At 46.4% G+C, this 288,358-nt stretch overlaps 1 protein-coding gene across 3 annotated transcripts; it reads left to right on the top strand.

Annotated features, from left to right (window-relative positions):
* The first annotated feature begins 124,740 nt into the window (after positions 1–124,740).
* Positions 124,741–270,889, top strand: cltcl1 (clathrin, heavy chain-like 1). 3 transcript variants are annotated; one of them, XR_012099692.1, is made up of 33 exons: positions 124,741–124,885; positions 149,939–150,146; positions 157,832–158,100; positions 161,202–161,363; positions 165,785–165,898; positions 168,788–168,961; positions 170,497–170,694; positions 172,828–173,028; positions 174,080–174,232; positions 174,934–175,056; positions 178,805–178,942; positions 188,926–189,090; positions 191,759–191,939; positions 195,195–195,358; positions 202,273–202,398; positions 203,721–203,863; positions 217,355–217,589; positions 220,932–221,054; positions 224,586–224,731; positions 228,234–228,417; positions 228,630–228,822; positions 237,729–237,886; positions 239,194–239,358; positions 239,517–239,624; positions 243,779–243,946; positions 252,695–252,844; positions 254,438–254,569; positions 255,109–255,219; positions 260,533–260,703; positions 260,782–261,003; positions 263,745–263,797; positions 267,222–267,297; positions 269,765–269,824. XR_012099692.1 is itself a non-coding variant. In XM_073051871.1 (33 exons), the coding sequence occupies exons 1-33, from the start codon at positions 124,844–124,846 to the stop codon at positions 269,872–269,874; spliced, it is 5,034 nt and encodes a 1,677-aa protein (XP_072907972.1). In that variant the 5' UTR covers positions 124,741–124,843; the 3' UTR covers positions 269,875–270,889. The 3 variants fall into 3 exon arrangements, 2 of the variants coding, with proteins under 2 accessions (XP_072907972.1, XP_072907973.1); XM_073051871.1 differs by having other exon boundaries at positions 263,777–263,797; positions 269,765–270,889; XM_073051872.1 differs by lacking the exon at positions 263,745–263,797 and having other exon boundaries at positions 269,765–270,889.
* Positions 270,890–288,358: the final 17,469 nt, after the last annotated feature.

Genomic DNA, 288,358 nt, shown 5'->3' with positions numbered 1-288,358 from the left:
AAACAGTAAGCACTTCAAGCTGATGCACTTCACCAGGACTGGACAGGAAGGGGGAAGCAGAGAGAATGAGAAGGTGGGGGGAAGAAATGGAGAACAAGCTAGAAGGTGAAAGGTGAAACCAGGTGGATGAGGGAAGGAGGAAGGTGAATGAAGAACCAGGGAGGTGACAGGTGGAAAAGGTAAAGGGCTGGAGAAGAAGGAATCTGATGAGAGAGAATAGCAGACTATGACAGAAAGGGAAGGAGGAGGGAATCCAGAGATAAATGAGGGGGATAGAAGAGATAAGCGAGGGGGGGCAGAGTGGGGAACTGAAGAGGGAAATGGGGAGGGGAACTGATGTTCATGCCGTTAGGATAGAGGCTAATCAGGTGGAATATGACATGTCACACCACCGACTGAGATTGTAATATTAGGTGTTGCTGCAACTGGGGGAGCAATACAAGGTGGCACTCCAAGTGAGCATGTAATATGAGGTGTCACTCCAAGTGAGAGTGTAATATGAGGTGTCACTCCAAGTGAGCATGTAATATGAGGTGGCACTCCAAGTGAGAGTGTAATATGAGGTGTCACTCCAAGTGAGAGTGTAATATGAGGTGGCACTCCAAGTGAGAGTGTAATATGAGGTGGCACTCCAAGTGAGAGTGTAAAACAAGGTGGCACTCCAAGTGAGAGTGTAATATGAGGTGTCACACCAAGTGAGAGGGTAATATGAGGTGTCACTCCAAGTGAGCATGTAATATGAGGTGGCACTCCAAGTGAGAGTGTAATATGAGGTGTCACACCAAGTGAGAGTGTAATATGAGGTGGCACACCAAGTGAGAGTGTAATATGAGGTGGCACTCCAAGTGAGAGTGCAATGTGTGGTGTCACTACTCTAACAGAGAGTCCATTATGAGGTGTCACTCCAAACTCAGAGTGCAATATGAGGTGTCATGCATCCAACTGAGAATTCAATTTGAGGTGTCTTTCCAACTGAGGGCGCAATATGAGGTGAGAAATCAACTGAGATTGCCATATGAGGGGTCTCTCCAAATGAGGGTGCAATATGTTTGACTGCAACAGAGAGTGCAATATGAGGTGTCACTCCTCCAACAGAGATGTCAATATGTGGTGTCACTCTTCCTGAGAGTGCAATATGAGGTGTCACTCCTCCAACTGAGAGTGCAATATGAGGTGTCACTCCTCCAACTGGGAGTGCAATATGATGTCACTCTGCGTGAGACTGCAAACTGATGTGTCACTCCTCCAACTGAGATTGAAGTACGAGATGTCGCTAGTCCAACTGAGAGTGCAATATGAGGTGTCTGTCCTCCAATTGGGATTGTAACATGAGGTGTCACTCGTCCTAAAAGTGCAATATGATGTGTCACTCCAACCGAGAGTGCATTATGAGGTCACAAATCAACTGAGTTTGCCATATGAGAAATCTCTCCAAATGAGGGTGCAAAATGAGGTTTCACTGCAACAGAGTGCAATATAAGGTGTCACTCAACTGAGAGTGCAATATGAAGATTCACTCCAGCTGAGAGTGCAATTTGAGTTGTCACTCCAACTGAGTGTGCAATATGACATTTCATTGCAACTGAGAATGCACAATGCGGAGTAAATACTCCAACTGAGAGTGCAAAATGTGTTGTCACTCCAACTTAGAGTACATTATGAGGTGTCGCTCCAACCGAGAGTGCAATATGAGGTGTCACTCGAGGTGTCTGTCCTCCAAATGGGATTGTAACGTGAGGTGTCACCCCTCCGACTGAGAGGACAATATGAGATGTAACTCCAACTCAGAGTGCATTATGAAGTTTAACTCCGAGAGTGCAATACGATGTGTCACTCCAACTGAGAGTGCAATACGATGTGTCACTCCAACTGAGAGAGTAACATGAGGTGTCACTCCAAATGAGAGTGCACAATGAGGAGTAAATACTCCAACTGAGAGTGAATATGAGGTTTCACTGCAACTGGAGAAGGAAGTTGGAGGATCAGAATGGGAGTGCAGCAGGAGCCATTTTGATTTTTTTCTTATTCTCATCGGAGTTAAGAGAGGTGGGTCTGCGCAGGTGTGTGACACAGCCTTATACAGCGGGCAGTGTTGTTTGCAGGCAGTGGAGTGAGCCGGGAGCAGAGTGTAGTCTTAAGGGCTTTGGCTCAACGGGATTAGGCGGAAGGTAGGTTTAGGTTTCAGTTTTTCCTGTTATTTGAGGAAAGGGGGAAGTATGAGTGTGAGGGCAGTTTGTTGTTCTCGGTGTCAGATGTGGGAGGTACTGGAGTCTCCTAGCCTCCCGGACGTCTACATCTGCACCAGGTGCGCCGAGCTGCAGCTCCTAAGGGACTGTGTTAGGGAACTGGAGCTGCAGCTCGATGACCTTCGTCTGGTCAGGGAGAGTGAGGACTTGATAGAGAGGAGTTACAGGCAGGTGGTCACTCCGGGGCCACGGGAGGCAGGTAGGTGTGTCACGGTTAGGAGAGGGAAGGGGAAGAGTCAAATACTAGAGAGTACCCTCGTGGCTGTACCTCTTGACAATAAGTACTCCTGTTTGAGTACTGTTGGTGGGGGGGGGAACAGCCTACCTGGGGGAAGCAACAGTGGCCATGCCTCTGGCACAGAGTCTGGCCCTGTAGCTCAGAAGGGTAGGGAAAGGAAGAGGAAGGCAGTAGTGATAGGGGACTCGATAGTTAGGGGGTCAGATAGGCAATTCTGTGGACGCAATCAGGAGACCCAGATGGTAGTTTGCCTCCCTGGTGCCAGGGATGTGTTTCTGATCACATCCAAGATATCCTGATATGGGAGGGTGAGGAGCCAGAGGTCGTGGTACATATAGGTACCTATGACATAGGTAGGAAAAGGGAAGAGGTCCTCAAAGGAGAATATAGGGAGTTAGGAAGGCAGTTGAGAAGAAGGACCGCAAAGGTAGTAATCTTGGGATTACTGCCTGTGTCACGCGACAGTGAGAGTAGAAATGGAATGAGGTGGAGGATAAATGCGTGGCTGAGGGATTGGAGCAGGGGTCAGGGATTCAAGTTTCTGGATCATTGGGACCTCTTTTGGGGCAGGTCTGACCTGTACAAAAAGGATGGATTACACTTGAATCCTAGGGGGACCAATATCCTGGCGGGAAGGTTTAATAGAGCTGTTAGGGAGGGTTTAAACTAATTTGGCAGAGGGATGGGAACTGGAATGATGGAGCGGAGGAGAAGGAAAACAGAAATAGATCTAAGGTAGTGAGCAGTAAGGATGTCAGGAAGGACAGGCAGGTGATGAAGCAAATTTGCAGCCATTGGGATGAGTTGCAGTGCAATCAATGCAAAAAGTTCCAAATACTGGACTTAAAGTGTTATACTTAAATGCACGCAGCATAAGGAATAAGGTGGATGATCTTGTTGTACAGTTACAGATTGGCAGGTATGATATTGTGGCCATCACTGAGACGTAGCTGAAGGATGCATGTCTCTGGGAGCTGAACGTCCAAGGATACACGGTGTATCGGAAGGATAGGCAGGTAGGTAGAGGAGGTGGCGTGGCTTTAATGGTAAGAAATGATATTAAATCATTAGAAAGAGCTGACATAGGATCAGAAGGTACAGAATCTTTATGGGTTGAGCTAAGAAATCACAGGGGTAAAAGGACCCTGATGGCAGTTATCTACAGGCCTCCAAACAGTTGCAGTGATGTGGACTACAAATTACAACAGGAAATAGAAAAGGCTTGCCAAAAGGGCAGAGTTATGATAATTGTGGGGGATTTTAACATGTGAGTGGATTGGGAAAATCAGGTTGGCACTGGATCTCAAGAGAGAGAATTTGTAGAATGTATACGAGATGGCTTTTTAGAATAGCTTGTTGTTGAGCCCACTAGGGGATCGGCTGTACTGGATTGGGTTTTGTGTAATGAACCAGAGGTAATTAGAGAGATGGAAGTGAAGGAACCCTTAGGAGGCAGTGATCACAACACGATTGAGTTCACTGTGAAATTTGAGAAAGAGAAGCCGAAATCCGGTGTCAGTATTTCAGTGGAGTAAAGGAAATTCCAGTGGCATGAGAAAGGAACTGGCCAAGGTTGACTGGAAAGGGACACTAGCGGGAAGGACAGCAGAGCAGCAGTGGCTAGAGTTTATGCGAGAAGTGAGGAATGTGCAAGACAGATATATTCCAAAGAAGAAGAAATTTTCGAATGGAAAAAGGATGCAACCATGGCTGACAAGAGAAGTCAAAGCCAAAGTAAAAGCAAAGCAGAGGGTATACAAGGAAGCAAAAATTAGTGGGAAGACAGAGGATTGGGAAGTTTTTAAAAGCTTACAAAAGGAAACTAAGAAGGTCATTAAGAGGGAAAAGATGAACTATGAAAGGAAGCTAGCAAGTAATATCAAAGAGGATACTAAAAGCTTTTTCAAGTATATAAAGAGTAAAAGACAGGTAAGAGTAGATATAGGACCAATAGAAAATGATGCTGGAGAAATTGTAATCAGAGATAAGGAGATGGCAGAGGACCTGAACGAGTATTTTGCATCAGTCTTCACTGAGGAAGACATCAGCAGTATACCAGACATTCAAGGGTGTCAGGGAAGAGAAATATGCGCAGTCACAATTATGACAGAGCAAGTACTCAGGAAGCTGAATAGTCTAGGGGTAGATAAATCTCCTGAAACAGATGGGATGCACCCTCGTGTTCTGAAGGAAGGAGATTGCGGAGGCATTAGCAATGATCTTTCAAAAGTCGATAGATTCTGGCCTGGTTCCAGAGGACTGGAAGATTGCAAATGTCACTCCGCTACTTAAGATAGGGGGCAAGGAAGCAAAAAGGAAATTATAGACCTGTTAGCTTGACATCGGTGGTTGGGAAGTTGTTGGAGTCGATCGTCAAGGATGAGGTTACGGAGTACCTGGAGGCATATGACAAGATAGGCAGAACTCAACATGGTTTCCTTAAAGGACAATCCTGCCTGACAAACCTAGTGCAATTTTTTGAGGAAATTACAAGTAGGCTAGACAAAGGAGATGCAGTGGATGTTGTGTATTTGGATTTTCAGAAGGCCTTTGACAAGGTGCCGCACATGAGGCTGCTAAACAAAATAAGAGTCCATGGAATTACGGGAAAGTTACATATGTGGATAGAGCATTGGCTGATTGGCAGGAAACAGAGAGTGGGAATAAAGGGATCCCATTCTGGTTGGCTGCCGGTTACCAGTGGTGTTCCACAGGGGTCCGTATTGGGGCCGCTTCTTTTTACTTTGTATATCAACGATTTGGATTATGGAATAGATGGCTTTGTGGCTAAGTTTGCTGATGATACAAAGATAGGTGGAGGGGCCAGTAGTGCTGAGGAAACAGAGACTCTGCAGAGAGACTTGGATCGATTGGGGGAATGGGCAAAGAAGTGGCAAATGAATTACAATGTTGGAAAGTGTATGGTCATGCACTTTGGTAGAAGAAATATTTAAATGGAGAGAGAATTCAAAGTTCTGAGATGCAACGGGACTTGGGAGTCCTTGTGCAGGATACCCTTAAGGTTAACCTCCATGTTGAGTCAGTGGTGAAGAAGGCAAATGAAATGTTGGCATTCATTTCTAGAGGAATAGGAACAGGGATGTGATGTTGAGGCTCTATAAGGCACTGGTAAGACCTCACTTGGAATACTGTGTGCAGTTTTGGGCTCCTTATTTAAGAAAGGATGTGCTGACATTGGAGAGGGTTCAGAGAAGATTCACTAGAATGATTCCAGGAATGAGAGGGTTAACATATGAGAAATGTTTGACCACTCTTGGACTGTGCTCCTTGGAGTTTAGAAGAATGAGAGGGGACCTCATAGAAACATTTCGAATGTTGAAAGGCATGGACAGAGTGGATATGGCAAAGTTGCTTCCCATGGTGGGGGAGTCTAGTACGAGAGGACATGACTTGAGGATTGCAGGGCGCCCATTCAGAACAGAGATGTGGAAAAAAAATTTTAGCCAGAGGGTGGTGAATCTATGGAATTTGTTGCCACGGGCGGCAGTGGAGGCCAAGTCATTGGGTGTATTTAAGGCAGAGATTGATAGGTATCTGAGTAGTCAGGGCATCAAAGGTTATGGTGAGAAGGCGAACGAATGGGACTAAAGGGGAGATTGGATCAGCTCATGATAAAATGGCGGAGCAGACTCAATATGAGGTCTCACAACAACTGATAGTGGAGTAAAAGAGCGACTGAGAGTGCAGTACGAGGTGACAAATTAACTGAGATTGCCATATGAGGTGTCTCTCCAAATGAGGGTGCAATATGAGTTTTCACTCCAATAAGAGGGCAGTCTGAGGTGTCACTGAATGGAGAGTGCAATATGAGGTGTCACTCCTGAAATGAAAGTGCAATATCAGATGTTGCTCCTCCAAATGGGAGAGCAATATGAGGTGTCACTCCTCCAACTGAGAGTGTAAAATGAGGTGTCACTCCAACTGAGAGGGCAATATGAGGATTCACTCCAACTGATGGTTCAATATGAGTTGTCACTCCTCCAACTGAGAATTCAACATTTGGTTACGTTCCAATTGAGACTGAAATATATGGTTTCATTCCTCCAACTCTGAATGCATTATGAGGTGTCACTCCAAACTGAGAGTGCAAAATGAGGTCCCCCTCCAACTGGAAATGCAATAAGAGGTATCACTCCACCTGCAAGTGTATAATGAGGTTTCAAACCAACTGAGTTGTCACTCCAACTCAGGGTGCAATAAGAGTTTTCACTCCAATTAGGGGGTGGTATGAGGAGTCACTCCAACTGAGAGTGTAATATTTGGTATCACTCCTACTCAGCGTGCAATATGAGTTTTCACTCCAATGAGAGGGCAGTATGAGATGTCACTGCAACCAAGAGTGCAATGTTTGGTATCACTCCAACTGAGGTTACAATCTGAGGTGTCACTCCAACTGAGAGGGAAAAATGAGGTGTAACTCCAATTGAGAGTTCAATATGAGTTGTCAATCCAACAGAGAGTGCAGTATGATGTGTCACTGTAACTGAGAGGGCAATATGATGTGTCACTCCTGCAACTGAGAGTGCAATATCAGTTTTCACACCAACTGAAAGGGCAGTATGAGGTATTGCTCCAACTGAGAGTGCAAGATAAGGTGTCAAACCGACTGTGAGTGCAATATGAGATGTTGCTTCTCCAACTGAGAGTCCAATATGATGTGTCAGTCCAACTCAGAGTGCCATATGCAGCGTGACACCAACTTAGAGGGGAATATAAGGTGTCACTCCAACTGAGGGTGAAAGATGAGTTTTCACTCCAATGAGAGGGTAGTATAAGGACTCATTCCAACTAAGGGTGCAATATGAGGTGTCTCTCCAACTGAGAGAGCAATATGAGTTCTCACTCCAACTGAGAGTGCAGCATGACGTGTCATAGAAACATAGAAAACCTACAGCCCAATACAGGCCCTTCGGCCCACAAAGCTGTGCTGAACATGTCCCTACCTTAAAACTACCTAGGCTTTACCCATAGCCTTCTATTTTTCTAAGCTCCATGTATCCATCCAGGAGTCTCTTAAAAGACCCTATCGCTTCCACCTCCACCACCGCTGCCAGCAGCCCATTCCACACACTCACCACTCTCTGCGTAAAAAATGTACCCCTGACATCTCCTCTGTACCTTCTTCCAAGCACCTTAAAGTTATGCCCTCTCCTGCTGGCCATTTCAGCCCTGGGAAAAAGCCTCTGACTATACACACAATCAATGCCTCTCATCATCTTTTACACCTCTGTCAGGTCACCCCTCATCCTCCGTCGTTCCAAGGAGAAAAGCCCGAGTTCACTCAACCTGTTCTCATAAGACATGCTCCCCAATCCAGGCAACATCCTTGTAAATCTCCTCTGCACCCTTTCTATGGTTTCCACATCCTTCCTATAGTGAGGCAGCCAGAACTGAGCACAGTACTCCAAGTGGGGTCTGACCAGGGTCCTATATAGCTGCAACATTACCTCTCGGCTCTTAAACTCAATCCCAAAGAAGGGCAATGCATCGTATGCATTCTTAACCACAGAATCAACCTACGTATCAGCTTTGAGTGTCCTCTGGACTCGGACCCCAAGATCCCTCTGATCCTCCACACTCCATTCTACCATCATATTTGACCTACCAAGATGAACCACCTCACACTTATCTGGGTTGAACTCCATCTGCCACTTCTCAGCCCAGTTTTGCATCCTATCAATGTCCCACTGTAACCTCTGACAGCCCTCCACACTATCCACAACATCTCCAACCTTTGTGTCATCAGCAAACTTACTAACCCATCCCTCCACTTCCTCACCCAGGTCATTTATAAAAATCACAAAGAGTAAGGGTCCCAGAACAGATCCCTGAGGCATGAGGTGTTACTCCAACTGAGAGTACAAGATGAGTTTTCACTCCAATGAGAGGGCAGTATGAGGGCTCACTCCAACTGAGAGTGCAATATGAGGTGTCACTCCAACTGAGAGTACAAGATGAGTTTTCACTCCAATGAGAGGGCAATATGAGGTGTCACTCCAACTGAGAGTGCAATATGAGGTGTCACTCTGAGAGTGCAATATGAGGTGTCACTCTAACTGAGAGTGCAATATGAGGTGTCACTCCAACTGAGAGGGCAATATGAGGTGTCACTCCAATGAGAGTGCAATATGAGGGCTCACTCCAATGAGAGTGCAATATGAGGTGTCACTCCAATGAGAGTGCAATATGAGGTGTCACTCCAACTGAGAGTGCAATATGAGGTGTCACTCCAATGAGAGGGCAATATGAGGTGTCACTCTAACTGAGAGTGCAATATGAGGTGTCACTCCAATGAGAGTGCAATATGAGGTGTCACTCCAACTGAGAGTGCAATATGAGGTGTCACTCTAACTGAGAGTGCAATATGAGGTGTCACTCCAACTGAGAGTGCAATATGAGGTGTCACTCCAATGAGAGGGCAATATGAGGCGTCACTCTAACTGAGAGTGCAATATGAGGTGTCACTCCAATGAGAGTGCAATATGAGGTGTCACTCCAACTGAGAGTGCAATATGAGGTGTCACTCTAACTGAGAGTGCAATATGAGGTGTCACTCCAATGAGAGGGCAATATGAGGTGTCACTCTAACTGAGAGTGCAATATGAGGTGTCACTCCAATGAGAGTGCAATATGAGGGCTCACTCCAAATGAGAGTGCAATATGAGGTGTTGCTCCTCACGTGCAGTACATGACAAATATATTTGATATTTGACCCCTTATGAAAGGTGGGACGTTGTTTTGTAGCTTTAGACCAGACTTGGAATACCTTACTCTGTTTAGCTCTATAGGAAGGATGTGGTTTCAATGGAGAGAGTTCTGAGGAGACTCAGCATGACATGGCCTTCAATGGAAGACTTTTGCTGCAGGGAGAGGTGCTGGTCCACTGCCAAACAGGATGAAGTATCTCAATTTGAAATGTCGACTGTCAATTTTCCTGATCAGCTGAGTTCCTCCAGCACCTCATTCATTGCTCTGAGTCTTAGATAGACTGAATGGCCTCATGAATTTCCATGTGGTGCCCCCACCCCCAACCGTGAGGTGATTGACATTTTAGTGAGCCCTTGTTCAGGTGGAACAGAATTACGCCTCTATCGAGGGAGGTGTGAAGCACTCCTTCCCTCCACTAGCCTGCAGGTCACCTTTGGGCAAGCTGTAGTTCCTGATTAGCCACACCACCCCCCCCCCATCCAATCAGGGTCACGTGAAGCCACGGGAGCAGGAAGTGGATGGTCATATGAGCAGCCGGTGCAGATCACAAGTCCTGGTCATGTGAGCACTGGCGCCAAGCAGACAGTCTCTGAAGAGTATTGATAATGGCTGGGGTCACCCATCTTGTAAAGACACTGCCCAGTAGACGGCAATGGCAAACCACTTCTGTAGAAAAAAATTACCAAGAACAATCATGGTCATGATCGCCCAAGTCATACGACACGGCACATAATGATAATAATGATGTTCAGTTGTAGAGATGGGGGTGGATGGTGTGAAGTCAGAGAGGGGGGATGGGGGGATCGAACCTTACCACCTCATAAGTGAAAGGAGGGAGGTAAGAGACTGGACCTCAGCATGTGACAGGGTGGGGGAGGGAGAAAGTCTCACCATATTTAAAAGAACGAACCAAGGGGGTTGCTTGAAGAGCTGTTACTTGTGGAGCGAGCTGGGAAGTGGGATTAACCTGGAGTTCCTTTGAGGACTCGATGGTCTCAATGAGCCGAAGGTGGATTTCCATCAGCCGGCGTCTCCAGAGCAGTGAAAAGCAGCTGAGCTTTACGCCAGAGAGCTTTTCATTTTCAACACTGCCAAGCTTGTATAGAATTACTCTTCGTGTTTGTTAATTTAGCTGCAGCAAAGTTAATATAGTCTGCAGAAAAAAAAGAAGTTAAAACAATTGCTTAACTACTATTCTCTGAGCCTAAATCTGGAGTTTAACAACATTTTTTTTAAAAAATGATCCCTTCGTTCCTAACCAATCCATCAACAGTGACATTGGTGGGTGTTAGCAGACATCAGTGTTGAAAGATACCTCGGCTTAAAGTCATTCTCCCAAGTAATGGTGATCCGGTAACCACGGCAACCTATCAAGTGACTAGGCCAATGCTCAAAGACTGTGGCCACTACTTCTCTGGGACTGAGGTGATGCCAATCATCTGAAGGGTTTAATGTTTCTCTGGCGAGCTGCAGGCTGCAATTACTGCCGAAATTGTTGTTAGCTATAATCATTTGCTGTGTTTTAACTTGAAATTTGTACAGACAGGGGCCTGACCAGAAATACAGAGCCGTTCATCATAATTAATCCCAACTCTGAGAGCTGTAAATGGTGCAGAGGCAGCGTATAAATCATTCCCTCTATCCCGAGGGCAGTAAACTTTACCCCAATCCATTTCTCAACGTAGCTACAATCTGGACTTCTTTACACTGACTGAGGAATAAAACCAGGCATGAAGAATTTAGGTTTCAAGAAGCCGTCTGTTCCCAGGTGATCTGAGAGGCAATGTGCTGAAGTCTGATGGGCCTTTAATCCGGGGTGATTACCTTGGGAAAAGTTTATAATATCCGATGGCCGTGTGTCCAGAGTTGTCCAATCTTGTGACTGGCTTAAAACTGGAGTTGTTACAAGGATCTCCCCTTCGTAATAATCATCAGAGAGACTCTGGAGTTACCCACAAGTACCTTTTTAACTGAGAAACGGCGTGGAATAGGCCCTCTGGCCCTTCAGACCTCCCATACAGCCCAGCCTAATCATGGGACAATTCACAATGACCAATTAGCCTCCTGACCGGTTCATCTTCAAACTGTTGGTGGAAACCGGAGCACCCGGAGGAAACCCACACGTTCACAAGGGAGAACACACAAGCTCCTTACAGACTGCTCTGGAATTGAACACCAATCTCCGGCGGTCCAATCTGCACTAGCGTCACACCAATCGCTATGCTACCGTTACTGTCTCAACAGAACAGCGCATGGAGAGTTGTTGTTGTTCTGCATTTGGACCCTCGGCTTTATATTCATTCCTTAACAGTTCAAATGTCAAATTCCAATCCCATTGGCTGTGGGCCATCTCATCGACCTGTCCAGCTTCTTATTGTCTCTGGTCCAAGCCCGCATCCATTTGTTGCCCTCTTCTGCAAGTAACAACTGGTAACTTATGCCTCTTTGTTCTAAATCAGTTACCGAGAACTTGAATCACTCAGGGCAGACACAGACCCCACCATTCAGAAACCTGTATGTTATATTTAAAGAATACCTCACAAATAACTTCTTATTTGGAAATGATCTCTAGTCCAGCAGGTCCAGCATTGTGTCTATTTTAAAACACTGATCCAGCAGAGCAAAACCAGTTCACAAACTGGAGGACACAGAGCAGCTTCACAAAGTGGTAGCCTCCATTCCTTTGACTTGATGGCAAGAACAAGGACAATTGGTTTGTTTACTTCCACTGTCCCTGACCCAGTCGAATTCACAATGATTCGTAGACTGTAGTTCTTTCTAGCCAACAGAGTTAAATTAATTCTCTAGCCTATCGTCCATCAAAACTCATCTTTTTTCTTTCTTTTGCAAAATGTGTGCATCTCTGGCAAGGACGGCATTTATTAGCTAACTTTGATTCCCCTGATTACTCTGCAGAGACTTGTGGACACAGCCAGCACATCACAGGAACCAGCCTCCCCTCCATGAACCCTATCTACACTTCTCACTGTCTCAGTAAAGCAGGCAGCACAATCAAAGACCCCACTCACCCTGGACATTCTCTCTTCTCCCCTCTCCCATCAGGCAGAACATACACAAAATCTGAAAGCACTACCAGCAGGCTCAAGGATACCCCATCCGACTGTTACCGGACTCTACAACAATGAGATGGACTCTCGGCCTCACAATCTACCTCGTTAAACATTTCAATGTTTACTGCACTTTCTCTGTAGCTGTCACACGTTATTCTGCATTGTTATTGTTTTTTATCTTATGTTACCTCAATGCAGGGTGGACTCATGTCTGTGCTAAAGGAGGTGTGAGGTGCTCCTTCCCTCCACTAGCCTGCAGGTCACCCTTGGGCAAGCCACTCTTTCACAACCCAAGGTGCCCCAAAGCTCCCATAACTAATGAGAGACACCTTTGCACGTGAGTGCAATGACGAAGAAAGCACAGCAGTGCCTCAGGAGTTAGCAAAGATTTGGCATGACGTCTAAAGCTTTGACAAACATCTCCAGGTGTAGAGCAGAGAGTATACTGCATCACAGCTTACCATCTGCGTCAATGAGTGGAGCTTGTCACTAAGATTACCTATTCAAACACAAAGGAGACTTCAGGGCAGTCTCATTGTTTGAGTAAAGATGACTTGTCACATAGAAACATAGAAAATAGGTGCATGAGTAGGCCATTTGGCCCTTCAAGCCTGCACCGCCATTCAGTATGATCATGGCTGATCATCCAACTCAGAACCCTGTACCTGCTTTCTCTCCATACCCCCTGATCCCTTTAGCCACAAGGGCCATATCTAACTTCCTCTTAAATATAGCCAATGAACCGGCCTCAACTGTTTCCTGTGGCAGAGAATTCTACAGATTCACCACTCTCAGTGTGAAGAAGTTTTTCCTCATCTCGGTCCTAAAAGGCTGCTCATTTATCCTTAAACTGTGACCCCCTCGTTCTGGACTTCCCCAACATCGGAAACAATCTTCCTGCATCTAGCCTGTCCAATCCCTTTAGAATTTTATATGTTTCAATAAGATCCCCCATCAATCTTCTAGATTCCAGTGAGTATAAGCCTAGTCGAGCCAGTCTTTCTTCATATGAAAGTCCTGCCATCCCAGGAATCAATCTGGTGAATCTATGTAATCTGTGAATCACCTGTGCCCCTTCCTGCTCTGGTACTATTTCTCTGCCACCTGACCCATACCCTCCCCTGTGGCGCTCCACTCTTGCCATTCCAAACATCCTTTGCTCCCACCAGATTTACAAACTTGATCTGCACTCCACGGTGACAAATACAGTACTGTGCAAAAGTCTTAGGCACCCTCCTAAGACTTTTCCATGGGTGGGAGGAAGGGAGAGAGGGAGAGAGGGGGAGAGAGTGAGAAGGAAGGAGAGAGAGAGTGAGGAGGAGAGAGGGAGAGAGGGAGAGAGAGGGAGGGACAGAGGAAGAGAGATAAGGGAGAGGGATGGAGAGAGAGAGAGAGGAGGGAGGGACAGAGAAAGAGAGGGAGGGAGAGGGAGAGAGAAAGAGAGAGGGAGGGACAGAGAAAGAGAGAGGGAGGGCAAGAAAGAGAAGGGGAGGGAGAGGGAGAGGAAGGGAGAGAGAGGGAGAGAGAGATGGAGGGAGTGAGAGGGAGGGAAAGGGAGGGAGACAGAGAGGAAGGGAGAGAAAGGAAGATGAAGGGAGAGGGAGGGAGAGAGGGGGAAGGAGGGAGAGAGAGATAGGGAGGGAGAGGGAGAGAGAGAGAGAGATGGGGAGGGAGAAGGTGAGAGAGAGAGAAAGAGAGAGAGACTTTGTGATGCTTGTTCGTACTACTGGACTTAAAACTCCAAGATCGAGAGAGTGGAACTGCTCCAGTGGAACAGCTTTTCCACTTTAAAGAATCTCACACATAGAATTCTTGTCAGAACCAACAACCACTACCTGAATGTAGTTCAGAACCACTACCAGTACCAAACTCCGTACGGTCAGCATCAGAGGTCAGAATCCTCGGCCATAGTGCCTTGAGGCAGAGGTGCCTCCTCCCCACCGCCACCCCAACCTCATCTGACATCGCAGAATGCTTCACGAGATTGTGCTGGACCAGGGCAACACACTAAATTTTCTCCAAATCACTCCAATTTTAATCCTTGTGCCAAGGCAAACACAAAATTGTTATCAATGATCTGGATGATAATGTGGTTAAAATCTACGGATAACACCAGGGTTGGGAGGTGTGGTGACAGCAAGGAAGGTTATCATGGTTTGCAGTGGGATCTGGACTGGCTGGAACGTGGGCTGGAAAGTAGCAGGTGGAATTTAATGCAGACAAGTGTAAGGTGTCTTATAGACCAAGCAGGGTAGGTCTCACACAGTGAACTGAGTGTGTGGTGAACAGAGGGATCTGGGAACACAGGTCCATCATTCATTGAAAATGGTGTCACTGGAAGATGGGGTGGTTGAAAAGAAAGGTTTTGGCACATTGGCCTTCATGAATCAAACTACTACTGAATACAGGAGATGAGATGTTATGTTGAAGTTGTATGAGACGTTGGTGAGGCCTAATTTGGAGTATTGTGTGCAGTTTTGGCCACCTACCCACAGGAAAGATGTAAACCAGGTTGAGAGAGTACAGGATGTTGCCGGGTCTGGAGGACCTGAGTTATAAGGAAAGATTGAATAGTTCAGACTTTATTCATTAGAACATAGAAGGTTGAGCGGAGATTTGATAGAGATATACAACATTATGAGGGGTATAGATAAGGTTAATGCAAGCAGGCTTTTTCCACTGAGGTTGGGTGAGACTACGACTAGAGGTCATAGGTTAAGGGCGAAAGGTGAAAAGTTTAAGGGGAACATGAGGGAATATTCCTTTACTAAAAGGATCGTGAAAGTGTAGAATGAGCTGTCAACAGAAGTGGTGCATGCAATCTCGATTTCAGTGTTTAAAGAGAAGTGTGGATAGGTACATGGATGGTAGGGGTATGGTGGGCTGTGGTCCTAGTGCAGGTCGATGGGAGCAGGCAGTTTAAATGGTTCAGCATGGACTAGACTTGATGGGCCAAAAGGCCTGTTCCTGTGCTATGCTTTTCTATGACTCTATCACTTTCTAATACTTTCTTGCAGCAGCTTTGACATTCCCTTCCAAACTATGGGGAAACCCCTGTTCCAAGCATTATTTATTTTTCATACTGTCTAGTTTAAATCATGTTTCTGGATTGGTTTCCAGTTTCCACTGCGAGGCCTTCTTCTCTCCAGCTTGCTGCTTGTTTTTCGGATACAGAATGCTGAGGGTCTGTAGAGCCAGCCATATTAATCAAAGCCATAAGCTTCCCTGCCTCTGTGTGGGAGTTTTATTTAGAAAGGGCTCCTGCTGTTCTGGGGAAACACCGTTGCTTATTTCTGCTACTTTAATTGAAGGATCATTTGTCCTGGTGACAGGCCTCCTGTTTTTATTACGTTCAAACTGTGCACTGAAGTGCCAGAGCAGTGGGCGACTTCAAGCAACAGTCACAGCTCTTTCGTGTTCCAAGCCAGTCGTGTGGCTGGCTCCTCTCGTTCCTCCGGGCCCCAAGTTCATTCCCAGAGCCTGCAGTTTCTCACTTTATTTAAAGATTAGGGAAGATTAGCTCTGTTTGTCACACGCACATTGTCAACAGTGAAACGTGCTGTTTGCGTTGAGTATGTGCTGGGGGCAGCCCTCAAGTGTGGCCATGCTTCTGGTGCCAAACCGAGCATGCCCACAATTTATAAACCCTAACTGGGATGTCATTAAACTGTGTGAGGAAAGCAGAACACCCGGGAGAAACCCAGGCGGTGTTGGAGAGAACGTACAAACTCCTTACAGACAGTGGTGGGAACTGAACGTGGTACTGCAAGGAGATGTGATAACCACCCTGCTGCCCACCTGCATAGAAGGTGCAGGATTAACCATTTTAAAGATTAGCTTTACTTGTCACACATACAGTGAGATGTATCATGGTTAATATAGTGACCCGGGTTCAATTCCCATCGCACGGTAGTGTAGTGGTTAGCACAACACTTTACAGTACCAGTGACCCGGGTTCAATTCCCATCACACGGTAGTGTAGTGGTTAGCACAACGTTTTACAGTACCAGTGACCCGGGTTCAATTCCCATCACACGGTAGTGTAGTGGTTAGCACAACACTTTACAGTACCAGTGACCCGGGTTCAATTCCCATCACACGGTAGTGTAGTGGTTAGCACAACACTTTACAGTACCAGTGACCCGGGTTCAATTCCCATCACACGGTAGTGTAGTGGTTAGCACAACACTTTACAGTACCAGTGACCCGGGTTCAATTCCCATCACACGGTAGTGTAGTGGTTAACACAACGCTTTACAGTATCAGTGACCTGGGTTCAATTCCCATCGCACGGTAGTGTAGTGGTTAGCACAACGCTTTACAGTACCAGTGACCCGGGTTCAATTCCCATCACACGGTAGTGTAGTGGTCAGCACAACGCTTTACAGTACCAGTGACCCGGGTTCAATTCCCATCGCACGGTAGTGTAGTGGTCAGCACAACGCTTTACAGTACCAGTGACCCGGGTTCAATTCCCATCGCACGGTAGTGTAGTGGTCAGCACAACGCTTTACAGTGCCAGTGACCCGGGTTCAATTCCCATCACACGTTAGTGTAGTGGTTAGCACAACACTTTACAGTACCAGTGACCCAGGTTCGATTCCCATCGCACGGTAGTGTAGTGGTCAGCACAAGGCTTTACAGTACCAGTGACCCGGGTTCGATTCCCATCGCACGGTAGTGTAGTGGTCAGCACAAGGCTTTACAGTACCAGTGACCCGGGTTCGATTCCCATCGCACGGTAGTGTAGTGGTCAGCACAAGGCTTTACAGTACCAGTGACCCGGGTTCGATTCCCATCGCACGGTAGTGTAGTGGTCAGCACAAGGCTTTACAGTACCAGTGACCCGGGTTCGATTCCCATCGCACGGTAGTGTAGTGGTCAGCACAAGGCTTTACAGTACCAGTGACCCGGGTTCGATTCCCATCGCACGGTAGTGTAGTGGTCAGCACAACGCTTTACAGTACCAGTGACCCGGGTTCAATTCCCATCACACGGTAGTGTAGTGGTTAGCACAACACTTTACAGTACCAGTGACCCGGGTTCAATTCCCATCACACGGTAGTGTAGTGGTCAGCACAACGCTTTACAGTACCAGTGACCCGGGTTCAATTCCCATCACACGGTAGTGTGAACATTATGTTGAACATAGTGTGAACTCATGTTCATTCCTGTCATTGCCTGTAAGGGGTTTGTGTGTTCTCCTAGTGACCGCAAGGATTTTCTCCAGCGAGCCTGGTTTCCTCCCACAGGCCAAAGATGTAACGGCTGTAAGTTGCCCTTTGATTAGACTCGGATTAAATCGGGGGTTGCTGGGTGATGCAGCTTGAAAGGCCGAGAAGGCCTGTTCCACACTGTCTCTCAATCATCTCAGAGGATCTACCTGAGGCCCAGCACTTTGCTGCAATCACAAAGAAGCTGATCTACTTCATTGGGAGTTTGAGGGGATTTGGTACGTTACTAAGGACTTGAGCAAATTTCTGCAGATGTCTGACCGGTTGCATTACCGCTTGATGTGGAGGCTCCAAAGTACAAGATTGCAAGAGGCTGCAAAAGGTTGTGAATCCAGTCAGTCCATCACGGACACAACCCTCCCCATCATCAAGGACATCTGCAAAAGGCCATGACTCAGGGAAAGTGGCTGCCATCACTAGGACCCTCTTCTCATCACTACCATCATGAAGGAGGTGTAGGAGCTTGAAGACTCAAAGCTTCCTCCCCACCACCATCAGAATTCTGAATGGTCTGTGATTATTAACTATTTCCCTTATGCACTCACTGTCTATCTCTCTATCTGTCTCTCTATCTATCTATCTATCTATATATTTCTATCTGTCTGTTTATCTATCTATTTGTCTGTCTATATATCTGTCTGTCAATCTACCTGTTTATCTTATTTAATGTAACATAATAATTTTATGTATTGCACTGTACTGCTGCCACAAAAAATCACAAATTTCATGACATATGTGAGTGATGATAAACCTGATTCTGATATGGGTCTCTATTGTGGACTGAGAGTGGGAAGGGGCAGGAAGAGGGGAATCATGGTTGGGAAAAGGGGAAGGGAGAGGTGAGGGAGCAGGAAGCACCAGAGAGACATTCTGTAATGATCAATAAACCATTTGTTTGGAATGAAATGACCTTGCCTGGTGTCTCAGAGCTGGGTGCGTCTGCACCCACCCATGCACACCCCCCCCCCCCCCGCCTCTGCTTCTGACACTCCTTCTCTGCCACCTGTCCCACCCCCCTCCCATGGCGCTCCACCCTCGCCATCCCCAACATCCTTTGCTCCGGCCAGATTTACAAACTCGATCTCCGCTCCACATTGACAAATACAGTACGGTGTGAAAGTATATATGAGCCCAAGACTTTTGCACAGTACGGTATTTCAGTGATTAGAAACCTGATCCTGATTCTGGACACTGAGTTCCAGCAGCTGGCGCTGTTGCCTCTCGATTCCAGTGACCCGGATTCGATCCGGACCCCCAGCACCATCTGTGCGGAGTTTGCACGTTCCACCCCTCCCCCCGCACCCCGCCACCCCAACAGCATCATCCCACATTAAAGTTGTGCCGATAAATTGCCCCCAGTGCATATTTAACGGCAAAAATAGATCGGGGTGGGGGTTGATAGATTTCATTAGTTTTTGTCACATGTACATCAAAACTTACAGCAAAATACGTTGTTCATATCAAATCAAATCAGCAAGGATTATGCTCAGGGCAGCCTGCAAGTGTCACCACACTTCCAGCGCAAACATAACAGAACCACAACTCACTGACCATAACCTGCATGTCTTCAGAATGTGGGAGGTGTTGTGACTGTGATCAAGGTCACCAGAGAAACAGATATAGAAGTCTTTATTCATCAAAAACAAACAACAGACATCATATTGAGACACAGCTGTAAAAAGAGGCCTACCTGACCCAATGTTACCTAACAGCAGGACAACTCTATAGGTACAAAGTATCTGCAATGCTTCCTTTGAATTGCATACAGGTTTTGAACATCGCCTTCTTCACACCCACACTCCAGACACCCAAAATGAATATTAATCCCCACTACTTTCAAGTATATGCAGACATCTCAGATAAAATGGAGTTTTCTTTGTCTACAATCTAGCTCCAGTCTGCAGCATCAGGAAGTCCAATTTTCCCCAGCTGCATTTTAAATTCAGTCTACAATCCATGTTGCAGGCCTGAAGATGGTTTGCTGTTGAAATTAATATTTGCCGTATACCCTAGCTCCAGAATACACCTGATTAGAGCAGCTGGGGGCAACCTGCACAGTTCTGGATGAATGTACAATGTCCTTCAGTGGGAATTGAACCTTATCCTTGGACACTGTAAAGCAATCGTGCCACTTGTGAGAGACTGAATGTTGCGGGGGTGGGGGCAAAGTAAGGATGGAGGGAATGGGAGCTGGCATGGATTCATTTGACCAACTGCCCCCCCCCCCCCACCCGTGGACATAAGACCTCAAAGTGCTTTCTGATTTTAATCACAGCTGCTTCCAGCTCCTGGACCCAGTTTAGTGTGGGACTTCCTGCAGCTGCCTGGCTGTATCACATCTAAACCTTGACTGTAAAATCTAAACAAAGGAATGCACAAAGTGCCCGTTTTCATAAACGATTTATTCTAAAAGCTGTAATTAAACCTCCCTTCGGAGTACCAAATGGGAGCAGCCTTGGGCCGGGGACCCGAACTCTCTCCCACATCCAACCTCCCTCAACATGGCTACACATCACCACCTGCTGGATTACAGTAAAACTTATAATTGGAGTTCAAAGTTCAAAGTAAATTTATTATCAAAGTTCATATATGTCACCATATACAATCCTGAGATTTATTTTCTTATGGGTACTCAATAAATCTATAGAATAGTATCCATAATGGAATTAATGAAAGACCACACCAGCTTGGGCATTAAACCAGCGTGCAGAAGACAACAAACTGTAAATACATAAAGAAATAAATAATAAATAATAAATAGATAAATAGATCGATAGACAGACAGACAGATAGATATTGAAACCATGAGATGAAGAGTCCTTGAAAGTGAGTCTACAGGTTGTGGGAACATTTCACTGACGGGGCAAGTGAAGTTGAGTGCCTCCAGCTCTCTGTCACCTGAGGGCAAAATAACCGGGGCATCCACTCTTCCAGAAGGTGAAGACTCAGCCCCCATTAAGATTTTATTTTAACTGTTGTACTTTGTTTTCACTGAGAAGCCCAAACTCGGATAAACATTGAATCAATGAAAGGCCACACCAAGCAGAGTGCAAAAGACGACAAACTGTGTAAATACAAAAAGAAATAAATAATAATAATTAATAAATAAGCAATAAATATCGAGAACATGAGATAAAGAGTCCTTGAAAGTGAGTCTGTAGGTTGTGGGAACAGTTCAGAGATGGGGTGAGTGAAGTTGACTGAAGTTATCTCCTTTGGTTCAAGAGCCTAATGGTTGAGAGGTAGTAGCTGTTCCTGAATCTGGTGGTGTGAGTCCTGAGGCTCCTGTACCTCCTCCCTGGTGGCAGCAGTGAGAAGAGAGCATGTCCTGTGTGGTGGGGGTTCCTGATGATGGATACTGCTTTCCCGTGACAACGCTCCGTGTAGAGGTGCTCAATGGTGAGGAGGATTTTACCCGTGATAGACTGGGCCACATCCAAAAACCATCAATGAATGTCAGATGATTGGATTCAGGTTTATTATTACTGGAATTTGGCAGCAACATGATGCAAGACATTAAGATTACTATAAATGAATAGTGCTAAAGAAAAATAGTAAGGTGGTGTTCAATGGTTCACGGACCATCCAAAAATCCGACGGAGGAGGGGAAGAATCACTGAGTGTGTGTCTTCAGGCAGAAGCCTGTACCTCTTCCCTGATGGTAGCAATGAGAACACAGGTGATGGGGTCATTAATGATGAGAACTTGCCTTCTTGAGGCACCAGCTCTTGAAGATGTTCTCAGTGGTGGGGAGGGTTGTGCCTGAGTCTACAGCCTTCTGCAGCCTATTGCAATCCTGTGCATTGGAGCCTCCAAACCAGATGGTAATGCAACCAGTCTGAATGCTGTACATCTGTAGAAATTTGCTAAAGTCTTTAGTGACATAACACACCTCCTCAAACTTGCAATGAAATAAGACCATAATAGGAGCAGAATTGCCCCATCGAGTCTGCTCCACCATTTCATCATGGCTGGTCTATTCAGCCCCAATCTTCTGTCTTTTCCCCGTAATCCTTCATGCCCTGACTAAACAAGGATCTATCAGTCTCAAAGCAGTATGGCCAAAGGATCTTGGAAGGTAATGAGTGGTCAAATATTTTATCAAATGTGGGTAGACATACTAGAGAAGTGAGAGGGAAGTTTATTCAGTATAAGAAAGTACACAGATATCATTGGACACCACAAAATGGGGATTGTTGATAATCATTTATGCTGGCAATGTAAAAATGAGGTGGGCACATATTTTCACATGATTTGGGTGTGTTCTACGGTTCGTCCATTTTGGTGTAAAGTTCTTGATTTGTTGGGGAATTGGTTGGGTGCCACACTGCCCTTGTGCCCATGACTTTGTCTCCTGGGTGATGGGACAATGATACCTAATGTAAACAATGGCAAATTTACTATTTTAAAGGTGGGTCTCATCACAGCTGCAAGAATTATATTGCAAAACTGGAAAAAACCCAGATGTCCCGCTGTGAAGGAATGGACCGAGGAAATGATTAAGATTTCATCATATGAACACATGTTGGAAAGAATTAACAGTGAGGGAAAAGTGCAAGACGTGTGGGATCAATTTTGGTTGTATGTTAATTTAAACTTAAATTAGAACTTTTTTCTGTTTCTAAGTCTTATTTGTTTTCCTGTCGAGGGACGGCTGTGTAAATGTGCTGTACTGTATCTGCTCTGTGATATGCTGTGCTGCTTTGTAAAATAAGAATAAATAATAAAAATTTGAATAATAAAAAAAAGAATCTATCACCCTCTGCCTTAAATATACCCAATGACTTGGCCTCCACAGCCACCTGTGGCAATGAATTCCACACTTGTTGGCTAAGAATTTATAGCCAGTGATGTGCCCTCTTCATAATTACTTCAAAGTGTTGGGTCCAGGATCGATCCTTGGAACCTGAAGCTGCTCACCCTTTCTACTACTGGCTCCTCAGTGAGGACTGAGCTCCCCTCCCTCAAGTCCACCATCAATTTCTTGGATTTACTGATCAGTGCATCTTGTGAAGTGTGTCCAGAAAGGTGTAGTACCTCTGGGCTTGTTGTGCGCATTCTGGGGCAGCTCACTCACCTTTGTCACCAAGTAGCTGTTTGCATGCTCGGTACACTGCTTCGACAGGCGGGCTGAATCAGGGGAGGGTAGTCGCCAGGACTCAGACCCCAGTGAGATAGGGATATGTCAGCTCCAATGGACTGGACGGATGAGATCAACGGCCAAGAAGGAGTTCTGCAACACTCCACAGTGAGCAAAGGCACAGAAATCATGATCATCCACTGTAACCGAGGAAGACCCCAGTTTGTGACTCTTGTTCGTACACTGGACCGGACTTCCAACACTGACAGAGTGGAACTGTCCCAGTGCAATGGCTTTTCCACTGAATCCCCTCCGGCACAGGTTTCTGCCATCACTGGGCACAGCAGAGTGAATGAAGAGAATCAGAATCAGGTTTAATTTCTCCAGCATTCATTGTGATGCGACAGTAGTACAATGTCATTCATAATAATAACAACTGCATTACAGTAACTATATATTTTTCTCACCCCTTATGGGTGATGTGAATGTGTATTTTTCCCTCAATCTCGGGTCCTCTACCAGAGTCCTGGCAGTCTGAGGGTTCAGCCAGTATCCTTGGTGCTCCTCGTAGTGCGCTCTTCTGGTCCGAGATCTCAGGTGTTGTTCCCGGGATTTGTTGGAGCCTCTCTCCCAGTCCAGGTGTCACAGCTCCAAGTGCTCCCATCACCACTGGGATTACTCTGACTTTAACCTCCCACATCCTTTCTATCTGCTCTTTCAAGCCCCGCTATTTCTCCAGCTTCCCATATTCTTTCTTCCTGATGTTACTGTCATTCGGGATTGCCACATCTATTACTATTGCTTTCTTCTGTTTCCTGTCCAGTATTACCATGTCTGGTTGGCTGGCCAGTACCTGCTTATCAGTCTGTATTTGGAAGTGCCACAGGATCTGAGCTCTGTCGTTCTCCATACCTTCTCGGGGGTTTCTTGTCTGGATTCCAGTCCCATTTGGACTTGGGAATGTCCAATCCATACTCAGCACAGATGTTCCTGTACGTAATTCCTGCAACTTGATTGCGCCGTTCAGTGTGTGCTGTGCTGGTGTAGAAGTGAGGCAGTGTTCATGGTTTCAATGTCCAATCAGAAATTGAATGGCAGAGGGGAAGAAGCTGTTCCTGAATCATTGAGTAATAGGTGTTAAACTTTGTGACTTCAAAACAGTAAATTAATTCAAAGGAGGACAGGGAAATCCAAAAATGTGAGTGTAACTTTGTGTTAGCGTTTAAGAAAGGTGCACACACATCACACAATAGTGTGATGATGTATGTAATTCCATATTTATACAAATAACCCGTAATCAACTATGTAAATGAACAAGAATGCTTTATCAAACTATATATCTAAGATTACAGATATTATTGAAATATTAAATATACAACAATATATAATTCGTCAAAACTGGGAGTGAAGAAATTGATTTAGAAGGTTTGCTATTGATTACTTTATTACTTTTATTGTCACCAAATAATTGATACTAGAGCGTACAATCATCACAGTGATATTTGATTCTGCGCTTCGCACTCCCTGGAATACAAATCGATTGTAAATATAATAAAAATTTAAATTATAAATCATAATTAGAAAATAGAAAAGGGAAAGTAAGGTAGTGCAAGTCAGGTCCGGATATTTGGAAGGTACGGCCCAGATCCAGGTCAGGATCCGTTTTGCAGTCTTATCACAGTTGGAAAGAAGCTGTTCCCAAATCTGGCCGTACGAATCTTCAAGCTCCTGAACCTTCTCCCGGAGGGAAGAGGGACAAAAAGTGTGTTGGCTGGGTGGGTCGTGTCCTTGATTATTCTGGCAGCACTGCTCCGACAGTGTGTGGTGTAAAGTGAGTCCAAGGACAGAAGATTGGTTTGTGTGATGGGCTGGGCTATATTCTCGATCTTCTGCAGCTTCTTCCGGTCTTGGACTTGACAACTTCCATACCAGGTTGTGATGCACCCTAGAAGAATGCTTTCTACGGTGCATCTATAAAAATTAGTGAGCGTTTTAGGTGACAGGCCAAACTTCTTCAGCTTTCTCAGGAAGTAAAGGCGCCGGTGGGCCATCTTGGCAGTGGACTCTGCTTGGTTAGACCAAGTCAGGTCATTTGTGATACTCACCCCGAGGAACTTAAAGCTTTTGACATGTTCCACCTGCGCACCACTGATGTAGATGGGGTAGTGTGGTCCGCTAATCCTTCTGAAGTTAACAACCAATTCCTTCGTCTTGCTGACGTTGAGGGATAGGTTATTGTCTTCGCACCATGCCACCAGGTTCTTAATTTCCTCTCTGTACTCAGACTCATCATTACCCAAAATACGGCCTACAATTGTGGTGTCATCAGCAAACTTTGTGTAGCCAAGTTTCCATCAAACTCAATATATAAGTTTGCTGATGACACCATCATGGGTGTACAGTAAGTACGGCAGGGGGCTGAGTACACAGCCTTGTGGGGCACCAGTGCTCAGAGTGATTGTAGAGGAGAGCTTGTCCCCTATTGTTACAGCCTGGGTCCTGTCTGTCAGGAAGTTGAAGATCCAGCTGCAGATCTGAGTGCTAAGACCCAGGGTCCGGAGCTTAGGAATCAGTTTATTTGGAATGATGGCATTAAAGGCAGAGCTGTAGTCGATGAAAAGGAGTCTTACATATGTGTCTTTGTTCTCCAGGAGTTTTAAGGAGGAATGTAGTGCCAGAGAGATGGCATCTGCCATTGACCTGTTGCTCCGGTAGGCGAATTGCAAAGCGTCGAGGTTGACCGGTAGGTTATGGTTGATGAGTGCCATAACCAATCGCTGGAAGCACTTCATAGCAATTGATGTTAGAGCCACAGGTCAGTAGTCATTCAGGCATGCCACCTTATTCTTCTTCGGCACCGGGATTATCGTTGCCTTCTTAAAACACGAGGGGATCTTAGACTGAAGCAGGGAGCAGTTGAAGATGTCAGCAAACACTCCAGCTAGCTCGCTAGCACAGGCCTGGAGAACCCGTCCCGGGATGCCATCTGGGCCCGTCGCCTTCCTTGGATTTATCTTCAGGAAGGCTCTTCTAATGTCCTTCTTGGTGATTATCTAACTTGAATTGCTCTTATAGCTGTGTTCAAACATTCATAACTTGACAACGTGGACACTGTCCACAATATGCATTCGAGATCTACATTCAGACACTTCTGAACCTTTCCAGTCCGTCACTCAATTCAGCCTCCCCTCCACCGCACTGCCTGAGGAAAACCCCTCCCACCCAGGCATCCTCTCTTCTTTCTCCCCCGCCCCCCACCATTGGGCAGATTACAAAGAGCACGACAGGACTTACCGCCGAGCTCAAGGACAGTTTCGAACCCACAGCTGTCAGACACTTGACTGCGCCTTGTGTACGCTATAAAGTGAAACCTTGATGTGCCACATTTCCCTCCAGTGTGGTGAGTGACAGCTGAATGAGCCAATGGTGATGAGTTGCCATACAGGAGCTAGACAGATCAGCTGGATGAGTGCTTTCACAACAACAATCATGCACTCGCGTTAGTAAGACCAAGGAATTGATTGCGGACTTCAAGAAAGGGAAAAGCACGCACCAGTCCTTATTGAGCGGTCAGCAGAGGAAAGGGTGAACAGTTTCAAGTTGCTAGGTGTCATCACCTCAGAAGATATTGTATATCTTGGGCCCAATAAAAAAATGCTTTGAAAGTTTTATTGCTAGAGTCACCTCAGCAAGGTCCTGGACCCACAGCAAATTGCCTATCACCACAATAGGTCTACAGTTTTTCTTGCTTTTCCGATCTTACTGGCTTTTCAAGGAGATGGTGGTGGACTTTAGGAGATCTAGGCCTCATATGGAGCCAGTGATCATTAATGGAGAATGTGTGGAACAGGTTAAGACCTACAAGTATCTGGGAGTACAGTTAGACGAGAAGCTAGACTGGACTGCCAACACAGATGCCTTGTGCAGGAAGGCACAGAGTCGAATGTACTTCCTAAGAAGGTTGGCGTCATTCAATGTCAGTAGTGAGATGCTGAAGATGTTCTATAGGTCAGTTGTGGAGAGCGCCCTCTTCTTTGTGGTGGCGTGTTGGGGAGGAAGCATTAAGAAGAGGGACGCCTCATGTCTTAATAAGCTGGTAAGGAAGGCGGGCTCTGTCTTGGGCAAAGTACTGGAGAGTTTAACATCGGTAGCTGAGCGAAGGGCGCTGAGTAGGCTATGGTCAATTATGGATAACTCTGAACATCCTCTACATAGCACCATCCAGAGACAGAGAAGCAGTTTCAGCGACAGGTTACTATCGATGCAATGCTCCTCAGACAGGATGAAGAGGTCAATACTCCCCAATGCCATTAGGCTTTACAATTCTACCGCCAGGACTTAAGAACTTTTTAAAGCTATTATTAATGCTTTTTGAGATGGTGATTTAGATGCATATCATATTTTTTTACTGAGTTAAGTATTGTATGTAATTAGTTTTGCTACAACAAGTGAATGGGACATTGGAAAAAAGTTGAATTTCCCCATGGGGATGAATAAAGTATCTATCTATCTATCTATCATCTTTTCCTGCAGCCTTGAATCACCTGGACAACACTAATACCTATGTCAGGCTGCCATTTATCGACTACAGCTCAGCGTTTAATACAATAATTCTTACAGGTCTGATCAAAAAATTCCAAAGCTTGGGCCTTCGTATCTCCCTCTGCAACTGGATCCTCAAATTCCTCACCGGAAGACCACAGTCTGTGCAGATTGAAAATAACACCTCCAATTCACTGAAAATCAACACTAGCCCTCAAGGATGTCTGCTTGGCCCACTGCTCCACTCTCTCTACACCCATGATTATACTAGGCACAGCCCAAATGCCATCTATAAATCTCCTGGTGACACAACTACTGTTGGCAGAATTTCAGATGGTGATGAGGGGACGCAAGATACATCAGCTAGTGGAGTGGTCTCGCAGCAACATCAGTAAGACCAAAGAGTTGATTGTGGAGTTCAGAAAGCGGGAGCACTCACCAGTCCTCACAGAGGGATCAGAAGTGAAGAGAGTGAGCAGTTTCAAGTTCCTGGGTGTCAACACCTATCCTGGGCAAAACATATTAATGCGCTTGTGAAGAAGGAAAGACAACAGCTATGTTTCATTAGAAGTTTGAGATTTGGATTGTCACTGAAAACATTGGAAAATGTCACAGATGTACTGTGGAGAACATTCTGACAGGCTGCATCACTGTCTGGTATGGGGGGAGTGGGGCTACTACACAGGATCAAAATAAGTTACAGAGAGTTGTTAACTCAGTCAACTTCATCATGGGTACTAGTCTCCATAGTATCCAGAACACTACTGCAATACTTTTTACACTACTTATTTATTTTGACTGTGTGTGTGTGTGTGTGTGAATAGTTTCTGTTATTATGTATTGCAATGTACTGCTGCCTCAAAGACAACAAATTTCACGCATATGCCGGTGATATTGAACTCGATTCTGATTCTGAAGAAGGCGAGACAGTGGTTATATTTCATTAGGACTTTGAGGAAATTGGTTGATCAGACAGGGGATGGGTAATTAGTTGTGAATGTGTTGACAAGCAGAGGTAGGGTGATGTGTGTTGTGGAGCTGCACGGCTCACCGCTGCCACCTGCTGGACAATCTGAAAGTGGCAGCTGGTCACAGAAAGGATTAAAATCAGGTCTGTTATGACTGACAGAGGTCAATTTGGTTTTTGTTTTGCAGCAGCAGTATGGTGCAAGACATAAAAATCACTAAATAAATAACTAGTGCTATAAAAGTAATGAGGTAGCATTATCAAGGATATCTTCAAAAGGTGGGGCCTCAGGATGGCACAGGAGCGCAGGGTTAGCACAACGCTTTACAGTACCAGTGACCCGGGTTCAATTCCCATCACACGGTAGTGTAGTGGTTAGCACAACGCTTTACAGTACCAGTGACCCGGGTTCAATTCCCATCACAGGGTAGTGTAGTGGTTAGCACAACGCTTTACAGTACCAGTGACCCGGGTTCAATTCCTGCCACTGCCTGTGAGGAGTTTGTATGTTCCCCCGTGTCCGTGTGGGTTTCCTCCCACAGTCCATTTGGTTGGTTAGTTGGTCACTGTAAATTGTCCTGTGATTAGGAATTTGTGGGCAGTGTGGCTGGAAGGACTGATAGGACCTGGTCCATGCTCATTCTCAATAAATAAATAAGGCAGGGTCCATCATTAAGGACTCATCACCCAGGACATGCCCTCTTCTCATTGCTAACATCAGTGAGGAGGTACAGGAGCCTGAAGACACACACTCAATGATTCAGGAACAGCTCCGTCCTCTCTGCTGTCCGATTTCTGAATAGACATTGAAACCATGAACACTGCCTCTTTGTGCATTATATAACCATATAACAATTTCAGCACGGAAACAGGCCATCTCGGCCCTTCTAGTCCGTGCCGAACGCTTACTCTCACCCAGTCCCACTGACCCGCACTCAGCCCATAACCATCCATTCCTTTCCTGTCCATTTACCTATCCAATTTTACTTTAAATGACAATACCGAACCAGCCTCTACAACTTCTACTGGAAGCTCGTTCCACACAGCTATCACTCTCTGAGTAAAGAAGTTCCCCCTCGTGTTACCCCTAAACTTTTGCCCCCTAACTCTCAACTCATGTCCTCTTGTTTGAATCTCCCCTACTCTCAGTGGAAAAAGCCTATCCACGTCAACTCTATCTATCCCCCTCATAATTTTAAATACCTCTATCAAATCCCCCCTCAACCTTCTACGCTCCAAAGAATAAAGACCTAACTTGTTCAACCTTTCTCTGTAGCTTAGGTGCTGAAACCCAGGTAACATTCTAGTAAATCTCCTCTGTACTCTCTTGATACCATTACTTATGTAATATACAGTAACTAATTAATATGTCTATACTTACTCACTGTAATTCAGACTTGGAATACGGTACACCGTTTACCTCTTTGGGAAGGATGTGGTTTCAATGGAGAGAGTTCTGAGGAGATTCACCAGGACGTGGCCTTGAATGGAGGACTTTATTTACAGGGAGAGGTGCTGGTCCACTGCCAAACAGGATGAAGTGTCTCAACTTGAAATGTCGATTGTCAACTTTCCTGATCAGCTGAGTTCCTCCATGCATTGTGCTGGGTCTTAGATAGACTGAATGGCCTCATGAATTTCCATAGAAACACAAAAAACCTACAGCACAATACAGGTCCTTCAGCCCACACTGCTGTGGGATCCCCCACCCTGAGGTGATTGACATTTTAGTGAGCCCGTATTCAGGTGGAACAAAATTACGCCTCTAACGAGGGAGGTGTGAAGCTCTCCTTCCCTCCACTAGCCTGCAGGTCACCTTTGGGCAAGCTGTAGTTCCTGATTAGCCACACCACCCCCCCATCCAATCAGGGTCACGGGAGCAGGAGGCGGATGGTTGTATGAGCAGCTGGTACATATCACAAGTCCTGGTTATGTGACCACTGATGTCAGGCGGACAATCTCTGAAGAGTATTGATAATGGCTGGGGTTGCCCGTCTTGTAAAGACACCGCCCAGAAGAAGGCAATGGCAAACCACTTCTGTAGAAAAATTTGCCAAGAACAATCATGGTCACAGAAAGGCCCTAATCGGCCATGTCATACGACATGCCACATAATGAATGAATAAAATGTCACTGATAGAGTCATAGAAAAGCACAGCACAGAAACAGGCCCTTCGGCCTATCTAGTCCATGTTGAACCATAGCCCTCCCATCCATGTACCTATCTGAGCTTCACTTAAACGTTGAAATCGAGCTCTCATCCACCACTTGCATTGGCAGCTCGTTCCACTCCCTCACCACCCTCTGAGCGAAGATGTCTCGCCTCACATTCCCCTTAAACTTCTCACCTTTCACCCTTAACCCATGACCTCTAGTTGTAGTCCCACCCAACCTCGGTGGGATTGAGGAAGTGATATTAAGTCAGATTCTGATTTAATTCAGATCTGTAGCTCAGTCACGGAAGCTCCTGCTGCCTCACTAAAGAGCCAGCATCATCGAAGAGAAGGTACAAAAACCAGAGAGCCCGTGCCAGCAGGCTGAAGGACAGCTCCTACCCCACTCTTACCAGAGTCTTGTCCGATAAGATGTACTTTTGGCCTCCCTCACAATCTACCTCGTCATGATCTTGCACTTTATTGTTTACCTGCACTGCACTTTTGCGATAGCTTTTATATTTTATTCTGCATTGTTACTGTTTTGCCTTGTTCCACCTCAATGCACTGTGTAATGATTTGATCTGTATGAACAGTGTGCAAGACAAAACTTACACTGACAGGTGACTTACAGGTGACAACAGTCATCCAAAAGTTCCAGATTCAAAGCAAGTTTACCATCGAAGTACATGGACTGTACACCACCACCCGGAGGTGACCGATGCTGCACTGGAGGCACTGTCTGACATGGAAGAGTTCCATGCGTTGCCATTGATGGAGGAGCTCAGCAAAGCCATCAACTGTCTCTGCCCCAGGGAAAGATGGAATTCCCTCTGAAGTCTTGAAGAGCGGGAAGCCTGCCTTGCTGCATGATCTGTGTCTTTGCTGGGAGACAGGCCACATTCCCCAAGACATGCAAGATGCCAACATTGTCACACTGCACAAAATCAAGGGTGATGATAACAACTACCATGTCATCTCTCTTCTTAGTATCGTGGGGAAAGTGCTCACCTGCGTCATCTTCACACGACCAAAGTCTTCCATCCAAGGTCCACCCAGAATCCCAGTGCAACCCGCGCAGAGCGGGCAGGTCTACAGTAGACATGATCTTCTCACTGGGCCAGCTGTAGGAGAAGCGTAGAGAACAGCAGAGGTCACTGTACAGCTTCACTGATCTGACCGAGGTGTTCAAGCTCGTCAGCAGAAGCAGACTCTTCAAACTACTGCTAAAAATTGGCTGTTCCCCCACCCCCCCCCCCCCACAAGACTGCACAGCATCACATCATCCTTCCACAAGGACATACACAGCACTGTCTGCCGGAATGGAGCAGCTTCTGCTGCCTTTCCAGTGAGCAGCGGAGTGGAACAAGGTTGTGTCCAGACACCGACCCTCTTCGGAACCCTCACTCTGCTTCCACAGACTGCACCGAACCTTCGCACGAGAGCTACTCAACATCACTCACTTGTGCTCCAGCCCTCCTCTGCAAGATGCTGTTTGCAGATGATGGGGGTGTGACATCACGCACTGAAGGGGTCTCCAACAACTGAGCGACTGCTCGCTCATGCCTGCACGGAGTTTGGGTTAACCATCAGCCTGAAGAAGACAAGCGTCATGGCTCAGGGTGAAGAATCTCCCCCAAACATCACCATTGATGGTTGCTGTCCTGGTGTAGTTGATTCCTTTGCCTATCTTGGGTCAACGATCGCCAGCTCCCTGTCCCTTGACGAAGAGGTGAACAGAAGGATTGCCAAAGGTGCAGCTGCCTTGGCCAGACTGAACAAGAGAGTGTGGAACAACAGACGGCCGACAAAGACCAAGCTGCAGGTAGACCTGTCCTTGGTGCCTGGCACACACCTCTACACCAGCGAGGCTTGGACACCATGCATCAGCCAAACTCGTTCTACCTACGCTGTCCCTGGTGCATCTTGCACACATCCCGGCAGGACAGAGGTTGTGCAGTGGGCAGATGGTTAGGCCGTGTCAAACGGATGGATCAGGGACGCATGCTGCATGGCGAGCTGAGTGAGGGTTATCGCCCACGAGGAAGACTATGCCTCCGCTACAGAGACGTGAAGCTGGCAGGCATTGACCTCAACACACAGGAGAAAACAGCTGAAGACCGGACAGCGTGGAGGGCCGCAGCCAAAAGCCAAGTACAACACGCTGAGATAGCAAGCACCAACAAGAGAGCCGGAAGAAAAGGCAGAGCTGTGTCACCCAGAGCACCTTCTCCCTCACCATGAGAGAGACTGTCACTCCAGAGTGGGCTTGTACAGCCACTCTAGAGGGTGCAAATAGCCCCATCTACAACCCCAAGAACCATCAGAAAAAGTGTCACACCATCGACTCTTGCAACATATGGACGCCGACGACAGAAGTCACCATGTACAATCCTGAGATATATTTTCCTGCGGACATGCTCAATAAATCCATAATGGAATAATAACCATAATAGAGTCAATGAAAGACTGCACCAACTTAGGCGTTCAACCAGCCTGCAGAAGACAACAAACTGTGCAAAAACAAAAAAAAAGAAATAATAATAATAAATAAATAAACAATAATGTTGAGAACATGAGATGAAAGTGAGCCCATAGGCTGTGAGAATATTTCATTGATGGGGCAAGTGAGTTGAGTGCTTTGGTTCAGGAGCCTGATGGTTGAGGGGTATTAACTGTTCCTGACCCTGGTGGCGTGAGTCCTGAGGCTCCTGTACCTTCTTCCTGATGACAGCAGTGAGAAGAGAGCATGTCCTGTGTGGTGGGGGTCCCTGATGATGGATCCTCTTTTCCTGCAACAGCAGTTCACGTAGATGTGCTCAGTGGAGAGGAGGGCTTCACCCGTGATGGACTGTGCCGCATCCACTACATTTTGTAGAATTTTCCGTTCAAAGGCATTGGTGTTTCCATATCAGGCTGAAAAGCTTTAGAAGTCATGCTGAATCTCCACAAACTCCTAAGGAAGTAGAGGTGCTGTCATGCTTCTTTGAAATTACGCTTATGTTCTAGGCTCAGGACAAGTCCTCTTGGTGTTCACCTGACCGAGAGTCTCACCTGGTCCCTCAACACCAGCTCCATAGCAAAGAAAGCCCAGCAGTGTCTCTACTTTCTGCGAAAGCTGAGCAAAGTCCATTTCCCACCCCCCATCCTCATCACATTCTACAGGGGTTGTATTGAGAGCATCCTGAGCAGCTGCATCATTGCCTGGTTCTGAAATTGCACCATCTCGGATCTCAAGACCCTGCAGCAGATAGTGAGGTCAGCTGAGAAGATCATCGGGGTCTCTCTTCCTGCCATTATGGACATTTACACTACACACTGCATCCGCAAAGGAAACAGCATTATGAAGGACCCCATGCATCCCTCATACAAACTCTTCTCCCTCCTGCCATCTGGGAAAAGGCTCCAAAGCATTCGGGCTCTCACGACCAGACTATGTAACAGTTTCTTCCCCCAAGCTATCAGACTCCTCAATACCCGAAGCCTGGACTGACACCTTGCCCTACTGTCCTGTTTATTATTTATTGTAATGTCTGCATTGGTTTTGTGCACTTTATGCAGTCCAGTGTAGGTCTGTAGTTTAGTGTAGCTTTCTCTGTGTTTTTTTTATTACATAGTTCAGTCTAGTTTTTGTACTGTGTCATGTAAACCATGCTCCTGAAAAACGTTGTCTCATTTTTACTATGCGCTGTACCAGCGGTTATGGTGGAAATGACAATAAAAGTGACTTGACTTGACTTGACTTGACTTGAGATGATAGCACTGAGGAATTTAAACCAATACCAATCCCAATACTATGGAATAACTTTGTAGGCTGAGTCCAATTTCCTGTGACCTGGGGTTAAGACTGTTTCTGTAGACTCACACAGCAAACTCAGAGAGGCTCATTTCAAATTCTGGAGCATTGTCCTTGTTTGGAGACTGACTGCAGCACCCTATGCTGCCTGCGGATGGCGGTATTGCATCTTCTTTCATACAAGGAAGCCTGCAGATGCCAGAACGGCAGAGTAACACACACAAAATGCCGGAGGAACTCAGCAGGTCAGGCAGCATCTATGGAAATAAATAAACAGTCGACATTTCGGGCTGAGACCCTTTTTCAAGGCTGAGAAGGAAGGGGACATTTTTGGTGTTCTCCCCCCTTCCTTTCCAGTCCTGAAGCACACACGAATTCAGGATCAGCTTCTTGCCTTTTGCCATCAAACTTCTGAATGGACATTGAACTCCTGAACACTACCTCACTACTTCTATTTTTTATTATTTTTGTACTACTTATTTAACTACTTTATGTGTCCTGTCATTTACAGCTTCTAGCATTATGTATTGTACTGTACTGCTGCAGCAAAGACAAATTTCACAACATATGCTGGTGATAACAAACCTAATTCTGATTCTGATTACAGATTAGCTTTATTTGTCAGACGTGCTTTGAAAATCAAAATGTACCGTGAAATATGCAGTTTGTGTTATTGTCTGCGATGTGCTGCCAGTGCCAACATAGCATGCCCACAACTCCGTAAAGCTAATCTTCCAGTATCGCTACGCTGCCAGTGTGCCAACATAGCATGCCCACAACTCCGTAAAGCTAATCTTCCAGTATCGCTACGCTGCCAGTGTGCCAACATAGCATGCCCACAACTCCGTAAAGCTAATCTTCCAGTATCGCCACACTGCCAGTGCCAACATAGCATGCCCACAACTCCGTAAAGCTAATCTTCCAGTATCGCCACGCTGCCAGTGCCAACATAGCATGCCCACAACTCACTAACCTAAACCTGTACAAGTTTGGACTGTGGGAGGAAACCAGAGCACCCAGAGGAAACTCATGTGGTTGTGGGGAGAACGTGGGAACTCCTTACAGACAGCAGTGGGAACTGAACCCAGCCCTACAGTCACTGTTGCTGTGAAGTGTTTCACTATTACTTCACCAGAGATCGTACAGATGTGCAGCTCGGGCGGCCGATGGTTGGGCTAAGTTGTTCTCCCATCTTGGCAATTTACTTGCAAACGTTTTGTCGCCCAAGTGAGGAGACATTGTCAGTAAGCTATTAGTCATGGTGTGTCCTCCGAATGCTTGGCCTTTATCAATCAGATAGTGAGCATCATTAAGGAAACTCAATTGTGAAGTTGAGAGGAAATCTCATTGCCACATCATCCCATCAGCAACGAGATTTCCTCCCCACATCAGAATCGAGTTTCCGTGATGACATCCAACCAGCTGATTGATAAAGGCCAAGCATTAAGAGCACACACCACGACTAACAGAGCACTGACGATGTCTCCTCACACATGGACAAAATGTTTACAAGTAATTTGCCAAGATCAGAGAACAACTCAACCCAACTACTATTCTACTTTGCAGCCCAAGGATAGGAGGCCATTCTGCCTACTCAACAGATACTGGCCTTCAATTAGGTCAAAAGTAGATTTGAGCCATAACTTCATTTCTCCACCTTGCTTCCATAATCCCTTAAAAAACAATCTCGTGGGATCTCTTCTGGAAATTTCAATTGACACTTACTATCTGTATTCTCTTTTATAAACTGTTTTTTATTGTTATTATAAACAAGAGAAAATCTGCAGATGCTGGAAATCTGAGCAACACACACAAAATGCTGGAGGAACTCAGCAGGCCAGGCAGCATCTATGGAAAATAGTATAGTCAACATTTCGGCCTTCAGTAGGACTGGAGGAAAAGAGCTGAGGAGTAGATTTAAAAGGTGGGGGAGCGGAGAGAGAAACATGAGGGGGAGGAATGAAGTAAAGAGCTGGGAAGTTGATTGGTGAAAGAGATACAGGGCTGGAGAAGGGGGAGTTCGATAGGAGAGGACAGAAGGCCTTGGAAGAAGGGAAAAGGGAGAGGAGCACCAGAGGGAGGTGATGGCAGGCAAGGAGATAAGGTGAGAGAGGGAAAAGGGGATGGGGAATGGTGAAGGGGAGATGAGGGGCATTACTGGAAGTTAGAGAAATCGTTGTTCATGCCAACAGGTTGGAGGCAATCCAGACGGAATATAAGGTGTTTTTCCTCCAACCTGAGTGTGGCCTCATCGCGATAGTAGAGGAGGCAATGGATTGACATGTCGGAATGGGAAATGGGAAGTGGAAGTAAAACAGACGGCCACTGGGAGACCCCACCTAAACACTCTTTCAATCTATGTCAGGACTCACCGACATACAGGAGGCCACACGGGGAGCACTGAACACAGTATACGACCCAAACAGACTCACAGGTGAAGTGTCGCCTCAGCTGGAAGCACTGTTTCGGGCCCTGAATGGTAGTGAGGGAGGAGATGTAGGGGCAGGTGTAGCATTTGTTCCACTTGTGACAGGAGGGAGATCAGTGGGGAGGGACAAATGGTCAAGGGAGTGAAGGGAGCGATCCCTGCGGAAAGCAGAAAGTGGGGGGCAGGAGAGGGTAAGATTTGCTTGGTGATGGGACCCCCGTTGGAGATGGTGGAAGTTTTGGAGAATTATGTGCTGCACATGGAGGCTGGTGAGGTTGTAGGTGAGGACAAGAGGAACTTTATCCCTGGTAGGGTCTTGGGCGGATGGGTTAAGAGCAGACGTGCATGAAATGGAAGAGATGTGGTTGAGGGTGGCATTGATGGTGGAGGAAGAGAAAAAGGAGGACATCTCATTCGTTCTAGAATGAAAAGGCTCATCCTGAGAGTAGATGCAGTGGAGACAGAAGAATTGAGAGAAGGGGATGGTTTTTTTTACAAGTAGCAGAGTGGAATGAGGTATAGTCCAGGTAGTTGTGAGAGTCCGTGGGTTTGTAATAGACATCGGTGGATAAGCTGTCTCCGGAGGTAGGGACAGTGAGATCGAGAGAGAGAAGGGAGGTGTCGGAAGTGGACCAGGTGAATTTGAGGGCAGGGTGGAAGTTGGAGGGTCTACCTGGACTAGCAGGTTTGTAGATCTTTGGTGGGAGACAGGAACTGCTAGCCTGCAGGTCACCCTTGGGCAAGGAGTAGCACCTGCTTTGCCTCCCCCACCAAATCCCCGATCAGGTTCACCTGAAGCCTCGGGAGCAGGAGGTGGATGGTCGTATGAGCAGCCAGTGTGTATCACAAATCCTGGTTGTGTGACCACTGATGCCAAACAATCTCTGAAGAGTATTGATAATGGCTGGGTTCACCCGTCTTTAAAGACACTGCCCAGAAGAAGGCAATGGCAAACCACTTCTGTAGAAAAATTGTCAAGAACAATCATGGTCATAGAAAGACCATAATTGCCCACATTATACGACATGACACATAATGATGATGTCATACGACACAGCACATAATGATGATGACGGCAGGTCAGGTGGCCTGTGTAGAAATCTCATAAATGGTTTTAACTCCTACTTGTGAGTCATTTCAATTGTTGAAAATATCCGGACCGGTTGCCTCACGGTGATTCGAATGCGTAAGAACCTGCAGAGATTCTGCAGATGCTGGAAATCCAGAGCAATGCAACACAAAAAGCTGGAGGAAGTCAGCAGGTTGGGCAGCATTCATGGAGAGGAATCAGCTATCGACGTTTCGGGCTGAGACCCTTCGTCAGGGCTGGAAAGGGAGGGGAGAAGCCAGGAAAAGGAGGCAGGGGCGGGGGCGGGGGAGAGGAGAATCATCTTGTGTGATCTGCTCAAGGTTTTCAGCATCTGCAGAATCTCATGTGTTTATGAAGCCTGTGTACCCCTTACAGTGATTGTACGTACTGCCTACAGTGTGGTCCAGTGTGTTTACCGATCACAGTGTATTGATTACTTGCTACAGTGTTGTACACCGTAACTATATGTTCTGGTTACAGTGATCTACACTATTAATGTGTATACTGTTGACTGTTTTCTATACAATTAGTGTACGTACAAGGCTACCGTACTCTATGCAGGATGAGTGTCTGTGCCATTGGTTATGGTGTTCAATGTAATAACCACATATCTTCCCTAGTGGCGGTCCATCGTGTCTGACGACAGCAAACCTGTGCCGGAGAGTTTTTAAAGAGGAAAAGCCATTGCACTGGGTCAGTTCCACTCTCTCGACCTCAGCAGTCTGGGTCCAGTGGTACGAACAAGCATCACAAACTGGGGTCTTCCCTGTTTGCAGTGGGTAACCATGATGTCTTCTGTGCCTCGTCCTGCCCTTCGCTCTCCACAAAGCGTCGCGGTACTCCCTTCCTGGCCGTGGATCTCATCCGCCCAGTCCATTTCGAGCTGGCTTTGCATGCTGGGACAGGCATGTCCAACCTCACTGGAGTGTGAGGCCACCGGCTCCCTGGAATGGTGTAGACCTCCTGTCGAAATGGTGTTCTGGGGTGTGGCCACTGTCACAGGCAAACAGCTACTTGGAGCCACTGGTGAGAGCTGAGTGTCCGGTGGGGACCAAAGGTGAGTGAGTTGTCCCGGAATGGACACGACGAGCCCTTCATCACAGGTGCTAACCCTCCCTGAGTAAATGTACCAACAGACAATTCTACACAGTTGCAGTGGATGGTCAAAATCTCCTTCCAAAGTTAATAATTGCAACAACAAGTGACTCTGCAGATGCTGCAAATCCAGTGCAGCACATGCAAAACACTGAATCTGTGAGCTTTCTTCACCTACGCAGTGCAGGCATCATCGATGATTAACTGAAATGTGACACCGCACATCGCCCATTGTCACAGACCCACGACCCAGGCCGTGCTCTCTGACAATGTACGTCGCCCATCGTCACAGACCCACCACCCAGGCCGTGCTCTCTGACAATGTACGTCACCCATCGTCACAGACCCACAACCCAGGCCGTGCTCTCTGACAATGTACGTCGCCCATCATCACAGACCCACCACCCAGGCCTCTGACAATGTACGTCACCCATCGTCACAGACCCAACACCCAGGCCGTGCTCTCTGACAATGTACGTCACCCATCGTCACAGACCCACCACCCGGGCCGTGCTCTCTGACAATGTACGTCACCCATCGTCACAGATCCACCACCCAGGCCTCTGACAATGTACGTCACCCATCGTCACAGACCCAACACCCAGACCGTGCTCTCTGACAATGTACGTCACCCATCGTCACAGACCCACGACCCAGACCTCTGACAATGTACGTAACCCATCGTCACAGACCCACCACCCAGACCGTGCTCTCTGACAATGTACGTCGCCCATCATCACAGACCCACCACCCAGGCCTCTGACAATGTACGTCACCCATCGTCACAGACCCAACACCCAGGCCATGCTCTCTGACAATGTACGTCACCCATCGTCACAGGCCCACCACCCAGACCGTGCTCTCTGACAATGTACGTCACCCATCATCACAGACCCACCACCCAGGCCTCTGACAATGTACGTCACCCATCGTCACAGACCCAACACCCAGGCCGTGCTCTCTGACAATGTACGTCACCCATCGTCACAGGCCCACCACTCAGACCGTGCTCTCTGACAATGTACGTCACCCATCGTCACAGACCCACCACCCAGGCCGTGCTCACTGACAATGTACGTCGCCCATCATCACAGACCCACCACCCAGGCCGTGCTCTCTGACAATGTACCTCTCCCATCGTCACAGACCCAACACCCAGACCTCTGACAATGTACGTCACCCATCATCACAGACCCACCACCCAGGTCTCTGACAATGTACGTCACCCATCCTCACAGACCCACCACCCAGGTCTCTGACAATGTACGTCACCCATCCTCACAGACACACCACCCAGACCGTGCTCTCTGACAATGTACGTCACCCATCGTCACAGACCCACCACCCAGGCCGTGCTCTCTGACAATGTACGTCACCCATCGTCACAGACCCACAACCCAGGCCTCTGACAATGTACGTCACCCATCGTCACAGACCCAACACCCAGGCCGTGCTCTCTGACAATGTACGTCACCCATCGTCACAGACCCACCACCCAGACCGTGCTCTCTGACATTGTACGTCACCCATCGTCACAGACCCACCACCCGGGCCGTGCTCTCTGACAATGTACGTCACCCATTGTCACAGACCCACCACCCAGACCTTGCTCTCTGACAATGTACGTCACCCATCGTCACAGACCCACCACCCAGGCCTCTGACAATGTACGTCACCCATCGTCACAGACCCAACACCCAGGCCTCTGACAATGTACGTCACCCATCGTCACAGACCCACCACCCAGGCCGTGCTCTCTGACAATATACGTCACCCATCGTCACAGACCCAACACACAGGCCGTGCTCTCTGACAATGTACGTCGCCCATCGTCACAGACCCAACACCCAGACCGTGCTCTCTGACAATGTACGTCACCCATCGTCACAGACCCACCACCCAGGCCTCTGACAATGTACGTCACCCATCATCACAGACCCAACACCCAGGCCTCAGACAATGTACGTCACCCATCGCCACAGACCCAACACCCAGGCCTCTGACAATCTACGTCGCCCATCGTCACAGACCCACCACCCAGGCCGTGCTCTCTGACAATGTACGTCGCCCATCGTCACAGACCCACCACCCAGGCCGTGCTCTCTGACAATGTACGTCACCCATCGTCACAGACCCAACACCCAGGCCTCTGACAATGTACGTCAACCATCGTCACAGACCCACCACCCAGGCCTCTGCCAATGTACATCACTCATCGTCACAGACCCAACACCCAGGCGTCTGACAATGTACCTCACCCATCGTCACAGACCCAACACCCAGGTCTCTGACAATGTACGTCACCCATCGTCACAGACCCACCACCCAGGCCTCTGACAATGTACGTCACCCATCGTCTCAGACCCACCACCCAGGCCGTGCTCTCTGACAATGTACGTCGCCCATCGTCACAGACCCACCACCCAGGCCATGCTCTCTGACAATGTACGTCGCCCATCGTCACAGACCCACCACCCAGGCCGTGCTCTCTGACAATGTACGTCGCCCATCGTCACAGACCCACCACCCAGGCCGTGCTCTCTGACAATGTACGTCACCCATCGTCACAGAGCCAACACCCAGGCCTCTGACAATGTACGTCACCCATCGTCACAGACCCACCACCCAGGCCTCTGACAATGTACATCACTCATCGTCACAGACCCAACACCCAGGCCTCTGACAATGTACGTCACCCATCGTCACAGACCCACCACCCAGGCCGTGCTCTCTGACAATGTACGTCACCCATCGTCACAGACCCAACACACAGGCCGTGCTCTCTGACAATGTACGTCGCCCATCGTCACAGACCCAACACCCAGACCGTGCTCTCTGACAATGTACGTCACCCATCGTCACAGACCCACCACCCAGGCCTCTGACAATGTACGTCACCCATCATCACAGACCCAACACCCAGGCCTCAGACAATGTACGTCACCGATCGCCACAGACCCAACACCCAGGCCTCTGACAATGTACGTCGCCCATCGTCACAGACCCACCACCCAGGCCGTGCTCTCTGACAATGTACGTCGCCCATCGTCACAGACCCACCACCCAGGCCGTGCTCTCTGACAATGTACGTCACCCATCGTCACAGACCCAACACCCAGGCCTCTGACAATGTACATCACTCATCGTCACAGACCCAACACCCAGGCCTCTGACAATGTACCTCACCCATCGTCACAGACCCAACACCCAGGTCTCTGACAATGTACGTCACCCATCGTCACAGACCCACCACCCAGGCCTCTGACAATGTACGTCACCCATCATCACAGACCCAACACCCAGGCCTCTGACAATGTACGTCACCCATCGTCTCAGACCCACCACCCAGGCCGTGCTCTCTGACAATGTACGTCGCCCATCGTCACAGACCCAACACCCAGGTCTCTGACAATGTACGTCACCCATCGTCACAGACCCACCACCCAGGCCTCTGACAATGTACGTCACCCATCGTCACAGACCCACCACCCAGACCGTGCTCTCTGACAATGTACATCACCCATCGTCACAGACCCACGACCCAGACATCTGACAATGTACGTAACCCATCGTCACAGACCCACCACCCAGACCGTGCTCTCTGACAATGTACGTCGCCCATCATCACAGACCCACCACCCAGGCCTCTGACAATGTACGTCACCCATCGTCACAGACCCAACACCCAGGCCGTGCTCTCTGACAATGTACGTCACCCATCGTCACAGACCCAACACCCAGGCCTCTGACAATGTACGTCACCCATCATCACAGACCCACCACCCAGGCCTCTGACAATGTACGTCACCCATCGTCACAGACCCAACACCCAGGCCGTGCTCTCTGACAATGTACGTCACCCATCGTCACAGGCCCACCACTCAGACCGTGCTCTCTGACAATGTACGTCACCCATCGTCACAGACCCACCACCCAGGCCGTGCTCACTGACAATGTACGTCGCCCATCGTCACAGACCCACCACCCAGGCCGTGCTCTCTGACAATGTACCTCTCCCATCGTCACAGACCCAACACCCAGACCTCTGACAATGTACGTCACCCATCATCACAGACCCACCACCCAGGTCTCTGACAATGTACGTCACCCATCCTCACAGACCCACCACCCAGGTCTCTGACAATGTACGTCACCCATCCTCACAGACCCACCACCCAGACCGTGCTCTCTGACAATGTACGTCACCCATCGTCACAGACCCACCACCCAGGCCGTGCTCTCTGACAATGTACGTCACCCATCGTCACAGACCCACCACCCAGGCCTCTGACAATGTACGTCACCCATCGTCACAGACCCAACACACAGGCCGTGCTCTCTGACAATGTACGTCACCCATCGTCACAGACCCACCACCCAGACCGTGCTCTCTGACAATGTACGTCACCCATCGTCACAGACCCACCACCCGGGCCGTGCTCTCTGACAATGTACGTCACCCATCGTCACAAACCCAACACCCAGGCCGTGCTCTCTGACAATGTACGTCACCCATTGTCACAGACCCACCACCCAGACCTTGCTCTCTGACAATGTACGTCACCCATCGTCACAGACCCACCACCCAGGCCTCTGACAATGTACGTCACCCATCGTCACAGACCCAACACCCAGGCCTCTGACAATGTACGTCACCCATCGTCACAGACCCACCACCCAGGCCGTGCTCTCTGACAATGTACGTCACCCATCGTCACAGACCCAACACCCAGGCCGTGCTCTCTGACAATGTACGTCACCCATCGTCACAGGCCCACCACCCAGACCGTGCTCTCTGACAATGTACGTCACCCATCATCACAGACCCACCACCCAGGCCTCTGACAATGTACGTCACCCATCGTCACAGACCCAACACCCAGGCCGTGCTCTCTGACAATGTACGTCACCCATCGTCACAGGCCCACCACTCAGACCGTGCTCTCTGACAATGTACGTCACCCATCGTCACAGACCCACCACCCAGGCCGTGCTCACTGACAATGTACGTCGCCCATCGTCACAGACCCACCACCCAGGCCGTGCTCTCTGACAATGTACCTCTCGCATCGTCACAGACCCAACACCCAGACCTCTGACAATGTACGTCACCCATCCTCACAGACCCACCACCCAGGTCTCAGACAATGTACGTCACCCATCCTCACAGACCCACCACCCAGACCGTGCTCTCTGACAATGTACGTCACCCATCGTCACAGACCCAACACCCAGGCCGTGCTCTCTGACAATGTACGTCACCCATCGTCACAGACCCACCACCCAGGCCTCTGACAATGTACATCACCCATCGTCACAGACCCAACACCCAGGCCTCTGACAATGTACGTCACCCATCGTCACAGACCCACCACCCAGGCCGTGCTCTCTGACAATGTACGTCACCCATCGTCACAGACCCAACACCCAGGCCGTGCTCTCTGACAATGTACGTCGCCCATCGTCACAGACCCAACACCCAGGCCGTGCTCTCTGACAATGTACGTCGCCCATCGTCACAGACCCAACACCCAGACCGTGCTCTCTGACAATGTACGTCACCCATCGTCACAGACCCACCACCCAGGCCTCTGACAATGTACGTCACCCATCATCACAGACCCAACACCCAGGCCTCAGACAATGTACGTCACCCATCGTCACAGACCCAACACCCAGGCCTCTGACAATGTACGTCGCCCATCGTCACAGACCCACCACCCAGGCCGTGCTCTCTGACAATGTACGTCGCCCATCGTCACAGACCCACCACCCTGGCCGTGCTCTCTGACAATGTACGTCACCCATCGTCACAGACCCAACACCCAGGCCTCTGACAATGTACGTCACCCATCGTCACAGACCCACCACCCAGGCCTCTGACAATGTACATCACTCATCGTCACAGACCCAACACCCAGGCCTCTGACAATGTACCTCACCCATCGTCACAGACCCAACACCCAGGTCTCTGACAATGTACGTCACCCATCGTCACAGACCCACTACCCAGGCCTCTGACAATGTACGTCACCCATCATCACAGACCCAACACCCAGGCCTCTGACAATGTATGTCACCCATCGTCTCAGACCCACCACCCAGGCCGTGCTCTCTGACAATGTACGTTGCCCATCGTCACAGACCCACCACCCAGGCCATGCTCTCTGACAATGTATGTCGCCCATCGTCACAGACCCACCACCCAGGCCGTGCTCTCTGACAATGTACGTCGCCCATAGTCACAGACCCACCACCCAGGCCGTGCTCTCTGACAATGTACGTCACCCATCGTCACAGAGCCAACACCCAGGCCTCTGACAATGTACGTCACCCATCGTCACAGACCCACCACCCAGGCCTCTGACAATGTACATCACTCATCGTCACAGACCCAACACCCAGGCCTCTGACAATGTACCTCACCCATCGTCACAGACCCAACACCCAGGTCTCTGACAATGTACGTCACCCATCGTCACAGACCCACCACCCAGGCCTCTGACAATGTACGTCACCCATCGTCACAGACCCACCACCCAGACCGTGCTCTCTGACAATGTACGTCACCCATCGTCACAGACCCACGACCCAGACCTCTGACAATGTACGTAACCCATCGTCACAGACCCACCACCCAGACGGTGCTCTCTGACAATGTACGTCGCCCATCATCACAGACCCACCACCCAGGCCTCTGACAATGTACGTCACCCATCGTCACAGACCCAACACCCAGGCCGTGCTCTCTGACAATGTACGTCACCCATCGTCACAGGCCCACCACCCAGACCGTGCTCTCTGACAATGTACGTCACCCATCATCACAGACCCACCACCCAGGCCTCTGACAATGTATGTCACCCATCGTCACAGACCCAACACCCAGGCCGTGCTCTCTGACAATGTACGTCACCCATCGTCACAGGCCCACCACTCAGACCGTGCTCTCTGACAATGTACGTCACCCATCGTCACAGACCCACCACCCAGGCCGTGCTCACTGACAATGTACGTCGCCCATCGTCACAGACCCACCACCCAGGCCGTGCTCTCTGACAATGTACCTCTCCCATCGTCACAGACCCACCACCCAGACCTCTGACAATGTACGTCACCCATCATCACAGACCCACCACCCACGTCTCTGACAATGTACGTCACCCATCCTCACAGACACACCACCCAGACCGTGCTCTCTGACAATGTACGTCACCCATCGTCACAGACCCACAACCCAGGCCTCTGACAATGTACGTCACCCATCGTCACAGACCCAACACACAGGCCGTGCTCTCTGACAATGTACGTCACCCATCGTCACAGACCCACCACCCAGACCGTGCTCTCTGACATTGTACGTCACCCATCGTCACAGACCCAGCACCCGGGCCGTGCTCTCTGACAATGTACGTCACCCATCGTCACAGACCCAACACCCAGGCCGTGCTCTCTGACAATGTACGTCACCCATTGTCACAGACCCACCACCCAGACCTTGCTCTCTGACAATGTACGTCACCCATCGTCACAGACCCACCACCCAGGCCTCTGACAATGTACGTCACCCATCGTCACAGACCCACCACCCAGGCCGTGCTCTCTGACAATGTACGTCACCCATCGTCACAGACCCAACACACAGGCCGTGCTCTCTGACAATGTACGTCGCCCATCGTCACAGACCCAACACCCAGACCGTGCTCTCTGACAATGTACGTCACCCATCGTCACAGACCCACCACCCAGGCCTCTGACAATGCACGTCACCCATCATCACAGACCCAACACCCAGGCCTCAGACAATGTACGTCACCCATCACCACAGACCCAACACCCAGGCCTCTGACAATGTACGTCGCCCATCGTCACAGACCCACCACCCAGGCCGCGCTCTCTGACAATGTACGTCGCCCATCGTCACAGACCCACCACCCAGGCCGTGCTCTCTGACAATGTACGTCACCCATCGTCACAGACCCAACACCCAGGCCTCTGACAATGTACGTCAACCATCGTCACAGACCCACCACCCAGGCCTCTGACAATGTACATCACTCATCGTCACAGACCCAACACCCAGGCCTCTGACAATGTACCTCACCCATCGTCACAGACCCAACACCCAGGTCTCTGACAATGTACGTCACCCATCGTTTCAGACCCACCACCCAGGCCTCTGACAATGTACGTCACCCATCATCACAGACCCAACACCCAGGCCTCTGACAATGTACGTCACCCATCGTCTCAGACCCACCACCCAGGCCGTGCTCTCTGACAATGTACGTCGCCCATCGTCACAGACCCACCACCCAGGCCGTGCTCTCTGACAATGTACGTCGCCCATCGTCACAGACCCACCACCCAGGCCGTGCTCTCTGACAATGTACGTCACCCATCGTCACAGAGCCAACACCCAGGCCTCTGACAATGTACGTCACCCATCGTCACAGACCCACCACCCAGGCCTCTGACAATGTACATCACTCATCGTCACAGACCCAACACCCAGGCCTCTGACAATGTACCTCACCCATCGTCACAGACCCAACACCCAGGTCTCTGACAATGTACGTCACCCATCGTCACAGACCCACCACCCAGGCCTCTGACAATGTACGTCACCCATCGTCACAGACCCACCACCCAGACCGTGCTCTCTGACAATGTACGTCACCCATCGTCACAGACCCACGACCCAGACCTCTGACAATGTACGTAACCCATCGTCACAGACCCACCACCCAGACCGTGCTCTCTGACAATGTACGTCGCCCATCATCACAGACCCACCACCCAGGCCTCTGACAATGTACGTCACCCATCGTCACAGACCCAACAACCAGGCCGTGCTCTCTGACAATGTACGTCACCCATCGTCACAGGCCCACCACCCAGACCGTGCTCTCTGACAATGTACGTCACCCATCATCACAGACCCACCACCCAGGCCTCTGACAATGTACGTCACCCATCGTCACAGACCCAACACCCAGGCCGTGCTCTCTGACAATGTACGTCACCCATCGTCACAGACCCACCACTCAGACCGTGCTCTCTGACAATGTACGTCACCCATCGTCACAGACCCACCACCCAGGCCGTGCTCACTGACAATGTACGTCGCCCATCGTCACAGACCCACCACCCAGGCCGTGCTCTCTGACAATGTACCTCTCCCATCGTCACAGACCCAACACCCAGACCTCTGACAATGTACGTCACCCATCATCACAGACCCACCACCCAGGTCTCTGACAATGTACGTCACCCATCCTCACAGACCCACCACCCAGGTCTCTGACAATGTACGTCACCCATCCTCACAGACCCACCACCCAGACCGTGCTCTCTGACAATGTACGTCACCCATCGTCACAGACCCACCACCCAGGCCGTGCTCTCTGACAATGTACGTCACCCATCGTCACAGACCCACCACCCAGGCCTCTGACAATGTACGTCACCCATCGTCACAGACCCAACACCCAGGCCGTGCTCTCTGACAATGTACGTCACCCATCGTCACAGACCCACCACCCAGACCGTGCTCTCTGACAATGTACGTCACCCATCGTCACAGACCCACCACCCGGGCCGTGCTCTCTGACAATGTACGTCACCCATCGTCACAGACCCAACACCCAGGCCGTGCTCTCTGACAATGTACGTCACCCATTGTCACAGACCCACCACCCAGACCTTGCTCTCTGACAATGTACGTCACCCATCGTCACAGACCCACCACCCAGGCCTCTGACAATGTACGTCACCCATCGTCACAGACCCAACACCCAGGCCTCTGACAATGTACGTCACCCATCGTCACAGACCCACCACCCAGGCCGTGCTCTCTGACAATGTACGTCACCCATCGTCACAGACCCAACACCCAGGCCGTGCTCTCTGACAATGTACGTCGCCCATCGTCACAGACCCAACACCCAGACCATGCTCTCTGACAATGTACGTCACCCATCGTCACAGACCCACCACCCAGGCCGTACTCACTGACAATGTACGTCGCCCATCGTCACAGACCCACCACCCAGGCCGTGCTCTCTGACAATGTACCTCTCGCATCGTCACAGACCCAACACCCAGACCTCTGACAATGTACGTCACCCATCATCACAGACCCACCACCCAGGTCTCTGACAATGTACGTCACCCATCCTCACAGACCCACCACCCAGGCCGTGCTCTCTGACAATGTACGTCACCCATCCTCACAGACCCACCACCCAGACCGTGCTCTCTGACAATGTATGTCACCCATCGTCACAGACCCACCACCCAGGCCGTGCTCTCTGACAATGTACGTCACCCATCGTCACAGACCCACCACCCAGGCCTCTGACAATGTACGTCACCTATCGTCACAGACCCAACACCCAGGCCGTGCTCTCTGACAATGTACGTCACCCATCGTCACAGACCCACCACCCAGACCGTGCTCTCTGACAATGTACGTCACCCATCGTCACAGACCCACCACCCGGGCCGTGCTCTCTGACAATGTACGTCACCCATCGTCACAGACCCAACACCCAGGCCGTGCTCTCTGACAATGTACGTCACCCATTGTCACAGACCCACCACCCAGACCTTGCTCTCTGACAATGTACGTCACCCATCGTCACAGACCCACCACCCAGGCCTCTGACAATGTACGTCACCCATCGTCACAGACCCACCACCCAGGCCTCTGACAATGTACGTCACCCATCGTCACAGACCCAACACCCAGGCCGTGCTCTCTGACAATGTACGTCGCCCATCGTCACAGACCCAACACCCAGACCGTGCTCTCTGACAATGTACGTCACCCATCGTCACAGACCCACCACCCAGGCCTCTGACAATGTACGTCACCCATCATCACAGACCCAACACCCAGGCCTCAGACAATGTACGTCACCCATCGTCACAGACCCAACACCCAGGCCTCTGACAATGTACGTCGCCCATCGTCACAGACCCACCACCCAGGCCGTGCTCTCTGACAATGTACGTCGACCATCGTCACAGACCCACCACCCTGGCCGTGCTCTCTGACAATGTACGTCACCCATCGTCACAGACCCAACACCCAGGCCTCTGACAATGTACGTCACCCATCGTCACAGACCCACCACCCAGGCCTCTGACAATGTACATCACTCATCATCACAGACCCAACACCCAGGCCTCTGACAATGTACCTCACCCATCGTCACAGACCCAACACCCAGGTCTCTGACAATGTACGTCACCCATCGTCACAGACCCACTACCCAGGCCTTTGACAATGTACGTCACCCATCATCACAGACCCAACACCCAGGCCTCTGACAATGTATGTCACCCATCGTCTCAGACCCACCACCCAGGCCGTGCTCTCTGACAATGTACGTTGCCCATCGTCACAGACCCACCACCCAGGCCATGCTCTCTGACAATGTACGTCGCCCATCGTCACAGACCCACCACCCAGGCCGTGCTCTCTGACAATGTACGTCGCCCATAGTCACAGACCCACCACCCAGGCCGTGCTCTCTGACAATGTACGTCACCCATCGTCACAGAGCCAACACCCAGGCCTCTGACAATGTACGTCACCCATCGTCACAGACCCACCACCCAGGCCTCTGACAATGTACATCACTCATCGTCACAGACCCACCACCCAGGCCTCTGACAATGTACGTCACCCATCGTCACAGACCCACCACCCAGGCCTCTGACAATGTACGTCACCCATCGTCACAGACCCACCACCCAGACCGTGCTCTCTGACAATGTACGTCACCCATCGTCACAGACCCACGACCCAGACCTCTGACAATGTACGTAACCGATCGTCACAGACCCACCACCCAGACCGTGCTCTCTGACAATGTACGTCGCCCATCATCACAGACCCACCACCCAGGCCTCTGACAATGTACGTCACCCATCGTCACAGACCCAACACCCAGGCCGTGCTCTCTGACAATGTACGTCACCCATCGTCACAGGCCCACCACCCAGACCGTGCTCTCTGACAATGTACGTCACCCATCATCACAGACCCACCACCCAGGCCTCTGACAATGTACGTCACCCATCGTCACAGACCCAACACCCAGGCCGTGCTCTCTGACAATGTACGTCGCCCATAGTCACAGACCCACCACCCAGGCCGTGCTCTCTGACAATGTACGTCACCCATCGTCACAGAGCCAACACCCAGGCCTCTGACAATGTACGTCACCCATCGTCACAGACCCAACACCCAGGCCGTGCACTCTGACAATGTACGTCACCCATCGTCACAGGCCCACCACCCAGGCCGTGCTCACTGACAATGTACGTCGCCCATCGTCACAGACCCACCACCCAGGCCGTGCTCTCTGACAATGTACCTCCCATCGTCACAGACCCAACACCCAGACCTCTGACAATGTACGTCACCCATCATCACAGACCCACCACCCAGGTCTCTGACAATGTACGTCACCCATCCTCACAGACGCACCACCCAGGTCTCTGACAATGTACGTCACACATCCTCACAGACCCACCACCCAGACCGTGCTCTCTGACAATGTACGTCACCCATCGTCACAGACCCACCACCCAGGCCGTGCTCTCTGACAATGTACGTCACCCATCGTCACAGACCCACCACCCAGGCCTCTGACAATGTACGTCACCCATCGTCACAGACTCAACACCCAGGCCGTGCACTCTGACAATGTACGTCACCCATCGTCACAGACCCACCAGCCAGACCGTGCTCTCTGACAATGTACGTCAACCATCGTCACAGACCCACCACCCGGGCCGTGCTCTCTGACAATGTACGTCACCCATCGTCACAGACCCAACACCCAGGCCGTGCTCTCTGACAATGTACGTCACCCATTGTCACAGACCCACCACCCAGACCTTGCTCTCTGACAATGTACGTCACCCATCGTCACAGACCCACCACCCAGGCCTCTGACAATATACGTCACCCATCGTCACAGACCCAACACCCAGGCCTCTGACAATGTACGTCACCCATCGTCACAGACCCACCACCCAGGCCGTGCTCTCTGACAATGTACGTCACCCATCGTCACAGACCCAACACCCAGGCCGTGCTCTCTGACAATGTACGTCGCCCATCGTCACAGACCCAACACCCAGACCGTGCTCTCTGACAATGTACGTCACCCATCGTCACAGACCCACCACCCAGGCCGTGCTCACTGACAATGTACGTCGCCCATCGTCACAGACCCACCACCCAGGCCGTGCTCTCTGACAATGTACCTCTCGCATCGTCACAGACCCAACACCCAGACCTCTGACAATGTACGTCACCCATCATCACAGACCCACCACCCAGGTCTCTGACAATGTACGTCACCCATCCTCACAGACCCACCACCCAGGCCGTGCTCTCTGACAATGTACGTCACCCATCCTCACAGACCCACCACCCAGACCGTGCTCTCTGACAATGTACGTCACCCATCGTCACAGACCCACCACCCAGGCCGTGCTCTCTGACAATGTACGTCACCCATCGTCACAGACCCACCACCCAGGCCTCTGACAATGTACGTCACCCATCGTCACAGACCCAACACCCAGGCCGTGCTCTCTGACAATGTACGTCCCCCATCGTCACAGACCCACCACCCAGACCGTGCTCTCTGACAATGTACGTCACCCATCGTCACAGACCCACCACCCGGGCCGTGCTCTCTGACAATGTACGTCACCCATCGTCACAGACCCAACACCCAGGCCGTGCTCTCTGACAATGTACGTCACCCATTGTCACAGACCCACCACCCAGACCTTGCTCTCTGACAATGTACGTCACCCATCGTCACAGACCCACCACCCAGGCCTCTGACACTGTACGTCACCCATCATCACAGACCCACCACCCAGGTCTCTGACAATGTACGTCACCCATCCTCACAGACCCACCACCCAGGTCTCTGACAATGTACGTCACCCATCCTCACAGACCCACCACCCAGACCGTGCTCTCTGACAATGTACGTCACCCATCGTCACAGACCCACCACCCAGGCCGTGCTCTCTGACAATGTACGTCACCCATCGTCACAGACCCACCACCCAGTCCTCTGACAATGTACGTCACCCATCGTCACAGACACAACACCCAGGCCGTGCTCTCTGACAATGTACGTCACCCATCGTCACAGACCCACCACCCAGACCGTGCTCTCTGACAATGTACGTCACCCATCGTCACAGACCCACCACCCGGGCCGTGCTCTCTGACAATGTACGTCACCCATCGTCACAGACCCAACACCCAGGCCGTGCTCTCTGACAATGTACGTCACCCATCGTCACAGACCCACCACCCAGGCCTCTGACAATGTACGTCACCCATCGTCACAGACTCAACACCCAGGCCGTGCTCTCTGACAATGTACGTCACCCATCGTCACAGACCCCCCACCCAGACCGTGCTCTCTGACAATGTACGTCACCCATCGTCACAGACCCACCACCCAGGCCTCTGACAATGTATGTCACCCATCGTCACAGACTCAACACCCAGGCCGTGCTCTCTGACAATGTACGTCACCCATCGTCACAGACCCACCACCCAGACCGTGCTCTCTGACAATGTACGTCACCCATCGTCACAGACCCACCACCCGGGCCGTGCTCTCTGACAATGTACGTCACCCATCGTCACAGACCCAACACCCAGGCCGTGCTCTCTGACAATGTACGTCACCCATTGTCACAGACCCACCACCCAGACCTTGCTCTCTGACAATGTACGTCACCCATCGTCACAGACCCACCACCCAGGCCTCTGAAAATGTACGTCACCCATCGTCACAGACCCAACACCCAGGCCTCTGACAATGTACGTCACCCATCGTCACAGACCCACCACCCAGGCCGTGCTCTCTGACAATGTACGTCACCCATCGTCACAGACCCAACACCCAGGCCGTGCTCTCTGACAATGTACGTCGCCCATCGTCACAGACCCAACACCCAGACCGTGCTCTCTGACAATGTACGTCACCCATCGTCACAGACCCACCACCCAGGCCGTGCTCACTGACAATGTACGTCGCCCATCGTCACAGACCCACCACCCAGACCGTGCTCTCTGACAATGTACGTCACCCATCGTCACAGACCCACCACCCAGGCCGTGCTCTCTGACAATGTACGTCACCCATCGTCACAGACCCACCACCCAGGCCTCTGACAATGTACGTCACCCATCGTCACAGACCCAACACCCGGGCCGTGCTCTCTGACAATGTACGTCACCCATCGTCACAGACCCACCACCCAGACCGTGCTCTCTGACAATGTTCGTCACCCATCGTCACAGACCCACCACCCGGGCCGTGCTCTCTGACAATGTACGTCACCCATCGTCACAGACCCAACACCCAGGCCGTGCTCTCTGACAATGTACGTCACCCATTGTCACAGACCCACCACCCAGACCTTGCTCTCTGACAATGTACGTCACCCATCGTCACAGACCCACCACCCAGGCCTCTGACAATGTACGTCACCCATCATCACAGACCCACCACCCAGGTCTCTGACAATGTACGTCACCCATCCTCACAGACCCACCACCCAGGTCTCTGACAATGTACGTCACCCATCCTCACAGACCCACCACCCAGACCGTGCTCTCTGACAATGTACGTCACCCATCGTAACAGACCCACCACCCAGGCCGTGCTCTCTGACAATGTACGTCACCCATCGTCACAGACCCACCACCCAGTCCTCTGACAATGTACGTCACCCATCGTCACAGACCCAACACCCAGGCCGTGCTCTCTGACAATGTACGTCACCCATCGTCACAGACCCACCACCCAGACCGTGCTCTCTGACAATGTACGTCACCCATCGTCACAGACCCACCACCCGGGCCGTGCTCTCTGACAATGTACGTCACCCATCGTCACAGACCCAACACCCAGGCCGTGCTCTCTGACAATGTACGTCACCCATTGTCACAGACCCACCACCCAGACCTTGCTCTCTGACAATGTACGTCACCCATCGTCACAGACCCACCACCCAGGCCTCTGACAATGTACGTCACCCATCGTCACAGACCCAACACCCAGGCCTCTGACAATGTACGTCACCCATCGTCACAGACCCACCACCCAGGCCGTGCTCTCTGACAATGTACGTCACCCATCGTCACAGACCCAACACCCAGGCCGTGCTCTCTGACAATGAACGTCGCCCATCGTCACAGACCCAACACCCAGACCGTGCTCTCTGACAATGTACGTCACCCATCGTCACAGACCCACCACCCAGGCCTCTGACAATGTACGTCGCCCATCGTCACAGACCCACCACCCAGTCCGTGCTCTCTGACAATGTACGTCACCCATCGTCACAGACCCAACACCCAGGCCTCTGACAGTGTACGTCACCCATCGTCACATACCCACCACCCAGGCCTCTGACAATGTACGTCACCCATCATCACAGACCCAACACCCAGGCCTCTGACAATGTACGTCACCCATCGTCTCAGAACCACCACCCAGGCCGTGCTCTCTGACAATGTACGTCGCCCATCGTCACAGACCCACCACCCAGGCCATGCTCTCTGACAATGTACGTCGCCCATCGTCACAGACCCACCACCCAGGCCGTGCTCTCTGACAATGTACGTCGCCCATCGTCACAGACCCACCACCCAGGCCGTGCTCTCTGACAATGTACGTCACCCATCGTCACAGAGCCAACACCCAGGCCTCTGACAATGTATGTCACCCATCGTCACAGACCCACCACCCAGGCCTCTGACAATGTACATCACTCATCGTCACAGACCCAACACCCAGGCCTCTGACAATGTACCTCACCCATCGTCACAGACCCAACACCCAGGTCCCTGACAATGTACGTCACCCATCGTCACAGACCCACCACCCAGGCCTCTGACAATGTACGTCACCCATCGTCACAGACCCACCACCCAGACCGTGCTCTCTGACAATGTACGTCGCCCATCATCACAGACCCAACACCCAGGCCTCTGACAATGTACGTCACCCATCATCACAGACCCAACACCCAGGCCGTGCTCTCTGACAATGTACGTCGCCCATAGTCACAGACCCACCACCCAGGCCGTGCTCTCTGACAATGTACGTCACCCATCGTCACAGAGCCAACACCCAGGCCTCTGACAATGTACGTCACCCATCGTCGCAGACCCAACACCCAGGCCGTGCACTCTGACAATGTACGTCACCCATCGTCACAGGCCCACCACTCAGACCGTGCTCTCTGACAATGTACGTCACCCATCGTCACAGACCCACCACCCAGGCCGTGCTCACTGACAATGTACGTCACCCATCGTCACAGACCCACCACCCAGGCCGTGCTCTCTGACAATGTACCTCCCATCGTCACAGACCCAACACCCAGACCTCTGACAATGTACGTCACCCATCATCACAGACCCACCACCCAGGTCTCTGACAATGTACGTCACCCATCCTCACAGACCCACCACCCAGGTCTCTGACAATGTACGTCACCCATCCTCACAGACCCACCACCCAGACCGTGCTCTCTGACAATGTACGTCACCCATCGTCACAGACCCACCACCCAGGCCGTGCTCTCTGACAATGTACGTCACCCATCGTCACAGACCCACCACCCAGGCCTCTGACAATGTACGTCACCCATCGTCACAGACTCAACACCCAGGCCGTGCTCTCTGACAATGTACGTCACCCATCGTCACAGACCCACCACCCAGGCCTCTGACAATGTACGTCACCCATCGTCACAGACCCAACACCCAGGCCTCTGACAATGTACGTCACCCATCGTCAAAGACCCACCACCCAGGCCGTGCTCTCTGACAATGTACGTCACCCATCGTCACAGACCCAACACCCAGGCCGTGCTCTCTGACAATGTACGTCGCCCATCGTCACAGACCCAACACCCAGACCGTGCTCTCTGACAATGTACGTCACCCATCGTCACAGACCCACCACCCAGGCCGTGCTCACTGACAATGTACGTCGCCCATCGTCACAGACCCACCACCCAGGCCGTGCTCTCTGACAATGTACCTCTCGCATCGTCACAGACCCAACACCCAGACCTCTGACAATGTACGTCACCCATCATCACAGACCCACCACCCAGGTCTCTGACAATGTACGTCACCCATCCTCACAGACCCACCACCCAGGCCGTGCTCTCTGACAATGTACGTCACCCATCCTCACAGACCCACCACCCAGACCGTGCTCTCTGACAATGTACGTCACCCATCGTCACAGACCCAACACCCAGGCCGTGCTCTCTGACAATGAACGTCGCCCATCGTCACAGACCCAACACCCAGAACGTGCTCTCTGACAATGTACGTCACCCATCGTCACAGACCCACCACCCAGGCCTCTGACAATGTACGTCGCCCATCGTCACAGACCCACCACCCAGGCCGTGCTCTCTGACAATGTACGTCACCCATCGTCACAGACCCAACACCCAGGCCTCTGACAGTGTACGTCACCCATCGTCACATACCCACCACCCAGGCCTCTGACAATGTACGTCACCCATCATCACAGACCCAACACCCAGGCCTCTGACAATGTACGTCACCCATCGTCTCAGAACCACCACCCAGGCCGTGCTCTCTGACAATGTACGTCGCCCATCGTCACAGACCCACCACCCAGGCCATGCTCTCTGACAATGTACGTCGCCCATCGTCACAGACCCACCACCCAGGCCGTGCTCTCTGACAATGTACGTCGCCCATCGTCACAGACCCACCACCCAGGCCGTGCTCTCTGACAATGTACGTCACCCATCGTCACAGAGCCAACACCCAGGCCTCTGACAATGTATGTCACCCATCGTCACAGACCCACCACCCAGGCCTCTGACAATGTACATCACTCATCGTCACAGACCCAACACCCAGGCCTCTGACAATGTACCTCACCCATCGTCACAGACCCAACACCCAGGTCCCTGACAATGTACGTCACCCATCGTCACAGACCCACCACCCAGGCCTCTGACAATGTACGTCACCCATCGTCACAGACCCACCACCCAGACCGTGCTCTCTGACAATGTACGTCGCCCATCATCACAGACCCACCACCCAGGCCTCTGACAATGTACGTCACCCATCATCACAGACCCAACACCCAGGCCGTGCTCTCTGACAATGTACGTCGCCCATAGTCACAGACCCACCACCCAGGCCGTGCTCTCTGACAATGTACGTCACCCATCGTCACAGAGCCAACACCCAGGCCTCTGACAATGTACGTCACCCATCGTCACAGACCCAACACCCAGGCCGTGCACTCTGACAATGTACGTCACCCATCGTCACAGGCCCACCACTCAGACCGTGCTCTCTGACAATGTACGTCACCCATCGTCACAGACCCACCACCCAGGCCGTGCTCACTGACAATGTACGTCACCCATCGTCACAGACCCACCACCCAGGCCGTGCTCTCTGACAATGTACCTCCCATCGTCACAGACCCAACACCCAGACCTCTGACAATGTACGTCACCCATCATCACAGACCCACCACCCAGGTCTCTGACAATGTACGTCACCCATCCTCACAGACCCACCACCCAGGTCTCTGACAATGTACGTCACCCATCCTCACAGACCCACCACCCAGACCGTGCTCTCTGACAATGTACGTCACCCATCGTCACAGACCCACCACCCAGGCCGTGCTCTCTGACAATGTACGTCACCCATCGTCACAGACCCACCACCCAGGCCTCTGACAATGTACGTCACCCATCGTCACAGACTCAACACCCAGGCCGTGCTCTCTGACAATGTACGTCACCCATCGTCACAGACCCACCACCCAGACCGTGCTCTCTGACAATGTACGTCACCCATCGTCACAGACCCACCACCCGGGCCGTGCTCTCTGACAATGTACGTCACCCATCGTCACAGACCCAACACCCAGGCCGTGCTCTCTGACAATGTACGTCACCCATTGTCACAGACCCACCACCCAGACCTTGCTCTCTGACAATGTACGTCACCCATCGTCACAGACCCACCACCCAGGCCTCTGACAATGTACGTCACCCATCGTCACAGACCCAACACCCAGGCCTCTGACAATGTACGTCACCCATCGTCACAGACCCACCACCCAGGCCGTGCTCTCTGCCAATGTACGTCACCCATCGTCACAGACCCAACACCCAGGCCGTGCTCTCTGACAATGTACGTCGCCCATCGTCACAGACCCAACACCCAGACCGTGCTCTCTGACAATGTACGTCACCCATCGTCACAGACCCACCACCCAGGCCGTGCTCACTGACAATGTACGTCGCCCATCGTCACAGACCCACCACCCAGGCCGTGCTCTCTGACAATGTACCTCTCGCATCGTCACAGACCCAACACCCAGACCTCTGACAATGTACGTCACCCATCATCACAGACCCACCACCCAGGTCTCTGACAATGTACGTCACCCATCCTCACAGACCCACCACCCAGGCCGTGCTCTCTGACAATGTACGTCACCCATCCTCACAGACCCACCACCCAGACCGTGCTCTCTGACAATGTACGTCACCCATCGTCACAGACCCACCACCCAGGCCGTGCTCTCTGACAATGTACGTCACCCATCGTCACAGACCCACCACCCAGGCCTCTGACAATGTACGTCACCCATCGTCACAGACCCAACACCCAGGCCGTGCTCTCTGACAATGTACGTCACCCATCGTCACAGACCCACCACCCAGACCGTGCTCTCTGACAATGTACGTCACCCATCGTCACAGACCCACCACCCGGGCCGTGCTCTCTGACAATGTACGTCACCCATCGTCACAGACCCAACACCCAGGCCGTGCTCTCTGACAATGTACGTCACCCATTGTCACAGACCCACCACCCAGACCTTGCTCTCTGACAATGTACGTCACCCATCGTCACAGACCCACCACCCAGGCCTCTGACAATGTACGTCACCCATCGTCACAGACCCACCACCCAGGCCGTGCTCTCTGACAATGTACGTCACCCATCGTCACAGACCCACCACCCAGGCCTCTGACAATGTACGTCACCCATCGTCACAGACCCACCACCCAGGCCGTGCTCTCTGACAATGTACGTCACCCATCGTCACAGACCCAACACCCAGGCCGTGCTCTCTGACAATGTACGTCGCCCATCGTCACAGACCCAACACCCAGACCGTGCTCTCTGACAATGTACGTCACCCATCGTCACAGACCCACCACCCAGGCCTCTGACAATGTACGTCACCCATCATCACAGACCCAACACGCAGGCCTCAGACAATGTACGTCACCCATCGTCACAGACCCAACACCCAGGCCTCTGACAATGTACGTCGCCCATCGTCACAGACCCACCACCCAGGCCGTGCTCTCTGACAATGTACGTCACCCATCGTCACAGACCCACCACCCAGGCCGTGCTCTCTGACAATGTACGTCACCCATCGTCACAGACCCAACACCCAGGCCTCTGACAATGTACGTCACCCATCGTCACAGACCCACCACCCAGGCCTCTGACAATGTACATCACTCATCGTCACAGACCCAACACCCAGGCCTCTGACAATGTACATCACTCATCGTCACAGACCCAACACCCAGACCGTGCTCTCTGACAATGTACGTCACCCATCGTCACAGACCCACCACCCAGGCCTCTGACAATGTACGTCGCCCATCGTCACAGACCCACCACCCAGGCCGTGCTCTCTGACAATGTACGTCACCCATCGTCACAGACCCAACACCCAGGCCTCTGACAGTGTACGTCACCCATCGTCACAGACCCACCACCCAGGCCTCTGACAATGTACATCACTCATCGTCGCAGACCCAACACCCAGGCCTCTGACAATGTACCTCACCCATCGTCACAGACCCAACACCCAGGTCTCTGACAATGTACGTCACCCATCGTCACATACCCACCACCCAGGCCTCTGAAAATGTATGTCACCCATCATCACAGACCCAACACCCAGGCCTCTGACAATGTACGTCACCCATCGTCTCAGACCCACCACCCAGGCCGTGCTCTCTGACAATGTACGTCGCCCATCGTCACAGACCCACCACCCAGGCCATGCTCTCTGACAATGTACGTCGCCCATCGTCACAGACCCACCACCCAGGCCGTGCTCTCTGACAATGTACGTCGCCCATCGTCACAGACCCACCACCCAGGCCGTGCTCTCTGACAATGTACGTCACCCATCGTCACAGAGCCAACACCCAGGCCTCTGACAATGTATGTCACCCATCGTCACAGACCCACCACCCAGGCCTCTGACAATGTACATCACTCATCGTCACAGACCCAACACCCAGGCCTCTGACAATGTACCTCACCCATCGTCACAGACCCAACACCCAGGTCCCTGACAATGTACGTCACCCATCGTCACAGACCCACCACCCAGGCCTCTGACAATGTACGTCACCCATCGTCACAGACCCACCACCCAGACCGTGCTCTCTGACAATGTACGTCGCCCATCATCACAGACCCACCACCCAGGCCTCTGACAATGTACGTCACCCATCATCACAGACCCAACACCCAGGCCGTGCTCTCTGACAATGTACGTCGCCCACAGTCACAGACCCACCACCCAGGCCGTGCTCTCTGACAATGTACGTCACCCATCGTCACAGAGCCAACACCCAGGCCTCTGACAATGTACGTCACCCATCGTCACAGACCCAACACCCAGGCCGTGCACTCTGACAATGTACGTCACCCATCGTCACAGGCCCACCACTCAGACCGTGCTCTCTGACAATGTACGTCACCCATCGTCACAGACCCACCACCCAGGCCGTGCTCACTGACAATGTACGTCGCCCATCGTCACAGACCCACCACCCAGGCCGTGCTCTCTGACAATGTACCTCCCATCGTCACAGACCCAACACCCAGACCTCTGACAATGTACGTCACCCATCATCACAGACCCACCACCCAGGTCTCTGACAATGTACGTCACCCATCCTCACAGACCCACCACCCAGGTCTCTGACAATGTACGTCACCCATCCTCACAGACCCACCACCCAGACCGTGCTCTCTGACAATGTACGTCACCCATCGTCACAGACCCACCACCCAGGCCGTGCTCTCTGACAATGTACGTCACCCATCGTCACAGACCCACCACCCAGGCCTCTGACAATGTACGTCACCCATCGTCACAGACTCAACACCCAGGCCGTGCTCTCTGACAATGTACGTCACCCATCGTCACAGACCCACCACCCAGACCGTGCTCTCTGACAATGTACGTCACCCATCGTCACAGACCCACCACCCAGGCCGTGCTCTCTGACAATGTACGTCACCCATCGTCACAGACCCAACACCCAGGCCGTGCTCTCTGACAATGTACGTCACCCATTGTCACAGACCCACCACCCAGACCTTGCTCTCTGACAATGTACGTCACCCATCGTCACAGACCCACCACACAGGCCTCTGACAATGTACGTCACCCATCGTCACAGACCCAACACCCAGGCCTCTGACAATGTACGTCACCCATCGTCACAGACCCACCACCCAGGCCGTGCTCTCTGACAATGTACGTCACCCATCGTCACAGACCCAACACCCAGGCCGTGCTCTCTGACAATGTACGTCGCCCATCGTCACAGACCCAACACCCAGACCGTGCTCTCTGACAATGTACGTCACCCATCGTCACAGACCCACCACCCAGGCCGTGCTCACTGACAATGTACGTCGCCCATCGTCACAGACCCACCACCCAGGCCGTGCTCTCTGACAATGTACGTCACCCATCGTCACAGACCCAACACCCAGGCCTCTGACAATGTACGTCACCCATCGTCACAGACCCACCACCCAGGCCTCTGACAATGTACATCACTCATCGTCACAGACCCAACACCCAGGCCTCTGACAATGTACATCACTCATCGTCACAGACCCAACACCCAGACCGTGCTCTCTGACAATGTACGTCACCCATCGTCACAGACCCACCACCCAGGCCTCTGACAATGTACGTCGCCCATCGTCACAGACCCACCACCCAGGCCGTGCTCTCTGACAATGTACGTCACCCATCGTCACAGACCCAACACCCAGGCCTCTGACAGTGTACGTCACCCATCGTCACAGACCCACCACCCAGGCCTCTGACAATGTACAACACTCATCGTCGCAGACCCAACACCCAGGCCTCTGACAATGTACCTCACCCATCGTCACAGACCCAACACCCAGGTCTCTGACAATGTACGTCACCCATCGTCACATACCCACCACCCAGGCCTCTGAAAATGTATGTCACCCATCATCACAGACCCAACACCCAGGCCTCTGACAATGTACGTCACCCATCGTCTCAGACCCACCACCCAGGCCGTGCTCTCTGACAATGTACGTCGCCCATCGTCACAGACCCACCACCCAGGCCATGCTCTCTGACAATGTACGTCGCCCATCGTCACAGACCCACCACCCAGGCCGTGCTCTCTGACAATGTACGTCGCCCATCGTCACAGACCCACCACCCAGGCCGTGCTCTCTGACAATGTACGTCACCCATCGTCACAGAGCCAACACCCAGGCCTCTGACAATGTATGTCACCCATCGTCACAGACCCACCACCCAGGCCTCTGACAATGTACATCACTCATCGTCACAGACCCAACACCCAGGCCTCTGACAATGTACCTCACCCATCGTCACAGACCCAACACCCAGGTCCCTGACAATGTACGTCACCCATCGTCACAGACCCACCACCCAGGCCTCTGACAATGTACGTCACCCATCGTCACAGACCCACCACCCAGACCTTGCTCTCTGACAATGTACGTCACCCATCGTCACAGACCCACCACCCAGGCCTCTGACAATGTACGTCACCCATCATCACAGACCCAACACCCAGGCCGTGCTCTCTGACAATGTACGTCGCCCATAGTCACAGACCCACCACCCAGGCCGTGCTCTCTGACAATGTACGTCACCCATCGTCACAGAGCCAACACCCAGGCCTCTGACAATGTACGTCACCCATCGTCACAGACCCAACACCCAGGCCGTGCACTCTGACAATGTACGTCACCCATCGTCACAGGCCCACCACTCAGACCGTGCTCTCTGACAATGTACGTCACCCATCGTCACAGACCCACCACCCAGGCCGTGCTCACTGACAATGTACGTCGCCCATCGTCACAGACCCACCACCCAGGCCGTGCTCTCTGACAATGTACCTCCCATCGTCACAGACCCAACACCCAGACCTCTGACAATGTACGTCACCCATCATCACAGACCCACCACCCAGGTCTCTGACAATGTACGTCACCCATCCTCACAGACCCACCACCCAGGTCTCTGACAATGTACGTCACCCATCCTCACAGACCCACCACCCAGACCGTGCTCTCTGACAATGTACGTCACCCATCGTCACAGACCCACCACCCAGGCCGTGCTCTCTGACAATGTACGTCACCCATCGTCACAGACCCACCACCCAGGCCTCTGACAATGTACGTCACCCATCGTCACAGACTCAACACCCAGGCCGTGCTCTCTGACAATGTACGTCACCCATCGTCACAGACCCACCACCCAGACCGTGCTCTCTGACAATGTACGTCACCCATCGTCACAGACCCACCACCCGGGCCGTGCTCTCTGACAATGTACGTCACCCATCGTCACAGACCCAACACCCAGGCCGTGCTCTCTGACAATGTACGTCACCCATTGTCACAGACCCACCACCCAGACCTTGCTCTCTGACAATGTACGTCACCCATCGTCACAGACCCACCACACAGGCCTCTGACAATGTACGTCACCCATCGTCACAGACCCAACACCCAGGCCTCTGACAATGTACGTCACCCATCGTCACAGACCCACCACCCAGGCCGTGCTCTCTGACAATGTACGTCACCCATCGTCACAGACCCAACACCCAGGCCGTGCTCTCTGACAATGTACGTCGCCCATCGTCACAGACCCAACACCCAGACCGTGCTCTCTGACAATGTACGTCACCCATCGTCACAGACCCACCACCCAGGCCGTGCTCACTGACAATGTACGTCGCCCATCGTCACAGACCCACCACCCAGGCCGTGCTCTCTGACAATGTACGTCACCCATCGTCACAGACCCAACACCCAGGCCTCTGACAATGTACGTCACCCATCGTCACAGACCCACCACCCAGGCCTCTGACAATGTACATCACTCATCGTCACAGACCCAACACCCAGGCCTCTGACAATGTACATCACTCATCGTCACAGACCCAACACCCAGACCGTGCTCTCTGACAATGTACGTCACCCATCGTCACAGACCCACCACCCAGTCCTCTGACAATGTACGTCGCCCATCGTCACAGACCCACCACCCAGGCCGTGCTCTCTGACAATGTACGTCACCCATCGTCACAGACCCAACACCCAGGCCTCTGACAGTGTACGTCACCCATCGTCACAGACCCACCACCCAGGCCTCTGACAATGTACATCACTCATCGTCGCAGACCCAACACCCAGGCCTCTGACAATGTACCTCACCCATCGTCACAGACCCAAAACCCAGGTCTCTGACAATGTACGTCACCCATCGTCACATACCCACCACCCAGGCCTCTGAAAATGTATGTCACCCATCATCACAGACCCAACACCCAGGCCTCTGACAATGTACGTCACCCATCGTCTCAGACCCACCACCCAGGCCGTGCTCTCTGACAATGTACGTCGCCCATCGTCACAGACCCACCACCCAGGCCATGCTCTCTGACAATGTACGTCGCCCATCGTCACAGACCCACCACCCAGGCCGTGCTCTCTGACAATGTACGTCGCCCATCGTCACAGACCCACCACCCAGGCCGTGCTCTCTGACAATGTACGTCACCCATCATCACAGAGCCAACACCCAGGCCTCTGACAATGTATGTCACCCATCGTCACAGACCCACCACCCAGGCCTCTGACAATGTACATCACTCATCGTCACAGACCCAACACCCAGGCCTCTGACAATGTACCTCACCCATCGTCACAGACCCAACACCCAGGTCCCTGACAATGTACGTCACCCATCGTCACAGACCCACCACCCAGGCCTCTGACAATGTACGTCACCCATCGTCACAGACCCACCACCCAGACCTTGCTCTCTGACAATGTACGTCACCCATCGTCACAGACCCACCACCCAGGCCTCTGACAATGTACGTCACCCATCATCACAGACCCAACACCCAGGCCGTGCTCTCTGACAATGTACGTCGCCCATAGTCACAGACCCACCACCCAGGCCGTGCTCTCTGACAATGTACGTCACCCATCGTCACAGAGCCAACACCCAGGCCTCTGACAATGTACGTCACCCATCGTCACAGACCCAACACCCAGGCCGTGCACTCTGACAATGTACGTCACCCATCGTCACAGGCCCACCACTCAGACCGTGCTCTCTGACAATGTACGTCACCCATCGTCACAGACCCACCACCCAGGCCGTGCTCACTGACAATGTACGTCGCCCATCGTCACAGACCCACCACCCAGGCCGTGCTCTCTGACAATGTACCTCCCATCGTCACAGACCCAACACCCAGACCTCTGACAATGTACGTCACCCATCATCACAGACCCACCACCCAGGTCTCTGACAATGTACGTCACCCATCCTCACAGACCCACCACCCAGGTCTCTGACAATGTACGTCACCCATCCTCACAGACCCACCACCCAGACCGTGCTCTCTGACAATGTACGTCACCCATCGTCACAGACCCACCACCCAGGCCGTGCTCTCTGACAATGTACGTCACCCATCGTCACAGACCCACCACCCAGGCCTCTGACAATGTACGTCACCCATCGTCACAGACTCAACACCCAGGCCGTGCTCTCTGACAATGTACGTCACCCATCGTCACAGACCCACCACCCAGACCGTGCTCTCTGACAATGTACGTCACCCATCGTCACAGACCCACCACCCGGGCCGTGCTCTCTGACAATGTACGTCACCCATCGTCACAGACCCAACACCCAGGCCGTGCTCTCTGACAATGTACGTCACCCATTGTCACAGACCCACCACCCAGACCTTGCTCTCTGACAATGTACGTCACCCATCGTCACAGACCCACCACACAGGCCTCTGACAATGTACGTCACCCATCGTCACAGACCCAACACCCAGGCCTCTGACAATGTACGTCACCCATCGTCACAGACCCACCACCCAGGCCGTGCTCTCTGACAATGTACGTCACCCATCGTCACAGACCCAACACCCAGGCCGTGCTCTCTGACAATGTACGTCGCCCATCGTCACAGACCCAACACCCAGACCGTGCTCTCTGACAATGTACGTCACCCATCGTCACAGACCCACCACCCAGGCCGTGCTCACTGACAATGTACGTCGCCCATCGTCACAGACCCACCACCCAGGCCGTGCTCTCTGACAATGTACCTCTCGCATCGTCACAGACCCAACACCCAGACCTCTGACAATGTACGTCACCCATCATCACAGACCCACCACCCAGGTCTCTGACAATGTACGTCACCCATCCTCACAGACCCACCACCCAGGCCGTGCTCTCTGACAATGTACGTCACCCATCCTCACAGACCCACCACCCAGACCGTGCTCTCTGACAATGTACGTCACCCATCGTCACAGACCCACCACCCAGGCCGTGCTCTCTGACAATGTACGTCACCCATGGTCACAGACCCACCACCCAGGCCTCTGACAATGTACGTCACCCATCGTCACAGACCCAACACCCAGGCCGTGCTCTCTGACAATGTACGTCACCCATCGTCACAGACCCACCACCCAGACCGTGCTCTCTGACAATGTACGTCACCCATCGTCACAGACCCACCACCCGGGCCGTGCTCTCTGACAATGTACGTCACCCATCGTCACAGACCCAACACCCAGGCCGTGCTCTCTGACAATGTACGTCACCCATTGTCACAGACCCACCACCCAGACCTTGCTCTCTGACAATGTACGTCACCCATCGTCACAGACCCACCACCCAGGCCTCTGACAATGTACGTCACCCATCGTCACAGACCCACCACCCAGGCCGTGCTCTCTGACAATGTACGTCACCCATCGTCACAGACCCACCACCCAGGCCTCTGACAATGTACGTCACCCATCGTCACAGACCCACCACCCAGGCCGTGCTCTCTGACAATGTACGTCACCCATCGTCACAGACCCACCACCCAGGCCGTGCTCTCTGACAATGTACGTCGCCCATCGTCACAGAGCCAACACCCAGGCCTCTGACAATGTACGTCACCCATCGTCACAGACCCACCACCCAGGCCTCTGACAATGTACATCACTCATCGTCACAGACCCAACACTCAGGCCTCTGACAATGTACCTCACCCATCGTCACAGACCCAACACCCAGGTCTCTGACAATGTACGTCACCCATCGTCACAGACCCACCATCCAGGCCTCTGACAATGTACGTCACCCATCGTCACAGACCCACCACCCAGACCGTGCTCTCTGACAATGTATGTCACCCATCGTCACAGACCCACGACCCAGACCTCTGACAATGTACGTAACCCATCGTCACAGACCCACCACCCAGACCGTGCTCTCTGACAATGTACGTCGCCCATCATCACAGACCCACCACCCAGGCCTCTGACAATGTACGTCACCCATCGTCACAGACCCAACACCCAGGCCGTGCTCTCTGACAATGTACGTCACCCATCGTCACAGGCCCCCCACCCAGACCGTGCTCTCTGACAATGTACGTCACCCATCATCACAGACCCACCACTCAGGCCTCTGACAATGTACGTCACCCATCGTCACAGACCCAACACCCAGGCCGTGCTCTCTGACAATGTACGTCACCCATCGTCACAGGCCCACCACTCAGACCGTGCTCTCTGACAATGTACATCTCCCATCGTCACAGACCCACCACCCAGGCCGTGCTCACTGACAATGTACGTCGCCCATCGTCACAGACCCACCACCCAGGCCGTGCTCTCTGACAATGTACCTCTCCTATCGTCACAGACCCAACACCCAGACCTCTGACAATGTACGTCACCCATCATCACAGACCCACCACCCAGGTCTCTGACAATGTACGTCACCCATCCTCACAGACCCACCACCCAGGTCTCTGACAATGTACGTCACCCATCCTCACAGACCCACCACCCAGACCGTGCTCTCTGACAATGTACGTCACCCATCGTCACAGACCCACCACCCAGGCCGTGCTCTCTGACAATGTACGTCACCGATCGTCACAGACCCACCACCCAGTCCTCTGACAATGTACGTCACCCATCGTCACAGACCCAACACCCAGGCCGTGCTCTCTGACAATGTACGTCACCCATCGTCACAGACCCACCACCCAGACCGTGCTCTCTGACAATGTACGTCACCCATCGTCACAGACCCACCACCCGGGCCGTGCTCTCTGACAATGTACGTCACCCATCGTCACAGACCCAACACCCAGGCCGTGCTCTCTGACAATGTACGTCACCCATTGTCACAGACCCACCACCCAGACCTTGCTCTCTGACAATGTACGTCACCCATCGTCACAGACCCACCACCCAGGCCTCTGACAATGTACGTCACCCATCATCACAGACCCAACACCCAGGCCGTGCTCTCTGACAATGTACGTCGCCCATAGTCACAGACCCACCACCCAGGCCGTGCTCTCTGACAATGTACGTCACCCATCGTCACAGAGCCAACACCCAGGCCTCTGACAATGTACGTCACCCATCGTCACAGACCCAACACCCAGGCCGTGCACTCTGACAATGTACGTCACCCATCGTCACAGGCCCACCACTCAGACCGTGCTCTCTGACAATGTACGTCACCCATCGTCACAGACCCACCACCCAGGCCGTGCTCACTGACAATGTACGTCGCCCATCGTCACAGACCCACCACCCAGGCCGTGCTCTCTGACAATGTACCTCCCATCGTCACAGACCCAACACCCAGACCTCTGACAATGTACGTCACCCATCATCACAGACCCACCACCCAGGTCTCTGACAATGTACGTCACCCATCCTCACAGACCCACCACCCAGGTCTCTGACAATGTACGTCACCCATCCTCACAGACCCACCACCCAGACCGTGCTCTCTGACAATGTACGTCACCCATCGTCACAGACCCACCACCCAGGCCGTGCTCTCTGACAATGTACGTCACCCATCGTCACAGACCCACCACCCAGGCCTCTGACAATGTACGTCACCCATCGTCACAGACTCAACACCCAGGCCGTGCTCTCTGACAATGTACGTCACCCATCGTCACAGACCCACCACCCAGACCGTGCTCTCTGACAATGTACGTCACCCATCGTCACAGACCCACCACCCGGGCCGTGCTCTCTGACAATGTACGTCACCCATCGTCACAGACCCAACACCCAGGCCGTGCTCTCTGACAATGTACGTCACCCATTGTCACAGACCCACCACCCAGACCTTGCTCTCTGACAATGTACGTCACCCATCGTCACAGACCCACCACACAGGCCTCTGACAATGTACGTCACCCATCGTCACAGACCCAACACCCAGGCCTCTGACAATGTACGTCACCCATCGTCACAGACCCACCACCCAGGCCGTGCTCTCTGACAATGTACGTCACCCATCGTCACAGACCCAACACCCAGGCCGTGCTCTCTGACAATGTACGTCGCCCATCGTCACAGACCCAACACCCAGACCGTGCTCTCTGACAATGTACGTCACCCATCGTCACAGACCCACCACCCAGGCCGTGCTCACTGACAATGTACGTCGCCCATCGTCACAGACCCACCACCCAGGCCGTGCTCTCTGACAATGTACCTCTCGCATCGTCACAGACCCAACACCCAGACCTCTGACAATGTACGTCACCCATCATCACAGACCCACCACCCAGGTCTCTGACAATGTACGTCACCCATCCTCACAGACCCACCACCCAGGCCGTGCTCTCTGACAATGTACGTCACCCATCCTCACAGACCCACCACCCAGACCGTGCTCTCTGACAATGTACGTCACCCATCGTCACAGACCCACCACCCAGGCCGTGCTCTCTGACAATGTACGTCACCCATGGTCACAGACCCACCACCCAGGCCTCTGACAATGTACGTCACCCATCGTCACAGACCCAACACCCAGGCCGTGCTCTCTGACAATGTACGTCACCCATCGTCACAGACCCACCACCCAGACCGTGCTCTCTGACAATGTACGTCACCCATCGTCACAGACCCACCACCCGGGCCGTGCTCTCTGACAATGTACGTCACCCATCGTCACAGACCCAACACCCAGGCCGTGCTCTCTGACAATGTACGTCACCCATTGTCACAGACCCACCACCCAGACCTTGCTCTCTGACAATGTACGTCACCCATCGTCACAGACCCACCACCCAGGCCTCTGACAATGTACGTCACCCATCGTCACAGACCCACCACCCAGGCCGTGCTCTCTGACAATGTACGTCACCCATCGTCACAGACCCACCACCCAGGCCTCTGACAATGTACGTCACCCATCGTCACAGACCCACCACCCAGGCCGTGCTCTCTGACAATGTACGTCACCCATCGTCACAGACCCAACACCCAGGCCGTGCTCTCTGACAATCTACGTCGCCCATCGTCACAGACCCAACACCCAGACCGTTCTCTCTGACAATGTACGTCACCCATCGTCACAGACCCACCACCCAGGCCTCTGACAATGTACGTCACCCATCATCACAGACCCAACACGCAGGCCTCAGACAATGTACGTCACCCATCGTCACAGACCCAACACCCAGGCCTCTGACAATGTACGTCGCCCATCGTCACAGACCCACCACCCAGGCCGTGCTCTCTGACAATGTACGTCACCCATCGTCACAGACCCACCACCCAGGCCGTGCTCTCTGACAATGTACGTCACCCATCGTCACAGACCCAACACCCAGGCCTCTGACAATGTACATCACCCATCGTCACAGACCCACCACCCAGGCCTCTGACAATGTACATCACTCATCGTCACAGACCCAACACCCAGGCCTCTGACAATGTACCTCACCCATCGTCACAGACCCACCACCCAGGCCTCTGACAATGTACGTCACCCATCATCACAGACCCAACACCCAGGCCTCTGACAATGTACGTCACCCATCGTCTCAGACCCACCACCCAGGCCGTGCTCTCTGACAATGTACGTCGCCCATCGTCACAGACCCACCACCCAGGCCGTGCTCTCTGACAATGTACGTCGCCCATCGTCACAGAGCCAACACCCAGGCCTCTGACAATGTACGTCACCCATCGTCACAGACCCACCACCCAGGCCTCTGACAATGTACATCACTCATCGTCACAGACCCAACACCCAGGCCTCTGACAATGTACCTCACCCATCGTCACAGACCCAACACCCAGGTCTCTGACAATGTACGTCACCCATCGTCACAGACCCACCATCCAGGCCTCTGACAATGTACGTCACCCATCGTCACAGACCCACCACCCAGACCGTGCTCTCTGACAATGTATGTCACCCATCGTCACAGACCCACGACCCAGACCTCTGACAATGTACGTAACCCATCGTCACAGACCCACCACCCAGACCGTGCTCTCTGACAATGTACGTCGCCCATCATCACAGACCCACCACCCAGGCCTCTGACAATGTACGTCACCCATCGTCACAGACCCAACACCCAGGCCGTGCTCTCTGACAATGTACGTCACCCATCGTCACAGGCCCCCCACCCAGACCGTGCTCTCTGACAATGTACGTCACCCATCATCACAGACCCACCACTCAGGCCTCTGACAATGTACGTCACCCATCGTCACAGACCCAACACCCAGGCCGTGCTCTCTGACAATGTACGTCACCCATCGTCACAGGCCCACCACTCAGACCGTGCTCTCTGACAATGTACATCTCCCATCGTCACAGACCCACCACCCAGGCCGTGCTCACTGACAATGTACGTCGCCCATCGTCACAGACCCACCACCCAGGCCGTGCTCTCTGACAATGTACCTCTCCTATCGTCACAGACCCAACACCCAGACCTCTGACAATGTACGTCACCCATCATCACAGACCCACCACCCAGGTCTCTGACAATGTACGTCACCCATCCTCACAGACCCACCACCCAGGTCTCTGACAATGTACGTCACCCATCCTCACAGACCCACCACCCAGACCGTGCTCTCTGACAATGTACGTCACCCATCGTCACAGACCCACCACCCAGGCCGTGCTCTCTGACAATGTACGTCACCGATCGTCACAGACCCACCACCCAGTCCTCTGACAATGTACGTCACCCATCGTCACAGACCCAACACCCAGGCCGTGCTCTCTGACAATGTACGTCACCCATCGTCACAGACCCACCACCCAGACCGTGCTCTCTGACAATGTACGTCACCCATCGTCACAGACCCACCACCCGGGCCGTGCTCTCTGACAATGTACGTCACCCATCGTCACAGACCCAACACCCAGGCCGTGCTCTCTGACAATGTACGTCACCCATTGTCACAGACCCACCACCCAGACCTTGCTCTCTGACAATGTACGTCACCCATCGTCACAGACCCACCACCCAGGCCTCTGACAATGTACGTCACCCATCGTCACAGACCCAACACCCAGGCCTCTGACAATGTACGTCACCCATCGTCACAGACCCACCACCCAGGCCGTGCTCTCTGACAATGTACGTCACCCATCGTCACAGACCCAACACCCAGGCCGTGCTCTCTGACAATGTACGTCGCCCATCGTCACAGACCCAACACCCAGACCGTGCTCTCTGACAATGTACGTCACCCATCGTCACAGACCCACCACCCAGGCCGTGCTCACTGACAATGTACGTCGCCCATCGTCACAGACCCACCACCCAGGCCGTGCTCTCTGACAATGTACCTCTCGCATCGTCACAGACCCAACACCCAGACCTCTGACAATGTACGTCACCCATCATCACAGACCCACCACCCAGGCCGTGCTCACTGACAATGTACGTCACCCATCATCACAGACCCACCACCCAGGCCGTGCTCACTGACAATGTACGTCACCCATCGTCACAGACCCACCACCCAGGCCTCTGACAATGTACGTCACCCATCGTCACAGACCCAACGCCCTGGCCGTGCTCTATGACAATGTACGTCACCCATCGTCACAGACCCACCACCCAGACCGTGCTCTCTGACAATGTACGTCACCCATCGTCACAGACCCACCACCCGGGCCGTGCTCTCTGACAATGTACGTCACCCATCGTCACAGACCCAACACCCAGGCCGTGCTGTCTGACAATGTACGTCACCCATTGTCACAGACCCACCACCCAGACCTTGCTCTCTGACAATGTACGTCACCCATCGTCACAGACCCACCACCCAGGCCTCTGACAATGTACGTCACCCATCGTCACAGACCCACCACCCAGGCCGTGCTCTCTGACAATGTACGTCACCCATCGTCACAGACCCACCACACAGGCCTCTGACAATGTACGTCACCCATCATCACAGACCCAACACCCAGGCCTCTGACAATGTACGTCACCCATCGTCTCAGACCCACCACCCAGGCCGTGCTCTCTGACAATGTACGTCGCCCATCGTCACAGACCCACCACCCAGGCCATGCTCTCTGGCAATGTACTTCGCCCATCGTCACAGACCCACCACCCAGGCCGTGCTCTCTGACAATGTACGTCGCCCATCGTCACAGACCCACCACCCAGGCCGTGCTCTCTGACAATGTACGTCACCCATCGTCACAGAGCCAACACCCAGGCCTCTGACAATGTACGTCACCCATCGTCACAGACCCACCACCCAGGCCTCTGACAATGTACATCACTCATCGTCACAGACCCAACACCCAGGCCTCTGACAATGTACCTCACCCATCGTCACAGACCCAACACCCAGGTCTCTGACAATGTACGTCACCCATCGTCACAGACCCACCACCCAGGCCTCTGACAATGTACGTCACCCATCGTCACAGACCCACCACCCAGACCGTGCTCTCTGACAATGTACGTCACCCATCGTCACAGACCCACGACCCAGACCTCTGACAATGTACGTAACCCATCGTCACAGACCCACCACCCAGACCGTGCTCTCTGACAATGTACGTCGCCCATCATCACAGACCCACCACCCAGGCCTCTGACAATGTACGTCACCCATCGTCACAGACCCAACACCCAGGCCGTGCTCTCTGACAATGTACGTCGCCCATCGTCACAGGCCCACCACCCAGACCGTGCTCTCTGACAATGTACGTCACCCATCATCACAGACCCACCACCCAGGCCTCTGACAATGTACGTCACCCATCGTCACAGACCCAACACCCAGGTCTCTGACAATGTACGTCACCCATCGTCACAGACCCACCACCCAGGCCTCTGACAATGTACGTCACCCATCATCACAGACCCAACACCCAGGCCTCTGACAATGTACGTCACCCATCGTCTCAGACCCACCACACAGGCCGTGCTCTCTGACAATGTACGTCGCCCATCGTCACAGACCCACCACCCAGGCCGTGCTCTCTGACAATGTACGTCGCCCATCGTCACAGAGCCAACACCCAGGCCTCTGACAATGTACGTCACCCATCGTCACAGACCCACCACCCAGGCCTCTGACAATGTACATCACTCATCGTCACAGACCCAACACCCAGGCCTCTGACAATGTACCTCACCCATCGTCACAGACCCAACACCCAGGTCTCTGACAATGTACGTCACCCATCGTCACAGACCCACCATCCAGGCCTCTGACAATGTACGTCACCCATCGTCACAGACCCACCACCCAGACCGTGCTCTCTGACAATGTATGTCACCCATCGTCACAGACCCACGACCCAGACCTCTGACAATGTACGTAACCCATCGTCACAGACCCACCACCCAGACCGTGCTCTCTGACAATGTACGTCGCCCATCATCACAGACCCACCACCCAGGCCTCTGACAATGTACGTCACCCATCGTCACAGACCCAACACCCAGGCCGTGCTCTCTGACAATGTACGTCACCCATCGTCACAGGCCCACCACCCAGACCGTGCTCTCTGACAATGTACGTCACCCATCATCACAGACCCACCACTCAGGCCTCTGACAATGTACGTCACCCATCGTCACAGACCCAACACCCAGGCCGTGCTCACTGACAATGTACGTCGCCCATCGTCACAGACCCACCACCCAGGCCGTGCTCTCTGACAATGTACCTCTCCTATCGTCACAGACCCAACACCCAGACCTCTGACAATGTACGTCACCCATCATCACAGACCCACCACCCAGGTCTCTGACAATGTACGTCACCCATCCTCACAGACCCACCACCCAGGTCTCTGACAATGTACGTCACCCATCCTCACAGACCCACCACCCAGACCGTGCTCTCTGACAATGTACGTCACCCATCGTCACAGACCCACCACCCAGGCCGTGCTCTCTGACAATGTACGTCACCCATCGTCACAGACCCACCACCCAGTCCTCTGACAATGTACGTCACCCATCGTCACAGACCCAACACCCAGGCCGTGCTCTCTGACAATGTACGTCACCCATCGTCACAGACCCACCACCCAGACCGTGCTCTCTGACAATGTACGTCACCCATCGTCACAGACCCACCACCCGGGCCGTGCTCTCTGACAATGTACGTCACCCATCGTCACAGACCCAACACCCAGGCCGTGCTCTCTGACAATGTACGTCACCCATTGTCACAGACCCACCACCCAGACCTTGCTCTCTGACAATGTACGTCACCCATCGTCACAGACCCACCACCCAGGCCTCTGACAATGTACGTCACCCATCGTCACAGACCCAACACCCAGGCCTCTGACAATGTACGTCACCCATCGTCACAGACCCACCACCCAGGCCGTGCTCTCTGACAATGTACGTCACCCATCGTCACAGACCCAACACCCAGGCCGTGCTCTCTGACAATGTACGTCGCCCATCGTCACAGACCCACCACCCAGGCCGTGCTCTCTGACAATGTACGTCGCCCATCGTCACAGAGCCAACACCCAGGCCTCTGACAATGTACGTCACCCATCGTCACAGACCCACCACCCAGGCCTCTGACAATGTACATCACTCATCGTCACAGACCCAACACCCAGGCCTCTGACAATGTACCTCACCCATCGTCACAGACCCAACACCCAGGTCTCTGACAATGTACGTCACCCATCGTCACAGACCCACCATCCAGGCCTCTGACAATGTACGTCACCCATCGTCACAGACCCACCACCCAGACCGTGCTCTCTGACAATGTATGTCACCCATCGTCACAGACCCACGACCCAGACCTCTGACAATGTACGTAACCCATCGTCACAGACCCACCACCCAGACCGTGCTCTCTGACAATGTACGTCGCCCATCATCACAGACCCACCACCCAGGCCTCTGACAATGTACGTCACCCATCGTCACAGACCCAACACCCAGGCCGTGCTCTCTGACAATGTACGTCACCCATCGTCACAGGCCCACCACCCAGACCGTGCTCTCTGACAATGTACGTCACCCATCATCACAGACCCACCACTCAGGCCTCTGACAATGTACGTCACCCATCGTCACAGACCCAACACCCAGGCCGTGCTCACTGACAATGTACGTCGCCCATCGTCACAGACCCACCACCCAGGCCGTGCTCTCTGACAATGTACCTCTCCTATCGTCACAGACCCAACACCCAGACCTCTGACAATGTACGTCACCCATCATCACAGACCCACCACCCAGGTCTCTGACAATGTACGTCACCCATCCTCACAGACCCACCACCCAGGTCTCTGACAATGTACGTCACCCATCCTCACAGACCCACCACCCAGACCGTGCTCTCTGACAATGTACGTCACCCATCGTCACAGACCCACCACCCAGGCCGTGCTCTCTGACAATGTACGTCACCCATCGTCACAGACCCACCACCCAGTCCTCTGACAATGTACGTCACCCATCGTCACAGACCCAACACCCAGGCCGTGCTCTCTGACAATGTACGTCACCCATCGTCACAGACCCACCACCCAGACCGTGCTCTCTGACAATGTACGTCACCCATCGTCACAGACCCACCACCCGGGCCGTGCTCTCTGACAATGTACGTCACCCATCGTCACAGACCCAACACCCAGGCCGTGCTCTCTGACAATGTACGTCACCCATTGTCACAGACCCACCACCCAGACCTTGCTCTCTGACAATGTACGTCACCCATCGTCACAGACCCACCACCCAGGCCTCTGACAATGTACGTCACCCATCGTCACAGACCCAACACCCAGGCCTCTGACAATGTACGTCACCCATCGTCACAGACCCACCACCCAGGCCGTGCTCTCTGACAATGTACGTCACCCATCGTCACAGACCCAACACCCAGGCCGTGCTCTCTGACAATGTACGTCGCCCATCGTCACAGACCCAACACCCAGACCGTGCTCTCTGACAATGTACGTCACCCATCGTCACAGACCCACCACCCAGGCCGTGCTCACTGACAATGTACGTCGCCCATCGTCACAGACCCACCACCCAGGCCGTGCTCTCTGACAATGTACCTCTCGCATCGTCACAGACCCAACACCCAGACCTCTGACAATGTACGTCACCCATCATCACAGACCCACCACCCAGGCCGTGCTCACTGACAATGTACGTCACCCATCATCACAGACCCACCACCCAGGCCGTGCTCACTGACAATGTACGTCACCCATCGTCACAGACCCACCACCCAGGCCTCTGACAATGTACGTCACCCATCGTCACAGACCCAACACCCTGGCCGTGCTCTCTGACAATGTACGTCACCCATCGTCACAGACCCACCACCCAGACTGTGCTCTCTGACAATGTACGTCACCCATCGTCACAGACCCACCACCCGGGCCGTGCTCTCTGACAATGTACGTCACCCATCGTCACAGACCCAACACCCAGGCCGTGCTCTCTGACAATGTACGTCACCCATTGTCACAGACCCACCACCCAGACCTTGCTCTCTGACAATGTACGTCACCCATCGTCACAGACCCACCACCCAGGCCTCTGACAATGTACGTCACCCATCGTCACAGACCCACCACCCAGGCCGTGCTCTCTGACAATGTACGTCACCCATCGTCACAGACCCACCACCCAGGCCTCTGACAATGTACGTCACCCATCATCACAGACCCAACACCCAGGCCTCTGACAATGTACGTCACCCATCGTCTCAGACCCACCACCCAGGCCGTGCTCTCTGACAATGTACGTCGCCCATCGTCACAGACCCACCACCCAGGCCATGCTCTCTGGCAATGTACTTCGCCCATCGTCACAGACCCACCACCCAGGCCGTGCTCTCTGACAATGTACGTCGCCCATCGTCACAGACCCACCACCCAGGCCGTGCTCCCTGACAATGTACGTCACCCATCGTCACAGAGCCAACACCCAGGCCTCTGACAATGTACGTCACCCATCGTCACAGACCCACCACCCAGGCCTCTGACAATGTACATCACTCATCGTCACAGACCCAACACCCAGGCCTCTGACAATGTACCTCACCCATCGTCACAGACCCAACACCCAGGTCTCTGACAATGTACGTCACCCATCGTCACAGACCCACCACCCAGGCCTCTGACAATGTACGTCACCCATCGTCACAGACCCACCACCCAGACCGTGCTCTCTGACAATGTACGTCACCCATCGTCACAGACCCACGACCCAGACCTCTGACAATGTACGTAACCCATCGTCACAGACCCACCACCCAGACCGTGCTCTCTGACAATGTACGTCGCCCATCATCACAGACCCACCACCCAGGCCTCTGACAATGTACGTCACCCATCGTCACAGACCCAACACCCAGGCCCTGCTCTCTGACAATGTACGTCACCCATCGTCACAGGCCCACCACCCAGACCGTGCTCTCTGACAATGTACGTCACCCATCATCACAGACCCACCACCCAGGCCTCTGACAATGTACGTCACCCATCGTCACAGACCCAACACCCAGGCCGTGCTCTCTGACAATGTACGTCACCCATCGTCACAGGCCCACCACTCAGACCGTGCTCTCTGACAATGTACGTCACCCATCGTCACAGACCCACCACCCAGGCCGTGCTCACTGACAATGTACGTCGCCCATCGTCACAGACCCACCACCCAGGCCGTGCTCTCTGACAATGTACCTCTCCCATCGTCACAGACCCAACACCCAGACCTCTGACAATGTACGTCACCCATCATCACAGACCCACCACCCAGGTCTCTGACAATGTACGTCACCCATCCTCACAGACCCACCACCCAGGTCTCTGACAATGTACGTCACCCATCCTCACAGACCCACCACCCAGACCGTGCTCTCTGACAATGTACGTCACCCATCGTCACAGACCCACCACCCAGGCCGTGCTGTCTGACAATGTACGTCACCCATCGTCACAGACCCACCACCCAGTCCTCTGACAATGTTGGTCACCCATCGTCACAGACCCAACACCCAGGCCGTGCTCTCTGACAATGTACGTCACCCATCGTCACAGACCCACCACCCAGACCGTGCTCTCTGACAATGTACGTCACCCATCGTCACAGACCCACCACCCGGGCCGTGCTCTCTGACAATGTACGTCACCCATCGTCACAGACCCAACACCCAGGCCGTGCTCACTGACAATGTACGTCACCCATCGTCACAGACCCACCACCCAGGCCTCTGACAATGTACGTCACCCATCGTCACAGACCCAACACCCTGGCCGTGCTCTCTGACAATGTACGTCACCCATCGTCACAGACCCACCACCCAGACCGTGCTCTCTGACAATGTACGTCACCCATCGTCACAGACCCACCACCCGGGCCGTGCTCTCTGACAATGTACGTCACCCATCGTCACAGACCCAACACCCAGGCCGTGCTCTCTGACAATGTACGTCACCCATTGTCACAGACCCACCACCCAGACCTTGCTCTCTGACAATGTACGTCACCCATCGTCACAGACCCACCACCCAGGCCTCTGACAATGTACGTCACCCATCGTCACAGACCCACCACCCAGGCCGTGCTCTCTGACAATGTACGTCACCCATCGTCACAGACCCACCACCCAGGCCTCTGACAATGTACGTCACCCATCATCACAGACCCAACACCCAGGCCTCTGACAATGTACGTCACCCATCGTCTCAGACCCACCACCCAGGCCGTGCTCTCTGACAATGTACGTCGCCCATCGTCACAGACCCACCACCCAGGCCATGCTCTCTGGCAATGTACTTCGCCCATCGTCACAGACCCACCACCCAGGCCGTGCTCTCTGACAATGTACGTCGCCCATCGTCACAGACCCACCACCCAGGCCGTGCTCTCTGACAATGTACGTCACCCATCGTCACAGAGCCAACACCCAGGCCTCTGACAATGTACGTCACCCATCGTCACAGACCCACCACCCAGGCCTCTGACAATGTACATCACTCATCGTCACAGACCCAACACCCAGGCCTCTGACAATGTACCTCACCCATCGTCACAGACCCAACACCCAGGTCTCTGACAATGTACGTCACCCATCGTCACAGACCCACCACCCAGGCCTCTGACAATGTACGTCACCCATCGTCACAGACCCACCACCCAGACCGTGCTCTCTGACAATGTACGTCACCCATCGTCACAGACCCACGACCCAGACCTCTGACAATGTACGTAACCCATCGTCACAGACCCACCACCCAGACCGTGCTCTCTGACAATGTACGTCGCCCATCATCACAGACCCACCACCCAGGCCTCTGACAATGTACGTCACCCATCGTCACAGACCCAACACCCAGGCCGTGCTCTCTGACAATGTACGTCACCCATCGTCACAGGCCCACCACCCAGACCGTGCTCTCTGACAATGTATGTCTCCCATCATCACAGACCCACCACCCAGGCCTCTGACAATGTACGTCACCCATCGTCACAGACCCAACACCCAGGCCGTGCTCTCTGACAATGTACGTCACCCATCGTCACAGGCCCACCACTCAGACCGTGCTCTCTGACAATGTACGTCACCCATCGTCACAGACCCACCACCCAGGCCGTGCTCACTGACAATGTACGTCGCCCATCGTCACAGACCCACCACCCAGGCCGTGCTCTCTGACAATGTACCTCTCCCATCGTCACAGACCCAACACCCAGACCTCTGACAATGTACGTCACCCATCATCACAGACCCACCACCCAGGTCTCTGACAATGTACGTCACCCATCCTCACAGACCCACCACCCAGGTCTCTGACAATGTACGTCACCCATCCTCACAGACCCACCACCCAGACCGTGCTCTCTGACAATGTACGTCACCCATCGTCACAGACCCACCACCCAATCCTCTGACAATGTTCGTCACCCATCGTCACAGACCCAACACCCAGACCGTGCTCTCTGACAATGTACGTCACCCATCGTCACAGACCCACCACCCGGGCCGTGCTCTCTGACAATGTACGTCACCCATCGTCACAGACCCAACACCCAGGCCGTGCTCTCTGACAATGTACGTCACCCATTGTCACAGACCCACCACCCAGACCTTGCTCTCTGACAATGTACGTCACCCATCGTCACAGACCCACCACCCAGGCCTCTGACAATGTACGTCACCCATCGTCACAGACCCAACACCCAGGCCTCTGACAATGTACGTCACCCATCGTCACAGACCCACCACCCAGGCCGTGCTCTCTGACAATGTACGTCACCCATCGTCACAGACCCAACACCCAGGCCGTGCTCTCTGACAATGTACGTCGCCCATCGTCACAGACCCAACACCCAGACCGTGCTCTCTGACAATGTACGTCACCCATCGTCACAGACCCACCACCCGGGCCGTGCTCTCTGACAATGTACGTCACCCATCGTCACAGACCCAACACCCAGGCCGTGCTCTCTGACAATGTACGTCACCCATTGTCACAGACCCACCACCCAGACCTTGCTCTCTGACAATGTACGTCACCCATCGTCACAGACCCACCACCCAGGCCTCTGACAATGTACGTCACCCATCGTCACAGACCCAACACCCAGGCCTCTGACAATGTACGTCACCCATCGTCACAGACCCACCACCCAGGCCGTGCTCTCTGACAATGTACGTCACCCATCGTCACAGACCCAACACCCAGGCCGTGCTCTCTGACAATGTACGTCGCCCATCGTCACAGACCCAACACCCAGACCGTGCTCTCTGACAATGTACGTCACCCATCGTCACAGACCCACCACCCAGGCCTCTGACAATGTACGTCACCCATCATCACAGACCCAACACCCAGGCCTCAGACAATGTACGTCACCCATCGTCACAGACCCAACACCCAGGCCTCTGACAATGTACGTCGCCCATCGTCACAGACCCACCACCCAGGCCGTGCTCTCTGACAATGTACGTCGCCCATCGTCACAGACCCACCACCCAGGCCGTGCTCTCTGACAATGTACGTCACCCATCGTCACAGACCCAACACCCAGGCCTCTGACAATGTACGTCACCCATCGTCACAGACCCACCACCCAGGCCTCTGACAATGTACATCACTCATCGTCACAGACCCAACACCCAGGCCTCTGACAATGTACCTCACCCATCGTCACAGACCCAACACCCAGGTCTCTGACAATGTACGTCACCCATCATCACAGACCCACCACACAGGCCTCTGACAATGTACGTCACCCATCATCACAGACCCAACACCCAGGCCTCTGACAATGTACGTCACCCATCATCACAGACCCACCACCCAGGCCGTGCTCTCTGACAATGTACGTCACCCATCGTCACAGACCCCCCACCCAGGCCATGCTCTCTGACAATGTACGTCGCCCATCGTCACAGACCCACCACCCAGGCCGTGCTCTCTGACAATGTACCTTGCCCATCGTCACAGACCCAACACCCAGGCCGTGCTCTCTGACAATGTACGTCGCCCATCGTCACAGACCCACCACCCAGGCCTTGCTCTCTGACAATGTACGTCGCCCATCGTCACAGACCCACCACCCAGGTCTCTGACAATGTACGTCACCCATCCTCACAGACCCACCACCCAGACCGTGCTCTCTGACAATGTACGTCACCCATCGTCACAGACCCACCACCCAGGCCTCTGACAATGTACGTCACCCATCGTCACAGACCCACCACCCAGGCCGTGCTCTCTGACAATGTACGTCACCCATCGTCACAGACCCACCACCCAGGACATGCTCTCTGACAATGTACGTCGCCCATCGTCACAGACCCACCACCCAGACCTTGCTCTCTGACAATGTACGTCGCCCATCATCAAAGACCCAACACCCAGGCCTCTGACAATGTACGTCGCCCATCGTCACAGACCCACCACCCAGACCGTGCTCTCTGACAATGTACTTCGCCCATCGTCACAGACCCACCACCCAGGTCTCTGACAATGTACGTCACCCATCGTCACAGACCCACCACCCAGGCCGTGCTCTCTGACAATGTACATCACCCATCGTCACAGACCCAACACCCAGACCGTGTTCTCTGACAATGTACGTCACCCATCGTCACAGACCCACCACCCAGACCGTGCTCTCTGACAATGTACGTCACCCATCGTCACAGACCCACCACCCAGACCGTGCTCTCTGACAATGTACTTCGCCCATCGTCACAGACCCACCACCCAGACCGTGCTCTCTGACAATGTACTTCGCCCATCATCACAGACCCAACACCCAGGCCTCTGACAATGTACGTCACCCATCGTCACAGACCCACCACCCAGGCCTCTTTCTTTTCAAATCTTTTTATTAATTTTTTAAAAAAACAGAAGAAAAATATTATTACAAGACATTTGAGAGTACATAATAGATTAATTGACATTCAAATATATATTGATCAATACATAGAATCTCTCAAACTCATATTATAATATAAATGATTTAAGAGAAAAAAAAACAAAAAAAAAACCCCCCAAAAAAAACAACAACTAAATAAAAAAAAACTAACCAACATGGGCAATCGCATAATGTTATATACATACAGTAGTGCCTATGACTCCCAACCTCCTTCCACACAATTCAGGATAGTGACAATAAGGTTCAGGATCAGACCGTTTAATTCATATGAAAATGCTGAATAAATCGTCTCCAAGTTTCCTCAAATTTAACTGAAGAATCAAAAACCACACTTCTAATTTTTTCTAAACTTAAACAGGAAATAGTTTGGGAAAACCACTGAAATACAGTTGGAGGGTTAGTTTCTTTCCAATTCAATAAAATGGATCTTCTAGCCATTAGTGTAACAAATGCAATCATTCGTTGGGATGAAGCGGATAAACACTTATTATCTATCATTGGTAGACCAAAAATTGCAGTAAAAGGATGTGGTTGGAGATTAATATTTAAAACTCTTGAAATAATATTAAAAATATCTTTCCAATAGTTTTGTAAACAAGGACAAGACCAAAACATATGAGTCAACGAAGCTATATCAGAATGACATCTATCACAGGTTGAATTAACATAAGAATAAAATCGAGCAAGTTTATCTTTAGACATGTGAGCTCTATGTACAACCTTAAATTGTATTAGAGCATGTTTAGCACAGATAGAGGATGAGTTTACCAATAATAAAATTTTTTCCCATTGCTCAGTAGATATAGGGCAATGCAATTCTTCCTGCCATTCCTTCTTAATTTTTTCTGATATATCTGGTTGTAGATTCATAATCATATTATAAATAATAGCAACTAAACCCTTTTGACAAGGATTAAGAGCTAAAATTCTTTCTGTAATGTCCAATGGACATTCTTTCGAAAAAGACTTTAGTTCATTATATAAAAAATTTCTAACTTGTAGATATCTAAAAAAATGGGTTTTAGATAAATTATATTTATTAGATAACTGTTCGAAGGACATAATGTTATTATCCAAAAACAGATCACGAAAACATGTTATACCTTTTGTTTTCCATTAAAAAAAGGCTTGATCAATGGAAGATGGTCGAAAAAAATAATTAGATGTTATAGGACTTGACAGTATAAACTTATTCAAACCAAAAAATTTACGAAATTGAAACCAGATTCGTAATGTATACTTGACTATAGGATTAGTTATCTGTTTATTCATTTTAAATAACGAAAAGGGAAGTGAAGATCCTAAGATTGAAATCAATGAGAAATCTTGAACAGATTTACATTCCAAATTTACCCATTGTGGGCCAGCAATTGTAGTCAATTCTTGTATCCAAAATATCAAATACCGTATATTAACTGCCCAATAGTAAAATCTTAAATTTGGTAGAGCCAAACTGCCCTCCTTCTTAGGCTTCTGTAAATATTTTTTAGCTAACCTAGGATTTTTGTTCTGCCACAAATACGAAGATATTTTAGAATCAACTATATCAAAGAAAGATTTAGGAATAAAAATTGGTAATGCTTGAAATAGATATAGAAATTTAGGTAGTATCATCATCTTAATGGCATTAATTCTACCTACCAAAGACAAAGATAGTGGGGACCACCTATTAGCAAGTTGCTTAATTTGATCTATTAAAGGCAAAAAATTAGTTTTAAATAAATCTTTATGTTTTTTAGTAATTTTAATACCTAAATAAGTAAAATAGTCTGTGACAATTCTATATGGTACCCGATTATAAATTGAAGTGTGCATATTTAATGGAAAAAGTTCACTCTTATTAAAATTCAATTTATATCCAGAAAAGTTACTAAATTGAGCAAGCAAAGAAGAAATAGCAGGAATAGATCTTTCAGGATCAGATATATATAATAACAAATCATCCGCATATAATGATACCTTATACATCGTCTCCCCACGGGTAATACCTAAAATATTGGGTGATTCACGAATAGCTATAGCCAAGGGTTCCAAAGCAATGTCAAATAATAAAGGGCTTAAAGGACAACCTTGCCTTGTACCCCGAAATAACTGAAAAAAAGGGGATCTTTGATTATTAGTGAAGACCGAAGCTAAAGGTTTCTGATATATTAATTTAATCCATGATATGAATTTTGAACTAAAGTTAAAATGTTGCAAAGTATTAAATAAATATGACCATTCGACTCTATCAAATGCTTTTTCGGCATCTAAGGAAATGACACATTCTGGGATTTTAGATGAAGAAGTATAAGCAATATTAATTAATTTTCTAATATTAAAAGATGAATAACGATTTTTAATAAATCCAGTCTGATCCTCAGAAATAATCCGAGGCAATATATTTTCTAATCTAATAGCCAAAATTTTACTAAAAATCTTAAAATCCATATTCAGCAAAGATATAGGCCGATAAGATGCACATTCAGTGGGGTCTTTATCTTTTTTAAGAATTAAGGAAATAGAAGCTTCATAAAAAGATTGTGGTAGTTTACCTATACTTAATGCATCTTTAAAAATTTTACAAAGCCAAGGAGAAAGTATAGAAGAAAAGGATTTAAAAAATTCTGCAGAAAGACCATCTGGGCCCGAAGCTTTACCCGAGTTCATTAAGAAAATAGCCTTTTCTATTTCAGACTCCGTAATAGGTGTGTCCAAAAATACACTATCCTCAACAGTTACTTTTGGAATATTCAATTTCCTTAAAAATTCACTCATTATAGAAGAGTCTTTAGTACATTCTGATTGATATAAAGAATTATAAAAATCTTGAAAGGCTTTATTTATCTCTTTATGATCAATCGTCAGAGTACCATCTTGTTTACGAATCTTAGTGATTTGTCGCTTATCCGAAACAATTTTCAATTGGTTAGCTAGTAATTTACCAGACTTATCTCCATATGTATAAAATTGAGCTTTCGATTTAATTAACTGACTTTCAATCGAAGTGGTTAATAATAAACTATGCTCCATTTGAAGTTCCACCCTTTCTTTATAAAGTTCTTTACTAGGGGTCAATGCGTAAATCTTATCAATTGCCTTAATTTTATCAACTAATGTTGATATTTTAGAATTAGTTCGTTTCCTAACTCCGGCAGAATATGAAATAATCTGTCCACGAATATATGCCTTAAAAGTATCCCACAGAATTCCACTAGAGATGTCTGTTGTAGAATTTATTGAGAAAAACAAATCAATTTGCTGTTTAATAAAGTTAACAAATTCAGAGTCCTGCAGTAAAACAGGATTAAACCTCCAACTTTTAGTACTAATATATGAATCCGTCACCTTAATAGATAACTTCAAAGGTGCATGATCAGATATAGCAATAGAGTCATATTTGCAATCCATAACATCTGTAAGTAAATGCTGATCAATAAAAAAGTAATCAATCCTTGAGTAATTATGATGCACATGGGAAAAGTATGAGAACTCTTTATCATTAGGGTGTAGAAAACGCCAAATTTCACAGATAGCTGAATCAATCATAAAAGAATTAATAAGAGAAGCCGATTTATTCAGAAAAGTTTGAATGGGCTTGGATCTATCCATCAAAGGGTTTAAACAACAATTAAAATCCCCGCCCATTATCAATCTGTATTGATTCAGATTAGGAAAGGATGTAAATAAGCATTTAAAAAATTCAGGACAGTCAATATTTGGAGCATAAACATTAACTAAAACAACTTTTTGATTAAAAAGTAAACCAGTAATAAGCAAAAATCTACCTTGCGGGTCTGAAATTGTTTCATGATGTATAAAAGCAGTTGATGAGTCTATAAAAATAGAAACACCTCTCACTTTGGCTTGCGAATTTGAGTGATACTGTTGGCCCTTCCAAAACCTAAACAACCTCTGACTATCCACCTTCCTTACATGAGTCTCTTGTACAAAAATAACATTCGCATTCATTCTATGGAATACTTTGAATACTTTTTTCCGTTTGATCGGATGATTTAAACCATTAGTATTCCAAGAAACAAAGTTAATAGTCTTATCCATATTGACAATACATATTACAGTTAACATATAGGTTTGAAAGAAAAGTGAACTCATGAACCCGGAAGGGGGAAGTAAGTTCAAAGGGAAGCCGGAAGCCACAGCACCGCAGCCATTTTTGTAGTTTCATATAAGCCCATGAAATAAAACTAAGCAAAAAGCAAGCAGAAAAGAGAAAAAAAAGAAAAATCTCCCTCCCACCACCCTCAAGACCCCAGGAAAAAAGCCAAACAGAGGCAAGCGAGCGATCTAATACTAAAATTACCCCCTTGCCTCAAGACGGCAACTCAAACGTAACAAAGTTAAAAAAAATACAAACAACCCACATTATAAAAAAAGGGTTGATATAGCAAAAATTAAAATATAAAATTAGTGTTATAAATGTATATAAAACAAAAGGGTTAAAAAAAATTAAAACAATAAATGAAAGTTTAACACTTTCAAACAGATCAAAACAGTTATGACGCTACAAACACTGGAGTCTGTCGGGAAGAAGAAACGCCATTTTATTTTTTCCAAATCTTAATATTCAAATGCTAAAAATGTAAAAGAAAGAGCGTATATCGATTAAAAAAAGAAAAAAAAATAACCCTAATAGGTCATTTTCAACACTAATCGATTAATAATATATAAAAATATAAAATCAGAATAAGCCCGGTAGAAAAAAGAGAGCTTTAACCGTATATAAGAAATACATGTGAACCGTATCAAAAAAAACCCAAACGTCAATCTATAACAGATCCAAATCTATAGGCTAAATTACATTGATCAGCCCGATCAAATGTCATTGTTCCAGGAAACCTTGAGCATCCGCTGGCGATTTAAACAGCCGAAAAGATCCATCTTGAAGGGTGACTCTCAGATGTGCTGGAAACAGCAACGCTTGCTTGTAGCCTTTCTGGTGAAAATTCGACATAACCGATCTGAAAGCCATCCTAGCCCATAGTACTTCGGGGCTATAGTCCTCCAGAATGCGAAAATTAAAATTTTGATAGGTTATCATACCTTTTTTACGAGCCGCACGAATCAGCCGTTCCTTGATATGAGGATAATGGATCCTGAGAATTATGTGCCGTGGTTTCAGACTTGAATCTGCCCGATATCTAGAGACTCTGTGAGCCCGATCGATTATCGGGGGGTTATCCAGGACTTCTTCGCCCAGGACATCCACTAGAAATTTGGAGAAGAAAACGGTCAGATCACCGCTTTCAAATTTTTCCGGGATCCCAATTAACCGAAGATTTTGTCTTCGAGAACGATTTTCCAAATCAGTAATTTTAACTTTATAACGATCCATCTGTTGGATCGTCGAAGTTTGCTCTTCTTGCATTTTTTCGATTATACGATCCCTCTTACGAGCAGCTTCTTCAAGAACCAAAATGCTTGCTTGTTGTTCTTTTGATTCCCGTGAAAGGGTCAGGAACTTTTCTTCGAGTGATCTCAAACGATCGTCATACTGTGAAAATCTTCCAAGTAATTTTTTCTCCAGCTCATCAAATTTAGCTTCTATAAACTTCACAACAACTTCTAAAGTTAACGGTTCTCTCGTCTGTTTCGGTTCTTTTGCTTTAGACATTTCAGCAAGTTGAGAATAATTCAAATAGTTTAAAAAAAAATTCTATATGTTTAGACCCCTTTAAAATAAGTTTAAGGGGTGTTTGTAGGTTAAAAAAAACGTAAAAGGTTTGGAGCAAAGCCTAGATGCGGTTTACTCCATGAGCGCCATCTTGAGACTCCCCCAGGCCTCTGACAATGTACGTCACCCATCGTCACAGACCCACCACCCGGGCCGTGCTCTCTGACAATGTACGTCACCCATCGTCACAGACCCAACACCCAGGCCGTGCTCTCTGACAATGTACATCACCCATCGTCACAGACCCAACACTCAGACCGTGCTCTCTGACAATGTACGTCACCCATCGTCACAGACCCACCACCCAGACCTTGCTCTCTGACAATGTACGTCACCCATCGTCAAAGACCCACCACCCAGGCCTCTGACAATATACGTCACCCATCGTCACAGACCCAACACCCAGGCCTCTGACAATGTACGTCACCCATCGTTACAGACCCACCACCCAGGCCGTGCTCTCTGACAATGTACATCGCCCATCGTCACAGACCCAACACCCAGACCGTGCTCTCTGACAATGTACGTCGCCCATCGTCACAGACCCACCACCCAGGCCTCTGACAATGTACGTCACCCATCATCACAGACCCAACACCCAGGCCTCTGACAATGTACGTCACCCATCGTCACAGACCCAACACCCAGGCCTCTGACAATGTACATCACTCATCGTCACAGACCCAACACCCAGGCCTCTGACAATGTACCTCACCCATCGTCACAGACCCAACACCCAGGTCTCTGACAATGTATGTCACCCATCGTCACAGACCCGCCACCCAGGCCTCTGACAATGTACGTCACCCATCATCACAGACCCAACACCCTGACCTCTGACAATGTACATCACCCATCGTCACAGACCCAACACCCAGGCCGTGCTCTCTGACAATGTACGTCACCCATCGTCACAGACCCACCACCCAGACCTTGCTCTCTGACAATGTACGTCACCCATCGTCACAGACCCACCACCCAGGCCTCTGACAATGTACGTCACCCATCGTCACAGACCCAACACCCAGGCCTCTGACAATGTACGTCACCCATCGTTACAGACCCACCACCCAGGCCGTGCTCTCTGACAATGTACATCGCCCATCGTCACAGACCCAACACCCAGACCGTGCTCTCTGACAATGTACGTCGCCCATCGTCACAGACCCACCACCCAGGCCTCTGACAATGTACGTCACCCATCATCACAGACCCAACACCCAGGCCTCTGACAATGTACGTCACCCATCGTCACAGACCCAACACCCAGGCCTCTGACAATGTACATCACTCATCGTCACAGACCCAACACCCAGGCCTCTGACAATGTACCTCACCCATCGCCACAGACCCAACACCCAGGTCTCTGACAATGTACGTCACCCATCGTCACAGACCCGCCACCCAGGCCTCTGACAATGTACGTCACCCATCATCACAGACCCAACACCCTGACCTCTGACAATGTACATCACCCATCGTCACAGACCCAACACCCAGGCCGTGCTCTCTGACAATGTACGTCACCCATCGTCACAGACCCAACACCCAGGCCTCTGACAATGTACGTCACCCATCGTCACAGACCCACCACCCAGGCCTCTGACAATGTACATCACTCATCGTCACAGACCCAACACCCAGGCCTCTGACAATGTACCTCACGCATCGTCACAGACCCAACACCCAGGTCTCTGACAATTACGTCACCCATCGTCACAGACCCACCACCCAGGCCTCTGACAATGTACGTCACCCATCATCACAGACCCAACACCCTGACCTCTGACAATGTACATCACCCATCGTCACAGACCCAACACCCAGGCCGTGCTCTCTGACAATGTACGTCACCCATCATCACAGACCCACCACCCAGGCCTCTGACAATGTACGTCACCCATCGTCACAGACCCACCACCCAGGCCTCTGACAATGTACGTCACCCATCATCACAGACCCACCACCCAGGCCTCTGACAATGTACGTCACCCATCATCACAGACCCAACACCCTGACCTCTGACAAAGTACGTCACCCATCGTCACAGACCCACCACCCAGGCCGTGCTCTCTGACAATGTACGTCGCCCATCGTCACAGACCCACCACCCAGGCCGTGCTCTCTGACAATGTACGTCGCCCATCGTCACAGACCCACCACCCAGGCCGTGCTCTCTGACAATGTACCTTGCCCATCGTCACAGACCCAACACCCAGGCTGTGCTCTCTGACAATGTACGTCGCCCATCGTCACAGACCCACCACCCAGGCCGTGCTCTCTGACAATGTACGTCACCCATCGTCACAGACCCACCACCCAGGCCTCTGACAATGTACGTCACCCATCGTCACAGACCCACCACCCAGGCCGTGCTCTCTGACAATGTACGTCACCCATCGTCACAGACCCAACACCCAGACCGTGCTCTCTGACAATGTACGTCACCCATCGTCACAGACCCACCACCCAGGCCGTGCTCTCTGACAATGTACGTCGCCCATCGTCACAGACCCACCACCCAGGCCATGCTCTCTGACAATGTACGTCACCCAACATCACAGACCCACGACCCAGACCTCTGACAATGTACGTCACCCATCGTCACAGACCCAACACCCAGGTCTCTGACAATGTACGTCACCCATCGTCACAGACCCACCACCCAGGCCTCTGACAATGTACGTCACCCATAATCACAGACCCAACACCCTGACCTCTGACAATGTACGTCACCCATCGTCACAGACCCACCACCCAGGCCTCTGACAATGTACGTCACCCATCGTCACAGACCCACCACCCAGGCCGTGCTCTCTGACAATGTACGTCGCCCATCGTCACAGACCCACCACCCAGACCGTGCTCTCTGACAATGTACGTCACCCAACATCACAGACCCACCACCCAGGCCTCTGACAATGTACGTCACCCATCGTCACAGACCCACCACCCAGGCCGTGCTCTCTGACAATGTACGTCGCCCATCGTCACAGACCCACCACCCAGGCCATGCTCTCTGACAATGTACGTCACCCATCGTCACAGACCCACCACCCAGGCCGTGCTCTCTGACAATGTACGTCGCCCATCGTCACAGACCCACCACCCAGGCCATGCTCTCTGACAATGTACGTCACCCAACATCACAGACCCACGACCCAGACCTCTGACAATGTACGTCACCCATCGTCACAGACCCAACACCAAGGTCTCTGACAATGTACGTCACCCATCGTCACAGACCCACCACCCAGGCCTCTGACAATGTACGTCACCCATAATCACAGACCCAACACCCTGACCTCTGACAATGTACGTCACCCATCGTCACAGACCCACCACCCAGGCCTCTGACAATGTACGTCACCCATCGTCACAGACCCACCACCCAGGCCGTGCTCTCTGACAATGTACGTCGCCCATCGTCACAGACCCACCACCCAGACCGTGCTCTCTGACAATGTACGTCACCCAACATCACAGACGCACGACCCAGACCTCTGACAATGTACGTCACCCATCGTCACAGACCCACCACCCAGGCCGTGCTCTCTGACAATGTACGTCGCCCATCGTCACAGACCCACCACCCAGGCCATGCTCTCTGACAATGTACCTCACCCATCGTCACAGACCCAACACCCAGGCCGTGCTCTCTGACAATGTACGTCGCCCATCGTCACAGACCCACTACCCAGGCCGTGCTCTCTGACAATGTACATCACCCATCATCACAGACCCACCAGCCAGGCCGTGCTCTCTGACAATGTACATCGCCCATCGTCACAGACCCAACACCCAGGTCTCTGACAATGTACGTCACCCATCGTCACAGACCCACCACCCAGGCCTCTGACAATGTACGTCACCCATCATCACAGACCCAACACCCTGACCTCTGACAATGTACGTCACCCGTCGTCACAGACCCACCACCCAGGCCTCTGACAATGTACGTCACCCATCGTCACAGACCCAACACCCAGTCCTCTGACAATGTACGTCACCCATCGTCACAGACCCACCACCCAGGCCGTGCTCTCTGACAATGTACGTCACCCATCGTCACAGACCCAACACCCAGGCCGTGCTCTCTGACAATGTACGTCGCCCATCGTCACAGACCCAACACCCAGACCGTGCTCTCTGACAATGTACGTCACCCATCGTCACAGACCCACCACCCAGGCTTCTGACAATGTACGTCACCCATCGTCACAGACCCAACACCCAGGCCTCTGACAATGTACGTCGCCCATCGTCACAGACCCACCACCCAGGCCGTGCTCTCTGACAATGTATGTCGCCCATCGTCACAGACCCACCACCCAGGCCGTGCTCTCTGACAATGTACGTCACCCATCGTCACAGACCCTACACCCAGGCCTCCGACAATGTACGTCACCCATCGTCACAGACCCACCACCCAGTCCTCTGACAATGTACGTCACCCATCGTCACAGACCCACCACCCAGGCCTCCGACAATGTACGTCACCCATCATCACAGACCCACCACCCAGGCCTCTGACAATGTACGTCACCCATCGTCACAGACCCACCACCCAGGCCTCTGACAATGTACGTCACCCATCATCACAGACCCACCACCCAGGCCTCTGACAATGTACGTCACCCATCATCACAGACCCAACACCCTGACCTCTGACAAAGTACGTCACCCATCGTCACAGACCCACCACCCAGGCCGTGCTCTCTGACAATGTACGTCGCCCATCGTCACAGACCCACCACCCAGGCCGTGCTCTCTGACAATGTACGTCGCCCATCGTCACAGACCCACCACCCAGGCCGTGCTCTCTGACAATGTACCTTGCCCATCGTCACAGACCCAACACCCAGGCTGTGCTCTCTGACAATGTACGTCGCCCATCGTCACAGACCCACCACCCAGGCCGTGCTCTCTGACAATGTACGTCACCCATCGTCACAGACCCACCACCCAGGCCTCTGACAATGTACGTCACCCATCGTCACAGACCCACCACCCAGGCCGTGCTCTCTGACAATGTACGTCACCCATCGTCACAGACCCAACACCCAGACCGTGCTCTCTGACAATGTACGTCACCCATCGTCACAGACCCACCACCCAGGCCGTGCTCTCTGACAATGTACGTCGCCCATCGTCACAGACCCACCACCCAGGCCATGCTCTCTGACAATGTACGTCACCCAACATCACAGACCCACGACCCAGACCTCTGACAATGTACCTCACCCATCGTCACAGACCCAACACCCAGGTCTCTGACAATGTACGTCACCCATCGTCACAGACCCACCACCCAGGCCTCTGACAATGTACGTCACCCATAATCACAGACCCAACACCCTGACCTCTGACAATGTACGTCACCCATCGTCACAGACCCACCACCCAGGCCTCTGACAATGTACGTCACCCATCGTCACAGACCCACCACCCAGGCCGTGCTCTCTGACAATGTACGTCGCCCATCGTCACAGACCCACCACCCAGACCGTGCTCTCTGACAATGTACGTCACCCAACATCACAGACCCACCACCCAGGCCTCTGACAATGTACGTCACCCATCGTCACAGACCCACCACCCAGGCCGTGCTCTCTGACAATGTACGTCGCCCATCGTCACAGACCCACCACCCAGGCCATGCTCTCTGACAATGTACGTCACCCATCGTCACAGACCCACCACCCAGGCCGTGCTCTCTGACAATGTACGTCGCCCATCGTCACAGACCCACCACCCAGGCCATGCTCTCTGACAATGTACGTCACCCAACATCACAGACCCACCACCCAGGCCTCTGACAATGTACGTCACCCATCGTCACAGACCCACCACCCAGGCCGTGCTCTCTGACAATGTACGTCACCCATCGTCACAGACCCACCACCCAGGACATGCTCTCTGACAATGTACGTCGCCCATCGTCACAGACCCACCACCCAGACCTTGCTCTCTGACAATGTACGTCGCCCATCATCAAAGACCCAACACCCAGGCCTCTGACAATGTACGTCGCCCATCGTCACAGACCCACCACCCAGACCGTGCTCTCTGACAATGTACTTCGCCCATCGTCACAGACCCACCACCCAGGTCTCTGACAATGTACGTCACCCATCGTCACAGACCCACCACCCAGGCCGTGCTCTCTGACAATGTACATCACCCATCGTCACAGACCCAACACCCAGACCGTGCTCTCTGACAATGTACGTCACCCATCGTCACAGACCCACCACCCAGACCGTGCTCTCTGACAATGTACGTCACCCATCGTCACAGACCCACCACCCAGACCGTGCTCTCTGACAATGTACTTCGCCCATCGTCACAGACCCACCACCCAGACCGTGCTCTCTGACAATGTACTTCGCCCATCATCACAGACCCAACACCCAGGCCTCTGACAATGTACGTCACCCATCGTCACAGACCCACCACCCAGGCCTCTTTCTTTTCAAATCTTTTTATTAATTTTTTAAAAAAACAGAAGAAAAATATTATTACAAGACATTTGAGAGTACATAATAGATTAATTGACATTCAAATATATATTGATCAATACATAGAATCTCTCAAACTCATATTATAATATAAATGATTTAAGAGAAAAAAAAACAAAAAAAAAACCCCCCAAAAAAAACAACAACTAAATAAAAAAAAACTAACCAACATGGGCAATCGCATAATGTTATATACATACAGTAGTGCCTATGACTCCCAACCTCCTTCCACACAATTCAGGATAGTGACAATAAGGTTCAGGATCAGACCGTTTAATTCATATGAAAATGCTGAATAAATCGTCTCCAAGTTTCCTCAAATTTAACTGAAGAATCAAAAACCACACTTCTAATTTTTTCTAAACTTAAACAGGAAATAGTTTGGGAAAACCACTGAAATACAGTTGGAGGGTTAGTTTCTTTCCAATTCAATAAAATGGATCTTCTAGCCATTAGTGTAACAAATGCAATCATTCGTTGGGATGAAGCGGATAAACACTTATTATCTATCATTGGTAGACCAAAAATTGCAGTAAAAGGATGTGGTTGGAGATTAATATTTAAAACTCTTGAAATAATATTAAAAATATCTTTCCAATAGTTTTGTAAACAAGGACAAGACCAAAACATATGAGTCAACGAAGCTATATCAGAATGACATCTATCACAGGTTGAATTAACATAAGAATAAAATCGAGCAAGTTTATCTTTAGACATGTGAGCTCTATGTACAACCTTAAATTGTATTAGAGCATGTTTAGCACAGATAGAGGATGAGTTTACCAATAATAAAATTTTTTCCCATTGCTCAGTAGATATAGGGCAATGCAATTCTTCCTGCCATTCCTTCTTAATTTTTTCTGATATATCTGGTTGTAGATTCATAATCATATTATAAATAATAGCAACTAAACCCTTTTGACAAGGATTAAGAGCTAAAATTCTTTCTGTAATGTCCAATGGACATTCTTTCGAAAAAGACTTTAGTTCATTATATAAAAAATTTCTAACTTGTAGATATCTAAAAAAATGGGTTTTAGATAAATTATATTTATTAGATAACTGTTCGAAGGACATAATGTTATTATCCAAAAACAGATCACGAAAACATGTTATACCTTTTGTTTTCCATTAAAAAAAGGCTTGATCAATGGAAGATGGTCGAAAAAAATAATTAGATGTTATAGGACTTGACAGTATAAACTTATTCAAACCAAAAAATTTACGAAATTGAAACCAGATTCGTAATGTATACTTGACTATAGGATTAGTTATCTGTTTATTCATTTTAAATAACGAAAAGGGAAGTGAAGATCCTAAGATTGAAATCAATGAGAAATCTTGAACAGATTTACATTCCAAATTTACCCATTGTGGGCCAGCAATTGTAGTCAATTCTTGTATCCAAAATATCAAATACCGTATATTAACTGCCCAATAGTAAAATCTTAAATTTGGTAGAGCCAAACTGCCCTCCTTCTTAGGCTTCTGTAAATATTTTTTAGCTAACCTAGGATTTTTGTTCTGCCACAAATACGAAGATATTTTAGAATCAACTATATCAAAGAAAGATTTAGGAATAAAAATTGGTAATGCTTGAAATAGATATAGAAATTTAGGTAGTATCATCATCTTAATGGCATTAATTCTACCTACCAAAGACAAAGATAGTGGGGACCACCTATTAGCAAGTTGCTTAATTTGATCTATTAAAGGCAAAAAATTAGTTTTAAATAAATCTTTATGTTTTTTAGTAATTTTAATACCTAAATAAGTAAAATAGTCTGTGACAATTCTATATGGTACCCGATTATAAATTGAAGTGTGCATATTTAATGGAAAAAGTTCACTCTTATTAAAATTCAATTTATATCCAGAAAAGTTACTAAATTGAGCAAGCAAAGAAGAAATAGCAGGAATAGATCTTTCAGGATCAGATATATATAATAACAAATCATCCGCATATAATGATACCTTATACATCGTCTCCCCACGGGTAATACCTAAAATATTGGGTGATTCACGAATAGCTATAGCCAAGGGTTCCAAAGCAATGTCAAATAATAAAGGGCTTAAAGGACAACCTTGCCTTGTACCCCGAAATAACTGAAAAAAAGGGGATCTTTGATTATTAGTGAAGACCGAAGCTAAAGGTTTCTGATATATTAATTTAATCCATGATATGAATTTTGAACTAAAGTTAAAATGTTGCAAAGTATTAAATAAATATGACCATTCGACTCTATCAAATGCTTTTTCGGCATCTAAGGAAATGACACATTCTGGGATTTTAGATGAAGAAGTATAAGCAATATTAATTAATTTTCTAATATTAAAAGATGAATAACGATTTTTAATAAATCCAGTCTGATCCTCAGAAATAATCCGAGGCAATATATTTTCTAATCTAATAGCCAAAATTTTACTAAAAATCTTAAAATCCATATTCAGCAAAGATATAGGCCGATAAGATGCACATTCAGTGGGGTCTTTATCTTTTTTAAGAATTAAGGAAATAGAAGCTTCATAAAAAGATTGTGGTAGTTTACCTATACTTAATGCATCTTTAAAAATTTTACAAAGCCAAGGAGAAAGTATAGAAGAAAAGGATTTAAAAAATTCTGCAGAAAGACCATCTGGGCCCGAAGCTTTACCCGAGTTCATTAAGAAAATAGCCTTTTCTATTTCAGACTCCGTAATAGGTGTGTCCAAAAATACACTATCCTCAACAGTTACTTTTGGAATATTCAATTTCCTTAAAAATTCACTCATTATAGAAGAGTCTTTAGTACATTCTGATTGATATAAAGAATTATAAAAATCTTGAAAGGCTTTATTTATCTCTTTATGATCAATCGTCAGAGTACCATCTTGTTTACGAATCTTAGTGATTTGTCGCTTATCCGAAACAATTTTCAATTGGTTAGCTAGTAATTTACCAGACTTATCTCCATATGTATAAAATTGAGCTTTCGATTTAATTAACTGACTTTCAATCGAAGTGGTTAATAATAAACTATGCTCCATTTGAAGTTCCACCCTTTCTTTATAAAGTTCTTTACTAGGGGTCAATGCGTAAATCTTATCAATTGCCTTAATTTTATCAACTAATGTTGATATTTTAGAATTAGTTCGTTTCCTAACTCCGGCAGAATATGAAATAATCTGTCCACGAATATATGCCTTAAAAGTATCCCACAGAATTCCACTAGAGATGTCTGTTGTAGAATTTATTGAGAAAAACAAATCAATTTGCTGTTTAATAAAGTTAACAAATTCAGAGTCCTGCAGTAAAACAGGATTAAACCTCCAACTTTTAGTACTAATATATGAATCCGTCACCTTAATAGATAACTTCAAAGGTGCATGATCAGATATAGCAATAGAGTCATATTTGCAATCCATAACATCTGTAAGTAAATGCTGATCAATAAAAAAGTAATCAATCCTTGAGTAATTATGATGCACATGGGAAAAGTATGAGAACTCTTTATCATTAGGGTGTAGAAAACGCCAAATTTCACAGATAGCTGAATCAATCATAAAAGAATTAATAAGAGAAGCCGATTTATTCAGAAAAGTTTGAATGGGCTTGGATCTATCCATCAAAGGGTTTAAACAACAATTAAAATCCCCGCCCATTATCAATCTGTATTGATTCAGATTAGGAAAGGATGTAAATAAGCATTTAAAAAATTCAGGACAGTCAATATTTGGAGCATAAACATTAACTAAAACAACTTTTTGATTAAAAAGTAAACCAGTAATAAGCAAAAATCTACCTTGCGGGTCTGAAATTGTTTCATGATGTATAAAAGCAGTTGATGAGTCTATAAAAATAGAAACACCTCTCACTTTGGCTTGCGAATTTGAGTGATACTGTTGGCCCTTCCAAAACCTAAACAACCTCTGACTATCCACCTTCCTTACATGAGTCTCTTGTACAAAAATAACATTCGCATTCATTCTATGGAATACTTTGAATACTTTTTTCCGTTTGATCGGATGATTTAAACCATTAGTATTCCAAGAAACAAAGTTAATAGTCTTATCCATATTGACAATACATATTACAGTTAACATATAGGTTTGAAAGAAAAGTGAACTCATGAACCCGGAAGGGGGAAGTAAGTTCAAAGGGAAGCCGGAAGCCACAGCACCGCAGCCATTTTTGTAGTTTCATATAAGCCCATGAAATAAAACTAAGCAAAAAGCAAGCAGAAAAGAGAAAAAAAAGAAAAATCTCCCTCCCACCACCCTCAAGACCCCAGGAAAAAAGCCAAACAGAGGCAAGCGAGCGATCTAATACTAAAATTACCCCCTTGCCTCAAGACGGCAACTCAAACGTAACAAAGTTAAAAAAAATACAAACAACCCACATTATAAAAAAAGGGTTGATATAGCAAAAATTAAAATATAAAATTAGTGTTATAAATGTATATAAAACAAAAGGGTTAAAAAAAATTAAAACAATAAATGAAAGTTTAACACTTTCAAACAGATCAAAACAGTTATGACGCTACAAACACTGGAGTCTGTCGGGAAGAAGAAACGCCATTTTATTTTTTCCAAATCTTAATATTCAAATGCTAAAAATGTAAAAGAAAGAGCGTATATCGATTAAAAAAAGAAAAAAAAATAACCCTAATAGGTCATTTTCAACACTAATCGATTAATAATATATAAAAATATAAAATCAGAATAAGCCCGGTAGAAAAAAGAGAGCTTTAACCGTATATAAGAAATACATGTGAACCGTATCAAAAAAAACCCAAACGTCAATCTATAACAGATCCAAATCTATAGGCTAAATTACATTGATCAGCCCGATCAAATGTCATTGTTCCAGGAAACCTTGAGCATCCGCTGGCGATTTAAACAGCCGAAAAGATCCATCTTGAAGGGTGACTCTCAGATGTGCTGGAAACAGCAACGCTTGCTTGTAGCCTTTCTGGTGAAAATTCGACATAACCGATCTGAAAGCCATCCTAGCCCATAGTACTTCGGGGCTATAGTCCTCCAGAATGCGAAAATTAAAATTTTGATAGGTTATCATACCTTTTTTACGAGCCGCACGAATCAGCCGTTCCTTGATATGAGGATAATGGATCCTGAGAATTATGTGCCGTGGTTTCAGACTTGAATCTGCCCGATATCTAGAGACTCTGTGAGCCCGATCGATTATCGGGGGGTTATCCAGGACTTCTTCGCCCAGGACATCCACTAGAAATTTGGAGAAGAAAACGGTCAGATCACCGCTTTCAAATTTTTCCGGGATCCCAATTAACCGAAGATTTTGTCTTCGAGAACGATTTTCCAAATCAGTAATTTTAACTTTATAACGATCCATCTGTTGGATCGTCGAAGTTTGCTCTTCTTGCATTTTTTCGATTATACGATCCTTCTTACGAGCAGCTTCTTCAAGAACCAAAATGCTTGCTTGTTGTTCTTTTGATTCCCGTGAAAGGGTCAGGAACTTTTCTTCGAGTGATCTCAAACGATCGTCATACTGTGAAAATCTTCCAAGTAATTTTTTCTCCAGCTCATCAAATTTAGCTTCTATAAACTTCACAACAACTTCTAAAGTTAACGGTTCTCTCGTCTGTTTCGGTTCTTTTGCTTTAGACATTTCAGCAAGTTGAGAATAATTCAAATAGTTTAAAAAAAAATTCTATATGTTTAGACCCCTTTAAAATAAGTTTAAGGGGTGTTTGTAGGTTAAAAAAAACGTAAAAGGTTTGGAGCAAAGCCTAGATGCGGTTTACTCCATGAGCGCCATCTTGAGACTCCCCCAGGCCTCTGACAATGTACGTCACCCATCGTCACAGACCCACCACCCGGGCCGTGCTCTCTGACAATGTACGTCACCCATCGTCACAGACCCAACACCCAGGCCGTGCTCTCTGACAATGTACATCACCCATCGTCACAGACCCAACACTCAGACCGTGCTCTCTGACAATGTACGTCACCCATCGTCACAGACCCACCACCCAGACCTTGCTCTCTGACAATGTACGTCACCCATCGTCAAAGACCCACCACCCAGGCCTCTGACAATATACGTCACCCATCGTCACAGACCCAACACCCAGGCCTCTGACAATGTACGTCACCCATCGTTACAGACCCACCACCCAGGCCGTGCTCTCTGACAATGTACATCGCCCATCGTCACAGACCCAACACCCAGACCGTGCTCTCTGACAATGTACGTCGCCCATCGTCACAGACCCACCACCCAGGCCTCTGACAATGTACGTCACCCATCATCACAGACCCAACACCCAGGCCTCTGACAATGTACGTCACCCATCGTCACAGACCCAACACCCAGGCCTCTGACAATGTACATCACTCATCGTCACAGACCCAACACCCAGGCCTCTGACAATGTACCTCACCCATCGTCACAGACCCAACACCCAGGTCTCTGACAATGTATGTCACCCATCGTCACAGACCCGCCACCCAGGCCTCTGACAATGTACGTCACCCATCATCACAGACCCAACACCCTGACCTCTGACAATGTACATCACCCATCGTCACAGACCCAACACCCAGGCCGTGCTCTCTGACAATGTACGTCACCCATCGTCACAGACCCACCACCCAGACCTTGCTCTCTGACAATGTACGTCACCCATCGTCACAGACCCACCACCCAGGCCTCTGACAATGTACGTCACCCATCGTCACAGACCCAACACCCAGGCCTCTGACAATGTACGTCACCCATCGTTACAGACCCACCACCCAGGCCGTGCTCTCTGACAATGTACATCGCCCATCGTCACAGACCCAACACCCAGACCGTGCTCTCTGACAATGTACGTCGCCCATCGTCACAGACCCACCACCCAGGCCTCTGACAATGTACGTCACCCATCATCACAGACCCAACACCCAGGCCTCTGACAATGTACGTCACCCATCGTCACAGACCCAACACCCAGGCCTCTGACAATGTACATCACTCATCGTCACAGACCCAACACCCAGGCCTCTGACAATGTACCTCACCCATCGTCACAGACCCAACACCCAGGTCTCTGACAATGTACGTCACCCATCGTCACAGACCCGCCACCCAGGCCTCTGACAATGTACGTCACCCATCATCACAGACCCAACACCCTGACCTCTGACAATGTACATCACCCATCGTCACAGACCCAACACCCAGGCCGTGCTCTCTGACAATGTACGTCACCCATCGTCACAGACCCAACACCCAGGCCTCTGACAATGTACGTCACCCATCGTCACAGACCCACCACCCAGGCCTCTGACAATGTACATCACTCATCGTCACAGACCCAACACCCAGGCCTCTGACAATGTACCTCACGCATCGTCACAGACCCAACACCCAGGTCTCTGACAATTACGTCACCCATCGTCACAGACCCACCACCCAGGCCTCTGACAATGTACGTCACCCATCATCACAGACCCAACACCCTGACCTCTGACAATGTACATCACCCATCGTCACAGACCCAACACCCAGGCCGTGCTCTCTGACAATGTACGTCACCCATCATCACAGACCCACCACCCAGGCCTCTGACAATGTACGTCACCCATCGTCACAGACCCACCACCCAGGCCTCTGACAATGTACGTCACCCATCATCACAGACCCACCACCCAGGCCTCTGACAATGTACGTCACCCATCATCACAGACCCAACACCCTGACCTCTGACAAAGTACGTCACCCATCGTCACAGACCCACCACCCAGGCCGTGCTCTCTGACAATGTACGTCGCCCATCGTCACAGACCCACCACCCAGGCCGTGCTCTCTGACAATGTACGTCGCCCATCGTCACAGACCCACCAACAAGGCCGTGCTCTCTGACAATGTACCTTGCCCATCGTCACAGACCCAACACCCAGGCTGTGCTCTCTGACAATGTACGTCGCCCATCGTCACAGACCCACCACCCAGGCCGTGCTCTCTGACAATGTACGTCACCCATCGTCACAGACCCACCACCCAGGCCTCTGACAATGTACGTCACCCATCGTCACAGACCCACCACCCAGGCCGTGCTCTCTGACAATGTACGTCACCCATCGTCACAGACCCAACACCCAGACCGTGCTCTCTGACAATGTACGTCACCCATCGTCACAGACCCACCACCCAGGCCGTGCTCTCTGACAATGTACGTCGCCCATCGTCACAGACCCACCACCCAGGCCATGCTCTCTGACAATGTACGTCACCCAACATCACAGACCCACGACCCAGACCTCTGACAATGTACGTCACCCATCGTCACAGACCCAACACCCAGGTCTCTGACAATGTACGTCACCCATCGTCACAGACCCACCACCCAGGCCTCTGACAATGTACGTCACCCATAATCACAGACCCAACACCCTGACCTCTGACAATGTACGTCACCCATCGTCACAGACCCACCACCCAGGCCTCTGACAATGTACGTCACCCATCGTCACAGACCCACCACCCAGGCCGTGCTCTCTGACAATGTACGTCGCCCATCGTCACAGACCCACCACCCAGACCGTGCTCTCTGACAATGTACGTCACCCAACATCACAGACCCACCACCCAGGCCTCTGACAATGTACGTCACCCATCGTCACAGACCCACCACCCAGGCCGTGCTCTCTGACAATGTACGTCGCCCATCGTCACAGACCCACCACCCAGGCCATGCTCTCTGACAATGTACGTCACCCATCGTCACAGACCCACCACCCAGGCCGTGCTCTCTGACAATGTACGTCGCCCATCGTCACAGACCCACCACCCAGGCCATGCTCTCTGACAATGTACGTCACCCAACATCACAGACCCACGACCCAGACCTCTGACAATGTACGTCACCCATCGTCACAGACCCAACACCAAGGTCTCTGACAATGTACGTCACCCATCGTCACAGACCCACCACCCAGGCCTCTGACAATGTACGTCACCCATAATCACAGACCCAACACCCTGACCTCTGACAATGTACGTCACCCATCGTCACAGACCCACCACCCAGGCCTCTGACAATGTACGTCACCCATCGTCACAGACCCACCACCCAGGCCGTGCTCTCTGACAATGTACGTCGCCCATCGTCACAGACCCACCACCCAGACCGTGCTCTCTGACAATGTACGTCACCCAACATCACAGACGCACGACCCAGACCTCTGACAATGTACGTCACCCATCGTCACAGACCCACCACCCAGGCCGTGCTCTCTGACAATGTACGTCGCCCATCGTCACAGACCCACCACCCAGGCCATGCTCTCTGACAATGTACCTCACCCATCGTCACAGACCCAACACCCAGGCCGTGCTCTCTGACAATGTACGTCGCCCATCGTCACAGACCCACTACCCAGGCCTTGCTCTCTGACAATGTACAACACCCATCATCACAGACCCACCAGCCAGGCCGTGCTCTCTGACAATGTACATCGCCCATCGTCACAGACCCAACACCCAGGTCTCTGACAATGTACGTCACCCATCGTCACAGACCCACCACCCAGGCCTCTGACAATGTACGTCACCCATCATCACAGACCCAACACCCTGACCTCTGACAATGTACGTCACCCGTCGTCACAGACCCACCACCCAGGCCTCTGACAATGTACGTCACCCATCGTCACAGACCCAACACCCAGTCCTCTGACAATGTACGTCACCCATCGTCACAGACCCACCACCCAGGCCGTGCTCTCTGACAATGTACGTCACCCATCGTCACAGACCCAACACCCAGGCCGTGCTCTCTGACAATGTACGTCGCCCATCGTCACAGACCCAACACCCAGACCGTGCTCTCTGACAATGTACGTCACCCATCGTCACAGACCCACCACCCAGGCTTCTGACAATGTACGTCACCCATCGTCACAGACCCAACACCCAGGCCTCTGACAATGTACGTCGCCCATCGTCACAGACCCACCACCCAGGCCGTGCTCTCTGACAATGTATGTCGCCCATCGTCACAGACCCACCACCCAGGCCGTGCTCTCTGACAATGTACGTCACCCATCGTCACAGACCCTACACCCAGGCCTCCGACAATGTACGTCACCCATCGTCACAGACCCACCACCCAGTCCTCTGACAATGTACGTCACCCATCGTCACAGACCCACCACCCAGGCCTCCGACAATGTACGTCACCCATCATCACAGACCCACCACCCAGGCCTCTGACAATGTACGTCACCCATCGTCACAGACCCACCACCCAGGCCTCTGACAATGTACGTCACCCATCATCACAGACCCACCACCCAGGCCTCTGACAATGTACGTCACCCATCATCACAGACCCAACACCCTGACCTCTGACAAAGTACGTCACCCATCGTCACAGACCCACCACCCAGGCCGTGCTCTCTGACAATGTACGTCGCCCATCGTCACAGACCCACCACCCAGGCCGTGCTCTCTGACAATGTACGTCGCCCATCGTCACAGACCCACCACCCAGGCCGTGCTCTCTGACAATGTACCTTGCCCATCGTCACAGACCCAACACCCAGGCTGTGCTCTCTGACAATGTACGTCGCCCATCGTCACAGACCCACCACCCAGGCCGTGCTCTCTGACAATGTACGTCACCCATCGTCACAGACCCACCACCCAGGCCTCTGACAATGTACGTCACCCATCGTCACAGACCCACCACCCAGGCCGTGCTCTCTGACAATGTACGTCACCCATCGTCACAGACCCAACACCCAGACCGTGCTCTCTGACAATGTACGTCACCCATCGTCACAGACCCACCACCCAGGCCGTGCTCTCTGACAATGTACGTCGCCCATCGTCACAGACCCACCACCCAGGCCATGCTCTCTGACAATGTACGTCACCCAACATCACAGACCCACGACCCAGACCTCTGACAATGTACGTCACCCATCGTCACAGACCCAACACCCAGGTCTCTGACAATGTACGTCACCCATCGTCACAGACCCACCACCCAGGCCTCTGACAATGTACGTCACCCATAATCACAGACCCAACACCCTGACCTCTGACAATGTACGTCACCCATCGTCACAGACCCACCACCCAGGCCTCTGACAATGTACGTCACCCATCGTCACAGACCCACCACCCAGGCCGTGCTCTCTGACAATGTACGTCGCCCATCGTCACAGACCCACCACCCAGACCGTGCTCTCTGACAATGTACGTCACCCAACATCACAGACCCACCACCCAGGCCTCTGACAATGTACGTCACCCATCGTCACAGACCCACCACCCAGGCCGTGCTCTCTGACAATGTACGTCGCCCATCGTCACAGACCCACCACCCAGGCCATGCTCTCTGACAATGTACGTCACCCATCGTCACAGACCCACCACCCAGGCCGTGCTCTCTGACAATGTACGTCGCCCATCGTCACAGACCCACCACCCAGGCCATGCTCTCTGACAATGTACGTCACCCAACATCACAGACCCACGACCCAGACCTCTGACAATGTACGTCACCCATCGTCACAGACCCAACACCCAGGTCTCTGACAATGTACGTCACCCATCGTCACAGACCCACCACCCAGGCCTCTGACAATGTACGTCACCCATAATCACAGACCCAACACCCTGACCTCTGACAATGTACGTCACCCATCGTCACAGACCCACCACCCAGGCCTCTGACAATGTACGTCACCCATCGTCACAGACCCACCACCCAGGCCGTGCTCTCTGACAATGTACGTCGCCCATCGTCACAGACCCACCACCCAGACCGTGCTCTCTGACAATGTACGTCACCCAACATCACAGACGCACGACCCAGACCTCTGACAATGTACGTCACCCATCGTCACAGACCCACCACCCAGGCCGTGCTCTCTGACAATGTACGTCGCCCATCGTCACAGACCCACCACCCAGGCCATGCTCTCTGACAATGTACCTCACCCATCGTCACAGACCCAACACCCAGGCCGTGCTCTCTGACAATGTACGTCGCCCATCGTCACAGACCCACTACCCAGGCCGTGCTCTCTGACAATGTACATCACCCATCATCACAGACCCACCAGCCAGGCCGTGCTCTCTGACAATGTACATCGCCCATCGTCACAGACCCAACACCCAGGTCTCTGACAATGTACGTCACCCATCGTCACAGACCCACCACCCAGGCCTCTGACAATGTACGTCACCCATCATCACAGACCCAACACCCTGACCTCTGACAATGTACGTCACCCGTCGTCACAGACCCACCACCCAGGCCTCTGACAATGTACGTCACCCATCGTCACAGACCCAACACCCAGGCCTCTGACAATGTACGTCACCCATCGTCACAGACCCACCACCCAGGCCGTGCTCTCTGACAATGTACGTCACCCATCGTCACAGACCCAACACCCAGGCCGTGCTCTCTGACAATGTACGTCGCCCATCGTCACAGACCCAACACCCAGACCGTGCTCTCTGACAATGTACGTCACCCATCGTCACAGACCCACCACCCAGGCTTCTGACAATGTACGTCACCCATCGTCACAGACCCAACACCCAGGCCTCTGACAATGTACGTCGCCCATCGTCACAGACCCACCACCCACGCCGTGCTCTCTGACAATGTATGTCGCCCATCGTCACAGACCCACCACCCAGGCCGTGCTCTCTGACAGTGTACGTCACCCATCGTCACAGACCCTACACCCAGGCCTCCGACAATGTACGTCACCCATCGTCACAGACCCACCACCCAGTACTCTGACAATGTACATCACTCATCGTCACAGACCCAACACCCAGGCCTCTGACAATGTACCTCACCCATCGTCACAGACCCAACACCCAGGTCTCTGACAATGTACGTCACCCATCGTCACAGACCCAACACCCAGGCCTCTGACTATGTACGTCACCCATCGTCACAGACTCACCACCCAGGCCGTGCTCTCTGACAATGTACGTCACCCATCATCACAGACCCACCACCCAGGCCTCTGACAATGTACGTCACCCATCGTCACAGACCCAACACCCAGGCCGTGCTCTCTGACAATGTACGTCACCCATCGTCACAGACCCACCACCCAGACCATGCTTTCTGACAATGTACGTCACCCATCGTCACAGACCCACCACCCAGGCCGTGCTCTCTGACAATGTACCTCACCCATCGTCACAGACCCAACACCCAGGCCGTGCTCTCTGACAATGTACGTCGCCCATCGTCACAGACCCACTACCCAGGCCGTGTTCTCTGACAATGTACATCACCCATCATCACAGACCCACCAGCCAGGCCGTGCTCTCTGACAATGTACATCGCCCATCGTCACAGACCCACCACCCAGACCTCTGACAATGTACGTCACCCATCGTCACAGGCCCACCAGCCAGGCCGTGCTCTCTGACAATGTACATCACTCATCGTCACAGACCCACCAGCCAGGCTTCTGACAATGTACATCACCCATCATCACAGACCCAACACCCTGACCTCTGACAATGTACGTCACCCATCGTCACAGACCCACCACCCAGGCCGTGCTCTCTGACAATGTACATCACCCATCGTCACAGACCCAACACCCAGGTCGTGCTCTCTGACAATGTACATCGCCCTTCGTCACAGACCCACCACCCAGGCCTCTGACAATGTACGTCACCCATCGTCACAGACCCACCACCCAGGTCTCTGACAATGTACGTCACCCATCGTCACAGACCCACCACCCAGGCCTCTGACAATGTACATCACCCATCGTCACAGACCCACCAGCCAGGCCGTGCTCTCTGACAATGTACATCGCCCATCGTCACAGACCCACCAGCCAGGCCGTGCTCTCTGACAATGTACGTCACCCATCGTCACAGACCCACCAGCCAGGCCGTGCTCTCTCCTCACTGCTGCCAACAGGTAGAAGGTACAGGAACCTCAGGACTTGCACCATCAGGTTGAGGAACAGTTATTACCCCTCAACCATCAGGCTCTTGAACCTGAGGGGATAACCTCATTCAACTTGCCTTTCCCCATCACTGATATATTCCCACAACCGATGGACTCACTTTCAAGGACTCTTCATCTCATGTTCTTGACATTTATTGTTTATTTATTTATTATTATTATTTATTATTATTATTTCTTTATTTTTGTGTTTGCACAGTTTGCTGTCCTCAGTACACTGTTTGAACACCCAAGTTGGGGCGGTCTTTCATTGATTCTATTATGGAGTTATTGAGTATGCCCACAAGAAAATGAGTTTCATGTACTTTGACAATAAATCTCCTTAGAAGTATGGAACTTTGAACTTTATCCCTCAATCACCCTTTTGTTACGTGCAGGAGAACAGCGTGACCCCTGTCACCACACCGAACAAATACCATTTTTATACAGGACCAACCAGCAGTTACGGATGTTGACCAATTGGTAACCTTCTGAATGTTAAATTCAGGATCAATCACCATTCACAATACAGATGTTAAAAGTCAATTGAAGGTACAAACTGACAGCCGATGATACTTTGAGGTTCAAAGATTCAAAGCATATTTATTATCAAAGTACGTATAGTACACAACCCTGAGATTCGCCCTCCCACAGACAGCCACGAAACAGAGAAATACCAGGGAACCCATTCAAAGAGAACATCAGACACCCAACGCGCAAACAGCGAAAAGCGAGTGAGTAACACACGGAATATTAAACATCAAACAGCAGAGCCCGCGAAACAGTCTCGAAATGTTCCGCTCACTTCAGTGTCATTCATTAACTGTGGGCTGCAGAGCCAGACTGCGACAAAGCACTCCGATCAGAAAGAAGAGTAACCAGGATCCAGAAACACACACGTTCCAGGAACTGCAGAGTGCTCCAAAAACAAGCCACAGCCACGAGTCACCACCATCAAAGTTCAAAGTACATTTGAAGTACCATGAGATTCATCTCCTTCCAGGCAGCTAGAAAACAAAGAAACCCAAAAGAACCCATTTAAATGTCCAATGCACAGAGATAGCATTCAGAAGTTTTATGAAAGGAACAAAGCCAGATGTCCCCACAGCTGCCTCCCATCATCGCAAAGCTGAGTAAAAGTTGAAGACCTCAGGAGCAGTATTAAGCCATTTGGCCCATCGAGTCTGTTCCACCATTTCATCGTGGCTGATCCATTTCCCCCGTAGCCCCAATCTCCTGCTTTCTCCCCATGTCCCTTCATGCCCTGACTAATCAAGATTCTATCAACCTCCACTTTAAATATACTTAGACTCAACATCCACAGACGTCTGCGGCAATGAATTTCACAGATTCACCACTTTCTGGCTAAAGAAGTTCCCCACATCTCCATTCTAGATGAACATCCCACTATTCTGAGGCCATGTCCTCTGGTCTTCAACTCCCCCACCACAGGAAACATCCTGTCTGCATCCACTTTATTGAGGCCTTTCAACATTTAATAAGTTTGAATGAGATCACCCCTCATTCTTCAAGACTCCAGCGAATACAGGCCCAGAGCAATCGAACGCTCCTCATATGATAAGCCTTTCAATCCCAGAATCGTTTCCGTGAACCTCTTTTGAACTGTCTTCAATGTCAACAAGTCCTTTCTTAGATAGGGGCCTAAAACTGCCCACAAAACTCCAAGTGAAGCCTCGTCTGTGTCTTATAAAGCTTCAACATTACATCCTTGCTGGTGTGCATTCCTCAAGTCCCTCAGTTATATTCTTATCTTGTCTTGATAAGACAAACGACTCCATTTTCCTGCTGTGGAAAGGGCAGCTGTGTTTCTTAAAGACCTCGCTTGCTCTCTACCCTTGCCTGGACATCATGTTAAATCTTGCACAGAGAATCAGCAGATACTGGAATTCCAGCACAAAATGCTGGAGGATCTCTGCAGGTCAGGCAGCATCTACACAGCCAGCATTCCTTCTTTAGGAATGTTAACCCTTGCCTTACCACCTCTCCCACAGAGACACCACTGAGCATCGTACCAGGCAGTGAGTGCTCTTCTTCCAACAGCGTAGACAGGTGGAGGCTGTAACAAAAGCCCAGGTCATATAATGACAGAGGCCCTGCAGCTAGCTTTAGTTAGTTCAATCAATAATGAAAATTTATTTATTTATTGAGAATAAGCCCTTCAATTACTAAGAACAACACTGGACAACATATTTTTCCGAAAGTGTTGCTTCCACAGAATATATTTTTTGTTTCTGATCGACTGCTTGAAGCCGAACTCAAATATAATTTCAGACCACATGTATCACAGTAATTTGGAAAATCAAGAAACTAACTTTTATTGAATATCATGCATTTAACTGTATAACAGTGCTGATGCTTCTCAATAGTTCAACTGAGCTAAAAACGTTTCATTGACGATCTTCATTTGTACTCGGTATCCAAGGCTTCTCGCTTTAAGTCTTCAAGAATAATCAGCCAGAATTGATGGATTCCAGTTGCCCTGATACCGTTTCTCCATGACCACAATGTCCTGGTGAAACCTTTCACCGTGCTCGTCACTGACAGCACCAAGATTTGCGGGGGAGAAGTCTAAATGGGAATACAAAAGATGAATCTTTAGTGACATGTTGCACTTCATGGTTTTGTATGTTTGAACCATGTTGTCAACCAGCTGCACGTAGTTTGGTGCTCTGTAGTTGCCAAGAAAATTTTCAACAACATTCTTGAATGCCTTCCATGTGATTTTCTCCGGGCGCATTAGAAAGTCTTCAAATTGCCTGTCACTGATGACCTGTTTGATTTGTGGACCAACAAAAATGCCTGCCTTAATCTTGCCATCAGTTATTCTGAATTGAATTATGAATTGAAATAATAAATATAGGTGATTTTTAAAAAATGGTGCGTGATAGGCAAATTTCATGGTGATTTTCACGATCAGCAGCCTCAAAATCCATAAGATGCACACTAAAGTATTCAGGAAGCAAAATCTTTGTTGTGCAGTGTTAATTATGTGTGGGGGTTTATTGAAGGACTGCTGAGGACATGATAGTGCAAAGACTCATCAGCTTCAACCTCAGTTCCAACCTCTGGCGTGATCTGTCTGCAGTTTGCATGTTCACTCTGCGACTACAACATAATAATCCCGAGATCAAGGACACCCCAGATTTTGTTCTAGATCCCACTCTCCACAAGAAAAGAATTCTTCCTGAACCTAGAGATGTAGAAGAGACTGGCAAAGCTGGAAATGTGGAAGAATGTACAAGGATGCTAGAGGAACTCAGTGGGCACCCGACAGCACCTGTGGAGGGAAATAGGTCAGCATTTCGGGTTAAGACCCTTCATCTGCACTGATGAAGAGAAGGGAGAGTTAGCCAGCATGAAAAGGTAGTCAGAAGGGGCTAAAGTTTGCACATCACTGCAGAGAGTTGCGGACACAGCTCAGCAATCATAGAAACGATCCTCCCTCCATGGACACAGTCTGTGCTTCTCATTGCCTCAGTAAAGCAGCCAGCATAATCAAAAACCCTACACACCCGTACACTCCCTCTTCCATCGGGCAGAAGATACAAATGCCTGAAAACCAAGAAGAGTACCTATCTGCAAGGAGCTCTGTGAGGGAGGGCAGAGAGCACTGGGCGCTGAGGTTTTTGGAGCAACTGAATTGGTCATTTACTGTTTAACGTGTGTTGCTAATCATTTAGAGAGCCTTTTGTTGTTTTCCTCTAGTGACTCGTTCTCATAACGTGATCTCCCAGCGCTTTCTGTTTAAACGTTGTTTATTTTGATGGGCTCTGGGATTCCGTCTTATGTGTATTATTTGAGCAGACACTCAATTCACAGTTCTGAGAAGGTTACATCTCATGGTGTCGCTGATGTTCCGATGGATAATCTCTGGTTGCCATCTCTACATGAGACTCTGTCTTTCCTCCTGATGCACCATCAATAACTCTCTGAGACGTGAGGCGAGATATAGCCTTTTATTGACTGGAAGAAAGAACAAGCAGCAATTGACCACCATGCTACATCCTGGAGACTGAGGGCCGGGCTCAGGCCCCAATCGCCTTTATACCGGGGTCTGTGGGAGGAGCCACAGGAGCAGTCATCAGGGGGCGTGTCCAGACAGGTATATGTAGTTCACCACATTCACCCCCCCTTTGTTTTAAAAGAGAGTCCCCATGGGGTGAAGTTTCTTACAAGTATATTTACAGGTTGTCTATCAGGTGGTCGAATCTGTCGCTGCGATCTACGTAGCACTGGCTGTGATTGCACAGGTGCCGGTGGTGATTGCACCAGAGACGGTGGTTGTACTGGTTCTGGCCTAACTGGAGGTGTCAGCCCACTAGGCGTCAGTGATCCCTCACACGTGTGCGAGGCGCCTGGTATATGCGTGTGCGAGACGCCCAGTATAGGAGTGTCGTGAGGAGTCTGTGTAGGGCTCGGTGTGCGCGGTGTCACCTCGGGTACAGGGTTCATAGTTACTGTGGAGTGTTCGGGGTAGTGATCTGCTGCTCCTGCGGGCGCCAGGTCACGGACGGAGACCGTGTCCTCCCGTCCATCAGGTAAGACCACGTAGGCATACTGGGGGTTCGCATGTAGAAGGTGAACCCTCTCGACCAGCGGGGAGTATTTATTGCTCCTCACATGTTTCCGGAGCAGCACTGGCCCTGGGGACGTCAGCCAAGCCGGTAGGGTGGTCCCAGTGGCAGACTTCCTGGGAAAAGAGAATAGGCGTTCGCGAGGGGTGGCATTGGTGGACGTACATAACAGGGAGCGGATGGAGTGGAGTGCCTCGGGGAGGACCTCCTGCCATCGAGAGACCGGCAACCCTTTCGACTTAAGGGCTAAAAGTGTTGCCTTCCACACTGTGGCATTCTCCCTCTCCACCTGTCCATTTCCCCGGGGATTATAACTCGTGGTCCGACTAGTAGCAATGCCCCTAGCCAGCAGGTACCGGCGCAGCTCGTCACTCATAAAGGAGGACCCTCTATCACTGTGGATATAGCTGGGATATCCGAACAGAGTGAAGAGCTGGTGCAGGGCTTTTATGACGGACGTGGCAGTGGTGTCGGGGCAGGGGATGGCAAAGGGGAACCGTGAGTACTCGTCGATAATGTTGAGAAAGTAGACATTGCAGTCGGTGGAGGGAAGGGGGCCCTTTAAGTCAACACTCAGTCGCTCAAAGGGGCAGGTGGCCTTGATAAGTTGCGCCTTTTCAGGACGGTAGAAGTGCGGTTTGCACTCAGCGCAGACTTGGCAGTCCCTGGTCATCGTCCTGATGTCCTCAAGGGAGTACGGCAGGTTCTGGGCTTTCACGAAATGGTAAAATCAGGTGACCCCCCGGGTGGCAAAGATGTGCATGGAGGGCATATAGCTGGTCGAGCTGCGCGCTGGCACACGCTCCCCGGGATAGGGCATCAGGGGGCTCATTGAGCCTTCCAGGCCGGTACAGGATATCATAGTTGTAGGTGGAGAGTTCTATTCTCCACCGCAAAATTTTATCATTTTTGATTTTGCCCCGCTGTTGGTTGCTGAACATGAACGCAACTGAGCGCTGGTCAGTCAACAAGGTGAACCTTTTGCCGGCGAGATAGTGCCTCCAGTGCCTAATAGCTTCCACTATGGCCTGGGCTTCTTTCTCCACCGCGGAGTGCTGAATTTCAGGGCCTTGAAGGGTACGAGAAAAGAATGCTACCGGCCTGCCTGCCTGATTGAGGGTAGCGGCAAGCGCGAAATCGGAGGCGTCACTCTCTACTTGGAAGGGAATGGTCTCATCCACCGCATGCATCATTGCTTTGGCAATGTCCCCTTTAATGCAGCTGAAGACCGCGCAGGCCTCGGCAGAGAGGGGAAAAGTGGTAGACTTGACCAGGGGACGGGCCTTGTCTGCGTAATGGGGGACCCATTGGGCGTAATAGGAAAAGAAGCCCAGGCACCGTCTGAGGGCTTTGAGGGTGGTGGGAAGAGGGAGTTCTAACAGGGGGCGCATACGATCGGGATCAGGGCCAATGACCCCGTTCTCCACGACATACCCAAGGATAGCGAGTCGGGTGGTTCCAAACACACACTTGTCCCTGTTATAAGTAAGGTTCAGGGCTTTGGCCACTTGGAAAAATCATTGGAGGTTGGCGTTGTGATCCGGCCAGTCGTGACCACAGATGGTGATGTTATCCAGATAGGGAAATGTGGCCTTCAGTTGGCACTGGTCCACCATCTGGTCCATTTCCCTCTGGAAGACCGAGACACCATTTGTGACACCGAAGGGGACGCGCAGGAGGTGATAGAGCCTGCCGCCCGCCTCGAAGGCAGTGTAGGGGCGGTCCTCTGGGCGGATGGGGAGCTGGTGATAAGCGGATTTCAGATCTATTGTCGAGTACTCCTTGTACTGAGCTATCTGGTTGACCATATCCACGATGCGGGGTACGGGGTACGCGTCAAGCTGCGTGAACCTATTGATGGTTTGACTATAGTCCACGACCATCCTATTTTTCTGCCTGGTCTGAACAACGACCACCTGGGCCCTCCAAGGACTTGTGCTAGGCTCAATGATCCCCTCCCTGAGCAGCCGCTGCACCTCCGACTGAATGAAGGCCCTGTCCCCCGCGCTGTACCTCCTGCTTTTAGTTGCCACAGGTTTACAGTCGGGGGTCAGGTTGGCGAACAGCGGTGGGGGAGGGATCTTGAGGGTGGAGAGGCTGCAAGTGGTGTCAGTAGCGCAGCTGTCGGCATGGTGTTGGGCGGGACGTGTGGTTCGGTGTGTATGTGCGTGTGGTAACGGGGTATATGGCGAAGTCCCACAAAACTGAAGATTCCTGACAGTGAGTGGTGGGAGGGGCCCGTCATATGCCATAGTCACACTTTCGAGGTGGCTCTGGAAGTCCAGCCCCAATAGCACAGGTGCGCACAGTTGAGGCATGACCAGTAGCGCAAAGTTCCAATATTCTGTGCCCTGCACCACCAGTGTCACTACACAACCCACCCGGATGTCTGTGGAATGTGACCCAGAAGCCAAGGTGACCCTCTGGCTTACCGGCCGTGTTACGAGTCCGTAGCATCGCACTGTGTCCGGGTCAACAAAACTCTCAGTGCTGCCCGTGTCAAACAGGCAGCTAGTCCTGTGCCCCTCCACCAGGATGTCCATCATTGACCTTGCAAGCTGCTGTGGGGCGCTTTGGTCGAGGGTTACGGAGGCCAGAGTTGAACTGCCGTCTTGGTGTCTGGTAAGCACCGGTGGGTCGGGGGCGAGGTGAGGTGGCGCCGACAAAGATGAGCGCCCCCATGCCTCGCACGAGGCGGGTAGGCAAGATGGTGGCCCCCATGCCTCACACGCAGCGCTGCCCTACCCCGCTCGTGGTTCAGACTTACAGACCTTGGCGAAATGGCCCTTCTTCCCGCAGCTGGAGCAGGTCGCTTCTCGGGCCGGGCAGCGTTTTCAGGGGTGCTTTTCAAGTCCGCAGAAGTAACACTGTGTGGACTTGCGACTGGCAGCAGCTGTGGTCGGGTTCGGGGAGTTCGTGGAATCGCGACTGGCAGCGGCGTTGGCGAATTCGCTCGCGGGATCCGGCGGCGGTGGGGTCTGAGGTGTCCATGGAACCGGCGGGGGATCGCGCAGCTGGACAGCGTCAGCGTTGTGCAGAGCAGCCTCCAGCGTGTTGGCCGTCTCGATCGCCGAGCATAAGGTAAGATCGGCATTTTCCAGCAGCCGCTGGTGCACGTACACTGACCTGATCCCCGTAACGAAGGCGTCTCGTACTAGCAGCTCCGCATGCTGTTCCGCCATGAGAGTTTTGCAGTCGCAAGTTCGCACGAGTGTCTGTAGGGCTCGGAGAAACTCGGCGCTTGACTCGTCGGGTCGCTGTCGCCGCGTCGCTAAGCGATGTCTTGCATAGACGGTGTTCACCGGCCGCAGGTACTGTCTTTTGAGGGTATCCAGTGCCCCTTGGTAGGTTGGCAGGTCCCTGATAAGTGAGTAAACTTTCGGGGTGACCCTCAAAAGGAGAATTCTGTGCATAATAGCGGGCTCAGTTGCACGAACCTCCTCCAAGTATGATTGAAAGCATGCAAGCCAGAGTTCAAAGGCAAGAGCTGCTTCTGGAGCTTGGGGGTCCAAATCCAATCTTTCCGGACATAAAATGCTTTCCATGTTTTAAAACTTCCAGTCAATAAAATTGATGCACCATCAATAACTCTCCGAGACGTGAGACGAGATATCGGCTATTATTGACTGGAAGAAAGAACAAGCAGCAATTGACCACCATGCTACATCCTGGAGACTGAGGGCCGGGCTCAGGCCTCAATCGCCTTTATACCGGGGTCTGTGGGAGGAGCCACAGGAGCAGTCAGCAGGGGGCATGTCCAGACAGGTATATGTCGTTCACCACACCTCCACACCTGGGTTCTGACTGCCAGTGCACATTGTGACAGTTGTACAATAAGTTGGGTTCTTGACCTCATTATGATCTTGCATTTTATTGTTTACCCACACTGCACTTTCTCTGTAGCTGTTACACTTTATCTGCATTGTTGTGTTACCTGTTCTACTCGATGATCTGACCTGTACTGTTGAAAGGAGGATATCTGAGACTCCAAAGTGCTGGTTTGAGGGCTGTAGGTTTGATGGGCTCGGGATCAAGTGATTTTTGGGAGCTTCTGCTGTTGGTTGCAAGGTGGAGGGGCGGGTGGGAGAGAGGCCAGTGGAGGGGGAACTTGGGGCTTCGGCATATCCATCTTCCTATGGGATTTCTTTGTTTTGTGGATCTCTGTGATGAGGATAAATTTCAGGCTGTATACTCTCACATTTAATATATTGAGAGTGTGCTTCCTGGTTGTATCACGGTCTGGTACAGCATTCCAATCCACTGGAATATAAGAAGCTGCAGAGAGTAGTCTACTCTGTCGCTGGCCCACCCCTCCCCACCACCGGTCCTATCTACAGGAGGTGCTGTCTCAAGAAGTCAGAATCCACCATCAAAGGTCCCCCGCCATCTCCTCGCAGCTGCCTTCAGGCAGGAGGTACAGAAGCCTGAAGTCCCACACCACCAGGTTTAGGAACAGTTATTGCCCCTCAACCTTCAGGCAGGAGGTACAGAAGCCTGAAGTCCCACACCACCAGGTTTAGGAACAGTTATTGCCCCTCAACCTTCAGGCAGGAGGTACAGAAGCCTGAAGTCCCACACCACCAGGTTTAGGAACAGTTATTGCCCCTCAACCATCAGGCAGGAGGTACAGAAGCCTGAAGTCCCACACCACCAGGTTTAGGAACAGTTATTGCCCCTCAACCATCAGGCAGGAGGTACAGAAGCCTGAAGTCCCACACCACCAGGTTTAGGAACAGTTATTGCCCCTCAACCTTCAGGCAGGAGGTACAGAAGCCTGAAGTCCCACACCACCAGGTTTAGGAACAGTTATTGCCCCTCAACCATCAGGCAGGAGGTACAGAAGCCTGAAGTCCCACACCACCAGGTTCAGGAACAGTTATTGCCCCTCAACCATCAGGCAGGAGGTACAGAAGCCTGAAGTCCCACACCACCAGGTTCAGGAACAGTTATTGCCCCTCAACCATCAGGAAGGAGGTACAGAAGCCTGAAGTCCCACACCACCAGGTTCAGGAACAGGACTTCCCTTCAACCATTCAGTTCCTGGCAGCAGTACATGAAATTACTACAGTACTGTGCAAAAGCCTTAGGCACTCTAACTATATGTATATGCCTAGGACATTTGCATAGTACTGTACGTACAGAGCAAATATATAAATCTGTCTTTCCATATATATTTTTTCTCGCTCCCCATGCCTGCCTCCATCTCTCATTCACCTGACACTGTCTCCTAACTCCGACACCTCTCCCCTCCCCTACCTGGAACAATTTGCCCGTCATCTTACACCCCTCCTCAGTCCACCTTTCAACTCGGTACCGAATGTCAGTCAGAAGTACAGAAGTTGAAACACAATGGTGGGAAGCTGGGTTCTGGAGGCTCATAGGCGTCAACTGGGTTTGGAGGGCTGTGGGAAGGAGGGAGGAATGCTGTTATTGTTGTCATCGCTTGCTACATTCTGTGTTGTTCTGCCGAGAATGATGGGCATGCTATGTTGGTGCTGGGATGCATGGTGATGCTTGAGGGCCGCCCCAGCACATCCTTGGTTGTGTTGGTTGTGGATGCATTACACCGTATGTTTCCACGATCAATAAACGGAAGTCTGAGCTGGACTCCTGCCTCACCGCTCCCCTTCTTCCCTTTGTACTGGCCAGCTTCCCTCTCCACTCGCAGTCCTGATGAAGGGGTTTGACCTGAATTTCCTTTACCTGCAGTTGCTGCTCAACCCATTGAGATGATCTATTAGATTATTTCTTACCCGAGATTTATGTTGACATTTGGAACATAAAACAATTTAACCATAAGACCATAAGACGATTTGAGCACAAGACCATTTGTCCATAAGTCAATAAGACATAAAACAAAGGGTCTTAAGACCATTTGACCACAAGATAATTCAGAAGACCGTAAGACACAGGAGCAGAATTATAGCTTCACGTGGTTCCATTGACCATAAAACATAGAATCAAAAGACCATTTGATATAAGACATAGGTGCAGAATTATAGCTTCATGAGGAGCCATTTATTTCCATGCTGAAATTTTAATAATTGTTTATCAGAATCAGAATCTGAATCCAAAGCTGAATTAGAATCAGTTTTAGGATTAATACTACCAGTATATGTTGTGAAATTCCATGTTTTGTAGCAACAATACATAATAATAAAAACTATAAATTACGATAAGGAATATATATACAATTCCAGAGATGATGGAGTTAATTTATGATGAAAGCCTGAGCCGCCTGGGACTGTACTCTCTGAAATTCAGAAGAATGAGAGGGGATCTTATAGAAACATACAAAATTTTGAAAGGGATAGATAGGATAGAAGTAGGAAAGTTGTTTCCATTGGTAGGTGAGACTAGAACTAGGGGACATTGCCTCAAGATTCAGGGGAGAAGATTTAGGATAGAGATGAGGAGAAACTGTTTTTCCCAGAGAGTGGTGAATCTGTGGAATTCTCTGCCCAGGGAAGCAGCTGAGGCTTCTTCACTAAATATATTTAAGAAACAGTTAGGTAGGTTTTTACATAGTAGGGGAATTGAGGGTTACGGGGAAAAGGCAGGTAGATGGAGCTGAGTTTACGGACAGATCAGCTGTGATCTTATTGAATGGTGGGGCAGTCTCGATGGGCCGGATGGCCTACTCATGCTCCTATTTCTTATGTAATACTGTACAAAATCAGTCATACATATATATAAATAGGGAGCCTTAGACTTTTGCTCAGTACTGTAATAATTTTATGTATTGCACTGTACTGCTGCCACAAACAAATTGTGACATATCTGAGTGATGACAAACCTGATTAGATCCCCAGGGTCCTCTTCTCCTTCCCTTTCCATCCTCTCCAACCCTTGCTATTTCCCACCCTCCTGGCTTCAGCTATCACCCTCCAGCCAGCCTCTTTCTCCCTCCCCTCATCCTTTTATTCTGGCATCTTTTCCTTTTCTTTCCAATCCTGCAGAAGGGCCTTGGCCCGAAATGTTGACTCTTTATTTATTTCCATAGATGCTGCTATTCCTTGGCGATTCAAGTGCCTGACCTGCAGAGTTCCTCCAGCATTTTGTGTGTTCCCCTGGATCTGCAGAATCTCCAACAGAAGAAAATCTGCAAATCCAAACAACACACACAAAATGCTGGAGAATCTCAACAGGCCAGGTAGCATCTATGGAAAAAAGTACAGTCAACGTTTTGGACCGAAACCCTTCGGCAGGACTGGAGAAAAAGAAGCTGAAGAGTAAATTTGAAAGGTGGGGGGGAGGGGAGAGAGAAACGCCAGGCGATAGGTGAAACTAGGAGGGGGAGGGAAGAAGTAAAGAGACAGAAGGCCAGAGAAGAAAGAAAAAAGTGCAAGGAGATAAGGTGAGAGAGGGAAAGGTGGATGGGAAAGGGTGTGAAGGGGGAGTTGTGGGAGGCATTCCCTAAAGTTTGAGAAATCGGTTTTTATTCCATCAGGTTGAAGGCTACCCAAGCGGAATATAAGGTGTTGTTCCTCCAACCTGAATGTGGCCTCATCATGACAGTGGAGGAGGCAATGCATGGACATATCGGAATGGGAATGGGAAATTGAACTAAAATCAGTGGCCACTGTTTCCGCGGAGCGGATGGAGTGTAGGTGCTCAGCAAAGCGGTTTCACAATCTACATCAGGTCTCACACTGGGATCACCAGACACAGTATATGACCCCAACAGACTCAGGGGTGAAGTGTCACCTCACCTGGAAGGACTGTTTGGGGCCCTGAGGGAGGAGGTGTAGGGGCAGGTGTGGCACTTGTTCCGCTCTAGAATCCCTCATATTTCTGATAACAGCAGTCACTTGCCTCATCATTGAAATGCTACGTCAGGCAATGATCTCACTCTTCATCTTGTCATTTCATGGTCTCGTTGTTTATTGCCAATTATTTGCAATGCGCTGTGAGGTTTCACTGCTAATGTAATAGTTTCTCTGTAGCAGCAATGTTTGGGTTATGACGAGAGATAACGAGGGTTTGGAATGTGCCCCATCCAATGAGAGGCATGTTGTTCGTTCTTGAGGGTCTGTGAGTAGGGATTTCACCATCTTTTGCCGGGTAGAGATGAGGAGAGAAGACGTGAATGGAGAGAGTTGGTAGACCGCTGGAAGGAGTGGACTTGGAGCGAGGGTCGGCTACGCTCGGAGGTTGACGGGAAACCAGTGGACTGAACCGTGAGCTCCAACATTGTGCATTACTGTTTCACCAGAATGGGCCCTTTGTTTTCTTTCTTTACTAACCAGATAGCCAAATTAAGAATTATAAAGCTCAATCGTTTAATCGCATATTGTGTACTGTTTGTTATTTTGTGGTACTGATTTGTAACAAGGGAACACATCATGCAGCATCCCCCCAAACAAGATTTTTTAAGTTTGGCCGGGCGGGGGTGTCTCTCCCTAGATTAAGCCGCTAGCTGAACGGAGAGTTACATATTGATATTTGCATTTGCAGTTTGTTGAGTTCAGCACTCTAGTTGATGTTTCATTGATCCTGTTCTATAGACTTGCTGAGTCTGCCCGCAGGAAAATGAAGCTCAGGGTTGTGTATGTGATAGGCATGTCAAAGTCAGCGGGAGAAATTCCTGCTGCATCACGCTCTCCCCGGGACACGAGGGGGTTCCAGAAATGCAACATGGTCACGTGTCGTGACGAGGCAGTCTGCAGCAGGCGTACGGATACAGCCCCAATACAAAACATCCAACACTAAACAAAAGAGCTAAAGCAACAACTTGATGGGGAAAACAGGCCCTTATTATCTGACATAACCTCAAAGTAGGATATAGCGGTTCATGTGACTAAAATATCCACTTCCCAACGGATAAACAGATGTATTTCTTGGGAACTACTGGATGCTAGCGGATGAAGATATCCCGGCAGGTTGTAGCACCAGAGCCGGTCTGTATCATGTGATCATAAATGCCTTCACGGCGGTACCGCCTTCTTTGGGCGCGGATTGGTTTGTTTCTGGCGGAGTGGTTGGGAGCCAATTCCACTACCCGGTGCAACGATTGGGTGTACGGCGGCGTCAGTCTGTGTGAGTGACGTGAGCGGCCGGTGCCTCCGGCGCCTGCGCTGTTGGAGCCGGCTGGAGAGGTCTGGCGCTTGCGCAGTGGGGGTCTACAGCTGGACCGTGGAGGGGCGAGCTTACCGGTGGTTTGGAGCCCCGCGGGCACTCCGGCGACCAACATGGCACAGATTCTGCCCATCCGCTTCCAGGAGCACCTGCAGGTGGGCGGCTAGTGTCACGACACATATGCTGCGCCTTGGGGTGGGAAGGGGCGGTGGATGAGTGAGTGGGTGGGGGGCGCAGGGGCTGGTTGTTAAGCAACCGCGGCCTAGCTGGGGCTGCAGCCCGACTCTGGGGTACGGGATGGTGGGAGAGAAGAAGGACGGGGAGTGAGTGGGTAGGTGGGCATGAAAAAGGATTCATGGAATGGGAGCTATTGGGTCGGGGGGAAGGGAAGAGGGCCGGTAGGGGTAAGGGGAGTATAGGGAGCGTATCAGAATGGGAGAGAGTCAGGTGAAGGGGAACGGGAGTTATTGGCTCAGTGGAGGAACAAGGGGGCCGGTTGGGGATAGAGGCAGTGGAGGGGAACAGGAGAACGGGAGTTATTGGGTCGGTGTGGGCACTTGGGGGAAGGGGAGAGTATAGGGAGGGTATCAGAATGGGAGACTTGGGGAGTTGGGAGTGTAGGGAGGGTATCAGAGCGGGGAAGACTCAGGAGGGGTAGACGGGGATGGGAGTTATTGCGTTTTGGGAGATGGTGAGTTAAAGGAAGAAGGCTGGGCGGTAAGGGGGTAGTGTATGGAGGGTATCAGGATGGGAGAGGGTCAGGGTGGAGGGGTACTGGGGCATAGGAGTTATTGTGTCAGGAGGGACGCGAAGGAGTAAAGGGGGTCTGGGGATTGAGGGAATGGTACTGTAAATTTATTCCCACCTGCACTTCCCATCTTCAAGCCTTGGGTTAATCACTGATGACCCCCACACCCAATTTTCTTGGTTGCTAATCTGTTTTAGGGGCAAAATGAGGGCTAATTGTCCTCTTTGTATCGCAATAGACTGGTGTATTGTGCTGATGGGAGTCTTGCGCCCCCCCCCCCCCCCCCATCTGCCTGCCCAGCCAGGGTCAGTAGTTGCAGCAGTTGATTTACTCCCTGCAGATGTTTCATCTCTTGGGGATAATCTGAATGGTGAAGGGTTACGGGGATAGCTGTTTGGTGTTACCCTTCTGCACAGAGCCACTGGCATGCTGTTTGCTTCTGCAAATGCACTTTAATTGGATGAATTTCTAACTTACCCGTCTCACCTTCCAAGCCATTGAATTAAACGATAAGGAAATACACGACAGATACAATACTGTGCAAAAGTTTTAGGCATTTATATGTACAGTATAATGTTAGAGGAACTCAGCAGGTCTGGCAGCATTTATGGAAAAGAGTAAACAGTCAATGTTTTGGGCCAAGACCCTTCTTCAAAACTGAGAGGGAAGGGGAAGTTTCCAGAATAAACTAGTGGGGGGGTGGGGGGTGGAGGAAAAAGGACAGCTCGAAGGTGATAGGTGAAGCCAGGCAGGTGGGAAGGGTCAGTGGCTGGAATCTGATAGGATAGGAGAAAGGGAAGGAGGAGTGGACTTGGGCAAGTGATAGGCAGATAAGAGGTCAGAGTGGGGAATAGAGATAGGTGGTGGGAAATTTTGTTCACCATTTTGTGCCATCAGGTTGGCGGGTAACCAGACAGAATAAAAGGTGTAGGGAGGGTATCAGAACGGGAGACTTGGGGAGAGGGGAGTGTAGGGAGGGTATCAGAACGGGAGACTTGGGGAGAGGGGAGTGTAGGGAGGGTATCAGAACGGGGAAGAATCAGGAGGGGTAGACGGGGATGGGAGTTATTGGGTTTGGGGAGAAGGAGAGTTAAAGGAAGAAGGCTGGGCGGTAAGGGTACTCTCCACCCTGAGAGTGGCATCATCTTGGCACAAAAGGAGGCCATCGATTGACGTAATGGAACGGGAATGGGAATCCTTTTTTTTTCTGTTTCCCAGCCACCCTATTTTAACCAATATACAGTACTAAGCAAAATTCTTATACACCCTAACTATATATATGTGCCTAAGACTTTTGCACAGTACGGTACATTTGAAGTAGTTATTAAACTTGCTTAAAGTTTCTTTGATCCCTGCTTAAAAACAATTATTTCTAATGATTGTGGTGCTAATGATTGTTTTGTTCCAGTCTGGGGTATGCTGTTTGTACTGTGCAAACATTATGAGAGATGTACCTTCAGTGATGAGCGTCTCTTGTCCTCTGTGACAGCCCTGCAAACTGGCAAAGCCAGATTTACTTATGGTAATGGTGCCAAGACTTCCAAGACCCACTGTGGAAAAGCAGTTACAGTCTATTTTTCCATACTTAGCAGCCACAAGCAGACATCCTCGTTTATTCTGGCATCTCTTTTCTCAGTAAGGGTATCAGCCCAAAATGTCGTCTGACTATTCATTTCCATAGATGCTGCCTGACCTGCTGAGTTCCTCCTGCGTTTTGTGTGTGTTATCTTGGTTTTAGATCTCAAAAAGTTCAAAGTAAATTTATTGTTAAAGACAAACTGTGCAAATAGGGAGGGGGGAAAAAACATTAAATATCGAGAACAGGAGATGTGAAGAATTCCTAAAAGTGAGTCCATAGTTGGAGCAGTTCAGTGATGGGACGAGTGAAATTTTTTCCTCTGGTTCAAGAGCCTGAAGGTTGAGGGGTCCTGCAGTCCTCGGAAGAGAGCATGGCCTAGTTGTTGATACTGCGTCCCTGCCATAGCATTTCATGTAGCTGTGCTCAGTGGTGTCTTGTCAGCCTTTATAGTCTTTATGATGAATCCTAGAGTTTCATAATTCTCACTGGTTATATTGTAGCTAAATTTGCACTTTCCAGTACAGGATTTGAATTGTGCAAAAATTGTGTCCACACCACTGAACCATCACTGGAGTTTGTCTGTCCTTAAATCTTCCCTCTGTCACTTGTCACAACTCCCTGTGTATTTGTTGCAGTGTTTATTGATTGGGTTATAAGATGTCACAAACATTTAAATGATCAGCATCTGTGAATATATGAATTGAATTTTAATTGCACAGTTACAAGGCGGTGTCTTAAACAAAAATGATCATTGTAATTTCAAATCTTTGTGTTTGAATTTTGGTCCTCGCGTTCAAACAAATATTCATTATCAGAAACTTAAATTCAATGGTTCATCCTTAACATGTCTTTACTAGGTTGTCATGTAACATTAAACTTTGACCTTTAACTGAGTAGTCATCCTATTGCAACACCATAGACAGGCACGTCTAGTTGATAACTGGGGCAATAGTGGAAAGGTTCACTATATCAACAACCTGGTAACTTTGGACATGCTAGATTGCAAAACCAGTGGTCGTCGTGATCTCTGGGTCAAAGGTCCTGTTTCTTTGGTGTCTTCTGCTAGTCACAATCTCCATACAGTCCTGCCCTTAAATTGGATGAGTGTAGTTGTGTTGAATATTAACACTCTTTTGTAAATAATTCTATGACTGTGTAGAAATGATGAGCAACAAATTCTGAGAAAGGGTGATCTAATCAGGGCAATGGTTCATTCCATTTATTTGTGATAAAGTGTGAAACAAGCCCTTCGAGCTGTGATGCCCAGCAGCCCGATTAGACTAATTAATTAGATTAATCCCTAGACTAATCACGGGACAATTTGCAATGAACAATTAACCTGCCTACTGGTATGTCTGTGAACCGTGGGAGGAAACCCACATATTTCACGGAGAGGACTCACTGACTTCTTACAGATGACAAACATGATAAAGTCTGCAGGTGCTAGAAATCCAAAGCATCACACACACAACGCTGGAGGAACTCAGCAGGTCAGACAGCATCAATGGAGAGGAACAGAGTTGGCATTTCGGACTGAGACCCTTCATCTTGCATTTGAAATTAGAATGGAGTTCTGAACTCCACTCTGAGCTGTAATAGCATTATGCCAACTGCTGTGTGGTCAAGGTGTGGCCTATAGCACTTTGCCAGCTAGGTTAAGCTTGAACCCAGACAGGCAGTCAGGTGACAGCATCTGTGAAAAGTGTACAGAATAGAGGGGTAGTGATAGGAGAGAATCAAGGAGACTTTGCCCGTAGTAGAGATGTCTAAATTACAGTTCAAGGTAAATGTTATTATCACAGTACTTGTGTTTCACCATATACAACTCTGTGACTTTTCTTGTGGGCAAACGCAATAAATCTGTAGAATGATAAACGTAACAGAATCAATGAAAGACCGCAGCTCGGGCTTTCAAACAGAATGCAGAAGACGACAAACCGCTAATACAAAAAGGAAAAACAATAAATAAGCAACAAAGAAAACCAAGGGAGCATGTCTGAATGATTGGTGTCCTGTCACACTCACCTCAGTCATAAGCAAATATGATTGAGGCTGGTCGAGGTCTACATCTGCAGCATGGACCCATGGACCCCCTACAATTCACCTACCGACACATCTGATTAACAGACGATGCAATACCCACAGCACTACACGCCATCCTCACTCACCTGTAGAAGAGGGATGCTTATGATTGAATGCTGCTCTTGGACTACAGTTCAGCAGTCAACGCCATAATCCTCCGCCTCCCCCAGGCTCGACAAGAAGCTCAGAGACCTCTGCCTGCACCCTGCCTTGTGCAGCTGGATCCTCGACTTCCTGTCAGATTGTCGGCAGGTGGTAAGGATGGGCTCCCTCACCTCTGACCCCCAACACAGGAGCCTCCCAGAGCTGTGTCCTGAGCCCCCTCCACTACTTGCTATACACAACGGTGATTAAATTTGTAGATTACATGATACTATATCCAACAATGATAAGACAGCTTGCAGAGGAGAAGTCAACTCCCTGACACAGTGGTGCCAAGAAAACAATTTCTACAAGGACTTCCTACAGGGGCACCATGGAGAGCATCCTGACTGGCTGTGTCACTACCTGGTATGGGAACCGTACTGCCCTCAATCGCAGGGCACTGCAGAGAGTGGTGCAGGCGGTGGATGTGAACTTTCCTCTGTTCTGGACATTTACAGCAGCAGGTGCATAAAAAGCCTGGAGGTTTATCAGGGACTCCAGCCACCCCAACCACAAACTGTTTCAGCTGCTTCTGTCTGGTAAACGGTACCGCAGCATTAATAACAAGACAACTTCTTTCACCAGGCCAGCAAATTTATTAATACATATTAATCTGATTACATATCTGACTGTATATTTATCTGATTGTGTGTCTGCCTGTACATGTATACAAAACAATTACATATACAATTTTAATGTTTGGGCAACTCCTCCCACATTTCCCTTCCTATTGCTTGTACTTTGCAACAGAGACGCACCATAAAGGTTTTTCCTCGCTCATGTTGTGAGATGGATGTAAGAAATAAAATAAATCTTAGATCTAAATATCAAGAATATGAGAAGTTTTTAAAAGTGAGTCCATAGATTGTGGGAACATTTCAAAAATGAGGCGTGAAATTGAGTGAAGTTATTCCCTTGGTTTATGGTTATAGGTGGGTGAAGGGTGTTCCCAATTTCATGACCATATAAGGTGGCACAGTAGCTTAGTGGTGAGCACAACACTTTATAGTACAGGCAACCAGGGTTCAATACCAGCTGCTGCCTGTAAAGAATTTACAAATTCTCCATGTGATTGTGTAGGTTTCCTCTAGGTGCTCCAGTTTCCTCCCACAGTCCAAAGACATGAGGTCCAACCAGTAGATTAATTGGTCACTGCAGATTGTCCCACGATGAGGCAAGAGTTAAATGCGGATTGCTGGGCAGTTTGGCTCAGAGGGTCAGACGGGCCTATTTTGTGTTGTATCTCAATAAATAATAAACCTAATCCTTCTGTGCCTGTTTGAAGTAGCCCATCATTTTCTGGGATTGAGACTTGACAGCCTCTAATAACGTGACTGCTTCTGGATTCTCCCACTATTTTCATAGATTAGCTTTAATTTTCACTTGTACATAGAAACATACAGCACAATGCATTGTTTGCTTCAAATCTAATCAGCGAGGATTGTACTTGGGTCAACCCGCAATAGTGGCCGTGCTTCTGGCCTGCCGACAACTTACTAACAGAGAAATGGCAGATGGAGTTTAACTCAGATAAATGTAGAACAAATACAAGGAGACAGTACATTATTAAGGGCAAGACCCTTAACAGTTTTGCTGAGCAGAGTGATCCTGGGATCCAAGTTCATAGCTCCATGAAAGTGACTACACAGGTCGATAGGGTGGCTTGTGGAATGTTTTTATTAGTCAAGGCATTGAGTTCAAAAGTCAAGATGTTGTGTTGCAACTTTATAGAAGTCTGTTAGGCCATGTCTGGAGTATTGCATACATTTCTGGTCACCCCACTATAGGAAGTATGTTGAGGCTTTGGAGAGGGAGCAGAAGAGGTCTACCAGGATCCTGCTAGGTTTAGAGGACATGTTCTATCGTGAGAGGCTGGATAAACTTGGATTGTTTTCTTTGGAGCAGCATGGTCACAGGGAGACAGTACAAATTCCTTGCAGCAGTGACAATCGAACCACCTTTTTACATCTGGTGCTGTTAAGGGTTGCTAACCACTACACTACTATGCTGCTCAGTTGAAAAGATGTTGGAATCATCTCAACATTCACCCTGTCATGCCCGCTTGGAATTTTCGAAGTTTCAGTAGAATTCCCCTTCATTCTGTGTGAAGCAACATTGGCCAATTCATATTGTTCCAGATCTGCTACTTGTCCAGATGTTGAATTTTTTCCAATGTAATCTCTATGGGTCAAACTGGTCAATAAACAGTGAATTGTAAATTTACTGGACAATGGCTGCAAACGTACATCTGGTTGGTTTATTTGTTGATGTATGGTATAAAGTCTTGAGAAATGAAAGAATACAATTTACATGATACTGAATTTCTTATTGTGAGTGCATTTGTAATAGTCATAGAAAAGCACAGAAACAGACCCTTGGGCCCATCCGGTCTGCGCCAAACCATTTAATCTGCTACTCCCATCGACCTGCACTGGGACCATAGCCCTCCATACCCCTGCCATCCATGTACTTATCCAAACTTTTCTTAAATGTTGAAATCGAGCTTGCTTCACTCACCACCCTCTGAGTGAAGAAGTTGATCTTCAAATTCCCCTTAAACTTTTCACCTCTCATGCTTGGCCCATGACTTCTCGTTGTAGCCCACCCAACTGCAGTTAAACTGCATCTGGTGCTTTCGGTATTGGGAGACTGTTTCATCAAGCACCTTCACAGTATCCACCTCAAAAAGTGGGATCTCCCAGTGGCTACCCATTTCAATTCTACTTCCCATTGTGACATGTCAGCCTCTTCTACTGCAATGATGAGATCACACTTGGGTTAGAGGAGCAACGCATTGTATTCCATCTGGGTAGCCTCCAACTTGATAGCATGAACATTGATTTCTCAAGCTTCTGGTAATTTTACCCTCCTCTCCTTCACCATTCCACATTCTTGTTTCCCTCACACACCTCCTTATCTGCGCATTGCCTCTCTGGTGGTCTTCCAGTTGCCTTTCTTACATGGTCTTCTGTCCTCTCCTATCAGATTCCTGCTTCTCCAACCCTTTGTCTCTTTCAATCAACTTTCCAGCTTTTTACTTCACCCCTCCCCCTCTCCTGCTTTCACTTATCAGCAGGCACTCCTTCCTCCCCTGCCCCCACCTCCTTATTCTGACCTCTCTCTTCTCAGTTCTGATGAAGGGTCTCAACCCAAAATGTAAACTGTTTACTTTTTTCCCCCACAGGTACTGCCTGACCTGAATTTTGCCAGCACATTGTGTGTATTGCTCGGTGGAAAAAGCCTGCTTGCTTTTACCCTATCTATACCTCCAATAATTTTGAACACCTCTATCAAATCTCCTTTCAGAAATACTCTTAACCTATTCAATCTTTCATTATAACTCAGGTCCTCAAGTCCTGGCAACATCTTTCTAAATTTTCTCTACTCTTTCAATCCTATTTACATCCTTCCTGTTGATAGGTAAATTACTGTTATTTGCTGCATCTTTCAACAACGCCTACAAGCACTCAGTGAAAATGCTGAGGATACATGTCTGCTTTGATAGATTGGAGACAAGCTATTTATTAATCCTGTCTCCAGCATTTTAGTAGGTACCTTCAGTGAAAAGCTGTGACGAGAATACAAAACTAGTGCCGCTGAAGAAAATGCAGCAAGGTTTCAGGGGGCAACGGACAGGTTGAATGCTACAGATGGGATATAAAGCAGAAAAATGTGAGGTCATCTTTACTCTAAACGCTATAGTGAGAATGAAAAAATGTTCCTGCTTAAAGATTTCCGGATGTCCTTGTGGGCAAAGCGGCGGTAGTGTGCAGTTGCAGCCACCGATTAAGGTGGCAGCAGGCAGTATGTGATCGTTAACACACGAGTCTCTGGAATCTTGAGCAAGTTTCTGAGTGTCTGTAGCATTTTGAGTAGGGGTCTTGTAGTCATTAGCACAACCCTTTACAGTATCAGCGACTTGGGTTCAGTTTCCTCCACTGCCTGTAAAGACTTTGTATGTTATCTGCGTGGATTTCCTCTGGGTGCTCCAGTTTCCTCCCACTGTCCAAAGACGTAACAGTTGGTAGTTAATTGGTCATTGTAAATTGTCCTGTGATTAGGCTAGGGTTGAATTGGGATTGTTAGGCAGTGAGGCTGGAAGGGCCAGAATGGTCTATTCTGTGCTGTATCTCAATAAAACAAATAATTAAGATTGCATGCAATGTGCAACACCGGCAAATAGTAAACAGCTCGCTGTCCTAATGACAAGACCTCGGTGGTGGCAGGGTATTCATTAGTCTCACGGCCTGGGAGAAGAAGCTGTTACCTACTCTGGCAGTCCTAGCCCTGATACTTCTGTATCTCCTCCTCGTTGAAATTGGGTCAAGGAGATTGTGGGAGTGGATGGTAGGGATCCTCAACTATACTTTGGGCCTTTTGTCTGCAACCCTCCCGGTAAATGTCACAAAATAGGGAGGAGGAAGACCGCAGTGATCCTCTCAGCAATTTTTCCCATCTTCAGTAGGGTCTCGCAGTTTCCATAGCATGCAATGATGCAGCCATGCAGGATGGTCTTGATGCTGCTGTAGAAAGTTGTTAGAATGGGGGTAGGAGTCTTGTACTCTTCAGGAGTAAAGGTGTCCTGGTGACATTATATAGGGCATGGGTGCGACTGTACCTGGAAAGTTGTGTGCGGGGTATGCTTGCATTAGAGCAAGTGCAGCAACCGTCACCAGATTGATTTCCAGTATGAAAATCAATCTGATGCTCCTGATGCAGCCTCTACTACATTGATAGAACCTGTCGTAAATTAGGGGACCGCCTTGTCAAGCACTTCCTCACCATTTGCTACAAGTGGAACTTCCCGGTGGTCAAACATTTTCATTCTGGTTCCCATTCCTGTTCCGATATGTTGGCCCATAGCTGTCTCTTGTGCCACCCTCAGGGTGGAGGAGCAACATCTTGTATTATGTTTTGTAGCCTCCAGCTTGATAGCATGAATATCTATTTCTTCAAAACAAATTCCACCCCCTCTTTTTTTTCCTCCTTTGTGACCTTTTACCGCTTCTTCCCTGCATATTACTTCCCCCTCTAGGAATGAAATGGCCTCATTGAAACATGCAGAATTCCTGCTGGGTAGATGCAAGGTTGACGTTTCACCTGTCTGTGGAGTCTGAAGCTAAAACTACAACGTTAAAGCATTGGCTCTTTGTGACAGGTGAATGATGCTTAAATGAGAGGGTAATGAATCTATTATACTCAGGTTTGAGTACTTCTGAGAAGGACTGCATATTAAGGCAACTGAGGTTAGCTCACGAAGCCAGTGCTGAGGTTAAAAATAATAATACTGAATGATAGAACTGGTATGAGAGGATGAATGGCTTGTTTGCCATACATTGTGTTGCTGCTTGTGCTGAATTTTACGATACTAACTGTTAACTTGGAAAGCTGTTCAATTACTGGCTCTTTTAAGCACAAGTTAAAGATTGAAAATGAAGAGTAAGAATTTCAGTTTGTATGTGGTATGCATACTCTGATATTAAATCTACCTTTGACATAGTGAGGGTGTTCTTGATGTCTCATTGGTTCCATTTCATCTGTTTAACCATTCTGATTTGGGAAGGTCAAAAAATCCTTCCAAGAAGCTATCTTCTCTACAAGTGACACACAAAATGCTGGAGAAACTCAGCAGGTCAGCCATCATTATCTTCAAGTGTCTACTTTTTTAGATATCATTTACAAATGAATTGGGAGCAGGAGTAGGCAACGTGGCCCATCTTGTCAGTCAATCATATAATAGGGTCCAGGTTGATTTGATTGTACACACAGAAAATGCTGGAGGAACTCGGCAGGTCAGGCAGCATCAATGGTGTGGAATGAAGAGTCGACATTTCAAACCGAGACTCTTCATCGTGAATCTTGTGCTTAGGATCTGGTGGTACTGTCATTTTCACAACATATACCCATGGTGGCATTTTACCCTGTGTATCTATCTACTTCTCCAGTTAAAGATAATTAAAGGGTCTGCTTCCACCACCCTTTCAGCAGGGAGTAGAAGGGGATTAGTCTTGCATCTTTGCCCAAACTGGCAAGGTTGCTAGGGATGGTATATAAGCAATATCTGGGCCCATTCATCCAAGGTTAGTTAACCAAAAAGTGTTCTTGCAGAATCGTGTTTCCAGGACAACTTCAATGCACCATCAGTCTACAGACCATGACATTCAGGACCTGGACCATGTTATTACATCATACATTTCTTTATAGCTGTATGCTTTTCTGCTAACATAATTATGTGCTGCGTTGGTTCTGTGTTTCACAAAGGAATGGCGTTTCATTTGGCTATATTCATGTTTATGGTTGAATGACAATTAAACGTATATTTGAACTTTGTGGAATACTTTTTCCATGCCCCCTTCCCCTTCATTCATCATGGGAACTAGCCTCCATAGTATCCAGATATCCTCAAGGAGCAAGGCCTCAGTAAGGTGCTGTCCATCATTAAGGACACCACCACCCTGGACAATCCCTCTTCTCATTATTAATGTCAGGAAGGAGGTACAGAAGCCCGAAGGTGCACACTCAACAATCCAGGGACAGCTTCTTATCCCCTCTGTCATCCGATTTCTGAATGGATATTCAACCCATGAATGTTTAAAAAAAAATTATTTTGCACTAATTTAATTTAGGTATTTAATATATATTTACTGTAATTTATGTTTTTTTCCTTATGTATTGCAACAAATTTCACAACATATTGTGGATCCAGAATTGGCTTGCTCACAGAAGGCAAAGAGTGGTTGTAGTCAGGTCATATTCTGCATGGAGGTTGGTGGCCAGTGGTGTGCCTCAGGGATCTGTTCTGGGGCCCCTTCTCTTTGAGATTTTTGTAAATGATCTGGATGAGGAAGTAGAGGGATGTGTTAGTAAATTTGCTGATGACACAAAGGTTGGAGGTGTCATGGATAGTGTGGAGGGCTGTCAGAGGTTACAGTGGGACATTGATAGGGTGCAAAACTGGGCTGAGAAGTGGCAGATGGAGTTTAACCCAGATAAATGTGAAGTGGTTCATTTTGGTAGGTCAAATATGATGGCAGAATATAGTATTAATGGTAAGACTCTTGGCAGTGTGTAGGATCAGAGGGATGTTGGGATCTGAGTTCATAGGACACTCTAAGCTGCAGCGCAGGTTGACTCTGTGGTTAAGAAGGCCTTCATCAACTGTGGGATTGAATTTAGGAGCCGAGAGTTGATGTTGCAGCTATATAGGACCCTGGTCAGACCCCACTGGGAGTACTGTGCTTAGTTCTGGTCGTCTCACTACAGGAAGAATGTGGAAACTATAGAAAGGGTGCAGATGAAATTTACAAGGATGTTGCCTGGATTGAGAAGCATGCCTTATGAGAATAAGTTGAGTGAACTCTGCCTTCTTTGATTGACAGAGGATGAGAGGTGACCTGATAGAGGTGTGTAAGATGATGAGAGGCATTGCACGTGTGGATAGTGAAGAGGCTTTTTCCCAGGGCTGAAATGGCTAATACGAGAGGGCACAGTTTTAAAGTGCTTGGAAGTAGGTAGAGAGGAGATGTCAGGGGTAAGTTTTCTATGCAGAGAGTGGTAAGTATATGGAATGGGCTACGGGAACAGTGGGTCTTTTAAGAGACACCTGAATAGGTACATGGAGCTTAGAAAAATAGAAGACTATGGGTAACCCGAGGTAATTTCTAAAGTAAGTACATTTTCAGCACAGCATTGTGGGCCGAAGGGCCTGTATTGTGCTGTAGGTTTTCTGTGTTTCTATATGCTGGTGATATTAAACCTGATTCTGATTTCAGCCTTGCTGTATTTTGGATTAGCCCAGCGTGAGTATGTTTTTGTTTTAAAGTTGGAAATGGTATTTCTCAGCCTGGTTGACTAAGGTTCAAATCCGAGGCATATTGTGGTGGTGACATTTCTAAGTGATAGTTGATATGAAAGTAGTAGGCACTTGTAACCTGGTTAGGATTAGAAGTGACTTGCAACCACTTGGCAGGGAAGTTCCCAAATTCGTGGCAAAGGAAGGTAATTGTGGTATACACTGAGCATTTTTCTGCTCTATGCTTATGGTTTGAGGTTTGGCGAAGTTGGTTAGCAAACTACTTTAGGCTGATTTAGAATTCCACATTCTACATCAGAAATGTGACTTAAATTTGTAAATAGCAGATTTTAATTGGTAACCTAGTCTAATTTTTCTGGTTCGTGTTACAGACTGGTTGTTCTGTACTTGGAATAAATTTGTGTTTTTTCTGGAATGTAACAAAGATCCCTTCACTTTATTTTGCCTTATCTGATGGCAAACTGAGAGGCCAATAGAATAATTTTGCACTCGTCTTGCTTTAGCCAGAAATAAGCAGTAAAGCCAAGTAAGTAACACACACAAAATGCTGGTGGAACACAGTCGGGTCTCACCAATATATAAAAGGCCACACCGGGAGCACCGGATGCAATATAGTCGGCTGGTGTGGTATACTGTGTCCGGTGCTCCCGGTGTGGCCTTTTATATATTGGTGAGACCCGACGCAGACTGGGAGACTATTTCGCTGAACAGCTACGCTCGGTCCGCCAGAGAAAGCAGGATCTCCCAGTGGCCACACATTTTAATTCCACGTCCCATTCCCATTCTGATATGTCTATACATGGCCTCCTCTACTATCAAGATGAAGCCACACTCAGGTTGGAGGAACAATAACTTGTTTACCGGCTGGGTAGCCTCCAACCTGATGGCATGAACATTGACTTCTCTAACTTCCGTTAATGTCCCTCCTCCCCTTCTTACCCTATCCCTGACATATTTAGCTGTTTGTTTTTTTTCTCTCTCTCTGCCTGTTCTCCATCTCCCTCTGGTGCTCCCCCTCCCCCTTTCTTTCTCCGGAGGCCTCCCGTCCCATGATCCTTTCCCTTCTCCAGCTCTGTATCACTTTCGCCAATCACCTTTCCAACTCTTCCCACCCCATCCCACCCCCTCCGGTCTTCTATCATTTCACATTTTCCCCTCCCCCCACTACTTTCAAATCTCTTAGTATCTTTCCCTTCAGTTAGTCCTGACGAAGGGTCTCGGCCCGAAACGTCGACAGTGCTTCTCCTTATAGATGCTGCCTGATCTGCTGTGTTCCACCAGCATTTTGTGTGTGTTGTTTGAATTTCCAGCATCTGCAGATTTCCTCGTGTTTGCTCTTTAAAGCTAAGTAAGTAATTGGCTTGTTTTAGCAATGAAATCAGAATCAGGTTTAATATCACCAGCATATGTCATGGAATTTGTTGTCTTTGCGGCAAAGCAACGCAATCCATCATGCAGAAAAACATGAATTAAAGTAAATATATATAAATTGAATAATTAATTAAGTAGTGCAAAAATAGAAACAAAAAAATAGTGAGGTAGTGTTCACAAGTTCAATGTCCATTTAGAAATCCAATGGTGGAGGGGAAGAAGCTGTTCCTGAATCACTGAGTGTGTGCCTTCAGGCTTCTGTACCTCCTTCCTGATGATAACAATGAGAAGAGAGCATGTCCTGGGTGGTGGGAATCCTTAATGATGGACACCACCATTTTTGAGGCATTGCTCCTTTTAGACGTCCTGCTTACTACAGAGACTAATGCCCATGTTTGAGCTGACAAAGTTTACAATTCTCTGCAGTAGTCCCCTGTCCTGGTAACCAGACAGTGATGCTGCCAGTTAGAATGCTCTCTAGAAATTTGCAAGTGTCTGGTGACATACCACATCATGTCAAACTCCTAACGAAATATAGCCACCTTTGTAACTGCATCGATATGTTGGGTCCAGGATAGATCCTCATAGATATTGACATCCAGGAACTTGAAACTGCTCACTCTCTCCACTTCTGATCCCTCTATGAGGACTGGTGTGTGCTCCCTCATCTAACCCTTTCTGAACTCCACAATCAGTTCTTTGGTCTTACTGCATTGAGGGCAAGTATGTTACTGCAACACCACTCAGCTAGCTGGTATATCTCACTCCTGTAAGCCCTTTTGTCACCTTTGAAATTCTACCAACGATAGCTGTTGTCAGCAAATTTATAGATGGCATTTGACCTGTGCCTAGACACAGTCATGGGTGTAGTGGGTGAGTCACACATCCTTGAGATGTGTCGGTGTTGATTGTCAGTGAGGAGATACAGTGAAAATACAATGTGCACAGACTTCTGTTTAGGAAGTTGGAGTTCCAGTTGCAGAGGGAGGTACAGAGGCTCAGGTTCTGGAACTTTTCATTCAGGAGGAAAATGGTTCTATATATCAGTTCTTGCTGCTTGATGTTTTCTGGCCTGGTTGTGTAAAGGCTTCAGGGAGTTCTGTTGTCAGAATTGTTGAGAAAAGTGCTTCACAAGGTGAAATGGTCAAACAGATGAGATGTACCAGTGGAGACATGTCAGCTGGTTACATTTGGAGCTTTATTGCTATTCCTCCATTTTAAAATAAGAGTTTATAATCTACATTTATAATCTGTGCAAAACCTGATTTAAATTATTTTTAGCGATGGTTGTTGTTTGAACATAAATTTGAGCAAGAAGGCTGCGAGGGATTAGCTGATTTTTTTGGAGTGAAGGGTGTTTTTACCTCTCGCACGGAAGGTTTAAAAGGAAGACCGCCGTATCCAGCGGGCAGTAGAGTGATGGGGCTTTGGCTCAACGGGCTTAGCCGGTAACAGGACGAGGCGAGGTAGGTTTAACTGTGTTGATTGCGGAAAGGAGGTAGTATGTGTGTGAGGCCAGCTTTCTGTGCTCGGTGTCAGATGTTGGGTGTCCTGGAGTCTCCCACCCTCCCGGACAGCCATATCTGCACCAGGTGTGTTGAGCTGCAGCTCCTGAGGGACCGAGTTAGGGAACTGGAGCTGCAGCTCGATGACCTTTGCTTGGTCAGGGAGAGCAAGGAAGTGATAGAGAGGAGTTATATGCAGGTGGTCACACCTGGGCCACGGGAGACAGACAGGTGGGTCACAGAAGGGGAAGAGTCAGGTACTAGAGAGTACCTAGTGGCTGTCCCCTTGAACAATAAGTACTCTTGTTTGAGTACTGTTTGGGGGGTGGGGGGGGGGAGACGGCCTACCTTGGAGAAGTGGCAGTGGCCGTGCCTCTGGCACAGAGTCTGGCCCTGTGGCTCTGAAGGGTAGGGAAGGGAAGAGGAAGGCAGTAGTGATAGGGAACTCTATAGTTAGGGGGTCAGACAGCTGATTCAGTGCACGCAGGAAAGAAATTCGGATGGTAGTTTGCTTCCTAGGTACCAGGGTCCGGGATGTTTCGGATCGCGTCCAAGATATCCTGTGGTGGGAGGGAGAACAGCCAGAGGTCGTGGTACATATTGGTACCAATGACATAGGTAAGAAAAGGGAAGAGGTCCTGAAAACAGACTACAGGGAGTTAGGATGGAAGTTGAGAAGCAAGATCGCAAAGTTAGTAATTTTGGGATTACTGCCTGTGTCATGCGACAGTTAGAATAGGAATAGAATGAAGTGGAGGATAAATGCGTGGATGAGGGATTGGAGCAGGGGGCAGGGATTCAGATTGCTGGATCATTGGGATCTCTTTTGGGGCAGGTGTGACCTTACAAAAAGGATGGGTTGCACTTGAATCCTGGGGGACCAATGTCCTGGTGGGAAAGTTTGCTAAGACTACTGGGGAGAGTTTAAACTAGAATTGTTAGGGGATGGGAACTGAACTGAAGAGACTGGGGAAGAGGAGGTTGGTTCACAAACAGAGAAAGCTTGTAGACAGTGCGGGAGGGTGGGATAGGCAGGTGATAGAGAAGGGACGTGCTGAGACCGAAGGTTTGAAATGTGTATTTTAACGCAAGGAGTGTTGTGAACAAAGTGGATGAGCTTGGAGTGTGGATCAGCACTTGGAGATATGATATGGTGGTCATTACAGAGACTTGGATGGCTCAGGGACACAAATGGTTACTTCAAGTGCAGGGTTTTAGATGTTTCAGAAAAGACAGGGAGAGAGGCAAAAGAGGTGGGGGTGTGGCACTGTTGATCAGAGATAGTGTCACGGCTACAGAAAAGGTGGACGCCATGGAGGGATTGTCTATAGAGTCTCTGGGTGGAGGTGAGGAACAGGAAAGGGTCAATAACTTTACTGGGTGTTTTTTATAGGCTGCCCAATACCAACAGGGATATCGAGGAGCAAATAGGGAAAGAGATCCTGGAAAGGTGTAATATAATAACAGAGTTGTCATCGTGAGGAGAGATTTTAATTTCCCAAATATTGATTGGCATCTCCCTAGAGTGAGAGGTTTAGATGGGGTGGAGTTTGTTAGGTGTGTTCAGGAAGGTTTCTTGACACATTATGTAGATTAGCCTACAAGAGGAGAGGCTGTACTTGATTTGGTATTGGGAAATGAACCTGGTCAGGTGTCAGATCTCTCAGTGGGAGAGCATTTTGGAGATAGTGATCATAATTCTATCTCCTTTACAAAAGCATTGGAGAGAGATAGGAACAGACAAGTTAGAAAAGCATTTAATCGGAGTAAGGGAAATTATGAAGCTATCAGGCAGGAAATTGGAGGCTTAAATTGGAAGTAGATGTTCTCAGGGAAAGGTACGGAAGAAATGTGGCAAATATTCGGGGATATTTGTGTGGAGTTCTGCATACAAATATGAGACAGGAAAGTTATGGCAGGGTACAGGAACCGTGGTGTACAAAGGCTGTAATAAATCTAGTCAAGAAGGAAAGAAAAGCTTACAAAAGGTTCAGAGAGCTAGGTAATGTTAGAGATCTAGAAGATTATAAGGCTAACAGGAAGGAGCTTAAGAAGGAAATTAGGAGAGCCAGAAGGGGCCATGTGAAGGCCTTGGCGGGCAGGATTAAGGAACACCCCAAGGCATTGTACAAGTATGTGAAGAGCAAGAGGATAAGACTTCAGAGAATTGTACCTATCCAGTGTGATGGGGAAAGTGTGTATGGAACCTGAGGAAAGAGTAGAGGTACTTAATGAATACTTTACTTCAGTATTCACTATGGAAAAGTATCTTGGTGATTGTAGTGATGACGTGCAGCAGACTGAAAAGCTTGAGCATGTAGATATTAAGAAAGAGGATGTGCTGGAGCTTTTGGAAAGTATCGTAGGATAAGTCACCGGGACCGGATGAGATGCACCCCAGGATATAGTGGGAGGCAAAGGAGGAGGTTATGGATGTTGTTCCTTTATTCAAGAGAGAGAGAAGAGATAGCCCAGGGAATTATAGACTAGTGAGTCTTACCTCAGTGGTTGGTAAGTTGATGGAGAAGATCCTGAGAAGCAGGATTTATAAACATTTGGAGAGGTATAATATGATTAGGAATAGTCAGCATGGCTTTGTCAAAGGCAGGTCGTGCCTTACGAGCCTGATTGAATTTTTTGAGAATGTGACTAAACACATTGATGAAGGAAGAGTAGTAGATATAGTGTATATGGATTTCGGCAAGGCATTTGATAAGGTACCCCATGCAAGGCTTATTGAGAAAGTAAGGAGGCATGGCATCCAAGGGGGCATTGCTTTGTGGATCCAGAACTGGCTTGCCCACAGAAGGCAAAGAGTGGTTGTAGACGGGTCATATTCTGCATGGAGGTCAGTCACCAGTGTGGTGCCTCAGGGATCTGTTCTGGGACCCTTACTCCGTGATTTTTATAAATGACCTGGATGAGGAAGTGGAGGGATGGATTAGTAAGTTTGCTGATGACACAAAGGTTGGAGGTCTTGTGGATAGTGTGGAGGGTACAGTGGAACATTGATAGGATGCAAAACTGGGCTGAGAAGTGGCAGATGGAGTTCAACCCAGATAAGTGTGAAGTGGTTCATTTTGGTAGGTCAAATATGATGGCAGAATATAGTATTAATGGTAAGACTCTTGGCAGTATTGAGGATCAGAGGGATCTTAGGATCCGAGTCCATAGGACGCTCAAAGCAGCTGCGCAGGTTGACTCTGTGGTTAAGAAGGCATACAGTGTATTGGCCTTCATCGATCATGGAATTGAATTTAGGAGCTGAGAGGTAATGTTGCAGCTATATAGGACCCTGGTCAGACCCAACTTGGAGTACTATGCTCAGTTCTGGTCGCCTCACTATAAGAAGGATGCGGAAGACATAGAAAGGGTGCAGAGGAGATTTACAAGGATGTTGCCTGGATTGGGGAGCATGCCTTATGAGAATAAGTTGAGTGAACTCGGCCTTTTCTCCTTGAAGCGACAGGATGAGAGGTGACCTGATAGAGGTGTACAAGATGATGAGAGGCATTGATCGTGTGGAGAGCCAGAGGCTTTTTCCCAGGGCTGAAATGCTTGCCACAAGAGGACACAGTTTTAAGGTGCTGGGGAGTAGGTACAGAGGAGATGTCAAGGGTAAGTTTTTTACTCTTAGAGAGTGGGGAGTGCATAGAATGGGCTGCCGGCAACGGTGGTGGAGGCGGATACAATAGGGTCTTTTAAGAGACTTTTGGATTAGGTACATGGAGCTTAGTAAAATAGAGGGCTCTCGGTAAGCCTAGTAATTTCAAAGGTAGGGACATGTTCGGAACAACTTTGTGGGTCGAAGAGCCTGTATTGTGCTGTAGGTTTTCTATGTTTCTCTAAATCAAAATCGACTTTCTTGTGCTAAAAAAAATAACTTTCCTGCAGTTCACAATACCTTGTAATGGGGGTTGGGGTGAGAGGTTTAAGATGCTTAGAAGTTGAGAGCATCTATCATTTTTCCATCTATCATTTCAGAAGGAAACTTGATGAGAAATTTTGAATTGCACGAAAGGAATATTTATGGGATTCAAAGGGATTTTATGGGATTCTGAGTTATTGAAGCAGAGTGTAATAGCTGAGCTATGATGCATGTAATATTACCACTACTTTGACCTCGGTTGTCTCCAATCAGGATATAAGAAGGGCAAATTTTTGAGGGAGGAACTGAGATTTTACGAAACGGTGTATGGATGAAGAATTTCAATTGGATATACTGGAAAGCTGAGGTTGTTACAGCAGTGAAAGCCATAATACAGTGAATTCTGATTAATTGGGACACATTGGGACCTGTACGTCTTGGCCCAGTTAAGTGGCTGCCCCAATTGGCCAAAGATGATGGAATTAGTTAAAGAGCAGATTATTATTAAAATGGTAAAAAAATTGCAGCATGCTTCTGTGTAGAAGGACTTGAGAGTGCTTGTGCATGAATCACAAAAGGTTGATTTGCAAGTGCAGCAGGCTATCAAGACGGCAAATGGAATGTTGGCTTTCATTGCTAGAGGGATTGAATTTAAGAACAGGGAGTTTATGCTGCAACTGCACAGGATATTGGTGATGCCGCACCTGGAGTACTGTGTGCAGTTCTGGTCTCCTTATTTGAAGGATATATTAACTTTGGAGGCAGTGCTGAGAAGGTTCACCAGATTGATTCCAGAGATGACTGGGTTAGACTATGAGGAGAGATTGAGTCACCTGGGACTGTACTCACTGGAATTCAGAAGAATGAGTGGAGATCTTATAGAAACATATAAAATTATGAAAGGGATAGATAAGATAGAGGCAGGATAGTTGTTTCCACTGATAGGTGTGATTAGAACTAGGGGACATAGCCTCAAGATTTGGGGGATGAAGAGGAACTACTTTTCCCAGAGCGTGGTGAATCTGTGGAATTCTCTGCCCAATGAAGCAGTAGTGCCTACCTCAGTAAATATATTTAAGATGATTGGATAGATTTTTGCCTAATAGGGGAATTAAGGGCAATGGGGAAAAGGCAGGAAAGTGGAGATGAGTCCTTGGCCAGATCAACCATGATCTTATTGAATAGTGGAGCAGGCTCGATGGGCCATATGACCTACTCCTGCTCCTATTTCTTATGAGTTTGTACGTTCTCCCAGTGACCATGTGGGTTTCCTCCCAGTCCAAAGACCAGTTGGTAGGTTAATTGGTCATTGTAAAGTCTCCTGTGATTAGGCTAGGATTGAAACCAGGGATTGCTGGGCAGTGCGGCTGGAAGGGCCTACTTCTGTGCTTCGTCATGCCCTTCCTTCTAAATTGTTGAACTGACTTCCTGGCTGTTGAATCTCACTGTATGTCTCAGCTGCTCAGTCAACCAGAGCTGACTTTGCCTGCTTGGACAGGCATATACTTATCTTACTCTACAGTGTGGCTATTGTCACATGCCAACAGCTACTTGGAGCCAGAGCTGAGAAGTGAATGTCTGGTGGAGACCAGAAAATAACATTCAAGATGATTGTTGATGCCTTAATTCTTAACAGTTCCTAACTTGTGGAAATATTGAAATTGTTTCAATTTCAATCCCAGCTGTTTCTGGCATCTCCAAGCCTGAATGCCTGAAACTGCAGTGAGCAAAACAATTCTGAATTATCTTGCTGTTTATTTCTCACCCACTATTAGTGAGAAAAATCACTGGTTTTTGAACACAAACACTCACAACTGATGCTATTTAAAACTATTTGCTCGAAACATGTGCAGTGCTAACAGCCATGCGGTTGACTCCAGTTAGAAAATGTTCGGCAACTGTCTCCTGTCCCAATTAAGAGACATGGTGTCACAAATAAATGAAAGGAGTCTCAGGTACCTTATTGGTTGAATTTTGTTTCCCAAATAAGTGGCTGCCCCAATTAACTGGAATCTACTGCATTTGAGTTTAAAAATCAGTTTTGTGATTACTGGAGGACATGGGCTCTTTACAGGTTTCCCATTCAGAGTTGAAATTTGTTGCAAAAGTAATATGTAAATGCCTCAGGCTAAGAATTTGAAGCTGCTAGCGAACTCAGTGTGGTATTAAGTATTTCCCCATCTGCAAAACAATCTGTTGAGACTGAATGTAGTTCATACTATTGAAATAGCACGGTCTATAATTTAAACTTAACTATTTTGCACTTGTTCCTGAAGAGAATGGTACCCTACCGCTTGCAATTTCTAGTATTTAGTAGCATTCAGATTGTGCTCTGTTCCTTAGTTTTGTGAAATACAAGAACTTTTTTGAAAGAAATTAAAATTCCTTGAAGTTTTCAGTTGAGCTCCTTGGCTCGCCCCGATCCAACTACCGAAAAACTGACTTTGAACCTAAACTTTTTTTTTGTTGTGCATTGGGGGTGAAGGGTAAATTTGCACTGTAATGCTATATCATTGGTCAACCTGTGAGGCTGAACTGTGACTGTCCATAATGTCTTCATGAGCTATAGCTGTTAGTTACTGCCTGTTACGCCACTGACATTTAAAGCAGCAATGAAGGTACTATAGTTGTGGGGCAGTGACAATTCTGCAGTTTTTATCAATGGTGAGGAAGGCAAATGTAATGCTAGCATTCATTTTAAGTGGACTGGAATATAAAAGTATGGATGTAATGTTGAGTTTTTATAAGGCACTTGGAGTATTGTGAGCAATTTTGGGCCCCTTAAGAAAGGATGTGCTGACATTGGAGAAGGTTCGAAGGAAGTTTATGGGAATGAAAGGCTTGTTGTATGAGTAGCTATTGAAAGTTCTGTGCTTATACTGCTGGAATGTAGAAGAATTAGACAGGATTTCATTGAAACCTAACAAATGTTGAAAGGCCGCAATAGAGTGGATGTGAAGACGATGTTTCCTATAGTGGGGAGTCTAGAACCAGAGGGCACAGCCTCAAAACTAAGGGATAGCCATTCAGAGCAGAGATGAGGAATTTCTTTGGGTAAAGAGTGATGAATCTGTAGAATATATTGCCACAGGCAGCTATGGAAGCCAGGTCACTGAGTATATTTAAGGTGGTAGTTGATTGGTTCTTGATTAGTCAGGGCATGAAAGGTTACAGGGAGAAGGCAGGTGAAGGGGTTGAGAGGGATTATGAAATGGTGGAGTAGACTCGATTGGCCAAATGGGCTAATTCTGCTCATGTCTTAATGGTAATTTCTACTGGCTGTCACTAGGTTTCAACAGTGATTCTTGATCCTTCAGTCTGCGTGGGATTCTAATCTAGTAATCTGTGCACATAACTGTACAAATGAGACTTTCCAATGTAATGTGGCAGTGTCATCAAAATGTACATTGTGTTAGTGCCAGGAGTGACCAATTGATTATTTTTACTTGTTGGTTCATTCCAGCTAAGCATTTCTGTGTAAAAGAACAACAAAGCAATAGGCTATTTTTTTTCCCTCCAAGTCTGTTTTCATCTTTTTGTGAGACCAGGTCTTGATTCTGTTTGTAAATGTGCCAAACCTCTACTGTCCTTGTACAGTTTCCTATCTCTATGCTCAAGGCTGGCTCTAATTTTTAAACTGCACAGTAGTTCTACAGCTCATGACCAGGAATATTTATTCAGAATTGTGAACATTTCATGGAATTTTGCAGTATCATCTCCCTGGTAATATGCAGCCCATGAAGTTCCAATAATGCTTTTGGGTTCGCCAATAAAGTGATGAATATGGACTCTATCAATCATTGTGTTCACTGTCATGTCATGTGCAATCATGGTCTTTCCAGGACCACGGTTGTCATTAAGGGCCCCCATTACCCAGGACATGCCCTAATCTCATTGCTACCATCAAGGAAGAGGCACAGGAGCCTGAATACCCACACTCAACAATTTAGGAACAGCTTTTTCCCTGGGTATGTGGGAGTTGCTGTTAAGGTCTGCCTTTATGATCCAATCTTTGTGCTCTTGAGCTTGGATTAGACCATAAGATATATGAGCAGAATTAGGCCATTCTCCCTATCGAATCTGGTCATTATTGCTGATCCATTTCCCTCCTGGGCCCAATTTCCTGCCTTCTCCCTAAGTCCCTTAGTGCCCTGACTAATCAAGAATCTATCAGCCTTTTCCTTAAATATATCCAATGACTTGACCTCCACCACCGCCTGTGGCTACGGATTCCACCAATTCACCACTCAGGCTAAAGAAGTTCCTCCTCATCACTGTTTTAAAAGATGTCTTTGTATTCAGAGACTGTCCTCTGGTATTACACCACCAGCACAGGAAACATCCTCTCTTTCGAGGATGATCTACCTTATTCTCCTACAGTTGTTCTGGTGAACTTACTTCCAAAAAGCTTTTGGGTAAGGAGGTATGCCCTGAAAGCAATTCAAATTTAAATACTTTCATACTGAGTTTAAATTTCACATTTACCTTGGGAAATGTGGTAGTTCAAGCTTGCTTCTTGCAAAATGCAAATCTTTGGGAAGAGACCTGTAAGTAACAAGTAACAATCAATCACGCGCCAAATGTTCCAAGCAATGGCGCTTTGAGTTTCTGCATGACTCGCAACAAAAGGACATCCAATTTCCAATGGAAGTTGGAATTTTTTTTTGCTAAGGGTAGAGATTACTGACTGGAAAAATTGTACAGACTTGGAAATCATCCAGAAAATTGACTCAGAAGGAAGTGTAAAACCTGCATAAAGCATTGCAAAACTTAACAATTTGGATTTTTTGGAATCAGTGAAGTTCTGAAAGGTATGCTGTAGCAAAAAGCATATCAGTAGTTTAGTAGTTTGTTTTAACACTTTTGCACAGTACTGTATTTGTCAACGTGGAGCAGAAAGCAAGTTTGTAAATCTGGCAGGAGCAAAGGATGTTTGGAATGGTGATGGTGGAGCGCTGCCGAAGTTGTGTGGGACAGGTGGCAGAGAAGGAGTGACGTGAGTTGGGTGGGGGTGTGGGCTGGGTGCAAACATACCCAGCTCTGGGACACCAGGCAAGGTCATTTGATTCCAAACAATCATTTTATTGATCATTACAGCAGTCTCTCTGATGGTACCCATTCCCTCCCCTCTCCCTTCCCCTTTTCCCAATCATGATTCCCCTCTTGCTGCCCCCTTTCCACTCTCAGTCCACAATAGAGACCCATATCAGAATCAGGTTTATCATCACTCGTGTTTGTCATAAAATTTGTTTTGTGTGGCAGCAGTACCGCGCAATATATAGCATTACTGCAGTACTGTGCAAAAGTCTTCTGCACCCTAGCTATATACATGTGCTAAGACTTTTGCTCAGTATGTAGATGTGAGGTTTCAGTCCAATTGTTAGCTTAAATTGATAGCAAACTAGCTACATTTGCAGCAGCACACTAAATACTGGAGGAACTCAGCAGGTCAGGCAGCATCTATGGAAAAGAGTAAATGGTTGACATTTTGACACAACCCTTTAGTACTGAGAAGGAAGGGAGAAGATGCCAGAATGAAAAGATAGGGGGATAGAAAGAAGATATTTTATAGTAATTAAGTCTTTGATTTCAGTGCTTTAATTTTTGGAAGGGGGGAAACTACAGCACAGGATCGAAGTAAGCTGCAGAGAGTTGTAAAATTAGTCAGCTCCATCATGGGCACTAACCTCTGTGGTATCCAAGACATCCAAGGAACAGAGCCTCAAAAAAAAATTGGTGTCCCACATTAAGGACCCCATCACCCAGGTTATGCCTTGTTCTCATTGCTACCATCAGAGAGGAGGTACAGGAGCCTGAAGGTGCAAACTCGATGATTCAGAAATATGTATATATTTTCAGTTTTTTTCTGTTATGTAATGTATTGTACTGCTGTCTCAAAGTTAACAAATTTCCCAACATACGCTGATGATATTAAACCTTATTCTGATAATTCAAGTGTATTTGTGATCAGAACACTTCAGATTGCATTATGTACCTTTTGCTACAAGCTAATTTAAAAAACAAAAATTGGGCATGTAAGATTAGCAGTTTCCCTTTCATTATCTGGGATCAAAAACTTTGTTTTCTTTCCCCTCCAGCTCCAGAACCAAGGAGTGAATCCTGCTAACATTGGGTTCAGCACCCTGACCATGGAATCAGACAAGTTCATCTGCATCAGGGAGAAGGTGGGAGACCAGGCACAAGTAGTTGTCATTGATCTGAATGACCCAACGAATCCAATCCGGCGTCCCATATCTGCAGACAGTGTCATCATGAATCCAGCCAGCAAAGTGATTGCTCTGAAAGGTACTCATCTTACTCGAATAGCGAGACTGTCCTACCAGATTACATTAGGTGCTGTTTGCATCGATATTTGGTAATGATCATATACTTTCCTTCCTGCCTTCTTGTCTCAATTTAAGATGGTGAGTTCTTTGTTATGTGGCTGTAAAATCTCCGGTGGGTCTTTTCATTGTAAGCAAACCTCATCAACTTAACGTAGACATTTTCTCACTGGTGTATTGCCCAAATCCCCAAACTCCTTCCAAATGTACAGGTGAATCTCAAACTCAACCTGCTGAAGTCCTAGTTATGCCAGTTTTAGAAAGCAAGTAGCCCTAAATTTTCAAGCTTACTGACCATCACTCTGACAGCATGTTGGCAGGTCAGTGGGACCTATTGTTTCCAACAATGTGGTAGTTAACTACAACAGGAGTTCCCACACAAGCGTCCACTACAATAGCATAGTAGTTAGCACAATACTATACAGTGCCAGCAATCCAGGTTTGATTTTCGCCGCTGCCTGTAAGGAGTTTGTACATTCTCCCTGTTATCACGTGGATTTCCTCTGGGTGCTCTGGTTTCCTCCCACAGTCCAAAGGTGCACCGGTTGATAGGTTAATTGATCATTGTAGATTGTCCCATGATTAGGCTAGGATTGAATAGGTGATTTGCTGAGCAGCGTGGCGAAGGACCTATTCCGCGCTGTTTTGCGATAAATAAGTACATATCTTCAGACATTGTGTGTTCATTGGCAGATTTAATTTGCGGAACCATTTCTAGCGACAGGAAAAAGGGCAAAGGCGCCTCAAAGCCAGTTGCTTCAGGCAGTTGGAGCTTGCCAGCCATGATTGACAGCACTTCTAGAAGGAAAACTCTGATTTCAAACCTGCACTGCCTTGCGGCTATATAATAAGCTTTGGAAGTAAACCCCCAAGGGGAAAAATCCGGAGCTGGAGTCCCTAAGGCAGTCCTACATTGAGTTCAACACTGACAGGCAACTCCTGGCACCAGTGGTGCCAAACTGTATCAGTCTCTGCCATTCATTTGGATTAATCAGCTGCATGGAGAGGGAAAGTGTGCTACATGGGCTTGTTCTCCATATCCTACTGACTGGTTTGCATATCATGTAGACAGCTGACACACAACATCCGTGGTTGACCTCTGACCAGTGGAGGACTTCAAGCACATTTCTGTGCATCTAGTGAAGGGAAGAAGATCCAATTTTTCCTGGTAACCCAACTCTGCATTTAGGGTGTAGCTAAAAACATGAACTGCTCCTACCTTTGGGGAAGTTCCTCAGGATCAAGAATAACCTGTATCTGAACCACTTCAGGTACCTATATGTGAACTCCTGGGGAGTTCTGTAATTGAAATTTACATGTTGAAGCTGGTGCTGTACCAATTATTTAATTGGCATTTAATGAGAGGGAGGGGGAACAGCACGGTAGCATAGTGGTTAGCACAACACTTTACAGTACTGGTGACCTGGGTTCAATTCCCTCCACTGCCTGTAAGGAGTTTGTACGCTCTTGTGACTGCGTGGGTTTTCTCCGAGTGCTCAGGTTTCCTCCCGTGGTCCAAAGACTTACTGATTGGTGAGTTAGTTGGTTATTGTAACTTGTCCTGTGATTAGGCTGGGGTTAAATCAGGGTTTGCTGGGTGGTGTGGCTGGAAGGACTGGAAGAGCCTATTTCACGCTGGATCTTAATTAATTAATAGATAGATAGAGATTTTAAAGTATAAAAAACTTTGGAACTTCTGTTTTGCTTTGGCTCAGAAACTAAACATTAAGAGATTAGCTTTAATTTTCGCATTTACAGTCAAGTGTTAAAATGCGTGCGTTGCTTTGTGTCATGTGAAATCAGCAAAGATTATGCTGAGTAGCCTGCAAGTGTCGCCATGTTTCTTGTGCCGACATAGCGTCCCCACAACTCACTGACGATCATTTTAATATGGGGGGATACTGGAACACCCAGAGGAAACCCAGGCATTCTCAGGGAGACTGTACAGGCAGTGGTGGGAATTGAACCCCAACTGGTAAAGCAATCGCAAACTGCTGCACTGCCATGCAGACCTCTTTGGACACCAGGCTCAATGTATAGGACTACATGTGACCGGACGCTCTTGCTGTATGTCCTATCATGTAAATAGCCAGACATTTTCATGCTCAAACTGCTTGACCCAGGTCAGCACATTAAAATCAAGTCACTTCAGATCAGTTGAAAATAATGACTTAGACAACCAAATGGCCTGAGTGTTTGGGCCATCATGGTGGGTGATCCAAGTTTATTGAAATGTGTTTGTAAGTTGCTGATACTGGTTTGCCATCTGAGAATGACCCTTAAGTTCATGCATGCTGTGTCTTTTGTATGCTTTGCATTGTTGTATTGTAAAAGTGGTTTCCTGCCGAAAGCTTGCATTTCTCTTCTGGAGTGCCTTACTTTGGTTAGTATCCAGAAGCGGATTTACCTCAGCAAGATTTAGTGTATTTTTGCACTCTGCTATTATAAATGTATGTGTGTGTTGGTCAATTATTCTGATTTTGCTGTTTTGTGCATCCCAATGTGTGAGCTGTTTGAAATTTCAGCCAGCACACAGAATTTCAGTACGATTTCTCCCATTAGTCCACACACCAAAAGAGGTTCCTGACTTTCAAAGGAGATGTGAAGGGCAAGTTTCTTTGTAGAGTGCTGGGTGCCTAGGATGTTCTGCCTGGGGTGGTGGTAGAGGCAAAAACATTACACTTTTCAGAGACATTTAGATAGGCACATAAATGGAAGGATATGGGAATTGAGTAGGCAGAAGCGATTAGTTAGTCATTTGATTTACTAATTTAATTGGTTTAGCACAACACTGTGGCCTCTATGAACCCAGGTGACTTGTTATCCCAAGAGTGCTTTTGCATAGAAGTTTGATAGTTGGGTGGCAGGGTGGACATAAAACTCTACCAAAGGCACTGCTTCCCTCCGCTAGCCTGCAGGTCACCCTTGGGCAAGGTGTAGCACCTGCTTAGCTCCAGCCCCCGATCAGGGTCACGTGAAGCCGTGGGAGCAGGTGGTGGATGGTCGTATGAGTAGCTGGTCCATATCACAAATCCTGGTTATGTGACCATTGATGCCAGGCAGACAATCTCTGTAGAGTATTGATAATGGCTGGGTTCACCTGTCTTGAAAAGATACTGCCCAGAAGAAGGCAATGGCAAACCACTTCTGTAGAAAAATTTGTCAAAAATAATCATCGTCACAGAAAGACTGATTGCTCAGGTTATATGACAAGGTACATGATGATGAGTTGGATATTTAGTAGAAAGCAGAGCCTCTTCTATAACTAGCTACCAACTAAACCCATTTATTCCTTGACCACTGAAATGAAGTTAACATCAGGTGCCCTCGGTAAGCTCCACAAGAGCTTAGTTGAGAGAGGTAACTGCACCGTTATAGCTTGATTCTAAATCTACCTTGCCATTTTAGCAGATGTTTAGTCTGATACCCAAGTATCTCAACAATTACCAGGCACGTGTCATTTGCCATAGATGGCTGTGGAGACCAAGGCACATCGAGGCTGGTAGGTTCTTGATTAATAAGGATGTCAAAGGTTATGGGGAAAATGTAGGAGAATGGGGTTGAGTGGAATAATAAATCAGTCATAATGGAATTGTAGAGTAGACTTGATGGGCCGACTGGCTTAGTTCTGCACCTGTGTCTTGGTTCTAATGAGCAAACATTCCTAGTGGAGTATGGGTGTCCGTGCAGAAATAGCATGGTTACACTTCTGTGTGTCTTCCTGGGTGGTGATTATTGTCTGGGATCCTTGGGCAAATAATGGGCTGTGCAAAGACATCAGATCAAAGACCGTCCCTCAAGTGGTGTATGGCTTATCACGTCATGTTTTTTGGATTGATTGTTGCACCTGAGATTGCAACAAGCCCTTAATAAGTATTTGAGTATATCTATTGAGGGTTGAAAATGCCTGGATAATTTGAAGTACCAGCCTCCTCACAAAATTTGTGCTGAAGAAGCAGCAAGTATTTTGCTCTGCAGACTTGGAAAAATAATGGATGGGAAAGCTCCAGTCTCTACATGGTGAAAGTAATTACATTTTGTAATGCTTGAGATAGCACTTCAAAGCTGTAGGCACCAGTAATAAACAAGATTTGTAGCTCTGTAGTGTCAACCATACGCAAATCTTGCAGCTTGAAGCTGAAGTAATTCAACCTTTAATAGTTTTGAGATGAACAAACTGGATATCCATACCTACGGAATGTATTGCATTTGACTTTTCAAGCACCTTATCACTACATCAAGAAGTTTTCCAAGTGCTTGTGTCTGTCTCTGGAGGTAACTATGTCATGTTTCATTGCAGATTAGCTTCTAAACTTGGAGCTGCTTTGCTGTTGGAGTAAACAAGAATGAATTTGTAGCATGGTCACCAATTCCAATAGCAACGTAAAGATTTGATTGCAAGTCAGTTGAGGGTTTTTCAGAGTCACAGTCGCAAGAAAAAGTTTGTGAAACCTTTGCATTTTCCTGGTTTTCTGTATTAATTACTCATAAAATGTGGCCTGATCTTCATCTAAGTCAGAATAATAGACAGACAAAATCTGCCTAAATTAATAATTCAAGCAATCGAACTTCTCATCAATACTGAGTACACCATTTAAGCAGTCACAATGTAGATTCAAAAAAAAAATTATGTGAACTTTGGGGTAATGTCTTCTGCAAAAGCTATTTGGTGTCAGGTGTTCGAGTCAATGAGATGAAATTGGAGGCTGGGTTGTAGAGGTACTCTATCCGATTTTAGAAATAGGACACACAGGTTACTGACGCACCTGCTCTTGAGAAAGATCTGTTTATGTGCACCATGCCTTGAACAAAATGACTTTTAGAGGAGCTTTGAAGAATTGTAGAGATGCATGAAGCTGGAAAAGCTACAAAAACATTTCTTAAAAACCTGGGTGTTCATCAGTCCACAGGAAGGGAAATTGTCTACAAATGAAGGAAATTCAGTACTGTTGCTACTCTCCCTAAGGAGTGGGTGTCCTGCAAATATCACACCAACAGCACAAATCTCTAGAACTTGCCAAAGTCTGTGTTCATGGAAGGACACCATTTAGGAAACCGCTGCTCTCCAAATAAAAAAACCTCATTGCATGTTTCAAGTTTGCAAAAGACCACTTAGATTTTCCACAACTTTTCTGGGACAATATTTTGTGGACAGATGAGCCAAAAATTGAACTTTTTGAAAGAAATGCACACTGTTTAGGGGGGGGGGGGTAGGCATGGGAGGACACTGCACACCAACACCTCATCCCAACTGTGAAGCATGGTGGAAGGAGCATCATGGTTTGGGACTGCTTTGCTGCCTCAGGGCATGGACGGCTTGCAATTGTTGAGGAAACAATGAATTCAAAATTGTATCAAGGCCTTTTACAGGAGAATGTCAGGGTAGTGGTCCATCACCTGATGCTTAATAGAAGTTGGATGATGCAACAAGACAGTGTTTCAAAGCACAGGAATAAGTCAGCAACAGAATGGTTTAAAAAGAAGAAAATTCGTGTTTTGGAATGGCCAAGCCAGAGTCCAAATCTTAACGCAATTGAGATGCTGAGACATGACCTGAAGAGGGCTGTTCATGCAAGATATTCCAGAAATATTGATGAACTGGAACAGGTTTTATGGAGGAATGGTCTAAAATTCCTCCTGGCTGTTAAGCAAGTCTGAACAACAGCTATAGGAAACTTTTGGTGAATGTTATGGCTGCTAGAGGAGGTTCTACCAGTTATTAAATACGAGGGTTCACATACCGTAGATTCCGGACTACAGAGCGCACCTGATTAAAAGCCGCTGGCTCTAATTTTAGAAAGAAAATCAATTTTTTACTTGTACAGGCCGCACCGGATTTTCGGCCGCAGGTGTCCCACGTTGTAATATGAGATATTTACACAGAAAGATATTACACGTGAGGATTTTTAAACTTTTAATTAAATCCATATGGTAACATAAACAAATACATATTGCAAATGCTTTTTTTCGAACCGTGCCTGTAACGCGGCTACTTTTAAATATACGTTGCGTATACTTTTTTACTGAACAACATTCCAATATCTCCTAACGACTGGTAAAAAATATATATACTGCAGCCTACCAGGAAAAGTTATTGATCGCCTTTAACTTAAAAGCAGCGTTCGCTCAGATCCAATGCCGCTCGCCCCCCGCCATCCCGTTTATCGCAAACGGCATTTTTCCCACAAGACGCGGCGAAACCGGGTGTGACATCATAGCATCCCGCGATGTAGTACAGAAAACAAATATAGTTAAAACACTTCTAACTTTAACTAGAAAATGAATTACTAAGCGAAAATATTATAAACTAAATAACTGCCATAAAGGCAGCACAATGCTTTTCTTCGAGTGTTTTCCATGTTGATGAGGGTGAGTACAAATGACTGATTTACAATAATTTAATTGTGAAAGTGCGCTTGATTTATCGTACAATTTCATTGGACCTCTGTGAACTACTCATCAATTTTATTGGTCTACTGTTACGAGGCAAAATGTTTTTGGCGGCATGAAAAAAATCATGTATTAGCCGCTCCGTATTAAAGGCCACAGTGTTCAAAGCTGTTCAAAATGTGGGAATAAAGTAGCGGCTTATAATCCGACATCTACGGTACTTTTTCCAGCATGGTCTGTGAACGAAGAAACAATGTGTTCAAAAAAAGACATGAAAAGTACAAGTTTGTGCGTTATTCATTTGTTCAGATTGGGTTTGCTTTTATTGTGACTTAGATGAAGATCAGAGCAGACTTTGAGTAATTAATGCAGGAAACCAGGTAATTTCATAGGGTTTGCAACTGTAATTCAAAAGGTAATTGAAGAATGACTAGGAAATGACAAAACAGAAAACAGAGGGGAACACTCAATTTTATAATGCTACCATTTCAGAGAGGAATTTTATATTTGAGTTCTCTTGAATTCAAATTGTTCGCAGCGTTTTTGGTTGAGAATTTAAACCAGCCTAATTGGGTACCATGGTAGCATAGTGGTTAGCGCGATGCTATTACAACTTGGGCCATCAGAACTCGGTGTTCAGTTCCATTGTCCTCTGTAAGGAGTTTGTACATCCTCTCTGTGGCATGTGTGGGTTTTCTCCAGGTGTTCAGGTTTCCAAAGACATACTGGCTAGTAGGTTAAATGGGAATTGTGAATTGTCCTGTGATTTGGTTAAATCAGTGGTTGCTGGGTAATGCAGCTTGAACGGCCAGAGGATCATATTTTATACTGAATCTCTAAGTTCTTGAACCAGAAGTTATTACTGGTTCACCACTCTTTCAAGACAGCTTTCAAGCTAACTTTTATTAATCCTAGAGTCAAACCCAGATATTGGTCACTCATCTTATTGTGCAGCAGCACTTTGCACTGGGCCCGAAACATCAACTGTTTATTCATGACCATAGGTACTGCCTGACCTAAATTCCTCCAGCATTTTGTGTGTGGTACTTTGCAATCAGCTACTAGTCAGTGTTGGACATGAGACATGGAAAGCAGTGAGGTTGGAGAGATAAGACTGGTTATTGGCTTGTTCTGAAATTATATCTTTCTCTCCCTGCCAACAGCTATTGTACTACGTAAATCATTTGAATCGCTGTGCAGTGAGATGAAAATCTGGTCCGGATGGTGTATTAACTTTTATTTGTTTATGAATAATAGCTGGGAAAACGCTTCAGATATTTAACATAGAAATGAAGAGCAAAGTGAAAGCCCACACCATGGTTGAAGAAGTAACCTTCTGGAAGTGGGTCTCTTTGAACACTGTTGCCCTGGTAACTGAGACTGCTGTGTTCCATTGGAGCATGGAAGGTGACTCCCACCCACAGAAAATGTTTGACAGACACGCGAGCTTGGCAGGTTGTCAAATTATTAACTACCGGACAGACCTTCAACAGAAGTGGCTGCTTCTAATCGGAATCTCGGCACAGGTAGGTTCTTAAAACTATCTTTCTTGTTTTATTCCTGCCACTACTTGTAAGGTGTTTCTACATTTTCACTGTGACCACGTGGTTTTCCTTCGCGTGCTCTGGTTTCCTCCCACAGTCCAAGACGTGCCAGTTGGTAGGTCATTGTAAATTGTCCCATGATTAGGCTGGGGTTAAATCGGGGTAGGGGGGTTGCTGGACAGCATAGGTTGAAGGGCCTAGTCTGTACTGTATCTGAATACAAAAATTATAAAGGCTTGCATCCATTGAATCACTGTGGGTTTGATCTATTGTTAGATCAAGCTATTAGTGGTCTTTGAATTGTTATGGGCTGAAACCTCAAACGTTCCTTTGTGGTTTTGAATGTTAAACTGTTAGAAGTGTCATTTTCTGGATATTAAAGTCATAGTTATAGAGCATTACAACACAGAAATGGACTCTTTGGCCCTTCCAGTCCATGCCCAGCTACTCTACCTCATCCCCATAGCCCTCCATAACCCTCCCATGTACTTATCCAAACTTCTCTTAAATGTTGAAATCAAACCTGCATTCACCACCTTTGCTGGCAGCTGATTCCACATGCCCAGCACTCTCTGAAGAAACTCCTCCCTCAGGTGCTCCTTAAGTATTTCACCTTTCAACCTCAAACCAAAAAATGAATCAAAAACACCCAAGCACTAATCCATTCTACCTACACAATGTCCACATCCCTCCATCTTCCTTACATCCATGTGCCTATCTAAATCACTTAAAAGCCTCTAATGTGTTTTACTCTCCCACCATACCAGACAGGGCATTCTAGGCATCCACCACTCTGAATAAAAAAAACTTGCCTCTCACATCCCCTTTGAACCTACCACCTCTCACCTTCAATGTATGCCCTCTAGTATTAAACATTTCAATCCTGGGAAACATATTCTACCTACTCAACCTATGCCTCTCATAATGTTAAAAACCTTTATCAGATATCCCCTCTGCCACTCCAGAGAAAACAACTCAAGTTTGTCCAGCCTCTCATGATAGCAAATGCTCTCTATGCCAGACAGCATCCTGGTAAACCTCTTCTGCACCTTCTCCAAAGCCTCAACATGCTTCCTACAGCAACCTTGCTGTATCCAAATTGGTATTGTTTAAATGCTGAGATAGCTGAGGTATGATTTGTAATGCAATTAAGTATTTGAGCTACTTAAGTGCCTTGGGGTGGCTGAGGCAATGTGTCGATATTAATGCAAGTGTTTTGGTGACTGGCTTTTCCCTATCAGTTGTAATGTCAAGATTCCTGATGTCCTTCATTATGGTTTGTACAGTTTCACTCACTTGCCTTTCGATAGTACTCAAGTACTGAGGTACATATTGGAAGTAGCAGTTTCTGATGGAAAACAAATTGCAATATTAGTACACCTGCCACAGGTGAGGCTGATTAGCAAACAAACACCTCTAAGTGTTTTATTGTCTAAGTTTGTACACTTTAAGCAATGCACACAAAATGCTGGAGAAACTCAGTAGGCCAGACAGCATCTATGGAAAAGTGTAAGCAGTCAACGTTTTGGACTAAGGCCCTTTATCAGGACTGGAAAGAAAGAGGAGAAGGTGGGGGGAGGGTAGGAAGTCCATGGTCGTAGGTGATAGGTGAAGCCAGGGGAGGGGTGAAATAAAGAGCTGGGAAATTGGTGAAATAAAGGGCTAGAAGAGGGAATCTGATAGGAGAGGATAGAAGAGCATGGAAGAAACCTTTGTCTCTTCACCAATCTTCCTATCACATTCCTCCCTGTCCTGCCCTTTATCACTTTCACCAACTTCCCAGCTCTTTACTTCAGCCCCCCCCTCCCAATTTCACCTATCAGCTGCCTCCTTGTGCTTCTTCTTCCCCTTCCTCCATCTTACTGTGACTTCTTTCTTTCCAGTCCTGATGGAAGGGTCTCGGCCCAACATGTTGACTGTTTATTTGTTTCTATAGATGCTGCTTGATTTTTATAGATTTTCTTGTGTTGGTACACCTTAATGTTCTTGCCAGCCTGGCGATGTTCTGAACTGCAGTGTCCTTGCTGGCTCGCTGCCATGAGCTCTGGGGGTATTCGCCCTGCTGCTGAAGAGCAATGCATCATCGCATTAATGCTCATGCCTTAATGTAAAGTCCATTTCTGTGCCAAGACCATCTTCCAGAGCTGAGCTCTGCTATCTCCAACTACCACCTAAGTTAATGAGCTGCTGGCATCCTTGGCCACACTCCTGCAGAAAGTTTCTCTTTGTCGATACTTAAATTACTAAAATGTCCTGTAACACAGCAGGAGGGGGATAGGTTGTGTATGCTGGAACCTATCCAGCCAGCCCTGAATCATTCAATTGGAATTGTGATCTACATTGAAATGTCATTAAAATATTTTCCCCTCTCCCTCCCTTCTTCTCTTCCCCACTTTAGCCTCTTCTCACCTGCCTATCACCTCTCCCGGGTCCTTTTCTCCTATGATCCACTCTCCTCTCCTATCAGATTCCTATCTCTCCAACTCTTCACCTTTCCCATCCACCTGGCTTCACCTGTCACCTAGCTATCCTCCTTCCCTCCCGTCTTTTTATTCTGGGATCTTCCTCCTCCACACCTTCCTTTCCCGCCCCGATGAAGGGTCTCAGCCAGAAATGTTCCTCCAGTATTTTGTGTGTGTTGCATTGAAACCTCTACCTGCCCAAGCTGAAAAATGGTGTAAAATAGTCAGCTTATTTTCTGAAGTAGTGGATGGGCTGAGAAACATATATTTGTACTAACTGCATAACTTGGCAACAGTATTTATACCAGTTTAAGTACTTTAGGAGTGAACACTGTCCATTTTCTTGTCCCCTTGATAGGTAGTGCTCATACAGTGCTTCAGTTATTTTCTCCATTTGCAGCTGATGTAACAGTAAAGTTTCTTTAAATGTAGCGCACACACAATACTGGAGGAACTCAGCAGGTCAGGCTGCATCTATGGCAAGGAATAAAGAGTTGACATTTTGGGCTGGGACCCCTCTTCAAGATTTTCAACAGCTGAGTTCCTCCAGCATTTTGTGTGTATTTCCATCTGCAGAATCTCGTGTTTATTCCTTTCAAACTTTTTATTTTGTTCATTTAGCAAAACCGAGTAGTAGGTGCGATGCAGTTGTACTCTGTGGATCGAAAGGTATCGCAGCCAATTGAGGGCCATGCTGCAGCTTTTGCTGACTTAAAACTGGAGGAGAATCGTACACCGTCCACGCTCTTCTGCTTTGCAGTTCGCAGTCAGGCTGGAGGGAAGGTATGCTTTGTCAGCATTTTCATCTTCTAAATTGCTGACTTGTATCATGTGTTAAACCTAATCAATCTCCATGTGAGTAAGTCGAAGATTTAGCTGGATTATATGAGCTTGGGCTTTTCACTTTGGAGTGAAGGAGGATGAGAGATGACTTGATAGAAGTGTACAAGATAAGAGGCATAGGTATAGAGGATAGCCAGGGCTTTTTCCCAGGGTGGAAATGACTAATATGAAGGACAGTTTTATGGTGATTGGAGGAAAGTAGAGGGAGGGGGTATGAACAGGCCCAGGGTGGTAAACTAGCTAAAAATGTAAATCAAAAAAACCCCAAGAACTAACAGTCAAGTCAAGTCAATTTTTATTGTCATTTCAACCATAACTGCTGGTACGGTACACAGTAAAAATGAGACAATGTTTTTTCAGGACCATGGTGTTACATGACACAGTACAAAAACTACACTGAACTATGTTAAACAACACAGAAAAAAACTACACTAGACTACAGACCTACCCAGGACTGCACAAAGTGCACAAAACAGTGCAGGTATTACAATAAATAATAAGCTAATAGGGCAGTAAGGTGTCAGTCCAGGCTTCGGGTATTGAGGAGTCTGATAGCTTGGGGGAAGAAACTGTTACATAGTCTGGTCGTGAGAGCCCAAATGCTTTGGTGCCTTTTCCCAGACGGCAGGAGGGAGAAGAGTTTGTATGAGGGTTGTGTGGAATCCTTCATAATGCTGTTTGCTTTGCGGATGCAGTGTGTAGTGTAAAATGTCCATGATGGCGGGAAGAGAGACTCCGATGATCTTCTCAGCTGACCGCACTATCCGCTGCAGGGTCTTGCGATCCGAGATGGTGCAATTTCCGAACCAGGCAGTAATGCAGCTGCTCAGGATGCTCTCAATACAACCCCTGTAGAATGTGATGAGGATGGGGGGTGGGAGATGGACTTTCCTCAGCCTTTGCAGTAGAGACGCTGCTGGGCTTTCTTTGCTATGGAGCTGGTGTTGAGGTACAGGTGAGGTTCCCCGCCAGGTGAACACCAAGAAATATGGTGCTCTTTACGATCTCTACCAAGGAGCCGTCGATGTTCAGCGGGGAGTGGTTGCTCCGTGCCCTCCTGAAGTCCACAACCATCTCTTTTGTTTTGTTTACATTAAGAGACAGGTTGTTGGCTCTGCACCAGTCTATTAGCCGCTGCACCTCCTCACTGTAAGCTGACTCGTCATTCTTGCTGATGAGACCCACCACGGTCGTGTCATCGGCGAACTTGATGATGTGGTTCGAGCTGTGTGTTGCAGCACAGTCGTGGGTCAACAGAGTGAACAGCAGTGGACTGAGCACACAGCACTGGGGGGCCCCCGTGCTCAGTGTGATGGTGTTGGAGATGCTGCTCCTGATCCGGACTGACTGAGGTCTCCCAGTCAGGAAGTCTAGGATCCAGTTACAGAGGGAGGTGTTCAGGCCCAGTAGGCTCAGCTTTCCAATCAGTTTCTGAGGGATGATTGTGTTGAATGCTGAACTGAAGTCTATGAACAGCATCCGAACGAATGTGTCTTTTTTGTCCAGGTGGGTTAGGGCCAGGTGGAGGGTAATGGCAATGGCGTCATCTGTTGAGCGGTTGGGACGGTATGCAAACTGCAGGGGGTCCAGTGAGGGGGGCAGCAGGGTCTTGATATGCCTCATGATGAGCCTCTTGAAGCACTTCATGATGATGGATGTGAGTTCAACGGGACGATAGTCATTTAGGCAGGACACTGAAGACTTCTTTGGCACGGAGTCGATGGTGGCGGCCTTGAAGCATGTTGGAATGGTGGCGTTGCTCAGGGAGATGTTGAAGATGTCAGTGAGAACATCTGCTAGCTGGTCTGCACATCCTCTGAGCACTCTACCAGGGATGTTGTCTGGTCCAGCAGCCTTCCGTGAGTTGACCCTGCACAGGGTTCTTCTCACATTGGCCACGGTGAGACACAGCACCTGGTCATTTGTAGGAGGGGTGGACTTACACGCCGCCACATCATTTTCCACCTCAAAATGAGCGTAAAAGTTATTCAGTGCATTTGGGAGGGAGGCATCACCTGCACAGTCAGGTGATGTTGTCCTGTAATTGGTGATGTCTTGGATGCCCTTCCACATGGGCTATGTGTCGCCGCTGTCCTGGAAGTGGCTGTGGATTCGCTGGGCGTGTGCACGCTTTGCCCCTCTGATGGCCCGGGACAGTTTGGCCCTTGCTGTTGTTAGGGCTGCCTTGTTGCCTGCTTTGAAGGCGGAGTCTCGGGTCCTCAGCAGTGCATGCACCTCTGCGGTCATCCATGGCTTCTGGTTAGCGCATATCGTGGTGGTCTTGGACAGAGTAACATCATCAATGCACTTGCTGATGTAGCTGGTCACTGATGCTGTGTACTCCTCTAAGATGGTAGAGTTGCCATTGGTTGCAGCCTCCCTGAACATGTGCCAGTCAGTGTGGTCAAAGCAGTCTTGAAGAGCAGAGATGGCTCCTGCTGGCCAGGTTTTCACCTGCTTCTGAACTGGTCTGGAGTGCCTGATGAGCAGTCTGTATGCTGGGATTAGCATAACAGAGATGTGGTCTGAGTATCCGAGGTGGGGGCGGGGCTCTGCCCGGTACGCGTCAGAAATGTTTGTGTAAACCAGGTCCAGTGCATTCTCCCCCCTCGTTGCAAAGTCCACATACTGAAGGAATTTGGGGAGCACTGACTTAAGGTTTGCGTGGTTAAAATCACTGGCGACAATAAACAATCCATCAGGGTGTGCATTCTGCAGTTCACTAGTACAGCCTCCTTAGCATTAGCGCTGGGGGGAATGTAGACACCGAATATAAGGGCAGAGGTGAATTCCCGTGGCAAATAAAATGGTCTGCATCTAACAGCCGCAAAATCCACTAGCGATGAGCAGTATCTGGAAACCAGCACGGAGTTCTTATACTATTCTGTGTTGATGTAAACACACAAGCCACCACCGTGAGTCTTACCGGAGGGAGCTGCATCCCTGTCCACTCAAAACAAGGCGAGCCTGTCCAGCTGAACAGCGGCATCCAAAATTCCATCAGTGAGCCATGTTTCTATAAAAACATAAGCACAACAGACTCTGTACTCCCGCCGAGTATTTCGTTGGAGTCGGATATAGTCCAATTTATTGTTCAGGGAGCGGACATTGGAGAGCAGAATGGACGGGAGAGCCGGCCGGCTAGGGTTTGCTTTTAGCCTGGCACGGACCCCTGCCCGCTTGCCTCGCTTCCGCTTCCTCGCACATCTCTTACAGCGTATCCATCTCCAGCCACCAGCTGCAGGCGACTCCGAGGATTGTAGGCCCATTCCCCTCAGCAAGCCAAAGTTACGTAATTTGACCAGCAGATCTTCATGAAGGTTTGTTTTTGGGCAATCTCTGTACTGTTATCCATGTGCCCTAATCGAAAATTGTGTATCAAACTTAAATTAGAAAATTAAAGTAACACCAGGTCTGAAAGGCTGCTGCTGCCATGCCGCCTCATGGTATCCTGTAGTACTAACACCTTTCTTTACAATGTCCTTATTCCACCATCTTCCTTACTTTCATGTGCCTATCTAAACGTCTCTCAAAAGCCTCTTTATAATTCTCATGTGCTATGTTTAATCCTAACTTCTGAAACTTTACATACATTTCCTTTTTTTTCGTGACTAAGTTCTTCGCCTGCCTGGACATCTAAGGTTCTCTTATCTTTCCATCCCTGTTCAACCTTCTAATGGGAATGTACCTGAGAGTGTGTTTCCTATGGTTTGGGAGTCTAGGACCAGAGGGACAGAATAGAGGGACATCCTTTTGGAGCAGAGATGAGGAACAACTTTAGCTAGAGAGTGGTGAATCTGTGGAATTTGTTGCCACAGGCAGCTGTGGAGGCCAAGTCATTGGGTATATTTAGGGTCGAGGTTGATAGATTCTTGATTTGTCAGGATATAAAGGGATATGGGGAGAAGGCAGGAGATGGGGGCTGAGAAGGAAAATGGATCAGCCATGATGAAATGGTGGAGCAGACTCAATGGGCCAAATGACCTAATTCTGCTCTTGTATGTTATGATCTTTAAACACCCTCTACATCTCTGATGTAGGCTTGTAAGTTTATTTTAAGCCCTGAGTGTGGTAAGTGCATGGAACACTCTGCTAGGGACAGTGGTAGAGGCAGTTACATTAAGGATGTTTAAGAGATGTTTGATCAGCACATGAATGATTTTTTTTTAAAAAGGGAGGGGCAGTGTGGGAGGGAAATGTTAGATTGAATTTGGAGAAGGTTAAAAGGTTTACTCATTGAGGGCCGAAGAGCCCTGTTCTGTGAATCAATTCCTCAAACCTTGAGCTTGCTTTGTACCTATACTCAGTAGTTAAAATGAATATCCTGGCTTCTTCAAACCAACTTGTGAAATCTCTTGCAGTTGCATATAATTGAAGTAGGCCAGCCTCCTTCTGGAAATCAGCCATTCACAAAGAGAGCCGTTGATGTGTTCTTCCCTCCTGAAGCTCAGACTGATTTTCCTGTGGCAATGCAGGTAAGCAACCAAAAGCTTTATACTATATTAGACCTTTCCAGTGTTAAAAGGGGGAATTCAACTTGCATAAGCATACTGAAGCAGAAGCATAAATAACAGGTCATTGACCTGAAACAGCAATTGTTCCTCTCCTAACAAATATTGCCCTAGCTCAGGGGTGTCAAACTCATTTTAGGTCACAGGCCAGATTGAGCAAAATGCAGCTTCATGCGGGCCGGATCAGTCGGACGCATGCAAACGCAGCTTTCGTTGCCTCTGTTTTTTCAGCCTGCTCTCATGTGTCTCAGTCTCTGCTATAACTACAAAGTGTTTCACTTTACAAATTCCGTTTCTTATGAAGAAGACTGCCGAATAAACACTAAAAACCCTGAAATCCTGGTACCTGAATAAACTCAGCATTAGCCATATCATACGCTATAGGCGCTTCGATTTCTGGGGCCAGCTTTAATAGTAATTAGATATTATCTCGCGGGCCAAAGATAATTCCACCGCGGGCCAGATTTGGCCCGCGGGCCTTGAGTTTGACATATATGCCCTAGCTATTCCAGCAATTTACTTGGTGTGCAGTACAGTGCAAAAATCTTAGGCACATATATACATATATAAAGTATTCCCACCGCCACCAACTCTCCCCCCCCCCCCCCCCCATGAATGTTTTCATGGTTTATTGTTGTACAACATGCGTCTTTGCATCACGGTGGATTTAATTTTTTTTGACACTGATCAACAGAAAGACTCTTTCATGTCAAAGGAAAAACAATTCTCTAAAAAGTGATCTAAATTAATTACAAATATAAAACACAGAATAATTGATTGCATAAATAAGCATTCATTCCTTTAATATGACACACCAGATCATCACTGGTGCAGCCAATTGGTTTTAGAAGCCACATACTTAGTTAAATAAAGATCACTGTGTGCAGTCAAGGTGTTTCAATTGATTGTAGTAAAAATACACCTGTATCTGGAAGGTCCAACTGCTGGTGAGTCAGTATCCTGGCAAAAACTACATCATGAAGACAAATGAACACTCTAACTCTGCTAAAAGGTTATTGAAAAAAGCAAGTCAGAAGATGGATACAAGCACATTTCCAAGTCACTGAATATTCCTTGGAGTACAATTAAGTCAATCATCAAGAAATGGAAAGAATATGGCACAGTTGTAAATCTGCCCAGAGCAAACCGCCCTCAAAACTGAGTAACTGTGTAAGAAAGGGACTAGTGAGGGAAGCCACTTTGACAACTCTGGAGGAGTTACAAGCTTCAGTGGCTGAGATGGAAGAGACTGCAGATAAACTAACTGTTGCCTGGGTGCTTCACTAGTCACGGGTTTATGGGAAAGAGGCAAAGGAGAAAGCCACTGTTTTAAAAAAAAACACATCAAATCTCGGTTAGTGGGAGACTGAAGTAAGCTGGAAGAAGGTTCTATGATCTGATGAAACCAAAATTGAGCTTTTTGGTTATTAGACCTATGTTTGGCATAAGCCAACACTGCACACCATCCCTACTGTGAAGCATAGTGGTGGATGCATCATGCTGTGGGGATGCTTCACTGCAGCAGGCCCTGGAAGGCTTGTGAAGGTAGAGGGTAAAATGAATGCAGCAAAATACAGGGAAATCCTGGAAGAAAGTCTGATGCAGTCTGCAAGAGAACTGTGACTTGGGAGAAGATTTGTTTTCCAGCAAGATATTGACCATGTATAAAGCCAAAGCTACACAGGAATGGCTTAAAAGCAAAGTTAATGTCCAGAGTGGCCAAGTCAGAGCCCAGACCTCAATCCAATTGAGAATTTGCGGCTAGACTTGAAAAGGGCTGTTCACTCACATTCTCCGTGCAATCTGACAGAGTTTGAGCAGTCTTGTAAAGAAGAATGGGGAAAAATGGTAGTGTCCAGATGTACAAAGCTGATAGAGATATCCACACTGATATCCACACAGACTCAAGGTGTAACTGCTGCCAAAGGTGCATCTACTAAATGCTGACTTAAAGGGGGTGAGTAATTAGCAATCAATTATTTTATGTTTAATTGTAATATACTTAGACCTATTTGTAGAAATTTGTTTTCACTTTGATATGAAAGAGTCTTTTCTGTTGATCAGTGTTTTTTTTAAAAAAAAGCCAAATGAAATCTACTGTGATTTAATGTTAAACAATACAACATGAAGTCTTCCAAGGGGAAGTAAATATTTTTTATAGGCACTGTATATGGCTAGGGTACCTAAGATTTTTACAGTGTTGTATTTGTCAATGTAGAGCAGACAGTGAGTATGTAAATCTGGTAGAAATGGATGTAGGGAATGATGAAAGTAGAATGCCACAGGTGGGCTATGGGACAGGTGCAGAGGAGTGCTGGGGGAGGGGCGGGGTGTGGCACTTGTGCAGGCACACCCAGCCCTGAGACACCAGGCAAGGTTATTTATTCCAAACAATTGGTTTATTGATCATTACAGAATGTCTCTCTAGTGTTTCCCACTCCCTCCTCTCCCTTCATCCCTTCACCTGTCCCCAACCCTGATTTCCCTCTCCCTGCCCCTTCCCACTCTCAGTCCACAATAGAGACCCATATCAGAATGAAGTTTATCATCACTCACATATGAAATTCTTGCAGGGAACTATATTTTTTGGGAATGGGGTTAATACTTTATGACAGTTTGATTAATTATCAGAATGCTCAGTTTGCAATGTGATGCTTGACTGTCATAAAATATTAAGTATTTGCAAAAACATGAGAAGAAAATTGTTACCTTGGTCAAACAGTTCAAACAAATCTGGGACTCAAGTATGTGGAAGTTCGTGATTTTAAAGGATTCTTGTGAGTTTTTTTTTGTATAATGTAAAATGAATGATATCCTTAAGTACTGTGGATTTTTTCTTTTTTTTATTGGCAGATCGGAGCCAAATATGGTGTTATATACCTGATAACAAAATATGGCTACATTCACTTGTACGACCTGGAGTCTGGCGCTTGTATCTACATGAACCGCATTAGTGCTGAGACCATCTTTGTGACTGCTCCCCATGAGCCTACTTCTGGCATAATTGGGGTCAATAAAAAAGGACAGGTACTGCATTTAGCTGTGAGGCATTTATACCTTTGGTTGAAATGGAGAAGCTGATGTCTTTTCGTTGTTTTTGCAAAGTAAGCTTCTCAGTTATTCCCTCATGTTGCTTAACTTATGGGAGCAGGCAATATTCTGTTCCTGAATTGCCCATAATGTGTTGTAGTTGGCATAAAAGTGACCTGGGTTCAAATCCTGCCACTGCTTGTGAGGAGTTTTATGTTTTCCCCATGACTGTGTGAGTTTCCTCCATGTGCTCCAGTTTCCTCCCATAGTCCAAAGATCTACCAGTTGGGAGGTTAATTGGTTATTGTAAATTGCCCTGTGATTAGGCTAGGATTAAATTGGGGGATTGTTGGACGGTGCGGCTTGACATTCTGCAATGTTAATTAATGTTGGGATATGGCCACATCGGATGAACTTCCATGAATCCGTTGAATTTGAAATGGAACTATTTTGTTCACTGGCTTTTTTTAAATTGGCCAGCAAGTGTTATTTGGTGTGGGGTGGTGCTCATTCACAGAGGTGCCTTGGTTTGATGATTAGCAGGAGAGTTAAAACACGGGGTGTTCACTTTTTTGAATTTAGTGATGTAGGGGGTCACTGGTTCCTTTAAAGTGTCATAGCTGGAGGGGATAGTGGGGATAAGCTCCCACTACCTATAAAATGTTTCCAATGGCGTGCATCTCAAATAGCTTCTGACAACTAAGTCTAGCTCCTGGCCTCCATATGCGGCTTAGCTACTAAGCCCAGTGGATAATTTCTACTGACGGTAGAAGGAGCAAAGGCACGTTACTTCCTGCCCGCTGCCCATATGGGGTTTGTTCATTCTGCTCCTGACTACATGGCTTTCCTCCAGGTGCTCCGGTTTCCTCCCACAGTTCAAAGATGTACCGGTTGGTAGGTTACAATGTTGGTCATTGTAAATTGTGCTGTAATTAGGCTGAGATTAAATCCAGGGTTACTGGGTGATGCCACTTGAAGGGCAAGAAAGGCCTATTCTGCAGTGTATCTCAACAAAACCAGTCACTCCGGGCTGATGGAGCTCGTCAGCTGTGATTGGCAGCTCATCTAGGAGAAGAAAAACTCTGATCTCAAACTTCTGCTGCCTTGCAGCTATACCCTCTCGTGGGAAATGCTTTTGAATAAACCCCAAAGAAAAATCCAGAGCTGGAGCCCCTAAGGCAGTCCTACGTTGAATTCAATACTGAACGGTGTCTCCTGCGATGCTGCTGCCTAACTATATCAGTCTCTGCCGTCCCTTTGGATTCACCAGTTGCGTGCAGTAGGGGAGTCTGCTGCACGGGCAACATCTTGCTCTCCATATTGTATTGCCCAGGCTTGAGTATCAAGACTGCCAAGATGTAACATCTATGCTCGACTCCGAGCAACAGAAGCTTCATTATCATCACAGGGTCAGTTACAGAACCTGTAAAAAGGCATTTCAGCTGTAAGAGATTTCTTTAAATGCTGGTAATTGTCAATTGTGTTGATATTGTTGGATTCATTGGCTTAATTCTGCAATTTTCTGCTTGTAGGTTCTTTCTGTGTGTGTGGAAGAAGAAAACATTGTTAATTATACCACGAATGTGCTCCAGAACCCCGACCTAGCTCTGCGTATGGCTGTGAGAAGCAACCTTGCTGGTGCGGAGGAGCTCTTTGCTCGGAAGTTTAATAACTTGTTTGCACAAGGGAATTATGCTGAAGCTGCTAAAGTGGCTGCGTCTGCACCAAAGGTGTGTACCAATTCTCCTATGCCAGTTCCTGAAGCAAGCTCAGTATTTGTGGAGGTGGACTTGTTATTCATGCTCCTTTTGATCCATAAATGTTAGGGAACAGTGATAATGTTCAAAGACTGTCATACTGATTTGGAGGAACTCAGTGAGAGAAATGGATAGTCGATGTTTCAGTTTGATGATATTTCATCTGCACTGGAAGAAAGGGGGATATTCAAAATTCATTTGTTGTCAAAGTATGTATACATTTTGTGGCCACTTCATCGAGCACCTCCATACCATCCACCACATCTGATGACCAAATGTTTTAATTCCCATTCCTGTCGATCCTTGCCCTCCTCTTGTGCCAAAATGAGGCCCCCCTCAGGGTGGAGGAGCAACACATGTTATTCTGTTTGGGTATCCTCCAATCTGATGACATGAATATTGATTTCTCTGGCCTCCTGCTCTCCCAGTTCACGGACTCCCGACAGAACTCTGACCAGTTAAAAATAAAAGATATAAGAGAAGAATAAACTGTTTCGTGGGCGAACTGGAAGAAGTCACCTAGGTCTGCAAAAACCACTAGTGCCATCTTTCCATGCTCTTGCTCTTTTATAACTGTTCTTAACTGAATTACGATTGTTCCTGTAACAAAACTGTCGAACTGATAATCTTTCCATCTGCCTTGCGTAAATTATTACAATTCAGTCCAGTTCTATTGTTCTGTCTAAACCCACCTGCATCCTAAACTAATCTTTCTGCTGACCTAACTTCTGCTTTCACCAATCCTCATCTTCTTGCAGCTCAAGCTTTAGGTCTTAGGATTCAAATCTTTTTTTAATCCTTTCATCAATTCCAATACCGTCTCAACTAACTGCATAAAACCTTCTGTACTTTCTGTAAGTTCCTTCTCAGCACTTAACTTTTGTCCCTGACTTAACCACTTTAGTGACTGATGTTTTGGTTCGTCTTTAATTTATTCAGATTGATTTATTCAACTCATTATAAATACAGTGTGGGCTTAAATTGTTCAAAGTAACATATTATCAAAGTACATATATACAACCCTGAGATTCATTTTCTGGCTGGCATTCACAGTAAATACAAATAGATACATCGAATCAATGAAAAGCTGCTCACAAAGACAGACAAGTAACCAAAGTGCAAAGAATGACAAATTGTGGCAGCAGTACATTGCAATACATATACTTACTGTAATTCAGTTTTTATTCAACAGTTAAATCAAATAAGTAGTGTCAGTGCAAATAAAAAAAAGTAGTGAGGTAGTGTTCATGGGTTCACTATCGGGTTAGAAATTGGATGGCAGAGGGGAAGAAGCTGATTCATTGAATGTGTGCCTTCCAGCTATTGTACCTCCTTCCTGACCGTAACAATGAGAAGAGGGCGCATTCTGTGTGGGGGTCTTTAATGACAGACATCACCTTCCTGAGGCACCGCTCCTTGAAGATATCCTGGATGCTAGGGAGACTAGTGCCCATGATGGAGCTGACTGAGTTTACAACTTTCTGTAGCTTATTTGGATCCTGTGCAGTGGTGCCCCGCTCTCCCCCCCCCCCCCCCCATACCAGATGGTGATGCAGCCAGTTACAAGGCTCTCTATGGTACACCTGTAGAAATTTGTGAGTGTCTTTGGTGACATATCAAATCTCCTCAAACTCCTAATGAAATATAGCCACTGTCATGCCTTCTTTGTAGCTGCATCGATATATTGATGTCCAGGAAAAATAATAATAAATAAATGATATTGTGACCATGAGTCCGTGGGTTGTGAAATCAGTTCAGTGTTGGGGTGAGTGAAGTTATCCACGGGGCTGGTTCAGGAGCCTGATGGGTGGGGGGTAACAGCTGACCCTGCACCTGGTGTGGGACTTAAGATTCCTGTACCTCCTTTCCAGTGGCAGAATTGAAAAGAGAATATGTCAGTTCCTTTTCCATTGTTATAAATGTACAGTGACAATTCTGCTCATCAAAATCTGTTATTCTATCGCATGTGACAGCTGATCTATTTGTGAATAATTGTTTAGTAGTTCTACTTTAAATTGACTTGTAATAAACTGACGTTAACTATGTTTATAAAAAATGATAACAATGCCTGCTGCTATACTACAGTAGCAATTTGTATTCTATTAGGGTATCCTGCGGACTCCAGACACTATTCGAAAGTTCCAGACTGTCCCAGCCCAGCCAGGACAAGCTTCCCCTCTCCTCCAATATTTTGGAATCCTCCTTGATCAGGGACAGTTAAACAAATACGAATCACTGGAGCTTTGCCGACCTGTCTTGCAGCAAGGGCGCAAGCAACTGCTTGAGAAGTGGCTAAAGGAAGACAAGGTAATCGGTCTAATCTGGATCTGGAGCTAAGGCAGGGCATTCTGATTCTCAGTCTATCGCAGTATATTTCACTGAACAAGGGATTTTGCTTTCTGAAATACTTTTGGCTGTATTTTCCAGATTTTGTGCTGTTGATCATGAAAATCAACGTATCTTTTATTTTGAAAATGCCTATATTTGTTATCTCAATTCATGATTCGAGTCAATTAAAAGGTAGCCCACAATATTAGCTGAAGAGTCTTTTATCTTATTTGGGCATGGTTGGGGGGGATGCTGCATGGCAGAGCAGGTTTTAGAAAGGCTGCTACTAGTAATTCAGCTCAGATATACCAAGTATCCTTGTTCTATTTGCATGCTAAAGAACCTCCTTACGTTAGAAATGATTGGCCACACTGTAAGCAGTTGGTTCCAGGGCAGAAAAGTGTGGCATATAATCCACTTGTGGACCCAACAAAGATATCTTTGCCTCCTCTTCATATAAAACCTGAAGCTTTTGACAAGGTCCCCCACGAAAGTCATGAGGCATGGGATCAGTGGAACCTTGGCTGTTTGGATAAAAAATTGGCTTACGGAAGAAAGCGGAGGGTAGTAGTGGAAGGAAAGTATTCTGCCTGGAGGTCAGTGACTAGTGGAGTGCAGCAAGGATCTGTCCTGAGACCCCTGCTCTTTGTGATTTGTATAAATGACCTGGATGAAGAGGCGGAAGGATGGGTGAGTAAGTTTGTGGATGACATGAAGATTGGTGGAGTTGTGGATGGAGCTGTAGGTTGTCGAAGGTTACAAGAGGATATAGACAGGATGCGGAGTTGGGCAGAAAAGTGGCAGATGGAGTTCAATCCGGGTAAGTGTGAGTTGATGCATTTTGGAAGGACAAACCAAAAGGCTGAATACAGGGTTAATGGTTGGTTACTTAAATGTGTGGATGAACAGAGGGACATTGGAGTTCAAGGGCCTGTTCCTCACTTTACTATTCCATGTCCAGTGCTTCACGTGTTAATAGAAATGCTGCTGCTAAAATGTTGAACATTCTTATTGCATTTTAACTCTTTAGCTTGAGTGTTCAGAGGAGCTTGGGGACTTGGTGAAGACGGCGGATCCCACACTTGCTTTAAGCGTCTATCTGCGAGCCAGTGTGCCAAATAAAGTTATCCAATGTTTTGCGGAGACTGGACAATTTCAGAAAATTGTACTTTATGCAAAAAAGGTAATTTTTCTAGATTTTTCCTTTGCTTTAGAAATTTTGTCAGTTTGAGTTTTGAGCATAATAAAGCTTTTCACAAATGTTTTGGCATCAGCTTCTGTTTAAGAACTACAGGGATTTTGTATAGAACTTTAGAATAACACACACACACAGACAATGTTGGAGGAATGCAGTAGGTCAGGCAACATCTAGGGAGAGAAATAATCAGTGTTTTGGGCCAAGGCCCTTCCTGGTGAAGAGAATCAGCTCAAAATGTTGACTTTTTTTCCCTCTCCCTAGATCATACCTGACCTGCTCTGTTCCTACAACATTTTGAGTGCTAATCTGGATTTCCAACATCTGTAGAATCTCTTTTGTATAGAGCTTTTTTTAATGCCTTTTACTCCTACCAATAACTGAGGGGTCTGGGTATGCCTGGTAAAGAGGGATATGGGATTAGCTTGGGTAGACAACTTTAGTTGGCATCAAAGAGCTGGACCAAAGGGTCTGTTTCTGTGCTTTGTAACTCTGATAATATTTATGTGATCTATTTTTGTAAATCTCATGGATTGTACCAGTACAGGACAAACGACCACAAGAACAAATTGACCCTAAATTTTTGATCTCTTGTTATGGGTGGGTAAACGGTTTCCAAATAGTAAGAATTACTTGGTCATGAAACAGATTTGCACGAGTCCTATTGCCTTGTACCTATTTATTAACAGGTTGGTTACACTCCAGACTGGGTCTTCCTGCTGAGAAATGTAATGCGAGTGAGCCCAGACCAGGGTCTTCAGTTTGCACAGATGCTTGTCCAGGATGAAGAACCTTTGGCTAATATCAATCAGGTAAGTCCACGATTCCATTTTCATATCAAAACATTATTAGTTTGCCTCCTGGCGATATGTATTGAGTCATATTGAGAAGACATCTGTAACGTTCTCGCTCGGGTGTGACGTAACGCCGAGGTAAACGTCGAGATAAACCAGGGTCAATGCAAACAAGGCCGCAGTAAGATTAACCATTTACTGTTCACTCTTCACATTAACGTATGGTGAAAACTGTTGATAAAACAATACAAGATTGGTACAGTGTTTGTTTCCTTCTAAATATCACATTTACATTGTGAATACTTGCAAAGGTAAAACTACAATAACTACATTACATTAAAGTGCAGCATACAGTCAGAATCTAGCTGCTCCATTGACTGCTTTAGATACACTTCAATACAAACTATCCCGACTCTTTAACTGGCGAAAACATAAACCTTACCGACCGTCGTTACTTTTAACAGAATCGGCGTTAACATTTTAACTCAACATATCGATTATCTAATGACTTACAGCGTTGCTTTCACTGTGTCTTTGGTGCATAGAGAAAACCTAGCCGGCGCTATGGTGGCACATGTGAGTGACCCCTACCCGTGCGTATATCTCAAACCGGTATTTTCCCACAAGACGCGGCGAACCCGGATGTGACATCATCGCAGCCGCGATGTATTACAGACGAATAAATTGATTTAAACAATCCTAACTTTAACTAGAAAAATGCTAACAAATTACTAAGCGAAAATATTATAAACTAAATAACTGCCATAAAGGCAGCACAACATCTAAAAGACTCTTCAATTGGCACATAGATGATAGAAAAACGGAATGCTACATAGGAGGGAAGGGAAATTGATCTTGCTGTTTATTTTATATTTGTATTGACGCATGCTACTGAGTTCCAGAATAACTGGTAGATGGGAATTGAGAGAGGAATACATCAGGGACAATGTACCTTGCATGAATTTTCAGCTAAAATATGCCCTTGTTGAGGCATATTCTGGAGTTATGGTATATAGCAAATACTAATTTCAACAGCAACCAGTCTTCAGATCTGAACGTGGTTTGTAGATTAAGTTTAAAATGCAGCTCAGAACAATGGTGTTCTTGGAGCTGCAGACAGTTTGCAAACAAAGAAATACTCCATTTGATCTGAGATGTCTGCATATGCATGAGTGCAATCCTGTGTCATTGGAGATTGTCATTCCTTTTGGGTGTCTGGAGTGTTAGTGTGAAGATCTAGCTGTTTGAAAATTATTGTAATTTAAAGGAAGCATAGTAGATACATTATACCTATAGAATTGTCCTGCTGCTACCTAGCATCTCTAGCATGTAAAAATGTCATGTAATATTGGGTCGGACAGGCCTCTTCTTCCAAGCTTGTCTCCCGTATGCTTCTTGCTTGTTTGGCCGAATGAAGACTTGTATATCCACCAGCTTCAGTGTCTCTGCAGTGACGACATTCACAGTCACAATAATGTACCCATGACCCCTTCTCTTCATTGCTAAAGGTTTAAATTTAAATTTGTGATTTCTTCAGATATCTTGGATATTTCTCTAAGCTTGTGCAGAGCTTCAGAATGTCCCTTTGCAAATCTGTCACTTTGTGTTCCATTGGCCTTTTCATCAGGTTAATTGCTGGTCACATCGTGAAGTCAGGTTTGTAATACAGATATTTTGTACTTGCCCTATAGAAATACAATGTACAGGTGAAGTGCCTAAGAAACAGTGAGCAACTTGAATGATGTCATGTTTACCATACACTTCTATATTGTCCTAGGGAATGTATTTCTTGCCTTTATAGAGATATCGGGAAGGCAATGATTAAGCCCAAAGTGTTAGACTTAAAAAAACACAAACTCTGAACAACATATGGATGCAAAATATTTTGTCTAATATCTTTTAGAAAGAACTAAAGGAGTGGGAAACAGCACCTGATGTGCAACTACTGAGGTTTTAAATCTGATCCACTCCATGCTTATAAATCTACTATCCATAAATCTTACACACACTGGCCACTTGTGTAGGTACAGGAGTGCACCTAATGAAGTGGCCACAGGAGTGGAACCTGGTGTGGTCCTCGGCTGCTGTAGCCCATCCACTTCAGGTTCGATGTGTTGTGCATTTAGAGATGCTCTTCTGCACACCACTGTTGTGACACATGGTTACTTGAGTTTACTGTTACCTTCCTGTCAGTTTGAGCCAGTCTAGCCATTCTCCTCTGATCTCTCTTATTAAAAAGATTCTTTCGCCCACAGAACTGCTGCTCACTGGTTGTTCTTTGTTTTTCACACCATTCTCTGTAAGCTCTAGACTCAGTCTAGAGGGCATTCAGTTGACAGTCTAGAGTGTTGTATGTGAAAATCCCAGGAGATGGTCAATTTCTGACTTACACAAACCACCCTTTCTGGCACCAGCAATCATTTTCATGGTCAAAATCACTGGTCACATTTCTTCCCCATTCTGATGAATCTCTTCAGAATTTCTTGATTGTGCTTTAATAAATTGAGTAGCAACCACATGATTGGTTGATTATATATTTGCATTAACAAGCAGGTGTACCTCATAAAGTGACCACTGAGTGCATTTTATACTTGAGCTGAATGTCCTCTACATTCAAAGGTAGGGAATTCTGAACAAAATCCTGAGTGAAGAAATTTCTCGAGTAATATGTGGCCAGTGACTTCCTTAATATGGATCTGCTGTGTCTGCCAAATGATATCCTTGAAGTCAGTCTAGATGTTCATGGTCATTCGGATTTTTAATTTCTGGAGGGTGTTAATGCAGCCAAATTGATTTTTTTTTGGAGGCACCTGCTGTTAGTTGAAGTCATTAATTTCAGCTGATTTGGGGAGAAAAGTGAGGACCTTTTGGTTCCTGACTAAGTGCTTACTCTGGTTATAATCAACAGTCAGGCTCAAGATCCAATCAGCAGTAGTTTAGTTTGGGGTTGTTTGTGAGTGTTGGGTGTATATATACTCAGTGGCTACTTTATTAGGTAGCTCCTTTACGTAATGATGGCCAATGAGTGTATGGTTGTCGTCTTATGCTACTGTAGCCCATCAACTTCAAGGTTTGATGTGTTGTGTGTTCACATGCTCTTCTACACACCACTGTGTAACATAGCTATTTGAGTTGCTGTTACTTGAACCAGTTTAGGCATTCTCATCTAAACTCTCATTACCAAGGCATTTTTGTCCACAGATCTGCTACTCACTGGATGATGTTGTTTTTATTTTTTTGGAACTTTCTCTGTAAACAGATTGGTTTGAGTATCTCAGAAAATATGATCTCCTGGGACTCTGGGACTTTGATGCACTAACTCTGTGGTAGGGGTTCCATTCTTTATGCAGTGGAGCCTTACCAATAACCAAGAGGTCCATGGAATCTCTGTGGTTGGGAACCTCTGTTCTAGAGACTGTGTGAAAATCCCAGATGATCAGTGGTGTCTGTTGTACTCAAACCACCCTGTCTGGCACCAGCAATCATTTTATGTTCAAAGTCACTTAGATCGCATTTCTTCCCCTTGCGTGCTTTTATGGATTGAGTTGCCGCCACATGATTGGCTAATTAGATATTTATATTAATAAGCAGGCATAGACTCGATGGGCCAAATGGCCTAATTCTGTTCCCTTTGCATCCTGTTAGGAGTGCAGTGAAAAAGACTATCAGAGCTTGCAGCAGGATCTAGACCACAGTGTGTAATATGTATACAATATTTATATAAGTGAATGTTTTCACCTGAAGCTTATTGTTTGGTCTCTTGCAGATTGTGGATGTTTTTATGGAGAATAACCTGATCCAACAGTGTACTTCATTCCTTTTGGATGCTCTGAAGAACAATAGACCACCTGAAGGTCACTTGCAGACTCGCCTACTTGAAATGAACCTGATCCATGCACCACAGGTGAGACATGTACCAGCTAATCGATTTCATTATGTTATTAATGAAATTTAGTTTGATTTGTGTGGCATAATTAGCGTAATAATTTTGTTGATTAGTAAGAACATCAAAGGTTCTGGGGAGAAGACAGAAAAATGGGGTTGAGAGGGTTAATACATCAGCCATGATGGAATGGTAGAGCAGGCTCGAAGGGCCAAATAGCCATATTCTCCTTCTACATCATATTCTGCAGATAACACCAAGATTGGTGGGGTGGTGGACAACAAGGAAGACTATCATAGCTTATAGTGGGAATCTGGGCCAGCTGGAAAAACTGCAGATTGAATTTAATACAGACAAGTGCGAGGTGTTTCACTTCGGTAGGGCCAACCAGGGTAGGTCTTACACAGTGAGGAGTATGGTAGAACATAGGGATCTGTGAATACAGGTCTATAATTCAATGAAGTTGGCAGCACAGGTAGCTAAGGTCTTAAATAAAATCTTTTGGCGAATTGGCCTTTATAAATCAAAGTATTGAGTAAGGGAGATGTGATGTTATGTTGAAGTTGTATAAGAAGTTGCTGAGGCATAATTTGGAGTATTGTGTACAGTGTTGGTCACCTACCTACAGAAAAGATGTAAATAAGGTTAAAAGAGTACAGAGAAAATTTACAATGATGTTACCAGGACTTGATTGAATAGGTTAAGACTTTATTCCTTGGGATGTAAAATGTTGAGGGGAAATTTGATAGAAGTGTATAAAATTGAAGGGTAAATGCAAGCAGGCTTTTTCCACTGAGGTTGGGTGGGACTAGATAGATAGATAGATAGATACTTTATTCATCCCCATGGGGAAATTCAACTTTTTTCCAATGTCCCATACACTTGTTGTAGCAAAACTAATTACATACAATACTTAACAGTAAAAAATATGATATGCATCTAAATCACTATCTCAAAAAGCATTAATAATAGCTTTTAAAAAGTTCTTAAGTCCTGGCGGTAGAATTGTAAAGCCTAATGGCATTGGGGAGTATTGACCTCTTCATGCTGTCTGAGGAGCATTGCATCGATAGTAACCTGTCGCTGAAACTGCTTCTCTGTCTCTGGATGGTGCTATGTAGAGGATGTTCAGAGTTATCCATAATTGACCGTAGCCTACTCAGCGCCCTTCGCTCAGCTACCGATGTTAAACTCTCCAGTACTTTGCCCACGACAGAGCCCGCCTTCCTTACCAGCTTATTAAGACGTGAGGCGTCCCTCTTCTTAATGCTTCCTCCCCAACACGCCACCACAAAGAAGAGGGCGCTCTCCACAACTGACCTATAGAACATCTTCAGCATCTCACTACAGATATTGAATGACGCCAACCTTCTTAGGAAGTACAGTCGACTCTGTGCCTTCCTGCACAAGGCTCTATATCTAGAGGTCATGGGTTTATGGTGAAAGGTGAAAAGTTTAAGGGAAATATGAGGGGCAACTTCACTGGGAGTGATGAGGGTGTAACAAGCTGCTAGCACAAACGGTGTATGCAAGCCCAATTTCAATGCTTAAGAGAAGTTTGGATAGGTACATGGATGGGAGGGGAATGGAGGGCTATGGTCCATACACAATTCGATGGATGTAGGCAGTTTAAGTAGTTCGGCACAGACTTGATAGGCCAAAGGGCTATACTTTCAGTGCTGTACTTTTCCATGATATGGTCTAATATTGTCTAATGTTAGTCAGTTTTACACCTGTTTAATGGTTGATAATTTTTTTCAATGGCTAAGAAATAAAAATAGGTTGTTTTTATAACTTAAGGTTAAAATGGATGGGACACTAATTTCCAAAGGTTCTTGTCTTGGCTTGGTTTAATTCCAAGTTTCTTTGCTGCAATTTTATACAATTTGTATTTCCTAAATAAGAAATTACTGCTTGTCCTCCACTTAAAGATTAAAGGTAAAAACATGCAACATTGATGTGATAGTATTTAAATATCATGGTAAATTATAGAATGTGGATTCAATTATCACTAGCTGTCCCTGCGGTGGTAATGAACTGTTGCTTTGTACTGCTTTATGGCGGTCTCCCCTTGGTGTTCCTCTATTACCTGTTATGCCATTGGTGTTTAGGGCAGCATTGAAGATCCTCTGTCTCTGATGTTTAGGGCTTCCTTCATCATATCAGTAACTTCTCAGCTTTCACTAATGTCAGTCATGCAAGTCCAGGGTGGAGACTCAGGAATTAACGTTGGACTCAGAAGTAAAAGGATTCTTCATTGCTGTTTCCGTAACAGTTTTGTGTTACCTGTCAGGGTTGTTATCCCTGAGCTGAACCCCCAAACCTGGAAGATCAGTGGCCCACTCTTTAGTCTGGCTTAATCATAAAGCTCTGACTTCAGTCAGCATAGCTTTCTGGGTCATTGAGTTACGCAAGCCTCCAAACCCAATGACATGACTGTGGTCCTCTTGGAGGTTCCTTGGTATTTGTGTGGTGGGAATTTGGGCACAGTTACAATGGGGGGAAAAAAAGCTTCCAGATGCAAGTGGTGTGCACAATCTAATCTACCAGTAATTGCCAACTAACGACTGAGTTGGTCTTTATCAGCACTACTCCTGGATTTCTTCCAAACGGTAAACATGCCAAATGTTGTCAGAAGCATTCGAAGCGTTAGTTTGGACCTATTGAAGTGTGGGAATGCCTTGTGTTCACATTGAGCCACAATGTGATACGATGTGGGTAGTGACAAAAGCATAGAACTTTGTCCGCAATAATATAGATTTAATGGACTTCAATTACTGAAATAGAGTTCAGCAAATCTGCACACAGGCAGACTAAGCAAATATCACTTGTTGAATCAGGAGGTAGAGTTTAATCCTCTTGAGCAAACCTCAACCTTTCAATTTTACCTTGTTCTGTAGCTGAGGCTGTAATGTGTGGGCTTCTGGGATTCACCTAAACTGTCCAGTTACATTTTTTAGTAGATAATTTAATTTATTTTAAAAAATTATTGAGATACTGCACTGACCCTTCAAGCTGTGCTGCCCAGCAACTCCTGATTTAAAGCTAATCTAATCACAGAACACTTTACAATGACCAATAACCTACCAACTAGACCATGGGAGGAAACCAGAGCACCCGGAGGAAACCCACACATTTCTGGAGAGGAATGCAAACATTTTTGCATATGCCCTGCTTGCATGCGCCTCTTGAACAACAAAATTCAAGGGGCGTATAGCCCGATGGGAGTTCGGGGAGCTGGGTTAAGCACAATAGGCAGCGATTTAAACAGAGAGAGGAGAAATGGGCTAAAGATTCTATATCTGAATGCACGAAGTGTCAGAAATAAGGCGGATGAGCTTGAAGCTCAGGTGCGAATGGGTAACTGTGATGTTGTTGGGATAACGGAGACATGGCTGCAGGGAGATTAGACCTGGGAAATGAATGTGCAAGGGTATACGTGCTATCGTAGGGATAGAAATGTGGGCAGAGGGGGTGGAGTGGCCCTGTTGGTGAGGAATGAGATTCAGTCCTTTGCAAGGGGGGACATAGGATCAGGAGAAGTAGAGTCTGTGTGGATAGAACTGAGGAACAGTAAGGGCAAAAGGACCCTAATGGGTGTTATCTACAGGCCACCAAACAGTAGCATGGATATTGGATGCAAGTTGAATAGGGAGTTAATGTTGGCATGTGGCAAAGGTAATGTCGCAGTAGTTATGGGGGATTTCACCATGCAGTTGAATTGGGAGAATCAGGTTGGTGCTGGACCCCAGGATAGGGAGTTTGTAGAGTGCCTACGGGATGCATTCTTGGAACAGCTTGTACGAGAGCCGACCAGGGACAAGGCTATTCTGGATTTAGTGTTCTGTAATGAACAGGATTTGATAAGCGATCTTGAAGTAAAGGAGCCATTAGGAGGTAGTGACCATAATATGATAAGTTTTTATCTGCAATTTGAGAGGGATAAGGGCAGATTGGAGGTGTCATTGTTGCAGTTGAACAGGGGAGACTATGGAGCCATGAGGAAGGAGCTGGCCAAAGTTAACTGGACGGATATCCTAGCAGAAAAGACAGTGGGACAGCAATGGCAGGTATTCTTGGGAATAATGCACAAGGTGCAAAATCAGTTCATCACCCAGAGAAGGAAGGATTCAAAGGGGGGAAAGGGGCCACAGTGGTTGACAAAGGAAGTCAGAGATTGCATGGCATTAAAAAAAAAAGGAAGTATGACAGAGCTAAGGTGAGTGGGAGGACAGATGATTGGGAAATTTTTAAGGAACAACAGAACTTAACTAAAAAGGCAATACAGGGAGAAAAAATGAGGTACGAACGCAAGCTAGCCAGGAATATAAAGGAGGATAGCAAAAGCTTTTTTAGTTATGTGAAGAGAAAGAAGATAGTTAAGAACAATGTGGGGCCCTTGAAGAATGAATTGGGTGAAATTGTTTTGGGAAACAGAAATGGCAGAAGAATTTAAGTACTTTAGATCTGTTTTCACTAAGGAAGACACAAGCAATCTCCCAGATGTATGGATGGGCCAAGGACATAGGGTAACAGAGGAAATGAAACAGATTGACATTAGGAAGGAAACGGTGATGAGTAGACTGATGGGACTGAAGGCTGACAAATCCCCAGATCCAGATGGTCTGCATCCTAGGGTACTAAAGGAGGTGGCCCTGGAAATTGCGGATGCATTGGTAATCATTTTCCAATGTTCCTTAGATTCAGGATCAGTTCCTGAGGATTGGAGAATGGCTGATGTTATCCCACTTTTTAAGAAAGGAGGGAGGGAGAAAACAGAGAACTATTGTCCTGTCAGCCTAACATCAGTAGTGGGGAAGATGCTAGAGTCCATTATTAAAGATGAAATTGTGGCATATCTAGATAGCAGTGATAGGATTGGGCCGAGCCAGCATGGATTTTCCAAGGGCAAATCGTGCTTGACTAATCTATTGGAGTTTTTCGAGGATGTAACCAGGAAGTTAGACAAGGGAGATCCAGTGGATGTAGTGTACCTCGGTTTTCAGAAGGCATTTTATAAGGTCCCACATAGGAGATTGGTGGGTAAAATCAGAGCTCATGGCATTGGGGGGAAGATATTGACATGGATAGAAAACTGGTTGGCAGATAGAAAGCAAAGGGTAGCGGTGAATGGGTGTTTCTCAGAATGGCAGGTGGTGACTAGTGGGGTGCCACAGGGCTCGGTATTGGGACCACAACTGTTTTCGATTTACATCAACGATTTAGATGAAGGCATTGAGAATAACATCAGCAAGTTTGCTGATGATATTAAGCTGGGTGGCAGTGTGACATGTGATGAGGATGTTAGGAGAATTCAGGGTGACTTGGATAGGCTGGGTGAGTGGGCAGATACTTGGCAGATGACGTTTAATGTGAATAAGTGTGAGGTTATCCACTTTGGGAGTAAGAACAGGAAGGCAGATTATTATCTGAACGGTGTAGAGTTAGGTAAGGGAGAAATACAAAGAGATCTAGGAGTCCTTGTTCATCAGTCACTGAAGGTGAATGAGCAAGTGCAGCAGGCAGTGAAGAAGGCTAATGGAATGTTGGCCTTTATTACAAAGGGAATTGAGTACAAGAGCAAGGAAATCCTTTTGCATTTGTACAGGGCCCTGGTGAGACCACACCTGGAGTATTGTGTACAGTTTTGGTCTCCAGGGTTAAGGAAGGACATCCTGGCTATAGAGGAAGTGCAGCGTAGATTCACAAGGTTAATTCCTGGGATGTCCGGACTGACTTACGCAGAGAGGTTAGAGAGACTGGGCTTGTACACGCTGGAATTGAGGAGATTGAGAGGGGATCTGATTGCAACATATAAGATTATTAAGGGATTGGACAAGATAGAGGCAGGAAATATGTTCCAGATGCTGGGAGAGTCCAGTACCAGAGGGCATGGTTTGAGAATAAGGGGTAGGTCATTTAGGACAGAGTTAAGGAAAAACTTCTCCCAGAGAGTTGTGGGGGTCTGGAATGCACTGCCTCGGAAGGCAGTGGAGGCCAATTCTCTGGATGCTTTCAAGAAAGAGCTAGATAGGTATCTTATGGATAGGGGAATCAAGGGATATGGGGACAAGGCAGGAACTGGATATTGATTGTAGATGATCAGCCATGATCTCAGAATGGTGGTGCAGGCTCGAAGGGCCGAATGGTCTATTTCTGCACCTACTGTTTATTGTCTATTTAACCACTCTATCAACCTGTGTAGCCGCTTTCAGCGAGCTATGAACTTGGACCCGATATACCCTCTGCTCATCAACACTGTTAGGGGTCTTGCCTTACACAAGTATCTATTATAACCATACAACAATTACAGCACGGAAACAGGCCCTCTCGGCCTTTCTAGTCCATGCCAAATGCTTACTCTCACCTAGTCCCACTGACCTGCACTCAGCCCATAACCCTCCATTCCTTTCCTGTCCATATACCTATCCAATTTTTTTTTAATGACAATATCAAACCTGCCTCTACCACTTCTACTGGAAGCTCGTTCCACACAGCTACCACTCTCTGAGTAAAGAAGTTCCCCCTTGTGTTACCCCTAAACTTCTGCCCCCTAACTCTCAACTCATGTCCTCTTGTTTGAGTCTCCCCTACTCTCAATGGAAAAAGCCTATCCACATCAACTCTCTCTATCCCTCTCATAATTTTAAATACCTCTATCAAGTCCCCCCTCAACCTTCTATGCTCCAAAGATTAAAGACCTAACTTGTTCAACCTTTCTCTGTAACTTAGGTGCTGAAACCCAGGTAACATTCTAGTAAATCTCCTCTGTACTCTCTATTTTGTTGACATCTTTCTTATAATTTGGTGACCAGAACTGTACAAAATACTCCAAATTTGGCCTTACCAATGCCTTGTACAATTTTAACATTACATCCCAACTCCTATACTCAATGCTCTGATTTATAAAGGCCAGCATACCAAAAGCTTTCTTCACCACCCTATCCACACGAGATTCCACCTTCAGGGAACTATGCACCATTATTCCTAGATCACTCTGTTCTACTGCATTCCTCAATGTCCTACCATTTACCATGTATGTCCTATTTTGATTATTCCTACTAAAATGTAGTACCTCACACTTATCAGCATTAAACTCCATCTGCCATCTTTCAGCCCACTCTTCTAACTGGCCTAAATCTCTCTGCAAGCTTTGAAAACCTATTTCATTATCCACAATGCCACCTACCTTAGTATCATCTGCATACTTACTAATCCAATTTACCACCCCATCATCCAGATCATTAATGTATATGACAAACAACATTGGACCCAGTACAGATCCCTGAGGCACACCACAAGTCACTGGCCTCCAACCTGATAAACAGTTATCCACCACTATTTTCCGGCATCTCCCATCCAGCCACTGTTGAATCCATTTTATTACTTCAATATTAATACCTAACGATTGAACCTTCCTAACTAACCTTCCGTGTGGAACCTTGTCAAAGGCCTTACTAAAGTCCATATAGACAACATCCACTGCTTTACCCTCGTCAACTTCCCTAGTAACCTCTTCAAAAAATTCACTAAGATTTGTCAAACATGACCTTCCATGCACAAATCCATGTTCACTGTTCCTAATCAGACTCTGTCTATCCAGTTAATTATATATACCATCTCTAAGAATACTTTCCATTAATTTACCCACCACTGACGTCAAACTTACAGGCCGATAATTGCCAGGTTTACTCTTAGAACCCTTTTTAAACATTGGAACCACATGAGCAATACACCAGTCCTCTGGCACCATCCCTGTTTCTAATAACATTTGAAATATTTCTGTCAGAGCCCCTGCTATTTCTACACTAACCTCTCTCAAGGTCCTAGGGAATATCCTGCCAGGACCTGGAGACTTACCTACTTTTATATTCTTTAAAAGCGCAAATACTTTCTCTTTAATCACCATAGTTTCCATAACTACCTTACTTGTTTCCCTTACCTTACACAATTCAATATCCTTCTCTTTAGTGAAGACCGAAGAAAAGAATTTGTTCAAAATCTCCCCCATCTTTTTCTGCTCCACACATAGCTGTCCACTCTGATTCTCTAAGGGACCAATTTTACCCCTCACTATCCTTTTGCTATTAATATAACTGTAGAAATCCTTTGGATTTATTTTCACCTTACTTGCCAGAGCAACCTTATATCTTCTGTTAGCTTTTCTAATTTCTTTCTTAAGATTCTTTTTACATTCTTTATATTCCTCGAGCGCCTCATTGCTGCCTATATTTATTGTAGATCTCTCTTTTTCCAAACCAAGTTTCCAGTGTCCCTTGAAAACCATGGCTCTCTCAAACTTTTATCCTTTCCTTTCAACCTAACAGGAACATAAAGATTCTGTACCCAAATTTTAAAATTTTTTAGAGCTGCAGCACAGTAACTGGCCCTTATGGCCCAACCAGCCTGCATCACTCAATTACACCCATGTAACCAACATCACGAGTGGAATGTACAAATTCCTTACAGGCAGCAGTGAGAATTGAACTGGGGTCACCTGCACCGAAAAGCATGGTGCTAATCGCTCTGCTACTGTGCAGTGCTGATAGAAGTGTGTAAGACTATGAGAAACATGGATACAGCAGACAGCTGCAATCATTTACCCAGGGTTGAAGTGTCTAATACTAGGGGGCACACCTTTAAGATGAGGGGGGGAAATGCAAAGGAAATTTTCTTTCCTACAATGACATCTGAGGGTGTAAGGTGTGGGCTTCAGAGATTCATCTGAACTGTCAAATTACATTTTTTTAGTAATTTATTTAATTGTTGCATTTGATTTATCATCGTCACCTCTGGTTTAGTCTGGAAGTCAACGCCACAGCCGGCTGTGGAGGCAAGCGATTGTGAATATTTAAAGTGGGAGTTGATAGGTTCCAGTCCTGAAGAAAGGTCTCAGCCCAAAAAGTTGCTCTCTGACCTGTTGAGTTCCAACATTTTGATTATGTTGCTCTGAAGTTTGATAGTTTCCTGATTAGTCAGGGTGCCAAAGGTTATGGGAAAAGGCAGTAGAATGGGGTTCAGATGGATAATAAACCAGCCATTATGAAATAGTCCTCCAAGAGGATCACAGCCTTGCCCTGGTTTGGAGAATTGTGTACCTCAATGACTGGGAGAGCTGTGTTGGCTGGAGTCAGAGCCTTGTGCTTTGGCTCTTGGTAGGGTCACCCATGCCAAACAGATAGAGGCCGGACTGAGAGTGGCCCACTGATCCTCCAGGTTCGGGATTTCAGCTCAGGGCTAAGATCTGACTGGTCAAACAAAATTGTTATGGAAACAGCAATGAAGAATCCCTCTACATCTGAGTGACAGTATTCCTGCATGTCCAGCTAGGACTTGCACAATTAGCAGTAGTGAAAACTGAGAGGAAGCTACTGAACACCACCAGATATGGAGATTCTGCACTGCTGCCATAAATGACAGCGGCATAACGGACAAGAGGTAAGCTGGAATGGTGGGGCTGACTCAATAAACTAAATCCTGCCAATGTCTTGCAGCTTTAAGTAGCCGGGGAAGGTGATACGCAGGTGAGAAGAGGTAAGAGGCCAGAGTGGGGAGAATAGAAGAAGAGGGGAGGTGGAAGGGATTTTTTTTTAAACCATAAGGAGAAACTGATACATTGCTGTCAGGTCCTTTACCTTCCCTGCCCCCTAGCTTCACTTCTCACCTTCTAGCTATCCTCCTAGACACTATTCTGGTGTCTTCCCCTTCCTTTCCAGACTTGAACGGTCTCGGCCCAAAATGTCAGCTGTTTGTTAATTTCCATAGATGCTGCCTGATCTGCTGAGTTCCTCCAGCATTTTGTGTGTGGTACTTCAGTAATTTTTATGCTGGTTCAACAACTTCCTGTAGAGCTAAACCAGATATCATTCTGTATTCGTAATGTTATGGTCTCTGAAGAATTTTACTTTCTCTCTGCAGCTTGTTAATCCGGTCTGCTGCTTAGGTGATCAGATTTGTAGGCAAGTGTTCAATGTGATTTTAATAATAGTATTGTGTTTTCTCAGGTTGCTGATGCAATTCTCGGAAATCAAATGTTCACCCACTATGATCGGGCCCATATTGCCCAGCTGTGTGAGAAGGCAGGCTTGCTGCAGAGAGCTTTGGAGCATTATACAGATCTATATGATATTAAACGTGCCGTTGTCCACACTCATCTGCTAAACCCTGAGGTATGTGTTCAATTTTACTGTCATTCAACCATACACGTATATATAACTAAACAAAATATATCTCTAGGGCCAAGGTGCATGTAGTCACATACAGCACGTAATAGTTATGATCTAAAAATTAAAGTAAATCTTATTATCAAAGTACATGCATGTCATCACATACAACCCTGCGATGTATGTTCTTGTGGGCATTCTCAATAAATCTGTAGATTACTAACTATAACAGAATGAATGAAAGATTGCCCAACTAGGGCGTTCAACCAAAGTGCAGAAGACAACAAACAGTGCAAATACAAAAAGAAAAAATAATATATAAATGAGCAATAAATATTGGGAACATGAGATGAGGAGATCTTGAAAGTGAGTTTACTGGTTGATGGAACATTTCCATGATGGGGCAAGTGAATCTGCACCTGGGACTTGCAAGTGAACTTGAGTGAAATTATGCCCTTTGGTTCAAGAGCCTGATGGTTGAGGGGCAATAACTGTTCTTGAATCTGGTAGTGTAAGTCTTAAGGCTCCTGTACCACCTTCCTGATGGCAGTAGTGAAAAGAGCTTGACCTGAGTAATGGGGATCTCTGATGGATGATACTTTGCTGCAACAGAGTTTCATGTAGATGTGCTCAATTGTGGGGAGGGCTTTATCCATAGTGGACTGTACTGTATCCACTACATTTTGTAGGATTTTCCATTCAAGGGCATTGTTTCCATACCAGGCTGTGATGCCGCCAGCCAATATACTCTCCACTACGTATCTGTAGAAGTTTGTCAAAGTTTTAGATGTTGTGCCAAATTTTCACAAATTCCTGCTATGCTTTCTTCGTAATTGCAGTTACGTGCTGAGCCCAGGACAGGTCCTCTGAAGTAATAACACCTAAGAATTTAAAGTTGCTAGCCCTCTCTATCTCTCATCTTCTGATGAGTACTGGCTCATTGACGTCTGGTTTCTTCTCCTGAAATCTGTAATCAGCTCTTTGATCTTGCTGACATTGAGTAAGAAGTTGTTGGTATGACACACTCAGCCAAACTTTCAATACAGAATGTAGTTACAAAATAATATTAGCACAAATCCCTGAGTGGCATTATCTGTTGATTGACGGTGCATGGAAGGTTATCCTTGAGCCTTGCTCCTGTAAGAATAAGAATGCAGCATTTCCTCATCTTGCCCTGGGTCATTTGCAGATGAAGGTAATAGTTTGTTTCCCAGGAAGTGAACGTTAGAGAACAGTATTAATGGGAGAGCCAACCTGCAAATGTTAGCCTTTTAACCTAGCATGGATCCCAGTGCACTTGCTACAGTTCTGTTTGCCCTCACTTTCTCCCCAGGTGAGTGTAACAGGCGATGCCGCAGTATGATGGTCTGTTCCATGCATTAACCTGATGAATCGCAGCTACTCTGTAGGTCTGTAGTGTACAATAGGGTCTTGGGATCATGAGAAAAACATTTGAGGCAAGCATTTGGACCTGGAGAGGCCACTGCGACTAAGCGCATTGGCATCTTACCGAAATTGTGCTCAATATTTGTGTTCCATTGTTTTGGCCATGGCTCAGTCCATTGGATTCTTAATGACAAGTTGCCAGTGGTTCAGCATGAGATATGGGAGCAGAATTAGGTCATTCGGTTCATCGAATCTGCGCTGCCATTCCATCATGGCCGATTTATTTTACCCCTCAATCCCATTCCCTTCCTTTCTCCCTGTAGGTAAAAGAGGGGGTCCAAGATTCTTTATCTGAAAGTGGTGGAACAGAAATTCCATAACCTTGAGTACTGAGAAACCGGAAGCTAAACTTTCCAGATGTGTGAATGGCCTCCTTTAGGTGTCATATCCATATTGTTTTTATAATGAACCTCACAGGAATCCTTAAGTTCAAGTTCAACTGTATTGCCATTTCACCCACCCACATGTATACAGCTAAAATAAACAATGTTCCTCTGGGACCACAGTACATAAAATAATAACACAAGTTATATTAATAGATTTCTCTAGATGTACAAGTTAATATAAAATGCATGGCACCATAGTGGTTGGCACAACACTTCTGAGTGCCAGCGACATGGGTTCGATTCCCTCTGCTACATTCTCCCCTTGACCTTGTGGGTTTCCTCTGGGTCCTCTGGTTTCCTCCCACGGTCTAAAGACATGCTGGTTGGTAGTTTAATTGATCATTGTAAATTGTCCCATGATTAGGCTAGGGTTAAATCAGGGGTTGCTGGATGATGCAGCTTAAAGGACCAGAAGGGCCTATTCCACACTTAATAAATAAATAGAAAATAAACATGTACGACATGTAGTTAAATATACAACAGTGTTATAAATATGTACTAGGTGGTAGCAAGGTGTTCAGAAGTCCCACAGCTGTGGGGGGAGAGGGGTGTTGTGTGCTTGAGCTGTTACCCTTCCTAGCACCTTTGTTCTTGTACTGCCCGAGGGTAAGAGGTTAAAGAGATGCTGGAATGGATGGGATGGGTCCTTGACAATACCGAGGACTCAATGAAACCAATACTTCTGGTCTGTCCTGGATTGGAGAGGAGAGAGACCCCGGTGATCCCCTCAGCTCACAATCTTTCTCAGCACCTTTCAGTCAGATTCCTTGCTGTTCCCATACCAGATGGCGATACTGCTGATCAGGACCCTCTTGTGGCTAAGTGTTTCTTCTTGCTTCTAGTGGCTTGTGAACTACTTTGGTGCGCTGTCAGTAGAAGATTCTCTTGAGTGCTTGCGTGCCATGTTATCGGCAAACATCCGCCAGAATCTGCAGCTCTGTGTGCAAGTGGCATCAAAGTATCACGAGCAGCTTGGCACACAGTCACTGGTAGAGCTCTTTGAATCCTTTAAAAGTTATGAAGGTAAGAGGCTGTTACACAGCTGAAGTGATTTTAAATGGTTTATGTAATGTGTGAGGAAACTTTTATTATAAAATGCTCATAACTGCCTTCTTGTTGGTTTTGTTTTCTCAGTCTTTGTTCTTTGTGTAATTTTGAAAGGCTTTCTACTGTGTGGACTGAAGCTTTCCAAACTTAATCCTGATGACTAGTATTCATTCCCGGGCCCAATATGTCGATGCAGCTACAAAGAAGACACAACAGCGACTATATTTCATTAGGTGTTTGAGGAGATTTGATAGATACTTTACTGATCCCAAAAGAATGTACAATTTCACAGCATTACAAATGGACAGATACAAATATTAGAAGAGAAGTAAGGAAAAATAAAAAAAACAAGTTTCCTCAAACAGTCTAACTGGAGGAGGTCGTCACTTCCCCAGATATAGGTTGACTCATTATAGAGCCTAATGACCGAGGGCAAGAATGACCTCATTTAGCACTCTTTGGAGCAGCGCATTTGTCTTAATCTATTACTAAAAGTGCTTCCTTCAGCCAAGATGGTATGCAGAGTGTGAGAAACATTGTCCAGAATTGCCAGGATTTTCCAAAGGGTTCTTTATTCTTCCACAGCCTCCAGTGTGTCCAGTTTGACTCCTAAAGCAGAGCCAGCCTTTCTAATAAGTTTATTGGGCCTTTTGGCATCACCCGTGTTGATGCCATTGTCTTAGCACACCACAGAATAGAAGATTGTACTGTTTGAATATGTGAAGGAGGGGCCTCCATACTCAAAGGACCTCAGTCTCCTCAGGAAGTGGAGGCATATAGAGGAAGTAACAGTATGTCACCAAAGACACTTTCTATAGGGGTACTGTGGAGAGGAGTCTAACTGACTACATCACTGTCTGATATGGAGGGGCACAAGATTGAAATAAGCTGCAGAGAGTTGTAAGCTTAGTCAGCTGGCTTTCCCAGCATCCAGGACATCCTCAAGGAGTGATGCTTCAAAAAGATTGCATTCATCATTTATGACCCATCACACAGATCATGTCTTTTTCTTCATTGCTGCCACCAGGAAGGAGATGCAGAAGCCTAATGGCGCCCACTCAACAATTCAGCTGCTTCCCTCTGCCATCCAATTTCTGAATGGACAATGAACCTATGAACACCAACTCACTACTTTTGATATATATTTATGCTTTTTATCCCCCTCTATCATCATGTTTTGTATTGCACTGCTGTCGTACAGACAACAAATTTCACAACGTGCTGGTGGTATTAAGTCTGATTCTGATTCATTTATACAATGTGAGAAACACTAGCCTTCGGAAGTTGAATTAGGTTTTATTTTTCAAGCTGCATGTAAGTCTGAATCTTCTGTCTTTCAACAAAAGCATTAGTGGTCAACACGCACACAGTACTGGGGGAACTCAGCAAGGCAAACAGCAAAATACTTGTAGAGTTCCTCCAGCAATTTGTGTATTGCTCAAGATTTCCAGCATCGGCAGAATTTCTTGTGTTCATTCTTTAGTGGTCAGCAATTCTGAGAATCTTTCTGCTGCCAGCTGTTTATGCAAGACTGGTCTATTCCAAGTTGTGCTTTTTCATTCTTGGTTTTCATTTGCATCTTAAAATACCTTGATAGCCAATACTGTTTGAGAAAGTAGTTTCAGTAATTTGATTCATTAAAATTAATGTTTTAATTAAAATGTAAGCATGACCAAGATTCAATTCTTCAGCGCTTTCAGATTTTACAAGTTCTTTGTCATCATATAGATTTGCCCTGACTGTCTCATCCACCTGTGTCTTTCGTAATCTTAGAATCTAGCATATCTTCCCTCGGCCTCTGTCACTCCGGAGAAAACTCAAGTTGTTCACTCTTATCTGTGGTGACTTCTAATCCAGGTAGCTTCCTGGTGAATTTTTTCTGCACCCTCTCCACAGCATTGATCTCCTTCCAATAATGGGGTGGCCAGAATTCAATACAGTGCTTCAGATGTGACCTAACCAGGGTTTTATAATGCTACAACATAACTTCCTGATTCTTGAACCCAATTGCTGAACTAATAAATATAGCCCAGCTAGCTGAGGAGCAGGGGTAGATAGCAATCTGGAAGTCTTGCCAGAGATGTTTGATCAGGTCAAGGTTAGGACTCTGACTGGGCCACTCGAGGACATTAATTTTCTTCATTTGAAGCCACTCCATGGTAGCTTTGGCAGTGTGCTTTAGATCATTCTCCTGGTGAAGGATGAACTTCTTCCCCACTTTAAGCTTTCTGAGCAAGGCTATCAGGTTTTTATCTAAAATCTCTCTGTATTTAGCAGGATTCATCTTCCCATCAATCCTAACCAAATTTCCATTTGCTGCTCCTGAAAAGCATCCCAATAGCATCATTCTACCTCCATCATACTTTGCAGTAGGGATGGGGTTCGATGTATTAGATTTATGCCACATATACCGCTAAGTGTTGAGACCAAAAAATTCTACTTTAGATTCATCCAACCATAAGACCTTCTTCCAGATCTTTACAGTATCGCTTTGAAAAGTCTTTACGGGCAAGGAAATGCATTTTTTTTTGTCTAGCCAAGGCTTCTTCCTTGCCAATTTTTGTGCAAGCCCTTGGAGATGGTGAAGCCATGAACATCATCTGCATTTGCAGCCACTGACTTCTGCATCTCACTCAAAGTGACTGTTGGCACCACAATATCCTTTCTTATAATTCCTCTCCGGCAGCTGAGTTTAAAGAGACAGCTTGACCTAAGCACTGTGGCTGTGGTTTCATATTTTTTTCCACTTTTTCACGGTGGACAGCACTGAGCCATGAGGTTTGGTTAGTGCCTTTGAGATGGTCTTGAATCCTTCCCCAGATTTGTTCTCCTCTATTATCATTTCCCTGACTTGCCTTGAATGCTCTTATGTTTTTATTTTGGTTTGTTCTGTTGAAAATCTACCATACTGTTGAACATTGCAGGGAGAGAGGGTATTTGTTCTTATGAATTCATTGAAAACAGGTGATCCTCCAATTTTCTACGTCAACAAGTTGGGTGAGTTGTTAAGGCCACTGAGGAAAGTTGGTGTAGTAATTACAAAGGCGATGAATACTTTGTCAGCCTCACTATTTTGGTTTTTAAATTTTAGTAAATTAAGTTTTTAGTATTTTTCTTTTTGATTTGACATGATGCTGATGTTTTGTAGATTAGCTCAAAAATCCTTCTTCAATATATTTTAAATTTATTAAATGAAATAGTAATTCATACAAATGCTGTCTTCCCGTTTAGGATTATTTTACTTCCTTGGATCCATTGTGAATTTCAGCCAAGAACCTGATGTCCACTTTAAGTACATTCAGGCGGCCTGCAAAACTGGGCAGATCAAGGAAGTTGAACGTATATGTCGCGAAAGCAACTGTTATGATTCAGAACGTGTGAAAAACTTCCTGAAGGTATTTACAAGATTTTATATCGCTTCCTATTTTTACATGTAGTCAAAAATCTGAAAAGCGCATTGGTTGTGTTTTTTTGCCTTTTGGGAAAATTTGTTGGCTTTTTTTGTCAGTTTAAGTAGTTCTGCAGTGTGGTCCTGAGGAGTATTGTATATGGTGGCGACATCTTTAGGGGTGATGTGCAGCCTAACTTGTGGGAAAAGTCCTCCATCTGGTCAATCTGTTCAGTATTCAGTTCATTGATTGTTAGCCTAACCCTGATATACCTGCTCATATAGGGTTACTCAGATGCTTATGTCAGGACAGATTAATTTTGCTGAATTTGTCAAAGTAAGCAGTGCATAGTTCATGAAATAGAAGCTCTTTGGGTGACTGAGGTTAAAGGATTTGGGAAATGAATGGAATTGTATGGGTAGCTCACCAATGTGTGCCTGCAACAGGGTGGATTTGAGATGTTTTCAGCATTCACTCTGTTCACTTTGCTGGAAGGTGACCTTGTGACTGCATCATTCTGCAAACAGAAGTGAATAAAACAGCTGTTCTGGGCTTTCTTTTAAGTGCTCATATGTTGTATTAGTTCTTTGGGTAAATGCTTCAAATTTTGAGTAAATCTCCAGCTGGACTAGGCAAAAAATGTGGTTTAGTATTTATCTATTGAGATACAGTGTGGTGTAGGCCCTTTCAGCTGCCCAGCAATCCCTCCTCTCCACCCCCCCCCCCCCCACCCGATTTAATTCTAGTTTAATCATGGAATAATTTACAATGATCAATTAATCTACCAACTGGTTCATCCTTGGACTGAAAGGAAACCGGAGCTGGAGAAAACTCACACGGTCATAGGGAAAACGCGCAAGTTCCTTACAGATAGTGGTGGGAATTGAACCAGGGTTGCCTGTACTGTAAAGTGTTGTGCTATCCTTTATGCTACGGTGCTGCCCTTTAATTAAACTGTTTGGCATGGGTGACCCAAGAGCTAAATCACAGCCAGCGTAGCTTTCTGGTTCTTTGAGACACACGAACCTCCAAACCCAATGGCAAGTTGTAGCCCTCTTGGAGGACACAGTTCAAAGTAAATTTATTATTTAAGTATATAAAACACATACATGGGTTTCCTCTGGGTGCTCCAGTTTCCTCCAACAGTACAAAGGCGAACTGGTTGGGAGGTTAATTGGTCATAAGTTGTCCCATGATTACACTAGGATTAAATTGGGTATCTGGGCAGTGCAGCTCGATTGGCCTAGTTTGTTGTGTATCTCAATAAATAAATACAACCTTCAGATTCGTCTTCTTGCAGGCATCTACGAAACAAACGCAATAAAATCAACGGAAAGCCACACAGAACAGGGGCTGACAAACATTCCTTGTGCAAAAGAGAATAAACTGCAAATTTTAACAAAGTAAATAATAAACATGAGCTGCAGAGTCCTGGGAAGTGAGTCACTTCAGTGCTGAGGCGAGTAAACTCAGCAGTTGTTCAGCAACAACCGCTGCTGAACCTGGCATTGTGGGACCTGAGAGTCCTACACCTCCTGTCCGATTTAGAAATGAGAAGAAAGGGAGACAATTGTGTTTGTACATCATTCACCGAGCAGCTTTTCCTTTAATGCTGCCTGTGTTTTTTTAAAAAAAAAACAAGTTGGTCACCTTAGAGTCTAAACCCAAAATGTTGACTGGCTATTACTGCCTGACCCACTGAATTCCTCCAGAAGTCTATTTCTTTTTGCTTAGCAGCATGGTTCATTTCACATTCAAAGTGGTAGATTTGAACTGTTCACTAAAATATCATAACCTAGAAGAATTGTCCACAGCCCGCAGAACATTGCCATGGTTCGTTGGCACCATCTGGCTCAATATTTTTTTTTAAACCAAGTTTTTCATAAACATATATGCAATGAAAATCTTGAGGCAGCAGTCTCCCTGTTTGAAGTACATTGAACCCACTGATTCAGAAGTTACAGTTCTTAATGAATATAGTCAATATTTAAAGCACTAGATGTTAAACAGAATCAGCATTCAATACCATCATTCTGTCAAAACTAATCAATAAACTTTAAGGCCTTGGCTTCAGTACCTCCTTGTGCAATTGGATTCTGGGTTTTCTCAGTCAGTTTGGATTAGCAACAATTTCTCCTTCATGATCTCCAACACAGGTGCACCACAGGGATGTATGCTTAGCTCCCTGCTCTACTCACTTTACACCTATGATTGTGTGACTGAGCACAGCTCCAATGCCATATTCAAGTTTGCTGAAGACATCGTTTTGTGGGCCGCATCAAAGGTGGTGATGAATCAGCATTCAGGAGAGAGACTGAAAATTTGGCTGAGTGGTTTCATAACAACCTCTCAGTCAGTGTCAGTAAGACCAAGGAGCTGATTGTCGCTGATCAGCAGCAGCAAGAAGAGAGCATGTTCTGGGTGGCAGGGGTCCATGATGTACTCACCAGAATTTCGAAGAATGTGTCAGGATCTCATTGAAACTTATCAACTGCTGAAAGGCCTAAATAAAGTGGATGTGGAATGGAGTCGATGTTTCCTTTGGTGGGAGAGTCTATTACCAGAGGAGACAGCTTCAAAACAGAGGGATGTGTATTTAGAACAGATATGGATTGGAGGGTGTACCTTATGACAATAGGTTGAGTGTACTTGGCCTTTTCTTCTAGGAGCAACAGAGGATGAGAGATGGCCTAATAGAGGTGTATAAGGTGATGAGGGGCATTGATGATGTAGATAGGCAGAGACTTTTTCCCAGGGCTGAAATGGCTAACACAAGGGGGCACAGTTTTAAGGTGCTTCGAAATAGATACCGAGGGGATGTCAGGGTAAGTTTTTCCACACAGAGTGGTGGGTGCGTGAATGTACTGCAGGCGATTGTGGTGGAAGCAGATACAACAGTGTCTTTTAAGAGCATCTTAGATAGGTACATGGAACTTAGAAAAATAGAGGGCTATGTGCTAGCAGAATTTTAGACAGTGTCTAAAGTAGGTTACATGGTCAGCACAACATTGTGGGCTGAAGGGTCTGTAATGTGCTGTAAATTTCTATGTTCTATGTCCATTTAGAACACCTGATTTCACATTAAAACACATTTTAGACAGGTTACCAACTGCAGCACTTCTTTAACCAAAGGGTGGTGAGTCTGTGAAATTTGTTGCCACAGGCAGCTCTGGAGGCCAGGACATTGGGGTGCATTTAAAGCTGAGGTTGATAGGTTCATGATAAGTCAAGGTGTGAAAGGTTATGGAGAGAAAGCAGGAGAATGGGGTTGAGAGGGAAATGGGTCAGTCATGTTGAAATGGCGAAGCAGACTTGATGGCCCAGTTCTGCTCCTTCGGCTTATGGTCTGCAGATGGTGCATGCTGCTTTCCTGTGACAGTACTCTGTGCAGATGAGCACGACAACCCTCCATGAAGGGTTTAACTTTGATGGACTTGACCATATCCAGTACTTTTTGTAGGATTTTTCTGTTCAAGGGCATTGCTGTTTCCATACCAGGTTGTGATGTAGTCAGTCTCTCCACCACATATCTATTGAATCTTGTCAAAGTTTTAGTCAGAACTCTAGGCAATTGCTTGAATGAATTGATTGCATTCAAATTTAGATTGACCAGACTTCTGGCAAGATGCTTCATTGCTATCTTTTGTTACCACAGTCAATAAGGAGGGTAGCTAGTGTGGTTCACATGTGTAATTTGAGCTAAAGTAGAAAAAGTGATATAGACATCCCATTTAATCATGTTATTTGCTATAAGTGTTGGGTTCTATTTATATGCTCTTGTGACCAGCCACTCCCCTGATCACTATGATGCAGAAAGTAATTTTTGAGGGAAAACAAGTTTGATAGGAAAAATAATCACCTAAACAGGTGCTGCCCTCTGAAGAATTTGGGCATGTGTCCTATTTAACAATAGGCACCGACAGCTTATGGGTCTATGTATCATCTACAATCAGTGTGCACAACCTTCACACTTGAAAGTGTTTTCTCTCTCTCTTGCTCCAAGTAGAGTATTGAGTGGTAATTTTTTTTGTCCACCAGATTCACTAAAACACACCTTAGGCAGGTTACTGACCGCAACATTGAGACTGAGGTATGTGGGAAAGTATTCAGCCAAATGGTTTTCAAGAATTTAGTTATGGATTTGTCAGCTTAATTCCAGCATGTAGTTTAAGTTTGAGCTCACGGTAAGTGACTTGCAAATCCCTTCAGAAATGAGCTGAATTACAGGTGAAACCCCACTTACCGGGCTCGTATGGAAACTTGGCTGATTGCCAGCCCTGTTAGTAGCCACAGGACTCAGCGATGAGAAAGCCACCTTTCATAAATAATATACATCTAGAGTAGTTATGATTTGGGGTTCAACCAAGTAGGAACGTTGTGGTCTTCCAATTAAAGAAACCTCAATTGGAACAAATGCTGCGTAAATACTGCTCATACGCATTTGTCAGTCGGCAAGAAATAACAGGTTGTACGTCACATAAAATTAAAAGAAAAGTATATTTATGAAGTTCAGTTTAATTGAACAGTTACTCGGGAAAAGGAAAAATAAGTAAAAGTGCCTACTACAGTTAACCTAGTCCAATGTGCATATAAAGTTGGAGCTCATCCTGGAGTTGTCTTTTCCTCACGCACTGGACCCTCGGTCTGTGTGAAAACACACATCACATCCTGAACTTGGCTTGAAATCCATCTCGAGCAAATGGGCGTTCTTGCAGGAATATTGGCCCTTCCTCCTTGGAACCATTCATCCCCTCAAAGCATCATCTTTCCCCCGTCCTCTCCCGTAGTTCCCGCCAAAAAAGAGCGCGAACCCCACTATCCGCCACTAATCTCTCTTTGCCCTGCTCTCTCGAACTAGCAGACACAGCATTCCTAATTTGAATGTCATAGCCCTTTATCTTTCAGTTGAAACCAAACATTCTAAACACAACACAATGTTTTTATAGAACTGCTAAAATGAAATCCTTACAGCGTATTGTAACCAGGACGCATTATATTCTTCCTCCTGCACCCCCCCCCCCCACCCAAAAATAGTCATATCCTCATGACTTTGGAACTCATTAAACCATTATTAATAACACAGTATTCAAATGAATTTTGAGATTTCAGGACACTCAATGCACTTGCAGATGGAAGTAGCATATCTCACCATGGGTATGGACATAACACTGTTTCTCAGGTACATCCTCTGCCAGCATAGCTAGGGCTTTCCTGAATCCCGGAGACCTCTTTATCTCATCTTCAGCTTTTCCAGCTTCAGCCATTCCTTTGTGACCTTACCTGTCTACTAGAGGGTGCCCTTCCCCTGTCTATCACTTGTATCTTCCAGCAGCTCAGCACCCCCTGTTTCATAACTAAACATGGCTAACTAGGGCATTACACACACTAGCTGACATGACATCTTCAAGGAGCGATACCTCAAAAAGGCAGCATTCAAGTTCCATAACCTTTTTAAGGTAGTGAATAACCAATTTATTTAGCTTGGCGTCATAGTAACAAGGAATTATAAGCGTCTTTTTGGAGAAAATTTCACTAATTTGTTAAATCATACAAAACAGAGCCTAGCACAGTGGTCACCCCTGTACATGTCCCTGATGGGCCGAATTAATGTTTTCAAAATGAACATCCTTCCTAAATTCTTATACCTTTTTCAATCTATACCAATTTTCATTCCTAAAGTCTTTGACTCGCTAGACTCAGTCATATCATCCTACGTATGGAAGGGCAAGCGTCCCTGACTGAATAAAGTCCATCTTCAAAAATCTAAAAGTGTTGGGGGCATGCCTCTGCCCAGTTTCCGCTTATATTACTGGGCAGCTAACTTACACTATCTCATCTTTTGGTCTCATTTCCATAGCCAATCTGACTGCCCAATATGGGTGGCAATGGAGCTGAACTCTATTAAGAATTTCTCTTATTTCTTCATTCTTGGATCCGCACTCCCTTTTCTTACGCCTAAACCAATTGCTAATCCTGTTATCAGGCACACCCTGAGAATATGGGTTCAGTTCAGAAAATAGTCTTTATGGCTTCTCTCTTTCAAGTCCTATTCTACATAATCACCTCTTCCAGCCTTCTACATGATTCAACATTTCAAGACTGGTATAGAAAGGGCATCAGGTGTTTTAAAGATCTTTTTATAGACAACTGCTTTCCTCTCCCTTCCCCTTTTACCAACCGTGATTTCCCCTCTCCCTGTTCCTTTCCCACTCTCAATTCACAATAGAGACCCATATCAGAATCAGGTTTATCACTCATACATCATGATTTTTTTTTTTGCAGCAGCAGCAATACAGTGTAATACTGCCTTTACCCTCTAACTTTTGACGCCCTTATTATCAACCTCCAGTTTTCATACAGCCTTCACTTTCACTTAGCCTCCACAGCCGTCTGTGGCAATGTATTTTACTGAGAGGAGAGGGAGTGGGAAGCACCAGAGCGGCATTCTGTAATGATCAGTAAACCAGTTGTTTCAAATCAAATTACCTTACCTGGTGTTTCTGGGCTGGGCGTGTCTGGACCCGCACCACCTACCCCCTGCCCCATCCCTGGCACTTCTCCTTTGCCACCTGTCCCACATCACTCCCATGGTGCTACACCCTCGCTAATCCCAAAATTCTTTGCTTCCGTCATATTTACAAACTCACTCTCCGCTACATGTTGCCAAATACAGTAATGCAAAATCTTAGGCACCCTCGCTAAGTCCTATGCATAGTACTGTAGGTCTCATGTCTGTCTTAGTCTGAAACATTAACTCTTCCATGGTGCTGCCTGACTTGAGTGTTCCAGCATTTTGTTTAGTTAAATTTACTTTTGCTCTCCTGACCCTCCTTCAGCTATATGGTGGCTACACAAATCCCATCAATTCAATTTAACTTTTGGTATTGTTGAGTCGAGTAATAATTTTATTTTGTTTCCAGGAAGCCAAGTTAACCGATCAGCTTCCGTTGATCATTGTATGTGACCGATTTGACTTCGTGCACGACCTTGTTCTGTACCTATATCGCAACAACCTGCAGAAATATATTGAGATTTATGTTCAGAAGGTAAGTGCAGCGATTAAACCGAACCATCTGGGGCAGCTGCTGTTTTGATAGTCACATTCTACACTGTATGCATTAAGATAAATTACTTTGAGAGCAATGGGTTGCCCTTTGAAAATGTATATTGCACAGCTGTGAAGAAAGTCTGTTGGGTCATTTGGGGAAGAGAGAAGATCCAAGGATGTCTGCAGCTTAATTAATTTTCAAATACTTAGCACAAGCACCTTGCATCATGAAACCTTCAAGGCTTTCAAAGTTTCAAAGTAAATTTATTATCAAATTATGTTAGTTGCTGCCTGTTATGCTGCTGGCATTTAAGGCAGCAATGAAGGTCCTCCATCTCTGTCTGTCTTTGGCCATCTTTCTCTGTTGTGCTCCAGGTGTGGATCGGTGTTCTAATTTCTGCCTCTCAATCTGGGCAGTGTTCAGCACTTCCTTCATTGTGCTAGTAGCTTCGTTCTGGTTTTCACTACTGCCAGTCTAGCAAGTCACGGGTGAAAACTCTGGAATACCGTCACACACAGATAAAGGGTTCTTTTCTTCTTTCCATATATGCTGCCTGGTCTGTTAAGATCCTCCAGCATTTTGTGTTGCAAGGATTCTTCATTGTCGTTTTTGTAACAATTTTTTTGACCAGTCAGTGTTGTTGGCCCTGAGCTGAACCCCTGAACCTGGAGGACTTGGAGATGACTCTTAGTTGGACCTCTGCCTTTTGGCCTGTTGGGCATGAGTCACCATCCCAAGAGCCAAAGCACAAGGCCCTGACTAGCCAGCATAGCTTTCTGGGTCATTGAGGCATGCAAGCCTCCAAACCCTAGGAGAAGGTTGTGCTCCTCTTGGATGATCAGAGAATGTATATGTCACCATATATATTGCCTTGAGATTCATTTTCTTGTGGACATTTACAGAAAAATAAATACAACAGAATTTACGGTAAAAAAATACATTACAGACCGACAAACAGCCAATGTGCAATACGAGACAATATGCAGATGATTTTTAAAAATATGGATAATACTGAGAAGATTCTTTGATTATGTAATGCAAGTATTTGAATTGTTTCTTGAAATCTGGAATCTTTGTAGTGTCAGTTTATGAACCTCAAACCACTTGACTAACATTTCAATTTGTTTGACCTTGGTAAACTTGTGTTGCAATACTAAAGTGTTTAATAAATAGTCCTGTGTGTTTAAGAGCAAGAATGTTAGTCCAAGCAAATTCACAGGTGAGAACAACAGTTGTTGAGTCACTTCAGGTTTTTGCGGCAAATGTATTAATGCATTAACCCCCCCCCCCCCCCCCACCCACCCTCATTGTGTGTGCAGGTGAATCCAAGCAGGCTTCCAGTGGTGGTAGGAGGACTACTCGACGTTGATTGCTCTGAAGAAGTTATAAAAAACCTCATCACTGTTGTACGTGGTCAGTTTTCAACTGATGAACTTGTGGGTGAAGTGGAGAAAAGGAACAGGTCAGTAATTGTAACAGTACGATTTCCAATCAGACACTTGCTTCCTTTGGGCCTGAGGGATGAAAGTTGCTCTGAATGTGGCCATGCTACTTCGGTCACCTGTAGGACTGGCGGGTTTGTCTTCTCTCCTGTCCTCAAAGAGATGCAATTTACAAATCTCGAGTTAGCTGCAGGAAATCAAAGGCCCAATGTCTGCCAGTCTACTGGAGGGTGAAGACAGTAGAGGAATGTATATGGGTGGGAGTGAAGAATCGGGCTTGATTTACTGCTATTTCGTTGCTCGTGTTCTGTTGAGTATTGTGTGCGTACTTTGGTGCTGGAATGTCTGGCACTTGTGGGCTGCCCCCAGCACACCCTTGGGTGTTAACGAGAATGACACATTTCACTTGAGTTTCGATGACCACGCGATAAGTTACTCTGCATCCTGAACCTCAGTAAAAGCCAGGAGGGGTTGGGAAAGCATAGTAGACGGAAGAAGCAGTTTTTCAAGTATATCAATTCGCATTTTGAGTGTTTACGTTGTGTCGAAGAAGCAATTGCTGTAGGGTTTGTCCGTATTAGTAAAAGTTGGGAATACCGAAGTTACTAATATTGAAGGAATTCAAGGCAGGTCTGTATTTCTGGGTTCGTAATTTAATCAAATACCATCGTACTTTTATTTCCTGAACTGAAGCATTTGGGTGGTCATGGGTTACATATTCAAACCAGCACCCAAAGTTTAAAGTACGTTTATTATCAAAGTATGTATATACATTATACAATCTTGAGATTTGTCTCAAGGCAGCCACGAAACAAAGAAACCGAAAAAGACTGTTTAACACCCAATGTGCAATAAAAAGCCACATCATGCCTATAAAAAAGAATAAATTAACCCATAAAAAGATCATCGTACACCCAATATGCAATGGAAAAACATCATGCAAACAGTACAGCCAAGTAAGTGTCGTAGAGCAGTGACTTTAATCAACCCGTACCTCAACACCTGACCTTTTCAAATCTGGCCCCGTGCTTAAATTTCCATCCAAACGTGTTCTGCCTCTCGGAAATGCCGGACTTTGCCACCTCGATACGACTTGTAAATCTCCATCCAAACACTGTCCAGCTGCATTGATACCCTCTGGGGCCTGGACCCCACGGCTTCAATTCAGCCTGTGTTCGACCTTTCACTCTCTGTCGCACTCTCAGTGATGGGCCTGCCGCCTTGCCTTGCCTCAGTTTTGCCATATCAAGTTGCCTCTAAGTCCAAAGGGAAGTTACAGGGTATTATTTGTGATGATTGTCGTATTAAGTGTGGTTAACGAAGTATTCAGCTACCGTCCTTGTTTTGTTAGCTACCAGTTAGAAGTCTCTGAGGTTCACCAGTGCAATCTTAAGCCGGAGTTCTTCACTGTTTATAACATTTCCTTGAATTCTAAAAGACTGCAGCACCTCCTCTGCAGCAGGGCAACTGGTACCTCAGTTCTGAGTGGAACTCGTCTGTCACTGAGAGTCAAAGAGCTACACACTGAACCACAGCTCATATGAGACAGAGAAGCAGTTTCAGCGACAGGTTACTATCGATGCAATGCTCCTCAGACAGGATGAAGAGGTCAATACTCCCCAATGCCATTAGGCTTTACAATTCTACCGCCAGGACTTAAGAACTTTTTAAAAGCTATTATTAATGCTTTTTGAGATAGTGATTTAGATGCATATCATATTTTTTACTGAGTTAAGTATTGTATGTAATTAGTTTTGCTACAACAAGTGTATGGGACATTGGAAAAAAAGTTGAATTTCCCCATGGGGATGAATAAAGTATCTATCTATCTATCTATGACGCCCTGATTAATCAGAATCTATCAACTTTGCCTTAAATATGCCCAATGACTTGGCCTTTACAGCATTCTGGCCATGAATTTCACACATTACCACCAGCAGGATAAAGAAATTCCTCCTCATCTCTATTTTAAAGGAACCATAAGATATAGGAGCAAATAGGTAGGTTTGCTAGTATGGTTCGGGAGGGTTCAAACTAATTTGCAAGGGGGATGGGACCCGGAGCGATAGAGCAGTGAAAGAAGTGCATGGAGTAAAGCCAGATCTAGCATATAAAGAGTCTTTGAGGAAAGAGAAATAGAATAAAGGGTGTTAAGGTAGAAGGGCTAAAGTGCATGTACTTCAATGCAAGAAGCATCAGGAACCAACGTGGTGAACTGAGAGCTTGGATACATGCTTGGACTTATGACGTAGTGTCCATTACAGAGACTTGGCTGGCACCAGGGCAGGAATGGATTCTCAATATTCCTGGATTTCAGTGCTTTAAAAGGGATAGAGAGGGGGGAAAAGGGGAGGAGGGGTGGCATTACTGGTCAGGGATACTATTACAGCTCCAGAAAGGGTGGGTACTGTAACAGGATCCTATTTGAATCAGTATGGGTGGAAGTTAGAAACAGGAAGGGAGAAGTTACTCTACTGGGGGTATTCTATAGGCCCCCTGGTAGCAGCAAGAGATACTGAGGAGCAGATTGAGAGGCAGATTTTGGAAAGATGCGAAAATAACAGGGTTATTATTGTAACGCTTACCCAAAAGGCTGGTTTATGTCTAGGGGAAAAGAAGATCCAGCCACACACCAACCCACCTCCCGTACACGCAGGTGCTGTGAGAATCGAGTTTATGCCTTGCGCCGCCCACAGTATCAACTTCACACCAAATACCATTATGAAATACACTTTAAAGAGTTTACTAACATTAACTAAAGAAGTATTAGGCAATACAATATATATATATACAAGGAAAGAAAAAAACAAAAGGCGCCAACTTATCAAAGTTCAGTCAGTGTAGTGCACATCATAGGAGCTCAATCAACGAATCATCCGACAGCCACGTCATCGCACCTGGGACCACCCCGGTGGTCTTACGAGCAGTCCAGCGCACGTCCACCTTCCTCGTCCGTCTTCCTCCGGACTCTCTTCACACCAAAAACCTGCGAAAACCCCTCCCCCAAGTTCCCAGCCTCACAAAACACAATAACATTCCCCATTGATTAACAAATGAATACAATTACCATATCAGCCATTCTAAAGCGAAACAACGGCAAGAGAAACACTTATCAGACAAAGAAGCATTCCTACTCGTAACAAACCCAAGAAGCCATTTTGAGTAAAATACACAGGACATTGTACATTCTCTCCCCACCAGCAAATGTCATGCCCTCATGGCATTACTAGAGTTCCCCAAAGCTTCTTGCAACACACAAAACCCAACCCAGGTGCAGAAAGCAGTGACATAACTACCCAGAGCAGTAGAAATCACACTCGGTTCTCTTGGTACCACATATGTCAACCGCTCCGGGGGGGTGCCTAATCCTCTGAGATCTCCATACCCCTTCTGCCCCACTGGGCTTCCTCTTCACCTGCGAACCCACTGTCTCCGACACCCCAGGTCTACCTGACAGACCCTCACCCCCTTCCTCACGGGGGTCCTCCCTCACCTGAGATCTCTCCGGCTCACGCTCGGGCTCCACCCTCTCTCCCACCAATGTTGGCTGCCTCTCCATCTGACCCTCAAGACCTTCCCTCCTCTCACCCAATTCAGTATGGGAAGGGCTAGGAGCCTCCTCTCCTGGTACTGGAGCACCAGCAAATGGGAACAGGGGCCACTCATCTGAGTCGTCCTCTTCCGAATCGGTAGCCATTTCCGGGCGAGGGACCCGTCCCCGCTCTTCAGCAGCGGGCTCTTCCCTTTCTCCGCGCCCTCGCAGAGTCCTTGTACTAGGCGTAACCTCCCACTCTGGCTCCTTATCCACCTGCACCGCTTAACCCAGCGGCAGCAGGTGATTCCGATGGAGTACCTTGATAGGCCCTTTCCCATCCTCAGGTTTCACCCGGTAAACTGGCAGGTTCGGCATCTGGCTCTCTATTACATAGGGGCTGGCCGCCCATCGATCTGCCAACTTGTGCTTACCAGGGAGTCCCAAATTCCGTAAAAGGACCCGGTCACCTGGCAATAATTGGACAAAATTCACCTTTCGATCATACTGCATCTTATTCCTCTGATTTTGTTTGGTAGCCGCCGCCTCGGCCAACTCGTACGCCCACTGTAACTCCCTCTTCATGTCGGACACATACTTTAGATAGGACTTCCCGGGTAATTCACCCACTTCACCCCCAAAACACAGTCAATGGGCAACCTCGCTTCCCGCCCGAACATCAGATAATAGGGCGAATACCCTGTAGCATCATTGCGAGTACAATTGTAACAGTGAACCAATTGTCCAATATGACGACTCCATCTACTTTTCTGCCCAATCTCCAGCGTCCCGAGCATATCCAACAGGGTCCTGTTGAACCTCTCTGGCTGAGGATCTCCCTGTGGGTGATAAGGGGTAGTCCTGGATTTCTCAACCCCAAGCATAGTCAGTAATTCATGGATAAGACGGCTCTCAAAGTCCCGCCCCTGATCGCTATGGATTCGCCTGGGAAGGCCGTAATGAACAAAATACTTCTCCCATAACACCTTCGCCACTGTCGTCGCCTTCTGATCCTTAGTGGGAAATGCCTGAGCATAGCGAGTGTAATGATCGGTGATGACTAAGACATTTGCGGTGTTGCTGGTGTCAGGCTCAATCGACAGAAAATCCATACATACCAGGTCCAGAGGTCCCGCACTCTGCAAGTGCGACAGTGGAGCCGCCAACGTGGGCAGGGTCTTCCTTCAGATGCAACGACTGCAGCCCCTACAGTATTCTTCGACTTCCCCCCTCATCCGGGGCCAGTAGAACCGGTCTTTGAGTAATCCATAGGTCTTTTCCACCCCCAAGTGTCCAGAATCATCATGTAAGGCCTGGAGTACAGCCTGCCGATACTCCTCCGGCAGGACCAGTTGCCAACAGTGGGGTTGGTCCGGAGGCGCCGTTACCTGGTACAAGATTTGGTTCTTTAACTTCAACCGAGACCACTCCTTCAACAACAGAGGCACGAATGGGTGTTTCGCCTTCTCAGCCAACGCCCCATCCCCCTTCTCGACCACTCTCCACACTGTGCCAATGCCCGGGTCATTTTGCTGAGCAGCTGCCACTTCCCCCGGACTCAGTTCCGGCAACTGTTTAGTCCGCAGTGCGGTCAGGTCACAGTAAGCTAGGGGTATAGCGTCGTCAAAAACCCCCAAATGGTCCACGGCTCGTTCCAGCCTCCCTCTTCCCTCGGCCTTCACGGTGATAGCAAACTGACACATCGCCATCACTCCAGGGGCAGGGACACTCTCCCACTCCTCGTCCTTCTCCTGTTCCCCCGGCTCCCAACGTGACAAAGCATCCGCATCGACATTCTTGCTTCCGGGGCGGTACCTCAGGCTAAAATCATATACCGACAAGGCCGCCAGCCACCGATGTCCTGTGGCATCCAGCTTCGCTGAAGTCAAAATATAAGTGAGAGGATTGTTATCCGTTCTCACCTCAAACTTGGCTCCGTACAGGTAATCGCCCAGCTTGTCCACCACCGCCCACTTCAGCGCCAGGAACTCCAACTTGTGAGTGGGATAGTTTCTCTCTGATGGCGACAAGCTTCGGCTGACAAAGGCTACCGGCCTCAATGCTTTGCCATGCTCCTGGTACAGAACAGCCCCGAGACCCTCTCGACTGGCATCCGTGTGCAGCACATATGGCTTCTGGGGATCGGCAAAAGCCAACACCGGGGCCTGGGTCAGTGCCCTTTTCAAAGATCGGAACGCCTCTTCACATTGATCATCCCATCTCGAGCCAAAAGGTTCCAGTATCCTCCAGCATCCTGCCTCTGGTCCCCCTTCCTTTTCTTTCCCACCGGGGGATAGCCACACAACAGCTGAGTCAATGGGTGACACACTTTGGCGTATCCTTTCACAAATCGCCAGTAATACCCACAGAACCCCAAAAATGAGCGCAGAGCGCCCACTTTCTGGGGTCTCGGCCAGGTGGTCACGGCCTCTATCTTGGTTGGATCAGTAGCCACTCCCTCTCGCGAAATGATATGGCCAACGTAGCTAACCGACGACTTGCAGAACTGGCATTTGTCCAGGGAAAACTTCAACCCTTCTTCATTAAGCCGGCCCAACACCTTCAACAGCCTCTCCTCATGTTCCTCCAAAGTCGATCCAAACACTATCAAATCGTCCAGGTACACCAGCACCTCTAACAGATTCATATCCCCCACAGTTCTCTCCATGAGCCTCTGGAAGGTGGCTGGGGCTCCCGATATGCCTTGGGGCATTCGTTCGAACTGAAAGAACCCCAGCGGGCAGATAAAAGCGGTCTTCTCTTTATCGCCCGCACTCATCGGGATCTGGTAATACCCACTTCTTAAGTCCAGCACACTGAACCACTTCGCACCGCTCAGGCAGGCCAACGCATCCTCGACTCTTGGGACAGTATATTGATCAGGGACAGTTCACCGATTCAACGTCCTGTAGTCAACACACATGCGCATTCGCCCATTCTTCTTCCGTGCCACCACTATTGGGGACGCATAAGGACTTCAGGACTCAGCTATGATTCCGGCCTCCTTCAACTTGCACAAGTGCTGCCGCACATCCTCAACATCTGCCGGAGCCAGCCGCCGGGATCTCTCTCAGAACGGGGTGTCCTCCGTCACCCGGATGGTGTGGCGAGTGCTTTTGGAGCAGCCAACATCAAACTCGCCCAGAGAAAAAACAGCTTCCATCTTCAGCACCTTCTCCACTAGCCTGCGTTTCCACTCCGGCGACACAGGGGAATCCCCGAAGTTAAAGACTTCAGCGGTCATCTCCCTTTGATGCTCCGATCCCTCCCCGTTAGGGGTCCTCACTGGTGCGCTAGACATTACCGTCACCGGGAACAGATGTGCCAGCGGCATTCCCCTCTTAAAGGTGATTTCTTTTGCCGTGGTGTTCCTGACACTTATAGCTATACGCCTCGCATGTACCACCCCTGGTCTCTGCATTTCGGGCCTCACCAGCGCCCCCGCCGGAAATCGTGTCTCCCCTTCAAGATCATCCGGGGCGTCTACTAACAGGGCTTCGCCCGTCGGCACTCCTGGGAATCTGGGGGTCCCCATCATTAGTGCTACCTCCCCTGGTCGGATCACCTTGGGCCTCGCCTGCATACACCACACTGTCCCTCTTTTACACTCCGGGTCCAGCCCTAGGGAGGCAACCCCTTCTTCGAACACTGCTCGAAACACTGGATGCACTGAGAGGGTCTCAAGAAAGTCTTCCCCCCCCCCCCCCTTTTCCTTACAAGCTCCCAGGAGCCGTCGCACAACGGGGGAGTTAGTCCCCACCAGGAGGGCCGCACCACCGGTTTCCACCGGGTCAGGACACACCAACACCAACGTCTCAATAGCTTCGGACACTCCCACATCGCCCTCCGAGAACTCCAATCTCACCGATAGGTACCCATCGTACGGGTAGTTACCCTCGCTCACACCCCAAATCTGCAGGGCGTCAAATAGGGTTACGGGCAAATGCTTTAGATATTGGTTGTAGAAAGACCAGTACAATAAGGTCACCTGCGATCCCGTATCAAGAATGGCTTTTGCGTAAACTCCCTCTATCCGCAGACCCACACTGGCACGGGGTCCTACCAGCCCATCCGGAATAGAGGCGTGGGCACCCGGTGGTCCCCTGGCTGATCTCTGGGAACATGTTCCTCCAGAGGCTCCAGTCCGTTCCCTCACTGAGCCTCTCCTAAGTTTCCCGACACCTCACCCTTCTTAGTTGCAGGGGTGCTTGTCCTCCGCGGAACTCCTTGTCTCTCACAATCCCACCTAAAGTGTCCCTCCTCTCCACAGCTATAGCACACCCTTGGCCGCCCACAGTCCCACCTGAAATGCCCCTCTTTCCCACAGTTAAAGCACACGCTGCCTGCTGCCCCTCCTCTCCCAGGATGACTCCCGCTCCCAACCCACTGCACTGGTCGCCCCTGAGAGTGGGTACCTCCCCTGTCCCTCCCCTCCAGAGGGGGTTCCCTACTCCCCGGGGGGGTTGTCATTCCTCCACCCAGCCACCACTTCCTGTATCGCTGAGGATCGCTCCCGTAGGCCCGCGCCCCTTTTCCGCCCCAACGCTCTCTCTTCCTCCCGCACCTCTCTAATCAGTTGCCCGAACAATGGAGGGGGGCCTTTCCAATAAGCCTGCCGGATAGTCCACACCACCTTGTCCTCCTCCAGAGAGCCACTGAATATCTGACTCATCCTCACGCTAGTCACGTCAGGCGCCTTCACTACCCCCCGGCGCCGCAGCCCCGAGAGCATCCCCTCCATCCTAAATATGTACTCGGAGAGCTTTTCCCCTCTCCATTGTTCCAGGCGTTGGAACTCTGCTAACAGCAGCCAGGGTTCCCCTGACAACCCAAATGCTCCCTCCAAAACTTCTATACATTCCTCCACTGAGGCCCCAGGCTTCTCAGCTTTCAACTCCCAGACCGTTTTGGCTGCTAAACCCCTCAAACTTCCCACCAATCGCTGCCTCTTCTCCTACTCCGAGCCTGGCCACTCCTCTAACATCAAGGACGCATGCTCGATCCAGGTCTCATAGTCCACCTCCCCGTCCGGAGTAGGCTTGGCTCCAGAGAACACCCCCAGCTTCAGCCGTGGCCTCTCGGCCACTCCCACCAGGGAGTTAAGTGCGGCTGCCAGCTCCGAGGCTTCTTCCCTAACTGGGGGGCGGGGCCTAGTCCCTCCTCCCTCCTCCCTCTCTGGAGTCCACCTCTAGCTCTAGCTCCTCCTCCGATGTCTCCTCAGCCTCATCCTCGGAGAAGGGGTGGAGCCCCCACGGCCCCTCCTCCCCGGAACACTGACCGTCGCCGGCAGTTCCAATGTCCTGACGTCAGCACTCGTACGAACCAACACCCAGCTAGACTCCACCTCTTTACCACACCGTCTAGCTACCAATTCTACCTGCCCCATACCCTTCACCAAACTTAACCCCCGCACTACCACGTCTCCCGAAACTCGAAAATCCACTCTGCTCACTACGCATGCATACTGCACCGGTACACCTTCAAATTCGCACCAGCTAACAATCTTATCTCTGTCCATCTCCGCTCTGCTGCCTGCGCGATTCCACAGCCCCTGACAATCCAATCCGGGATGAGCACCCCACAAATGTAACACTTACCCAAAAGGCTGGTATATGTCTAGGGGAAAAGGAGATCCAGCCACACACCAACCCACCTCCCGTACACACAGGTGCTGTGAGAATCGAGTTTATGCCTCGCGCCGCCCACAGTTATCAACTTCACACCAAATACCGTTATGAAATACACTTTAAAGAGTTTACTAACATTAACTAAAGAAGTATTAGGCAATACTATATATATATATATATATATATATACACACATACACACACAAGGAAAGAAAAAAACAAAAGGCGCCAACTTATCAAAGTTCAGTCAGTGTAGTGCACATCATAGGAGCTCAATCAACGAACCATCCGACGGCCACGTCGTCGTACCTGGGACCACGCCGGTGGTCTTACGAGCAGTCCAGCGCACGTCCACCTTCCTCGTCCGTCTTCCTCCCGACTCTCTTCACACTCCAAGCCCGCGCAACCCCTCCCCCAAGTTCCCAGCCTCTCAAAACACAATAACATTCCCCATTGATTAACAAATGAATACAATTACCATATCAGCCATTCTAAAGCGAAACAACAGCGAGAGAAACACTTATCAGACAAAGAAGCATTCCTACTCGTAACAAACCCAAGAAGCCATTTTGAGTAACATACACAGGACATTGTACATTATCATGGGTGACTTTAACTTCCCTAATATTGATTGGCACCTGATTAGTTCCAGGGGTTTAGATGGGGCAGAGTTTGTTAAGTGTGTCCAGGATGGATTCCTGTCACAGTATGTTGACAGGCCGACTAGGGGGAATGCTATACTAGATCTAGTATTAGGTAACAAACCGGGTCAGGTCAAAGATCTGTCAGTGGGTGAGCATCTGGGGGACAGTGACCACTGCTCCCTGGCCTTTAGCATTATCATGGAAAAGGATAGAATCAGAGAGGACAGGAAAATTTTTAATTGGGAAGTGCAAATTATGAGGCTATAAGGCTAGAACTTGCGGGTGTGAATTGGGATGATGTTTTTGCAGGGAAATGTACTATGGACATGTGGTCAATGTTTAAGAATCTCTTGCAGGATGTTAGGAATAAATTTGTCCCGGTGAGGAAGATAAAGAATGGTAGGGTGAAGGAACCATGGGTGACAAGTGAGGTGGAGAATTTTGTCAGATGGAAGAAGGCAGCATACGTGAGGTTTAGGAAACAAGGATCAGATGAGTCTATTGAGGAATATAGGGTAGCAAGAAAGGAGCTTAAGAATGGGCTGAGGAGAACAAGAAGGGGGCATGAGAAGGCCTTGGCGATTAGGGTAAAGGAAAACCCCAAGGCATTCTTTAATTATGTGAAGAACAAAAGGATGACAGGAGTAAAGGTAGGACTGATTAGAGATAAAAGTGGGATGATGTGCCTGGAGGCTGTGGAAGTGAGTGAGGTCCTCCATGAATAATTCTCTTCGGTATTCACCAATGAGAGGGAACTTGATGATGGTGAGGACAATATGAGTGTGGTTGATGTTCTGGAGCATGTTGATATTAAGGGAGAGGAGGTGTTGGAGTTGTTAAAATACATTAGGACGAATAAATCCCCAGAGCCTGATGGAATATTCCCCAGGCTGCTCCACGAGGCAAGGGAAGAGATTGTTGAGCATCCGGCTAGGATCTTTATGTCCTCGTTGTCCACGGGAATGGTAGACGGAGGATTAGAGGGAGATGAATGTTGTCCCCTTGTTCAAAAAAGGTAGTAGGGATAATCCAGGTAATTATAGACCAGTGAGCCTTACATCTGTGGTGGGAAAGCTGTTGGAAAAGATTCTTAGAGATAGAATCTATGGGCATTTAGAGAATCATGATCTGATCAGGGACAGTCAGCATGGCTTTGTGAAGGGCAGGTCATGTCTAACAAGCCTGATAAAGTTCTTTGAGGAGGTGACCAGGCATATAGATGAGGGTAGTGCAGTGGATGTGATCTACATGGATTTTGGTAAGGCATTTGACAAGGTACCACATGGTAGGCTTATTCAGAAAGTCAGAAGACATGAGATCCAGGGAAATTTGGCCAGGTGGATTCAGAATTGGCTTGCCTGCAGAAAGCAAAGGGTCGTGGTGGAGGGAGTACATTCAGGTTGGAGGGTTGTGACTAGTGGTGTCCCACAAGGATCTGTTCTGGGACCTCTACTTTTCGTGATTTTTATTAACAACCTGAATGTGGGGGTAGAAGGGTAAGTTGGCAAGTTTGCAGACGATACAAAGGTTGGTGGTGTTCTAGATAGTGTTGAGAATTGGCGAAGATTGCAGGGAGACATTGATAGGATGCAGAAGTGGGCTGAGAAGTGGCAGATGGAGTTCAACCCAGAGAAGTGTGAGGTGGTACACCTTGGAAGGACAAACTCCAAGGCAGAGTACAAAGTAAATGGCAGGATACTTGGTAGTGTGGAGGAGCAGAGGGATCTGGGGGTACATGTCCACAGATCCCTGAAAGTTGCCTCACAGGTAGATAGGGTAGTTAAGAAAGCTTATGGAGTGATAGCTTTCATAAGTCAAGGGATAGAGTTTAAGAGACGCAATGTAATGAAGCAGCTCTATAAACCTCTGGTTAGGCCACACTTGGAGTACTGTGTCCAGTTCTGGTCGCCTCACTATAGGAAGGATGTGGAAGCATTGGAAAGGGCATAGAGGAGATTTACCAGGATGCTGCCTGGTTTAGAGAGTATGGATTATGATCAGAGATTAAGGGAGCTAGGGCTTTACTCTTTGGAGAGGAGGAGGATGAGAGGACACATGATAGAGGTGTACAAGATATTAAGAGGAATAGATGGAGTGGACAGCCAAGTACAAGAGGACGTGGCTTTAAGGTAAGGGAAGTTCAAGGGGGATATTAGAAGAAGTTTTTTTTACTCAGAGAGTGGTTGGTGCGTGGAATGCACTGCCTGAGTCAGTGGTGGAGGCAGATACACTAGTGAAGTTTGAAACTACTAGACAGGTATATGGAGGAATTTAAGGTGGGGGGGGGGGTATATGGGAGGCAGGGTTTGAGGGTTGGCACAACATTGTGGGCCGAAGGGCCTGTAATGTGCTGTATTATTCTATGTTCTAAATTAGGCCATTTGGCCCATCGAGTCTACTCCACCATTTCATCATGGCTGATCCATTTGTCCTCTCAGCACCAGTATCCTGCCTTCTCCCCATATCCTTTCATGCCCTGACTAATCAAGACTCTATCAGCCTCAGCCTTAAATATACCTCAAGACTAGGCCTCCACAGCCACCTGTGGTAATAAATTCCACAGATTCACCATTCTCTGGCTCAAGAAATTCCTCCTCATCTCAAAGATTCATTTTATTGTCAAAGTGTGGATGTACAACAGAACTTCTCCAGATAGCCATGAAATATAGAATCAACTCCTCCCCCCATACAAAAAAAGAAACAAACCCCAAAATCCTCCATCATTTCCCCTGCAGAAAAGAAACTGCAACAATAGCATCAAATCCCCTACCCCTACCCCTCTCTCCCAGAAAAAAATACAATAACAAGTCCAGCCCCTCAGTCTCAATAAAGAACAGCAACAGTAGCATCAAACCCCACCCCCCAATCCCTGGCAAACACATAGAAAATGCTGAAAAACTGAAGGAGACCAATATAAAATAAAATACAGTCCAATCACCTAAATCTCAGAATGTGAAACAGTTCTCCGCTCATGCCTAAGTCCGAATGCTGTTCCCCATTGGGAGTTATGGCCGACCCCCTCTGCATTCATCTCAGTTGGGAGCGATCACTGACCATCTGGCCTCTGTTCGAAAATTATGCTGCTCTATTCTGAGGGTGTGTCCTCTGGTCTTGGACTCCCTCACCATAGGAAACATCCCTTCCACATCCAGTCTATCAAGGCCCTTCGACGTTCATTAGGTTTCTATTAGGTCAACCCTCATTCTTCTGAATTCTAGTGAGTTCGAGGCCCTTGCCATCCAATGCTTTTGCTAAGACGAGTTGATCAATCCCCGAATCATTTTCATGAACCTCCTTAGAACTCTCTCCAACATTAGCACATCCTTTCTTGGATAATAACTTGGCCTCCACAGCCCTTTATGGCAATGAATTCCACAGTCTCACCAACGTTTGGCTAAAGAAATCCCTCCTCATTTCTGTTCTAGGGGCATCCTTCTTTGCTGAGGCAGAGTCCTCTGCTCCTAGACTCCCCTCACTAATTGGAACATCCACTCCATGTCCAAATTAGTTTTCTCTCCTCCCACTTCCTTAGTGGTCATCGAGTAATCCTCACAACCAGGAGGTTTAAATTGCCTGCTTGGTTATTCTTGAGAGAAGCAGACTAACCATGCTTAGAATTGTGAACAAGGTTTGACATGGCTCTATTCGTCCAGTATCAGTAAGGTGCTGCGTGTCACTAGCTTCTGCTATTGTCTCCTTTATTTACAGATTAAAATTGTTGCTCCCCTGGCTGGAAGCTAGAATCCATGAAGGTTGTGAGGAACCAGCAACCCATAATGCTTTAGCTAAAATTTACATTGATAGCAATAACAACCCTGAGCGTTTCCTGCGTGAAAATCCTTACTATGACAGTTCTGTCGTTGGAAAATATTGTGAGAAGAGAGATCCACACTTAGCCTGTGTTGCTTATGAAAGAGGCCAGTGTGACCTGGATTTGATCAAGGTTAGTATATTGTCTGGAATGCAAGAATAACACAAGATAATTCTGTCACAGTATCTTTTTCACGATTCAGCAGATCTTAAATAAAAGAATCAGGTTTATTTTCATTGATGTGTGCTGTGAATGAGAAATGTGTGTGTATACACACACACAGTGTCTATAAAAGGATACTCAATTCCCCCCCCCCCCCAGAAGCTTTCATGTTTTATTGTTTTACAACATTGAATCACAGTGGATTTAATTTGGCTTTTTTGTCACTGATCAACAGTCTTTTGTGTCAGAGTGAAAACAGATCTCTACAAAGTGATCTAAATTAATTACAAATATAAAATACAAAATAATTGATTGCATAAGTATTCACCCCCTTCAAGTCAGTTATTTAGTAGATGTATCTCTAGCAGCAGTTACAGCCTTGAATCAATTTTGTACATCTGGACAGTGCAATTTTTCCCCATTCTTCTTTACAAGACTGCTCAAACTCTGTCAGATTGCACAGTGAGTGTGAGTGAACAGCCCTTTTCAAGTCCAGCCGCAAATTCTCAATTGGATTGAGGTCTGGGCTTTGACTTGGCCACTCCGGATGTTAACTTTGTTTTTAAGTCATTTCTGTGTGGCTTTGGAGTCAATGTCTTGCTGGAAAACAAATATCTTCTCCAGGTCAAAGTTCTCTTACAGACTGCATCCTTCAGAATTTCCCTGTATTTTGCTGCATTCATTTTAACCTCTACATTCACAAGCCTTCCAGGGCCTGCTGCAGTGAAGCATCCCCACAGCATGATACAGCCACCACCATGCTTCACGGTAGCGATAGTGTGCTGTATTTGGCTTATTCCAAACAAAGTGTTCAGTCTGATGGCCAAAAAGATCAATTTTGGTTTCATCAAGCTATAGAACCTTCCAGCTGACTTCAGAGTCTCCCACGTGCCTTCTGGCAAACTCTTAGCCGAGATTTCATGTGAGCTTTTTACTTTTAATAGTGTCTTTCTCTTTGCCACTCACCCATAAAGCTGTGACTGGTGAAACACCTGGGCAACAGTTGTTGTATGCGCAGTCTCTCCTATCTCAGTCACTGAAGCTTGTAACTCCAGCGTTGTTGGAGGTCTCCTGATGACCTCCCTTGCTAGTCCCCTTCTTGCATGATTACTCAGATTTTGCCGATGGCCTGCTGCAGTCGATTTACAGTTGTGCCATATTCTTTCCATTTCTTGATGATTGACTTAACTGTACTCCAAGATGAATGACTTAACTGTACTCAGTGACTTGGAACTTTTCTGGTATCCATCTCCTGACCTTTTTGCAGAGTTGTTTGGAGTGTTGTTTTGTCTTCATGGTATAGTTTTTGCCAGGATACTGCCTCCCCAGCAATTGGACCTTCCAGATACAGGTATATTTCTGCTACAATTAATTGAAGCACCTTCATTGCACACAGTGATCTCTATTTAAGTAATTATGTGGCTTCTAAAACCAATTGGTATGTCAGTGATGATTTGGTATGTCATGTTAAATGGGATGAATACTTTTGCAATCAATTATTTTGTGTTTTATATTTGCAATTAATTTAGAGACCTTTTGTAGAGATGTTTTCACTTTGACAGGCACCTTTTCTGTTGATCAGAGTTTTTTTAAAAAAAGTCAAATTAAATCCATGTGATTCAATATTAAAACACAAAAAGTTCCGGGGGGGGGGGGGGGTGGTTGGTGAATACTTTTTTGGGTGTGTGTATATATATATATATATGTATGTCTCTGTATGTGTGTGTGCATTGCTGAGCCTCTGACGATGATCTTTGAATCATCAATGGGTATGGGAGAGGTTCCGGAGGATTGGAGGGTTCGGGATGTTGTTACTTTATTCAAGAAAGGCCAGGCCAGGAAAGGCCAGAGAGAGCCCAGGAAATAATAGACCAGTGAGTCTTACCTCAGTGGTTGGTAAATTGATGGAGAAAATCCTGAGAGGCAGGATTTATGAACATTTAGAGGGGTATAATATGATTAGGAATAATCAGCATGGCTTTGTCAAGGGCAGGTCATGCCTTGGGAGCCTGATTTAATTTTTTGAGGATGTGACTAAACACATTGATAAAGGAAGAGCAGTAGATGTAGTGTATGTGGACTTCAGCAAGGCATTTGATAAGGTACCCCATGCAAGGCTTATTGAGAAAGTATGGAGGCATGGGATCCAAGGGGACATTGCTTTGTGGATCCAGAACTGGCTTGCCCACAGAAGGCAGAGTGGATGTAGACGGGTCATATTCTGCGTGGAGGTCAGTCACCAGTGGTGTGCCTCAGGAATCTGTTCTGGGACCCTTACTCTTTGTGATTTTTATAAATGACCTGGATGAGGAAGTGGGGAGATGGGTTAGTAAGTTTGCTGATGACAAAGGTTGGAGGTGTTGTGGATAGTGTGGAGGGCTGTCAGAGGTTATAACGAGATCTTGATAAGATGCAAAACTGAGCTGAGAAGTGGCAGATGGAGTTCAACCCAGATAAGTGTGAAGTGATTCATTTTGGTAGGTCAAATATGATGGCAGAATATAGTCTTAGTGGTAAGACTCTTGGCAGTATGGAGGATCAGAGGGATCTTAGGGTCCGAGTCCATAGGACGCTCAAAGCAGCTGCACAGGTTGACTTTGTGGTTAAGAAGGCATACAGTATATTGGCCTTCATCAATCGTGGAGTTGAATTTAGGAGCCGAGAGGTAATGTTGCAGCTATATAGGACCCTGGTCAGACCCCACTTGTAGCACAGTGCTTAGTTCTGGTCATTTCACTACAGGAAGGATGTGGAAGCCATAGAAAGGGTGCAGAGGAGATTTACAAGGATGTTGCCTGAATTGGAGAGCATGTATTATAAGAATAGGTTGAGTGAACTCGGGCTTTTCTCCTTGGAGCGACGAAGGATGAGAGGTGACCTGGTAGAGGTGTATAAGATGATGAGAGGCATTGATCGTGTGGATTGTCAGAGGCTTTTTCCCAGGGCTGAAATGGTTGCCACAAGAGGACGCAGGTTTAAGGTGCTGGGAAGCAGGTACAGAGGTGATGTCATGGGTAAGTTTTTTTAAACTCAGAGTGGTGAGCGTGTGGAATGGGCTGCTGGCAGCGGTGGTGGAGGTGGATACAATAGGGTCTTTTAAGAGACTTTTGGATAGATACATGGAGCTGTGAAAAACAGAGGGCTTATAGGTAAGCGTAGTAATTTCAAAGGTAGGGACATGTTCGGCACAACTTTGTGGGCCAAAGGGCCTGTATTGTGCTGTAGGATTTCTATGTTTTTTTCATTCAAGGGGTAAGGCAAGATGCTATTTCATTGTTTGCTCTGTGTAATTTATATTGCACTCTGCTTCAGGTTTGCAATGAGAATTCCTTGTTTAAGAGTGAGGCTCGGTACCTTGTGCGCAGAAAAGACCCTGAACTTTGGGCCAGTGTCCTTGAAGAAAATAACCCCTTTAGACGCCAGCTGATTGACCAGGTATGATTGTTATCTAGTTTAATGTGGGTATGAATTCTGATCTTCACTGGGATTATACCAGAGGCGCATTCACAATCTTAAATTCTACTATCCTAAGCTATGCAAGTAAACAGCTGGAATCTCTGCTCCTTGGAACACATACTTGTTAAACTTTATCCTACAGGTCAAAGTTCAAAGTAAGTTTTTTTTTACACCTTATACAACCCTGAGATTCATTTTCCTGTGGAAATACTCAGCAAATTTATAGAATAGTAATTATAACGGGATCAATGAAAGATCAAGCAGAGTGCAGAAGAGAACTAACTGCAGATGCAAATATAAATAAATATCAGTAAGTAACAAGAACATGAGATAACAAAATGCTCCTTACAGTGAGATCATTGGTTGTGGGAACAAAGGAATACTGGCTAGTTGGTTAATTGGTCATTGTAAATTGTCCCGTGATTAGGCTAGGATTTAATCAGAGGATTGCGAGGTGGTGCAGCTCAGAGCCCCGAGGACCTTTTCCGCACTGTATCTTAATAAATAAATAAATAAAATAAACATCTCAATGATAGAGCAAGTGAGTGACATTATCCTCTTATGGTGAAGAGCCTGGTGGTTAAGGGGTAGTAACCGTTCTTGAACCTGGTACCTTCGCCCTGATGGCAGCAGCAAAAAGAGAGCAAGGCCTGGGTGGTGGGGATCTCTGATGATGGATCCTGCAACAGCGAGTTTCATGTAGATGTGTCCAATCGTTGGGGGGGTCAAGAAGAGACTAGTGAAGAAAGAGGGTAGATTTGGGAATGCAATTTTTATTGCAGCCAAATTTTAAGTAAATACTTTATAGCAAGGGTTCCCAACCTTTTTTATGCCATTGATCCCTGCTATTAACTGAGGGGTCCATGTATTCCAGGTTGGGAACCTCTGCTCTCAAGCATAACTTCCAGCTGATTTCATGTCTATTGAACTTGTCTTACCTTGTGTTTGAATCGACTGCAACTGATAGTTTTACCTAATCAAAGTTCAAATTAAATTTATTATCACAATGCATACTGTCTATGTCACAATCCTGCTGCTGCCTGTAAGAAGTTTGTATGTTCTCCCCGTGACGAGATGAGTCCTCTGGTTTCTCCTGCTTCCTCCCACAGTCCAAAGATGAACCAGTTGGTAGGTTTAATTGGTCACTGTAAATTGTCCTGTGATTAGCCTAGGGTTAAATCAATCAGGAGTCACTGAGCAGCACAACACAAAGGGTCAGAAGAGTCTACTCGACTCCCTGTCTCAGTACGTAAATATAAACAGCCCTGATACTCAATAAATCCAATAACAATAATAGAATCAATGAAAGACTGGACAAACAAACTGTGCAAAAATACAAAGGAATAAAAAAGTAACCATAATTAATAAATAAATAAATAAATAAATAAATAAATAGTATCAAGAGCATGAGATAAGAGTCCTTGAAAGTGAGTCCATAGGTTGTGGGCACCATTGGCTGAAATAACAGCTCTGCACTAGATTAAACTCACTAGTTTTCAGTATACCAACTAACTTAATAAAAATGTGATTGGAAGGTATTAGGTAACAACTAATAGAAAATATCCCAGACTTCATTATGGAGGCCTTTAAACTTTGAACTTAAAGGCAAGTTCAGGACTACAAAGATCAGTTTCCATTGAAGTCATTTGTAGCACACAAAATGCTGGAGGAACTCAGCAGGTCAGGCACCATCTGTGAAGAGGAATAAGGAGTCAACGTTGACTTGTTATTCCTTTCCAGAGATGCTGCTTTACCTGCTGAGTTCCTCCAGTATTTTGTGTGTTGCTTTGGATTTCCAGTATCTGCAGAATTTCTTGTTTGTCTTAGTGGTTTATTTTATTTAGAGATACAGCATGGGCAACAGTCCCTTCTAATTATCCTCCTTCACCTTCCCCCTCCCATCACCTACCTTTTCATTCTGGCATCATCCCCCTTTTCCAGTCCTGAAGAAGGTTCTTGGCCCATAACATCGAATCTTCATTCCCCTCCCTAGATGCTGTCTGAAATCGAGTTTTCCAGCATTTTGTGTGTGTTATCCTGGATCTCCAACAACTGCAGAATTTGTATTTATTATTTGAGAGAAACGTTGTCCTTGAGTATCTGCTGTTGTTTTTCTAACCGGTTATGCTTCATTCATCCCTCCAACCCATTCCTTTTACCCTAATGGCAACCTTTAGCTTGGCTAAGGATTTACAGTACTGTATATTCTGGAGTATAAGCTGACCCCTGCATTTTCAAGGTTAAAAAAGTGATTTTTTTCATGTTACCTTTGTAGAAGCCGACCCTTCTTGTAGAGGTTTTTGATTTCACATGACAGTACTCAGCTTTGCTGGATCTGGAACCTGGAAATTTTGTGAACCAGTACCTGCTAAGAAAACAGGCCTACACATTGTAGAGCGTTATAAACGAATTCTTAATAAATAAATCAGGGAGGGAAATTTTGGATTAGGTCTCAAATGGTAAAGAATCCTCTGAAGTGTAACCCCCCGTGAAACCATTTAGCGCCCATCGTAATCTCGTTAAAACATAACATGGGGTGGCGGGATCAGTAGGTGTACTCAGTATTGAGTTTGCGACCACCATAGACAAAAGATTAAAATGAATGCGATATGATGCTGGCTTCAAGCTGAAGGTTGTTGATTTTGCTAAAGGAACGAATAATCCTGCAGCTGCTAAGAAGTTTAGTGTAAACGAGAAACAAGTGAGAGAGTGGAGAAAGGCAGAGGTCACGCTGAGGGAAACACCAAAGACAAAATGTGCAAACCGCGGGAAAACGTGCCAGTCGCCAGAACTGGAAGAAAAAGTTTTAGAGTGTGTGAATCACCAGTGATCATCTGGATATATCGTTACCAGAGAAGTGATTTGAATTCAAGCATTGAAATGGGCCGAAAAACACTGTGAGGTCAGCGAAAATTTCAAAGCTACACGAATTTGGTGCACCCAATTTATGAATGGATGTAATCTTGTGTTGGGATAAAAAACAAAGATTGCTCAGAAAATTTCCACAGGGTGTTGTTCATGTTCAAGAACGCTGCTGGATGGACTTAGCAGGTTGCTAAGTGGGTTAAAGAGGTGTGGTGTTGCTGTCCCGAAGGTTTCGGGAAGGAAAAGTCGCTACTTGTCTGGATGTGTTCAATGCGCACTTGTCAGGTGAGACAAAAGCAGCATTGAAAGCTGAAAATACAGATATTGCAGTCATTCCCGGTGGTTTGACGTCCGTGCTCCAGCCACGAGATGAGTTTAAACAAACCATTCAAAGAATTCATGCGTCGACAGTGGAAGAAATTTGACTCAAAAACAGCCAATAAATACGACCTGTCTTTCATGTATTCCTTTTTCCAAAGTTGGCACCCTCTGTATAAGCCAACCCCATAATTTTAGGACCAAAATTTAGGGCCAAATTCTTGGCTTATACACCAGAATTTACGGTAACTTTTGCCTTGTTTTATAAGATTGACTTTGATACTTGTAAACTACTTGTTAAAGTGGAAACAATTATTTTGTTACCAGGTTGTACAAACGGCCCTCTCTGAAACCCAGGACCCAGAGGAAGTATCTGTTACTGTGAAGGCTTTTATGACTGCTGACCTTCCCAATGAGCTGATTGAACTGCTGGAGAAGATAGTTTTGGATAACAATGTCTTTAGTGAACACAGGTAGAAAATAGAGCTATTCATCCTAACTATTGTGCACAGTTTAAATCTGTATCAAACTTTTTGGGCATTATTCAGCCATTGGCTTGTCTGTGCACTATAACAGAGAGACAGACATACTTTATTGATCCTGAGGGAAATTGGGTTTCGTAACAGTCGCACCAACCAAGAATAGTGTAGAAATATAGCAATATAAAACCATAAATAATTAAATAATAATAAGTAAATTATTCCAAGTGGAAATAAGTCCAGGACCAGCTTATTGGCTCAGGGTGTCTGACACTCCGAGGGAGGAGTTGTAAAGTTTGATGGCCACAGGCAGGAATGACTTCCTATGACGCACAGTGTTGCATCTCGGTGGAATGAGTCTCTGGCTGAATGTACTCCTGTGCCTAACCAGTACATTATGGAGTGGATGGGAGACATTGTCCAAGATGGCATGCAACTTGGACAGCATCCTCTTTTCAGGCACCACCGTCAGAGAGTCTAGTTCCACCCCCACAACATCACTGGCCTTACGAATGAGTTTGTTGATTCTGTTGGTGTCTGCTACCCTCAGCCTGCTGCCCCAGCATACAACAGCAAACATGATAGCACTGGCCACCACAGACTCGTAGGACATCCTCAGCATCGTACGGCAGATGTTAAAGGACCTCAGTCTCCTCAGGAAATAGAGACGGCACTGACCCTTTTTGTAGACAGCCTCAGTGTTCTTTGACCAGTCCAGTTTATTGTCAATTCATATCCCCAGGTATTTGTAGTCCTCCACCATGTCCACACTGACCCCTTGGATGGAAACAGGGGTCACCGGTGCCTTAGCCCTCCTCAGGTCCACCACCAGCTCCTTAGTCTTTTTCACATTAAGCTGCAGATGATTCTGCTCACACCGTGTGACAAAGTTTCCCATCATAGCCCTGTACTCCGCCTCATCTCCCTTGCTGATACATCCAACTATGGCAGTGTCATCAGAAAACTTCTGAAGATGGCAAGACTCTGTGCAGTAGTTGAAGTCCGAGGTGTAGATAACGAGTTAACTGTTTATAAATCATAGACTCTCGGCAGAGCTACAGTTTCGGCTACCGCAGAACTGAGAGCAGTTATCAGCCCCATCTCTAAGGAGTCTGCTGCATTGGAGAGGGCCCGCGGGATGTATATGGAATGAAGTTATTGGGTTTATTTAAAATGAAGGTAATACGGAGGAGACAGAATGGGGTTGAAAGGGATAATAAATCAGCTGTGATAGAGTGGTGGAGCGGACCAAGCCGAATGGCCTAATTCTGCTCCTATGTCTTTATGGCCTTATGGGAAGGGTTAACGTACGAGGAGCACTTGATGGCTCTGGGCCTGTACTTGCTAGGGTTTAGAAGAACTGGGGTGAAGGGGGAGATGTTGTGATCTGATTGAAATCTACTGAATATTCAAAAGCCGTATAGTCGATGTGGTGAGGATGTTTCCAATAGTGGGAGAGTCTAGGACCAGAGTGCACAGCCTCAGAATAGAAGGACACTCCTTTATAACAGAGCTGAGGAGGAATTTCTTTAGACAAGAGTGGTGAATCTCTGGAATTCATTGTCACAGATGGCTGTGGAGGCCATGTCATTAAGTATATTTAAAGCAGAGGGTGATAAGTTCTTGATTAGTAAGGGTGTCAAAGGTTATGGGGAGAAAGCGAGAGAATGAGGTTGAGAGGGATGATAAGTCAGCCATGATCGATTGATGGAGTAGACTCAATGGTCTCAATGGCTTAACTCTGCTCTCTGTTTTATGGTCTAAGTCAGGGGTTCCCAGCCTGTGGTCTGCAGACCGCTGTTAATGGTAGGAGTCCATAGCATTAGGTTGCTGAAGTGCATAAACTTGATTTCGAGCTGCAAAGCTTTTTCGGGATCAGGTTATTCAATGGCATAAGACATAAGAACAGAACAGACCATTCAGTTGATCGAGTAAGCTCCGCCATTCTTCTGCATTTGATTTATTATCCCTCTCAACCCATTCTCCTGCTTTCTCCCCATAACATTTGACGCCCTGATTAATCAAGAATCTTATCAGCCGCTGCCCTAAATATACCCAATGATTTCACCTCCACAGCTGTCTGTGGCAATGAATTCCACCGATATACCACACTTTTGCAAATAAATCTTTCCTTATCTCTGTTTTAAAGTGATGTCCTACTTTTGCATAGTAGGGGAATTAAGGGTTATGGGGAAAAGGCAGGTAGGTGGAGATGAGTCCATGGCCAGATCAGCCATGATCTTATTGAATGGCAGGTTGGGAACCCCTGATTTAGACCATAAAGCCCAGGAGCAGAGTTAAGCCATTTAGACCATTTGAGCCTACTCCATCAATCGACCATGGCTGACTCGTTATCCCTCTCAACCCCATTTTCCTGCTCTCTATCCATAACCTTTGACACCCTTACTGTCAGATGGCCTACTCCTGTTCCTATTTCTTCTGTTTTTGTGTCCCTCTGTTCTGAGGCTGGGTTTCTAGTCCTAGACTCCCCCACTACAGGAAACATCCTCTCCACATCTACTCTTATCTAGGCCTTTCAGTATTTGATAGGTTTCAATGAGATCTCCCGCACCTACATTCTAAACTCCAGCAAGGCCCAAAGCCACCAAATATTCCTCGTATGCCAATCCTTTCATTTCTGGGATCATTCTCGTGAACCTCATCTAGACCCTCTCCACTGTCAGCACATCCTTTATTTTTAGATAAGGGCCCCAAAACAGATCACAGTACTCCAAATGAGGCATTTCAGCATTACACCCTTGCTTTTGTATTTGTGTCCTCATTTGCCTTCCTTGCCACCAACTGTCTGCAAGTTGCCCTTTAGGGAATCCTGTATGAGGACTCCCAAGTCCCTTTGCACCTCCTGATTTTTGTTTTTTAATTTTCTCTCCATTTAGAAAACAGTCCATGCATTTCTTCTTTCTACCAAAGTGCATAACCATACACTTCCCTACGCTATGTTCCATCTGCCACTTCTTTGCCCATTCTCCCAGTCTGCCTACGTCAAGGATTCCCATCTTGCTTAATGGTATTGGCACATGGTGTAAGGTTCTTGGTAGGGTCACCCATGCCAAACAGGTCAGAGGGTAAAGGCCAGACTAAGAGTGGTCCACCAGTTCTCCAGGTTCAGTTTTTCAGTTCAGGATCAAGAAGTTTTTTTGCAGAAACAGCAATGAAGAATCTTTCTATATCTGTGCCTTCTATATCTATGGACAGACAGAGAGTAGGACCTTTATTGCTGCCCTAAATGCCAGTGGCTTATGGGGCAAACCAGCCATGGGATTTAAAAAAAGGGGGTTGGAACCCCTTGTGTAAGTCCTTTTACAGGCATGTGTTGTGAAATTTGTATCAATCCAATTAAATTTACTTTTATATTTAATGTATCAATGAAGCAAGTTCTAAACACCTGGTCATTTCTGTTTAACTTCAGCCGTAGATGCCACAAAATAGTTTTCAGTGGCAGTAATTTCTTATGTAATCTTTTCTTCTTGCCCAGGAATCTACAGAACCTACTGATCCTTACTGCCATTAAAGCTGACCGCACCCGTGTCATGGAGTACATTAATCGTCTGGATAACTACGATGCTCCCGACATTGCCAACATTGCCATCAGCAATGAACTTTTCGAAGAGGCTTTTGCAATCTTCCGAAAGTTTGACGTGAACACTTCAGCAGTACAGGCAAGAGCTGAAATAGCTCATGTTGCTTCCTTTTGAGGGCTCATGAAATGATATATTTGGATGGTTCAATTCACGATGGGTAAAATAACAGATAATTGTTTCTCTGGGATTAAGAGCTATTTACAGAAGGAGAATTTGCAGGTCTTGCAATATTTTTTCTGGTCTTGCATAATGATTTGGAAGCTTATTTTAAATTTTTATCTGCTGTCTAGGTTCTGATTGAACACATTGGGAATCTCGATCGTGCGTACGAGTTTGCAGAACGTTGCAATGAGCCAGCTGTCTGGAGTCAGTTGGCAAGGGCACAGTTGCAGAAGGACCTGGTTAAAGAAGCCATCGATTCCTACATAAAGGCTGATGACCCATCTGCCTACATGGAGGTTGTGAAAGCGGCCAACAAGAACAGTGAGTATTGCATTCTGCTTGTTTGTACCACTAATAACTGAATCAGAAATTTTATAATTGTGGTACAAACAAAGAAGGCATGACAGTGGCTATATTTCATTAGGAGTTTGAGATTTGATACGTCACCAAAGACACTCGCAAATTTATATACAGACCATTCTAATTGTCTGCATCACTATCCAGTATGGGGGCAAGGGGCTTCTGCACAGGATCGAAGTAAGCTACAGAGAGTTGTTAACTTAACTCCAACGTGGGCACCAGCCTCTGTAGTATCCAGGATGTCTTCAAAGAGCAGTGCCTGAACAAGTAGCATCCATTATTAAGGACCCCCATCACCTAGGTCATGTGCTCTCATTGATACAGAAGCCTGAAGGCACACACTCCACGATCCAGGAACAACTTCTTCCCCTCTGCCATCAGATTTCTGAATGGACATTGAACCCATAAACACTATCTCAGTATTTTTAATTTTTTATTTAACTATTGTATTAATATATATCTGTCGTTGCAAATTATAATGCCACTGTCAACTTCATACCTCATTGTGCAAATAATTTCCTGACCATTTTTAAACTTGTCACAGCACTGAACCAACTCTCAGAGCATGGTAAGATACACACAAAATGCTGGAGGAACTCAGCAGGTCAAACAGCATCTAAGGAAGGGAATAAACAGTCGACGTTTTGGGCAACATACACAAGGTGCATGAGGAACTCAACAGGCAGGTAGCATCTATGGAAAAGAACAAACAGTCGATGTTTTAGGCCGAGGCCCTTCATCAGGACTAAACAGGAAGGGGAGAAGTCAGAGGAAGAAGTGCAAGATGGCAGGTGATAGGTGAAACTGGGAGAGGGGGTGGGATGAAGTAAAGAGCTGGGAGGTTGGTTAGTGAAGGAGATAAGGGCTGGCGAAGGGGAATCTAATGGGTAGAAGACCAAGGGGAAAAAAGGGAAGGGGGAGGAACACCAGAGGGAGGAAATGAGGTAAGAATAGGGAATAGTGAAGGAGAAGTGCAGACAATTACCGGGAAGTTAAGGAAATCGATGTTCATGCCATGGAGGCTACCCAGATGGAAAGTCCATCTCCCACCCCCCATCCTCATCACATTCTACAGGGGTTGTATTGAGAGCATCCTGAGCAGCTGCATTACTGCCTGGTTCGGAAATTGCACCATCTCGGATCACAAGACCCTGCAGTGGATAGTGAGGTCAGCTCAGAAGATCATCGGGGTCTCTCTTCCCGCCATCACGGACATTTACACTACACGCTGCATCTGCAAAGCAAACAGCATTATGAAGGACCCCATGCACCCCTCATACAATCTCTTCTCCCTCCTGCTGTCTGGGAAAAGGCTCCAAAGCATTCGGGCTCTCACGACCAGACTATGTAACAGTTTCTTCCCCCAAGCTATCAGACTTCTCAATACCCAGAGCCTGGACTGATACCTTACTGCCCTATTGCCCTGTTTATTATTTATTGTAATGCCGGCACTGTTTTCCATCAGGAAAATTTTCCATACAGGGTGCCTCTGATATGGTTTTCTTTCTTCAACCACTGTGTTCCCTCTCCTATTGCATCTTGATTTTGATTGCATCATGCCTGCTCACATCCTCTGCGACCTGGGACTCAACAAGACCTGGTCCTGACTCCTTCCACCCCACCTGCAGATAAGGCAGTTAACAAGTCATGGGATGGTGGCTTTCAGTCCTAATCTATCTATTATTTCTGTGCACTGCTGAGTGCTGGATTGTCAGTTACTAAATTGGTTAAGGCAAGGTGCCATTTGAAAATACAAAAGATGGGATGTTACTTTGACGTTGTTGTATTTGTTGAGCTTGGTATTTAGTTTGAGTCATTTCACCACCAGTCAAGATGCCATCATCAGTGCACAGTTGGTGTTTCTCTCTGGGAGTGCTCATGTTTATATAGGCCACTACTGGATTGCCTTGGTCCTGATTAGCTACCTCTTCAATTGAACTTTGAATTCTATTGGCTTGCTTATTAACACCACTTTAACTGGGACACCAGAGGTTGTAGTGCGGGCAGACACGAAGCAAGCACATAATCATGGTTCTCTTTTTTTTTCTAAATTTTATTTAAATTTTTAAATGATTACAAGTGAAGAAAAAAAAAGATATGTGACCCTTCCCCCCTCCCCTTAATCCCTCCCCCCTAACTACCCTATATAAAAAAAAATTAAGAAAGAAAGAAAAGAAAGAAAGAAAGAGTGCCTGGTTGTTGGTAGGTCTCCACATGCTCCATGGAGTTCTTAATAACTTTAGTATATATATTTATTTTTTTTTCCCCAAGTAGCCATTAATTTTCTCTTCAGAGCACCTATATATTTAATCCTGTCTTTTGTAAATAAGGGCCCCAGATTTTCAAAAATGTTTCATATTTATCTCTTAAGTTATAAGTAATTTTTTCTAATGGAATACAGCCATAGATTTCTTTTTTCCAACAATCTATACTTAAATATGTATCTGATTTCCAAGTAATTGCAATAGCCTTTTTGGCTACAGCCAGCGCAGTTTTTATAAATTCTTTCTGATATTTATTAAGTTTGAGTTTTGGTTTTGTCCCTTCAATATCACCTAGTAAAAGTAATATTGGATTATGAGGAAGTTTTATTCCCGTAATTTGTTCCAATAAAAGTCTTAAATTTGTCCAAAAAGGTTGAATTTTAGAGCAAGACCATGTAGAATGTAAAAATGTACCAGTTTCTTGGTTACATCGGAAACACTGATCAGATAAACTTGGATTTAATTTATTTATTTTTTGTGGTGTAATATATAATTGATGTAAAAAATTATATTGCACTAATCTTAACCGAACATTTATTGTATTTGTCATACTGTCAAGACACAGTCTTGACCAATTTGTTTCTTCAATTTTAATATTCAAATCACTTTCCCATTTTTGTCTTGACTTATGGACTCCTTGTTTAGTTGCCTGGTTTTGAATCAAATTATACATACAAGATATAAATTTTTTAATATTTCCTTTTTGAATTAAAATTTCTATTTCTTTAGATTTCGGCAATAACATTGTTTGACCTAGTTTTTCTCTTATATAAGCCCTTAATTGAAAGTAACAAAATAAAGTGTTATTTGATATTTTATATTTATTCTTTAGTTGATCAAATGACATTAATATACCTCCTTCAAAACAATCTCCTATATATTTAATCCCTTGTTGAAACCAATTATATAAAAGTTGGTTATCCATTGTAAAAGGAATAAGTCTATTTTGAATTAAAGATCTCTTTGCTAATAAAGATTTTTTTGTCTCATCATCAACATTTATCTTATTCCATAAATCAATCAAATGTTTTAATATAGGAGATTCTTTCTTTTCCCGTATCCATTTAGATTCCCATTTATATATAAAATCTTCTGGTACGTTTTCTCCTATTTTGTCCATTTCTATTCTAATCCATGCCGGTTTATCTTTCTCAAAAAAAGATGCAATAAATCTAAGTTGATTTGCTTTATAATAGTTCTTAAAATTTGGAAGTTGTAACCCTCCTAGATCAAATTTCCATGTCAATTTTTCCAACGATATTCTTGACATCTTACCTTTCCAAAGAAACTTCCTCACATATTTATTTATCTCTTGAAAAAACTTCTGGGGTAATTGTATTGGTAATGATTGAAATAAATATTGTAGTCTAGGGAATATATTCATTTTTATAGTATTTACTCTACCTACTAATGTTATTGGTAATGCCATCCATTTATCAAGATCCTCCTGAATTTTTTTTAAAAGTGGTAAATAATTTAATTTATATAAGTTTTTTATGTCATTATCAATTCTTATACCTAAATATTTTATACCATTTGCCGGCCATCTAAATTGAGTTATTAATCGACATTGACTATAATCTCCATTAGTAAGAGGTAAAATTTCGCTTTTATCCCAATTTACTTTATAACCTGATATTTTCCCATATTCTTCTAGTCTATAAGATAATTTACCCAATGAATGTAATGGATCTGTTAAATAAAGTAGAACATCATCAGCAAATAAATTAATCTTATATTCTTCCTGATTAACTCTAAAACCTTTAATATCTGGATCCATTCTGATTAATTCAGCTAATGGCTCTATTGCCAACACAAACAAAGCAGGTGACAATGGACAACCTTGCCTAGTTGATCTTGTTAACTGAAATGGTGTCGAAATTTGACCATTCGTCACTACTTTAGCTTTGGGATTAGTATTCAAGGCGTTAATCCATCTTATAAATGGTGTTCCTAATCCATATTTTTCCAATACCTTGAATAAAAAATCCCATTCCAATCTATCAAACGCTTTTTCTGCATCTAAAGCAACTGCCACACTCATTTCCTCCCTCTTTTGCGCTAAATGGATTATACTAATTAATCGGGTTACGTTATCTGCCGATTGTCTATTTTTGATAAATCCTGTTTGATCCATATGCACTAATTTTGGTAAACATTTAGATAATCTATTAGATAAGATTTTTGCTATTATTTTATAATCAGTATTTAATAAAGAAATAGGTCTATATGATGCTGGTTTTAGAAGATCTCTATCTTTTTTTGGCAACACTATTAAAACAGCTGTTGAAAAAGATTCTGGAAGTCTATGTGTTCTTTCCGCTTGATGTATTAACTCCATAAAAGGAGAAATTAATAAATCTTTAAACTTTTTATAAAATTCAGGCGGAAAACCATCTTCTCCTGGGGATTTATTACTTTGAAGTGATCCTAGAGCTTCTTCAACTTCCTTCACTGTAAAAGGCATACCTAATCCCTTCTGTTCTTCCATATCTAATTTTGGAAGAGTTATTTGTGCTAAAAATCTTTCTATCTTAGCATCATCGTTTTTTGATTCTGATTTATACAACTCAGAATAAAAGTTCTTAAAAGCCTCATTAATTTCTAGAGGCTTATAAGTAACCTCATTCACTTTTGTTCGGATTGCATTTATTGTTTTGGAAACCTGATCTGTTTTTAATTGCCATGCAAGGACCTTATGTGATCTTTCACCTAGTTCATAATATCTCTGTTTAGTTCTCATAATTGCTTTTTCTGTTCGATATGTCTGGAGTGTATTGTATTTTAACTTCTTATTGATAAGTTGTCTTCGTTTTTCTTCTGTCATATTTCTTTGAGATTCTTTTTCTAATTTTATAATCTCTTTTTCCAGTTGATCTATTTCTATCATATATTCCTTCTTAATTTTAGAAGTATAACTTATTATCTGACCTCTCAAATATGCCTTCATTGTTTCCCACAGTATGAATTTATCATCAACTGAATGTAAATTTGTATCTAAAAAGAACTGAATTTGTTTTTTCATAAAATCACAGAAATCCTGTCGTTTTAGTAAAATTGAGTTAAATCTCCATCTATAAATTGATTCCTCTTTATCTATCATAATCATTGTCATTATTAAAGGAGAGTGATCAGACAATATTCTTGCTTTATATTCCACATTTTTCACTCTATCTTGAATATTCGTTGATAATAAGAAAAAATCTATCCTTGAATATGTTTTATGTCTATTTGAATAAAATGAATAATCTCTTTCTTTTGGATTGATTCTTCTCCATATATCAATCAAATTTAGATCTTTCATCAATGATAGAGTTAATTTTACTACTTTTGATTTTGTAATAGCCTTTATTGATCTATCTAAAACTGGATCTAGACAAAAATTAAAATCTCCACCTATTAATATTTTATCATGTGCATTAGCCAAATTCAGAAAAACCTCCTGTATAAATTTTACATCGTTTTCATTTGGTGCATAAATATTCATAAGTGTCCATAGTTCTGAAAAAATTTGACAATGTATAATTAAATATCTTCCTGCCGAATCAATTAATACATTTTGTATTTTAATTGGTAAGTTTTTATTAACCAATATTGCAACTCCTCTCGCCTTTGAATTAAATGAAGCTGCAATAACATTTCCAACCCAGTCTCTTTTTAATTTCTGATGTTCTATGTCCGTTAAATGAGTTTCTTGTAAGAAAGCTATGTCTATTTTCATTTTTTTAATATATGTTAAAATTCTTTTTCTTTTTACTGGTCCATTAAGCCCATTAACATTAAAACTTAAAAAATTCAATAAGTTAGTCATTATTTTTAATTATGTTACTCCAATCTATAATAATACCTAATCTTTCAACTGTCATGGTATCTTGGGAAATCTTTTTAGAAGTCTCCATGTTGCTATGTGTGTCCCCACCAATCATCCAGGCAAAAAAGTAAAAGAAAAATAGAGTATAAGGAAAAAAACAAAATACCCCCCTACTAATGTTGTGAAAGAAAAAAAACACAACATTACCCCCCTCTGTTGTACGGGTCATGGCAATCGCCATGATTACACACGTGAATCCCGTAGTAACCGATTCAAAGTTCCCCATCCCCCCCGCAACGTAAAAAGTATATATATAAGAAAAGGAAAGAAAAAAAAACACATTCTTATCAATTAACATTTCTAAAATTTTACTTTTCTCCCTTGTATCGTCCTTAAATGTCCATCAATTCCATTCACTGTCTCTATCTTCATCTTTAACCATTACATTTATAAGTCTCTACGTTGAATTAGGGAGTAGATGGAAGTTTTTGTGCGAACACCTCCGCATCTCGATAATCGGAAAAAAATTTTTTTCCCTCTTCCAGAAAAACTATCAGTGTTGCTGGGTGACGCATTAAAAATTTATAACCTTTTTCCCATAAAATTTTTTTTGCTGAATTAAATTCTTTCTTTCTCTTCAAAAGGTTATAACTTATATCAGGATAAAAAAGAACTGGTTTCTCTGCTATCATCAATGGACCCTTTCTTCTTTTGGCACCTTGGGCAGCCGCCCTCAAAATCTTTTCTTTATCCTGGTATCTTAAACATCTTATCAAAATTGATCGCGGATTTTGTTCATCTTGAGATCTTGGTCTTAAAGCTCTGTGTGCCCTTTCAATCTCAATTGAAAATTCTTCCCCCATTTCCAATTTTTCAGGAATCCATTTTTGAAAAAATTTTATTGGGTCTTCTCCTTCGATGCCTTCTTTAAGTCCAACAATTTTAATATTGTTGCGTCTATTAAAATTTTCAAGTTTATCCATTTTTTCCACGAGTTGTTTTCTTTCTGATGTCCAGGCAATATTATCTACTTCCATTTCCTTCATTCTTCCATCCATGTCTTCCATTTTCATTTCCAAATCTGTAATTTTCTTTTCCATTTTTTCTTGTTTCTTTGTCATATTATCAAACATAGCCTCCATACTCATCATTTTTTCTTTCATTACTTTTTGGTTACTTTTAATTACTTTTAATGCTTTTAATTTATGCATTATTTGCCTCAAAATCTTGTATATATTTTCAAAGGACTTCTCATCTCCGTCTTTACCTAGTTGTTCCAGAGAGTCTGATTCTCTGTCAGAGTCGGTGTCACTTTCAGTTGAAGTCGCTGTTGGGATTTGTAGTTTTTGCTGTTGTCGTTCGCGCACGCTCACTCCTGTAAGCTTGCGCAGTTCTCGTTGATCTTTTCCTTTCGAAATGGCCGATGTTGCTGCAGTTTCCTGTTCCATTTCGCCAGTAGCGTGTTGTACCTGAGTCCGCGGTTCTTCGGTAGAAGTAGGCCTTGATTCTTTTCGAACTTCAGCTGTCTTCGCGGTAGTATTTTTCTTCGTCCTCTGTCTATGAGGCATAGCTTGAAACAATCCAAAGTAATTTATAAGTAACCTTATGAAAGTATTGGCTAGTTCTTCTTCATTTAAGTATTAATTTATTGGTTTTTTACGGGAGGGGTGGGTTCCAGCGTCTCGATCCTACGTCATCACGTGACGTCCCCCCCAATCATGGTTCTCTTGTGATAACTCCATAAACAAACATATTGAAATAGACATCATCTACAAACCCCTAAGAATCAGAGAAATATGAGGCAATAGAATTCAAAGGTCAACTAAAATGAGTAGCCAATCAGGACTGAGGCAAGAGAACAGGTGGCTCATACAACCAGAGAGAAACACCAACAACCCCACCGCCTCGATTCAGCCTTTACCCAAGCTTTCCAATTTGAACTGATGTTTAAATCAATCAAATCTCTGGGCTGACTCTCCACACCTCGGTTCTGCTACATCAAGTCCCAAGGGGAGTTGCAGTCTATTTGTGGTGATTGTTTACCAGAAAAAGTGCAATTAACTGGCTGGAAATACACTCAGTGGCCACTTCATTAGATATAACTGTTCATTATTTGTTGCAAATATCTAATCAGCTAATGATGTGGCACCAACTCAGTGCATGAAAGCATGTACATGTGGTCAAGAGGTTCACTTGTTGTTCAGGCCAAACATCAGAATGGAGAAGAGAAGTGACTTGGACTGTGGAATGATTGTTGGTGTCAATGGGGTGATTTGAGTATCTCAGACTGCTGACCTCTTGAGACTTCCATGCACAACAGTCTTTTGAGTTTACAGAAAATGGTCTGATAAACCTTCAGTGAATAGCAGTTCTGTGTGTGAAAATGTCTTGTTAATGAGAGGTCAGTGAGAATGTCCAGACTGGTTCAAGCTGATAGGAAGGCATCAATAACTCAAATAACCACACAAATGGTGTGAAGAAGAGCAACTCTGAATGCACAACACATCAAAACTTGAAGTGGATGGGCTACAGCAGCAGGAGACCCCATTGGGTCCCATTCCTGTCCCCAGTAAAGTGACCACTTTACTGTGTATGTGTATCTGGCGTACTAACTAAAATTTTCTCTGAAATTGCCAAATGGGTTAGAAATGGAGTTCAACGTATGCACTGCCATATCACACACTGAATTTTCTCATTCCTTCTACTCCCCCACCCTTGTCAGATTGTACCGTAAAGTATTCTGAAGGCTCCTGAGCTAATTGAATATTTTGCTCAATCCTGTAACCCTCTAGATAACTGGGAAGACCTGGTGAAGTTCCTGCAAATGGCCAGAAAGAAAGCCAAGGAGTCATATGTAGAGACTGAGCTGATATTTGCTCTGGCAAAGACTAACCGCCTGTCAGAGTTAGAGGAGTTTGTTAATGGACCTAACAATGCCCACATTCAACAGGTAAGTAATTCCAGGAGCAATTGCATTAAAACTTGCCATGCTACTCTTGAAACATGGAACTTAAAATTGCTATACAGTGGATTCCAGTTTATTGAAACACATCGGGACCAGTACGTTTTGGCCCAATTAAGTGGCTGCCCAGGAAATCGTTACAAAGGTATAAAAAAGACAAACCACTGTTTAACTGAGTAACAAATTATATATTTAACTTTAATACAGAACAAATTAGAACACTATCAGAACTGCCACAGAACTATAAACCTGTGTATTTCTTCCTAATAGTTGCTGACAAAGCAATTCATTCAACGTTTGCTCACATGATTTTTTGATTGACTAAATGTGCAAAATCACGCCGACACCTAGTTCAGGGGAGGAGGGAGGAAAGTGGTGGCAGAGAAGGGTTTCCAGGGGCAGGGAGTTGACATGGGTGCAGACATACCCAGCCCTAGTCACCAGGCAAGATCATTTGATTCCAAACAAATGTTTTATTGATCATTACAGAATGTCTCTCGGGTGCTTCCTGCTCACTTCCCTTTCTCCCAACCATGATTCACCTCTCCCTGCCACCTTCCCCTCTCAGACCCCAAGAGGGACCCATATCAGAATTGGGTTTATTGTCACTCATGCCACAAATTTAGTATTTTTTTGCTGCTGCAGTACAGTGCAATACATAAAATTACTATAATAATGTGCAAAGGTCCTGGGCACCCTAGCTATTGCACAGTACTGTAAAATGTGTGGGGTAGACAGGGTAAATGCAGTTTTCCCCCCATTAGGAAAAGGGAACCAAAATCTAAAAGACATGGATTTGAGGTGAGAAGGGAAGTATTTAAAGGGGAACTGAGGGGCAACTTCTTGCAGGGTGGTGCATAGATGAAACCAGCTGCCAGAAGAAGTGCTTGGGGCAGATACTGTAACCTTGAAAAAAACGTGGACATGTACATGTGTGCAAAAGGTTCAGAGCATGGGTCCCCTACCTGACCCTCCCCCTTCCCCACTTGCTCCAGCAAAAGCACCCCTTTCCCCCCCCCCAACATGCAAGCAACAGCAAAAATCCCCAAAGAGACCTTGATCTAGAATCCATCAAAAACTGCAGTCCATAACCCAACACTTCAGTGTCTCAGGTAGACTCTCACTCCCTAGCAAAGGAAAGAGAGGTCACCTCTACAACAGCAAGAGCAGAGACCAGCATCTCTGTGTTCAGATGTTGCAGTTTACCGCATCACTTTTCCAAACCTCCCCACCCCCACCCAACTCGAGGACTGACAGGCTCTCACTCACCATCAAAATTTAATTCTGAACTATAGGTTGGTGACCGCTGCTACGATGATGGCATGTATGATGCAGCCAAGTTACTTTACAATAATGTTTCCAACTTCGCTCGTTTGGCTTCTACCTTGGTGCATTTGGGAGAGTACCAGGCTGCAGTAGACAGTGCTCGAAAAGCCAACAGCACCAGGACGTGGAAAGAGGTAAGAAATCTGCATGCTGTATCCAGTGATGAATATTTGCTCAATCTGAATCTCAGACTAAGTAGTTCCAATCAATTCTTACAAAATAACATCTTCTTGCAACTGGGCAGTGTGATGACAATTTTTTAAAAAACTTTTTTTAAATCTCCCTGCTTCAGGTCTGTTTTGCCTGCGTGGACGGGCAGGAGTTCCGCCTGGCCCAGATATGTGGCCTGCACATCGTCATTCATGCAGATGAGCTCGAGGAGTTGATCAGTTACTACCAGGTAATCCCATTTCAATAAGGTGGACTGTATCAAGTTAGTTGTACCTATAGCCTATTGAGTGTTCACATGTCGAAGCTGTGTTGGGTTCAAAGTACATATATGTCACGATATACAGCCCTGAGATTCATTTTCCTGCAGGCAGAGTGTAGAAAACAACAGTGTGCAAATTCAAATATAAATAAGTAGCAATAAATAATGAGAACATAAGATAAAGAGAACTTAAAGTGAGATCATTTGTTGTGGGAACATCTTAATGGATGGGCAAGTGAGTGTCATTATCCCCCTTTGTTCAAGAGCCTGATAGTTGAGGGGTAGTAACCTGGTACTGAGTCCTGAGTTCAGGTATCTTCTACCTGATGGTGTCGTGGTTTCTCGTGCCCCACAAACGACCAGGAGACGCAGAAGATTCTTCAAGAAGGGTTAAACTTTAATTTGCAAATCAAAGCTGAGACAGTCATTGAGCTAGTCGCTGATTGCCCACCGATCCTTGTACATAGCATTTTTTATAGCAGTCTCCTGGTTTAGTTGCATTAGCATATCCAATCGGTCTATAGTTGCGTATCACAAGTACATCCGCCACTATTGTTTCTACCTATTGATTTAATCATGTTCTAATCTACATCTCTTAGCTACCTCTCATTGTCTTCTACATTCAGTTGGAAACATGCATAGCAAATAGCAAACTCAGACTACATAATCTACATCTCTTAGCTACCTCTCATTAACACACCATTGTCTTCTACATTCAATTGGATACATGCATAGCAAATTCAAAGCTGACTACATAGTTTTGGTTACACAGCAAACAATGCAACTTTTATACTCCAATAATGGCAGCAGCAAGAAAAGAGCATGTCTTGGGTGGTGAAGATCTCTGATGCTGGATGCTGCATTCCAATGACAGTATTTCATGTAGATGTGCTCAGTGGTTGGGAGGGCTTTACCCATGATGTTTGCTAAATCCACTACCTTTTGTAGGCTTTTCTGTTGGTGTTAGTGTTTCCATAACTGGCTGTGATGCAGCCATTTAATACCTTCTCCACTACACATGCATAGAAGCTTGTCAATTTGTTTTTTCCATGAAATATAAACTTGTGCATTGCAGGTAGTGTTTGCTTGCTTCCAGTAGCAACTTGCAAAGCCTTCAGGCTTAGTCAAAGTAAAATACTATACAATTTGCTTAAATATTCCAAATGTACTACATGCCATCGGTAGCATTTGTTTGTTATGTGCCATGTATGGTGTAGGTGATCGTGGTCGTTCCATGACCACAATTGTTCATGGCAAATTTTTCGACAGAATTGCCTTCTTCGGGGCAGTGTCTTTACAAGACCCCAGCCTTTTTCAATACTCTTCAGAGGTTGCCTGGCATCAGTAGTCACATATCCCGAACTTGTGATATGCACCAGCTGCTCATATGAGCATAAACCACCTATGCCCAAGAGTGACCTGCAGGCTAGCAGAGGGAAGGAACGCCTTACTCCTCCTTTGGTAGAGATGTATCTCCACCCCTGGGTATGCTGGTTGTTCATGCAAACAGGCCTAGAGCCATCAAATCATATGATAAGCCTTTCATTCCAGGAATCATTCTCGTGAACCTCTTCTGAAACCTCTCCAATGGCAGCATATTTTTTCTTTGTTTAAAAGATGAGTTGATGCATGATTTTTCTTGTGAGCTTCTCTGCTCCGGCATCACATAAAAAAGGCACAAAATAAAGAATGAACATGGAACAGTACAGCACAGGAATAGGCCATTCAGCCCACAATGAAGCATGTAAATTATTATCATTGTGTGACATGGGTGATCATGGTCTTTCCATGACCATGACAGTTCTTGGCAAATTTTTCTGAAGAAGCGGTTTGCCATTGCCTTCTGGGCAGTGTCTTTGCAAGCCGAGTGACTCCAACCATTATCTACTCCCATGGCTTCACGTGACCCTGATCGATGGATGGCGGGGCTGAGCAGGTGCTACACCTTGTCCAAAGGTGACTTGCAGGCTAATGGAGGAGAGGAGCACCTTACACCTCTTTTGGGTGAGACAAGTCTCCTCCCTGCCGCCCGAGCCATTGGAATATCCGGAAGGAAAGAATAAAATTGCTGAGTGACTCATGCCACAGTCACAATAGGAAGCTTATTGAGACAGTAAATGACTAATTTCCCATGAAGTACAAAACGTGTCATGTACAGCGAATGCATTCTGATCTGCCTGGCTCTGCAGCTTGCCAGTGCTGACCAAGTGGAATGGCTCTTGCATGATAAATGATGCATCTGCATCTAAAATGAGTGTTGATTCATAGCTGGGTGTTGTATTGCCAGTTTAACTGTCTGAGTATCATGAAACCTTTAGTAGATTTAGATATAATGAAAGAATTGAATAAAAAGTTATAAGTACAGATAAAATGTGCATAAATACATAAATACCAGCATAATATAAACAACATTATAAAAAGTGGTTGAAAGTGTATAATGAGCTGTACAGCTGTAGTTGACCCAGTCTGTCCCAGCCTTTCAGGTGGAATTCTGTGGCTGAGAATTATGGCAGAAGTTGATACTTTAGAAAGGAAGATTGAACAAGCTTGAGAAGATAGCTGAAAATTTCTTCTGGTGTCCATCGTTGGCATAACCTTGTGGAAAGGCATTGGATTCTTGAGTTGAGAATTTTCAGAACAGTCTCAGACCACTGCTTTGAGTTAGTGTATTCAAAGCTCATACTCTATACCCAAAGTTTTGGGGTAACAGGAGAAACGAGCAGGAAATAGATCAGAGACCAGGATCCAGATTACTACGATCCAGTAAAACAGATTAGCTTTATTTGTCTCATGAATACTGAACGGTGGGTGGTGGGGTGGAGATTCGTCTCTACCAAAGGAGGTGTGAGGCTCTCCTTCCCTCCGCTAGCCTACAGGTCACCATTGGACATGGTGTAGCACCTGGTTAGCACTCCCCAACCCATCCCCCGATCAGAGTCACCTGAAACCACGGGAGCAGGTGGTGCAGATCACAAGTCTTGGTTATGTGACCAGCCAGACAGTCTCTGAAGAGTATGGCTGCGGTCATCCATCTTGTAAAGACACTGCCCAGAAGAAAGCAATGGAATGGCAAGCCACTTCTGTAGAAAAATTTGTCAAGAACGTTCATGGTCATGGAAAGACCGTGGTTGCCCATGTCATGCAATACGGCAGAAAAACAAACAATATTGAAACACATAGTGAAATGCGTCCCATTTCTGTCAACAACCGATACCATCTGAGGATTGTGCTGGGGGAAGCCCACAAGTGTTACCATGATTCTGGCACCAGTATTGCAAACCCACAACATACGAACCCTAACTCATACATCTTTGGAATGTAGGAGGAAAGTGGAGCATCTGGAGGAAACCCACAGGGTCACGGCGTGGTCTGTCCTTCAGGCAATTCATTTATGATTTTCTCTGTGAATAAGCGCATTCAGCTTTTATTTTAATAAGCAGTTTCACATCTGTATTAGGTCACTTTATGTGCAGCCAGGTGGTGGTAAGTAGGAAGGCACATTGGCTTGCAGACGGCTAGAGGTTTATGTTGGGAGCGAAAGAAGTTTGTATCTAAAGCCATCCTGTTCTTTCCCCAGCAGAAGCATTGCTTTTCACTCCGTATTCGCTATGTCATGCCATTGAGCCTGCAATAAAACTAAGGAGCTAGGAGGCCATTTCATGTCATTTTTGAATGGAGTTTGGCTAGTTAAGTTGCAACACCTCAGAGAGGGCAGTACACAGGGAGAATGTACAAACTCCTTACCGGCATCGGAAGAAATTGAAATTGATCTTAGAGTTGGTACAGTAAAGTTTTGCACTACCACAATGCCATTGTGTATGGCTGAGCAAGCTCCTGGCACCGTGTGGCCCACTTTTCAATGTTCTTTGGCTGTTGGTCATGAAACGTTTCGCAACAGTTAACTGTTTCGTGTATGGGCATTGTGCTGTTTTATTGGATCTTTTGCAAAGTATCAGATTGGGTAGCTGGCAATATTTAAATTTTAACTGGGATTTTCTTAAGTTTGTTCCACTAATGAAGAGTGGGTTATGAGAACAGGACTCACATTTGTATCATTCTGATGCCTGACTATTTTGGAAGGCTGCTGGACAATACTTCCATTGATTGATGTGTATGTTTTCTAGGATCGGGGATACTTTGAAGAACTAATCGCCCTCTTGGAAGCAGCATTGGGCTTGGAACGAGCTCATATGGGGATGTTTACTGAGCTGGCAATCCTGTACTCCAAATTTAAGCCTCAAAAGATGCGAGAACATTTGGAACTCTTCTGGTCCAGAGTTAATATTCCAAAGGTATTTATACACTCGTACTGCTGCTCCATTCAGATGTGATGAGCTGTGTATTATAGGCCATTCAAGAATCAATTTGCAGAACATTTCATTTGTAGTATGTTTGTGTAACACTTACCCAAAAGGTTGGTATATGTCTAGGGGAAAAGGAGATCCAGCCACACACCAACCCATCTCCCGTACACGCAGGTGCTGTGAGAATCGAGTTTATGCCTCGCGCCGCCCACAGTATCAACTTCACACCAAATACCATTATGAAATACACTTTAAAGAGTTTACTAACATTAACTAAAGAAGTATTAGGCAATACTATATATATATATACAAGGAAAGTAAAAAACAAAAGGCGCCAACTTATCAAAGTTCAGTCAGTGTAGTGCACATCATAGGAGCTCAATCAACGTGTCCGTCCACCTTCCTCCCAACTCTCTTCACACTGCCAGCCCGCGCAACCCCTTCCCCCAAGTTCCCAGCCTCACAAAACACAATAACATTCCCCATTGATTAACAAATGAATACAATTACCATATCAGCCATTCTAAAGCGAAACAATGGCGAGAAAAACATTTATCAGACAAAGAAGCATTCCTACTCGTAACAAACCAAAGAAGCCATTTTGAGTAACATACACAGGACATTGTACATTCTCTCCCCACCAACAAATGTCATGCCCTCATGGCATTACTAGAGTTCCCCAAAGCTTCTTGCAACACACAAAACCCAACCCAGGTGCAGAAAGCAGTGACATAACTACCCAGAGCAGTAGAAATCACACTCTGTTCTCCTGGTACCACATATGTCAACCGCTCCAGGGGGGCGCCTAATCCTCTGAGATCTCCATACCCCTTCTGCCCCACTGGGCTCCCTCTTCACCTGCGAACCCATGGTCTCGGACACCCCAGGTCTACCTGACAGACCCTCACCCCCTTCCTCACGGGGGTCCTCCCTCACCTGAGATCTCTCCGGCTCACGCTCAGGCTCCACCCTCTCTCCCACCAATGTTGGCTGCCTCTCCATCTGACCCTTAAGACCTTCCCTCCTCTCACCCAATTCAGTATGGGAAGGGCTAGGAGCCTCCTCTCCTGGTACTGGAGCACCAGCGAATGGGAACAGGGGCCACTCATCTGAGTCGTCCTCTTCCGAATCGGTAGCCATTTCCGGGCGAGGGACCCGTCCCCGCTCTTCAGCAGCGGGCTCTTCCCTTTCTCCGCGCTCTCGCAGAGTCCTTGTACTAGGCGTAACCTCCCACTCTGGCTCCGTATCCACCTGCATCGCTTGACCCAGCGGCAGCAGGTGATTCCGATGGAGTACCTTGATAGGCCCTTGCCCATCCTCAGGTTTCACCCGGTAAACTGGCAGGTTCGGCATCTGGCTCTCTATTACATAGGGGCTGGCCGCCCATCGATCTGCCAACTTGTGCTTACCAGGGAGTCCCAAATTCCGTAAAAGGACCCGGTCGCCCGGCAATAATTGAACAAACTTCACCTTTCGATCATACTGCATCTTATTCCTCTGATTTTGTTTGGTAGCCGCCGCCTCGGCCAACTCGTACGCCCGCTGTAACTCCCTCTTCATGTCGGACACATACTTTAGATGGGACTTCCCGGGTAATTCACCCACTTCACCCCCAAAACACAAATGGGCAACCTCGCTTCCCGCCCGAACATCAGATAATAGGGCGAATATCCTGTAGCATCATTGCGAGTACAATTGTAACAGTAAACCAATTGTCCAATATGACGACTCCACCTGCTTTTCTGCCCAATCTCCAGCGTCCCAAGCATATCCAACAGGGTCCTGTTGAACCTCTCTGGCTGCGGATCTCCCTGTGGGTGATGAGGGGTAGTCCTGGATTTCTCAACCCCAAGCATAGTCAGTAATTCATGGATAAGGCGGCTCTCAAAGTCCCGCCCCTGATCGCTATGGATTCGCCTGGGAAGGCCGTAATGAACAAAATACTTCTCCCATAACACCTTCGCCACTGTCATCGCCTTCTGATCCTTAGTGGGAAATGCCTGAGCATAGCGAGTGTAATGATCGGTGATGACTAAGATATTCGCGGTGTTGCTGGTGTCAGGCTCAATCGACAGAAAATCCATACATACCAGGTCCAGAGGTCCCGCACTCTGCAAGTGCGACAGTGGAGCCGCCGACGCTGGCAGGGTCTTCCTCCGGATGCAACGACTGCATCCCCTACAGTATTCTTCGACTTCCCCCCTCATCCGGGGCCAGTAGAACCAGTCTTTGAGTAATCCATAGGTCTTTTCCACCCCCAAGTGTCCAGAATCATCATGTAGGGCCTGGAGTACAGCCTGCCGATACTCCTCCGGCAGGACCAGTTGCCAACAGTGGGGTTGGTCCGGAGGCGCCGTTACCTGGTACAAGATTTGGTTCTTTAACTTCAACCGAGACCACTCCTTCAACAACAGAGGCACGAATGGGTGTTTCGCCTTCTCAGCCAATGCCCCATCCCCCTTCTCGACCGCTCTTCACACTGTGCCGATGCCCGGGTCATTTTGCTGAGCAGCTGCCACTTCCCCCGGACTCAGTTCCGGCAACTGTTTAGTCCACAGTGCGGTCAGGTCACAGTAAGCTAGGGGTATGGCGTCGTCAAAACCCCCCAAATGGTCCACGGCTCGTTCCAGCCTCCCTCTTCCTCGGCCTTCACGGTGATAGCAAACTGACACATCGCCTTCACTCCAGGGGCAGGGACACTCTCCCACTCCTCGTCCCTCTCCTGTTCCCCCGGCTCCCGACGAGACAAAGCATCCGCATCGACATTCTTGCTTCCGGGGCGGTACCTCAGGCTAAAATCATATACCGACAAGGCCGCCAGCCAACGATGTCCTGTGGCATCCAGCTTCGCCAAAGTCAAAATATAAGTGAGAGGATTGTTATCCGTTCTCACCTCAAACTTGGCTCCGTACAGGTAATCGCCCAGCTTGTCCACCACCACCCACTTCAGCGCCAGGAACTCCAACTTGTGAGTGGGATAGTTTCTCTCTGATGGCGACAAGCTTCGGCTGACAAAGGCTACCGGCCTCAATGCTTTGCCATGCTCCTGGTACAGAACAGCCCCGAGACCCTCTCGACTGGCATCCGTGTGCAGCACATATGGCTTCTGGGGATCGGCAAAAGCCAACACCGGGGCCTGGGTCAGTGCCCTTTTCAAAGATCGGAACACCTCTTCACATTGATCATCCCGGACGAGCCCCCACAAATGTAACACTTACCCAAAAGGCTGGTATATGTCTAGGGGAAAAGGAGATCCAGCCACACACCAACCCACCTCCCGTACACGCAGGTGCTGTGAGAATCGAGTTTATGCCTCGCGCCGCCCACCGTATCAACTTCACACCAAGTACCATTATGAAATACACTTTATAGAGTTTACTAACATTAACTAAAGAAGTATTAGGCAATACAATATATATATACAAGGAAAGAAAAAACAAAAGGCGCCAACTTATCAAAGTTCAGTCAGTGTAGTGCACATCGTAGGAGCTCAATCAACAAATCATCCGACAGCCACGTCGTCGCACCTGGGACCACCCCGGTGGTCTTACGAGCAGTCCAGCGCACGTCCACCTTCCTCGTCCGTCTTCCTCCCGACTCTCTTCACACTCCCAGCCCGCGCAACCCCTCCCCCAAGTTCCCAGCCTCTCAAAACACAATAACATTCCCCATTGATTAACAAATGAATACAATTACCATATCAGCCATTCTAAAGCAAAACAACGGCGAGAGAAACATTTATCAGACAAAGAAGCATTCCTACTCGTAACAAACCCAAGAAGCCATTTTGAGTAACATACACAGGAGATTGTACATTTGCATAGCTCAGGGCCAGCTTATTCAGTCTTTAACTGTAATCATCCTTCTGGAATTGGCTTGATAACTTGGTTTCATCTTTCAGGGTTCAATCAGCTTACCTTGCAAGTTATACAGCCAAATGTGTGCTGACTAATTACATCAATCCTATTTTATTCATATTCCTGTCAAACACTTCCTTACCCTTCACCACCACAGATTTACCACTCACCTACACCCTAGAGCAGGGGTTCACAACCATTTTTATGCCATGGATCCCAACCATTAACCAAGGGGTCTGTGCACCCCAGGTTAGGAACCACTTGCCCTGCAGTCAATTTAAAATCAATATTAACCTATCACAGCTGTGGCTCCAAGTAACTGTTTGCATGCGACAGCAGCCCCACCCCAGTACACTGCTTCAACAGGTGGGCTAAACCAGGTGAGGGTAGCCAGCGGGCCTCATACCCCTATGAGATAGGGACATAGCTGTCCCAGCATGTGAAGCCAACAGCCAAGAAGGCAGTTCAATAATGGTGTGTGGAGAACGAAGGCATGACAAGCCATAGAGGTCTGGTCAATCACCGTACCAACCGCATTTGTGACTGTTGGTAGCAGCTGGATCAGTTTGTGGTTGGGGTGACTCAGGTCCCCAATGATCCTTTTTACGCACCTATCTTTGTAAATGTGCTGAATAGTGGGAACTTCATATCTACAGATGCACTGGGCACTGGGCTGTCTGCACCACTCTCTACAGAGTCCTGCGATTGGAGGAAGTACAGTTCCCATACCAGGCAGTGATGCAGCCAGTCAGGATGCTCTCAATGTGCTCCTGTAGAAAGTTCTTAGGATTTGGAGGCCGATACCAAACATTTTCACCACACAGCTGGTATGTACAGACCACGTGAGATCCTCGGTGATACTTACACCAAGGAATTTAAAGCTGTTCACCCTCTCAATCCCAGATCCATTGATGTCAATAGGGACTAGCCTGTTTCCATTCTTCCTGTAGACCACAGCCAGCTCTTTTGCATAAGTGCTGATGCTTTGTAATGGTTCAACTGAGCTAAAAATGTTTTGATGATGATTTTCTTTTGTACTCAGTATCTGAAGCTTCTCGCTTAAACTTCCAACACTGATGAAGCCAGCATTGATGGATTCCAGTTGCCCTAATACCATTTCTCCATGATCGCAATGTCCTGGTGAAACTTTCACCATGGCTGTCACTGACAGTGCCAAGATTTGCAGGGAAGAAGTCTAAATGGGAATGCAGAAAATGAATCTTTAGCAACATTTTACACTTCATGTTTTTGTATACTTGAAGCATGTTGTCAACCAGCTGCACATAGTTTGGTGCTCTGTAGTTGCCAAGAAAATTTTCAACCACATCCTTAAAAGCCTTCCATGTGATTTTTCTCTGTTCCTACTAGAAGTTCTTCCTATTTGATTTGTGGACCAACAAAAATGCCTTCTTGGCAAAAGTTATTCTGACTTGAATTATGAATTGATAACCAGTACAGGCAATTTAAAAACAACTTGTTTGTGATAGGGACATTTCATGGTGGTTTTCATGATCAGCAGCCCACAATCCATAAGGTGAACCCCAAAGTATTCAGGAAGCAAGTTCTTTGTTGTCCAGTGTTACTGGCCTTAATGGTTTTGGAAGCATTGATTTGCATCCCGTTCCATTAAGTGGTGAATTTATATTTAATTCCTAATTAATAATAGTTAATTAAGTTTGTTCCTAACGTGGTTTGATAATCAGTCAGGCTGAGCCCCTTCATTGGGATTCAGTGCCTTGATGAAAGGTCTTGGTCCGAAACAACAACTGTTTATTCCTTTCCACAGATGCTGGCTGACTTGCTGAGTTCCTCCAGCATTTTGTGTGTATTGCTCAAGATTTCTAGCATCACAGAATCTCTTGTGCAACACTGGCTTGACCTGTGATTCCACTCTTAACAGCAGCAGGATGATCAGCTGTTTTCAACCACTAGACTTGATGGCATTCATGATTGGACAACTAATGCTTGCCTATTTCCGTGAAAGAAGAATTGCCAAATGAGCCAGTACTCAAAAGGAAATACAGGTTTCCCCCCCAGTCCAAAGGTAGAGCGTTCCTATGAAACTGTTTATAATCCGAAATGTCGTAAAGTGAAGAAACAATTACCATTAATTTATAGGGGGAAATCTTTTGAACATTCCCAGACCCCAAAAAATAACCTACCAAATCAAAGCAAATAACACACAAAACCTAAAATAACACTAACATATAGTATAAAAGCAGGAATAATATAATAAATGTACACCCTATATTAAGTAGAAATATTGTAGGTACTGTGTAGTTTCACTTATCCTCGGGAAAGCAGCGAACCAAAATCGATTTGGAGGAAAAAAATCGGCACGTACACACATACGTACGCACATACACGCATGCACAAACAACTGCCCGCACAAGGCTTCACAATCATTGTAGTCTTTCTCGAGGTAAACATACGTATAAAACTGGCGTTTTTTATGGTTAGTGAAAACGGGTACTAATGCAAGTCTTTTCTAACAGCGAGTTGTCGTAAATCGAACGTTTGAAAAGCGGGGGCCACCTGTACTTACGATCTGGTATGCAGTAGTTTCCCCAAAAATGTTTGGGAATATTAGCATTTTGAGGAATTGGATGAGTATTAAAAATAGATTCATGGGGCTGTCCAGGAAGAGGTGAGCCACCAACAGACAGGGTGCTGTGACTGCATTTTGTGCTCATACTATGACATCCTTTATACAGCACTAGTGGGGTTTTAAAAAGTGAAGGCCACCTCTTGAACTGCGCACAGCTTTCATTTTCCTTAGTGTTTTTTCGTCTGCTGCTCTGTCTCCATGGGTAGCAGGGTGGAGAGATGTGTGTCTACCTAAAGAACCATGAAGTGCTCCTTCCCTCCATTAGTCTGCAGGTCACCTTTGGGCAACGTGTAGCACCTGCTCAGCCCCCCCACCTGATCGGGGTCGAGTGAAATCATAGGAGCAGGTGGTACATATTACAAATCCTGGTTATGTGACTACTGACGACAGGTAGTAAATCACTTAAGGGTATTAATAATGGCTGGGGTCACCCATCTTGTGAAGACATTGCCCAGAAGGCAATGGCAAACCACTTCTTTTGAAAGGTTTGTCGAAAACAGTTGTGGTCATGGAAAGATCATGATCGTCCACATCATACATGATGGTGATGATTTGTCTCCAGCAGCCTCTCTCCTTATAGCACTTTCCCATGCACATTTTTCAGCCCTTCCTTTCCAACCGGCCAGCAATCCAACTCATCCTTCCAGTGAAAAAGTGATTCAGCTGCACTGCCATTCTGTATTGGAGAAATTGGGTGACTCTTTGCAGGGCTTCCTGGTGCTTGTCTTTCACTCTGATTTGTCCATGCCAATTGCAATGTTACAGCACCTTGAAGCTTTGCAGACCCTCAAGTTATCTTTTTTATCTGCATCAGAACTTGCTGGTTTTGTGTTTTAGCTCCATTAGTGTGGCTTCAATTTCCCACAGTTCTACTTTTCAGTTTTAATCCTTAGTCATGTTCTCTCATTAACCTATCAGTCAGAATCAGTTTTAATATTGGCATATGTCATGGAGTTTGTTAACTTTATGGTAGCAGTACAATGCAATACAAGATGATGGGTAAAAAAGAATTACTTTGTGTGTGTGTGTATACACACACACGCAGCACACTTAGAGCAAAATAAAATAAATTTTTAAAAAGTGAGGTAGTGTTCATGGGTTCAATGCCCATTCAGGAATCTGATGGCAGAGGGGGAAAAGCTGTTGCTGAATTGTTCAGTGTGTGCCTTTGGCTTCTGTACCTCCTTCCCAACTGAGGCAATGAAGGGGATCCTTAACGATGGGCACCACCTTTTTGAGGCACTGCTCCTTGTAGATGTCCTGGATACCACAGAGGCTAGTGCCCGTGAAGGAGCTGACTAATTTTACAACTCTCTGCAGCTTACTTTGATCCTGTGTAGTAGCCACCCCCCAACCCCCAAAACCAGATGGTGATGCAGCCAGTTAGAATGCTGTCCATAGTACATCTGTAAAAACTTATCCCTGACCTCACACTTTGTTCTCTCAGTCCTTCCACCAATTCCCTGCAGCTTAAAACTGTTCCCATTCCCAATTCTAACAAAGGTTTTTTGACTTGACATGTTAATTTCTTTCCACAGCTGTTGTAACCCAAGGATTTTTTTCTAGTTTGAAGAACATTTATAGATGGCCGTAACTTGCTACCTCAATAACACGGCCAGTATAATCGAAGACCCCACACACCCTAGACTTTCTCTCATCTCCTTGTCCCATTAAACAGAAGATGCAAAAGCCTGCAAGTACATTGCACCTGGCTTACTGACAGGATCTATCCTACTGTTTTCAGGCTATAGAATTGACCTGGTATGGTAAGATGGACTCGTGACCTCAATCTACTTTGCCGTGGCCTTGCTCCTTTATTTATTGAGATACAGCTTGGACTAGGTTCTTCTAGCCCTTCGAGCTGCATTACCCAGCAACCCTAATCACGGGACCCAGCAACTGGTACGCTCTTGGATTGTGGGGGGAAATCAGAGCACCCAGAGGAAACCCACAAGATCATGGGGAAAATGTACAAACTCCTTACAGACAACAGTGGGAATTGACCCAGGTCACCGTTGCTAACCACTCCACAATCTGTACTTCCTCTATAACACTTTATTCTACTTTCTGGTATTATTTTCACATGTGCTATCTCAGTGCACTGATGTGATGAGATTTTCTGTGTGGGTGGCACAGAATAAGGATGTTAATGTATTTCAGCACATGTACAACAGTAATCCAATTTGTATCTAGAACCAAGCAGTTTATTTGGAATCTTTTTGAGGTGGAGTGGTTCCTTTTACACTGTGCTTGGTTCTGCCTGTTTTCCAGGTTCTGCGAGCTGCTGAGCAGGCACACCTGTGGGCTGAGCTGGTCTTCCTGTATGATAAATACGAAGAGTATGACAATGCTGTCATCACCATGATGAATCACCCCACCGATGCCTGGAAGGAAGGACAGTACAAAGATATTATAGCAAAGGTATTTCCTAATCTTGTTTGCTTTTGAGTACTTCATCAGTCAGGGTTGACCATGAATGTTACATCCTATCTGTCTAGATTGGCAAGCCTTGACAGTACAAGATGCTCCCCATGTAGCAAGCTCCCTCCCTCACCACGCATCTGATGAACCCAAAGGAATACCGCTAACTGATATCGGCAGCATTGCAGATGTTGCCAGTCAGCCTTGAACTCAACGTAGGACTGCATTAAGGACTCCAGCTCAGGATTTTTCCCTCTGGTTTTACTCACAAGGCAGCAGAGGTTTGAGATCAGAGTGTCTCTTCTCCTAAATGAGCTGCCAACCACAGCTGACACCCCATATGCCCAAAGCAACTGGTTTTAAGGAGCCAGTAACCTGCCTTTGCCCCTTCTCCTGCCAGTAGAAATGGTTCAGCTGAACTTAGTAGTTAAGCCGCACATGAAGGCAGGAAGCTGGACTTGGTTGTCAGAGACTGTTTGAGGCGCGCACCATTGGCAGCATTTAATAGGAAGTGGGAGCTTGTCCCCATTACCATCTCCAGCTACAACAACCTTAAGGAACCAATCTTGTTGGTAATGCTGTACAAAGAGGCATGGATCGATTGTACAGTCAGGGATTTCTCCCAGGATAGAAGTGGCTAATACAAGGGGGCATAATTTGAAGGTGACTGGCGCAATAGGGGATATCAGAGAGTATGGTGGTACATGGAACACCCAGCCAGGGATAGTGTAAGAGGGAAGAGTCAGATTGATCTTAGAGTAGATTAAAAACTCAGTGCAATATCGTAGGCAAAGTGCCTATTGTGAAATGTTACAAAGCTAATGGCACGTTGGCCATAAATCAAAATATTGTGTACAGGAGGTGGGATGTTATGTTGAAGTTGTATAAGACATTGGTGAGGCCTAATTTGGAGTATTGTGTGCAGTTTTGGTCACCTACCCACAGGAAAGATGTAAACCAGGTGAAAGATTGCAGAGAAAATTCACAAGAAAGTAGCTGGGTCTGGAGGACTTGAGTTAAGAAGAGAAAGATTGAATAGGTTAGGATTGTATTATTTAGAACGTAGAAGATTAAGATGAAATTTGATAGCAGTATACAAAATTATAAGGGATGTAGATAGGGTAAATGCTAGCGGACTTTTTTCACAGGTTGGATGGGACTACAACTAGAGGTCATGGGTTACGGGTGAAAGGTGAAATGTTTAAGGGGAGCGTGAGGGGAAACTTCTTCACTCAGAAGGTGGTGAGAATGTGGAATGAACTGCCAGCGCAAATGGTGCATGAGTTTGACTTCAACACTTAAAAGAAGTTTGGATAGGTACGTGGATAGTAGGGCTATGACTGAGAGTAGACTGTTTAAATGGGTTGGCACAGATTAGATGGGATGAAGGGCCTTTTTCTGTGTTGTACTTCTCTATGACTCTTCTGTCCTATTATGCTACCTGTCTATTTTGATGACTTGGCAGCTACTACATTTAATTTCCAGTCCTCTATGATGTATCAGAACCTCTCCTAAGAATGCTGTTACGATATAATTCTCAATGCGAGATATGTTTCCTTTTTAACCTTGTGATCACTTGAATTATTCCCTCAGGTTGCCAATGTGGAATTGTATTACAAGGCCTTGCAGTTCTATTTGGACTTCAAACCACTATTAATCAACGATCTCCTGATGGTATTGTCACCACGCTTGGACCATACCAGGGCAGTCACCTTTTTCAGCAAGGTGAGCCACTACTTCCACTGATGCATGTATGAAAATAATTTGGTAAGTTCTGTACGGGCTGGAACTTGGCATCGGGACCAGACCCAGAGCATATTGCTGTAGCAGGGCCCAGTTCCTAGTGCAGGGGATGAGCCAGCATTGGACAATGTAAACACCCAGGCCAGGTGGACTGAAAAGGGAAATGGTCAGCACTGGAGGCAAGGGTGGGGCCGGTTTACTCCCTCTCAGCACTGAAGCTGCTCCAAGGCTTCATGTCTGCGAGCTTCATGCTGATATGCCTTACTGTAATGATCTGACACTGATCATTCTGAATGCTGTTGTTTCTTATTATTGTATGCAGGATTTGTGTTTTTGTTTCTCTCTGTGCATTGGGAGTGTATTGATCTCTTTTTTTAAAATTGGGTTCTTTCGGGTCTCTTGTTTTGTGGCAGTCGAATTTCAAGGTTGCATAATTTATACATACTTTGATCATAAATGTACTTTGAACTTTGAAAACATTTCTAATGGTACGGGACTGAGTGCATTCTGTCTGATTACAGATGGGCCAGTTGCCACTGATTAAGCCATACCTGCGATCAGTTCAGAATCACAATAATAAGTCAGTGAATGAAGCTCTGAATACCCTGCTTACCGAAGAGGAGGATTACCAGGTATGTGGCAATGCTGTCCTGTTGTTAAGCTTTCAAGGAATATGTAATGCAAACTATTGCTCATTGTGATTCATTACTCCATGACCATATCCATCCTCTCTCTAGATGTAACAGTTCACTTCAGCCTGTCCCTGCAATTAGCAATGCTTCTCCTAATGGATTTATTAGGGGCTTGTTTATGTTTACTGATCTTGCCTGCACCACCCTACACCCCTGCACACTTCCCCACCAATCTGCACTAATTTGAGTCACTCTTCAAGCTTCTGCTCTAGAAAAGATCACCAGTCTGTTCTGACCTGTCAGTCAATGGCTGCTTCTTGGGCTAAGATGAGGCCACCCTCAAGTTGGAGGAGCAACACCCTGTATTCTGTCTGGGCAGCCTCAAAGCTGATGGCATGAATATTGATTTCCAGTTTTAAAAATAAGTTCTCTCCCCCTCCCCCCACACTTCTATTCCCCATTCTGTCCTCTTACCTCTTCCAATCTGCCTATCACCTCACCCTTCTCATTCTCCTATGGTCCTCTCTCCTGTCAGATTCCTTCCTCTCTAGCCCTTTAACTTTCCCACCCACTTGGCTTCACCTATCACCTTCCAGCTAGCTTCCTTCCCCTCCACTCACCTTTTTATTCTGGCAGGTTTCCTCTTCGTTTCCAGTCCTGTAGAAGGGTCTCAGTCCGATATGTCGACTGTCTATTAATTTCCATAGATGCTGCCTGACCTGTTGAGTTCCTCCAGCATTTTGTGTGTTGCTCTTGACTCAATTTAGCAATGCATGTTCCCAATTACAAATTTATTTCATTACTTAAAATTATAATTTACCAGCTGTCATGTGGGATTTCAACTGTGTGTTGCTTTGGGTTTCCAACATCTGTAAAATCTCTTCTGTTTATGCCAGCCTGTTCAATCCCTGTTCTGGTAAATCACACATCTTTTACTCCGCTTCTGTTTACTGCAAAGACACCAGTCCTGAAACTGCAATCTAACTCTCAATTCTGGTTGAATTCCCTACTAAAATAAGAGCATTCCTGGCTTAGCTGGTTATAATCAGTGTCTCATCTGGCATCAGAATAGTGGCAAGAGTTTACAACCTTGGGTCAAGGTTGTACTATGTTATGTACTGCATAACTGATTGGTAAAATCTCTTGGAAGGATGTTTAACTCTACGGATAAAAAAAATGTTCTTCACCTTTAGCCATCAATGGTCCATTTATTTACATGACCTAAAGTTTGTGCAGAGGAGCTTTATCTCATTGGAAGTGACATTCCTGCTGGGCCTGCTAAGGTTTTGAGGCATTGGTTAGACTGCACAGAGCATTCTGAGTAGATTAGGTCCCTTATCTAAGGAAGTGGGTGGCTGGGTGGAGATACTTGCTTCTTCCTGTGCAGTCTGATCCATGTTCTACCCTCCATGAGTGTGGACTCACTTTATAATCCAGCTACTTCTGTCCTGGGGTGTGGTTGGAGATATATCTCTACCAAAGGAGGTGTAAGGCGCTCTTTCCCTCCACTAGCCAACAATGACGTACAGGTCATCGTTGGGCAAGGTGTAGCATCTGCTTAGCCGCTCTGATCATGGTCATGTGAAGTCATGGGAGCAGGTGGTGGATGGTCATATGAGCAGCTGGTGCATATCACAATTGCTGGTTATGTGACCAGTGATCCCAGGCAGACAATCTATGAAGAGTATTGATAATGGCTGGGGTCACCCGTCTTGAAAAGACACTGCCCAGAAGAAGCTAATGGCAAACCACTTCTGTAGAAAAATTTGCCAAGAGTAATCTTGTCATGGAAAGACCACGATCGCTCACGTCATACAACATGGCACACAGCGAGCAAGTGATATCTAAGAAAGTATGTGCTGGTGTTGGAGAGGATCCGGTGGGGGGGTTGGGGGGCTGTCACAAGAATGATCCCTGGAATGAGAAGGTTAACGAATGAGGAGCGTTTGACAGCTCTGGACCTGTACTCGTCAGAAGAATCGGAGGGCATCCAATATAGAAAGGCCCAGATAGACTGGATGTTGGGGGGATATTTCTGATAGTCGGGGGAGTATAGAACCAGAAGGCACAGCTTCATATGGATGTAACATAAATGTAAGGAAGGACAAGTCAATGATTGGGTACAAATGCATACAGAGCAAAGAATTAAATTGTACCACAGAGGCAAAATTCAAAAGGGCAAAGAATATAGGACTGAAGGTGCTGTATTCAAATGCGTGTAGCATTTGGAATAAGGTGGACAAACTCATGGCGCAATTGGAGAATGGTCTGTATGATATTTGGACATCACTGAGTCATGGCTGAAAGAAAGCCATAGTCAGTAGCTTAACATCAAAGGCTATACTTTGTATCAAAAGGACAGGCAGGAAGGCATAGGTAGTGGTGTGGCTCTGTTCGTAAGAGATTGAATTACATCTTTAGAAAGAGGTGACATAGGGTCAGAGAATGTTGAATCTTTGTGGGTGGATTTAAGAAAAGCAAGGGTAAAATACCATTATGGTAATTGTATATAGGCCTCCAAATAGTAGCCAAGACATGGGGTTAAGTTTGCAAAGGGAGCTGGAAAAGGCATGTAACAAGGATAATGGCACAATTGTAATGGGGGACTTCAATATGTAAGGGGATTAAGAAAATAAAGTTGGTGTTGGATCGCAAGAAAGGGAATTTGTTGAATTCCTACGAGATGGCTTTTTAAAGCACCTTATGCTTGAGCCTACTCAGAGAAGGGCTATCTTAGATTGGGTGTTGTGTAATAACCCAGATCATATTAGGGAGATTAAGGTAAAAGAACCCTTAGGAGGCAGTGATAATATGATAAATTCATACTGCAATTTGAGATGGAGAAGCATAATTCGCATGTATCAGTATCGCAGTGGAATAAAGGGAATTACAGAGGCATGAGAGAGGAGCTTGCACAGGTGGATTGGAGGAGGATACTGGTGAGGGTGACGGCAGAGCAGAGATGGCTGAAGTTTCTGGAAATAGTTCATGTGGTGCAGGATATATATGTCCCACAGAGCAAGAAGTTCTCAAATGGCAGGGAAAGTTAAGGAATGCATAAAAGCCAAGGAAAGGATATATAAGGTAGCAAAGGTGAGTGAGAAGTTGAATGATTGGGAAGTTTTTAAAATCCAACAAAAGGCAACTAAAAAAGCTGTAAGAGGGGAAAATATGAACTACGAGGGCAAACTAGCCAATAATATAGAGCAGGATACCAAACGCTTTTCAGTTATATGAAGAATAACGGGGGGGGGGGGGTGTTAGAGTCAATACTAGACCACTGGAAAATGATACTGGTGAGCTAGTAATGGCGGACAAAGAAATGGCAGATAAACTGAATGAGTACTCTGCATCTGTCTTCACAGTGGAAGACACTAGTAGTGTGCCAGAGGTTCTTGAGTGTCATTGCTATTACAAAGGAAAAAGTGCTAGGCAAGCTCAAAGGTCTTAAGGTGGACAAGTCACCTGGACCAGAGGACTACATCCCAGAGTCCTGAGAGAGGTTGCTGAAGAGATAATGGATGCATTGGTCATGACCCTTCAAGAATCACTTGAGTCTGGCAAGGTTTCCGGAGGACTAGAAGATTGCAAATGTCACTCCACTTTTTAAGAGGGGAAGAAGACAAAAGTAAGCAAATTATAGGCCAGTTAGCCTAATGTCAGTGGTTGGGAAAGTGTTGGAGTCTATAATTAAGGATGAGGTTTCAAGACACTTGGAGACTAATGATAAAATATGTCAAAGTCAGTATGGCTTCTATAAAGGGAAATCTTGCCTGACAAATCTGTTCTTTGAGGAAGTAACAAGCAGTGTGGAGAAAGGGGAAGCAGTGGATGTCATTTACTTGGATTTTCAGAAGGTGTTTGATAAGGTGCCACATGTGAGGCTGCTTAACAAGATAAAATCCTATGGCGTTACAGGAAAGATACTGGCATGGATAGCAGGAATAGCTGACAGACAGAAGGCAGTGGGAATAAAGAGGGCCTTTACTGGTTGGCTGCAGAGACTAGTGGTGTTCCTCGGTCTGTATTGGGACCACTACTTTTCACATTGTTTGTCAATGATTTAGATAATGGAATTGATGGCTTTGTGACAAAGTTTGCAGATGATACAAAGATAGGTGGAGGGATAGGTGTGCTGAGGAAGCAATGTGATTGAAGCAGGACTTAGACAAATTGGAAGAATGGGCAAAAAAGTAGCAGATGGAATACAGTGTTGGGAAATGTATGATAATGCATTTTGGTAAAAGGAACAATAGTGCAGACTATTATCTAAATGGGGAGAAGGTTCAAACATCAGAGGTGCAGAGGGACTTAGGAGTCCTCGTGCAAGACTCCCTGAAGGTTAATTTACAGGTTGAGTCTGTGGTAAATAAGGCAAATGCAATGTAGGCATTTATTTTAAGGGGAATAGAATATAAAACAAGGAGATAATGCTGAGTCTCTATAAGACCACACATGGAATATTGTGAACAGTTTTGGGCCCCATATCTCAGAAAGGGTGTATTGTCATTGGAGAGAGTCCAGAGGGGTTTCACTAGAATGATTCTGGGAATGAAGAGGTTAACATATGAGGAGCGTTTGGCAGCTTTGATACTGGATAGGGTAGATCTGGAGAGGATGTTTCCTATGAAGGGGGTATCCAGAACTAGAGGGCACAGTCTCAGAATTGACGGGCAACCGTTCAGAACAGAGGTAAGGAGGAGGTTTTTTTTTAGCCAGAGAGTGGTAAATCTGTGGAATGCTCTGCCACAGACTGTGGTGGAGGCCAAGTCCGTATGTATATTTAAGGTGGAAGTTGTTCGTTTCCTGATCAGTCAGGGCATCAAAAGTTCTGGCAAGAAGGCAGGTGTATGGGGTTGAGTGGGATCTGGGATCAGCCATGACAGAGTAGATTCAATGGGCTGAATGGCCTAATTCTGCTCCTGTTATGTCTTGTGTCTTCAGGGCATCCCATTTTAGCAGAGATGAGGAGGAATTTCTTTAGACAGGGTGGTGAATCTGTGATATTCATTGGCACGGGGCTGTGGAGGCCAAGTCATTTGGTATATTTAAAGTGCAGGTTGGATAGACTCTTGATTAGTAAGATCATCAATGTTACAGGAAGGATGCAGAAGAATGGGGTTTAACAGGATAATAAATCAGCCGTGATGGAATAGTGAGCACAGTCAATGGGCTGAATGGCCTAATTCTGCTTTGTGTCTTATGGTTTTATTGTCTACAGATCATGGGAAAAAGTATAAACACGTTTAAATTTGAGTTAAGTTTTATCAGTGACTCATCCAGCGACCTAGTATCACTTCTGTTTCTCTGCAGGGTTTGCGTACATCCATCGATGCATACGATAACTTTGACAACATCAGCCTCGCTCAGCGCCTAGAAAAGCATGAGCTAATTGAATTTAGGCGCATCGCTGCTTATCTCTACAAAGGTAACAATCGCTGGAAGCAGAGTGTGGAGCTGTGTAAAAAGGACCGTCTATACAAGGCAAGCACCCGTACAAGTATCACTTACTGAGTTCGGCTGTGACTTTCAAACTTGATTCTGAGTTCTCAATTTTTCTAGGATGCAATGCAATACGCAGCAGAGTCCAAGGACACAGAGCTCTCCGAGAAGCTGTTACAGTGGTTTCTAGAAGAGGGCAAACAAGAATGCTTTGCCTCTTGTCTATTCACATGCTATGATCTGTTACGGCCAGACGTGGTTCTTGAGCTCTCATGGAGGCATAACATTATGGACTTTGCGATGCCATACTTTATTCAAGTTATGAGAGAATACCTCAGCAAAGTAAGTGAGCTTTTAAATATCAGTAAAGTTTGAACCTTTATTAGTTACCAGTTAATATACCTTGGGTGGCAGGGTAGCTTAGCGATTGCAGCGCATTGCCCACGTTCATTCTCACCGCTGTCTCTAAGGAGTTTCTACATTCTCCCCATGGCCATGTGAATTCTCTTTGGGTTCTCCAGTTTCCTCCCATCTTCCAAAAAGTACGAAGTTAGTACTTTAATTGGTCATGTCGGATTTCTGGTTATCTTCCAATCCTTGGGCTTCTCCAGGAGTCGGGAATGGTGAGCAGTCTTAATTCTTAACAATCATTTATTTTTGAAGTCCAAACAGACATACAAATACTACACAGACTAAATAAAGAGCCGAGAAATGAAGTAAGAGGAATGAAAAGGAGTCAGAAGCAGAGATAAAAGTTCAAAGGTTCATTTATTATCAAAGCATGTATCCATATGTAACTCTGAAATTTGTATTTCTCCAGGTAGCCAGGTAACACAGAAAGAACAGGTCATTCAGAGAAGAACATCAAAACCTCTCCCCACCCCGTACAAAAAAGAACGGCATCCAGATCATCAACCCCCCCACCCCAATACAATACAAAACAAAACAAACTTTGACCCCCTCCCCCCATACACACACAAAAAGCTAACAGAAAACCCCCTCCCCTCACACAACAAAACAAAAATGGAGCAACCAATTTTTTTTTAAGCACAGAATATAGAAACCATGTCTGAAAAAGTCCACAGTCCATATATGCAATAGTCCAATCCATAAGCGTGGAATCTCGGTATCTACAGTATCTCCGAAAGACAGAGGAGGCCTACCTGCCTGCCACGTTGATGGGCCGCTCACAGACTCCTTCTCTGGCAGCGATCGAAAGGAAGACAGTCGGCGCTGAAACCCTTGCTCACCTTCTGCATTCACTTCAATGTGCCAATCTTCCTCGACGCTTTAATTGACCATTACTGGACGCTGTAAATGGTGAAATGGAGTCGAACATCAGCTCATGCCCCATCTCAAAGTTCCTTCACATCAAGGCTGTCGAGCACACACTCACTTCCCAGAATCTTCTCGACATCACTCTATTTCCAGGCTGTGAATCACAGGCTCTATCAGTCCCAGAAACACATTTAAGGTGAAAAACAGACGTAAAAGAAGTTAAAAGCTTATTTATATTTGCCGTCTAGAAGATGTCAACTGAGGGAGTGTAGTATGCTGGCGCCATCTTATGGAGCCTCTAAAAGATTCATCACCTTTATTATTGTGAAAAGAGAAATTCCTCAAATAACTGAACCAATCAATGGTTGTGCAATTACATCATGTGGGTAATGTGCCAATACTTAGCCAGTGGAAAATGAGAAATGTGATAAACTGTTAGATTAACTGCTGTACGGTTATCTACCAGTAAGTGAAGATGGACCACTGCATACTGTTAAAAATATGAGTTTGTTAAAGTACAAATCTCAAGTATTTTTAAACTAAACAGTGAAATGGTGATCAGATAGCTGTTGGATCTGTTACTTTTCTGATTCTTAAGAATGGTGAGGAGTTTTAATTTTTAATAGTTTATCTTAAAGTTTAAACAAACATACATGTACTAAGCGAAGAGCTGAGAGGCAAAGCAGAGATTCAATGAAAAGCAAAGTGGAGAAGGCAAAGAAAGATAAGATGACACCTATGAAAAATCTATCCTTTGTACTCAAGATAACAGAGGATTCCTTAGATAAGAATAAGTCAGTCAATGGTTGCACAATTCCATCACATGGTTAATGTGCCAACACATAGCCAGTGAAAGGATCTTGCATTACTTCATCTAATGAAGTATTTTTTAAAAATGCTGGTTTCCAACAGTCACACGGATGTAATTGACTGGTGTGGGATTCTTGGGACAGAAGGGCTTCTTCTGTAATGTACCTCTAAATAAAAAAATTGAGAATTTAATGTTGTTAGTATGAAATTTCAGTCTGGAGCAAGTCTTTCTGACTGAGCTTGGTGGGCCTACATTTGTAGGCATTGTGTACAGAGCAAAGTTCGTGTATTTGATCGGAAGTTGTATAAAGTACTGGGGGAGTTGCTCCAAATCTTTGCAAATGTTTACATAACAGTTGGCATGAGTGCAAGTGAACTTGTGTATATTGGAATTGCAATATGGGTATGAGGCTTTGCGTTTGAGAGTACGCGAAGCTTACATAAGAGATTCTACAGATGCTTGAAAGCTGGAGCAACAATTACAATACTGGAGGAGTTCAGGCAGCATCTGTGGAAATGAATAAACGTTTTGTTGACATTTCAGGCGGAGACTTTTTATCACAGATGCTGCTTGGCCTGCTGAGTTCCTCCAATATTTTGTGTGTTCCATACAGACAGCGGCTAGAATTGAAGCCAGGTCTCCTGTGCTGTAATAGTCTTACGCTAACCGCCACTTGACTCTGCTGCCCTCTGCTGATGTTAGGTCAGTTGTCATTGTATAAATCTGAGATTTGTGTTACTTGTGACGGGTATTAAGGGATATGAAGAACTAGGAAACGGTTAATTCATGTTATCTGATCCAATAAGATAGCAGTGCAGGCTCCTACTGTTCCTTCTGAAGTATTGGTGAGTGCTATAGGTTCTTGAAGTTTGTGATCAAACCAAAGTTGGCATCTTGGTACCCTTTTTTTTCACTTGCATAATCATTCTGGCTGGGTCACATTTTTGCTGCCTGATATTCCTGTGATTTTCTTTCATCTGTGCTTTTGCTCTAGGTCTCAAGTTTCACCTCTGAATTTTCTTGCAGGTTGATGAAATAATGGAAAAGGTGACCATCTGCTCTTTTTTTTTGCTAACGTAGTCTGGATTCCTCAGCCCATAACTACTAGCTCAGGGTTTCTAACTGCTTTTAGAGGGAGATCCTTAAACTGTCCTTAATGGAGTGCAGTGTAAATCTGATGTAGTTGTGGACTAAACATAAAAATCCAACTAACTGCTTGCTGTCTGTTCTACCTAAAGCACTTGGATTCACTAATGGTATTCTTTCTACATGCTTGCCATCTGTTCTACCTAATGCACTTCGGTTCACTAACTTTATTCTTTCTACATCTTGAGGTTCTTGTGTATTACCAATCAAACAGGTTATTTAAATTACCCTTACTCTCTCCCTTCCATAATGTGGTGGATTCTGGTTAATTGGGACACAACAGGACTAATATATTTTGGCCCAGTTATAAGGCTGTCCCAACTAGCTGAAGTTTCATGGATATAGTTAAAAGGTGTTTTTTTTTAAAAGTCAATCTACAGTTTAACTGAGTAACAAATTATTTATTTAAATGAAATTACAGAACAAATTAGAACACTCCCAATAGCACTACCATACTATAAAACTGTGCTAGTTCCTAATAGTTATTGACAGAGGAATTCATCCAATGTTCTGGAATTCATCCAGTCTTCTTTTGATTGACTGTAAATGAGAAAAATCAACACCGACACCTGGTGCAGATAATGGACTGCCCTGTTGCCTTCCTGTGTGTAGTAATGTTGGCTGGTGTCAAAAATTTTTGTGGCACCTTGGTGATAGACTGAAACTTTTTGAAGTCAAAACTAAAAAAACAAAATTATCAATTTTGGTACATGGAGATGAGAAAAATTGAGGGCTGTGCCATAGAGTAATTCTGGGCAGTTTCTAGAATAAGTTACATGCTTGGCACAACATTGTGGGCTGAAGGACCCTGTAATGTGCTGTAGATTTCTGTGTTCTAAAAATCACTTTTTGAATTTGTCCATCAGCCCAAATGGATAACATAACATAAGCACAGATAACTGTTGCTATTTATGAACTGTTTGCTCTGAGCACTGTGTAGTGTCTAGGAGCCACACAAGTGCACGTGACTGACATAGTCAGAAACAGTTTGGCAATGTTCTCCAGTCCCAATTAAGTGGCAAAGTGTCCCAAATAAATGAAGGAAATCCCTTAAGTTTTCTTGATTAGTTTTTGTTCAAGAGTTGTCCCAAATAAAGGCTGCCCCAATGAACCAGAATCCCTGAATACCTACTTCTGTTATAACATGAACCAGTTCAGAGAAAACCCCGCATGTGTTTAAACCAGCTGCTGATGGGCTGTTCATATCTTGGAATATTGCCATGTTCGAGTTCTATGGAATGAGCTGAATTAGCAAATAGGAATTCAATAGTTCCAAAGAAAGTATGCTTCTGTGAATAAATCAGACTTCTGCAAAAAAAAAAGTAAGATTTTTGGATGGGTTAATTACTGTTTAACACCACAATATCTGACATTCCATGAAAGGACAAGTATACAAAAAGTACATGTAACATGATGAAAGATCCCACCCACCCTGCTCATGGACTGTTTGTCCCACTCCCATCAGGGAGCAGGCTACGTAGCATCCACATCAGGACCACCAGATTTAAAAACAGTTACTTTCCCCAAGCAGTAAGGCTGATCAACATGTCCACCCCTAGCTACCCCTACCACATCCCCAGCTTTATTATTTCCTGTCAAAGTTACCTTGCATACGCTCCTATGTCTAGTGCCCCTTTATGGGCATACAATCAATCTACGTATATAAGCTAACTTGTGTATTTATATTTGAAGTTTCCGTATTTTATTTATGATAGCGCTGACTAAGATTACAGCTGTGCAGCTTACTTCAATCCTGTGCAGTAGCCTTCCCTCACACCAGACAGTGATGCAGCCAGTTAGAAAGCTCTCCACAGTACATCTGTAGAAAATTGCAAGCATCTTTGGTGACATACCAAATCTCCTCAAACTCCTAATGAAATATAGCCACTGTCGTGCCTTTGTAGCTGCATCGATATGTTGGGTCCAGGTTAGTTCCTCAGATATTGACACCCAGGATCTTGAAATCACGCTGACCCCTCTGAGGACTGGTGTTTGTTCCCTTGACGCCCTTTTTGAAGTCATCAATGAGTTCCTTGGTCTTACTGATGTTGAGTGCAAGGTTGTTGCTGCAACACCACTCAACCAGCTGATCTATCTCGCTCCTGTATGCCTTCTCATCACCATCTGAAATTCTGCCAACAATAGTTGTATCATCAGCAAATTTATAGATGGCATTTGAGCTGTGCCTAGCCACACAGTCATGGGTGTAGAGAGAGTAGAGCAGTGGGCTAAGCACACATCCTTGAAGTGCACCATTGTTGATTGTCAGCCAGGTGGAGATGTTATTTCAGATCTGCACAGATTCAGTTCTCAGCTTTTTGTTTAAAAATAATAGATAATTCCCTTACAATGCTAAAGTTACCTTAGCAAGAATCTACTGGGAGAATTTTACAGTTAATTATTTGTCTTTGGCATTTACACCTCTGACCGCTGTTGCCCCACAACCCACCTGTAGCCACAACAAGACATGGTTCACATGTCAATTTTTATTTCACCTGCTAGAAAGGGAATAATTAGGAAAAACTAAGACATTCAGAAAAAATTGTCATGGTGTTTTGCAATCTGTTTTAACATTTATTGAACTGCATTATACACCGTGTACTTCCTGTACCTAACAAAGTGGCCACTGGGTATATGTGATCTTCTGCTGCTGTAGCCCATCCACTTCAAGGATGTGTTGCGTGTTTAGAGATGCTCTTCTTCACATAGCGTGTGGTTATTTGCCTTCATGTCAGCTTGAACCAGTTTGGCCGTTCTCCTCTGGCCTCTCTCATTAACGAAGTGTTTTCGCCCACAGAACTGCTGCTCACTGGATTTTTTTTTGTTTGTCACACCACTCTCTATAAACTCTAGAGACTGTTCTGCATAAAAATCCCAGAAAATCAGCAGTTTCTGTGATAGTCAAACCAATCATTCCATGGTCAAAGTCACTTAGATCACATTTCTTCCCCAATTCTGATGCTTGGTCTGAACAACAGCTGAACCTCTTGACCACATCTGCATGCTTTTATGCGTTGACTTGCTGCTACATAATTGGCTGATTAGATATTTGCATTAATAGGCAGGTGTACCTCATAATAAAATGGCCACTGAGTGTATTTGTCTTAACTGATTGTTATATTGTCTCCTAGTGTCTTATCTGTATCGTCTTACCACCTTGGATAATCTAAGCAGTAGATATTGGCATCAACCGTTGTAGATTAAACTCACTGTTTTTTGTGTGGCTCTTGTATGCATTTCTGTGGTGTGAATAGCTGAGTTATTATGCCTGTTGTTAATGAAAAGCACAAGCTGTGACTGATTTGTACATGTCTTTATACTCCAGGTGGATAAACTTGATGCTTTAGATAGCTTAAGGAAAGATGAAGAGCAAGTAACTGAACCAGCTCCACTAGTATTTGGTAAGTTTCTGCAGTCAAAGTTGAAACTAAATTTTATTATCAAGGTACATATAATTCACCATATGCAACCCTGAGATTCATTTTCCTGCAGGCAAATCTCAGCAAATCTGAAGAATAGTAACTATAACAGGATCAATGAAAGGTCAGCAAGAGTGCAGAAGACAACAAACTGCAAATACAAATATAAATAAGTAGCAATAATTAACAAGAATGTGAGATAGTCTTTAAAGTGAGATCATTAGTTGTGACATCATCTCAGTGGATGGGCAAGTGAGTGTAGTTAGCTTCTTTTGTTCAAGAGCCTGATTTTGAGGGGTAGTAACTGATCCTGAACATGGTGGTGTGAGCCCTAAGGCTCTTGTACCTTCTACCTGATGGTAGCAGCGAGAAAAGAACATGACCTGAATGATGGGGATCTCTGATGATGTCATGGTTTCTCATGCCCCACAAATGACCAGGAGACGCAGAAGATTCTTCAAGAAGGGTTAAACTTTAATTTGCAAATCAAAGCTGAGACAGTTATTGAGCTAGTCGCTGATTGCCCACTGATCCTTGTACATAGCATTTTTTATAGCAATCTCCTGGTTTAGTTGTATTAGCATATCCAATCGGTCTATAGTTGCGTATCACACGTACATCCTGCCACTGTTGTTTCTACCCATTGACTTAATCATGTTCTAATCTACATCTCTTAGCTACCTCTCATTAACACACCATTGTCTTCTACATTCTTAGGATTTCATTCTCCTACTAAATTGGGTACATGCATAGCAAATAGCAAGTTTCAAAATTGACTACATAGTTTTGGTTACACAGCAAAATTTATACTTTTATACTCCAATAATGACGGATGCTGCTTTCCTACAACAGCATTTCTTGTAGATGTGCTTAGTGGTGAGGAGGGCTTTACCTGTGATGTACTGGGCCAAATCCACTACCTTTTGTAGGATTTCTGTTCAAGGGCTTGATGTTTCCATATCAGGCCATGATGCAGCCAATTAATACACTGTCCACTGCATATCCATAGAAGTTTGTCATAGCTTTAGATATGCCAAATCTCCGCAGACTCCTAAGGAACTAGAGGCGCTGCTGTGCTTTCTTCACAATTGCACTTTTGCACTGGGTCCAGAACAGATCCCCTGAAATAGTAACACCCAAGAATTTAAAGTTGTTAACACTCTTCACCTCAGATCCTCCAGTGAGGACTGGCTCTCCTGAAGTCTACGGTTAACTGAAATAAGCTAGCTTAATGGGTAGAAGCGCAAGAGATTCTGCAGATGCTGAAATCCACAGTAACACTCACAAAATGCTGGAGGATCATGAAATCTAGTAAACTGGTTCATTATTATGGTGTCTTGGTAAATTACTGTGGCATGTGCAGTGAGGAAAACTAGTTTTGCATGCTGTCCATACAGATTGATCCGTTATTTATTTATTAAGATACAGCGCTGAACAAACCATTCAGGCCCTTCAGGCCATACCACTCAGCGACACCAATTTAATCCTACCTCAGTCACAGGACAGTTTGTAAAGACCAATTAACCTGCCAGCTGGTATGTCTTTAGACTGTGGGAGGAAACCAGAGCACCCAGAGGAAACCCACACAATCACAGGGAGAACGTACAAACTCCTTACAGGCAGTGATGAAAATTGAATCTGGGTCACTGGTACTGTAAAGAGTTGTGCTAACCACTGCAGAGACGCGTTTGAAGTCACAAAGTGGGAAGCAATATTGAAGAATAGAGTGTTGTCCACAGAGTGCAGTGCAGGTAGCAAATGAGATGCAAGTTTGTTCAATCTAAAGTCCATTCTATTGATCAAGGACGTTGATCTTGTAGTGAAGTTTGCTGTCACTCCAGTTAGCACATAGGCCATTACAGCGCAGTGCAGGCGATTTTCCCACGATGTTGTGAGACCCTTTAACCTAATCCAAATTCAATCCAACTCTTCACTCCCACATAACCTTACATTTTTCTCCAAGTCTCTAAGAGTCTTTTAAATGTCCTTAATGTATCTGCCTCTACTACCACCCCCAGCAGCACTTACCCTGCGCTCTCCACTCTGTATTTTTAGAAAAACACCTACCTCTGACATCCTCCTAAACTCCTGTCCCCTTAAAATTATGCCCCTTGACAAGAATACAAAAGCGAGGATGTAATGTTGAGGCATGATAAGGCACTCGTGAGACCTAACTTGAGTATTGTGAGCAGTTTGCTGTATCTCAATAAATAAATATATAAAGTACATAGAGGGCTGGGATGCTATGGTCTGGGTAGATAGAGGGAACAAGGCAGAAAATGGGGTCAGCCCAGGGTAAATAGGCTGAAGGGTCTTTCTGTGCTGCACTGCATTATATTTAGAGATACATTGCAGAATAGTTCTTTTGAGCTACACTGCCCAGCAGTCAATCTGTTTTAACCCAAGCCTGCTCTGGCCTTTTCTGATGGTTTACCTTCTCTTTTCACAGGTCAGCAGTTGATGTTGACAGCCGGCCCCACTCCAGTACCCCCTCAGCCCGCCTACGCCTATGGTTACCCAACTGGCTACAGCCAGCCCGCTTACGGCTTCAACATGTAGATGACTGCACCAGCTTCGCCGCTGCTACCCCGAATCCATGAAAAGCGTACTACAAACTCCATAAGAGCACAGGCACCCAGCTGAAACAGCACCTCAACCGCACGAGGATTTACAAAAAGGACTGCTATTACTGTTATTTATTACATTGTTACATTTCAACTTTAAAGTGTAGCTTTTTTAAAATTAGTAAATACAATCTGAGAGGCACTGATTAGAAATTAAAGCAAGTATTAACTAGTTAACGGAATCTGGTAATAACAGCATCCTGTAAGTCATCTTTCCAGTTTGACACTGGTTTAGTGCAATGTGAACTGTATTCTTTGTACAGTTCACCCTCAAGGTAGTGAGAAGACGTTACAGAAGGCAGCATTTCTTCCCTGGATTTTAAGCTTGAGGAATCATTTTTTATTGCCAGTATCTGCATGTTGCCAAGTATTTAATATTTCGCTGAATGTGAATGCAAAAGAAATTTTTTTTTGCATTCTTTAGCACTGAATATTGCATTTGGCCTCAAGGGTTCTGACTTGGACAGATGGAGCACTGTTCCGTATCAGTTTGGGTCTTCCATGCCAAAAAAGATGTGTGCCACTCACTGTTAAACTGAGGGAAACGCCCACTATGCCTAATATGGAAAAAAGCCTTGTTGCTAATCATGAGTATCACTGGATAAGTTGAGTGACAACAATGTTTAGATGAAGCCTTGATGCTGTTGGATTCCCAAATTCAGAAGGAGACCCACCTCTTGGTTTTATTGAGCAAGTATTTTGGGGAACACGCCACAGCGATGTTAACAATCTACTTCACCCCAGAATGTAATGCTAGTCACAATGGTAAGATGCCTTTACCGTGGGGGAAACTGCTGTTAACGCGAGCTTCGATATCAAAGGCATTGTGAATATTACTTTGCATAACTGTACAAATTTATTGGTTGGCAAGTTAAAAATGTGTATTTGACCTCTTCCTGCTGCCTCATGACATGCCACCAGAGGGAAAAATAAAAGTTTACACATGTAAATCTCATTGCCCTCACTAATCCATTGTATTAACTGTGTAAAGTTAATGTTCTGAGTGTGTCTACATGTAGTAATATAGAAATATATAGTTACTTTATTGAGATACAAGTGGAATAAACTGTTCCTTTGAGCTACGCTGCCCAGCCTAATCCTAGCCTAATGACAGGACAATTTTCAATAACCAATTAACCTAGTGTAGTGCTAAGCACAACACTTGCAGTACCAGCAACACAGGTTCAATTCCCACCTCTGCCTGCAGGTAGCTTGTATGTTCTCCCTGTGACCACATGGGTTTCCACCAGGTGCTCCAGTGTCCTTCCACAGTCTAAAGACATACCAGTTGGTAGATTAAAGGGTCATTGTAAGTTGTTCCGTGGTCAGGCTAGGGTTAACAATCAGGGGGTGGATTACCTGTTCTGCACAGTATGTCAATAAATAAATATAATGCAATGTAGTACTGATAAGCCTTTCTACAAGACCACAATATAATTAGGACATTTGGCCCATCAGGTCTGCTCCACCATTTCATCATAGCTGATCCATTTTTCCCCTCAGCCCAATCTATCCTTCCCGCTTATCCTTTCATGCCATGACCAATCAAGAATCTATCAACCTCTGCCTTAAATACACCTAAAGACTTGGCCTCCACAGCTGCCTGTGGCAACAAATTCCATAGATTCACCACTCTCAGGCTAAAGAAATTCCTCCTCATCTCCATTCTAAAAGGACGTCCCTCTATTCTGAGGCCATGTCCTCTGGTCTTGGACTTCCCCTCCTCAGGAAACATCCTCTCTGCATCCACTTTATCGAGGCCTTTCAACATTTGATAGGTTTCAGTGAGGTCATCCCTCAATCTTCTGAATTCTAGTGAGTAGAGGCCCAGAGTCAGCAAACGTTCCTCTTATGACAACTCTTTCAATCTTAGAATAATTTTCGTGGACCTCCTTTGAAGCCTGCCGGTCCAATGTCAGCACATCCTTTCCTAGGTAACGGCCCAAAACTGCTCACAATACTCCGGGTGAGGCTTCACCAGTGTCTTACAAAGCCTGTCTTCCATCCTTTTATATTCTAGTCCTCTTGAAATGAATGTTGCATGTTGCATTTGGCTTCCTCACCACCAGCTCAACCTAGAAATTATCCTTTAGGGAATCCTGCACAAGGACCGCCAAGTCCTTTTACACCCCAGATTTTAAAATTTTCTTTCCATTTAGAAAATCATCTACTCTTTTATTTCTTCTACCAAAGTGCATGACCATATACTTCGCAACACAGTATTTCATCTGCCACTTCTTTGCCCATTCTCCTAATCTGTCGGCTTCTCAGTTTAATCAAAACTACCTGCATACCCCACCTATTATATTTGTTTTGTCCACAGACTTGATCACAAAGCCATCAATTCCATCTTCCAAATCATTGACCTACAAGGTAAAAATTGATCCAAATACAGACCCCGATGGAACACCACTAGTCACCAGCAGCCAGCAAAGGCTCCCTTTATTCCCACTCTGCCTTTTGCTAATCAGCAAATGCTCTGTACATGCCAGAATCTTGTAATATCATGGCCTCTTAACTTGTTGAGCAGCTTTATATGTGGCACTTTGTAAAAGGCCTTCTGAAAATCCAAGTACACAACATCCACCAATTCTCCTTTGGCTATTCTACTTGTTATTTCTTTGAGAATGCTAACAGATTTGTCAGGCAAGATTTTCCTTTGAGGAAACCATTCTGGCTATGGCCTATTTTATCTGTGCCTCCAAGTACACCGAAACATGATCCTTAATGTTTAACTCCAACTTCCCAACCACCGAGGCCAGACTATAACTGGCCTATAGTTTCCTTTCTTCTGCTTATCTCCCTTATGATTGAGAGGAGAGAACTGCAAAGGGAATTGGGTGCTAAGTTAAAGGGTTGTGACCTCAGGATTGCTACTCATGCCATGTCCTAGTGGGGTCAGAACTAGGAAGATTATACAGTTCAATACGTGGCTAAGGGGTTGGAGGATTTAAGATTTTTGGATTATTGAGCTCTCTTCCAGGGAAGATAGGACCTGTACAGAAGCGACAGTTTGCACCTGAACTGGAGGGGGACTAATATCCCAGCAGGAAGGTTTGTTAATGCTGTACGGTGAGGTTTAAACTAGAGTTGCAGGGGTATGGGAGCCACAGTGCCAGAACAGTGGAGAGTTTGTGCAGACAGACAAAGTTAGGAATCAAAAGGTTGAGCATGGTACTAATGTCCAGAGATGCATATATTTCAAGTATCATAAGAAAGGTGGATAATAGTGCTGAAGATGAGGCAGCTGGTTTACAAACAGAAGCAATGTGTAGTGAGGAGAGGCTGTTGATAGGGCAAAATTGCAATCAACAGGATGAGTTGTAACATAAAAGGTGGACAGAATCTAAAAGGGTGAATACAGGACTGAAAGTTGGATTTGAATGCGCACAGTATACGGAGTAAATCAATGAACTTGCTGCTCGGTTACAGATTGGCCGCTATGATGTAGGCATCACTGAATCAGGGTTGAAAGAAGATTATAGCTGCAAACTTAATGGCCAAGGATACACATCGTATCGAAAGGATAGGTACGAGGGCAGAGGGGGCAGAATGTTGGTAAATCAAGTCAGTAGAAAGATGACATAAAGTGGGAAGGTGTTGAATCATTGGAAATAGAGCTAAGGAACTGCAAGGATAAAATGACCCTGATGGGAGTTGCATACAGACCCCCAAACATTATTAAGGATGTAGCCTAAAAGTTACAATGAGAGACAGAAAATGTATGCCAAAAGGGCAATGCTACGATAATCATGGGGGACTTCAATCTGCAGATAGATTGGAAAAATCAGGTTGGTGTTGGATTCCAGGAGGAGGAATGCTACAGGTTTTTTTTTGAGCAGCTCATGGCTGAGCCTATTAAGGGATCAGCTATTCTGGATTGGGTGTTATGTAATGAACCAGAATTGATTTGAGAGCTTAAAGTAAAAGAACCCTAAAGAGAAAGTGATCATAATATGATCAGATTCACTCTGAAATTTGAGGAGAAGCTACAATCAGATGTATCAGTATTACAGTGGAATACAGGAAATTAGAGGCATGAGAGCAGGGGTGCCAGAATTGATTGGAAAAGAACACTGGCAGGGATGATGGCAAAGCAGCAATGGCTGGAATTTCTGAAAGCACAGTATGTATACATCCCAAAGAGTAAGAAGTATTCTGAAGGAAAGATGACACAACTGTGGCTAACAAGAGAAGTCATAGCCAGTATAAAAGCCAGAGAAAGGGCATATAATATGGCAAAAATTAGTGGGAAGTCAGAGGATTGGAAAGCTTTTAAAAAGCAACAGATGGCAAGTAAAACAAAAGTTTTAAGAAGGTAAGGCTGGGATAAAAAAATAAGTTAGTTAATAATTTTAAAGAGGATACCAAAATTTTCTTCAGATACATAAAGTGTAAAAGAGAAGCAAGAGTGGATATTGGAATGCTGAAGAGGTAGTAATGGGGGATAACAAAATGGCGGAGGAACTGAATATTTTGTGTCAGTCTGCACTATGGAAGGCACTAGAACTATGGTGGAAGTTCCTGGTGTCAGGGGTCATGAAGTGTGTGAAGTTACCATAATTAGAGAGAAGGTTCTTGAAAAAGTGAAAGATCTGAAGGTAGATCAGTCACCTGGACCAGATGGTGTACACTCCAGGGTTCTGAATGAGGTGGCTGAAGAGAGTGTGGAGGCATTAGTAATGATCTTTCAAGAATCACTAGATACTCAAATAGTTCCGGAAGACAGGAAAATTGCCAATTACTCTAACAAGGGAGCGAGGCAGAAGAAAAAAAATTACAAGCCAGTTAGTCTGACCTCAATGGTTCGGAAGGTGTTTGAGTCGATTATTAAGGATGAGGTCTCGGTACTTGGAGGCATGTGACAAAGTAGGCAGTAATCAGCATGGTCATCAAGGAAAAATCTTGCCTGACAAATTTGTTGAAATTCTTTGAAGAAATAACAAGCAGGGTAGACAAAGGAGAATCGTTTGATGTTGTGTACTTGGATTTTCAGAAGGCCTTTGACAAGGTTCCGCACATGATGCTGCTTAACAAGTTAAGAGCCCATGATATTACAGGAAAGATTCTAGCATGGATAAAATAGCGGCTAATCGGCAGAAGGCAAAGAGTGGGAATAAAAGAAGCCTTTACTGGTTGGCTGCCGATGAATAGTGGTGTTTCACAGGGGTCCCAGTTGGGACCAATTCTTTTTACATTATATTTCAATGATTTAGATGATGGAATTGATGGGTTTGTTGCAAAGTTTGCAGATGATATGAAGATAGGTAGAGGGACAGGTAGTTTTGAGGAAGTAGAGAAGCCATAGAAGGACTTAAACAGCTTAGGAGAATGCGCAAAGAAATGGCCGATGGAATGCAGTGTCAGGAAGTGTGTGGTCATGCACTTTGGTAGAACAAATGAAATGGCTGATTATTTCTGAGGTGCAAAAGGATTTGGGAATCTTTGTGCAGGATTCCCTAAAGGTTAATTTGCAGGTTGAGTATGTGGTGAGGAAGGCAAATGCAATGTTAGCATTCATTTGGAGAGCACTAGAATATAAAAGCAAGGATGTAAAGTTGAGACTTTATAATGCACTGGTGAGGACTCACTTGGAGTAGCTTTGGGCCCCTTATCTTAGAAAGAATGTGCTGAAACTGGAGAGAGTTCAAAGGAAGTTAATGAAAATGATTCCAGGATTAAGCCGCTTGTCATATGAAGAGTGTTTGATGGCATCTTTATTCACTAGAATTCAGAAGAATGAAGGGTGACCTCATTGAAACCTATCGAATGGAGAAAGGCCTTGTTAGAGTAGATATGGACAGGATGTTTTCTACAATGGCAGAGTCTAAGACCAGAGGACACAGCCTCAGAATAAAGGGGCATCCTTTTAGGACAGAGATGAAGAATTTCTTCAGTCAGAGAGAGGTGAATCTGTGGAAATCATTGCCAAATCTTTGTGTATTGAAGGCAGTGGTTGATGGACGCTTGCTTGTCAGGGCATGTAGGGATATGTGGACCAGGCAGGAGATTGGGGCTAATTGGATCAGCCATACGGCCTAATTCTGTTCCTATATCTTATGGTCTTATTGAAGAGTGGAGTGACATTTGCAATTTCCCAGTTCTCCTGATCCATGCCAGAATCAATTGATTCTTGAAAGATTATTACTAATGCCTCCACAATCTCTTCAGCCACCCCTTTCAGAACCCTGGGATGTACACCGTCTGGTCCAGGTGACTTATCTACCTTCAGATCTTTCAGTTTTCCAAGAACCTTCTCCCTTGTACTGGCAACTTCACTCACTTCTGTCCCTTGAAGTTTTGGCATACTGCTGGTGTCTTCCACAGTGAAGACTGATGCAAAATACTTAGTCAGTTTGTCTGCCATTTCCTTGTCCCCCATTACTACCTCTCCATTATTGTTCTCCAGCAATCTACTCTCGCCTCTCTTTTACACTCTATATATCTGAAGAAACTTTTGGTATCCTCTTTAATATTATTGGTGAACTCACCTTCATATCCCATCTCATGTGCTCACCACAAGCTGCTCTAAAAAGCCGCCTCACAGACATTCTAGAAACTCCCCCTCTTGGAATCCAGCACCAACCTGATTTTTCAAATCTACCTGCATGTTGAAATCCCTCATGTCTATCATTACAGTATATGTCCAGTCAGAGTCTTTTTACCCTTGCAGTTTCTTAGCTCTATCCACAACATCTTCCAATCCTATGTCACCTCTTTAATATTTTACCAACAGAGCCACACCTGCCCGTCCTTTTGATACAATCTGTATCCTTGGATGTTAAGCTCCCAGTTATAATTTTCTTTCTGCCTTGTTTCAATGATGCCCACAATGTCATTCATGACAATCTGTAACTATGCTACAAGTTTATCTACCTTACAAGGTCAGGAATCAAAAGGTGGGACTAATATTTCAATGTATGACTATTGTAGGAAAGGCAGATGAACTTAGGACTTGGAATTATGACATTGTAGCCATTAATGAGACTTGGTTGCAGGAGGGGCAGGACTGGCAGCTCAATATTCAGGGGTTCTGTTGTGATAGAGCAGGAGGGATTAAAGGGGCTGGGATGGCATTTCTAGTTGTAAATGTCACAGCAGTGCTGACTCGAGACTGACTGGAGAACTTGTCGAGTAAGACTTTATGGGTAAAACTGAGGAATAAGAAATTTATGACTAATAGGATAATATTTTAGACCGCATAACAGTCCAGGGGATTTAGAGGATCAAAGTTGTAAAGAGATCACAGACTTGTTGCAAGAAACATAAGGTTGTGATCGGTCCCCCATACTGTAAAAGGGCTGGATGGGAAAGAGTTTATCTAAAGTGTTCAGGAAAGTTTCCCTCATCAGTACATAGAGATCCCATCTAGAGAGAGTATGATGCTAGATCTATTTGGGGATGAGACAGGGCGAAGTGATAGAAATTTGTGTAGGGAAACACTTTGCATCTCATGATCTAATGCTATTAGTTACAAGGAAATTATGAAAAAGGACAGGTCTGGTCCTCAGTTTGAGATTTTAAATTGGAGAAAGGCCAATTCTGATGGTACCAGAAATGAACTTGGCAAGTGTGGATTGAGACAGGTTGTTTTCTGGCAAAGGTGTACTTAGTAAATGGAAAGTCTGCAAAAGTGATATTTTGAGAGAACAGAGTTTGTATGTCCCCATCAGAATAAAAGGCAAGGGTAACAGGCTTATGAAACCTTGGTTTTCAGGTGATATTGACACCCTGGTTAAGGAAAAGGAGGTGTATTACAGGTGTAGGCAGGCAGGAACAAATCAGGTGCTGGAGTAGTGTAGGAAATGCAAGAAAGCACTTAAAGAGATCAGGAGGGCTAAAAGAAGACACGAGGCTTCCCTAGCAGACAAGGTGAAGGAGAATCCCAAGGGCTTCTACGTCAAGGATGGAGTAGGAAGGCTTTGGCTCGAAAGGCTTCGGTGAGCAAAGACTGAGGACAAGCTTGCTCCCAGTGAGGTAAGGCCGGGTAAGCTTTAATAACTCAAATTAATATAGAATTAGTTAATGGAGGCAGCAGTTAGGGCAGTTAAGTGCTCTGTTTGCAGTATGTGGGAAGTCCGGTCGAGCACAATTGTCTGTGATGACTACACCTGCAAAAGGTGCATCCAGCTGCAGCTCCTATCAAACCGAGTTAGGGAGCTGGAGCTGGATGAACTTCAGATCATTCGTGAGGCAGAGGCAGAAATAAACAGGAGTTACAGGGAGATAGTCACCCCTTGGAGTCAGGAGACAGGTAGTTGGGTGACTGTCAGGAGAGGGAAGGGGATTAGACAGAATGAGCAGAGCACCCCTGCGGCTGTCCCCATCAACAATAAGTACACCGTTTTGGATACTGTTAGTGGGGACGACTACCAGGGACAAGGTGCAGTGGTTGCGTCTCTGGCACCAAGACTGGACCCTCAGCTCAGAAGGGAAGGAGGGAAAAGAGGAGAGCAGTAGTGATAGGGGATTCGATATTTAGGGGGACAGATAAGAGTTTCTGTGGAAGAGATCGAGAATCCTGGATGATCTGTTGTCTCCCTAGTGCCAGGGTCCGCGATATCTCGGATCGAGTTCTCAGTATTCTCAAGAGGGAGGGTGAGCAGCCAGATGTCGTGGTCCATGTTGGGACCAATGACGTGGATAGGAAGGAGGAGAAGGTCCTGCAAAGAGAGTTTAGGGAGTTAGGTACAAAGTTGAAGGACAGGACCTCCAGGTTGCAATCTCAGGATTGCTACCAGTGCCACGTGCTAGTGAGGCTGGAAATGGGAAGATAATGCAGCTAAATATGTGGCTAAGGAGATGGTGCAGGAGGGAGGGCTTCATGTTTCTGGACAATTGGGCCTTGTTCCAGGGAAGGTGGGACTTGTTCCGACGGGACAGGTTGCACCTGAACTGGAGGGGGACTAACATCCTTGCGGGAAGGTTTGCTAGTGCTGCACCAGGGGGTTTAAACTAGATTTGCAGGGGGAGGGGAGCCTGAGTGTTAGAGCAGATAGTGAGGTGGTGGAGGATAAAGGTCAGGTGAGAGCTGTAAGTATAGTGCATGGAGTAAAGCCAGATCTAGCATATAAAGAGGCTTTGAGGAAAGAGAAATAGAATAAAGGGTGTTAAGGTAGAAGGGCTAAAGTGCATGTTCTTCAATGCAAGAAGCATCAGGAACAAAAGTGATGAACTGAGAGCTTGGATACGTGCTTGGAATTATGATGTAGTGTCCATTACAGAGACTTGGCTGGCACCAGGGCAGGAATGGATTCTCAATATTCCTGGATTTCAGTGCTTTAAAAGGGATAGAGAGGGGGGAAAAGGGGATGGGTGGCCTTACTAGTCAGGGATACAATTACAGCCACAGAAAGGGTGGGTAATGTAGCAGGATCCTCTTTTGAGTCAGTATGGGTAGAAGTCAGGAGCAGGAAGGGAGCAGTTACTCTGTTGGGAGTATTCTATAGGCCCCCTGGTAGCAGCAGAGATACCGAGGAGCAGATTGGGAGGCAGATTTTGGAAAGGTGCAAGAACAACGGGGTTGTTATCATGGGTGACTTTAACTTCCCTAATATTGATTGGCACCTGATTAGTTCCAATGATTTAGATGAGGCAGAGATGTTAAGTGCGTCCAGGACGGATTCCTGTCACACAATGTTGACAGGCCGACTAGGGGGAATGCCATACTAGATCTACTATTAGGTAACGAACCAGGTCAGGTCACAGATCTCTCACTGGGTGAGCATCTGGGGGACAGTGACCACCGCTCCCTGGCCTTTAACATTATCATGGAAAAGGATAGAATCAGAGAGGATAGGAAAATTTTTAATTGGGGAAGGGCAAATCATGAGTCTATAAGGCCAGAACTTGCGGGTGTGAATTGGGATGATGTTTTTGCAGAGAAATGTACTATGGATATGTGGTCGATATTTAGGGATCTCTTGCAGGATGTTAGGAATAAATTTGTCCCGGTGAGGAAGATAAAGAATGGTAGGGTGAAGGAACCATGGGTGACAAGTGAGGTGGAGAATTTTGTCAGATGGAAGTAGGCAGCATACATGAGGTTTAGGAAGCAAGGATCAGATGGGTCTATTGAGGAACATAGGGTAGCAAGAAAGGAGCTTAAGAAGGGGCTGAGGAGAACAAGAAGGGGGCACGAGAAGGCCTTGGCGAGTAGGGTAAAGGAAAACCCCAAGGCATTCTTCAATTATGTGAAAAACAAAAGCTTGACAGGAGAGAAGATAGGACTGATTAAAGATAAAGGTGGGAAGATGTGCCTGGAGGCTGTGGAAGTGAGCAAGGTCCTCAATGAATACTTCTCTTCAGTATTCACCAATGAGAGGGAACTTGATGACAGTGAGGACAATATGATTGAGGTTGATGTTTAGGAGCATGTTGATATTAAGGGAGAAGAGGTGTTGGAGTTGTTAAAATACATCAGGACGGATAAATTCCCGGGCCCTGACGGAATATTCCCCAGGCTGCTCCACGAGGAGAGGAAAGAGATTGCTGAGCCTCTGGATAGGATCTTTATGTCCTCGTCCATGGGAATGGTACCAGAGGACTGGAGGGAGGTGAATGTTGTCCCCTTGTTCAAGAAGGGTAGTAGGGATAGTCCAGATAATTATAGACCAGTGAGCCTTACATCTGTGGTGGGAAAGCTGTTAGAAAAGCTTCTTAGAGATAGAATCTATGGGCATTTAGAGAATCATGGTCTGATCAGGGACAGTCAGCATGGCTTTGTGAAGGGCAGATCGTGTCTAACAAGCCTGATAGAATTATTTGAGGAAGTGACCAGGCATATAGATAAGGGTCAACATGTACAACAAGCTGGAGGAACTCAGCAGGTCGGGCAGCATCCGTTGAAATGAGCGGTCAACATTTTGGGCCGAGACGTTGACTGCTCATTTCAACGGATGCTGCCTGACCTGCTGAGTTCCTCCAGCTTGTTTGTACGTGTTGACTTGTTTGTACATCTGCAGTGTACTTTGTGTTTAATATAGATGAGAGTAGTGTAATGGATGTGATCTACATGGATTTTAGTAAAGCATTTGACAAGGTACCACATGGTAGGCTTATTCAGAAAGTCAGAAGACATGGGATCCAGGGAAGTTTGGCCAGGTGGATTCAGAACTGGTTTGCCTGCAGAAAGCAGAGGGTCATGGTGGAGGGAGTAAATTTGAATTGGAGTGTTGTAACTAGTGGTGTCCCACAAGGATCAGTACTGGGACCTCTACTTTTCGTAATTTTTATTCACAACCTGGATGTGGGGGTAGAAGGGTGGGTTGGCTTGTTTGCAGACGGCGCAAAGGTTGGTGGTGTTGTGGATAGTGTAGAGGATTGTCGAAGATTGCAGAGAGACATTGATAGGATGCAGAAGTGGGCTGAGAAGTGGCAGATGGAGTTCAACCCAGAGAAGTGTGAGGTGGTACATTTTGGAAGGACAAACTCCAAGGCAGAGTATAAAGTAAATGGCAGGATACTTTGTAGTCTGGGGATACATGTCCACAGCTCCCTGAAAGTTGCCTCACAGGTAGATAGGATAGTTAAGAAAGCTTATGGAGTGTTAGCTTTCATAAGTCAAGGGATAGAGTTTCAGAGTTGCGGGGTAATGATGCAGCTCTATAAAACTCTAGTTAGGCCACACTTGGAGTACTGTGTCCAGTTCTGGTCACCTCACTATAGGAAGGATGTGGAAGCATTGGAAAGGGTACAGAGGAGAGTTACCAGGATGCTGCCTGGTTTAGAGAGTATGCGTTATGATCAGAGATTAAGGGAGCTAGGGCTTTATTCTCTGGAGAGGAGGAGGATGAGAGGAGACATGATAGAGGTGTACAAGATATTAAGAGGCATAGATAGAGTGGATAGCCAGTGCCTCTTCCCCAGGGCACCACTGCTCAGTACAAGAGGACATGGCTTTAAGGTAAGGGGAGGGAAGTTCAAGGGGGATATTAGAGGAAGGTTTTTTACTCAGACAGTGGTTGGTGCGTGGAATGCACTGCCTGAGTCAGTGGTGGAGGCAGATACACTAGTGAAATTTAAAAGACAACTAGACAGGTATATGGAGGAATTTAAGGTGGAGGGTTATATGGGAGGCAGGGAGGGTTTAAGGGTCGGCACAACATTGTGGGCTGAAGGGCCTGTATTGTGCTGTATTGTTCTATGTTCTATACATCTTATAGAACGAAAGGATAGCAAGGGACAACATTGGTCCTCTGGTAGATCAGAGTGGTAATCTATGCGTAGAGCTGAAAGAGATGGCGGGAAGTTTAAATGTATTTTTTTGCATCACTGTTTACTCGGGAGACGGGTACAAAGGGAGGCAAAGCAGCAGCGAGGTCATGGATTCTCTATGGGTTAGAGACAAGGAGGTGTTGGCAAATTAGGATGGATAAATCCCCAAGGCCAGACAAGGAGTTTCCTTGGACCCTGTGGGAGGAAATTACAGGGCCCGAGCAGAGATGTTTAAGCATCCTTTGCTATGGGAGAGTTCGGAGAACTGGAGAATAGCTAATGATGTTCCATTGGTTAAGAAAGGCTCTAAGAATAAGCCAGGAGATTATAGGCTGGTGAGGCTGACATCAGCAGTGGGAAAGTTACTGGGAGGTATTCTGAGGTACTGGCTATATAAATATTTAGATAGACAGGGACTGATTGGGGATAGTCAACATGGATTTGTGTGTGGTCAGTTATGTCCAGCCAATCAGATCACTTTTCCAGTAAGTTACCAGGAAAGCTGCTGAATGCAAGGTAGTGAATGTTCTCTACATGAACTTTAGCAAGATCCCACATGGCAGGTTGGTCAGAAAGGCTGAGGGTCAGCATTCGAGATGAGATAGTAAATTGGCTTTGCAGGAGAAGCCAGAGAGTGGGAGCAGAGGGTTGCCCCTCTGACCGGAGGGGGCATGCTGCATTTATTTGTTGTTTTCCATCTGTATCAACAATCTGAATGAGAATGTGGTAAACTGGATCAGCAAATTTGCACCAAGGTTAGAGGTGTAGTTGACAGCGAGGAACATTATCAGGACCAACTGGAAAAATGAGCTGAAAAATGGCAGATGGAATTTAATGCAGACAAGTGTGAGGTGTTTTACTCTGGGGGACCAATCAGGGTAGGTCTTCAGTGAGTGGTAGAGCACTGAGGTGTGCAAATCTGGGAAAGTGGCATCACATGTAGATAGTGTCGTAAAGAAAGCTTTTGGTACATTGGCCTGCATAAATCAAGGTACTGAGTACAAGTGATGGGATTTTATGTTGAATTGGTATAAGATGGTAAGGCCTAATTTGGAGTACTGTGTGCAGTTTTGGTCACCTATCTACAGGAAACATGTAAATAAGATTGAAAGAGCACAGAGAAAATTTACAAGGATTTTGCTTTGATTTGAGTTATAGAGAAAGATTGAGTAGGTTAGGAGTTTATTCCTTGGAATGTAGAACATTAAGGGGAGATTTGATAGAGATATACAAAATTATGAGGGGTATACTGTAGATAGGGTAAAACCGAGCAGGCTTTTTCAGCCGAGGTTGGGTGAGACTGTAACTGGAGGTCAGGGGTTAAGGGTGAAAGGTGAAAAGTTTAAGGGGAACATCTTCACTCAGAAGGTGGTGAGAGTGTGGAACAAGCTGCCAGCGGAGATGGTGGACACATGGTCAATTTCAACACAAGAAATTTGGGTAGGTACATGTTCTGTGATGCTATTTTCCAAGTTCAAGGTACATTTATTATCCAAGTATGTATACATTATACAAACTCTCCTTACAGGCAGCCATGAAACAATGAACTCATAAGAAAAGACTGTCATGAGCAAAACACCCAATGTGCAGAGCGAAAAAAAACAAATCATGCAAACAAGGAAAGTAAGCAAATGGCATTCAGATCAAAAGTGAGGCCTCAGTTTAGTGCAGAGTCGAGTAAATGTTGTGGAGCCCGGAGCAGGCCACAGGCCTCAGTCTCAGTTCAGTGTAGTCAAGTAAATGTTGTGGAGCCCGGAGCAGGCCACAGGCCTCAGTCTCAGTTCAGTGTAGTCAAGTAAATGTTGTGGAGCCCGGAGCAGGCCACAGGCCTCAGTCTCAGTTCAGTGTAGTCAAGTAAATGTTGTGGAGCCCGGAGCAGGCCACAGGCCTCAGTCTCAGTTCAGTGTAGTCAAGTAAATGTTGTGGAGCAATGAGCGGAACCAGTCCAACCCTTGCCTCTTGTCCTGACACCCTGCCTTTTCATCCATTTCGCTCACACCCACATACTTCAATGCTTGACTCAGCCTCGCCATTGTTTTCAGTAGTCATTTATCATAAATTTTACCTAGAAGTGTTATTAATAAAGTATTCAGTTGTACTCTTTGTTTTGTTTGCTGCCAGTAAGTAGTTGTGGGCTTCGCCAGCGCCATCTTAAACAGGAAGCTGCATATAGTGTGGTAATTTCAATCAACATCTCACGTTGCATAATTGTTTTAACCCAGATACATTGCTGCCAGTGGAGTGATCAGATTTATTTAACACATGTACATTGAATTGGATTGACTTTATTTCTTACATCCTTCACATACATGAAGAGTAAAAATCTTTACATTATGTTACGTCTAAATGTGCAATGTGCAATCATGGTCATTTATAATAACTTATAATAAATAAACAGTCAATGTAATATAGAATACACTCAAGTCAGCATGAGTTCATCAGTCTGATGGCCTGGTGGAAGAAGCTGTCCCAGAGCCTGTTGGTCCTGGCTTTTATGCTGCGGCACCGTTTCCTGGATGGTAGCAGATGGAATAGATTGCGGTTGGGGTGACTCAGGTCCCCAATGATCCTTCGGGGCCTTTTTACACACCTGTCCTTGTAAATGGCCTGAATCATGGGAAGTTCACACTACTGCACCACTCTCTGCGGAGTCCTGTGATTAAGGGAGGTCAGTTCCCATACCAGGCAGTGATGCAGCCAGTCAGGGTGCTCTCAATTGTGCCCCTGTAGAAAGTTCATGGGATTTAGAGCCCATACCAAACTTCCTCAACTGTCTGAGGGGAAAGAGGCGTTGTTGTGCTTTTTCACCACACAGCTGGTGTGTACAGATCACGTGAGGTCCTCGGTGATGTGGCTGCCAAGGAACTTGAAGCTGTTTACCTTCCCAACTCCAGATTCAATGATGTCAATAGGGGTTAGCCCGCCTCCATTCCTCCTGTAGTCCACAACCAGCTCCTTTTTTTTTGTGACATTGAGGGAGAGGTTGTTTTCTTGACGCCACTGTGTCAGAGAGATGACTTCTTCCTTGTAGGCTACCTCGTTATTGTTTCAGATTAGGCCAATCAATGTAGTGTCATCGAAACAAACAGTGAAATGCATCATTTGCTTTAACAACCAACACATCCAAGTGTGCTGTGGGCAGCCACGAGTGTTGCTACAATTTCAGGACCAATGTAGCATGCTCATGAAGTTTTGCAGAACAACACAAGCAGCAGAAAGCATAGAAGTGCAAAACAAGGCCCCTTTCCTACCCGCTTACACATACACACGGAGTCAGCCATTTTGGGCCACCATCAAGCCTCCAGCCCTTGGCCCCAGACTCTCACTCACAGACATTAGTCCTCTTGACCTCCAGCTCCCGGCCTAGACTTGTAGACCCTGGGGCTGGAGTGTGGCCAGAGCCAGTGGTTAAGAATGGGGTGCGGGAGTGTAGGCTGAGTGCCTGCCCCTAGCTCTGGGAGTGTGGACCCGAGAGCTGGTGACTGGGCAAGAAGTGCAAGAGGCAGAAGGAAGAGTGAATGTGTGTGTGTGTGTGGGCTCCCCTTTCAGGCTGAGTATAAATGTCCATGCAGTGGAGTTTGTTCTTGCTGTTACCTGCTTCTCCAGTCGGTCTGCTACAGCTATCTCTGTTCCATATGTTATGAGTGATGAACAGACCTGATGGACAATGGGGTACAGAGTTAACCATTCCCCTCCTGAGAACCACGAACTATTACTGTTGCTATGCTGACCATGAGAAAGAGAGACGGAAAAACAAGCAAGAATATCAGCGACAGATAAGAGAGAGGGGGAAATTGCTGATTAACCGTATTGTGACTCCTTTTTGAATTATTTACTGTTTCGCTGCAAGGACAATAGTTTGCTCATAAACATTCCTCAGTGGACTGAAGGAATGGTCTTATTTGATGGACACAGTCATTCAGGAGTGATGGATAGCTGAGTCCCCGTGAGTAGGGATAAAAGACAGGTCTGGAGAGACACCCTCCAGACACACCAGTGGACACTGATTGAGTGTTGGAACCCACAAGAAAGGTGGGGGCTTCGGAGACCGAACCAGGAGATCGGTCAGTAAAGCTCACAGTGTTACAGCAGGGCCGGTGGGGACTTGTGTGCGTGTCCACTCATGCCAGAGTGACGAGTCCACCACAGGAGAACGGTCTAGCAGAAGGACAGAGAGGTCATAACTGAATGACCACAACGATACGACGGATTAAGAAAGCAAAGGAAGGTTTGGCTGCTGTTGCTGTTACATCTCACTCGCTCTCTCTCTCTCTCGCCCCAACGGTTTCAATACAACAACCATAACCACCTCAGCATTTATGAACTGAACTCTATACTTTCCTATGACAATTTATTTACCCCTAGACATCGATAGATCTTGTTTATTATTGATTATTATTATCCCTACACTTTTAGGTTTGTTACTGCTAACTTGTTTTATATGTATATTTGCATTATTGATATGGTTTTTGCTTATTTTTATTAATAAACACCTTCAGTTTGGTACCACCAGGCTCCAACGAATTCTTCTTTCTCTGCTGGTTAGACACCCAGTTACAGGGCACGTAACACATAAATCTGCCCAGTTAGACACCCTCTGCCAGGCACTGGTACAATGGGACGTACCACATCAGGAATCCGACAGCCATTCCCAGCCCCAGTGAGCGGGACACGTCAAGCAGGAGGTGGCTGGTTTGAGCAGTGCCATAGCTAAACACTTTACAATACCAGTGGCCCAGGTTCAATTCTGCCGCTGTCTGTCAGGAGTTTGTGTGTTCTCCCTGTGACTGCCTGGGTTTCCTCTGGGTGCTCTGGTTTCCACCCATATTGCAAAGGTGTACAGGTTAGCAGGATAATTGGTGGTTTTGGTGTAAATTGGATGGTGAGGGTTTGTGGGGCCAGAAAGTCTGGTTTGTTATGGAAAGACTGATACGGTATGTTTCCATTTCAGAGGCCCTGTCCCCGGGCTCAGCACGTAAGAGCAATTACGAAGAAAACACAGCTGCACTTCTACTTCCTTCGGAGTTTGTGAAGATTCAGCATGACATCTAAATATATGACAAACTTTTGTCAGGCAAGATCACAGAAACTGTGCTGACTTTGACTTATTTTACCATTATTTCTCGGTGGAGGGTGCAGATGCTTTTTTGCTGGTGGGGGAGGTGGTGTCAGCTTATGCATGGGAAGGAGAGCTGGGGGTGGTTTGGGGGTTCTAGCATTTAACTCATTCATTCTTTGGGACATTCTGTTTTCATGGATGTTTGCAAAGTAAAAGAATTTCAGGATGTATATTGTAAACATTTCTTTGACTTTAAATGTACCTATGAAATCTATTGAAAATACCCCAAAACCTCATTCTTAATAATAAACTATAACACTTTCCCATCCACCGAGGTAAGGCTAACTGGCTTATAATTTCCTTTCTTTTGCCTTCCTCCCTTCTTAAAGAATGGAGTGACATTTGCAGTTTTCCGGTACTCCAGAACCATGCCAGAATTAAAAGATTCTTGAAAGATCATAAACAATGCAGCTGCTCTGTCTTCAACAGCCTCTCTCAGGACTCTGGGTTGTAGTTCACCTGGCCCAGGTGACTTATCCACCTTAAGACATAGAAACGTCGAAAACCTACAGCACAATACAGGCCCTTTGGCCCACAAAGTTGTGCCGAACACATCCCTACCTTAGAAATTACTAGGCTTACCTATAGCCCTCTATTTTTCTAAGCTCCATGTACCTATCTAAAAGCCTCTTAAAAGACCCTGTCGTATCCGCCTCCACCACCATTGCCGGCAGCCCATTCCACACACTCACCACTCTCTGAGTAAAAAACTTACCCCTGACATCTCCTCTGTACCTACTCCCCAGCACCTTAAACCTGTGTCCTCTTGTGGCAACCATTTAAGCTCTGGGGAAAAAGCCTCTGACTATCCACACGATCAATGCCTCTCATCATCTTATACACCTCTATCAGGTCACCTCTCATCCTCTGTCGCTCCAAGGAGAAAAGGCCGAGTTCACTCAACCTATTCTCATGAGGCATGCTCCCCAATCCAGGCAACATCCTCGTAAATCTCCTCTGCACCCTTTCTATGGCTTCCACATCCTTCCTGTAGTGAGGTGACTAGAACTGAGCACAGTACTCCAAGTGGGGTCTGACCAGGGTCCTATATAGCTGCAACATTACCTCTCGGCTCCTGAATTCA

Source organism: Hemitrygon akajei, chromosome 7 (genome assembly GCF_048418815.1).
Source record: "Hemitrygon akajei chromosome 7, sHemAka1.3, whole genome shotgun sequence".
NCBI lineage: Eukaryota > Metazoa > Chordata > Chondrichthyes > Myliobatiformes > Dasyatidae > Hemitrygon > Hemitrygon akajei.
The sequence above is the reverse complement of the archived record's forward strand: the minus strand, read 5'-3'. Positions and strand labels throughout refer to the sequence as shown.

Bases quoted from the DNA above. Each gene is read 5' to 3' on its own strand.
- cltcl1 (XM_073051871.1), top strand. From the start codon at position 124,844: ATGGCACAGATTCTGCCCATCCGCTTCCAGGAGCACCTGCAG. The intron at 228,418-228,629 runs GCAAGAGCTGAA...TCTGCTGTCTAG, and splicing joins TGAACACTTCAGCAGTACAG to GTTCTGATTGAACACATTGG. The intron at 267,298-269,764 runs GTAAGTTTCTGC...CTCTTTTCACAG, and splicing joins ACCAGCTCCACTAGTATTTG to GTCAGCAGTTGATGTTGACA.